Raw genomic sequence first — 226,323 nt, 5'->3', positions numbered from 1 at the left:
CATCACCACTGTGAACAGGAAAGGGCTCAGAGCCGATCCTAGATGCAATCCAACCTCCACCCTAAACCAGTCTGTCGTTCCTACTGCACACTTCACTGCTGTCACACTGTCCTCATACATGTCCTGCACCACCCTTACATACTTCTCTGACACACCTGATTTCCTCATACAATACCACAACTCCTCTCTCGGCACCCTGTCGTACGCTTTCTCCAAATCCACAAGCACAATGCAGCTACTTCTGACCTTCTCTCTACTTCTCCATCAACATTCTCCAAGCAAATACTGCGTCTGTAGTGCTCCTCCTTGGCATGAAACCATACTGTTGCTCACAGATGGTCATCTCTTCTCTCAGCCTGGCTTCCACTACTCTTTTCCATAACTTCATGGTGTGACTGATTGACTTTATTTCCCAGTAGTTACTGCAGGTCTGCACATCTCCCTTCTTAAAAACCGGTACCAGCACACTCCTTCTACATTCATCAGGCATCCTCTCACCTTCCAAAATTTTGTTGAACAATCTGGTTAAAATCTTTACTCCCCTGTCACCTAAACATCTCCATGCTGTGGATCACACAAAAGATAACAAATTCAATATTTTATGAACCAATTTTTTCCATTACATTCAAAACATTGAAAACGATATTTTCTTTTATATGGTCAACAGGGGGCAGTGTTTACTACCCAAAACACTTTTCTGCACACTACAGTTTTGTTTACTCAGTTCATAAACAAATATATCCAGCCAAGCAGTAACTGCAATTATATGGTACTTTACAAATAAATACTTGTGCTGGAGAAAAAAGACATTTCACACATGTGAAGGTCCTTTATCAGTAAGCAGAATGATAAGATGAAAGATGATAAGTAACCAGTCAATAGTACAAATTCATACATTTGTAAAAAAAAAATACTGTTGATTCTGTGTTCATTCCATTGTCCCAAGTTTGTAGATGAGTTTTGTCATGACTTTGTGCCACAGCAGTAGTTAGCAATGAATACAGTGAAATAAATGTTATAGCCATTACTGCATAAATGTCTTAGAACAAGTGATGTATTTGAATTGTGCTGTGACATAGTAAGGTCTTTATTAAACTCTGTAAACATTATCCAGTGAAAGGAGGAAAAAAGACACTATCATATAGCTGTTTGCATTTCGGTAGAAGCAGGTGAACAGGGCTGCAGGTTTCTGTTACTGTTTGAGTCACTGTGGTTGGTGCTATAGGGGTGTTTTGTATTCGGTTACACCTTTATTTACTTTTAACTTCCTGCTTCACTCTCCACTTTCCAGCCTAATGTTTTAGCCAGCTAAGGCACAGTCTTTATGACAAACAGTACAGACACTCACAACTGATTTTTTTGTTATCATTAATTACATTTTGTTGTTCCATGTGTTTTCATGACAAGATAAGAAATTGAAATGCAACAATACACAATATCTTGCTTCGTGTGAATCAGCTCTGTCCTTTGTTCCGGCTCCATACTAATGATGTGTCTGTTCTAATCAGTTCGTACTTTTAACTTAAAGTACTTCTGACTCATGCCGTTCTCCCTGTGTGAGAAAGAGAGAAATATTAATTTATTTATTTGTGTAAATATTTACAGGATTCATAGACTTTTCAAACTTGGTCTGAACATGTTTCACATCAATATTGCTTAGATTTTGTCAGTGTCACTTCTATGACGTATTTATTTTAGTTCCAAAAGCAAGTCAATAAAACAGTTGCTTAAAGATTTGTTATATAGGAATCTAATATATAGGAATATCGCATGCATTTGTCTCTCCAGGGATGAAAAAACAGCTCTCTTCTCTCTTCCTGCTGATCCTGGATCATCATTTTACATTTTTAAAGGCTGCCAATGGGTTAGAAAGATTATTGAATTGTATTGTATTGAATCTCTCAGCCAACAGCAACAAAGCAAAATCTTTCCGATAGCACACTTTATTCCCAAACAAAGCTGAAAGAAAAATTTCTCAAGGTCTTTAACCCCATAACTCATTAGCATTTCTTATACTAATAATGACACAGTTTTCATTTGTTGTTACTGAAGTATTCAGTAGCTGATGAAGATGCAGTTTTAAAATAATAAGCTGAAATGTATCTCCTTTTCCAAGAGTTTTTTTTATAAGGCATAACAAATCACTGACATCTTGACAAAAATAGTTGTTTTTTCAACATATTGTAATGTTACATTTTTTTTATTTCTTCATATAGAATATGTGTGTAGGAAAGTTATATCATATATTAAAAACAACTCTCAGCCTAGCCCTCTCACCAAGGCTAGTTGTAAACTTTTATTTACATAAAGTTAGTGTAACTGTGTGTGTGTGTGTGTGTGTGTTTGTGTGTGTGTGTGTGTGTGTGTGTGTGTGTGTGTGTGTGTGTGTGTGTGTGTGTGTGTGGTTTGTAATTGTTAGGGAATACTCCAACAGCCTGCAGAAATTCTCATCATGCTGTCAGAAGTAATCAGATCAGTTCAATAAGCTTTTTGTTGTCTTTAATGTCATTATGCTCAGGAATTGTGCTCGGGAAACTGTGTGTGTTCTTTCAGGGCTGAGCTTATTCACGTCACTCCTCTTTTTTCAGACAGCCTCAAATCTTCAGTCTCTATTGGTCAAACAAAGATCTAACTGTAACAGTAGGTGTGGTAGAAATCTAGCTTTACAAGAACTCCCCAGAGACCGGACTGTATAACTGAGACAAGCAGAAGCTGAAGGAGTTTTATGCTTGGCAGTTGCTTTAAACCCAGGCTGATGTGGAGAATGCTTCTGAGAAATCAAAACTGTTAGAATTACTCTGTTCTCTCTATGGACTCAGGATGCATTGTTATTTAACCCTCCTGGAACTAAAGCATAAGAGGTAAGATGATCAAATTACGGTACTTATTTGCAAATACATGGATTTATAAAATATTCTACATGGTAAATCTGATTATTTAAATATTACTATGGTATTACTATTTCATTCTGCTGAAAATGTTTACTAATGGATAAAGACTGAAGAAATGTTTTTTTGTCTAGGCATCTACCTGTGTATCTATCTATGACAAACTAGTTCATGTTGGTGTAAAGTTCATACTGTAGTAGCTACACACATTACAGTAGACAGAAGAAGAAAATGTACTACATAAATCAAAGAAGAAATCTGTCCATAAGAATATGAATTTAATTATATTTTCTCAAACTTAAAAATCATATAAACTTATACATTTAACTTAAAATGTTTTCAAATGACAAACATTTTTATATTTTGACCAATGTGAAGATATTCTGTCCACAACATTCAGCATACTTTGAATTAACAACTAATTCTTTCTTTTGAATTTTGTTCACTTTAGTTGTACAAATTGTTTTTGTTTTATGCTTGCATATTACATTTATAAACGCACTTTGTATTGTAACAGCTGGCTTTTAGCGATTGTATGGTCAGAATTATTAATGTAACATCCAAAATTAGGTGACATTCCCTGGTTTATTGGTGAAGGAGGCAATAATTTACCATCCTTATCTAAGAAAAAAATTACTTTGGAGGGGGTCGGGTTCATTCTCGTATTTTTACACTCAGGACATTTAGGACTTTATCACTGTCTATATGAATCTAAGGCTGTAATTTAGTTTTTAATAGAATATTCTTTAGATGAGTAGGCTATTAGGTCATTAACCTAAACAATTTCATTTATATCAATTCTGACAAAAAGGCTGTTTTGTTTAAAGACTGAATTTAATTATAATTTAAACCGCACATTAACCATTCTGTAAAGTGTCTTTCATTGGTTTTCTCAGTGGAAGATTTCCTTACAAGGTCTCTGACATATGAACAGGCTGCAGGCCGAACAAAACAAAGCCCACATTTATGTTTATAGGCTTTCCTTCTCAGGTAGCCAGAGGAGTTACACATATACATGAAAGTAGAAGCAGTCTTAAATTCGATTTAAATTCCATCTTGTAAGTGAATATCTACCAGTACTCTGTTTAATTTCACCCAGAGCTATTGTGCAAGCGTGTTTACTGTAACTAAGATGTGCAATTTGTAAAGTAATATATTTCTTTCTTGTATAAATACATGTAGAAACAATCCCAGTGAATTTGTCTTTAGGTTAAGAAGTACTATGTTTTTATTAACCAAAAATCTCCCTTAAACACTTGTAAACAAATGTGTAATAATGAAGCAACTGCTTCAATAAAAGAAAATTACTTGATCACCTAACAAGTAAGAAAATTATTCTTTTACTGGCAACTTCTTCACATAATTACAGGACACCTACCTCCATGATCTTTCCTGTCTGAGCTTCAGCCATGAAGGATCGCTTGGAAGAGCTGCGTCTGCAGATCAAAGCAAACCATCAACTCCAAGAAGGCAACCCCTTCACCCACCATGACGAGGAAGAGCCAATATCCTTTATAGGTCACTGGCCTCAAGCTGTGATCTTTGAGACTGAGCCTGTCCTGGAGAACTTCCTAGATGAGGCAAAGCGTATTCGTGACAGCTTAGAAGAGCTGGAGGCTGAGGTCAAAAAGTTCAGTCAGCATCAGAGGAATTTCGTGGCGACCATGCGGCGCTTCAGCGTCATGAAAAAAGAGAGCAGCCTTACTCGGGACATCAAGCTGCAGGCTGAGAACCTGCGTAAGAAGCTTGACGAGCTCTCACAGCAAGTGAAGCGCACCGAGAGTGAACTGGGTCCATCAGCCGCCACAACCCGGATGCAACGTGCCCAACATGATGCGCTCTTTCGGCGGTTTCAGGAGATCATGCGGCACTATAATGACTCGCTTCTAAGCAAGCAAGACAAATGCAAGCAGTTCATCATCAGGCAACTGGAGATCTCTGGCCGAGAAGTATCAGAAGAAGAAGTGGAGAACATGGTGGAGCAGGGTAAGTGGGATGTTTTCAATGAGAACATCTTAGTGGATGTCAAGATCACTCGAACACAGTTATCTGAAATAGAGCAGCGCCACAAGGAACTGCTCACTCTTGAGAACAACATGAAGGACCTAAGAGAACTTTTTCTAGATGTATTCATGCTTGTGGAGGAGCAAGGAGTGCAAATTAACAGCATTCAGGCCAATGTAGAGATGACTGAGGAATATGTTATGGTTTGTAATGAGAAATTCAAAATGGCTTCCAGATATAGGAAGAAGAACCCTTTAAGAAGACTGTGTTGCTGCTGCTGCCCATGGGCATGATGCAGAACAGACTGTATCTGAATGACAGACGATATATGAAGAACTTCGTTTGTGAAAACACTAAGAGGAATTTGTTTATTGACATTTTTTGTTATAAAAGCAAAACTTTTGCTTAATTTAAGAAATGTTTATATAATAAAGACACCAGAATTGTGTATGTAGCTACTAATGACACAAAGCATTATATTTATGTATGACAGATGACAGAGGTGTATTTTATTTCCACACTGCATTTTTACTATGGCCAATTCCATTTCATTTTGAGTTTTAATTCAAATACAAATGCTATTGTTGTACATGTGGTATCTAAATGTAAAAACAAATGATAACTAATCACTAAGTTATATAAAATGAACATTATTATTAATAAAATGTTTTTAGAAAAATGTAAGGGTTTATGCTATAATGTTTACAGACTATGCTATACTGTATTCTAAAATGCCACAGCGTTGTTAAACCTGATTGTTCTACACTATATCAGCATTTATACTGTAAATACAAATCCTTATTTATCAACAGTAAAATCTCCATTATTCTTGTAGATGAATAGAGTGAAAGTGTTACGTCAGATGCCAGATGACGTACCGAGGAAGAAAACACTGAGAAATAGGGATCTGGGTGTGTCTCGTGAACTGCCAAACTCTTATCCAGAACAATGCTGTGCCAAAGAAATGCTTCAAAGACTGTTACCCTATTAACAGAATGATAATGATAATGATAATGATAATGAATAATAAAAAGAATTAATGTTTAGGTTTTCAAAAATAAACTAGATCATTATCTTTTATCATATATTAGTATAATCTATACAATTACTATACCATAATCATTATAGATAAACAGCATGGACTTTTTTGTTTTAATTTTAATAATTTTTCCACCCTTTCTAAATTCCTGAAATGAGATATCAAAACCAGTGTCAGTGGCAGAAATCTGCCACCTATAGTTATGGATATGAAATACACATTAGGATATATTGAGTCCTTCTTTACCAGCACGGTTTTCATCAAGATATTTACAGATGTTTTATTATTTATTAAAAAAAATGTTCTCCAATGTGTTTTTATAAACATAAAAAGATATGCTCAATTCATACAGGTATAAAAATCAAGTTCTAGTTATCAGTACTGCAAAGACTGTTCTTATGCAAGATATCGCCATGGGTTAGGACTAAACAAAACAAGGAGCTTCCTAAAGTTTTAAACGACAACATTACTTTAACTTTATAAAAGATCATTTAATTCGAAGATGGTAACCCAGCCATTAGGGTTGCACAAGCCAGTGCGCTCAGTCCCAAGCCCAGATAAATAGGGAGGGTTGTGTTAGGAAGGGCATCCATCGTACAATTTGTGCCAAATCAAACATGCAAATCACAAACCTGAAATTCATCGGTCAAGGCCTGGGTTACCAACGACCACCACAGGTATTGTTAGCCAACAGGGTACCGGTGGAAATTGGGCTACTGTTGGCCAAAGGAGGAGAAGGAGAGGAGGAAGACGTCTACAGAGACAGCAGAGAAAGATGATATGATGGAGAGGAGAAAGGTAGATATGTTGTGTGTTCAGGAGACCAAGTGGAAAGGGAGTAAGGCCATGAAAATTGGAGGGGGGTTTAAACTGTTCTTTCATGGTGTGGATGAAAAGTTAAATGGTGTAGGGGTGATTCTAAAGGAAGAGTACAGTAAGAGTATAGTGGAAGTGAAGAGAGTTTCTGATAGGTTGATTAACGTTAAGCTGGAAGTTAAAGGAATGATGATAAATGTCATCAGTGCTTATGCTCCACAAGTGGGTTGTGAGATGAAGGAGAAGAAAAAATTCTGGAGTGAGTTAGATGAAGTGGTAGAAGATGTACCTAGTAAAGAAAGATTAGTGGTTGGGGCAGATTTCAATTCACATGTGATGGGTAGGTATGGCCTTAAGGAGAGGAATGTGGAAGGACAGATGGTGATGGATTTTGCTAAATGATAGAAATGGCAGTGGTGAACACATGTTTTAAGAAGAAAGAGGAGCATAGGGTGGCATATAAGAGTGGAGGAAGGTGCACACAGGTGGACTATATTTTATGTAGGAGATGCAACTTGAAGGAGATTGGAGGCTGTAAGGTGTTGGCGGGGGACAGTGTAGCTAGACACACCGGATGGTGGCCTGTAGGATGGTTTTGGAGGTGAAGAAGAGTGAGGACTAAAAGAAGAATAAGATGGTGGAAACTGAAGGAGGAAAATTCTAGTGTGAGATTCGGAAAAAGAATCAGAGTAGAGGTCAGACAGGGCCTTGGCTTTGGTGAAGAGATGCTGGATGATTGGGAACTACTGCAGAAGTGACAATGGACATTGGACAGACTGGTTCAAGATGGATGTTGGACTGCATCAAGGATCGTCTCTGAGCCCTTTCCTGTTTGCAGTGGTGATGGACAGGTTGATGGACGAGGTCAGACAGGAGTCTCCATGGACTATGATGTTTGTGGATGATATTGTGATTTGTGGTGAGAGCAGGGAGCAGGTTGAGAAGAGCCTGGAGAGGTGGAGGTACGCGCTGGAAAGAAGTGGAATGAAAGTCAGTAGGAGTAAGACAGAGTTGAGTTTAAGTACCTGGGGGGAACAGTGCAAAGTAATGGAGAGTGTGTTAGAGAAGTTAAGAAAAGAGTGCAGGCAGGGTGGAGTGGGTGGAGAAGAGTGGCAGGAGTGATTTGTGATAGAAGGTTATCTGCAAGTGTGAAAGGGAAAGTTTATAGGACTGTGGTGAGACCTGCGATGTTGTATGGTTTAGAGACAGTGGCATTGACTAAAAGACAGCCGGTGGAGCTGGAGGTAGCAGAGCTGAAGATTTTGAGATTTTCATTTGGAGTGATGACGATGGACAGGAGTAGAAATTAGTTTAATAGAGGGACAGCACATATAGGACGCTCTGGAGACAAAGCGAGAGAGGCCCAATTGAGAATGTTTGGACATTCTGGTGCAGAGGGAATATCAGATGGAGTCATCAGGAAGAGGAAAAGAGGAAGGCCAAGGAGGAGGTTTATGGATGTGGTGATGGAGGACATGCAGGTTGTTGGTTTGAAAGAGGCAGATGTAGAGGACAGAGATGTATAGAGACGGATGATCCGCTGTAACGACCCCTAATGGGAGCAGCCGAAAGAATAAGATTTAATTTGAAGATGGTAACAAATATATATAAATATATACTAGCCCCCCTCAATTCCCAATCTGAATTTCACTAAAAATGTATGCAGGAGAAATGTTTTTAATTGTGAAGGCATAAGTGACATGCTATAACACGACATGCTATATCACTTGTTTCACTTTATATCATCTATACAAGCACATGGACACTTTAAGGACAAATCACACTGGATTACTTTAATCTGTACTTAATACTTTATCTGTACTTCTGTCAAAATCTGTCATACACATCCATCCCTTTCTGTGAAATTTGTGTACACACGGACACACACACACACACACGCACGCACACACACACGCACTCACGCACACACACACGCACGCACACACACACGCACACACACACACACACACACACACACACACACACACACACACACACACACACACACACTGTAATAATATATAATTCTTAAACCTTATTTTCATACCTTTTAGTTACACAAAACGTTTACATGTTGGACAGTTGTAAAAAAGCATTCCACTACCTGTCATACTCTGTATGTATGTGTACGTGACAAATAAAATTAAAATTTGAATATAAAATGAACATTTCTTAACATTATTTTAAAGCTGTAATTGTACAAACCATGTAATAATATTGCAGTAATGTATTTAACATGTAGTGTCCAAATACTTTTTTCCCTTCTTCTTCTTCTTCTTCTTCTTCTTTCGGCTGCTTCCATTAGGGGTCGCCACAGCGGATCATCCGTCTCCATACCACCCTGTCCTCTATATCTGCCTCTTTTACACCAACTACCTGCATGTCTTCCCTCACCACATCCATGAACCTCCTCCTTGGCCTTCCTCTTTTCCTCCTACCTGGTGGCTCCATCTTCAGCATTTTTCTACCAATATAATTCATGTCCCTTCTCTGCACATGTCCAAACCATCTCAATCTCGCCTCCCTCACCTTGTCACCACAACATCCTACATGTGCTGTCCCTCTAATAAACTCATTTCTAATCTTGTCCATCCTCGTCACTCCCAACGAAAACCTCAACATCTTCAGCTCTGCTACCTCCAGCTCCACCTCCTGTCTTTTGCTCAATGCCACTATCTCTAATCCATACAACATCGCAGGTCTCACCACAGTCCTATAAACTTTCCCTTTCATTCTTGCAGATACCCTTCTATCACAAATCACTCCTGTCACTCTTCTCCACCCACTCCACCCTGCCTGCACTCTTTTCTTTACTTCCCTAACACACTCTCCATTACTTTGCACTGTTGACCCCAGGTACCTGAACTCCTCCACCTTCTTCACCTCTTCACCCTGCAACCGCATCACTCCACTGCCCTCCCTCTCATTCACACACATGTACTCTGTCTTACTCCTACTGACTTTCATTCCCCTTCTCTCCAGCGCATATCTCCACCTCTCCAGGCTCTTCTCAACCTGCTCTCTACTCTCACCACAAATCACAATATCATCTGCAAACATCATAGTCCAGGGAGACTCCTGTCTGACCTCGTCCGTCAACCTGTCCATCACCACTGCAAACAGGAAAGGGCTCAGGGCCGATCCTTGATGTAGTCCAACCTTCACCCTGAACCAGTCTGTCGTACCTACTGCACACTTTACTGCCGTCACACTGTCCTCATACATGTCCTGCACCACCCTCAAATACTTCTCTGACACACCTGACTTCCTCATACAATACCACAACTCCTCTCTCGGCACCCTGTCGTACGCTTTCTCTAAATCCACAAATACACAATGCAGCTCCTTCTGTCCTTCTCTATACTTCTCCATCAACATCCTCAAAGCAAATAAGGCATCTGTGGTGCTCTTCCTCGGCATGAAACCATACTGTTGCTCACAGATGGTCACCTCTTCTCTCAGCCTGGCTTCCACTACTCTTTCCCATAACTTCATGGTGTGACTGATCAACTTAATTCCCCTGTAGTTACTGCAGGTTTGCACATCTCCCTTATGCTTAAAGATCGGTACCAGCACACTCCTTCTCCATTCCTCAGGCATCCTCTCCCCTTCCAGAATCCTGTTAAACAATCTGGTTAAAAACTCCACTGCCATCTCTCCTAAACATCTCCACGCTTCTACCGGTATGTCATCTGGTCCAACCGACTTTCCACTCTTCATCCTCTTAATCGCTGCTCTCACTTCCTCCTTACTAATCCTATCTACATCCTGCTTCACCAACTCCACATCCTCCAACCTTCTCTCTCTCTGATTTTCCTCATTCATCAGCTGCTCAAAATACTCCCTCCATCTTCTCAACACACTCTCCTCACTAGTCAACACATTTCCCTCTCCATCCTTTATTGCTCTAACTTGCAGTACATCCTTCCCAGCTCGGTCCCTCTGCTTGGCCAATCGGTATAAATCCTTTTCTCCTTCCTTAGTGTCCAACCTCTTATACAGTTCCTCATATGCCTTTTCCTTGGCTTTCGCCACATCCCTTTTAACCTGCTGCCGCATCTCCTTGTACTCCTGCCTACTTTTCTCATCACTCTGTCGATCCCACTTCTGTTTTGCCAACCTCTTTCCCCTAATGCTCTCCTGCACTTCCTCATTCCACCACCACGTCTCCTTGTCTTGCTTTCTATTTCCAGATGTCACACCAAGTACTTTTCTAGCTGCCTCCCTCATCACTCCTGCAGTAGTTGCCCAATCATCCGGCACCTCTTCACCACCACCAAGCCCCTGTCTGACCTCTTCCCTGAACCTCACACTACACTCTTCCTCCTTCAGTTTCCACCATCTTATTCTTCTTTCAAACCTTACTTTCCTCCTCTTCTTCTTCGCCTCCAAAACCATCCTACAGACCACCATTCGATGCTGTCTAGCTACACTGTCCCCCGCCAACACCTTACAGTCTCCAATCTCCTTCAGGTTGCATCTCCTACACAGAAGATAATCCACCTGTGTGCACCTTCCTCCACTCTTATACGTCACCCTATGATCCTCCGTCTTCTTAAAATACGTGTTCACCACTGCCATTTCCATCCTTTTAGCAAAATCTACCACCATCTGCCTTTCCACATTCCTCTCCTTAAAACCATACCTACCCATCACCTCCTCATCACCTCTGTTCCCTTCACCTACATGCCCATTAAAGTCTGCCCCAATCACCAATCGTTCTTTCCTAGGTACACCATCTACCACTTCATCTAATTCACTCCAGAATCTTTCCTTCTCCTCCATCTCACAGCCAACTTGTGGAGCATAGGCACTGATGACATTTATCATCATCCCTTCAACTTCCACCTTCACGATCATCACCCTATCAGAAACTCTCTTCACCTCCACTACACTCTTACTGTACTCTTCCTTCAGAATCACCCCTACACCATTTCTCTTCCCATCCACACCATGATAAAACAGTTTAAACCCACCTCCAATGTTCCTGGCCTTACTCCCTTTCCACTTGGTCTCCTGAACACACAACACATCTACCTTTCTCCTCTCCATCATATCAGCTATCTCTCTCCCTTTACCCGTCATAGTACCAACATTTAAAGTACCAACCCGAACCTCTATTCTCCTACACTGCTCCTTTTCCTGCCGTCTCTGTAGACGCCTTCCTCCTCTCCTTCTCCTCCTTCGGCCAACAGTAGCCCAGTTTCCACCGGTACCCTGTCGGCTAACGATACCTGTGGCGGTCGTTGTTAACCCGGGCCTCGACCAATCCAGTATGAAATTCTCATTTGTGATCCGCATATTTGATTTGGCACATGTTTTACGCTGGATGCCCTTCCTAACGCAACCCTCCCCATTTACCCGGGCTTGGGACCGGCACTAAGAGTACACTGGCTTGTGCCCCCCTAATGGCTGGGTTATTGTAAAGGCATATTCATTTCAAAACATATTTTTAAGGATATTATACTTATACTGTCTGCTGTGTTTATGTTGATTTCTAGCCATGTGCACTTGTTGTTTTGAATTTAAATTAGTGCCTGAAATCATGTTCAACACTGAAAAGCTGCTCAGTCTCAGTGACTGGAATAGTAATCAGCCAAAAAGCACATAAACACCAATAAATATAAACAGTCACTATATCAAGCCTCTGTGGAGGTTTAAGCTTTATGAAAGATGTAAAAGAGTTCTGAAGTATCTGCAGCTGACATTAGCCAGAAGACAGATCTGTGTTTTACAAGTTCACTTTTCAACTGACCATCACTGTAACACTGACACACACTTTAAAATGAATACAGTCAGTCATAAATCGTCACCTGATTTGAAGAGATTACAGGACTCCTGTATGAACCACCTGCCAGTGAGACCACCTGCCCCAATAAAGCCACTGTATTCAGTCTGTCAGAAAGATGAGATACAACATGAGAGAGTTGGCATTTGAAAGCGTCCTGTTTTTCTAAAGCAGTTTAAATTAATACAGAGACAAAGCTAAGCAAAAAAAAAAAAAAAAGAAAAGATAGATCAGCAATTCCTAATTAAGTCTTTTTTTTACTCCTTTTATTTTATTACACCACAACTAACTATTATTTTCCAATTTTTTTTTTTTTATCTCTACAGTGGTAGTTTTACTATCTACCTAACTTCCTAATACAGTGGCCCCCCGGACCCCGGGGGTTATGTTCTAAGATCCCCCCGGGATCCCCCCAGCCCCTATGGAACCTTAGTGAGTTCATCTAGACATTGTCATTTTAATACAATAATGTGCTTTAAAAGATTTTATAAAATGTATTAGTGAAAACAGTTTAAAATGTTATTCCTAACCTTCCTAAACATTCGGCCCGCTGCGGCATTACTTTGCACACACATTATTCAATTTCAAAAATTAGAAAATAACCTAAAATAAAGTATTAAAAATACATTTTATATTGTTGGGAAATGCAGCAGAGCCACACTGTTTAATGGTGTAATTCTTTCAAATAAACACTAGGTGTCACAACAGGAAAGCGTGTGAGTTTCCACCAGGCTCGGTTATAGCGCAGATGTTTCTCTTAATTTAAAAATAAGCAGACTTTCTGACATTTATGTTGCATTAAATATGGCTACTGCCACCTCTAATACTACTAATACTTTTACTATCAATAATAATAATAATAATAATAATAATAATAATAATAATAATAATAATAATAATAATAATTTAAGGTTAAATCTAGATATATGTAATCTAAAAGGATAGTTGAACATGCATTTCAAGTTTCAAAAATCATCACAGCTAAAAGTTATTGGTTTTAATTTTATACAAATTTATTTAAACTTTCAATTCCATATATATTTTTTTTTATTATAGCTTCAAATACAAGATATTATCAATCCATCAAAATAAAAAAAGAAAAAGAAAAAAAAAAAGACTACAAACCACAATGGACTTTAATTCCATTTGCTCAATTGGATAACTCGTTTTGACTTTGTTATCCAGTCAGAAAGATTGGGGAGAGTGCACTGCATTCAGCACTATTATTGCTAATGCAATCAATATATAAACCTGGATATTTTTCTTCTAAACCTACAGCCCAATTGTCCTTGTAATAGGATAGTAAGGTTCAGTGTTCTTTCTGTACTCTCTGTAATCTGGAAAGAACAAACAATATACAAATGTGTTCTTCATAAAAGGGTAGCTGGCTCTTGCAATCCAATTATAATAGAGAAGTGACCCATGCTATGGCATAGAGTATACATTACATTTTTAATCCTCATCTCAGAAGACCAAGATCACTAAGTATCATCACAGGAGAAAATTACAGAGCTAACAAACTGTTTTGTGACGTGAAGCAGGAAGCTGAAAGGTCAAGTACAAACCCTCATTCTGAATTATGGAGTGCATGTAGTGCTTCCTCTCTGATTTACTCATTTAACAAAGCAAGGCAGAGGATTAATAAACGTTCACAATCTGACCACAGCAGTGTGGAATGAATTTCGGTTCTTTGTTGTCAGCCGATTCTGTAATACCCTGGCTGGGAATGTGAAGTCCTGACGTAGTTCTTAAGGCAGATGTTACTGTACCTGGAAGAGCACTGGAGGAGTTTTACACCAGGCCCTGAAACACATACACTGGAGCTCCAGCTGGACAGACTGATTTACTAGGATTTGTGACACCCATGATCTGAACCATGACTATTTGAGAATGTTGTAATATCCAGATTTCTCTGTGCTTAGCGCTCATTATCTGAATGAGGCACCAGAGAGAGCTGTATGTGATCATTAAGGAGTCAGGTTGGAATTAAATCATTTAGCAGGTGTCACCCAGCTAGTACTTTCCTAGAACATGAAAGTTTGCTGAATTTCTGGTTTTAAAATTATGAGGGGAAACAAAATACATTATATTCACACACTTGCTTTAATTATATTAGAGGTGACCTGGAAAAAAAATTCACAGTTAAATTTTGACAATTTTTATAATATTGCAACATAGATATAGAGCTTTAGGTTTTCCTGAAATGAAATTGAACTCTCAACTGCATATCTACCAACATCTGGTCTAAATCGGGAATAAAGTTATTACATTTGAATGTCCGGAAACCTCAAAAGTGAGAAAACTGCAATGCAAAATATTTCATCTGTTTATGGAAAAATTACTGACAAATAGGAAAAATGTTTCTAATGGGAAATGAGTTTTAACTTTGATTATCTTCATCCACCTCCCTATACAGTCCCTGAGGTAAAAGTTTCCTTTGGCATTGGAACACAGGCTTCATCATCGTCTGTTCACTCACTGCTTACTGCTCATGCTAACACTGCTGGAAAAATCAAATGAGTAATTTGCTCTTTTCTGTTTACAAATTTCTTCTTATGAATGTCTTATCAAATCTTCTCTGTTTTGCTGAAGATTTGATGTTGCAGGAGTATGAATGACATTTTGACAGTTATTACCTTAACACACACTGAACTGATTAATACTTATGTCTATGTTGCTATTCAATGTAAAAAAGCCGAAACATTATAAAAGTTATAAAGTAATCAAAATACAAATATTTCCTCATTGTTCTGAAAAAATCCTTAAAAAATTCTTAAAAATTCCTTTAAAAATATATAATTTTTAGTTTGTAAAAAATTTTTTGCCTCACAAGTCTTACAATAAAGTATTATATGGAACCATCTATGGCCTCTTCTGTGAGCCCATGTCTACAGAAGTGTGCTTTAGGCATTTAGCTCTATCCTCCAATTGTGTACCATGTACCTCAACATGACAAGCAGTTAAGAAATATAAAAATTACCTATTCAGAAAACATTCAAAAATAGTTTTCTGGCTTCACCAGTCTTAGAGGAAGCACAGGTTAAGAAATGACAGCTGAGCAAAATGAGAAGAAAAATTGGGAAAACAAGTCTGGCATTTATTTTTCATAAATGTTGGAAATGTTAAATGTAAAAGTATGGCTTTAATTTGATAACATTTTCAAACCAGGCATGTAAGGTAACATTTCTATGTAAATTGTTCATCCTCCTTTTTTCAAAAGAGAATTGAATACTCGCAGAGAATTGAATACTCGCTGACAGACTGAGTAATGGAATAGAAGAGTGCTGTATCACCTCTACAATGGAACTGATTATACGCCACAGGAAAAGGATGTAAAAAGGAAAAATGCAAACCTCTGTTACAATGGGAAATTCCATAAATATTACAGTACTTGTTGGCATTAAATTGTGTCTGGGGATTAAACAATACACAAAATGAATAAAGAAGAATGAGACAGTTTTAAAAGACTACAATGGATTTTAATCTTATGCGCTTCTAAGGCAAATTAAGAGATGCTTGGTGGAAAGTTCTTGCATTCAAATAAATCATATCTGCTGGTGAATAGGAGAGAGAGTGATGGTTTCTGAGGGGGGAACGAGTAGCCACAGTGGAGTTGACTCTTTTCCATGCGTACAGTGACACAGCAGATCACTGCCACACTGCCAAACTGGGGAGACAGTAGGAATGCTGAAATGACACCACAGTTTGACAACTTCCTTATCTATGGTAGAATATCAGGAATAACAATGAGCTGCACACCGTGTTTTAGAGACTGTTAAAGCTCAAGTGACTTCTGGAACATCACACACAGCTATGTTAAAGTGCCTCAGATTTTCTGCTATTCAACTTCATGTTTTTTTTTTTTCTTTTTATATTCAACACGCATTTGTCCAGTTTACTTAAGGAAGCATAACTGTCCTAAAATATCGTTTATTTTTTAAAAGCAATCAACTTAAAATTGTAATGATGATATACAGTTGGTTAATAAATCATTTTAAATAATGTCAAATTGTTTAACACCCCAAGTACAAAAGTAAAATCAGTAGTAGTTTTTTTCTACTGGATTAGTCACATTTTGTCATCTGTCTCTTTCCCAGGCTCCTCTAAGGTTCTGTTGTAGCAGAAAGGTCAGGATCTGCTGAAATGCATCTCTAGATCTGTTTCCCTGTCTAAGGGCAGTGAGATGCACAAGAGTGCTGTAACGACTGGCCAATTCTGGAGGAGTGATGGAGTGATGGTCTGGCTTCCGCACTGAAACTGATACTCATGAATTCCTAGTTGCAGTCTGAAGACTGAAGACATTTTGATGTCACAGCTGCCACAGTTGTACTTCTTAAATTTCTTATTCAAGCAACTTCCATACATATTATCTATAAATATGTGAACTTTCCTGCAGCTGTTTTTCAGCAACATATTTCCTCAAACCCATTTTTTTAAAAAACAAAAATTTTCACAACTTCTAGCACACTGGATGTTCAGAAAGAAATTTAGACATAATGAAATATCGATATTGCATCTCATCATTTTGTAATATAATTTTAATGTATTGTAACGTAAAACATAATATTTGGGTAAAGTATATATTGTCATGACTAAAGATTTTTCTTTCAAAATATATTTTTAATGTTAAAATATTAAAAATAATTTTTGTCAATATGCATAAATAAATAGATTCCACCACACATTTCAGTATTTATGAATTACAGAACACACTGAACTTTTTTTTGCTTTATCAACAATTATATCTTATAACATCAGTAAACGGATCCAAAAATTCTAAATAAATATCTCATCACATAAAACGAAACATCACGTTTGTTTCAGATTTTTATGTTTATATTCTTAATATTATTCATATTTAAAAACAAAAAGGTTTCCATTGCCTACCTTTATAGAAGTAATTTCTGATTTATTCTAATTGTATTTGTTTATCTCATAGGCAGTAGGATACAGCATTTTACTGCATGTCATACTATGTATATTCATGTGTGTAAGGTCAAATTAACTTTGAATTTGAAGTACTTAAAGTAAGGATTAATAAAATAAGAACTACAGGGTAATAATTTATTATTTATGACAAAAATGGCATTATTATTAATGAATGATGTGAAAGAACAACAGCCTTTGGTTTAATCACAGGGAAATGGATGTGATGGGTTTGTGCAAACCAGATGGGTGTGATCATGAGAAAAGAATGAAATGAGAATTACAGAACAACAATGACAGCAGGAGCTGTGGGAGATTCTGCGGTTGCTTTTTGAAAGGCTCTTGTTTCTCTAAACTTCTTTTTTGGATGTGACAGACAGATAGTGACAGACGGAAAGAAAGCACTCAGCATCATGTCCCAAAAGCGCCAGGCCTTCACCTTCACCAGCCCTACAAATTTCCCTGATATCCCTTAGGCCAGCAGGCCCTGCTCACATCTGTTGGCAAGTAGCACTCATGCAAACATCGATCAGCTGCTAGCTTATGTCCAAATATTTCACTTTGTTGTACATCAAACTTTTCCAGCATAAATAGCACCATTTATTATTTATGGTGCCATGAATTATTCTCCCCAATATGAGCTGCAGTCACGTAATGCTAATATGAAGATGGTGCTGCGGAGGCCTGGTGCTGCTTTACACACACACACACACACACACACACATCTGTTTGTCTTTATATAGTTGAGATGAATTTCTATTGATATAATTGTTAATGTAACTAATTAACACTATGTAAACACCAAGTTTTAACTTTAACATAACCACATGACCAGAAGAAAACATTTAAGATATTTTATTTATTAATTTTTTTATATTAAAACAAAACAATGCAAACAAAAAACAAATCCTGGGGACAACCCAAATGTTTTTGTCAGTTATTCTTACTTGTCAGTTATATACTTGTCAGAACGCTCACCATTTCCTACATATATTATAGAGAAGTGCACATGAAAAATAAATCCTAATATAATCGGCTGCTTTCGCCCCTAAAAGTAATTAATTCTGTACATCTTTCCCAAGTTTATTTGCTGGCTGAAATTAGAAGAGAGCTTTTAAGTTTAAGCTGACTTTGCTCTATTTTGATGGGATAAGTTAAACGTTTGCAATGATAAAACAAAAAAAGAAAAACACACAAAAAAAACACAAATAAATTTTCATTGGTTCCCAAGACAAATAAAAAGTGCTGATTCCGTTTGTTTACAAAAGAATTATTGGCCATGTCACTGTATTGAAATTGCCATTTGAAATGTTTTGTTTTGGGCACTCGTTACTGTTGACTGTTTCCATATGAAAATTTCCACAGAATGGTTTCAAATGCTCCACAGGGAACATTCCCTTCTGTAATTTTCCTTTAATGGACTCATAAATTTTTACTTCAAAGTTTTAGGATTATATATCTCTAACATATTGTTCAGCCATTTTAATTGATTTTGAGCAGAATAATACAAGAATTTTAAAAAAGTGATGACTTTCTTCACCTGAGCAACTGCTGCAGGAGAATAAATATTCCTGTAAAGGTTTTAAAGACCTAAAAAGTGTCCTTTTGACAGAGTTCCCTTTCCCTCTCTAACTCACACACACACACACACACACACACACACACACACACACACACACACACACACACACACACACACACACACACATAGTTCTTAGGGGCAAATTACCCTCTCATTCAGATAATAATGTTTTTACATCCTTGGGCGGTAAAATACATTTGACGATTTCTTTGAAATTATAGCATAATAAATGAGCTCTGAGCTGTGAGTCTGGTCTGTTTGATCTTTTTTATGTTAAGACATACTAGAATTTTTCTTTTTTTTTATCTGGATTTTTATTTTTCCAGGTAGAATCACTTACAGAAGCATTTCTTCATGGAAATGAAAATATAGAATAAGCATACTTCAGGAGAACCTCCAAAAATGATTGCATAAAATAAACATTCATGATTTATCATTTTTACCTGAACTAATATATATTTAAGGGCAGATTTTCCAAAATATTATGCAAGCAATTTATGCTTTATTATTTCACAAAATACAGTAATGTGCTGCAGTAGTAAATAACAATATACTGTAAATGCTTCAGAAGAGTGAATAATATGTTGTAGTAGACCTGGGGATTCTGATAAAATGTTTTCTTTCTGCTATTTTATTGCTTCAACATCATTACCTCCTAATGTACATTTTGGAAACAAAACCTAACCTAACATCTAAATAGTGCAAGGTAAACTATAAAATAATACTAAGAAGTCAGTGTGATTTATGTTTATTCTGAAGAGAGGATGAAAGTTATCCTGCTAATTACTTCTCATATACCAGGATTGCTTAACAAATAATTCCATCCCATAAATATTAGTATGATATGTACCAACCCATGTATAGCTAAAATACAGATAAAACAGTATGCATAGTTTATGACCCCTAACAAATATTACTTCTAATGTATATTTGTATAGATTTTTTTAAATAAGGTATTTTGGAAAGTACATTTGGTCAAATATGTCCAGTTGAACTTTTAAACAGTTGAGACAAGTTTTGTAACAGTAGGTAATAATAATACAGGTAATCAAGAATAAAATACATATGCAGTTAGTTATACATTCAATCATTTTAATATCTTTCTACATTTAACATGACAAGATGAGCAGTTATAGATTCAGCTATATTAAGTTAGAAACAATTCTGTGACTCTTTTGAAAATACCCAGCTCCACTGGTTAGTATTCCATTTGCAGGTGAGATGAATAGATCGGTTCCTGAGCACTATAATGGACCAGGCGTATCGGGTTTGGTCTTTTTTGTTGGAAGTGAGGTGAGGGGAGGCATTAGATAATGCAGCTGCTTAATCTCTGTCAGTGAATAAAGATTGGGTCATTTTCTTGTCTGCCCACCGGCCGTCTGCCAGAGCACAGCGCTTTCATGTTGGATATGATCGGGATCATGCTCAGTGTCAAGTAGTAGGAAACAAAAAGATGAATGTGTTATTACAGCAAAGCAGAAAAGACACCAATACAGAAGCACACACACACACACACACACACACACACACACACACACACACACACACACACACACACACAGTACCAAAACTATGGAAAAATTTACTAAAGCCCTTATGGCAAGTTTAAAATAAGACTGGAAAATGAAGAAGTGCAGTTTTACTTATTTAGTATTCATATATATATATATATATATATATATATATATATATATATATATATATATATATATATATATATATATATATATATATATACACACACACACACACACACACATTTGCAGCATTTAGCAGATGCCCTTGTCCAGAGTGACATACAAAAGTATAGCTATAAAAAAAAGTATAAAAAGTATATATATATATATATATATATATATATATATATATATATATATATATATATATATATATATATATATATATAAATATAGCTTTGACTCTCTAGCAATGAATAAATCTACACTAGTATGCAAGATTACAAACTTAATATAAATATAACTTTTGAATTCTACAAAGCAAGCTTAAGAAAATGCTAATTTAAGTGTTTCAAGTTTATATATATATATACATACACACATACTTCACTTTAAAGTATACCAAAAAGTATTTTACATTTTTTTATTAAAGTATATAAAAAATATAACCATTTAATTTAACAACATTATAAAACTAAACATTATAAAAAAAGAGTAAAGAGTACACTAGTAACCTGTAGTACTGTGGTTACCTACAGTACCTAACATACAGAACAAGGTCAGAATTCTGACCAAAAATGTAATTTTAAAATGTTACATGGACATGAGACGAATTTTAATGATCATTCCATAATCTATTTAAAGACTGGAGCCTGCCCTATAGTTAGAGATACTAAAGTACATTGAGTGGATTCTAGGAGTATAATTGAGAATGGAAACCTGATAATGCCTATAAAACCAAATGACTTAAAAGCTAATTTTAGGGCATAATGCCAGGCTGCCGCATTAAATACGATGTGGGCTGATTATCTTTATGCAGGATTGCATTCTTAAATCAGCTTTTTTTTTAAAATAGTAAATTACACTTTTAAATGAGAATGTCCTAGTTCTCAAACTCAAGAGACAATATTTGCTGCCAACACCTGATCAGGTGTTTTTTATTTATATATTTTTATTTTTTAATTTTAGAAATTACTGCATTTACCCACTAATTGCCATGACAGACAGACTGGAAATAAAACTGTGGCCAGTCTTTTATATGCTCTTTTTTCCTATATAATCATCTAATATTTTCTTACATTGTAAATTCAGTCTACAAAACAACAGGAACACTGTACATAATCAAAAATATCTCCAAACATATAAACTTTTATAAACTTGAGAAGTTTTTCGATACAGAGCTTTCGGTTTATCGGCACATGTGTGCAGATAGAATCCTTTTTATGTGCGGAACATAGTTAAAATCTAAGTTCCCTTAGAAAAGTATAAAGTGGCGGACCGCAAGTTTGTTTAGTCACCGCTTTTTTTTGAGTGCGTATTATTATTATTATTATTATTATTATTATTATTATTATTATTATTATTATATTAAACTTAAAAGCTTACACAACAATGCCAGGGGTATAAAAAAAGAAACTAGAGTTAGCGCAGTGTCAGTGGGGCTACACACTCCGTACCAGAAATAGGATTTGTTTTGTGCATGCTTAAAAACGCAAAAGAATCCATAGAGCTAGCGTTAGCCGCTAAACACTTCCAGTACTAGCGCTATGGATTCTTGTTCAGCTTCAAGAATTTCTCTTAAAAGGATAAAATCCTGACAATTCCTCATATCGGGGGAGTGAATGAATGAAGGAATGGAAGGAATGAAAAAATTTTTTTTTTAATAGATCACACACACATGCACGCGTGTGCGCACACACACACACACACACACACACACACACACACACACACACACACACACACACACACACACTTCCATACACATCTGTATTACCCAAATGGGGTCTAAAAATATAAAATATTTAATTTAATATTTCCATTTATTTAATTAAATTTATTCATTGTAATTTGTGGCAGTTTAATTGATTACTCAATTTAATCAATAAAATAAAAAATATATTGCATTAATTTGATTTATTATTATTATTTTTATTTTTTTTATAAAATATTCTAAAATATTATTTTATATAATATTTAACCAAGCAGGCATTTTATTTAATAAAAAAATACATAGAAACTGTTCAAATGTTGATCACTAATGCTAAAAATAATAAATTGCATTAATAAAAAACGACAAGCAATTTTATGTTTTGCATTTCTTCCCCCAAACCTTACCGAACTGAACTGAACTGTGACTTAAAAACTGTGGTTTATACCGAACCCTGAATTTTGTGTATCGATACAACCCTAATATTCACACTTTCGTAAATACACATCCTTAGTTTAATGCTGTCCAGATCTCTGTTACCAATTCAATCTACATGATATAGATGTGTGTTTCATGATATTATTTTCAGTTTTGTCATTAAGATAATACTGTGTACTGTAATAGTGGTAATTTTTTTTCCCTGATCCAAATGAACACTGTCTAACACTGAGAACTGCAATTTTACTGCAAATTGAGGTAAGAAAATCACAATTACACATATTACACATTACACAACAAAATTACACATATACATCTGAATTTGATAATTTTGGTTATTATTCTCACTGTAAACATAAAGCAGGAAGATCAGCTGTGCTCCAAGCTGTGTTCTAGGACAAACAATAAAAAAATGAGCAAATAAAAAAAAAAAAAAACATAGCAGAGAATATTAGAGAGTGTGTTTGACAGGAACCATGCCGAAAGTGTCATGTTTTAGGCACATGTCCTGCTGTTTCCAAACTCACTTTTGATGGATGACCCACAAACGGGACCCAGGACTATCGAATGCAATGTGTGAGTCACTTTGTATGTCATAAATTAAGTCTGGATGGATGTATTGAATAGCATGTCTTCCTTCTCAAATTGCATCCAGATGTCACTTCGTTTAGATTAAATACAAAGGCAGAAGTACGTGTTTCATAAATGTCGAGTTTGCAGAGCAGGTGCAGGATGATTAGAGTGTTCAGAAATGCACAGGCAATACATGTCCTGTTCTTCTCAGTGATGACCAGAAACATAGGCATGTCCAACTGAGTGAAATCCAAACTAACAAATCATACCCCATGTGGTCAATCTCTCTTATCAGATAGCGTATTATTTCTGCTATATTTTCTTTTCCATTTTCTTCACGTCATTTATTTTTGTTTAAAAGAAAAAAAAATTAACTAATAAATGTTGATTTAAACAAGACTAGCCATATATTGCTCATATACATGTTTTTGGTGGCTTTGGTGATTCTCATGCTGTAGGCAGGTTTTTCATCATAAAAGCTAAAGCCTTGGGAACAAGCCAGAGTTGTTGCTTGTTAGTGACATTGTCTCATGACCTCTCTTTTCATGGCACATCATATCTAAAATAAATGAAGTCAATGGAAATGCCATTATGCTCCTGCACCACTGGCCTATAACTCAATAAATAAAAGTGCACTTTGCCCTTGCTGCTCACCCGAAGAAGACACTTAGATACAGCTTGTAACAAGAGGTCTACCCTCACACACAGCCACATATACACTGATAATTGTGAGAGTGCTGTAGGCAATGTCACAAGAACACGGACTAAAATCTCCACACAGTCAAAATGCAGCAGAAAGAGTCAGGCACACACATACACATACACATACACATACACATACACATACACACATACACATACTCTCTCTCTCTCTCTCTCTCTCTCTCTCTCTCTCTCTCTCTCTCTCTCTCTCTCTCTCTCTCACACACACACACACACACACACACACACACACACACACACACACACACACACACACACACTCCCACTGGTGGGTAGGATATAAAATGCACTTGAGTAGCATAAAGAAAACACAATAAATTACTGCATTACGCTTTATGTTACACACAATGTGGGACTACCATTTCCAGTCCATATAACAATATATTTTACGAGTCATTTAGTGAGCAAGCCACAAACACCACAGGTGCAAAAGCTAAAAACCATGAATTAAATCATATGACTCAGAATCCACTTTGGGGTCTCTGCTTGAAATGTGGTGTGTGCTCTCATCATGTTGGATATTATACTGTTCTAAATATTCTCATTACTTCAGGCAAATACTTAACCTACAAAGTAATGGCTTCTCCTATCTTGCATGATCGAGGTGTCAGGCATAGGCATTGGCACATGACCCTCTGTTTTTACATGTGTAGTCTGATTTGCAAAAGCACAGGTCTGGTTATATTTTCAATTCTTTTCTGTGATTCTATATGATTTGTTTAGAATATTTCACTGATTCATTCAAATGCATGGATTTCACTGTTGTGGACTATGCCAAGGTAAACAACTTGAGGAGGATAAACTAGCTAATATTTGCTGTGTGTTATTTTATATGCTTATAAGTCTATTTCTGAGGTAATATATTTTATGTACAGCCCAAAATGAGCTGTACAAAGAATAAATAAGTGAGCTGAAACAAGATTAAATTAACTTAATGACTCAGTTGATTCCCTGATTGAGAAAGAAGCAAGACCATTATATGAGCATACATATGCAAATTTTTGTTGGATAAGCATCAAGGTTTGAATAGTCATTTTGGATTTGCACGAAATAGCCATTTTACATTTTTTGGGGGAATTTTTAGTTTTTCAAAGGCAGTTACCAGTGACAGAACTGGCATTCAAAAAGAGGAGTAAGTCTGCTGTCTGCACTGTCAGTACTTTGCATCCAGAGCACAGGCCAACTAATGAGTAACAGTTATTCAAGCAGGCACATCTGCCCTTAAAATGGATGTCAAAATGCAGTGATGGTGAAAAGTAAAGAAAGTGGAAAACAATCTTTTTTTTTATGTGTAAAGGGTCAAGAAGGGGGACTTTAATGTACAAGGGATAAGTAAAACTAACAAAAATCCCTTGAAGTTTTGTAACATTTTCTGTGATTAACTAAGTGAAAATATTTGCACTTCTCTGAGGTCTGAGAGGCCTGTCTGACATTTAAAAATGATATTGTACTATTGCAATCTTATTTTACCAGTATGAGTTCAGATTATAAAATGTTTTTTCAGCCTGCAGTTCTTTAAACATTCTGCTTCATCAAATGATGCAGTGTTCCTCAGTTGTTGACCTTGTTTTTACTTATGTTGTGCTCCACTGCATTAAGGCATTTGTTGTGGCCAATGATTAGCTTTTATTGCTACAAATACTTTTTGTAATATATCTGATACATGTCCTTTAAGACATTACCGAAGCGCAACAACCTTGCTGAGTTGGGGAGAGAGTGAGAGGAATGGTTACACAGGCTGAACAACGTGGAGGCATCAGGCCAATGGCAGTGGGAGGTCAATGTCTCCTTCTATCACATATGCACAGCCATCAATTTTCCTCGTACGGGTCAACACTGGGGCCTCTAGGAGAAGCCTTATTTGATTTTCTCAAGGCTAAACACAAACTCCAGGCTGAGGATGTAGAGTCCTGGGCTTCTGAATTCTCTAGGCTGAGAAGCAGGAACATTCAACTGCTAAAAGTGATGGCAAAAAGTTTACAGAAGCAGGATAAGGTTCCTGATTAAAACTTCATGCTGATGAAGTGAATGTTGTCAGTAAAAATGCTTTTCTTTTTTTATGTTTTATGTATTGTGTATGACTGGGATAAAACGGTTATTAAAAAAGAACAGATGATTGAATGCATAAATGGAAACTAAAGTACAACTGATTGATCCTGCTACAATTTGGATACTTTATTATTTACCTATCTTGTCTCAAATTTTGTAAGAAGGATTAAAATAAAATACAAAATTACTATTTTTTTTAAACCTAAATTTTTAACTGCAAAAAGGATGGAATAATGCTGAAGACTTTTAAATGAATTAAAATCAAGCAAAACACATTATTATGAACGAGGTAATCAACCTTAACTAATTTTATAGTAATGAAAGCAATTCTATAAAGCCCCCACAGACAGGAGTTGTTTTGCAGCTTAGCAGCAGTTGATGAATAATAACTTCATTTTTGCGCATTTTTCCTTTTTATTTTTAGACCTTTCGCCAGAGGATAATCGTAAGTCAAATTAATTACAACTGCCGGTCAGAAGAGGGCGATCTAGTGGCATGCCTTAGGGTGCAACTGGCAGGGAACCTCTGCGTGCTTAAAATAGCTTCTTCTTCTTCTTCTTTTTTTTTTTTTTTTTTAAATATTCCCCTCTCTGGAGCAATATAAAATCGACAAAATAAGCAAACATAAATGAGCCTCATCAAATTCACATTCAGCCTCAAGAGGCTGGAAATTCAATAATAAAATAAAAAGCAGCTACAATTTACAGACATGGCATTGGGGCACACAAACTAAATTTGGATTGTAGCTTTCTTTTACACAGAGTTGTGAGTGACTACAAATAAGCAAGGATGCTATAATTGCAGAGATATCTAAGCAAAATGGCATATAAAGAAGTCCCTACCGTGATGTCGATGATTTAACTTCCCCCCTGTGAGAAAACATTCGCTGCTGAAATTCAATGGTGATAATTAGCTCTACATTGTGTTCCCCTGCTCCCCTCCCATTCTGTCTCGTTCCTCTACTCTGCACTCCCGAAAAGGCCCAGGTTTTTCTGCTGAGGGGTTTTGCAGATGAGATTAAGTCTCGAGAAGAAGAATAGGAATAATATGCAGACATGATTTGCACCGAAATGGCCTTGAGCTCACACCACATCTATTCATTACTGCATCAAAGACCCTCTCCTCTCTCCCTCCACTAGCATAGGTAAATAGCTATCTGGCTTGCCCTTTTGAAATTAAGAATTAAATAATTTCCTCCCTCATCTCAAAGTTTAAACTTTTTCACCCTTACCAAAGGCTTTTACCCTTGATTTTAGCTGCTTTAATAGGGTCGTTTTAGGTTTCAAGCAAAAACTGTTTTTATAGGTGTGGGATAGTGAAAAATGCTGTAGGCCTATTAAACTGAAAATGAATTTGTAAGTGGCACACAGATTTAATATCTATTTTATTTCTTTAGTGTATTTAGCTGGATGTTCTGTGGAATTTAATGTTTTTATAGTTTTTGGACTTAGCTTAGTTGTATTTACGGATCTGATTAATGAGCACTAAAACTCTGCACAATTTCCTGGAGGGGTTTGGTCTAGTTCAGGCATGTCTAAAAAAATTTTTTATTAGGGCCACATCAAAATTCCTGAGTGGCAGTCACCAAAATATTATCTTAAAGCTCCAATGTAGTGATTTTTAATTAGCATCGCATCTCAGCTCGATTTGCTTTATTTGTGTGCTTCTGTTTGGAAGAAATGATACTGACCAAATTTGTTTAAGAACACTTTCAAGAATTAATAAAACGTTTTCCATGCTTAGTTTTTAGAAGCATCTGCACACACTAGCTAAGGTTCTTTTTTCCATTTGCTCGATAAAAACTTCTGCCAAAAGAGCTTCCAGTTGCTTCAGTTTCTCTGGCCTCTCATCGTCTGCATATTTTTCTCAATGCCTGTTATTTGTTCTAAAATAGTCTCATGGTATTAAATTCCTTGTTCATGTAACATTCTTTGAATATATAACGCACATGCATTTGCTACAGCTCAAAAAGTATTATTTATCTAGTTTTATCTTCTATTATTATTATTATTATTATTATTATTATTATTATTATTATTGCTCCTTCTCCCTGTTAACTTTGCAAAAATACATCAGTGCTGTATATTCTGACACACACAGATTTTTACACACAGACACAATCTTATAGAATTTTATTTAAGAGGGATCAACTCCTACAGTGTGACAAATAATATTCTTAAAAGTCTACTGTAATCACCTTTCTGAAATCCACTCTAATTTTCAAAAACACATTTTGTGCTGAAACAATATCAGAGCTCAGGCTGCACATTTAGCTTGCATAGTACATACAGCACCTGGGACAATGTATGCTACATTTCAGCAAAAGCTGTGCAGTCAGTTAACTAGGTCAGCAGTGACTGGGTGTAGAGAATATAGCCCTCCTGCATGTTGCCTTTCTGGGAAGAAACAGAGGAAGGGGACACCTTGCCAGAGATATCCCCAGCCTTGTTCTAACAGCAGGAGGGAGCGCATGAGTTGACCTCACCTGACAACAGCACCTTTAGAGCATCTACATATAGAAACTGGACCATATCACAGTGGGTGGATTATGTCTGGAATGCAACTGATATTATTACATTGCAGAACAGCACACTGCTAAAATATACACTGAATTTAAACTGCAAAGCATCAAATGGTGAATTTAACTATCCGCAGGTACTGTTTAAGTATACTACATATTTTATACCTATGTAAACTTGTTTAATTGATTTCCTTTTTTAATCTCGCTATATAGTTATTGACATCTTTGTGGCTTTTTAAGGCTCAAATATATTCTATTAATTGTGCTAAAGGATTTGTAGTCATAACCCTGTAAAAGGCTATGGATTTTACCAACGTGTACTATCTTACAAAAAAAAAAAAAAAAGAAGAGGTAAGCTTGTATGACTTTCATTACCGGTTAGGCCGATTAAAGCAATGCTGTTATCAGATAGAAGATTAGCTTTGGAGCTGGGTTCAAGCGATGTCAAAAAAAAGAGTAAAAGGCAGGATTAAGTCCGATTTGAGGGAGGGAAAAGAAACAGCAAGAAATTAGAAGTGTTTAGATGTTCTGTTTTTGAGCCTCTCTTTTTGACTGAGTTTAGACCAGAGAGCGATGAAGTAACAGAACACCCAGAGCTCCATGCTGTCTGTCTGGGCCCAAACAGCAACCAAGATCAGATAACAGGGATCAACAGACCTGCCTCTGCTGAGAGCCAGAGAGATAAAAGGAGATAAAGAGAGTGACTTATCAAAGCTCTTTCTGTATAAAAAAAATACAAAAGCAAAATTTCAAATAATTTGAACAAGTAGCATCAAGAGATTATATCTCTCATATACAAAATAAGATGATAAGAATACGATATCTTCTAAACTACATCCTCATGGGTAATTAACATTGCAAAAAAAATTCACATCTGTACCCATATTCTTGTAAATTACCACAAACAAGTTGCTCTTTTTTCTCCAACCGAGCTAGTTCACCTTTCCTATTGTTGGAGGCAGCTGAGACAGGGCTGTATATGCCGAGCTTGATTACAGCCCCATGCAGCTGTCTGTGTTCAGAACAAATATACTGGCCTCCTTCCATGGCTAATGAGCATAGCCATATTACGAGGCTAGACATTAAGATGTTATAATTTTGGAGATAATTAGTTTGCTTGTCAGTTTTATGTTTGGTACCTCTGCGGCGTTGGGAACAGGGTCTCGCAGACTGGGTGTTTGTAAGTCAAGTGTCAGTGGGTTTTATAATTCTATTTAATGATCACTTCATTATATATTTGTTTAGCTATTACTGTTATCACTCATCACTCTGCCAAAGTGTGTTTTTACAATTTATTTAAAAAAATAAAATAAAAACAACTGAAACAGGAGATTTGGGAATTTTTGTGCACACACACACACACACACACACACACACACACACACACACACACACACACACACACACACACACACACACACTGCTATGCAAAAAATCTTAGGCAGTTTTGAAAAAAAACGCTGTCATGTAGGAATGCTTTAAAAAAATAATAGTGTTAACAGTTTAACACCAAATCAGTATTTGGTGTGACTACCCTCTGTCTTTTAATTTCCTTTACTTGCAAACTTTGTACACTAGCACAAAACCAGGGGTTTTTGTAGGATCATAATCAGGTGTATGATTAGCCAATTATATCATGCAAGTGCTAATGATCATCAGTTTCATATGCAGGGTTAAAACAGTCATTAACTGAAACAGAAACAGCTGTAAAGAAGGACTAAACCTGGGTGAGGAACAACCCAAATCTGCTACTAAGGTGAGGTTGTAGAAGACAGTTTCATGGCAAGACTGAGCACAGCAACTAGACTCAAGGTAGTTCTACAACATCAGCAAGGTCTCTCCCAAGCAAAGAAATTAAAGCAGACTGGGGTTTCAAGATGTGCTGTCCAAGCTATTCTGAAACAGCACAAAGAAAAGGGCGATGTTGAGGACTGTAGATACAGTGGTTGGCAAAGGATGAAATGTAGTAGTGATGTAGTGGATGAAAGACACATCATGTTAACGTCTCTTTGACAGTAAAAGACACCCAGCATTGCCATTAGCAAAGAACTGGTGGAAACCAGTAGGACCCAGGTACACTCATGTACTATCTGTAGAGGTCTGGCAATGTATGGTTTACATGGAAGAATTGTGGCTAAAAAGCCATACCACTGACATAGATACAAGGCTAAGCGAGGCTATGGCTATGCGTTAGAACCAAGGAACTGGGGTGCAGAGAAATTGCAGCAGGTGCTCTGGAGTAATTAGTCAAAATCTGATATATTTGGTTGTAAAAAAAAAAAAAAAGTTGTTTGCCAAAGGGAAAGAGAATGATACAATAATGAGTGCCTGCAGCCAAATGTGAAGCATGGTGGAGGAAGTTTGGGTCTGCAATTCTGTAAATAGAGTTGGTGATTTAGACAGGATTATTGGTGTCCTTAATGCTATTATTTAGACAATAGCAGAACATCCACCCCAAACATACAGCCAATATCATTAAGAACTATCTTTAGGAGAGAAAAACAAGAAGTACTGGAAGTAATAGTTTTGGCCCCCACATAGCCCTGATCTCAACAACATCAAGTCTGTCTGGGATTACATGAGGAGACAGAAGGATTTAAGGCTGCCTACATCCACAGATCATTTGTGGATGATCTCCAAGATGTAAGGCCACAACAAATATTGATTTGATTTAGATTATTATGTATATTTACTTTCCCTTTGTTAATTGAAAAAAAAAAAAAAAAACTGTTAGTACTTCTATTTTTAAAGCATTCTTCCTTTAAAGCATTTTTTCACAAAACTTTTGCACAATAATTCGTGTGTGTGTGTGTGTGTGTGTGTGTGTGTAGGTCCATGCCAAAAATACGTTCATATGTACAACTCTATATGTAGGACATGTGCCAGGTAATTTCTAATGCAATTATCACATACGCCCAATACATACCAGCAGTTGTGTTAGTGGACTGTGTGTAGTCAGAAGGGACAACCCAATCCAACCCTACATGTGACCCATGTCCCTTATTAATGCAAAGAGTACCATTCCCCTAGGTTCTGGCTCTGGGTTTTAAAAACAACTTCAGCCATTGCATTGTGTGTACATTGCAAATCATTTGGGACTTGACTTGGCAACTTGTGGAAGCCTGAGTGTAATTTCCTCTTTTTGAGTGGAAATTGCACTCAAGGGTCAGGAAAAAGAAAAAAAGAGAAAATCCTTAATTCAGACAATCGATCATTCTTCAAAGCAGGAGCAGCACTGTTTTCTTAAAAACAGTGTTTACTGGCCATAACCCATTAATTAATTGAAGCTGTTATTATTCATTCATAATCATATAATACCTCAATCAATTAAGGTTTGACAGGAGGCCAAATTCTTGAAGCAAATATTTGATAATAATGTAGTTAAAATTTATATCAGTGATCAGTGATGGATTATTTCTTCATTTTATTGGCTCTATAAATGTACCTTGCACAATGACAATAAAGTTGAATCTAATCTAATCTAATCTAATGTAATGTAGTTACTTTATTTTGTTGATATAATTTTTTTAACGATATAAAGAATTTGATAAACCATATCAGAACTGAGTTTTTTGCGGGTGTGTTTTGCATTTTGTCCTATATATTGCTAAGACTTTTTAAAATACTGAACCAGAGAAAAATTGGTAGAAAAATTAGCTGTATGCTGTATGTACATTCTAAAAGTAAATCTGTATATTTACATACGTACATAAGTGAGATTATAAATTCATACGTAATAACAGTACTCTTACAACCGTGATTTACTGACACATGCTGAAAACGTTTGGTTTATGCCAAAACCAACATTGTCTCCTTTTCCAAATATGTGTGTTACCACTAATTTTTTTTTACTTTTATTATGGCCTATTAGCCACAAGTCCTAAACAGGAAAAAAAAATTTATAAAATCAAAACAATTATATCACAGATCAGTTTCTATTTATTGCTTCTTTAAAGCAGCTTTGTGTGCACCTGAATAGACTCATGAATAGGCTATGATAATTGAAAAGAACAGATGATGATAATTCCAGGAACTCTTTAAATTGATTTGAAATATGATTAATTCTGTGACACTGCCACAGCATGTGTCATGCTTTGCATAATAATTGTCTATGGGAGTAACATAGGTCTAAACACTGCTTCTTTCAGCCACATCACTTATGCTATTGTTTATTTATATTATAGAATATATAAATATTCTTTATTAGGATCAAAATAAAACCATCAGTATCAAAAGTATCAATACAATATTGGGTCTACCAATCACTAGTCTCTAGTTAAAGGTAGTATTAGCTAGTTTATTTCAAAATGTCTTCATGGTAGGACAGGATTCAATATTTTATCCCAGTTTTTAATTCTACATTATTTAAATGGGTTTGGATTTAAGACAGATTTACTCTTTATGAAAATATGCTAGAACTCCAGACTGTTAAAACAGTGAAACAAGTGAATTACTATTGTTTGTTTGAATTCCCAGCTCAAGCTTGAGTCCTGAATGTGATGCAAGACCTGTGTTTGGACTACAATATGCGGTGGAATCAGTCATTCATGTGGCATCAGCACTGGGGATAAACTCGTGCAGATACAGGTCAAAAGCTTCACCTAATATTCCTATCAAACATCAAAATGGAAAAAACGTGATCTGAGTGACCTTGACCTTGCATGGTTGTTGGTGCCAGACAGGCTGGTTTGAGTATTTTTAAAAATGCTAATCCCCTGGGCTTTTCATGGACAGCAGTCTCTAGAGTTTAAATATACACAAAAAAAAAAAAACAGTTGCAGCTTCTTTTCTTTGGGAGGAAACACTTTGTCGATGAGAGGAGAAAAAGGAGGAAAAATTGGCTAGACTGGTTTGAGTTCAGAGGAAGGCTACAGTAACTCAAATAATCATTTACACCCAAGATGAGCACAAAAGCATCTCTGAATGCACAACATGTCAAACTTTGAGGTGGCTCTGCTATAATAGCAGAAGACCACATCAGGTTCCACTCCTGTCAGCCAAGAAAAGTAAGATTAGGCTATAGTGGACACAAGCTAACCAAAACTGGACGACTGACGATTGGAAAAACATTCCCTGGTTCCACATATGAGCAATAATAAGTGTATATGATTAGATTGACAGGTATTCTGTGAAATATACAATTTTCTTTCTGATAGGATTAGAACATTGGAAAAAAGCTATAATGTACTACTAGAAAATGTAGAAGTTAAGATTGGTAAAATTATTCCATAATACCTGAGTTCACTTAATAAGCTAAGTTTTCAATAAACCATAAAATGACTGTATATTTAAAGGTAATTGCAAACTGACCATGATGATTGAAACTCAAATATCATCCTTTTGGTACCAAGGCAGTCACAAATAACTAATATTTCATCTTCAAATTACAAGTATCCTGCCAGAAACTGATATGGTGAGACAATAGGACCAGAAGACAAGTGTGTAACCCCCAATAACTCATCACTGATCTTTTTCCACCTCGAAGAAAGATAACTGATTATGGTTCTCACCTCTCTCTACATCTTTTATCATTCAGAAAATATGAAAAAGCCTGGAGTTCAAGGATACCGTACTTTCACACATAATAAGAGGTTCATTCTTAATAGTCTCTGCTCTCTCAGAATGCACTCTTCAACACTGCTCATTCTTATTTATATAAAACTCCCTCTCTGGAAAGGATAATGAGAAAATAAATAATAAAGCAAATACTAGAAATAAAAGACACCTCTCATCTCTATTTATATGCATAACACATGGTTGTATGATAGAGTACATGTAAAATGCAAAGTTTTGGAATAAAAAGAGTATTCTGTGCTCAATAATTATTTTAAACTGATTTTAAAATGTCCTGGCAAAAAAGGGTGCAGTGTCCTCTAACCCTAGGAATGCGTCAATACATTTTTTTCAGACTCATTACAGCTTTATGCTAGTTGATAGCCTACTTGGTGTACATCAGTTTCATCATGGAACAATTTATATTGCTCTGTTTATTCTGGTTGCTGCTACGTGCTGCTAAAAATAAACTACTCATGCTGAGTTTGTGTTTAAGGTACTACACATATGTGTCAGGGCTTTGCCGAACTGAAACGCTCGCACTTTCTCCACACATTCGCGTCACACCATTGTGTGCATTCAATCTGAAGCACTCTGCACTCATTTTTATTGACCACACTTTAACACCATGCACTAACTCTCTTTCAGATACTGCGTAAATGCTATCTGATATTTCTACAAGTTATGTCTATTACATTGAAATCGATTGTAACAACTGTGATATATTTACAGAGCACAGTTTAGAGTCGGTTTTGCATTTATTGCCAATAATAATAGCAAAATAAATTCTGATAACTGTAATTTCATATGGTCTGTTCTTTAACGTGACCCTAAATAGCTTATTTATAAAGCATTTTAATCCAACATTTTAATTTTCATCATAGCATATACTCTACTTTCATCCATTTTCACGAGAATAATCTACTCCATTTCTTAGATCGACACAATGCTTGTTATCATGTTCAAGACATCTTTGACAATGCTTTCTTTTCTGGTTTTATTTTTATGTGGAGCACAAAACAACAGACAGCAGACCATCAGAGTCAAACTCTCCCATATCTTTGACTGTTAAAGATGCATAATGAACAGCAGACAATTGATGAAAATAATCAAACATCAGCAAAGCCCTTTTAGTCTTTTATATTGTAGAAGAAAATAAGGAATCTTTAACCTTTCTATGTGAGTTGACAGTAGTAAATCTCAATTACATTATAGAAACAAATGCATGTGTAACTTCCCTCTGTAAAGCATAGTTTGTTTAAACCTTTTTTTTTTTCAAAGCTTAGATATCTATGGCATTGAGTTAAACAAAGTTATACATGACTCTTTATCTTATCCTAATCAAACAAGTTACATCGCTAATGCCAACTGCTGTTAAAGCTGCCCCCTCACTCCAGGATGTTTGTATAAGGAGAGAAACTCTTCAGTAAATACAGGCCTATCATGATTCCATTTATTTGAAAGATCATGTGTGTTGATGTCCCATCTGTTTATTCAAATAATACATTCAGCAGAACATCAACAGTATGCTTCTGAGTGATGAGGCGTACAAGGATGGTTAATAGGACAGAGGGATGTGTTATTCTTGTCTGTGGCCTCTTACCACTACCAGGCTCTCTTTCTCTCCTTTGTCCCTTCTGTGTTGTGTCTGGTCTCTCCTTGTCTCCTTCACACCCTGTCTGCGGCCATCTGGGCCGTCATAGTGTCTTTTCACTCAAGGTGAAAGTAAACTACAGTCCGTTCTGTCTGAACACCCATACCACCAAGACTGCTGCCCCTAACAGCACCACTTTTGGTTCAGAAAGTTATTATGCATGAAATCCAGATACGTCTATAGAGAAAACCAGAGCAAGAAGCCACTAACACTGTTACATGACATTTATGCAAAGGACAAATACCTAAAATTCATAACAGTACAGGAATATTATCAGCCAGATTTAAGTCATTGTCTTTATGTAAAAATAAGGTACTGCAATATGCCAACAGATGTTAGTCTTTAGAATAGTGGCCACCACACCACACACACAGTTTGAGACAGCCATGCTTCAGAAGTGTTAATAGGCTGAGGGTATTGCTTCGCAGGTGGCAAAAAAAATATATAGTTTTTTTGTCTTGGGGCTGAGTTTGCTATTATATTTCAGCTCCAACCTTTATGCTTCTGTAATTTTTCTACTGTGTGAATACTGGGAACACACATGCTCTAATGAACATCCATTGAGCCTTGAAATATCCTACGGACATATGTTATCTCATGAGCACCCAAACCAAATGCATTATAAATTTGCTTGTATATACTACTGTTCTAAACAAATTTCTTTCTATATAGACAATTCTGTCAAAGGAACAAAACTAAATCTCCAAAAACATACCGGAGAGACCAAATCTCCACTGAGTTTACAGTGCACAGTTTCCAGAATAGAGCATTTCTCAAAGGAGAACCACGGTATAGACATGAATGTGTGAAATGTCTGACAGTTTCCCCAATGTGAAGAATGTCTGCAGTTAGAATTTCTTCAATATTTTCCTTATCTAGGGAATTGAATGCAAGAAATTACTCTTAATCCGGTCTTGGACGGTAGCATTATTGCCACCAAATTAGTTGTCAGCATTAGAGTGTAATCCTAAACAAACTGTGATTGGAGATCAGTGTTAATAGAGGTCATGGTTGTAATCCATACACCCTGCACTGGATGCCCTCCTGTGTTGTATAGACTCAGTAGCTCAGTAGTGTTATATGCAATTAGGTTGTTTGTTTTACATGCATTTATGGGTCCTGGAGGTCTGACAGACACAGGGTAGATCTCGCTTCCTATTGAGAACCATCTGCCACACAGTCACTTAATATTCAGCAGGCATCCTGCCACAAGCTCACATTCACTTTACCTGTTCACAAAGCTACTGATGAACGGCTGCAGGTTCAGCACACTTCATTTAATTTACAGAAAGGTAGTGTGATGGAAAGTGCTGGCAAATGTCTTTTTGGAAGCATATTAAAATCTATTAGACATATAGGGTCAATTGCCAGGCAGCACATTTGTCTGAATGTATACACAATCTGCACACAACACAAAGTAGTTTTCTCAGGGCAAAATTTTTGTATTCAGTCTTCTCTCAGAACAATACATAACATGAATTGTGTTCTTTTCATTAATTTATCTCATGGCTCCAGAGCCAGTGATTACAGATTATGAGAGAAATCAAGGCTATGTTCAATGCCACATAATAATACTTGAGTTGTTGGTATAAGCTGCATCTTTAGAAATGCTATTGTAAACATCAACAAGAGTGAAACACGAGTACTATGTGGAATAGAAATATGCTTTTATAAACATGCAAGTGTGCTTTATGAAACTTACTTAACCATTGAGTCAAGTTGTAAGGATACACAAAGATTTAATTCAATTTGATGCTCGATACAATAAATTTTCCTTACAGGAAAAGCAAGCAAAGCATAAAGTTGTCCATTTCTATTTTGAGTTGTACAATGTAGAAGTAGAATAATAGAAACTTAATCTTGATAGAGTTTGCATAGTGCTTGTGTAATACATTCAGACTCTTGGCAGCATATAATAAGACAGAAGCTGTGCATTAGAATGTAACAAATTTAAACATTATCAATTAAACATTTGCTCTCCGGCCATGCTTTTCCTGGTGTGGCTTTTAGGCGGGATTGTCTGAAGTGCTGGGCTTTTTATTTTATACTCTGCCTTTAGCTAGTTATGCTGTCCAATCCACGCAGCTCTCTGTAGCCCTGGGCATGTTTTTAATCCTGCATATTTCCCTACCAAGTAGAAACATATCTGCAGATATCTGCAACTTCCTGTTCACCATGGTGATGTCTTTAACCCAGAATAAATCAGCTGAGAAATGCTGCCTGAATGCAGCAGAGAGAGGTGTGTGTGTGTGTGTGTGTGAGTAAGAAACAGAGAGAAAAAGAGAGAAAGAGAGAGCAAGAGAGAGAGTGTGTGTGTTTGTGTGTGTGTGTGTGTGTGTGTGTGTGCATTTTGTTCTGTGATGGACTGACATCCCATCCAGAATGAATGCTTGCTTTCTGACAAGGACAAAGTGGCTACTGAAAGTGAGTGAATGATCTTGGTCTCTGCACGTTTCTCCAATCTGATTTGTGTTATACCATACGGTATACAAAACACACACATAGACATACACTAGCTAAACAGTCTAGACCTACTTGCTCTAGTTTTGCCTAATCACTGTGAAGTAGAAATATACAAGGAACACAATCTAATCATTATGTTTTTTGCTAGATGTTTCTTTCATTTCCCCACAAAATTAGAGAACAAATAAATGCCCTACATGTTTTGCAAGAATAAATCTAAACCCCATAATTTCCAGCTTCTTTATTAAGTTATTGCAGCATTAATATTTTTGATTCTCATGTTCTCGTGCCCCTTTTGATTTATTGTGCACTTTTTTTTTTTTTTGCATTCATGTTATTTATGTAGAACATTTCCAGTTTTCATATTAATAAGTCCCCATTTTTCATGGGGGTTTTAATTGTATCACTTGTAACTACCAGCTGATATTGTCAGATAAGTGACTGGAAGGAGGACTCAAATGCAGGACACAGAGTGGAATACAATAAAGTTCTTTAATAAAAGTCAGCAGAGAAAACAAAGTTCATAAGCAGTTCCGGGTTTCTGAGCTGACAGACAATATGGGTGAAAGCAAACCCAAGTCCGAAAAACAGTCCAGGGTCTGAAGACAACAGAAATGTTTAAAGCAGGCTGAGAGAAAATCGAATCCAGGAACTATACAAAAATCAGACTACTGGACTGACACAAACCTCCTTGAGCCTGGGCATGGGGAAGGTCGGGTGCCAGCGGCGGACACATCAGGACTTGAGGTGGACCGCCACTGGGTAGAACAACTTGGAGGTCGGGAAAGGACAGACGAAGCGTGAAGCGAGCGTCCAGGCGGCTGCCCCAAACGGCAGGTCTCTGGTGAGCACCCAGGCTTTCTGGACGATGTGATGAAGCAGAGTGATGCCCTCTGTGGCGGTCTGAGGCAAAGTGACCCCCTCTGCGAAGATCTTAGGCAGAGCGATGACCTCTGTGGAGGTCTGAGGCGGAGCAAGGCTCTCTGTGGAGACCACGAAATCAGCCAAGCCCAGAGGTCAGGCGAATACCTTGAAGAAACCCAGAGGCGGAGTGACATAGTCAGCAATGTTTGGACGTGCAGTGGTGGAGCGTTGTTTTTGTTGGTGCTCGAGAGCGGAGCGTCCCCTTCTTTGCCCTCTGCAAGGTTTTAGAATGAAGCATCATTTTTGTTGGGGCTCAGGTGTGAAGTGGCTTCCTTGTCAGGGCTTGGGAGTGAAGCAACTTTCTTGTCAGGGCTGGGGAGCGGAGAAAGGACTTTGTCGGGCTTCGGGAGAAAAAAAAACAACCTTGTAGGGGCTTATAAGCAGAGAAACAACTTTTGTGGTGCTGAGGATCAGATCAGTGTGTGTCAGGGGTTGGGATCGTATCAGTGACTGTGTCAGGGCTCGGGAGCGGAGCGACCTCCTCAGCAGGGTTCGGGAGCAGAGCTACGTACTCAGTAAAACTTGGGAGTGGAGCGACGTCCTCAGAGGGGCTCGGGAGCGATGCTGTCAGTGGGGTTAAGGAGTGGAGAAACATTGTCTGCAGTGCTCGGGAGTGTTACAACAACTTTTCTGGGGCTCTGAATCAGATCAATGTCTTTGTCAGTGCTCCAGAGCGAGCAAGGCTTTCCTTGCTGCTAGCTTGGTTAGAAATGGAGATCGGGGCCGACACCACAGCCAGAGTGGATCCCAGCGCTGTAACAGATTTCAGGAACGCCGTGTTAAACTCCAGGTGCTGACATTCTCCGAATGCAACCACCAGTTTCAGGGAATTTAGCTGGGACTGCAGGTCCTGGGCATTCCGGGGTCTCTTGTTAGCTAGATTATTCTGTCAGCGAGTGGAAGGAGAACCCAAATGCAGGATGCAGACTGGAATATAATAAAGTTTTTTAATAAAAGCCAGCAGTGAAACAAAGTTCATAAGAAGTTCAGGGTTCAGAGATGACAGACAAAGCAATATGGGCGAAGGCAAACACATTTCCAAAAAACAGTCCAGGGTCTGAACACAGGCAAAATGCATGAAGCAGTCTGAGACAAAATCTAATCCAGGAACAGTACAAAAATCAGACATGGCAAACTGAGCAATATAGGGCAGAGCAAAAAGACAAACCAAAAACAGTCCAGAGTCAAAAACAATATTCAGGCAGGCAGGGCAGAATAGGGATCTGAGAAGGTTGGGAAACAGGAAGTAGTGCAGACAGGATGGCAAGACTAACCTCAGGGATTTAAGGAGCCGCTGAGATAATCTGGCCTGAGTAAATGTCTTTTGTGTCCTTAAATAACAAGTGGCGAGGGAAAAATGCCAAGATGGCTGCGGACACAGAAGCGCGCACCGTGAACCCTGAAATGAGTGCCCCATAACTGAAAGTCCCAGAAGAGCCCAGAAGATCCGGACAGTAATGGAAAGCGATTATTTGTTAGTCAGTCTACAGTAGCTCCCTATTAAATCTTGCATTGATTATAAAATACAGTGGAACCCAGTTATGTCGATGTCCTAGGGGGTCGCCAAAAACCATCGAGGTAACCGATGATCGAAATAAACAAAAATCAAAATGGCGGCAATATATTAATGTGCTTAAAATTTCTTTATGTACATGATGTGCGTTAATAAATGAGAATGTGCATGCACGTGTTTTTGAAGGTTTTTTTTACACAACAGCATTGCAGCGATTTGTTTGATGAAGGCATGTTATAAAAATACATACAGTACATGTTTATCTGTCAGGAATCCACCTGCCACGCCCCCTTCAGCGTGTCAGGCGCTTTCTCTGAAGCGCCCGGCTTCAATCGCGCACATCTGGTGCTCGTTTAACATCATCACCAGCTCCTATTTAAACTTCCACACTCTCACCGTCCATTATTGTTGGTATATGTTGGTTCACGGCGGTCGTTGTTATCGCTCATGTGTATCCCGGTACGTGCCTTCCCACCGGCACTCTCTCACCGGCTGCTCTTTTTTTCCCAAAGCGCACCGCGGATTCCCCCCCCCCTGATCCTGCCGGTGTTCATTCTATGCTTTTGCTGCTCATCCCACGTTCCGCGCCGCCAAGCGTGGCTTTCGCCTCCCGTTCATCGCATAACATTTAACAACAAAAGGCACGTGTGCACTAACTAACAGCAGAGATTCACCAGTATACAATACAACACCTGTAGCAGCTGTAAGCCTTGATTTTTCCGCCACTTCCGCGAGTTCTTCTGCGGCTGCACCGAGATAACTGATGTTAAATGGCACATTTTTCCCCCCTTGTGCTCGAGATATCAGAGTTCGGCGACAAAAAATGCTTCGAAAAAGCGAGAATTTGGCGGTTCCACTTCAAAAACGTCGACTTAATAGGGTTGTCAAGGTAACCGAGGGCGAGATAACCAGGTTCCACTGTACTACTACTGACGTATAAAGCACTTAAAGGTCACTCGCCACAGTATCTGAGTGAACTTCTGTACCATTATGACACCCCATGCCTACTTAGATAAAAAGTTGCAGGCTATCAGACTACAGCAGGGGGGCACACCTTTCTCTTACAAACCCACACAGTTATTGAACATCCTTCCAATTAGTGTTAGGGTCTCAGTGTCAAAAAGTCAAAAACATCAATTTTGTAAAGCCTTTTATTGTTTTTTTTGTTTGTTTTTTTATCTAAAGGAGCAGATCTGCAGGGATCTTGGATATAGAGTATTCGGTGAACTGGGATATTTGTATGCCGTCATCCCCTCACTCATGCGTTCACTCAGGTTTATTGACAGTGGTCTGGTGTCTCTTATCCCAGAGATCTCCCATGTCTGTGTTACCTTCTGGCTTTCCCTTTTAGTTTTGCTGCCATTGCGATTTTTGCCAGAGTCCCCAACTGCACAGCGACCATAACTTTTATACAACAATAATGATACTTAATAATCCATATCTTCCTCTCCCATTAACCTCTCTTCTCTCTGTCTCTGTCTCTCTCTCCCCCTCACTCGAGTTTAACATGCTCCTGAGGTACCAGTCACCAGTGTTCCTGCCCCTCTCCTCTCGTAGGATCTGCCTATCTTTGTTCCGGCTTGTCTCTGAATGGTGTTGTCTTTGATTAAAGGCCACTCTGTGCAGCTGGGGATGTTTCAGATATACGGCCTGAGGATCCATGAAATTATGAAGTAACACAGGAGCTTTGAGGATGGATTTGGACTTTACTTAATGTCAACAGTCTGCTACAATGACTCAGGACTACAGTTTGCATTTGATCACCATCACTGCACACCTCAACATCGTTTAGCTGTAATAAATGGACATTCGTTGCCTGACTAAACAAACATGCGGTCTGCCACTTAATAAATTCCTGAGCGAGCTCAGATTTTAACTACGTAAAAATGGTTGCATTATTATTGCACCGAAAGCCCTGTACCTGTATATCACATATACATACTTACATACATACATACATACATTATATATATATCTATATATATAAAGCTCAAATACCACTGACTGACTCACTCACTCATCACGAAATCTCAAAAACCACTGAACGGATTGCAATGAAATTAGGAACATACCTTCCTCTTGGGTCTTAGGTGCTCACTAAGAAAGGGTTTTGAAAAATTCGCCCTGGATTGCGGCTAACTCGCGAAAAACCCGATTTCTCACGCATTGTACATTCTTCGAAATAACAGTACGGATCCTTGTAATTCTTCTAACCAATTTTCCTACAGTTAGATAAAAATATAGAACATTTCACCTTGAAATGAAAAAGGCAGGTAAAATGAACACCAGCTGCTCTAAGCACCTTCTTGCTTGACTAACCTTGAATGAAATCTCAGATGAGAAGCTATTTTCAATCACCTCACCTCACCAAGGATAGAAGATATGTTATTATCTCTTCTTTGCTAGGCTTTTTTTTTTTTTTTTTACTCGTCTTTGTTTTCAAATACTGACCATGACGAGTTCTCACAATAAAATACTGCCTAATTTATGCTTTCTATATTTATAACATTCATAACGTGTATGTTGCATTGCATGATTAATATGGGTCAGTTCTTCTATTATTCCACTCATATTATGCCTGAAATATGTAATTTAACAAAAGATTTACACATTTTTATTTTTTAGAACAGGAAATCTTGTTTGTTAGTGTTATTCACAAAAAAACCAAAACCAAAAAAAACATTAATACATGTTTATAGGAAACCGCACCTCTAAATAAACTAAAGTGGTTTTGTCAATCTCACTTTAATAGCTACTAGTAAATCATAAATAATAACTATGGTGGCTCTTCTCACCTTCTACTTCGAATAGGCAGCTATTCAGATATTTGCTGAAGATCGGTGACTTCAGTCAGCTACAGAACCGAACTGTCAGTTCTGCATTTGGTAGAGATGGGTCACAGAGCCAGAGGCAATGTGTTTCCCACATCCAAGTACTTTGGCATACTTCGTATCGTATTTACAACTCTGCTCCTTGAACTATCACATCATTTGTGTCAAGTCTTAGAACCTCACTCTCTGCAGGCCTGACCTCTGAACTGCACAACCTCAGCCTCCCTCTGTCTACCGCTGCATTGTTGGCGTCTTGGAAAACCATCAGATGACAGATTTATTGTCATGAGCATTAGCTAAACTCAGCAGAGGGTACAGTCCCATAAGGTTACACTCCCAGATTGTTCTTCTTTTCTTTGAATCGTGAGTAATTTACGGTAAGGGCACCTCAGTGAGCACTGTACAGGATATATTATTATTATTGTTTTAGGGGATATGAATCAGACAGCTGTCTTGGGTTAATTTATAACTGCAAATAATTCTGTTTTATGATACAGGATATGATAAGCACACTGAAGACCTGAAAAAAAAAACTTAAACAGAAGGGATCTATAAAAATCCACTGTGCCATCTTCCTTATAGTCAAATATTATTAAAGAAATTCCCATAGACACTCTGTTTATAGTTTGATATAAGTATAAACATATAAATTGCAAAAGAGAATAATAAAATATAAATTAAATTTGTCTAGTAATGCCAAAATGCCTCTGGCAATGAATAAAAATAAATATCATTATGTCATGAAATTGTCATTAAAGAGAATAGATAAAACTAGTCCTCCATAAGCTCAGAAACTAAAACACCTCTGTGTTAATGTCAAACCAAAATTAGATTAGATTAGATTACCGTATTTTTCGGACTATAAACCGCTACTTTTTTCCCACGTTTTGAACCCTGCGGCTTAAACAACGAAGCGGCTTATTTGTGGATTTTTTCCTGGGTTTTTCCCTGTTTCACAAACTTCAAGCCAAAAAACTGAAACCCATAACATTAGACCAATGAAATATCCGAACGGAAACGAAAAAAACGCACCTCGCCTGTGTTCTGAGCTGCTCGGAAACTTAGAAATGAGCATCAGAAAATAATGAGCACATAATCCTCAGTCTCACACGCACACACACGCAGTAATACCGGCAGAATGCAGTGACGTGCTGTTCCCAAAATGCCGCTCTGCTCTTAAAGGAGCCACAACATATTTCACCCGTTACACCGTGTAACAGACACTCTCTTTCGGTAAAGCCTGTGTAAAGTTCATTAGTTTCAGTGTAGAAACTACTTGTGTATATACTGCGGCTTATTTATATTTATGTTAAAAATAAAAATAAAAATATTAGTAAAATTCAGTGGGTGCGGCTTAGAAATGCGTGCTGAATTAATTGTGTTTTTTGCCAGCCTTAATTAATATATTTATACAAAACTAATAAAAAATTTTTTAACCTAATAAATGTATCCAGGCTGAACATATAGAACACAATCAGAGAAAAGATGATGATGATCAGGTGATCAGGAATGTCTCTGTTCTCAATCACGTCACTGACTTCCTCTGTCTCATCTACGTCAGCCCCATACCTCTTGTTGTCTTCTGACTGCTCAATGTTAGCTTTATAAACTAGTCTAAGTCTGTGGTGTGTAAGAGCCAGGAAATGATACACCAGTGTTAGATTGAAAAAGCCCTGTATTGAAAGGAAATAGGTTGATGGTCTGAAAACGGTACGCAATGAGAAGGCAAAAAAAATATACATTTCACCAAATCAATTAAAAGTAAAGTAATTAGCATTTTATGAAAATGTATTAAGTAGAAAGTACAGATATCTGTGTAAAAATTTAATGAGTAAAAGAAAAAAGCTGTCAGAAAAAAAAATAGTGAAGTAAAGTACTGATAAAAGGGAAATCTACTTGAGTACACTAACAAGTATTTGTACTTCGTTACTTACCACCTCTGATTGTCATTGTGCAAGGTACATGTGCAGAGCCAATGACATGCAGTTAGCATCTAACAAGAAGTGTATATATCTCTTATTTACAATAAATTAACAGCAAAAAAAAAATACACCCCCTTCCCTTTTTTCAGTTCAATTTTAACATAACAGACCATCGCCATAACTGGTCACCTCTCAACTGTTAACTTGGCTATTGGTCCAGATAGATATGCATTTCATCCTGTTGATATTGTTGTGCCCTTTTTTTGACAAAATGACCTTTTTTTTGACAGAATGACTTCCAGCCTTGGATGATAATTTATGGAAAAAGGTCAAATAAAAAATGTACAGTTTTCATTAATTCTAATTTCATGTAAATGAAGTCATAAAGTACAAATGCATCAATGATCTAACCCAATTTGCATAAACAGAATAATTCATAACCATAAAGTCATTAAAATGATTAATCGAATGACATGCACAAAGAAAACGAATCAGGACATGGGTATGATGTCAACATCATACTATACATTTTTATACAACACTGAATATATATTTAAAACTTATAACCTCTATACATAACCACAAGTATAACCACTCTGTATAACCATAGGTTTAAGGATGAAAGAATTCATGTGGTTATTTATTTTTTGTTCATTTACCATTGAGACATTGATGTTTGAAATAAAAATACATAATAATTTCACCACAGAACACTGTAAGATCTTTACAAAAAAGTGATTGTAGATGCATGGACTTCAGAAATGACAAATCTAATTAAAATTCATAGAAACTGGATTTTCCGGGCCAGACTATGAAGGAACAATTGGAAATTACTCTATAATCCTATTAAGATAAGGCTGTGATTTTGGCCTGTTCTCTATCTGCCTCTCAACAGAGAGAGTCATAAATTGAATCTCCTCTGCGACAAGTACAGCCTCAGACCTCCCTCAAGTCATTATCAATCCATTGACCAACACCACACATGCCACAGTATGTTAGAACACTTTTAAAAGAAAATCAAATATGACTAACAGCAAGCCTTTACCACCTGCTGATAAATAAAAGCAGAAACATTGTAGATAAGGTCTAACTCTTGTTACACTCTTAATATTCACACAAGTGGCGACATGCCAAGCTTCAGGTCATTCATTAAGTGTACACATGAAAATTTTTTCTTTTGATTTTTTCCTTTATGCCAAACATTTGTTTCTTTAACAGGACTTCAACATGTGTGAAGTTTTAACTTAAACTGAACATGCTGTTTGTTTTGTACCTTTTGTGCAAGTGTACCTTGATTGTATTATTTTTCTCAGTCGCGGGCCGTGCATTTGGTACCTGGGTCTTCAGTGAGGATTTACCCGACTTAATCCACCTCTTAATACCACCACTATCACATCGCGATTATAGAAACTATCAATACAATACAGAAAATGCAATATAACAATATGTGGCATTACATAGAGAGAGAGAGAGAGAGAGAGAGAGAGAGAGAGAGAGAGAGAGAGAGAGAGAGAGAGAGAGAGACATTTTACATATGGAGGGTAAATACGATTTTATTAAAGCAAGAAACCCAGTTAAGACTGTGGCACCCACATCATCTGGAGCAGTTCAGAATCAGCTTTTGTTTAATAACGTGACCAAAACATTAAAATGTAAATAAAATACAACCTACTCACCAGAGATGCATTCTCATAATTTGCACCGCTCCTCAGAGGCTGTAATCCAGTGGTATCACTTGTATTCACTGGTCTGGAAGTGGCGAACAAACCCTTTTCCGAGCTAGGCCCAGGGTTGGCCAACCTCTCCAAATGATGTCTAGCTTTTCTTAAAAATGGATTTTTAAGTATGTCCATGACCAAATCTATTACTCTTCCTCTGTAAGCAGGAACATCTAACATAGATGTATTAATGTGTGCAGCGCTATACATGTGTTTTGTGAAGTTGGCTGTAAAAGCTTCCCTCTGACCAACCAATCAGAGGATGGAAAAATGCTGACACTATTCTGGGCCAGCAAGCTGGCCCTGTTTGGCAAATATGAAATCTGATTGGTTAAAAAAAACGATCCGTTGTTAATTCTCTTTATGGCCAGGAAGCCAGAAGTACTGACTTTGAAGGCCCTGGGCAGATTAGATTCACATGGCAGCACATAGAGGTTGAAATCTGATTAAACAAAAAAATCTAACATCCACATACACATACTGGAAGCTGTACAGCCATGAGAACCGCTACGAAATGAAGAGAATAAACTGTTGGGAATAAATTAATACAATTTTATGGAACAAATATAAGAATTTAGGTTGTAAATGTAGGTCAATGCTTCTGACTGCCCGCCACTGATTGTTCTTTGTGTATTCCTTTGTTTCTCATGCAGCACTGTATTCTAATCTGTTTTAAACATCTGTGTAAGCAGACATCTTTTTCTTAGTCAGCTCTCTATTACTAATCTTGTTTGTAGATATTGATTTACACTTTTCTTTTATGTGCTCCCACTTTTTAATTAGCATTGTATACTCAGCTGTACTGACACTGGTCAGTTTGATGTTTTTCTGAGAATGACATTCATTCTGAGCTAATTTCTCCTTGATAATGCAACACAGCTTTGGATTTTTTAAATAATGCCATAAAATCACAACAAAGCCAAAATATTCAAAATAAGTTTATCCAATCATTATTTAGCTTATTCAAATAATTTCATGATTATTTTGATCTGTTCCCAGTAAAAAAACATTTTTACATTCATTTCAATCTCAAAAAATTGTGCTATCAAAGCAACTCATCAAAATTCCAAGGCGGCTTTTATCTACCTTTCTCTTTCTATGCTGCACCCCAATTTCTTTGTTTAACACTTAACCCAAGCAATCAACTCAATGCCTGCTCTTCCAATCTTAGCCTCATTTACAATTTGCTCCAGAGGACACTTACTGCAATTGTAAGGGATGGGATAATTAAATACCAAATTGGCACAATTTATGCACTTGTCCATATATATATATATATATATATATATATGTATGTATGTATGTATGTATTTGTTTAAATGTAAAAAAAAAAAAAAAAAAATATATATATATATATATATATATATATATATATATATATATATATATATATATATATATATATATTTTTTTTTTTTTTTTTTACATTTAAACAAATAATGGATCAGACCACCATATTTGGTATGTATCCCTGTCTTTTTCTTTCTTTTTTCACCTTTCCTCTCACCACTTTGCTTTTCCCCAAAACAGATTTAAGGGCAAATTTGTGTGCCCTTTCTCACCTGACACAATTTGTCACTGGCTGTATTTGCACCTTAATTCAACCAGTGAAATAATCCGACCACACTCTGCAGAATACATTAACAACTCCGCTAAATGCCACCGGGACCAAAATTCACTGTGGCTTGGCGTGACTTATTGAATTGTAGTCCAGCATGAAATACCACCCACAGCATGTTTTCCTCCATGCAGGAGAGCGTCTGTTATTCTTAACTGAGAGTGCTGTGAGACTGCACCTCACCAATGTGGAGAGGAATGCACAATCAAGGATGGTCGTTAATGAGAGCCATTTACAACAGAGCCTGCATCTCATCTTGTGTGTGTCTAATTGCAGTGTGTGCAAGCTCATTTAGTGTTTTGTTTACCCAGGCCTGTTCTGGCCATGCCAGGGATCAGCCTAAGACCAGGGTGTGGGAATAGTGGATAGTGGATAAATGCCAACATGGAAATGATCTGAATCTATATGTCATCCTGAATAGGTTAAGAAATCCATCAGAATAAATAGAGCGATCATGCTGTGGGTACTTTATTTTGGGTGGATCTGTAGAGTCCACATGTATTTTCTCCTGTTTTATCCCCGATATTGGCCTGCATTAGGCTTACCATTACTTTTACCCAGTTAAATCAATTTGTTTCAAGGAACCTCTAAAATCAAAGCATAGTGAGGGAGCATAAGCTTGAAAGGGTGTGCCCCAAAGCGTGTGAAAGCCTTGGGAACAGAAAGACATCCTGCTGATGTATGTTCAAATCTTCAGACTCAATAAAGTGGATACAGTGTCCACAGAGCTAAAATCCAGATGGTGCAGACACACATATACACACATTGCTGTCAAAACATGCTGTCAAATTTATATGGCATATTGAGTAGTCGTTTTATTAAGGAAATGTGTTGTGTCTGAAATAATGACAAACTGGTGTATAATCATATTAAACAGGAGTTTTTTTGTTGGTTATCAAGTTGGGGCGTGTTTTTTTTCTAGCTATTTCTAGTTGTGTTTCATTCTATTAAAGGTAATTAAGATGTCCTGAGCAGAAGGGGGGAAGCATTAAACATTAAACACAGAGTTAGATGATTTATACTGCTTCAGGATTCCAGCAATTTTCTTTGGTTTGGAATTCTGTAAGGAAAAATTCCTCTCACTTACAGTCTCCAGCCATTGAGCATCGTCTATGACCACTGTTATTTCATAATGTTGGCGAGCACCAGGACAAACGGTAGCCCTGGTACTTTTATTTCTAACCAATGCTGCAGTGGAAAGCATCAATAAAGAGTGGTGCATAATCCCAGTTGTTTGTATCTTAAGGGAAACAATCGTTTACAGGGTTACAGGAGCAGTTTGTCATGATGACAAAATAGTAAGGTCCTACATAAATACTGGGTTGTTCATTGGTCTCTGCTGAGTGATGAAAAAACACACAAGCATATTTAAAAGTGTGGACTGATGCTGGCCTGATAATGGTGGCAATGCAATACTTAGTCATCTGAATGGCAGAGAGGAGCAAATGGAACACTGAAGGTGTGGAAGTGTTTTGCAGCAGAAGGAGTGGATGTTGGGGGTGCATAGTGGGGCATATATCATACTGCCAGGTGATAAAGAGAATGCAAATAAGTCATTTTTCACAGCAAGCTTTGGCTTAGAATTAAAAACAGGGCAGATTACAGTCACAAAATGATTTGGTTCGGGTGAATGTTTTCCTTAAATATTGTAGGTATTCAAGTTTGTGAGGAAACTTACTTGCAGAACAGAGAACATGGTTCGAAATATGTTCCATTTTGCTCTTTAAAGAAAATAAAACACAAAATTTTTAGGGTTTAATTAGCAGGACTAGGTCAGTTCTAATAAAAAAAGAGTACAATTAATAAGGATCTACTGCAAAATATTAACGTAAAAGTTAGGACACTGCAGATGTGTTCACACTAAAATTTTGAGATGCTTTATTTATCTAGTGCAGGCAGTTTCTAAAAACAGTCACTTTTTCTGCAGGCGCATGCAGAAAAGTGTCTTTAGTTGTTCAGCAGAGTAATTATCTGACTAGAGGCAAGTGCAGTGTTTGAATACGGATGAAAAGACAAAATATGATGAATTTATTAAACCTGGTAATCATTTGTTATTCATAATTCTGTATATGGAATAAATCTAGTTGATTTTGAGTAAAACAATTATCATAGCATAGTTAAAATGGAACACATACTAATAGCCAGTGTGTGCTCTTCACATATATATTGTGCCCTTTGTGATGTTTTACCATATATGTATTAATAATAACCACAGTTAATAGTTTCTTATACATGGTGAATTACATACTGTATGTTAAAATGATAATACATGTGGCAATATAACCAGCTGCAAAGTGAGCAAAAGTTCTCTTGTCACTTATTGTACTGAAACACTGTTCAGTTTCTATTGTTTGTACTGTAGCAGTACAGTTACATAAGTGCATGAAAGTAGCAGGTGTAAGTTGTAGCTGTTCATTTGTGTGTGGACCAGTTTGGAATTTGACCTTAGGTTCGTTCTTGCTTTTAATATTTTGCAGCGTAGTAGTTTCTGTTTCTAAAGATTTATGAGGGGCCATTTAAAACTATGTAGGTTTGCCTACTGGTGACAGATATCAGAGTAGTGCTAGTTAGCTTTTACCCAAGATGTTAGTAAGTAATGTTAGTGAAGTTTCTTAACATTAAACACCTGGAGAAGTTTGTGGTAGATTTGGCCCACAGCAATTATATATATACAGTATATATATATATATATATATATATATATATATATATATATATATATATATATATATATATATATATATATATTCCTGTAATGTGTTACATAGTAAAAAACAAAAACAAACAAAAAAAATAATAAAACACCCTCAATAAATAATTGCTATTGTTCTTGGACTAGCCTCTGGTCTTGTGAATAGTTTTCTGTATTGACTTGGAAATTCTTGGCTTACTTCTCCCATCTCATCCCTGGACATTGATCTCATTGAATGTGTTCTTTGTCTTGTAATAAATGAAGTTTTTCATTGTCTTTGCTTTTTCTATAAAACATAGCCAACATAGCAATCATTAATATGCACAAATGAAGGCAACTAACTAACTATGTTTGAACCCGAAACTAATTTTATGTTTTTTAGACTCAACATGACTCATTCTCATCTTGTCCTGGTCTTGGACTAGTCTTAGATTTGACAATAGATTTAGTAATTACATGAAAGTATTGCACCATTCAGTGTATTAGTTTTATAGCTGTTTTGCTGAAAATTGCAACATTCTATTTTTTATAAGTAATGTTTTAGACAGTATGGGACCATCTGATTCTCAGATATAAGGATGTCCCAAATTCCATCTGTTTCATACAAATTAAATCACTTATGGATTTAGGCTATAACCACATACCTACATGCCAAATCCACAAGAGGAAATTGAACACATGCATTTGTCTCAGGTCATGGGAGTGAGAATGAAGACTTTCTTATGAACAAATTACTTAAGCCTGAACCAAAGCACGAAACACCAGAAAATCTTTTATTATTTTTTAAGGAAACAGACAGTGCAATTTAACATTTTGGTAGTACTTACTTACCATTATGCTGAACACAATCTACTGATGCTATTAAATAAATGATGGTTAATACTAGATGTCTTATGAGAAACAGATTGCAGTTCTGGCTATGAAAATGTTTCCAATAGAAGAAAGCCAAGTCATCTCTCTGCATCATTCTAGACAACTTCCTTCTGTTTGGGCTCTGGTTGGTTTTGTTTATGAGAGTGCTCGGCTCTCCGTGTCGAACCATGACCAGCCACACAGCTTATCAGAAACACCTGTTGTGTTTGAGGTTGTTGAATAAAAGCTCTGTTCAAGCTCTCCACTCACTCAGTCTCAGGTACCGCATGAACATTTGGCTAAAAGTTTACTTCCTCACTGATGAAGACATGAATATGTAACATGAAAGATCTGTGCATCCAGAAATCAAATGCTCATGGCATGTATTTATCTTCATGAGTAGTGACTTGATTTAATTATCATATTGCTTTAAGCAATAACATTCAAAGAAGAAGGCAACATAAATTATCTACTAAAGGAATATGAGGTAATGTACTGAATAAACAAATTAATGGTTAAAAGTGAATTAGACCTTTTTTGTTTGTTTGGAACAAACTGATTTTAGATTCATACATTACAGAAATGATATTAAATAAAACATTCCTCTGACAGGTTAAGCATAAGCCAGAGCAGCAAAATACATAAGTGAAATAATTTACAGTTTAATGTACAAAAATCAATAGAGACACAATAACACATTCCATTATTTACTAGCCGGGTAAAGTTTCTAACTAAACAGCCGTCCAACTGGGCTGTCTCTATAAACTGTCTCTAACTTTCATTCAGCTAGAGAAAAAAATGTCTGAATTTTTCCTTTTATATAAATATTCTTTTACTTTTTCATTTCAACTTGCCTTGTTTATTTGCTCACTCTCTTTTTATTATCTCTTCTCTTACAGTGTGCCTGTCACTAAGTAGACAGACTTTGTTCATTCCTGAAGTTGGGGCATGATAACTATTGATGTATCTGAGCTGATGCATCACACCAGTGATACAGCGTTGACTCTGAATTACTATTAAAGGACTGTCAGGGCAACTTGCAGTAGCTTGTCTGGCAGACCAATTTGACAACCATCTGCAACTCCATGGGATAAACATGGAAGTAGAAACATCTGTATCATTATCGTTCAGCAGCAGTACTGCAAACAGACAGCAGTCATGTCCATATTTAATTTGGTAGAATGAAATGATGAAATAATTGTTAGACTTGTTTTGAAATAGATAATTATGTATTTTATTTGAATTAATGAGTCAATCAAATCAATTAAAAGCAAGGCAAAAAAAACAACAAAAAAAAAAAACAATGAACTTGAATGTTAGTGAGTTGAGATGAACCCAAAAACAGACCTGTGCATTTTTCACTCTAAAAAAAAAAATGGGTGTGCAGAAACCCTGGCTTCATGGAATGAGTTCTGGGACATGCTGTCCTGTGTCTCAGCTGTGATTCATGGCATTGGCTGCCACCTCTCCCTCTCATCTTACCATGTGAGAGAGAGCAGACATGTGGGTGCTCACACATCCTCACACTGAAGTGTAATCAGTCCGACAACACCTCTGAGAAAGACCTCCATCATCTGACCTTCAGAACGACTTGCTGAAAACCAAGGTGGTCTAAAGATGAGAGGATACTGGAGTTCTATTGTGCTTGTAATAGCTTAAAGCTGGAAGTTAATGTATACTGCAGGATTTGTGGTGAAGTAACTGGAGCTCTCCCTCTGTCAAACTTGTACTAAGCTCCGGCTCATGTTCCAAATGTAAATTTACACCAAGAATGAATTGGATTTGACTTTTGTCCATCTTCCAAGCTGAATAACTGTGCAATGGAAAAAAAAATTAAGCTGGCCCTTAAATGAGATCAAGTAGATAAACTCTGCAGGGTGAGCTGTAAGGAAACAAAAACAGGTCTGAGAAATTGATAAAGAAAGACATGCAGATCCCCATAAGAGTTGTGCTTTTTATATTCAAATGGATTCAGTACACAGAGTAAAAAACCTGTAGATTCAGTTATACAATTGGTTACACTGAATGGATATAGGATTCGATTACACCATCAGTACTTGCTGTACCGATCAATTGACTTGTTTACATTTTTGCATGAATAAAGCGTTAAAAACAGCGCACGTGTTCCAGATCTGTGTTTTGGGCTTGTTATGTAAGATGGCTCAGATGTGCTTTTGAGCTGAATTCTAAACCCACACTCTAAACCAATAATACATTACAAATTAAAATCAATGCCAGATCAGCTTGATTACATCTTAAATTAAGTCAGTATGTTTTTGGGTTGGTTTTGTCTAGATTAATGTCAGCTTTGATTACGTGGAAAATCTCTGATTGATAAGAGTGCATAGGTAACATCAAGCTGTACATAATCAAACAAAACTATGCAATACTTTTATGGGTCATCAATCTGAGATTCTATTTGAATAATCCAGTTTGAGACATTCCAGGTAGAAGAAAGGCTTTTTTTTTACAAACTTTAAATATGAACAGAACATAACTTATGTCTTATATATTTGTAACAAACATAAAAATTTATGGAAATGGTGTCTTTTTTATTTGCCTTATCAGGTGTGTTTAACCCACATTATAAACACTCAACATAAGTTGTAAAATAGCTAAAACCACTCACAAGTTATAAATGCACGCATTCATGAGATCGCTCATGTCTGATAAAACTCTTTGAATCAACCTAAATTTAGATCATGTTCCTCTTTTTAAAACAGTTTATTTCTATTCTGTGTCAGTCTAAATTAAAAACAGACATACAGAAACTATTTTTATAGTGTGGAGCTCATGTTCTACACTATCTTCTACCTACACACAGAGAAGGAAAGGGCAGAGGATAACATGGCATCCCAACAAGCATAAGAAAAGAAATGGAATGAGGGATATTTTAGCTGAGTGGACCAAGCTAACCCTTATGTCAACATTTTCCATAGGCTGAAGTGTTAGTAGACCATCACATAATGAGCGCTGTAATAGCCATACCTCCTTTCAAAGTAAATTAGGCAGAAAAGCTCTCTTTGCTCAGAATCATCTGCTGAAATAATCCCAGGATTATCTGTGAGGAACACTTCAATTCACATAAGGCTTAGCTGCATCATAAAAGGAAAATGTGACTGTGCTCTAGTGCCTAAATATAACTATGTAAATTATGTTGTCTCATTTCCTTTTGCTATGTCTATTTTTTTTTACATAATCATAATTATTATCATAAAATGCATCATTTCAAAATGTTAATTTGAACAGATTAACATAAAGTATATAATGCATCATCTTGACACCAAATGAAAAACAGTTCCACTGTTGCATCAGTGTTAATGAGGTTAATTATTGGTGACCCCTAAAAGAAGAGAAATAACATCATTTAGCACACTGTGTCTCTGCCCATGACATTAATAGAGAAATGTGAGTCTTTATCATTTCCTATTTAAAAATGAGTTGAATGCCACTATGCTCGTAAAAGGCCATGAACACTGTCTTTACACAGAGCCCTGTGATCTGAGCACTTCTAACACTGTTTGACAATCAACAGCACTTGTAAGCGACTCACAGCAAGAATGGAAAGAGCCGGTAATTGTAAATGTCAGGCAGAATTAAGAGAGGAATAAATAGTTTTACCTTGGTGCAGCAGAACAACAAAGCAAAAAATGGTGGGGAAACACCCACTCTTCCCAACAGGAGGGCTTTGTGCAGTGCTGTACTTTGAATGAGGAGACCCTGTTGTGACAACTCGTAATTGGGAAAACATGTTCCATTTAATGAACAATAGCATGGTAAGTGAATTATGATGTGTGAATTGGTGCGTTATCACTATAACATTTGTTGCATCCCTGGGTGCATGCATGAATAAGTAACCCGTCTTTTCCATTAATTTCATAAAAAGCTGCTTATTTTTTATTTATTTATTTTTTTACTACAGAGCATTTACTTATTGTTTAAAGTGTTTACTTCTTTTCTGCAAAACTGACACAGGCAGGATTTGTTCTGGGGTCATAGATTAAGCCTATTGTTAAATAAATGAAATAAGATTTTTTTTTTTACTATACAACATTCTGCTTTTATTAAACTAATACCAAATGATAAAGATAAGGGGCCAGAAGTTAGATGAAATTATCCATTGATTGCATATAATTACTAAGGTTCTCTGCATTCTCTTTAAAAAAGTTCTTAATTATAAGATATAAGAAGAGGGAAATATAAAATGCCTCATTTGAAATTAGTCGTGGAGTGGGAAGAGAGAAGTATAATACCCTTGGAATTAGTATTTTGGAGGTTCAGCTAAGTTTGCTAAGTTTTATAATGGAAGGGCGGAAAAGATTAGTCATGTCTGAACTGTATGGAAACATTCTGCATACAGAACAAGGGGCAAACCCAGCTAATGAGAGGAACTAAATTAGAACAAAAAAACAACTGCATTCCAACAATTTTAAGATTTGTGGATTTGGAAGCCATCAAGTTCTCAAAGTAAACATAAAAGCAGTCCCTGTCTAAATGCAGAAATGAAGCAAAGGCTGCTAGCTGTGCTTTGCCTGTGGGCCTGAGGTCAAAAGCAGCCAAAGACCCATGTTGTTTTATAAGTGAGTTATGGCAGATTCTTCCAGCTTCCTCTCGGCCTGGGTAAAGCCTGAGCTCTTGTGGGTTCCCCTCCCAGCATGCTGCTTCCAACAGCTCTGTGGCTTCTTTGTCTGGCGTGCAGTGCAGCCCATAGGGAGCTCCATCCACCCCATCCCCCTAGTGTCCAGATGTTACCTCCTATATATGAACCAGCCTGATCCACTATGACACTGTTTACACTTCACTGTAATATGACCTTTAAATGAAAAAAGTGTGCAGTTGTCCTCAAAAATTACAAAGCAAGAACTAGGCATAAACTGCTAAGGAGTTTGAGCAAAAATAGGTGCTAACATGTATATTAGCTGCATATTTGATGGGAAAATTGCAATGGCAAGATTAAGTGCACTTTAAGGCATCCCATTTACAGCTTGCACAAAAGCATAATAGTGACAGTAGTCTGTAACGAGTACACAGCAGGAGCCTATACTATAAAAGTCACAGATAAAGACGATAGCAGTTAGAAGTCTGTAAATCATCAAAATGGTCCATTAAACTGCTTCTGATCTGTGACAGTGCTATATGAAATATACATCCAATATAAGTTCAGTGTGTGCATACACACCACGAGGGACATGTTGGACACTCAAGCTTTTGCGGACTCTGTAACACTAAGGTCTGCAACTAATGAAATAATATAATCAAATGCATGTACTCAATCTGTTGTGTGGAATCCATGACACCATATTATAAGCAGCTTTTATCAGAGAGAAAAGGCACTAAACACAGGCGCCTTAGCGCCATCTGCTCTGGCCCGTGCTGGTTAGCGTTATGATTTAAACAGACCCACAATTAAGACAAAACACAACAAGATGTTAACTGAATACTTGCCACATTTAAGTACACATGCAATGATGTATTATAGTGACTCAGCTTAGGCTTTGATCATAACATGAGCAAAACCAATGGTCATGATCTAATGGACGCTACATTCTTTGAGACACAGCATGTTGTCTGATTTCAGCTCGGGAATGAAAGTGTCTATTCGTTATCCATAACAAATGTTTGGAAACGAGTCAGTGGAGTAGGTTTACGTGTCTCGCTGCAGATGATAAAGTATAATTAGCCGGAAACAATCTGTCATCTCTGCAGAAAAGCTTGAAACACATCTAATTTTAAAATACTAGTTAAAAGTACATGATAAACACTAAAGGAATTTCAGCAGCCATTTTATTATATCTTTTCATAGGACAATAGTATGGAAATGAATTGGATATATTTTAGTCAATGTGCAGCTTGTATAGCAGTACAGATTTACTGTCCTCTGAATATAACTCAACATACAGCCATTATTGTCAAAATAGCTGGCAACAAAAGTGAGTACACCCTAAGTGAACATGTTAAAACTCTGTCCAAAGTGCAAATATTTTGTGTGAGCACCATAGTTATCTGGAAATAACTCATCCATAATGAAATCATGGAGCTGCTGGATGTTGCTTCTCCACCTTACGCTTGAGGATGCCCCACAGGTGCTCAATAGAGTTCATGTCTGAAGCCATACAGCTTCCTCAGCAATGCAGTTATCATCTTGCTGGCATATTTTGGGGTTATTATTTTTGAAAACTGCCGTTCGGCTCAGTTTCTGAAGGGAGGGCATGAAGTTTTGCTTCAGAAAGTCACAGTACATACTGGAATCCATGTTTCCTTCAATGAACTGTAGCTCCCCAGTACCAGCAGCACTCATGCAGCCGCAGACCATGATGCAACCACCACCATGCTTGACTGTAGGCAAGGCACAGTTTTCTTGGAACTCCGCACCAGGGCAATGCCACACATGCAGGACACCATCTGAGCCAAACAAGTTTATCTTTGTCTCATCAGACCACAGGACTTGGTTCCAGTAATTCATGCTCTTGGACAGGTTGTCTGTTAGCAGGCTTTCTTGTGAGCCAGCATCAGAAGAGGCTTCCTTCAGGGACGACAGCCATGCAAAATGACTTGTTGCAGTGTATGGCATATGGTATAAGCACTGACAAGCGGACCTTCCGCTTCTGTTTTTTTAATAGCCAGTTTCTGCATCTAATGCACAGCACGAGGACTCAACTTTGATGGACCCTTGCAAGGTCTGTTCTGATTGGAACCCATTTTGGAAAACCTCTGTATGACCCTGGCCACTGAACTGTTTCAGGGTGTTACTGATCTTTTTATAGCCTAGGCCATCTTTGTGGAGAGCAACAATTCTAATTATCAATTCCTCAAAGAGATTCTTTGCCATGAGGTGCCATGTTGAACATTAAGTGGTCAGTATGAGAGAATTGCACTCAAGCACCAAATTTTAACTGCTCTAAGAATTTGTATGGTCTAGGACTTGTCAAGCAGAAAAAAACATGAACATGATGAATAGGACATGTGGCTTTGCATGGTTACACGACATACAGCTGTTGTCACTTAGGGTGTACTCACTTTTGTTGCCAGCTATTTAAACAATAATGGCTGTATGTTGAGTTATTTTCAGAGGACAGCTAATCTGTACTGCTATACAAGCTGCAAATTGAATCTAAAATATATACTAGTTTCATTTCTATAGTTTTGTCTCTTAGGAAGATATAATAAAATGGTTGCTGAAATGTGAGGGGTGTACTCACTTTTGTGAGATACAATACACACAGACACACACACACATATTATATTTGTGTGTGTGTGTTTGTGTATATTCATTCCATACGTATACAAAAGATGCAATGTGTAGGCTTTGAAACTTGTATAAATGAAAAATAGAGATGTTATCGTCAAAAGATTTTATCAGCCTTGATCAATGGAGAGAAGAACATCATAGTGGAGCATTTATGGTGATGAAGTTCCCTCTTGTGTCTGACAGGTCATTCGTTATACAAACAGGAACAGAGGAATGTGTTTAATCCTATGACCTGTTTCCTACTTGAAATGCTATTGACTTTTCCCTTGGTTGCAGAGAGATTGACGAGCCAGTCCCTGTAAAATGTACTACAGAGACTTCAGCCTTTCCATACGGTTCAGTCATCATCAAAACACACACACACACACACACACACACACACACACACACACACACACACACACACACACACACACACACACACACACACACACACAGCCACAAATTCTGTGACAAAGTTGCTTCAGCCTTGACATTCAGAGCCATTAGTGGCCAGATTAAATGTCTCATTTATATTTAGTCCATTAACCTTGAAAAGGCACTTGATTAAAAAAGGCACAAAGGTTGTAACAATGAGGTTTTAAATGAAGACTCTACCAACTTTAGGGACCAACAAAGAGTTAAAAATTATTAACACATGCCATCTCCATCTTTATTGCTGACCCATGACCCCATTTCAGGAAGTGACTTTGGTGGATATCGTGCCCTTTGGTTGAAGCTGCTAGAGTCAAGGCTGTTTATAGCTTTGCAAGGTGTTGTTCTGCTTCGTGCTGCAGCTGCAAACAGCTGGAGACTTTTTAAGGGCTGGAAGAAGAAGACTGATGTGTCTCTGGGTGTCTTTAAAAAATGCAGCAATCATATTTCTCTAATCTTAAGCAGTTTAGCAGTTGCTTTGCATGCTATTGTTTTTAATTATTTTGCATGCTATTAAGGACAAACCATCCAAAATAATTAATAGCAGAGTAATTTCCACATCATATGCACTATAAAAATAAGCTGTAACATTTTATATAATTACTGCCATTCTACAAAAGTTGCAACAAAGTAGCTGTGGTTCACAGACAGTAAACAATATCCTGCACTATACTACCAAGGTCTTGTTATGTGCACTTGGACTTGTCTTAATGCGTTACATCTCATGTCATGTCTCTTAGCAAAAATGAGCCTTGATGGTGGGCATTGTATCACCTGCAGAATTACAAAGCAGCATCCCACACACTTTTTTCATTGCTTCTCTCCCTGATCTCACCCTGGTCTCTCCTTTTCCCGGGACTGCGAACTTCCAGCACATCTGGCCCTTCACATCTGTTCTGTCTCATGCTTTCTGGGTAGAGCAGATTTCCCATCACTCATATCTCAGGCAGTTGAGTTTGATGGCTCTGAAAAACTATTAAAAATCAGTTGCAGTAAAAATAACATCACACAATAAACCCAGTGTTTACGTATGTATAAAAGAATATGGATTTGTTTATTGATGGCATGTAACATGATCTATATCGACTGTAATGTACTGAGGACACAAGAGATTTGGTAAATCAGAACCACATGGATGATGCATAATTATATAGAACATCAACACAATAGGATGCTTGTTTAAAGATTTCAGTATCATTCACAAGTTGAAGGATGTGTAATTTTATTTTTATTTCCTTTTGTGGGTGAGAATTTCAGACCAATCTCACAGAATGTATCATGAATCAATCTTATAACTGAGCAATTAGATTTTATAACTCACTAAATGCATCCTAGTGTAATGAGCTAACTGGTGAAAACTGAAACATAAGCTGTGAAAAAGAAAATTCAAACATAGGAATTCTTATGAGTTTCTAGCAAAACATATGGCTTTTTACACAGAGTACTGTAGCTGGCTTCCTGCTGTAAAATTTCTGATTCTGTAGATGGAACATATGCTAGAACCTGCAGGAACTTTCTGCTTGAATTGTAAAATTGCAATTCCTGTTGCTTTGAAATCAAACCTTACAGTACTTATAAAAGAAAATTAAACACAGAATAAGACTAGATCTACCTTGCCTTAAGGTTCAACATGGCTACATATTTGCTTCTTATATGATGCATTTGACCATGATGCAACTGATTCTGACTAAAAGGTTTATTAGGATGACTGTCCCAATGCATCACCACTACAATCACTGGAGCATAAGACTGGTCAAGTAAAATCATTATGACACAATCCTGTCTTCATTCATTCTTTAGAAAATATTTTGACACAGTTTATTATAAAAATATAAATGTTTCCACTACAAATCATTTTACATTAGTAGACAAGGCCATCTACATATGCACACTTACATCCTCACACACACAAAAACCATTCTAAAGGAAGAGTAGAGGAGGACAGTGTGGAAAAACAGTATTGCTCTCTTTAGAAGTCATGTTTCAAAAAAGAAAATGCACAACACTGATAATGTAATCAAATAACAATGTCATAACTTACTGTATGCTGCAAAACAAAACAAACAAACAAACAAAAAAACAGTCAAATTAGCACGGTATACTGTTTGTTATCAAATAAATAGGTCATTGCTGTTGATTTTTGTTTGTAAAATAAAAAAACCACAAATATGATACAAAAGAGCGTAAAATATAATACAAATGAAATTTTGCTTTTTTTAAAAAGTTTAAACAGATTTTCTTTCATTCTTTTATACATACAAACATTTGTACAAAAGGATGGCTGGGTGCGTTCACCATTGCTGTTATTACAGGGTGTGTTTACATATGTACATGCTGAGAGCTGTGGGAGCAGCAACATTTACAGGCAGATTAAAGGGAAAAAAGAAAAGCTAAATGTTTCCATCATTTTAGAGAAAAACCACAGTCTATGTATTTAATTCATGATCTGAATAAACAATGTCAAAACACACTTATGAAACATTTTTTAAGGATTATGCATTTATTTTTCCCTATCAGATCATTTCTATTTTTGTTTGTAATCACAAACTAATTTATGATCAAATGGAACAGAACATTAGTTTGAAGTAGTCCGTTCATGATATTTACTTATTTTCGGTCTTTTCTCATCCTAAAATCGAATGAGGGCTGTGCATCCTGAGCTTTTGCAAGATGGACATATTACTTCACATTGTCCCTAAAGTTCCTCCCCTCAAATATGTTAGTGCCGTTTAAAGATTTATGAAATTTCACAACAGGAAATGATACATTTTTCTCTTCAATGAGATCCTTCATTTTTGCTATATCTAACACTTTCAATGCTCTACTCCACTATGTTCTTTGACCTTCTCACTTTGTGATCATACTGGACAGATGCAGATGTTACTAACACTTTTTTAACCACATTCCAAAACATTTCTCTAAATGTTGCCCAGCAGGAAGCCGGATTAGGGATATACATCTAGGAATCACATTGATTTTTCCCCTAAGAACTTTACAAATTTACATAATCACTTTTGTTTAAAGTAATTGTCCAGATACAGGTTTCCTCAACACCAAAAGCAAGTGTCTGCTTGAAGTGGCATAAAGAACACAATGAAGGAGTACATACATAGTCTTTTATTGTTGATCCCTCTTTTCTAAGTCTGTAATGTTAAACATATATGCTGCTCAATATAACACATCTACTGAGAAATAAGGAAATGACTGAAATAATAATTTGTCTTTTTTTGGACATTCCTGCTTTGATAGACAATTGCACTGTAGTTTACTGGAATCCATTCCCCAGCTCTCCAGATCGCTAGTGAAATCTTGAAATATAAAGGCATCTCTTGCGTACTGGCAGGCGTTTTTTTCCTCAGCTAGCTAAGACACTCCCCATCCAACAAGACAGAAAACCAGTGAGGCATGTGGATGGAACAGTCCTTAGACTTGAGTTCATTTTCTCCAAAAGGGTGGCTGCATTATACAGTTTTTGCATTTTATAACCCTCCTGTCATGTGTTAAGAGCTGGTAGTTGTTTCTGCACAGTGGAGACACCAAGTTCCTGATTGCTCCATCTCACTCTTCATACAGTGCTCTGCTGATCTGTGGAGAGCTTATGGGAGCCTAGAGTCCTGCCCCAAAGCTTAGTTTTAGCAGAGAAGTTCCCACCTTTATTTTATTCTTCTTTATTGCATAAGGCAATACAATAACAGTCCACAAGGCACACTTCCTGCCTCACCAATGTGAGTGGATGCAGGAAAAACAGCCATTCTCCAGGTGCACCACTTAACTGTGCCCTGACATGCAAACATTATTGTTTATGATTCTTCTCATATTCAACATTTCTGTCCTTTAAACTCTAAAGCAGCATCATTCTCCCGAATTTCTCTCTCTTTTGTTTATCCTTTTATCTATTATTTAATATTTTTTCATTCACTTTTTTAGACAGGAACTGGGCCATTTTTTGAGTGTGTTTCAAGTACTTTGATACTGCTCACAATCTTCTTCTGAGGTCCAAGAAACGTTACACCGACCTTCTTGAAGTCCCTGATGAAGGAGAAGGAGAGGAAAATTATGAGTGGTGCAACATTTACTAAATTACAAGTTCAAATCTGTGAAAGATTGCAAAATTGCAGCAAGCTGCTGAATTGACATAATTGGCTGAGGGAGAGTCCTATAAAAGGCTTTGGACAGTAAAAATCTGATTCCATGGATCTTTGACAAAAGGTTTAACTTTAATCTTTGGAAACTTAACAGAAATAAGTTTACTTTTAGTTGATTTCTACTAGGATAAAAAATATCACCTTTTTAGTTGCATGCAGTGAGTAAGAGAATAGAGACTGCAGATTGACCAAGCATGTTATACATTACTTATCCCATGCACATCATTTTAAGTTGGAGTGTGTCTTCTTTGTTAATGGAATATTTAACATCCTCAAAACGTGTTTAAAACATTGTGACATTAACAAATTAGTGTAGTGTGGGGGGACTTTTTCTGTAAAAATGCTGTCACATCTCACAGCTTTATGTTCGACTTTATCAAAGCATATTAGTACAAGCACATCTAGGTTAGAATTCACACTGTTAATTAGCTATGCCTTTAAGCATGTGCACTCAGCATCTTGTAGGGTCTTGTAAGTGAAGACTTTAGGAGGTAGGCAGCACACAGAAAACCACAGTCCAAACCCACCGTCCACAGTGTAAGGCCTAAAGAGTCGTAATTCCCATGGATGGCTCCCACTCAGGACAAGTGGCTGTAGGCCTGACCTCAGCCAGACAGATTCTATGGACAAAGCAAACCTTTAAAGTGACTGCTATATTTATTGGCTGTGACATATTGATCCGTGACCAAGCATCAATATGCATCAGCTATTAAAAATTATAATATTCCATGCTAAATGTATTATTTCCGAACATAGAAAGGTGTATACGTTCTGCAATGTTAATTAAGATGATAAACTATACTATATGTTCAAAACTATAAAAAACACTTCCTTGAAGTCTGAAGCCTGAGTCTTCATTATCCACTCTTGTGCAAGTGTGCTAACTCAAAGATACGTGAGAGTGAGTAACAATAATGACTGAATAGAAAGTAACAATGGACTGCACCATAAACAGGCAGTTTTTTTTTCTTGTATAGAAATGGAATACTGTCAGAACACTGAACCATTTCCATGTGTTGATTGATGCTTGATTTAGCATTCAGCAGCATGTCTCCTGAGAATGGTTAATATGTACGTAAATGGAACACAAGTATATAAACTGACAAATTGGCAATTTAAGAGCACATCTACATATAGGTGTAATGTATTTATTCTTATTATTTAGACATTAATGTATCTGAAAACATATTTTTTATCAAAATCAGAAGTACACAGTACATAAGTTTTTTTTTAATTAACAACAGTACCTAAATAAAGAAAGCAGAAAGTGAAAACACACTTCCGATACTTCTTTAATTACTGTGAAAACTTGAAGCATTGTATCTAAATATTTCAATGGGGGTGGGGGGTGTTTAACATTAATAGGGCTTCTGGTTTTAGCTGTAATATACACATTCATTATTAAAGTCCTGTTTCAATATACAGAACCCAGGTCCCCCACCAATTTCAGAAAATCCACGAATTTTGGACGCACCCCTGCAGCCCCTATGGTACCTTAGTGAATTCATCTAGACATTATGTCACTTTAATACAATAATGTGTTTTAAAAATTGTATGAAATTTGTTAGTGAAAACATAGTTTAAAATGCTATTCCTAACGTTCAAGATAATCCGCAACTTGCTGTTAGGTTCCAAATGATAACCCACGAATTTTCCGAGCCACGAAAATAAGCCCGAATTATTGGGGGTTGACTGTATATTTTTATTTAAAATTTTATAATTAGCTACAATTTTCTCGTAGACGTAACAAATAATTTGTTGATTATTACAGCAATCACTGCATATACAGTATATTTTCAAACAGTTTAAATTTAACTTTAAAGAAAAAACTTTAAAGTTATAGCTGGAGCTATAAGACTAATAACCACTGTGTATGTACAAAGATGTATACAGTAACCTTATGTTTTATGGTGTTATTGATAAATGAAGTCAAAACAGTCTCATAGAGATGACTAAAAAATGGCATATATATATATATATATATATATATATATATATATATATATATATATATATATATATATATATATATATATATATTTTATATATTTAAATTATATTTTATATAAACATTTTAATTTAGTTTTCATTGGGGTATATATCACAAGCAAATCAGTGTATAAACAGTGTTTACTTGACAACCCAAAATCATAAGCAGAGACTTATCAGAGTAGCTATAAACATGACATTTGTTCAGATTATTTGTTATATACAGTGAGGAAAATAAGTATTTGAACACCCTGCTATTTTGCAAGTTTTCCCACTTAGAAATCATGGAGGGGTCTGAAATTGTCATCGTAGGTGCATGTCCACTGTGAGAGACATAATCTAAAAAAAAAAAAATCCAGAAATCACAATGTATGATTTTTTTAACTATTTATTTGTATGATACAGCTGCAAATAAGTATTTGAACACCTGTCTATCAGCTAGAATTCTGACTCTCAAAGACCTGTTAGTCTGCCTTTAAAATGTCCACCTCCACTACATTTATTATCCTAAATTAGATGCACCTGTTTGAGGTCGTTAGCTGCATAAAGACACCTGTCCACCCCATACAATCAGTAAGAATCCAACTACTAACATGGCCAAGACCAAAGAGCTGTCCAAAGACACTAGAGACAAAATTGTACACCTCCACAAGGCTGGAAAGGGCTACGGGGGAAATTGCCAAGCAGCTTGGTGAAAAAAGGTCCACTGTTGGAGCAATCATTAGAAAATGGAAGAAGCTAAACATGACTCTCAATCTCCCTCAGACTGGGGCTCCATGCAAGATCTCACCTCGTGGGGTCTCAATGATCCTAAGGAAGGTGAGAAATCAGCCCAGAACTACACGGGAGGAGCTGGTCAATGACCTGAAAAGAGCTGGGACCACCGTTTCCAAGGTTACTGTTGGTAATACACTAAGACGTCATGGTTTGAAATCATGCATGGCACGGAAGGTTCCCCTGCTTAAACCAGCACATGTCCAGGCACGTCTTAAGTTTGCCAATGACCATTTGGATGATCCAGAGGAGTCATGGGAGAAAGTCATGTGGTCAGATGAGACCAAAATAGAACTTTTGGGTCATAATTCCACAAAACGTGTTTGGAGGAAGAATATTGATGAGTACCATCCCAAGAATACCATCCCTACTGTGAAGCATGGGGGTGGTAGCATCATGCTTTGGGGGTGTTTTTCTGCACATGGGACAGGGCGACTGCACTGTATTAAGGAGAGGATGACCGGGGCCATGTATTGCGAGATTTTGGGGAACAACCTTCTTCTCTAAGTTAGAGCATTGAAGATGGGTCGAGGCTGGGTCTTCCAACATGGCAATGACCCGAAGCACACAGCCACGATAACCAAGGAGTGGCTCTGTAAGAAGCATATTAAGGTTCTGGCGTGGCCTAGCCAGTCTCCAGACCTAAACCCAATAGAGAATCTTTGGAGGGAGCTCAAACTCCGTGTTTCTCAGCGACAGGCCAGAAACCTGACTGATCTAGAGAAGATCTGTGTGGAGGAGTGGGCCAAAATCCCTCCTGCAGTGTGCAAACCTGGTGAAAAACTACAGGAAACGTTTGACCTCTGTAATTGCAAACAAAGGCTCCTGTACCAAATATTAACATTGACTTTCTCAGGTGTTCAAATACTTATTTGCAGCTGTATCATACAAATAAATAGTTAAAAAATCATACATTGTGATTTCTGGATTTTTTTTTTTAGATTATGTCTCTCACAGTGGACATGCACCTACGATGACAATTTCAGACCCCTCCATGATTTCTAAGTGGGAGAACTTGCAAGATAGCAGGGTGTTCAAATACTTATTTTCCTCACTGTAGTACTGAACAGGTTATAATATAAGATTATAAGACATTTGAAGGCCGTTTGACTATAATAGTCATTTAAAGATCAATGTTAATTCTATTATATAAATTTTGGTCAGACAATATTGTACAGTCCACTCCCTGTGCAAGGCCAAGTCATGAGAAAACAGCTGTGTATTAAGCTACCACATTCTCGGTCATGGCTATGGGAGAGAAAATCTATTTGCATATAATTATTTACCCAGCCCTCTAACACAAATATACACATAAAACATTCTCGCTCCTTGGTTAGCTGTTTCTTCTGAAGAAGTACAGTGCAGAACAAGAAAACCAGTCCTCCAGGACCAAGGCTTTGATCATGTTGATTATAAATGTCACGTTATTTACACTGTCAAATACCTTATCACTTGAGGGGGGGTGTCTGTACAGATGTTTTTGGCTACAAGAAGATTTCCTGCCAACTACTACACAGCATTTTTCCCAGAAGCAAACATGCATAGATGTGGACCAAAGCTGGGATTTATATTTTAATTGGAGAAGCTTTGTAAATATGGCCTTTATTGTGTTGAGTGTTTGGCTGGTCACAACATCCGGTCAACATATAAAATTAGACCACAGTTGTGTTGCCTGTCTGACTTGTTTCTAGTTTGTCTCGATGTGACAGTTTTCTGTATGTCTGCTGCTTTGTCATGGCAAAAACAGAATAGCTGTTGCAGTTGAGAGGAGATGTCTAGGTAGTCAAACATTTCTATGATGTGTTTACACTCGGAAATCAGCACAAATCACATTATGTGTTATACATGTACACCAGACACATGATCATATGTTTATATGTTACACATGATTATATATATGATATTATTATATGTGCTAAATTTATGAAAATATGCTCTTTATGTGTCTAGGTGTTAAGAAGTACTGTGCAAGGAAGGCAGTCTTACTCTGCAGAGGTCTTGGGTAGTGTATCACAAGAGCTGTAGCTGACTCCACTGAAGGCCTCTTTACAGGGTAGAGTCCTTGCACTCTCCAGCCAGTGGCCCACAGTGCTAAATGAGGTGATATCTGTGCTGGTACGGAGCTGATTGACTGACCTGGGAGGCGAAGATAATGTGAAAATGTGTTGTTATTATTCCTTTTGCCAAAGTCCTTGAATGTGATTTATCCGAAGGTGCTGATTAACTTTAAGCATGGCTCAAACAGCAGTGCCAACAGCAAGGCTCATATTAATGTGCTCGTTCCTATATGATAACATTTCAAATTTATTATACATTATCATAATTGTTGCTAAATTATTGTAGTATAACAAAATACATCAAGACGTGCTGTTATTGGAAAGTAATCAACATTAGTGTCATATTATTCCATTACTATTATTTATTCTGTGCTTAAATATCACTGTAAGTGGCTCCTTACCCATTCATGTCCACCGTAGTAGAAATTATTTCACCACCACTAGATAATACATGTTTCTAGTTTTCTGGTAGTGAATATAATAATGTATTTGAAAAATAACAAAAATGAGAAGGTCATAAAAGTGCATGCTGAAGAGAGTAAACACAAAATTCTCATGTGTGCCTAAACAAATCTGACACAAATCTGTTTCCCTCTATCCATGTTATGGCAAACATTCTCTGGCAACATCCAATACATGCAGAAAACTTTGTTTTATAGTATCACCATCTCTGGTTATTTCTCAAAGTGCTTCTTTGAATGGGTTGTGTCTGTATCAGAAGCACATTTATAAGGTAAATAAGTACAATGATTTAGCCATTCAAGGGAACCGGTGAGACACAATGAGTTACAGTACTACAAAAACGATCCAGTTACATTTGGAAAGATGTAAATTTGAGATTATAATGCTGATAGTCTGAGCTTTTGCAATTTAGTAATATTTACATGCTGTAAATTCTGTGTATCCTGTTTTGCTATATTTCTAAGACACATTCAAATTTAAGCGTATTAAAAATTAACATTAACTACAAACGGATATAACTAAGTGATCTGCATATAAATTCCTATTGCACTCTCATACATTGGATAATAATATTTTCAGACCACTATGCATTAATAATTTAAACATTTTTTGATTTTCCTTCTATACTTGTTTTGTAATGTATGACAGATCATGCTGAATAAAATGTGCAACTGATTAATATATTTTGTTCTTTTCATGCAAAATGGGCTTTCATTCCAGTTCCAATTTAAAAGAAGGAAAAGATGAGTTCCCGTGAGCATTAAACCTATATCAGAATCAGGAGAATTAAATGTAGGAAATGACATTATGATATTCTCTGGAGAATGCTATTTTAAGCAATATAATATCAGGAAGTCCACCGTCCAGCCACATTTTTTCAATGGCAGACAAAGGAAAAGCCAACATTAACAGATGTCCAAGACGATGAGGTAATATCTTCACAGAGTTTCAACAGCATAGTTGAAATCAGAAATAGTCCATACATGTTCTGACACACAAGACAATGAAAGATTTTAAAGACTGTCCACGAATCTACTTCATTCACCTTAATATATCTCCAAACCCATGCACCAAACATTACGAAAATCACCGTGGTAAAACTTAGTTCCATTGTTAAATATGGTGTTCACTGTTAAATATTATGATTTAGATCTAAGGTTGAACAACACATTTGACCTGTACACTGACCATTAAAAGACTGCAGTGCTCTGAGCTTAAAACTGCTTTACCTGTTTCCCAAGAATACAAAGACAATTCATGTGAATGCATCACTCAAAACACTGCACTTAACCCTGTGACTATACCAGTAAACTATGAATGACCTCAACTTTCTTTTCTTTTGTGTTTTGATCTGATGGTATATTTTCAGACACCACACTGAATTCTCAACAAAACACATACAGCACAGAGGGAAGGCCAAACATGAAAAGAAATAGCTTTGTTGTTGGAAATCGAAGTGATAGCCTAAAACCCCTGTGTCTAAAACCTGCTGGTTCCTCAACTCTGAGCCTTCTCTCGGCATGAGTGCATCATACACGTGGGACAAAACTTGGGGTAAACAATTGCCTCTCTGTCTGTTCCTATCTTTTTTTTTCTCTCTCTCTTTCCCTACTGGTGTAGTGACCTCTAAATAACTGTGGCTGTGTAGTATCTTGTTTTTAATGCTCTCAGGGGAGAAAAGGGAGGAGGAAGAACTTGCCCTTCCCCTTTGCAGGAGAGACATCTGGGCAGCTTCATCACGTACAGGAATGCACCTCTTGCTGTGAAGGAGTGCAGGGTGCATGAGCCATCTCCGAGCTGGAAGACTGCCTTCGTTTCACTTCCTGTGTAACACGCTCTGTGGATTTTACTCATCTCTCTAACTGAGGGTCAGGTCTTGGAGCCTGAGGTTGGATGTTAAAGCTGGCTGAATCGTTGATCTATTAGCACATGTAGATAAACGAGGTGCATGGGAGCGGGCGAAGCTGAGACTGTAGAATGACTTTTTCAGCACCTTTGAGCAATAAATCACCTGGGTCTATTGCTCCCTGGCTCTCTATGTTAAAAACCAATTAGGAAAATTACAAGTGAACTCCCTGGCATATATTTGCACTTCCTTAAGACATCATTAGTCACAGTTATGTGCTTGGGCATCTCAATAATTAAATAGCTCCCTGTTACATTTAATAGATTGGCACCGAATGAGCAAATGTACCAGCATATTACTCAGGTAAGCTTAGGCCTGTTCTATTTTAACACAGAAAAGACAAGGCCATTTCTAGAATGACAGAAAGTATAAAAGTGAATACTTATATTTATCTTCGTGGGACAAACTTATAAACATTAAAAACGACAGCATTCTGCTTATCCTACTGATGAGGTCAAGCACACAGCTATTAGTACTAAAAGATTTTTCTGCACACCGTGGCTGTCTAAAGACGATACCTGCTGCCAGAATATAAATATATAAATATATAAATATATAAATATAAATATATATATATATATATATATATATATATATATATATATATATATATATATATATATATATATATATATATATATATATACTGTACATATTTATGGCAGCAGGTATTGTGTGTGTGTGTATATATATATATATATAATAATAGAATAAAGGAGGAACAAGCTGTTTCCTTTCATTAAAGTTCATGAAAACGTTACATGCTGATGAACAGAATTTGACATGGAGCAGTTCATGAGTGGGTGGTAGTTTGCAGTAAGCACATTTTCAGAACTGGCTGTCATCATATTGTGGGTGGGTGAACAATCAATTACCTAGGGGTGGTGCTGGCCGTGATCTTCAGACTGCCTGGATTACGTATAAGCTTGTCCAGGATGCTGACAATCTGTTCAAACTTGGGCCGGTTGTTTCTATCTTTCTGCCAGCAGTCGAGCATTAACTGGTATAAGGGTGCAGGACAGTCCATTGGTGGTGGAAGACGGTAACCTTCGTCCACTGCTTTGATCACCTGAAGCATTGAAAAACAAGCAAAATCATTGTTATGCTGTAAGGACACATGTAAACCTGTTTTTAAACTACTATCAATTTGCAGAATATTTTCTTAGTCCTGGCATTGGAAGACACATTTACCCAAAAAACTTATATTCTCTAACAAAACATTTCCTCTAGAATAGAATACTATTAAGCTAAAGCCCTACAAGAAAAGAGCATATCTTCATAACAACCAAATGACAATTAAATTATTAGATCCAGAGCTGTCTAAGAACATTTACACATTTCCTCAAGGTGAACACCAGAAATTCTATGGCCTGTAAACTTGTGCAACACTACAGACATTGATCCAGACAACAATTAGCTTCAGCATAATAACTGATTTTATAACTGATTTGCCAGAACACTAATTTCATCAGAAAGCTCTGGCACTTTTTCAGTAATGTCTCTGTATGGGGTTGAGCGTGCTGTCTCGGCATGCACGAAAGCATTCAGGTGATCAGTATCAAGTTATATTTTGCCACCTGTTCCCTCCATGCTTTACTTCCTCTACCAGCAGGAGGTTCATTATTCTGCCATAGTGATGTTGCTCTACTCACATCCTGATTGGACATCTCCCAGTAAGGCCTCTCTCCATAGGACAGAACTTCCCACAATACAATTCCATAGCTCCACACATCGCTGGCTGAAGTGAACTTGCGATAAGCGATAGCTTCTGGTGCGGTCCACCTGATTGGGATCTTGCCACCCTGAAGAATGACAAAGTCTCATTAGCCATTACATAAGCTGCAGAAGGAGCATGTGTTCATTAATGCCCTCAGTTTAATGTTAACATGTATTCATATCCAAACTTTTTATCCAAAATGTAGTCACATATTTTAAGCAGGACACGACACATGTAAGATAGCTTACATGAGGGAGGAGAAAATCTTGAACTGTTATGCAAGTAATGAATAAAATTACAGTGCTAATGTAATATCTGATGTACTAGCATTAGCATTTGTTTGCTGTTGAAGAGGACCTGACTGTAAAGCGTCAGTGTGAGGTTGAAACGCAGAACTCTGTTCTGCACTGATCTTGGTCTAGGCTTCAATGCCGCCTAAGCTACTTTCATCTGCAAAGCTGCCTCCCTGAGAAGCTGCACTGTATTTACCCAGCTCTGCCTGAGCTCCCAAGCTGGAGTTACTGTGAGATCAGCCCTCATCTTTGCAGCAGGGGTGGAAAGAAAGAGAATGCTGGTGGAGCCAAAGTCAACCATCTACACAGCCAAGTAACACAACTCCTGCCCTGCTTTATCCAAACACCTGGTCCTCAAAAAATAAATGTACTTGCATGCAGGTCTCCCCACTGAGCACACTCACACAACCCCAGCTCTTTTAGCACTAGGGATTAGCACTAATGAGTGCAAAATCTCAAATGTCTACTTTCTTCTGTCATCCAGATTTAGTAGAGGCTGAAGGTGAAAATTGCCACTTTAAATAGGAAAAGGTACTAAAGGACAGGATCAATCCAGAGACATCTCGATCATGAAAGAAACAACTGTACAGTAAGCTCATTGGCTCAGACTGAATTCAGCATCAGATTTTATTCTTTTAAACTCTGTGCAGTTTTTGGATGTACAAATGATAGATAATCACTTATAACAGGTAAAAGCTGTGACAGTTTTGAGCTGGTAGCTAGAAATATTGCTCTTTATTTTTTACATTTTCTTTACAGTATATGTGGTAGCTGCTATTGTTCATGCACTGTTGACAAGGATGCTCTGAGTTTTGCTTGGAGAGAGCATGCCATCCCATAAACCTCTTTTGGTCTCATTGTTACAAGAGGCTGTAGAATTGTCAGGAAGCAAACTTGATCTCCCTACAATAGGACAAATGTTGTTTTGCTGAGCCACTTGGGAACAAAGCAATACATTTAAAAATTTTTTAATTAAATTGAATTAAAATTAAAAAGTGGATGCTGATACACTGATAATTACAGAAAAGTATAGATTTTCTTAAAAAATGAACATGCAATATACTGTACTCCATTTACTAAACACATACTTGAGGTGTGAAGTAAATTAGGCAGTGATGTAAAGGAGTTACATTAGCCTTATTGGTTGAGCCCAGATTCAGAAATTATTTATACTTTGTCTGTCGGCTTTGTTAACCAAAGGCCACTCATATGCATGTCAGATGGACATATATAGTTACTAATTCACAAGGTTGGCTGAGAAAAAAGGCGTATAAGGCGAGTGTAAAGAATTTCAGTCTCTCCATTTGAGATAAACCTAGCCACGTATATTATAATATAAATCTCAACTGCTACCTGAGGTATCTGAGCTCTTGCAGTGAAATTGCAATTTCAAGAATTAAACAATAAGATCAGTACCACTTAAGCTTGTGTTTTCAAGTTGGAGTTTGCACTTACTCTTGTTGTGTAGGCTGCCTCTGGATCATCTTCAAGCACTCTGGACAAGCCAAAGTCAGACACTTTGCATACCAGGTTGCTATTGACCAAGATGTTGCGGGCAGCGAGGTCTCTGTGCACATATCCCATGTCTGAGAGGTATTTCATACCTGATGCAATACCACGCAGCATTCCTACAAGCTGAATCACTGTGAACTGAGCGTCATGTTTCTAAAAGAGAAAAAGAGTGAAAAAGAGGATCAGATGTAGGTGTTTCATATCACTATACCATATAACAATAATAATCTGGAAAGTAGAATTGTTCTTTTGTCAAAATTTTTCATAAGCTTATTACACCTGACAACCCTTTGGTCTGAACAGGTAGACAGAAAACTCATAAAAGTTTCATTCAGAACATGATAATTTGTCAACACAAACAACGAAGATGCACAAAATTACATCAGAGGCTTCATATCTGTTTTTCAGAAGCTTGCTGGCAGCCTGCCACTGTTTACATTGGCATGTGTGAAAAGAGGTTTATGCTGAGAGGTATGCTCAGTGCTCAGAGATAAACACCAGGGAGGAAGCTCTTCAGGATGAGAAGAGAGACACACCGGATAAGCAAGATAGCATTGATTTGTCAGCAAGCTCTAGAGAAAGAGGCTTCTTTACTAAAAACAAGCACTATCAACAGATGGCCAGTGTGGGAGCTGGTCTTTTTCTAAGTGTCCTTTCATAAATTCTTTTCTCTTATGTCTTTTTTTTCCCTCTGTCTTTCACTTTCTATATTTACCCACCTCCTTCTAAAAGAAAGCAGGGAACTATGTTTATGTGCTGCATACAAACTAAGTTTGGATGAAAACAAACCCTAGACCACCTGGAACTGCCTGCAGTTTCAGTGAGCTTCAAAGGATGGCTTAATAATAATCATAGAAGCATTGGCGAGAAAAGGCTTTTGGGGAAGCCGTCGGTATTATTATTTTTGTGATAGTGTGCAGGCCATGCTGAAATGCACAGGAAATTACTGCAACTGTTCTGCAATTTTTGGGATGCTGTGCAGGCACATATGGAATACAGTTCAGATCTGTCCTGCTAAAACCAGGCTGTCTCTGATAGCACTGTTTTAATGCTATGCTAATTTCAGTCATCCAGCCTGTATTTAACCAAAATTGCAAAGTACTCTCAGCTGCTTTATCCAGATGCAGATGTTTTTTTCCTTATAGCAATAATTTTGCTGTGCTTTGTGAAATAAGGGGCAAATAGGCATAACTATGAACAATATAGCATCATATGAGGACTTGCATTGTTAACTTTGTTCTACCAATATCAACATCTCTGCAATGGCTACTGTGATGGTTACTACTTGAAAAATGACAAAAAGTGTGTGTAGAGTACTGTCAGATGTAACACTGCCAATGCCAGAATGTGGTGGCCAAAGGTTAATCTGACCTGTTTAATGAGCTCATTAGTGCTTTTATCAGCATTTATTTTTAGAAGAGCTATCCTTCTGCACTGGACACAGACTGTTTGCCTGTTTGTTTTTGCTGTGCTTATGTAGCCATAAGGGGAAGTCATTTGAAGGAGAGATCATGCTTATTCTGTTTAATTGGCCAGGCTGAGCAGGCAGGCACAAGGCCAACGTTATAGTCTGTTATCTTTTTTTTCCTATCAATGAGATGTCTACAGTATACGTTCTTAATTTTGCAGATAAGTTTAACTAAGTCATAGACACTTGAAAGCCTTTGTAACATCAGGCTCTATTTAAGACAACTAGCCTTTAGCTGTAAAATAAAATAAAATGGCTGATCCTTTTACATAGCAATAACTCTCTGCAGCAATATTAGGTCTCTAACTATCAAACAGATACTAAGGTGTTTGTAGATTTTGTGTCTGTCCTTGGAAAGCAAAATATTCTTAGTACTTCTTAGTACAGATACTGGAGATAATATAGTGCTTGTTGTGATAAGCAAATACTTTCCAGGTGATGTGAGAAAAACAGCAAAAAGTGGAACAAATAAACAAAAACAAAGAGAAAGAGATAGAGAGAGAAAATAGCAGAGAAATTCAGGTACTTAAATCAGTTTAAGAACTTTTGCACCATTTGTCAGATCATACATAATGGAGGCTCATTATCTGCACTGCATGTCATACTCACTCGAAGGAAGCTGTCCAAGGAACCATTTTCCATGTATTCTGTCACAATCATTACTGGCTTACCTAAGAGAGAGAGAGAGAGAGAGAGAGAGAGAGAGAGAGAGAGAGAGAGAGAGAGAGAGAGAGAGAGAGAGAGAGAGAGAGAGAGAGAGAGAAAGAGAGAGAGAGAGAGAAATCATCAATGAGAAATTAATCATCAATGAGAAAATTAAACAATGATGATCTCAGACAATAGAGGTTCTAAACTGTGTTGACTGGGGCTTCATGTAAGCAAAATTTACCTTGAAATTATTTGTTTTGTGAAATGAACAAAACATTTGCAGACAAGTTGAATTAGCTGTAGGTATAAATTCTTTCATGCTGTATGCTACAGACATACTGTATATATTTAGAAGCATTGCAAAGTTATTTCTAGAATAAGGCAGGTTTATAGTTAAGCAGAGATTTGCTGCTTTCAAACCGGCATCATGTGTGCATAATAGAAAAAGCAGCTGCATTTTTCACAGGTTTAAAGAGCAAAGAGCACAAATGCCAGCTCTGACACTTTCATCACGTCTGAGATATCGACTAAGCTATTGAGACAATAGCAAGGCTTGCAGTGCTTGGGTGCACTTCTTCACATGAAACTCCCGACACAGTGAGGTCAGTCTATGGCCTTGAGTTCAAGAACGCTTCCTGAAGGATAAAAAGAGGCTCTGTCTGAAGCCTCTGTCTAAAGGGCTCACAAGGTCAGCTGTCATTGTCTGACAGCTTTATTCGTTCTCCTTGCTTGTCATAAATTACTACTTTTATCAATTTCATCTTATTCCAGACCCTAAAAAAACATTCATGTACAAATCAAGGAGGATAAATCAGGGACAGTTGGACAAACAGGTATTTTGCTAACATATGTTTGTCTATATATGTTTTGCCCTATTTTGATTCTATTCTCTTCTAAACATATATACAGAAAAACAGGAACACTACACATCTGGTTAAGGAAGACCTGAGCTCAGGGTAACAGCACAGCACTAAAGCTGTTCTAGGAACTGTGTACAAACACAGTTCAGATAATAATAGCTGTTTTATTCATATGACACTTTCTGCCTTGTAGGAGCTGTTTATTTTACATGGCTTACTATGTAGTGTGGATGAACAGTCCAACCTGTTACATATCACTATGGCCTGCCTCATTCTCCAAACACATGGGCCATTCTTACTCTAAACAGTCTGGCATACTATTCAACACACTCTTATATTTCACTGGCCTGTGATGAAGTGCTCTTTTTCACTCCAGTCACTAGCTTCTATGGTTTCTTATAACTTAATGATAATAATAATAATAATAATAATAATAATAATAATAATAATAATAACAATAACAAAACCTTCTGGGCAATAAACTTGTGATCAGAATGTCTGCACGTGATAGATATTGCAGCCATTCTCTCCCTGGGAAACACCAAATGTAGTTCCACAAATATTTTGTCAAATATTGGGCCAAAAGCACAAGGTTAAATGGGGTGTGAAAGCCTCTGGGTTATTAAGAATTAACAAGACTGAGTTAATAAATCATGTCACATGACAGGTTATGGAAGACACATGCCAGGCTTGTGCACCCCCACCGACTAAACTATGTACCCAGGGCTGCTTTCACACACATGCACTGTATTTATGCACCTCTCTCTCTCTCTCTCTCTCTCTCTCTCTCTCTCTCTCTCTCTCTCTCTCTCTCTCTCTCTCTCTCTCTCTCTCTTTCTCTTTCTCTCTCTCGCTCTCTCTCTCTCACTCTCTTTTATGCTCTCTCCCTATCTGTCTTGCAGTACAATGTTAATGTATAATAATCACAAGAGAGCCATTGGTAGCACAGTGGTCCCCAACCTTTTTTGCGTCACGGACCGGATTACTGTCAGACCATATTTTCACGGACCGGTTTAATGTCAAAGAATATTTTCACGGACTGGCCGTTAAGGTGTGGCGGATAAATACAACAAAAAATGATACGACCCGCATAAAAACTGGTATTTTCTAAATATAATAATAAACGTGAATCCACTATGTCGTTTTTATTCATTTTGCTAGCTTGGAGGTTTGAATTTAGCGGTAATGTATTATGTGTTAGCGGCCGGAGCAGCCCCTTTAAGAAGGTAGTAGATGGAGGTAAGACATGTAACCGAGGCATTGTGACATGCATCAAGAGTGAGTCATAGACAGATGTGGCGGAGAGAATAAGGTAATTTTCCAAAATAAAACATCGTTCAGAATCAGATAATAAATAAAACAAAAATAATGTAAGTTATGTATTCTTTTTGGGCGGCCTGGTACCAATTGACCCACGGACTGGGGCCAATTTAGCTAATGCTGTATACAAGTTGAGTCATTTTAAGAGGGGTCTGGATCAAACCAAAACAAATCTGATAATTTTGTTTTGTTATACTTCTGTAGTGTCATTAAAAACTCTGCTTTTAGGCTTAATTAAAGTTTCACTCAAGGTACTCTTTAGCATGAAATTGATTAGAGTGAAAAAGACAGTAAATTCGATTTAACTCACTGCGTGTAACCACTCCTTCCAGTCTGATAATGTTGGGGTGATCAAACTGCCCCATGATGCTAGCCTCACTCAGGAAATCTCTCCTCTGTGTCTCAGTATATCCTGCTTTCAGGGTCTTGATGGCCACACAGATCTCTTTCTTAGAAGGCAATTTCAGTCGACCACTACACACCTCCCCAAATTCACCTGCACACATCATTTGAATACAGGTAATTATTATTATTTTTTTCTTTAATTTGTTAAACATCAACATCATTAGAATAAACATAATTAATACACAGCCTCCTGTGACTCACATTTTGTCATATTGTTCATCAATGGGGAACAGATTAAAAAATATAGTTTGCAGTTTCAAATAGAGTCATATGTAAAAGGTTAAAAACAATGAATTTCCTATACATGGAACACTTTAAAATTCAGCTTATAACAATGCAAACTCATGTTTTTTTATGTTTTTTTGCTAATTTTAATTGTTTCGTAAAGGGGAGAATTACATGTGTACATTTTTGTAATTACTGATCCATCATTTAAGGCTCATATTTGAGGCTCACACGTTCTTAAACTTGCACAATTATCCACAACAATATATTCCTCAGTTCAAAACAACTCATTTGAGAGAAAGTATATAACTTTATTGCATAAATGTTGATGTTACTGGAATGGCTTAAAGGGTCAAACCTATAATATAGTCTCATTATTTAGAGTTTCCGTGCTTTACCTTATGTAGCTATAAATTATGAGGCATTATTCTGATGCGTGCTCTACTGTTTAAGACATCAGGAACGCAGAGTGCCTAGGAAAGAATGAGCTACAGGGGGAGAAAAATAATATCCCAGCTGGAGGTATGCTCCGCTTACCCACACTCCTCAGCTCTATCAGCATGCACTTTATTAAAGGCAGTGGGGCGAAGAGGATGAGCACTGGGAGGAATGCTCTCCCCATCTCCCCGCTCACAATAAAAACCATATACTTCCAGCTGAGGTGCTAAATGATTCTCATTTACATTACGTGTCACATCTGTTAAAATTACATTTTGCCCTGTTGCATGTAGCTTCCTCAACGTTAAAGAAGTATAAGGTGGGACATACGTACCTGCACCCACTACTTTGTCGATGGCAATGCAAGAAGCGTCCAACTCCTTGGCGAATTCGTGCACCGCCTGACTTGGGTCCTCATAAGTGTGGGGGTCTACGTAGGTCCTAATCCCAGGAAGTCGCACTGAAAATAAAAGAAGAGTTAAGGAGATATTTCAATCATAATTCAGTTAATACCTAGGTTGATTAATTACATTAGGTGCACACTGAGTTATCCTGTAGTGCCTGCGTGAAAATTAATTACATGGTTAGCATTAACATATACTTACAGTGACCGTTACCAAAGTGAAGTCTCTTTTTGTCTGGATGTTTGGATTTGCTGTATCTACAGCACCTGTTAATTAGAACATGTAAAGGTAACAGTTATCATCAGTGATAATATCCGGGCGAACCTTTTGGTATTCTAGCCTATGCAGAGACCATCTAATACTTGGTAGATAAAATTCATGGTCTGGAGTAACCTGTCTACTTTGCTATGAGGCAGAACAGTATTTTAGAGTCTTATAATAAATCAGATATTTATGCAGCCTTTCAACAGTGCTGGCTGCCAAGATCAGCCCCTCTGCCTGACTTTGACGCTCAAGTGCTCATGGTGCCTCTTACATTAAGTAAAGCAGAGGCAGGAAAAATAATACAGCTTTTGCCAAGTAAATCATCCAGAACTATATATAGCCAGCTGACATGCAGGGGCATGGTCTTCTTACATTTATGTCTTCATCTAGCAGATATAGGGGGTGAGAGATTTGAGAATGAGACATGTATAAGAGGGAAATGACAGGTTCAAGATGCCTGCACTTAAGCCTGTGTAAATTAGTTGAGTAAGAATGGCAAACCAACCTGCTAATCACAATGTAAAACAACACGGTAAGGAGGATGATGGCCGCGGCAGATGCAATTGCAATAAGCATGACCTGACTGTTCTCACTGGAGATTGAGAAAGCTGAAAAAGACATAAAGGAAAAACAGCAGGAGCATCAAACTGGATCAAAATATTCTGAGCAAAGGAACACGCAAAGGAAACACTGTTTAGATTTTGGTGATCCTTCACAGGTCAAAGTAAAATTCAGAAGAAAACTAGGCAAGAACAAGGACTTCATTTTACTCTATAGTAAAGGCTATTATATGACACAAAACAGATTTGTCACCATCATACCTCATCATCTATTTTTTACATTTGACTTTCATTTCACAAATGAACACATCAAATCTGCTCTAAAGATGCAATAATTTCTTCAAATGAGCCAAGAATCCTGACAAGCCTCTAGAATGTGAACTCTGAATGAAAAGCTCTGGTGACTGATACTCCAAATTCCAAATGTAGAATGCTTTTTTCTCAGATTAACAAATGAATAATGAGAGCTATCATCTCAAGGGAGCTGTGCCATCATTTCACATTTGCTATGCATGTGGAGTTCGATAGAGCCATGACCAGTTCAGTAACCTGGAGATAGAAAAGTGCCTCCTGCTTGTACTATATTATTCCATTCCATGACCATCCATTGATTTCCTTTAAATGTTTGATTAGTGAGAGGGGTACAGAGAAAGGAGAGGTTCTGCTCTGATAACAGGAAAAACAGTGTATCAAATACACATTCCGGTGCTAAATGTAGATGATTTACTGATTAAACAATGGCGGAACATTTTTGGCATTAGTAATCTGATGTTTTATATGTGAAAAAACCTTATGCATTACCTACAGGTACAGTACAATTAAAAACAATAAGCAGTTATAAATAACATTGGAAAAACAAATAGGCTCATGGGAAAAGTGAATCTAATCCTGAAATTATCCTAAATTATATAAATAACCCTACAATTAAACCTTGATTAAGTTTGACTGATGAGGCAGAATTCTGTATAATATCCTCTGAATTCCTCCTCTGTGACTTGCTAACTTGTTATAACAATATAGAGTTGGGGAACCACTTTGTACTTACAGTCTGGGCTGGTCTCAAAGTCAAATTTGCGGCTGCTGCTGCCATAACCCGCAGCAGTACGGGCTCTAATCTGCAGCAGGTATCTGGTATCAGGTTTTAGTCCATTCAGAGTCACATTTGTGCCCTTGCATCTCAGGATGGTGTAGCTGGTCTCTTGTTCTTGCTTCAGGAAATAAGGGAGACAGAAGAAAAAGAAAATGAAAGAGAGACATGCGAACATACTGTAACACTGATACTCATACAGACAGCTCATGTAAAGCAAATCTGAAGTAGTTTAGCTTTTATCAGAACAGAATGTCTTGCCTGGAAGCTTTTTTTTTGCGTCATATTGAGTCATTTCCCAGGTTTGAAAAAATGTATGTGCTACTGTATACGAAACTACCTCGATTTGATAAATAACCACATTTATATTTATGGCTTTTCTAAAAAATCTACAATGGATTTCCTTTGACAACTTATCTTTGAACCGGCTGTTAACAGTTGTGCCTTTGGTGGGGCAAAATAGGATCAGTGGAATGAACAGGGTGTGGCACTTTGATCGAATTTACTGTATGTTTTAGTAGAAAAAGGATTCACTGTTAATGGCGGGCTAAGTCAAAGTCTCTTTTGCATGTTGCATCATCTCTGATCTTTTAGAAGAAGACGTTTACTTGTTCACACAGTGTTTTCTGTTGTTTTAAATGCATCTGTTGAGATTGGATTTTGGATTTTGACCTCCCATATGAAGGAAGATATGCATATGACCCGGCATTGTCTTCAGATTAAATCTTGGATTTCAGTTCAGCAACAATAAAGAGCAAAGCTTTAAATAATACACATCGCAAGAAAGCACTCTGAAACTTCATATGGAGTGCATCAAGTTTTATGATTTAGCAAGCACTTTAAATTCACTGGGAAGATGAAACCAATACCCTGCATCCTATTGTACGTGCGTTCGTTTAAGTCATAAATCTTTTCACAGGTTGTCACTGTTCACTGCTCATGACACCATGTGATTCGCTGAAAATTATATGCAGGTGTGCCCAAACGATTTATGCTGGGAGTATTCTTACCATATGTCTCAGTGGTGCATCAGCTTCTTCCACACACTGAGGCTTAAGTATAAATGTAGGCTATTTGTGGAATTTAATATGCTAATATTCTGACAATCTAAATACTCCAATCTGGGAAACTGCCTTTAGCTTCTATTGAAAAAAAAACTTTGTAAACATAACATTTATTTAAAAACGCATTCCTTTTCTACAAGCAATCCAGAAAACTTTGTTTTTCTCTAATAGATTAAAATGATAAAAAAAAAAAAAAAAAAAAGCCATATATTCTTTGTCCTATTTTCCAGTTTTGCACATGAAATATTAAAAAAGTCTTAATGGTGAACTCCACGTGGGTTAATTAAAATTAATATGCATGGACATAACACTATATTTAGGATGTAAGCTCCTAAAAAATATATAATTAAATAAAATTATTAAACATATATAACAGAACTAGATAAAAAGACCCCATTAGTAAATTTGCTTGCACATTTTCCAAACATTAAATTTGCACATTTTAACCCTAGATGCAAAAAGGTCAGGGCTATAGAGTTTTAAGCCTCACCATATAAGCGTTTAGCTTATGAGAAGCAAGGCTTTTAAAAAAAAAAAAAGTTTTTCGTGACTGTTTTCCATGAGAGCTGCATTATTTTAATAAGCAAGCATCTTTAATGCTATTTTAGGAGACATTTTCCACTGTTTATTTATGGTTTATGGTATACACCATTATACAGTGTAAACAGTCTGTTGTTTCGAATTAGACTGATATATGCAACTTCTTGCCTAAAAACTCACTTAATGAATTCAGAGCTCTTTTGTGGGCATAATGCCATGGACTCTTGGTGTTACTGTGGTTACTGTGAGTCAGTGAGCCCTATGAACAGATTTGGAGGCCCCCTTTCTTTCTCAGTGTGTGTGTTTGTGTATTTCTTAAAAGGGTGAGGGGCACTCTGTTATCCTTTGCCAGCCTGGATCAGGAGCACTATAAGTCTTACCAAGGGTATTTCTTTGCTTTTCCACATGGCAGACCCAGTTGTGTAGGATTTTGCGCAACCCAAACCCCGCTTTTGGAAATGACGCCTCAGTAGCATGTGTAATTACCAGAATCACTGAGGAGATACAATAGATTTGATTGTAAAAGGAAGCTACCATGCCACCCAAGGTCAAACAAGACATGGATTTCAGGGGCCTCAGAGTTTACATGTGCCAGTGAAACTAACCCCAGATGAGATGGCTTTGGTTACAAATAAGAAGATTATGGCCAACCCGTAGCATTTCACAGGCTGAGATTTTGAGTTTGGATGATCACACTGAATGGCATTTCACAAAGGTCCTCTGTACAAAGCAGAGGAGTCAGTCACACCTCACCAGCTCTCCTTTTTGCCAGTGGATTGAACTGTGTTATTAGTGTATCTGAAACATTTTTGCAGCCACTCATCTCAACAAACTTGATACAAAAAAGCCTGGTATTTTTGTAAAAACTGCACAGCAGAAACAAATCAGCTTCTTTACTGTTTATTAATAACTTTAATAGCATTCATTATGCATTATAATTATTAGGTTAATCTTGTTTTTATGGAATTAAAATATAATTTAGCCATATTGTAACATCTAAGAGTAAAAGGGTATTTAATTAAATTAAACTATATAGTATTTAATTATTTAACCACTAAAGAACATTTACAGACCGTGTTGGTTGAAATCAGTTGTTGGTGAATAGTCTTGTAAGGTTTCGATAAAGATGATTTTAAACATAATTTAGGAGCATGAATGAAGAGTATCTGTTCTTTAATCCTCTTTTGGAGACAACGGAAGCCTGTGTGCAAATTTACTGCATATTTTACATGCATGTGATTGTTTCTATGTGGCCATAGAATCATGGCATTTACTTAGTAGACTATGAAATGTGTTCTGTTGGAAAATTCTGGCTAATTGCCATAGGAAACTATGCTTTTTTTCACACCCTCAGATTTGCTGCCAGTTTAGGAAAGACACACAATGTCAGGGTCCAATTAAGTGCCAAAGCTGGAGCCCCACTTCCTGCAGTCTGCCCAGCCTGGGGGACACATTACCCACTTCATACAGGAGTCGAAGATATCACAGTGTCTGACAGCATGAAAGAGCTTCACTGAAGACTGACCCTTAGAAAGCTCTCAGCAGTAAAAATGATGTGGGGCAACAAAGCTCACCCTGCTATTCCGCATATTAAATCAATCAGGGCCAAATCCCTGTACGCTTCATTAATCACACAGCAGCTGCAGCAAACCTGGATAGAGGCTGAGTAAACTGACTTAGGACAGAACAGAACTGCTTGGGATACATTTTGGTTAAACGAGAGATCTCGGGTGTCTAGACGTGTAGCATTTATATCACCGCTTCCTCTTAAGACTCAAAATTAAAAATATTTGACACCCGTCCAGTATTGTTTTTTTTTCATACCGTGACCCAGGATTAAGTGGGTAATGAAGATGAATGAATGAATATTATTTAAATCAAAAATCTGCACTCACCAGTCAGGAATGTATATGTGTTATTACATTTTTAGATGAACAAAATACCCTCCTTAATCTCCATTAAACAGGCCATAAAGAAAGATTTAGTCCCAGGTTAAATGCTATTAGTGTTGAATGTCCAGAGTGAATAGCGATTAAACTGCGCCCACCTTCTCATAGTACTTGACCTCGTAGTCCAAGATAATACCATTGGGTCGTTCTGGCTCCATCCATGATAGTGAGATGCTGTTTCGGGATGTTCTGTCTTTCCTGATGATTATAACCTGGGATGGAGCTGCGGGGAGAGAAAAAAATAAAAGGAGTTAGAGAGTGAGGATGAGAAGAGGATTAGCTTCTTCCACTCTGCTTCTGAGTTCATTACATGCACAGTTCACAGAAAGTTCAGCAGTTTCAAACTATCCAAGCCTCTTGTGAATTGATTTCATGGTGACTTAATTGTGTTTCTTTAGTAGGGGCCAGTTTTAAAGTTTAAAGTTGAGTCACAATGCTGCATTCGTTCATAATTTGCTTGGTAGCCAATTTGGGTTTGTCACAATAAATGAGGCCCATGTCTGTTCAGGTGTAGCAGGCTTTCTCAGCTCTCTTATTCTGTTAAATGCTAATATCATTGTCATATATGTTTCCCTGCTTCAGTGCTTCACATGGTCCCAATATGGGATCCTAAAAGTTCTGTCCCTCCCTTCTGCTGACTGGCTCACTTGCTTTCTTTTTCAGTTTTACAGCTCTCTAATTGCAAGGCAGCAATGAAGCGATGAAGGCATCTGACTGGCCCATGATTTAATTTTATTAGACCACAGGAAAAAACATGTTGTTCTTTGAAATGTTCAAGGTTTTTCTTGACTATGATTACAGTTTTGATTCACCCCCATTTGGAACCTCTTTTTACTGTTAATGAATCCAGATGGACCCAGTCTTTTGCTTGCACTCCTACACACAATTCTGATAAGGTATTAGTGAAGTTTTATAGTTACTGCAGTTTATGAAGTTTATGGTAGGCAGGATTTATGGTGTATGGACTATTGTACATCTTTCTCAGATTTTTGCTTGGCACTTCAAAATACTAAATACTGCAGATTCTTCAGGCCAGATAAAACTGACAAATACTTGTCTACATTGAAGGCCATGAATGCAGTATAAAGAAAATTCAGTTACAAAAACACAGGGATGAATCACCTCGCCACAACTATTATTGGATTAAATCCCAAAGCACATGCCAGCGCCATTTACAGGTGTGGCCAGACCTTTTTTTTCCACCGCTGTATTACTACATGCTTGAGAAATTAACATTTGTAAATAATCTTTGTGAAATGCAGGCATGGCACTGATAATCTGCAGAGCACTAAATCACCAAATGTCCTCCACATGACTTTTGAATTGTCCTATGGTAAACACCCTCAATATGGATATAGTTGGGACTTCTCTGTTAAATTCTTTCTTCTTCTCTGTTCACCTGGTTCCTCAGTAGGCCCTGAAGGTTTAAGGAAAGAATCTCGCAACACTCTACAAACAGAACTCTTCATCCCCTGCCTTTCTATTACTGCTCCGGTTAAATTTATTTTCCCATAAAGTGCAGTCCAACAAAATTAAATAATGGCAAAAGGACACCACATTCTGCCAAACTTTTCTATTGTCATCAGATTTGTTGAAATTGTACATCCTGTGCTGGCAGGAATGAGCAGGAGGCCGTGGTTTGTCTGATGACACCCTGTCAAAATGGCAGGACACAAACATTTGAAAGTTTTTGTAGGCCAGGAGGAGATCACTGTCCTAACACAGAGGGCTTGTGCTGTCTCGCTCGGGGCTGTGCTGCACATGCTAGCTGTGTTTACATGGAAAGGTCTGTGCTGACATCCCTGTAAGACCTCATAAACGTGCTCTCCGACAGGGAGTGCAGCTGCAGAGTGGGAGTGTAGGACTGGCCACTCACATATCTCTCTCTCTCTCTGTCTCTGTCTCTGTCTCTCTCTCTCTTTCTCTTTCACTTACTTTCATTTGCATTTTATAAGACAATAAATGTAGCTGAAGTGTTTGTCCAAGGTCGAGGGAGTAGAGCTGCAGTGAAAGGGGTTGTGATCTCGCATGTTTCGAACTCGCCTAAAGAGCCAGAAGATCAAATGAAATACGCAGCTATATCCACTGTTTACACTGACATGAGTAAAGCCAAAAGTGAGAGAACACTTTAGCTAAGCAATTTATCCGTGCTTGAGTGCAAAGTCAGTTGCCATATAATAGAACAGTGAAAAGCTTTTTATTGTGAGAGACATAGTGAGTGTAGAGTTGTGGTAAAAACAAAAATATTAATAGAGGTTATAACAGAATAGATGATGCCTCATTGTTCTCTGAAAATTGTAATCCCTATATATCATCATCTTGAATAAAATATTTTGGTATCTAAGTCAATTTAGGTCACACTTAATGTCCTCTACATTTTACATCAAATAAATTTAGGGCCGGAGGTTTATTTACTGCCTGACTTGTTGAGGGCCTAAAGCTTTTCTCAAAGCATCAGTGTCTGGCAATCACTCAGTTAATAGATCACAGCTGTGACAACATGAGGAAAGCTAAAACCACAACGACATCTGAACAGAATGCACATAGCTTTGACAAGAAAATATAATCAAATTTATAAGGTCAAATGAGTACTTAATCATATAATGTTTGTTCATAAACCAAGCTTTAAAGAAATATAAGATAAGGAAGATCTTACAATATTATTATTCAGGGTTTTTGTCTTTTTATAATTACCATAAGCATTTTCTTTTTATAAAACATATATATATTTTTTTTATCATAGACCAGAAGTTGGTGCCACAAAGACAAAACATTATATTTAGAAAATCTATAGTCTACTCTCTATTGGTGTAGTGCTTTTACAAGGTTTAGAGGTTTAAACTGGTTCCAGTGGAAAAAGCATACAAAACTATCAATCCTTAGCCTTTGATCTACAGTAGCCCTCTACCTACTGCTTTATGGCCCCAAACTCTAGTGTCTGTAACCCCAGTTCTAAAGATTGCGCTAAATCATCTAGCAGTTTCTGTACCTATCACTTTAAAGCTAGAGCAGAACTGACAGTCAGAGACAGAAGCCAGGACCTCATATGGCTCAAGAGCACAACTGTTCACCTTTACAGAGAAAACCCTGGTGGAATGGAAGGCAGATGGCCCACGTTCCAGCTTTACAGTAACTTGAGGAATCATGACCTTTATGCTGCTTGACTGGACTCCAGCACCTACAGATAGATATGTGCACAGATAGATATGTGCACTTGCTCGGATAGCACAGGAAGTTTCAAGGACAGGAGGACTGAAAAACAAGCTTGCTGAGATATTAAATGCATGTTTTCTTCTCCCCAAATGGAATTTTGAGCTTTGTTGCACATCGCCGCCAGGAAATTGAATTGTCTTTATCAATCTGCTTTATGAATAGACTCTGGGGCAAAACATTCTTCCAAGGTTATTTTAACGTATAAAGTGTTTTTATTATTCAAACTAGGTTGCGCTTGATGTAAATGTGCCTAACACTGCTTCATCACAGTCTGTCTATCGACTGTGGGATGGCATTAAAATTGAATGAAACATCATTGACATGTCTGTGTGGAAGATCACTTTGACTTTTAGACTTTGCAGAAATCTTAAGAAAAAGCTTCTTAATGGTATCTGATGTTGAATGTAGCTTTAGCCTTTTCTTTCTTGCAAACATTTTGAATTTTCAAGTAAAAATACAGCATATTTTGTGACATCATGCTGACACATCGTTGCTACGTTAGCACTGCTGTTTGGCCTGATTTCTTTAAATAAGAGCATGTGGCACGGTTGCATTGATAAACACTTTTCATTGGCACTCCTTTGTTTCATTATAGCAATTTCAGACCATTGTAAGTTAAATACATTCAATCCTTTAACATTTTCGAGCAAAGTAAGAGGTGAGGTAAAGAGTGATGTAAAGCTTACCTGCTTGGTTAGTAGTTATCGTGACACTGGCATACTGGCGCATTGCAGTGGCCAGAGAGGAAACTCCATTTTCTGCCTCAATCTCAAATGTATAGTTAGTGTGTGCCAGCAAGTCAGCCACAGTTACTGTGGTGTTCACAAGGCCAGAAGCACGAGGCAGGAAACGCACGGCCCCTCTGCATGGCTCGCATTGTTTAGACCCTGCCAAACAACGCTTACACACTACTTTAAACATCAAGTCCTTTCGGCCACCTGTGTCTTCTGGCCAACTCCAGTCCAAGATCACTGACGTCTCATTGATGACTGAGATAACGTTCCGCGGAGCGGAGGGAGGACCTAATAATATTAAAAAAGAAACAAACAAACAAAATACTATTCATCAAGAAAGCATATGCAGTTTTGAAATAGAGATGTCCTTCATGTCTATGGTGTCTTGTATATATAAAATAAAGAATATAGAACTGTGCATCTAATTGTTAGCTCTTTTAAAGATATGCCATTACTTTACATTTCAGAGGTATGTTCTGAAAGGATTTCAATGATAATTGTAAAGACTGTTGTTATAAAAAGAAAGTAGGGATAAGATTCAGGCAATCCATTTTCATCTGATTGCTAAAGCAGACTTACAAAAAAATGGTTAGATATTTGACTGGGTCTCACTGTTCTTTCCATATGATCACAAGAGCAATTTGAAATGAAATCCGAGGATAAGGCATGGAGCAAGACACCGAATCTGTCCAGACCTCAAACAAACTTGAATTGCTCCTGGCTCAGCTCTGAAGAAGTGAGTAAGTGCGTGGAGGGGTTAAGAGGGGATTATGTTTCAAGATAAAAACTAGCGTTCGGTCGTTTGATTTGACATGAAGAATTTACACAGATCGTTCTTATACCAAGTGCTGTCTACTTAACTTTGACTAAAGTCTCCTAAAATCCCCTAAAAGATAAAGAATGAGGGAAGGATTCAACCTTGCATTAAGAAAAAACCTACTGCACAAAGGGCCCTCCCACACGCAAATATGCTAGGATTATGTAAGTTGTATCCTATAAGACAGCATTTTAAGATCAATTATGAGATGCACTGCAAACATGATGTATTCACTTGCATCTTTAAAGTGACTTTCTTTTGCAATTTTCTTTTTTTTTTTTTTATTACAACAGAACACTGCAAATACTCTTAAACTTTCGTTCCTAATGAAGAGCAATAAAAAAAACCTTTCCAATATCACAAAAATGAAACAGCAATGAAGACCACAGCCATAAACAATCTTGTCTGCTTACAGGTCAGAGCAAATGCGGATTTTGGTTGTGGGTAGCATCTTTGCCAGAGCACAGCTCCTTTGATCTGTATTTATAATAGAAATCACTGTGTGTCGTTTAACGTTAACAGACTAGCTGGCCTGCCAGCAGGAGATTTTAAGGTGTGCTGGAATAAACCATTCATTACACACAAACACACACGCACACACACGTGCACACACACACACACACACACACACACACACACACACACACACACATATACACACCCCTTCTGACAAGAAGCTCAGCTCCGTGCTCACTGAGGTGTGAATGTGGCATTCAGGGCCACTATAGACTTAAATTAGTAGTGCTACCACAATGCTAAGCCACCACACACTCTGAGCCTATGACTTTGAGAGTGTGACATATGAGGGTTGTAAATGGTTTGGATGATATTGATTCATGTACCAGATATGTAACATCCCTTGCTTTTAACTCTAGGCCTTTTTCTTACACAGAGAATTTATGCTATTGAAAATTCAAGTTTTATGGGGTCGTAAAAAGTAGACGGGAAGAAATAAACAAATCTATTTTTATATAGTAAAAGCAGGCATAAATATGTGCACCTTCAAAATGCCTGACAATGAATAAACACAGGAGCATACTGGCAGGGGTCTGCAAAATTACACATAAATATTCAGTGGTGACATATGACAATCTGTACTATGTTGCTGCAGCAAAGACATAAAATGCAAATAGATGTTGAACATCCCTAAATAACACTAAATGAGCTTTACATTAAAAACAGATCATAACAGACTTGAGATTGTATCATATCAAAGGCTTATTTTAATTACTGTGCTGTTCTCGAAACTATGCTAAAAGCTAATCTGTTCTTCTCTGAGTACCTTCCTTGCATCTCAGGAGATTCAATCTAGATAAATGTTTCTGCTTAGGGAGCACTGAAATTAAACTCACATATGCAGCTTCATTAATTTCACCAAATAACTTAATTTCTCCTACACAATTTTAAAGACAGCCTTGTTGAAATTATGAGTGCATCTAATGTCTCAAACAGAAATTAACAGTGCTTAGGTGAAAACAACATCAGAAGAGCTCTTGATGACACAGATAAATACGACATTTCTCAGCATTACATGACTGCTTTAAATGTCACACAAGAGATGAATTTTTACACATAATCTGAGAATGCAACACTTTTACCAAATTTATTTAAACATCTGAATCAGCTCTGATGCAATGCTCTGATTTAGGGATAATGTGCAATGCAATGACACATGCAGGAATGTATGTCAGTGGCTGTGGACCGTCTGCAATTTTGTCCATAAAAAGAACTGATTTGCTTGGATAAAGGGCTGGATAAAGGACCCATTGGCTGGGAGACACAATGTCTAATTGGACTAATATCATGAAAATCAGAAAACTAAACAGACTGAGCCAACACAAATCTATAAATCCCCAAACAAATTCTAAAAGCCTTGTGTTGTTATTATTTTATTGTTTAATAAGGATAGTTAAATGTTAAATAATTTGTACTTGGTAATGCAGTTATGAATACATACGGGTGCAGGCCATTGACACAGGGTCTCCATCTGCACGGAAGTAGTTCTTGTCACAGCTGCAATGCACAGCCCCTTCCTTGTGGGTGTAGCTGTGTGGGGGACACTTAGAACACTTCATATTTCCAGATGAAGCTTTATAGAAGCCAGGCCGGCAAGCTGCAGAGACAAACATGAGTGAAAGAAAAATTAGAATGCGTAAAGACTTTAAACAACAGAGTCATCCATTACCTCATTACCACGCTGCCACCTTTAATGGACCCGAGGATTTCACATGACAATATCCATCAGTGGATGCACTAAAAAGGCTGACTTAAACCAAGCCAAAACACTCAGAGCATGGAAAGTGAACACTGAACGTGTATGAGGAGAATGAGGATGAGAATGGATTTGTTCCTTAAAGGAAAATTGTATGTCAGACTGGAACCTGGTGATAAAACATATTAAAAAATGTGCTGCTACTCTCTCCCTTTAGTGACACGTCCAAAAGATGTTGCATGAATTATGCAAATATCCCTCTTAAAATAAAAAAAAAAAAAAAAGAGCTCTTTTTAAATATCTCTGGTATTAAATTGTGCTCAGCAGCTCATCTGCTCCTATTCACGAGAATCCCATTCCATTATACATAATGAAGGGGTAAAAATTACGACAAGCCTGCTAATTACAGGGACTCACACATCTGCATTCCACTCCTTTCTTTTTGCAGGTTCAATACTTGTCATTTGCTATTCTTGGCAAACCAACACTTTTAAGTCTGCAAGAAGATTTTTTTTTTTTCAATTGCACTTCATAGCTCCTCTGTGGAATTTACAGAAGCGTGGCTGAATTATACCTCATACCAGGGAATGCAGTTCAAGATCATTTGAACACAATACTATGACCCTCTTGAGTATGATTGTCACTAGCAGATCTGAGACAGTTATTACACATTGCTTCGAAAGTGTTTTTTCTCTGTAGTAGCCATGTAGTGTGAGCAGACCAGGGAAGCATGCAGCCATGTGATATATGAGAAATCAGGTTTACATTAACCTACTGCTCCTTGGAGAATACAACAGCCACTGTAAAACCCCCAGATGACAAAAAAATCTGTGGTGCCTATTAGCACAAGTTATGGGAAATCAAATGTGACACAGGGCTTTCTTGGCAAATCAGGAATTGCTGAGTCACAATTGAGATAAGCATGCAGTCTTAAAAGAGAGACACTTCACTGGAAGATTGAGCACTTCTGACAGCAAACATGACTTGAATTATTTTGTGCTTAGCCTTGAGTGTGTGTGCACAAAAAGAAAGAAGATCAAACGGGCTGAATAACTAAAAATAGATATGACACATAAACAAGTGACTTTCTTTACTTATGAAGCCATTGAAACTATGTCATAAGAAAAATTTGATGCTTTGCTTCAATCATGAAAGTGCTTCTCCTTGACAGCTCTTTAATGGAGGTTTGAGAGGTAATCCTTCCTGGTGACACCTCCCTCTCATTTCTTACAGCCTTTTATTTGTAGTGAAGTGATAGGGCATGAATGACATTAACCAGAGGCTGGACCTTACTTCCTCTACATCACACGAAGTCCTCAAATGTTCCGGTGATCAGTGTCTGTTTGCAGAATGTGATGAAATAAAAGTAAGACTGTCGCCCTCACTTGTTGTTTAGACATGATCAACTCACTTTGCTTAGAAATGTGTGCACGAATGTGTCTGATAGAGTGAGAGAGAGAAAAGAGGTACTATTATTGATTGCACATGTGCAATGAAGAGACACTGGAGCTGGATTCCAGTCTAACAGGCTGGGAAGTGGGGTGACTTTGAAGAGCCACAGAGGTGATTTGTCATCCCACACTTTACATACAGTACACACTCAGTCTTCATCTGGACAGATAGTCACTCTCTGAGGAGTGGTGGTTAATTAGGATCTGACAAATTATATTATTTTGCCCATCATTGTTTTGTAGGGTTTTATGGTAAAGGTTCTGTAAAGGCACAGCATATCTGTATGTCATTGTTTAGAGTGCATTATGGTGAACTGAATATACTATTAATATAGTGTACACTCTAAAAATATTAATCATACACATAATTGTTTTATATATAGTATTTAAATGGTGTCTGCATGGATTACCTTCAACTGGGATAAGAAAATAATTTTTGCACACTGTGCATTCATTACAGAATGAACATAATAAATTAAACCTTGCAATAAAATCACACAAGCTATGGATGTGACAAAAAGAACTTAAGCTAGTCAACAGCTCCATATCAATCAATAATGCACGACAGAAAGTGCTGGCTGGATTCGTTTACTGTTACACCCTTACAGTAGCTCAGAGCGACTGGGAAGCTATAGGGGAACAAATGCATTCATTCAGCAGCTCCTGTTCTGACTAATTGTCTGTGAAACTGAATCTGTCTCTGTAGAGGGCTCTAGATGCTCCTTCCCTAGGGACTGGTGAACAAAGGCCAGGTCAGAATCCCTTCTCCAAGTGCCACTCAGAAATTGCATGTGTCTGCTGCGGTTATTCAAAAAGAGACATTTCCTGGAAGCCTTTTCCAGCTTCCCAGGCCACAAAATGAAAAATCTGGACATTTGCTTGATCAATCAATTCATTCCAGTCACAAAATACCTTCATCTATAATTAAAGTGTCGAGTGATTGTCTCCTTTACTGTAAAGGAGGAGAAGGAACATTATTTTGTTCCTGCAATCTGCAGAGGTAATGAAACCTAAAACCAGATATACCACAACAGTAAAAATACTCCTGTTTGGCGATGAGAAAAAGTTTGAAAGACAATTAATAAATAGTTGCTTAAAGCAAAGGTCGACTGTAGACACCATGCTGTGTCTGACTGTATTTTAGTACAATAGGGAAAATATTAAATCTGATTAAAGCACACACATGGGCTTCATCTTTAGTTTTAATCGCATCATAACCAGCCTGAACACCTCCAGAGCTCCCCTGAAGTCTATGCTCAAATGACCTCTAACTATGATCAATGTCTGCTAGATGCTACTATAGAAAAGTTACTTATTTTAGTGTTTTTATGCCAGACAGTACAACTGTGCCTGCTTAATTAACTGCAATGTTGTATTTAATTGTTTCCACTGTTACATGAGCTGTAGCACATACCTATCTGATTATTTTCCGGAGTTGTTCAGGTTTTAGGCAAGCTTATTTTGGACATGTAACTGTAATGTGAAATATATATAATGGTGTAAATCATTGATTAGTCAACAGCAATTAAAATGATAATGCCTCTGGTTACAATTTTTCTATGGGACATTAGAACACAACAATCCTCAATAAATGTAGTGTTTAAAAAAGTTTCTTCCTATTTTTTTCTGCCACCTTTAGGTAATATTAAAATTGTATTACATAGTCAATGCTTTTGTTTCCTTGTTTGTCTGTTTGTGTTTTAATTACATTTTTTTATTATTTATTTTTTGCCAATGCTCCACAAAATCATATTCACTGTGTCTGCCCACTACAGGAGATACAAAAAAAAAAACTGTATTGCACTCACTACAAAATTACAAAAAAAGAAATATATATATATATATATATATATATATATATATATATATATATATATATATATTTATTTTTTTTTATCCTAGGTTTGGATTTGTTACAGCGCCATCACATGCCACTTTTTGAAATGGATAAAAAATTCTGAAGATCAGATCACATTTGCTTTGAGTTTATTCAGACTATGTGGGTTATTGAGACTAAGCCAAAATGCCTCAAGCTTTATTGGAAGATAAACAGATATCTTGATATCTAGTAAACATGCCAATAAATGAGTTTAAGTGTTCTCTGTCTTTATCACTCATAAACACAATAGTATTGCATTTATTTACACTGACAAAATAACAATTACACCAACAGCCAAATCTTCCCACTTACAGAAAACATACATTCACACAGAGACATGCACACATAAAGCAAAGATCCAAATGCTTAGCCTTACTCTCACATTAACTATCTGCCACTGAGTGGGCCATTTGTAACTGCTTGTACACCGTAGAGCCCAGCTGTAGTACAGAGAGTAGCCTGAAATGTGATCAGAGCTCGTCAGCGAGTCTCTGTTTGTCCTGGAGCCGGTACAAATGCACTCTCAGAGGACAATGAGGCTACCTCACCCTGAATCAATACACACTGCCTTGTAAACAACTCCAATGACATCTCATATCAGTTGGACTCCCCAATAGCAGGGCTCAGTTTGGGTAGAAAAGGGTTTCACCTAGCAGCGTAAACAATATCTTTGAATTGAATACTAAATTATAGTGTAAGCTATATTCCTGATTGGTTACATTCCTGCCCAGGGAAAAGTCCTGACACAGTAAAATAGAACTTAACAGCAAAAGCAATGCAAAAACAGGAACACTTCCAGATTGGAAAGTGTGTTGAAGGGGGAGAGTGGGGTTTCTATCACAGTACAATGAGAGGTCGGTGCGGTTCTGCTCCACTGCAGCCCTGCCAAAAGAGTGCCACATCTAGCTCGTTCACTAAACAAATGATTTCCTGGTTCCGTTGAGTAGTTTCCCTTCTCTTCTTTTTCCACAACGACGATCAGGTTTTCACGCCACCTGGATGCCTTACCTCATCTCTCTAACTTTCATAAAGATCTGATCAGTTGTATTGTGCAAAGAGGAAGCAGATCCAGAGTGAGACATCTAAACTCACCTCATTTGTGATGGATATTAGCATAGTAATTTGTACCAGGCTTCAGGGACTGCTTACACCTTCAAACATGTGTTTCCTTCCTGCTTTCTCTTGTGAGCTACAACGCCGCTCCCAAGCCCACACCTTCCCTGAGCTGCTCATCAGACGCCTTTCTCATTCAAATCAGGCCCGGATCAGATTGCTTAATTAGGCAGTACAGAACATAGTGCCAATTTTCTAAAGTGAAACTCCAAATGTGAAGAGACTCTTTAAGGCCATTTTAAAATGAATAAGCCTCTTCTCTAGTACCATTACCTTATAGTTACCAGCACAAACACCAATCTGGGTCTGAAGAGGCACCACAGAAAGTGTCTGTTCAACAGCTCCCTCATTCAGCGCTTGGCACAGTATTCGCATAATATGTTTCAGAGTGTTTCATTTTGATTAGCTTCGGCTGTGGTGAATACACTGCATCAAGGCTAACAATAAACATTTTGATCTTCTATTAAAGCATCAGTGGGATGCATGGAACTGGTACTGATGAGCTTAAAACTGTTTTGTGTTATCTTACAAATGCTCTCTGCCACTAAGAACAAACTATGCAAACACTCTTTTTAGACTGAACTACAGCAACACAACAACTTTAATACATTTATCACACAGTGATGACTACATCTCTTGATGTGTTTGCTTTTAAAAGTACTTAGAAATTAATTGTGGTCATATAACAAATCTGACTGATGAGTAAATCATAATATTGTGCTTAAGTGCTCTGGAAAATCTAAAAATTATTTTACTATTACAGGTCAAGCAAATAGGTTTCAAGACAGAAAAGCAGAGAAGACATGTTATGTCTAAAGAAAAAACGTTGCACCGTACTACCTCATTAAAAGCAATGCTTCCATTCGATTACCCGAATACTAATGTCTAGCGCTGTTCACACATTCTCTCTCTCTCTCTCTCTCTCTCTCTCTCTCTCTCTCTCTCTCTCTCTCTCTCTCTCTCTCTCTCTCTCTCTCTCTCTCTCTCTCTCTCTCTCTCTCTCTCTCTCTCTCTCTCTCTCTCTCTCTCCCCTCTTTTTATATCTTTTCCGGTGACATCTCAGTTAGGCAGCTTTTCCCATTTACACACTCTCACAGCTGCCAGTGGCCTTGCCGCAGGAAAGACACACACATACACACGTCTGCAGACAGATAAACACACTGACAACATAGGCATATTGTAATACAAAACTGTGATTTCAATAGGAAAAACATAAAAATTATTATATTATATTCATTATATTTTAATTAGTATATATTATTAACAAGGTTGTGCATGTATACAAGCTGTGTACTATTTATCTTCAGGAGAAGGTAAGCAACTGCAGGTGGTAATGGCTGTTCATTTTTACAGTGCAAGATACACTTACAGTGCAGAAATGCCCCAGTGGACTTTAATTGCTTAGATGACAGGCCCACCGTTACCAAGACTTTTTTCTGTTCGGTGCCACTACAAGCACTAAAGGTCAAGAGTATGTGCTTTGTGAGAAGCAGCTGCCTGTGTGTACAGACAATAAACAAGTAAGGGAATCGGCTGGGGGTCGAATCACATTCAAACAGCACCTAGACACAATCTGATAATCATGTAGACACTATTGCAAAGACAGATGCACACACATACAGTGTTCTGAGGAACAGAATAAAGTGCATTCTGCACATGAATAAGATTCCAAAATATATTAATATATTTTTGCTTCAGACATTGTCGACAAACTCTTGACATCATAAATGTTCTTTAGTGTGTCACTTTTATGTTTTGTTGCTCTAAACACTCTTTGTACTGTCTACAAATGCATTTCCTCGAACTGTGTTTACCTGGCTCCTTATAACTTGATAGTTACGCATGAAGAAAAACGTACACAATATGACAACCTAATGTATTATCTAAAATTAGAATTTCATTAAAAACTCTTTTCCATAACACTATTTCACTTCTCAAGACATCGAATGATTCAATATGTGAAAATACCACTAAAGCTGCACAATTCAATACAATTTAATTGAGACTCATTTAATCAATATGTGACCAACATTTTTATGAATCTGTAGTTTAAAAATCATTGCTACATGCAAACCGACTTGATAACCTATTAGATTAGTTATACATGATTATTTCTTAAATGCCAGTTGTCTGTGTTTTTCAGATTTATATCGGGAATTAATTTATAATCAAACTTAATCAATGTATAATATATTATAATCTATAATTGATTTCTGATTGTTGCCTCCATTTATTTTAACCATGTAAATTAATTCAGTAATCCAAACTGTTACACCCATAATAATAAAACGATTTCAAAGAGGATGAGAACAAGCAAATGGTGGTTTTACATAAAGGATGACTGCCATTTTGTTTAAGCTTTAGGGCATGTCCCTGTATCTACCGAGGAACACACATAAACATCAGCAAATTTGAAATTTTCAAACAAAAAGATGCATGACAACAGAGCGCTAAAAAGAATTCTGCAACCTTTTCTACATGTTTTCCTTCAAGCTGCTTAATATGACTGGGTCAGTCAGTAATTTTAGGACACAATTTCACTGAAATCCCCTGACATGTCTCAATAAGCCACCGTGATGCCTGCAGCAAATTGAGCAGATGAGAAGTGGGAGCCAAAGAAAGAGGGAAATAGCTTTGTTACAAGTAAGCCTATTAGCATAGTTTTCAAAGCCTTTTGGAATGTGTTTCTCCCTGCCTGATATTCGGTCCTCCTTCTTGGCACTATTGTACAGAATGTACAGCTCTCAGACAGAAGGTAGCACAATTGGAGCCCTGCTTTGGCCACCACCTAATCCTCCATTGTGGCAGGTTTATGGCCGCCCCTTTCTATGTCACTCACAGCCCACCGTTCCTCCGGAGACGCTGGACCACACAAAATCCACTGCTACTAATAAATCTCTCCCACAGACAAAGGCAGAACAGGGTCAGCCAAAGGTCCGGGGATTGTGATGGTCACTTTTAATGTACGCAGACTGTCAGACATGGCTGTGACTGATAACAGAGAAATAATTTTCACACAGAATCGGTACGCAAACACCAGCCATAAAACTTCCTATTCAAATCCAAATAACCTGCTCCAGGCTATTGTGGTGCTTCCATGCCAAATGAAAGCAAGATAACCAAGCCATGCATTGGGAGGGATCTATAAGCCTGTGAATTACTGTCTGTCAATCTATTGTGTCTCTAAGTGCCAACAATGATAGCCAACAGTAATGGGAGTTGCTCCATATGCCCATTACCACAACGATGATGAACAAATTTCAGGCAAACTATTTTTTTTATTTCTGCTTTGTCTAGTTCGTCCTCTAGATATCTGATGTGAAAAGGAAAAAAAAACCATGACAAAAAATGGCTGGAATTGCAGCTGGGCAAAGGCAATAATTCAAATTCTTTATGCCTCACTCAGCTCCACACATTTTATATCTGAATATACATTTCACATATGTATATATGTGTGTGTGTGTGTGTGTGTGTGTGTGTGTGTGTGTGTGTGTGTGTGTGTGTGTGTGTGTGTGTGTGTATGAGTGTTAGGCAGAGCAACATGAACAAAGGCCTGCTTGAATGAACAGGGCTAGTGAGTTGGAAGTGTCCTCCTTTTAGGAGTGCTGAAATAGGTCAGCTGGAATACTCCACAGCAACAATACTGAGCCCTTACTGAGGATGGCCCACTTCCCCTATCATCAACACACCCGCAATTATCTATTCACACGTCATAATAATATCATCATTGCCAGACTCATATACACACAAAAAACAGACAATGCATAGTGCAAATATTTATCTAATGTAATGCATGTATAAATGCCAACATGCATCTTACAACTGTACAAAATACTATATGTGTTCTACTTCGATTGATAAGCCTTTCACATAGTTAACTTTTTTATAATTTCTAAAATTAAATATAATTCTCACAACTACAGGTTGTTCATACACAGAAACTTGTATAGAAGATGCTTCATATAACCAAAAACTAATTCTAAACATAAAAAGTAAAATCACTGATTTTACTTTTTGACATTTTTTTTAAATATGTTTAAAATTAATCTTCATGTTATTACACACACACACACACACACACACACACACACACACACACACACACACACACACACACACACACACACACACACAAACACAAACACAAATCCTATTCTTGGTGAAACCTACAAGTCTTGTTTTTGAGCTTTTGCAAGAAATTATCCACTGTGACATCTGAGAGGGGTTTTCCCATAACAAAACACATTTGTTTACACAGTTCAACTCCAAATTGGCAACTTTATAAATTGAAATAAATAATTTCTTATTTCCCAAAAGGAAATGCAAAACAGTGTTAAAAATATTTCCCAAATTTACTTTAATTTTTCATTGCAACCATATGGCCTGTTCCAGCAGGCACATTAACACTGTTTTCTCACCTGAAGCAGTTCTGCTTCAAACCAGAGGGTATTTAATTCCCTCCACAGATGTGAGATGATTATCAACACTCAGCCAGCTCTCTGTATGCACAAAAAGGATCTAAGAAATAAAGCCTCATGGAAGAATGTGGTAATGGCATTTTATGGGTGGCAATGACATTTTATGACTTTGCCCTAATGAAGCTGTAAACATGCAGGTCTCATGAGAAGACCTGCAAGATCCCTACATATGAAATATCCCAGGAAAAATTAGTGTCTCTGAACAGGGTCATGTGACATCCCTACTGTTCCAGGGGCAAACAGGAGCAGCAAGCAACTTAGATTCCCCTGGCAGGTGTCACTGTCCTAGAGCAGGCATAGGGGCCTACAAATCAATCTCTAATGTCAGGCCACACGGCAGGGTGTCCACACATTTGTTAAGGCTGGCCCATCCCTATTCATCTACGGGTGGGGAAGAAGGGGCCACTCAAGGGAGAAGTTTGAGGTTATGGAGAAGCACACCTCCATAAATCAGAGGAACTGAATGTAGTGCTGCATAGCAAGGCTGTCAGGGCCAGAGGAGACACGCTATCGCAGCTGATCCCCAGACACTAGTGTACATCAACCATCTCTTCTTACTTAGCCACTAGCAGCTGCTGAGATTACCTCTCTTTCTCACCCCCCCACACAAATATCAATGCACATCAATTATATACTTACACAAACACTCAAACAGTAAACTTCTGTCTGTAAGTATTGCGCTACATAAAATGCCTTCCTGTAGAGCTTCAGATGTTTTCCGATGGCACAGTCGACAAACTGAACTCATGAGTCTAAAGCAATGGTTAAATAAAAAAAATACAAGGGCAAAGACACAACATCCTCAGGGTATGGCCAAGGTGAATGTGAATGGAGCTGCCTTTCTGCGACGTTCCCTTTCAGATCTTCAAATCAGAAATGCACCTTGGGATACTCTTGAACAGAAAGAGGTCCTGTGGGTCCTTTTTAGATATCCAGCACCTGAGAAGGGCTGACATTTTAGACGTTTTTACACAAAAGACCTTCAATGCTTCTGTTCTCTTATAGAATACTGTGGCAATTATCAGTGTGTTTGCAGCAGACAGGGGGCAATTACCTCAGAGGAAGGTCAGAGACAGTGTTCCACTCCAGCAGCTTGCTATGGGATCGATTGCTCACCTAGTCCCCTGACACGCATGGTCTCACCTGAAGCTGTCCTCTTCTGACACCCAGAGACCCCTGATGCATAGCTTCTACAGTGCCAAACCTCTAAGTGAACCTTAACATGATGATATGTTCAGATTGGGGCCTACAAAGTAATAGATAGGTTTAATATCTAAGCAACCTATTTGAAATATAATTTTCTAATAATTTTCTGATTACTATTCATTCCAAACACCTTTGTAACTGTGGTGTGTTGTAACTTCAATTTATAATGAACCAAAGATTCATCCACCTCACTCATAGCTGCCTGATATAGGTACAATTCCAGTTAAACTCAGTGAATATTTTAATTAATCACATTCTCTACTCATCTCAACTCCCATGTCTCTAAGGTTAATGTGAACAATTTGGGTCAACTCTCAAGATGGTGTCTCAACATGTATTCAGCTGCCATATGACTGCCAATTAAAATGTAATGGGTAAAAATAACAGAACATTGAAAGATGCATAATAAAAAATAAGATGGTGGAGAAAACGAATGTTTCCAGTATTCTTCCCTCTAACCTATAATGAAGTCTGTAAGAATGTCTTTCACATTTTAAAGCCTCTACCCCACCTGAAATTCTCTCACTTATCTCTAAAATTCAGTCCCCGTGCTGCTTGTACTGAAACTTTTTCTCACCTTTTTCTCACCTTTTCTATCCTTGAGGCTCTTGCCTGCTTCAGATGTGCTCATGCAGCAAAACCCAACTCCGCACACACCACAAAGTCAGGTTGAGCACTTGCAAAAGCCGTCAAACCTCTCTAAGTGCAAAATACTGTCCAATATCATATTCGTATCACAGCACATCACAATAAGACAGAATTGCTTAAATGCAACCTTTCTTCAATAACATCTACAGTCTGTGGAATAATAACAAATCAGAGATTTTCTGGCAGATAACTTTGGCACATTTTACACCAAGAAAACAGTAATCAATAAGTATCTCTTTCTGTCTGCCTAAAAACATTTCACAGTTTGATTGGAAAGTGTGAGGCTTGTAAAGAGATTTATTTTATAGCGAAACTGTGGAGCAAATGCACAGATCAGGTCGATCATTAACGGTGATCTATTAGTGGATCATCTTTTGTCTCTGGTCGACAGAGTCTCACGATTAGTTACACTGATGGATTTCTTAAGACATCAGAGGGGAGATTAGAGTACACTTGACTGTGAAAAGTAATCCCTGCAGTGGGCCTCTCTTCCCAAGCCTGATCGATGCACACTCAAACTGGTATTGTCAGGACTGGGCCATACTGATTGGCTTGCACTGAGAAGCTGACAGTACACTAGCTGACAGCGGCTCATTTCCCTGCTCCCTCCCATCGATCTTTTTATGGTTCCAGTGTTACACACATACACACAGACACACACTGACCGTCCCACCTCATTGCGCGGCTGCTGCAGCAAGCACGCAGCATGTCACCACAGCATGACACGTACACGTCAACACATGCTCACTTACACCACGGCACACATTCTCACTTACCAACATGCAGTGAGAATCATATCCATAAAGTTAACACATTAGCAAACTTACATGCTTATTCGAAAAATATGCAGATTAGATAAAAAAATAAAAAAATAAAAAGGCAGTTGTTGGTCAGTTGAGCCGCTCTCTACAAAGACAAAAATATTACTCAGAAGAAGTAAAATGACTTCATTTGCACAGAAGGCTTTGAAACAGGATCACTTAAAGTGATCTTAGAGTAACAGATTGCTGCACTTATGTGCTAGTCCACAATATCTCATTAATCACAGACACCCAGCTTCTCCATCATGACAAAGACTGGGCACACACTCAGGAATGAACAATCAGGGACCCTTGCTAATCGAGGTTCAACTTCATTAGAACCAGGTTTGTTTATGTTGAACTAAAACTAATCATTCGAGAAGCTGACAGAATCCAGTCAGCTCAGGACTGTTTATCTTCAGCTGACAAACGGAAAATGTGATGAATATATACATAACTATTTGGGTCTTTATGGCCATGAAGTCAGTGAGAAAATATAAAACACTAAAATATCCGCAGTAGATTCTGTGCATTTCTGTTCATTATTTCCCAGAAGTATGTCTCTATACATGTGACTGCTGACAGCAGTGTCAAATAATATTTCATTTTATGACATGGCAGATGTTAAGGATTTTTTATGTTAAAATTAGACACATGCCCTTAATTTAATTAATATTTGTGCATAGACTGTGCATTATTTAAATGTTTTAATCATTCAGTTTCTTATATTTAGCTGCAACCTTTCTACCTTGAGGTAGAAAAACTTTTTCAAAAACACGCCTATGCAAAATCCAAAAACATCTCACACAACAACAATAACCTCATGGTTAAAACTAAATCTATCATTGCAACAGCACAAACATTCATCACAAAAATGACTTTCTCTGGGGGTCAGCTTGTAAAATATTCACTGTTTATGATGTAGGTGACAAGGTGAGAAAAGGCGAGATGCCATTATTAATGGCAGTTGTTAATTATGCACTGCTGATACACTATAAAAATGTACTGATGATAACATCTGCAGGATTTCTTTCCCAATGAAAATGCACATTTATCAAAAAAATATGTTTTTATGAGATTATGAGGGATTTGCAAGATTTTGGTAAAACCTGAAGTTTAAGCTGTCTTATTCTATTGTTTGTTAATTTAACTTGTTTTATGATTAAAGTAAATTATTGTAAAAAAATAAATTCTGTCCCGCCTCACTGCAGTGAAAAAAAAAACATGTATTGCATAAATAAAAAAAAACTTATTGCACTTAAGAGGAAAATAAATCAGATTAGTGCCACCCCAGCATTGTAATTTCAGCATAGCAGTCTGAATCTGTAACAGTGTTGCTCTTTTTCCAACTTGACACAAGCTGACCTACTGATAGTTGAGATTGGTAGGGAGTTAAGGCCACGGACAATGCGATTACAGCGGGGTTTCCGGTGGATTAATGTGTTGAATGTGCTGAGGAAATCACAGGCCTGCAGGAATTTCCCCCTACTGGGTGCACACATGGTATTTCACTCTGCTTCTCCACAGCCTCTGAAGCTGCAGCTTGGACAATGAATCCAGCAAAGCCCATGACCACTCTTATTAGTGCAGGATCACAAAGCCATGTCAGAGAGCACTGGGCCTTGTAACTTCGCCTGCTGGACCAGAATCCCATGCTGCTATGTGGCTTCCATATGTTCTTTCAAATGAGAAAAAAAAGTAGGATCACATCAGGGCTTTTTGTATTACTAATCATTCCTGTGTATATAATATAAATAATGAATACATATTTAAGATTTACAGAACCAGAACCATAAATATTGTCTGGCGTAGCTTCAGTGACCCAGTGCATCAAATGACATGAGAGTAGGTGATGATGATGAATGGTAGCTAATTATTACCATGGATCTCACTTAGCAAAAATATTGGCTTTGGATGAACTCCCCTCTGCTCCACTGTTGTATTTTTGGACCTCTTCTGGCATAAATTTGATCCTAAATATAGGCTAAACAGCAGTAATCATAATTAGCTCAATTAAAATGATAAATAATAAAAATGGCAATTCTTCATACACCTGGAGACAATTTTTAGATGCTTCATGCACTCTAGTGCAATAATTCACTTTGATCGCCAGGACATAATTTCCATTTGCACATTGTTCTTTAAAATGCATAGTAATTCACTCTGTACAAACAGATTAAAAAAAAAAAAAAGAAAAAAAAAAAAAAGAGTAATAGACCAAAAAGATATAGATTGTGTTCAGACATACAAACACAAACCATGTACTGTGTTCATAACCATGTATTTACATTGTTAATTTCATTCATTAATCCTTAGTAAATACCTGGTCTGGGTTGTACTGGGTAAAGTTAGGTAATCATTTCACATGCTTTGAGAATAGATCAAATAAATGATTAAATAATGCAGACAGTTTCAAATATAAATGAATAAATGTATAAGTAGAATTAATAAAACATTCCCCACTCCAATCTGAGATAAATGATGAGTGACTTGCATGACATATCTTTAGTTAAGGAATTAAACCTGAATTCACAGACCTTGTTGATACTGTACCACCACAGTTTTTTTCACACTGTTTCCCAGGGCATGGTGGCAAGATTTGAGTTTTATCACAAATCCCCACTTGTTTTAAACATGCACACACACACACACACACACACACACACACACACACACACACACACACACACACACACACACACACACACACACACACACACGGGCCAACATGTCTTCATTGAAATAATCTAAACTCAGTAGATATTTTCATTAATTAAAGAATTAAGAAAAAAAAATTAAGGCAGCGCTTTATTGTGCCTAAATGTACATGTTTAATTTATGTGGTGATTAACTTTTACTGTAATCGTATGCATCCTGTCTCTAAGGAATTTGTATGGTAAAGAGATGCAAATGACAGTGAGCAGATACATTTGCCTATCTATTTAAATGTAAATTGATATATTAATTGGTTTGTCCTTATTTAGCATGGCAAGCTGTCATTTAAAATTTTAATTTTTCATTGTCATCTTCACAGATGTGCCTTCTATCGTGAAAAAAAATTAAATTAATTTAATAACATTTCTGCCTTTTTCTTTCATTGCCATTATATGCTATAGTATTGCTTTGAAACAAGCATACATACAAAGGGCAGCCTTGTAGCACAGTTGCTATAGTTGTGGTCTCACAGTTTAGCGGTCTCCAGTTCAATCCCGAGCTTGGCTTACCGTCTGTTTGGAGTTTTGCATGTTCTTTCGGTCTCTATGTGGGTTCCCTCTGGGTTCTCTGGTTTCCTATCACCTCCCAAAACATGTCAGTACGTGGATCGGCTATGTTAGATATTTCTTAGTTGCCATGTGGCCTGTGATGGACTGGTGTTCCTATCCAAGGTGTATTCTTAACTCCAATGCAACTCTGACCAGGATACAGTGGTGTATTGAAGACAAACAAATAAATAAACACACCTACATAAAGTAATTAGGTATGCCTACAACATTATTTACATACATATTAACTGTAATGTGGGCCGTTTCCAGCTATAATAATTGTTTTGCTCCTTTAAGGGGGAATTAAGAGCTTCGGATGTCTTTGTTTTACTGCTGCACTGGGAGCAAGCTTTTCCTTTACATTCTAATGCCTGAGCATAACAATAAATGTGCATGGTCTTTAAGCTTTAATTGTGTGCAACAAAGCTTCACTGAGTATCCCTTGGCAATGAACAGACATTCCTTTGGCAAACTCTAAGAAAAAAGAAAACCGTGATGATAGACAAATAATTACAGGTTTGGGCTTGTCATTTCTAATCACCAGATGTTTTTGGGGCTCAGTACAGTTCTATTGTGTCAACTGTGAGGAAAGAAAGAAAATAACACACCATTTTCTGAAAGACACTGCGATAAGGATTAGGTATCTTTTAAATAAAGATGAGTATATGTATAGGATATGCTCAATATAAAGAACTCTCTGATGCCTAACACAAAAAAATCTTTCCAAATGATGTATTTGCAAAAACTGGATCATTTACTGTATAGCCTCAGTTATATTCCCTTTGACAAATACCTTTATGCTTGATTTAGATTGGAAATTATTCCCTCCACTCAATTTCACATGATAGGTATATTAATCTTAGTGGACTGTCCTCACTGGCATTTTCGAATCTCCATGGTCTCTTGCCCTGGCCGGATGTGTTTAAAGACTTATCTTTCAAACAGGCTTCCTGAAAGGTCACTGCTCATCTCAAAGGTATCTCCCAACCTTTAAAGGTCTCCTTTTCTGTCCCCTCTTTAAGTGGCAGACATATCAAAGCGCTACTGTTTTGCGATTCTTGCCACAGCTAGATTACAAGTTCTGATCTGCTGGCTGTATTAAAGCACAACGATGCCTCAGGGTCTAGGCTTTATATGCTGCCTGATAGCATCACCATAGAACAGCTTTCATGAAAAAAATCTTGCTGCTTGTGACTTGACTTGGATTCCAGGCACCTGTCTTGCATCACCTTAAGCCACATAATGCTGTGTTTTCCGGGTAGCCATTGCAGCAGCTACGCACTGCTGCTCAGGAAGATTCACTACTATGCTTGGCATTCAAGGTAGAATGCATGCTAAAAGGTTGAGGAGCTTTGCAAGTGCACTGGAGTCTTAAACGCTTTAATAAGTTGTGGGTGTGGAAATTGTGGCCTCTCTGGAGCGATGTAAAGGCTCAACCAGGCTGAACTGCACTACAGTGCAAGGGCATGATGTCTCTCTCTCTCTCTCTCTCTCTCTCTCTCTCTCTCTCTCTCTCTCTCTCTCTCTCTCTCTTTCTTTTTCTCTCTCTCTCTCCGCAGCTGAAAGCAGAAAATCAGAAACACATCCTTAAACACCAAGACCCAGCCTCCTAATGCATTTCTTTTGACAATGGATTTCTTTTCTGTGAGTTGCTGTATCTGATTTGTGAACAGGGGCATCTAATGACTTTATGTAAAGAAAGTGAGCATTATGTTCTCACACAGAATCTGTGGGCCAGTTTGAAAGATTAAAAATGACAGTGTGTATAAGATTAATATCTTATTCATGTTAATTTAGACTAAAAAAATGCATACAAAAGAGTAAATTTCTAAAATTAAACTAAAGATTTAATACTCTGCTTATTTTATTTTATTTTTTTACATTTTGAACAAATGGCATAAAGTATAATAGGATGTGCTGATAAACACTTAAGGCTTTATTTTTTGCCAGTGCAAATGCAATTTGCTGGTTAACACTTTGCAAGTTTGCAAGTTTTTTTTTAGTGTGCAAAATGTTATTTCACTGTTATTTCTGTGGACATAAATAAATGTACTGCCCTGATTTTTTTAAAACCCATTTTGTTTAAAATGATAGCGTGTTTTAGCTCATCTCAAGACACACACCCCCCCAACCCCCAAGCATGGAGTGCTAAAATGGTAATTCCTGACTTTAAGTTTATCGACTTTAAAACTCGCCCATTTATTATAAGCAGGCTTTATAAATCCACTATTATTTCTTAAAAAAAAAGCTTCAACACCCAAAAATAACTAAATATAACAAACTTTATTATTTTTTAAGAATACACTATTCAGGTGTGTTCAAGTTCACAACTTACAATTTTAGCAGGCGTCTTTTAGTCTTGAACCAACTATTCTTATATTTGCTGATCAGATCTACATGTGGGAAATGCATGAACTCCGCAAAAAAAAGTGAAGCCAAAATGTATACAGGTCCATCCATTTATCTATTCTTTTACCTTGGTTTTTTTTTCCTTTTCTGCCATGATCATAAAATTAGCCCTAAATGTGTCAGTTAATTATTAAATCTAGATGTAATATAGGATAACACTGCTGTTAAAACCAAAATATAATACATAGGTTTTGATTATGTAATTTGTCAGATATTTTCATAAAAAATATCCATTAAAAAAATTTTTTTAGGGTGTGATTTTGAATGTCTCTCTTAGACATGAACCAGCCCTTCTTACAGTTTCTGGTAAGGCCACTTAGTCATGTGGACACAAGGAGCTATCTCAGGGGACTTGGCAAGGTGCAGATACAGAAAAAGTACACAGAGGGAACCCATGGGACACGGTCACACAAGAGACACTGTGTACTCATTTACAAAAAATAATAAATAAACAAACACTTGCAGTCCAGCGCAGAAAAGCTATTAATCTGTTCAACTCAGCCTGGACAACCGTGTCCCAAATATTCATTCATGAATCTTTTATTTATATAAAAAAGACTTTAAAAGACGTATAAAAAGTGAGCAATTAAAAAATAATGGATGTATACTTTACACTGTATTTAATAAAATCAACCAAATATTACAACTTTTTTATTTGCTTTTATATTTGCTATAATAATAAAAATTACTGCAGGATGCAGGATAATAGTAATGAGGTGCCGAAACTAATAATAAAAATTACTGCAGGATGCAGGTTAATAGTAATGAGGTGCCAAAACTTAGCAAAAAATATAGAAATGCTCAAGGCTCAGAATCTACCATTATGAAAGTATACAAACACAAATCACAATGCCTGTCCTACATATCCACTGCATTTTTATGTATCTGTGACTGTAATTATAGCCTAACCCACAAGTGTGTGAGACAAGATAAGAAAATCAGAGTAATTCTGTTGTTAACACTTTAAAGCCTATGCTAATTGCTCAGTTATTTTTAAAGCATTTTTCTAATTACTACTACCTCAACTGAACTATGGTTAAAATCAGCCACTTCTGCTTAGTGCCCCATAAGAAGTCCTCCGTCTCTTTATTAAGATGAAAAATTACCAATTATTAATTTAATATTTTTATAAGCAAATGTAAATAAGAGTAATAATAGAAATAATACATCAGTTAAATCACTGGAGCAATTTTAGTAGACGTTTTGTAGAACTAATAAAATTACATAAAAAAATTTGAAGATATTTTCTTACTGTTATTTTCCAATCTTTTGTTTTATCTAAAATGGTTACCGCTGTGATGCTTGAGCACACCACAAATGATTTTTTTTTTTTTTACTGAGTGCTTGCTGAGAGGTGACATAGTGGCACAGTGGGTTGCACTGCAACCACACAGCTCCAGGAAGCTGGTGTGATTCTGGGCTCGAGTTACTGTCTGTGTGAAGATTTACACACATCCAAAAACATACCAGTAGGTACTCTGGCTTCCCCAGGTGTATGTAAATGTGGGTGCACAGTATGTGTCCCTGCCTTCTGGCCAGTGAAGCCCATAATTAATAAAAACTTGCAAAGGTACACTAATAATTAACTTTGTGTACTTTTTCAGTTTTTGAAACGGATTGTTAGTTTGATAATCTGTAAGACTGATGATAATTCATTTTATTCCAACATGTATGGTTTTATAGCAGGCGATACAAACAGCTTATTATGATTTCAAAATAATAAATCTTTAGTATCAGGCTTATAATATGGAAACGTAAACGTATTGCTGTTAGTTTGAAAAATAATACCAGAATAGTTATTTTTTAAAACATTAGTACCTGAAGATAAAGATTTTTAAATAACTTCATTAGGAATGTGAGATCGGGAAATAAGCAAACAATATATCATTATTAACATTATTCTCTCCACGGTGGTTTATAATCCTGTGTTTTCTTCAGGGCTACAGTAACCAAATCGTAGAAGAAATCTTACAATCCTACTGCAAACTGCATTGACTGAAACAAACTCGGCACTGATTTCAAAGTATAATTGCCAAGGACTCTAGCCTAGGCAGCATGTGTCCTAAAACAGGGCCCAGGGAATGCAGCCAGTCCAAATAACTCAGTGGATGGTCCATGGGTAGACGGTCTGGCAAACAAACACCAGCTTGGACTTGTATTGTTTTAGCATTGCTACACACACTAGGAGAGATGTCAAGCCAGAATCGTGCTAGTGTAAGAATTCAGAGAATGAGAGTGTTTAGATTTGCAATTCAACTGCAGTTGTGTTTTTTTTACAACCTTACTGAATGAAAGGTCACAGAAACAGATTAACAGGGTAATTTACAGATGTTCATTTGCCATTCCTCAAAGAGCAATACAGCACCATAGCAGCTTAAGTGAATAGTTGATTAATGACACTGCTGTCAAAACTGAGATGTGATTTTTGAAAAAAGTGTGCAAGGCCAAAAGAGACCGCCATTGTGTTTATCTTGGTGAATGGGCCACTTCCCCCTGAGCAAGAGGAAGGCAAAGGACTCAGGGGGAGGCAGACTCAGCCCGAAGTATGCCTGAAACAAAGGCTGTCAAAATGGCCTTGTCCAGCTGTCAGGCTAGCAGCACGCTCATCGATCACAGTCACACTCCCCTCTAGCCCACATCCCATCCACCAACAGGGGCCATCCCAAATAAACAGCCTGACCCAGCAGTTGTATCTGCGTCATGGGACTTACATTCCAGGACTTGCGATAAAGCCTTCTTTGGACTAATTCTGGCCAACCAACTCTTTAGTCACAGAAAAAAAACAACAACAACAACAAAACAATTATGCTGGCAAGAATAGAAAATGCCTTATAGAAAATTGGGAAGTAAAGGCCCATGCAGAAGCACACACTATTCTCATCCACTGTTGAATTCTGTTTTTGCTAATGAATTCTTTTGGTTTTGATATGTCAATGGTGCCTTCAATAAAAGAAATTCAGTATTTGTAAACTCATGCTGTTAGTTAGATTGAACCTCTCCCCACAGGATTACACAACAATTAACCTCTGCATACAAACAACATTAAAGCTGCATGGGTTTTTAATTTCATATTTTTTCCCTATATACAGTGAAATGATGAGTTTCAAAAATATCTCTCATTGGGTGTTTAGTGGGGAGTATTACAAATTTAGTAAACTATTAGCCCTCTAGATTGTAAAGTTCCCACTAAGATGAACAAAATATCGATTTATCAATCTATCAATCTATCTATCTATCTATCTATCTATCTATCTATCTATCTATCTATCTATCTATCTATCTATCTATCTATCTATCTATCTATCTATCTATGTAATCACATGATTAACATTTCACATTTTTGCAACATAACACTTTATGTTTTAAACTGTCAATGAAATTGACTTAAATTGATCATTTATATAATATTGTGTTCATGGGTTTGCTGCTGTCAGGTGCTATCTGGTGGTGTTTTTTTTTTTAAAGGAATTAAAGAATTGTCATGTATGATTTCTAAGCCTCATACTTGTTACATGTGTAAGCCCATCCTGAAACAATCTCACTCAGTTTGCCCATGGAAAATGTCAAACATTAGTCTTTATGGTGGAAAATGCTTTAGGGTCAGTCGAAAAACAGCTAGAAAAATAGTCAGGGAGAGAGTGTCCCCTAACTTCAAATTGATAGAAAAACCAAATGCAGTGAGTCAGAGGTACAATAATAGCTTCCATCTGGGACCTGACCTGGGTTTATGAAGAATAATTCCAGCATAATAGGCCTAAAGCAAACCTGGCAATGACTGCACTGTGAAGAACAAAGCATCTGGTCTGATGTACGAGTAGGTAGTTTGTCCTGCAAAGGTGTCAAACTATTACCATACGAAGGAAAGACAGCAAAAACCTGTCTTACATCCAAGGCCATGAGTCAAAGCCTGATTATTCTGTGCGTATTTATTGAGGCAGGAGGAGCCTGCGGCAATGCACTTACTGTGAGGTGCTTAAACCCTATAACTACTCTACTGCTCCCTACAGCACACAAACCCTATCTTCTCACCGATTCTAGCTAATTGCCAGCAAACTCAACACTCAGGAGGCATGTGAGACTGGATCAACTTTGTGTTCATCTGGCAACGACAGCTAGTAAACTAACACAGCATTCCTCATAAGCTAGCTCAGCAACAATATTAAAATTACTTCTACAACATTTTTCTCTTTTGCTAGCAGGTCAATATAAATGATTATATGGTACAATGTAAATGGTTGTATGGTACATAAAATACACACACACACACACACACACACACACACACACACACACACACACACACACACACACACACATTCTAAGATAATTTGTTTTAAGGGTGGAAGCATGCACTATAAAAACCAACAAAGTAAGGCTAGAAAACAAATCAGCCAGTGATTCAAAAATGAAACCCCAGTGTTTGACAGTTAAACATGTTTTTACAGTTCCTACTTAAATACACACTCAACCATAGCTTTCTGTGTAATCACTCAAAATTTGTGCAAATGTAAAACATGCAAGGAAGTTTAACTTGCAGATTATTTCTAGTCGTTTTGTAGTCATTCACTTGACTACAAAGTGAGAGTACACAGTGCATTTCCTAATAAGTTAGGTGAGTATTTGCTTCTCAAGTCTCTCTTAGGTCTGATAAAAAGCAGACCTTGTCAGAAGCCTCATTTGGTCTTCTCATGATTGCAAATGGCCCCAGTAGAGTCCTTAATATGAATGAAACGTGAAATAACTACAACTGCAAAAAGCAGAACAGTTCACACTCAGTTTTTCATTGCATGTGGGAGCACTTTGGCCATTTCGTGGCTTTGCCATTGTTTAGGAGCAATGATCTGGACTATCAGCAGTAGGGTGACAAGAAGCAATGTCTTGACAATGTACATAAGCCCTGCAAGGTGTATGAAGGGTGAAACACAAGGGAAAGTATTTAGGGAAAGGGTGGAGAGTGATAGAAAACATGTGACTAGCGACCGCTGCCTAGGCATTCATCACCAGACTTCGATCCTCCAGCTAGGACTGTCAGGCAGCAAGACAGAACATTACCACCTCACAGAGCATCAGCAGCGAAGTGCAGATTAATCAAGCAAGCATTCTGTTTATTGTCTCTCCTCAGAGGACCCTTGGCTTTATTTACTGAGGCTATTGCTACTGTTACATGTTATATGAGAATGTCAAATGGCTACAATAGTTTATACTAGCCTGACATCAGCAGGTTATTTGCAATATGCAGTGTACAGAATGCAGTTTTTAGTACTAAAAAAAAGATATTAAAAAGATTAGCTTGATTTTAATAGGGGTTTGATTTAAAACTGTGTTTGATTTAAGCATTTACTGATTTCAAGAAAGTGCACTTCTCTAACAAAAGAACGACATTTTTCTTGGCTCCACATAACAATGTACCGATCCTCAATCTTTCAGGAGGAAATCCATTAAAATGTTCAAATGAAGCATCTGTTTTATATATACACAAATGGGCATTTAAGGGAGCACTGCTTCTCTTGAATAGACATATAATGATGTGCAAAAAAAGTTAGTCCCATTAGTGGGACAAGAAGAAATACTTATTTTAGACATGCAGAGGAACAGAGGGAATAAATTAGGGAAGAAATGGGACCCTGAGACAGAACATCACACAAACAGGATGAGCACTCAAAAGCTCCCTGAAATGCATTGGTGAACTCTTAGGGTGAGCAAAGGGTTACTCTGCTGACATAAAAATAAAAAAAAAGGTTGATGTGTTGATATTTATACTCTGTCATTGAACTCTCCATTCTGTATAAAGATTTTGACAGTGAAAGGAAAATGGTAAAGGTGGTTTTAGCCAGCTGGAATTTGTTCTCTAATTTTTCCACGTTTGAGTCTGAGGTCTACTGCTTATGACATTCAAAAAGTAGTCATATTCCAGTCAGTTATGTTCAAATGCAATGGGTGCTTTATTTAGATGTACTATTGCCACACCATATTGGTGAAAAGTTGAACATTGTGTCTATATAAATCTTAAGTTGTGATTCTGGGCTGTGAAATTCAGAAAATAGGCCAAAAAAGCTACACGTATTAGTGTGTGTCCATTAAAATAAAAATGAAATATATCAACCTGCTGCAATGGCAGAAGGAGGACAGCTGGATTTCATCATAAATCCCCTGGCGAATACATTTTGAGGACAGATTTTAATGAAAAAATAAAGACAATAGAATAGAGATCAGCACCACCATTAGCATTGACCCATCCATAGATCATTAATTAGTGTTACACTTTTTTTAACACTGATACCTACAATAACATAATTAATTACATTTATTACATTAAAGAGAAACATTAAATAGCAACAACCCTATGTTTCATTGAGGCATAACCAAATATAGCAAACACTTTCTATTTATGTGTTTTAGGTTGAGTCTACTTAACATTTCTTAGATTTCTTGTACTTTTTTTTTTTTGTAAATGTAAAATAGTTTATTTGAGCAGTTTATTGTTATTTCACATACCGTGTAGCAATCAATCTGTGTAATGATTTAGTCCTTTAAATAGAAACAGGATTTTCAAGTAATCAAAGTAATTTTTGAAATATTATTATCACTGTGTGGTGTGGTTTTTAAAGACCAGTGTTCCCTTTCTATTTTAAGGCTGTTACACGTTACGGCTCTGTAAAGTATGATGTCCATGCTGTGATCCATTCAATCCAAAACTGTTTTCTTAGTGACATAGACCCCCACTGGAGGCCTATGCCTAAAGTGCATGGAATGCCCCACTGTTGAAATGTAAGAATAGGGTCAGCGTGCACTATACACAGTTTTCTGGCCGAGCGTCTTTCATTCAGTAAGGCTTTAGGGCTTGTTAAAATACCCATTGCACTTTCTAGAGCAGCATTAATAAGATCTGATAACTAATCAGGGATAGTGAGCATGGGGATTGTATATCCTGGTAAAGCCAGCAGGAATGTAAACCACTGTGGCTCTCAACGGAGCCCTGTGGCAGCTGCGAACATGGGAAGCTCAAAAAGCAGACAGACATCCGGATCACATAGTCTTTTTATTTGCTGTTTTAAGATCAAATTATTGTTAAGACTTTAATACAGATTTTAGTGCTCTGTTTCATTATCGTAACACTTCATGCATTCAATTCAGAGTTGCAGCGTTGCACTTCAAATTAAGCTGTATTGAAAGCAAATTAGCAACACAAGCTTATAATAAGGTGAAGTTTAGAATGTCACCCCTTCTATTGATAATACTGTTACAGTAGATAATGAACAAACGATAATCTATGTTGTTATCTACTTTAGGTTCATTATCTAGTGATGTGTACAATGAAAGGAACCTTCAATAACAAAGTCACATTCATTTTCTTTCAGTCTAACAAAAGACAATTTATTCTGCTGTATAATCAGTATTTAGAATACTTAAACCATTTCGATCCTTGTAAGCTTTTAATACTTTGAGATCTTGGCATTATAAAGTACTATCTGACAACTCTGTGTGCATTTCCTATTTCTATATTTTGTAATTACTACTTTTGCTTTAAATGTTCCACATATACCCAGTCACATTTTGTTAATTAAATAATTTATAAGCAAAATAAATAATTTTTTATCTTGTCTGTCAGTGCAAATGTACTAAATCGTACAACTTCTTTCTCATAAACAACAGTACATGAAATATGCAACACAGGATCTCCTTCAGTACTGTGTTCTCTCTATGTGTCAGGTCCACACTTTAAGATGATGAAATTCTGCATCTGCATACCTCAAAATATCTGTGTTAGAGCGACACTTGGACTCCGCACAGTAATCAATCCATTAACACAGCAGGCCTGCAGCGTGAGCTGAGTAACACCCTTCTCCTACAAATGTGCTTATGAGTATGGAGGTGCAGCTGTCACGCTCCTGTAATACAAGCCCTTATTAGTGTCCATTAGTCTGCCCCGAAACTAATATGAGATTGTCAAATACATCTAAACTTTCACACAAGCACCACACAAATAGGAGAACATCGAAAAATAGATGGTGCCCCAAGGGGAATCGTTGTTACATTATCGTTGTTTTGCTGCAGAGTAATCAGGGGATAATGCACAAATCTCCAGTTACTACAATGCTATAGGATTAAACGACAATTTATCTAAAATCAATTGGAGCAAACACAATCAATCATTCATTCACTTGCTTACTTACTCATTAATTCACTCACTTCATCACTCAGTCACTCTCGTTGTATTGTCATCATCACTTACATGAAAGTAACACAAAGGACCACTTGTCAGGCGCCTGGTTTTACACGCCACGAATCGGTGTTGGGATTGATAAATTGTTTGGAACAGTCACCTTCAGATGCATTAACTTCATGCCAAACCACAGGCTAGAATACTGGAGAGCAAAAATGCATGACCACGCACAACTATTTCGATGTATGGTTAGGCCTCAGACATCAGAATTTGTATTTAGTTTCAGTGAAAGAGTCATTTTGGCTGCTTCTACAGCTCATTCTTTTCATGGAGTAAAATGAGAGAGGGGAAATATATCACATATGTTTTTTATGATTTGCATTTGATGAATAATAGATTGGGAGAAAACAATCCCTCCCAAACATGTCAAAAGCACTTTCAAAATGTTTATCTTTTTTATTTCTTTTTTTAAATATTGCACATAATGTTTTGTTATTATTATTATTATTATTATTATTATTATTATTATTATTGTTATTATTAGTCCATTATTTTGTTAAATTAGTCCAATTAGTCAAATTTGCTGAGTTTACACTAAAACAAACCCTAATATGTACTTTATGTAAGGCAAAAAAAAAGGATTCGTACAGAATGAAGTGTAGGATATCTGTTATCAATTAATTAAATAAATATTAAATTGAACAGATCAGAAATTTACTCAGGTTAGAAGCAGTTATACATTTAAATAAATAAATAAAATGGACAGCTATTAGAAAAAATGTATACCACAATTTAATTGACCAATTTGTTCACTGTGAACATATTACTATGCACTATATTTGTTAATTGTGAAACCTAATAAACTACTAAACATTTTCCTAGTCCTCCTTTCTTTTCTTTTTTATAAATAAATGCTCATAGCATCTCCAGCAGTTTCCCAGCAAACATGTTGCTGCAAATAACATCTCCATCTATCTCTTTCTAAGTCGGGCCCTCACATCTTCAACCTCAATGGCTCTCAATCAATTCTCACGCATCCATGAACATTGAAAAATATCACACAGAATTCCAGAACTGAAAAACATCTTGAGGCCCTGTTGGAGAGGAGGCGAGGGATACAGAGCACTTTATGAGCTGTAGTGATTTCTCCTGGGAGCTGGCTTAACTCAAATAATACCACAGACAGGACTGAATCTCTCTACATGCCAGCTGCCAGCCAATTTATTATCATCCCTCTCAACCACAGCTCCTCGCACAATTATACACGCAGCCGAATGCACGGCTCAGTATCTTTTCTCCAAGACAGTGCTTTCTGTAATGAAACTTAAATCATAACATTAACGTTCTTGCTCATTTAACAATCTGAATTGTGAAAAAAACGTCTATAATAATGCTTTTAACTTAAGAAATATAAATAATTTTCTTTTATATTATCTATATTACATTTATAAAACTATCATCACCAGGCAGGCAGAATAACTCATAGGATCCTCTAAGAACCCACAAACACACACACACACACACACACACACACACACACACACACACACACACACACACACACAAACACACACACATGCACCTTCCACCACAAAGTCTTGGATGCCAAACAGACATCTATTCTGTCTCCTGATGAGGTGACACCATAGAGTATTTTGCAATCTTAACTGCTTCAAGCTGCTCTTTGTGGACACCTACACCACAGATCATTCTCTCTACCATTAGACAGAGAACCCCTCAGTCCCAACAAACAGCCACTATGACTTACAGATCAAAGGTGGGTCTGTATCTTTGTGAGAAAAAACTATTTTTGCATTGTAAAGTAGTAAAAAAAAATTTACACATTTAAAAACACTTACGTTCTCAGCAGACAACGAATAAATGGTTTAAACAAACAAGTGAATGAAACTACAACAATAGGTTCTGCAAATCATTTAGAGTGCTTGTGTATAGTAGTGGTGCTGGTACATTATGCTGATGAAAGAAACAAAATGGGCCGTGAAATGAAAGGCTCTGCAAATAGAAAATGAAAAGGAATGAGAGACTATACCTTGGCAGGTGACTCCCCGGTCCTCATAACCAATGTTACACAAACATTTTCCAATGGGTACCAGCCATTCTCCTTCAGTGCTACAGTACATTTTGGGAGGGTCCTCTTCCTTTGAGTTGTTAACGCAGGAGCCCCTCACCTCCACTAATGATTGAGTGTCCATGGGCACTGTGTCAGGAAACATGGCCAGGTTCCGTACTGTGAAAGGGCATTTCTTAAAGTACACCCTTACTGACACCAGGGCCACGCAAGCCCCCACATCCTGGAAAGCCAGGTAAAAACCCTTCTTTGTGACTGGGCCTACTTCTCGCACTTCTGTATTGAGTTTAAGAATGCGATCACCCAGGTCCATCTGAGTGAAGCTCTCATCGGCAGCAATGGTGTCTATTTTCGAGAACTGGTGCTCACGAAACTTACTGCCCTGGTCCTCGTCTGTCTCGAGGTAGTGCAAGTTGAAAGTTTCTTTGCAGGTTCCCAGCACCAATGGGATGCTGTTGCAGTCTCTCAGGGTGAACTTGAGTTCCACATAGATCTTCTGAGCAGAACTACGAGGGATCCAGTTGGTTCTGAGCCAGTTGTTCTGGCTGTACTCCATCACATTGCACACCTGGAAGGTCCGAATTGGTGTGTAGTGCTCATCCACACCGCTGATCTCTTCCCACTGGGAAATGCACAAGGGAATAGGTATGGTTATGAGTGTAGAATAGGACAGAGGTTCACTCTAATATTAAGTTCTGGTATTTTCACACTGCTGACACAAATAAAAAGTACATGCATTGCACAGTAAGATTAAATAAATTATTTAACTTTTATTTCATTAAAATATACATAATGAATTGGTCACTCCAGTCTCTGATGTAATAGGACTGTGAATCTGACTCATTTGATCATCATTTGTCAAGTGTTTTATTATATGGTATATTGTGTTCAGATTAAAACTCTATCCAGAATAATATGGCCTACAAGACAAGACAAACACTAGTCATAAAATGTTTATTCTAGAAGTGTGCTTGTGACATGGAATGTTAAATGTACAACATTTTCCTATGAAATTATAAAGATAGAGCATTTACCAAGGATGAATGACTAACCACAGTAAACACATTCACTTGCATTTTGTTGTGTCTAATACACTTATTACTATGGTCTTCATAAGCTTCCACATAACTGACTTCCTGCTGCCATCCACAGAACAGCAAAAACACTCACTCCTACAAAGTACACTTCTAGTCTTGATGCACACCCCTAGTATGGACAGAGAAAATTTTTTCTGTTTTTTCTGTTACAAAAACAAAAATCTGTCTGGCCTCCCATCAAACTGCAGTTTTTAAAAGCCCTTGATAGGATCAAGTGGGTCTTTAATGGCCTTGAACTGTTCATTAGCAAGCTGGACAAGCGTGCCCTCAGACTCAATTGCCTATTAATGTTTCTCCTGTGGCAGTGGATAATGAAACACCCAGGAAGGCACATTAAGACAGTTTAATTTCCACATTTGCTTCATCACTATTAGTTATGAAGGCCACAGTAGTAGTTTATCATAATTAGTAATTAATAAATAAATAAATAAATAAATAAATAAATAAATAAATAAATAAATAAATAAATAAATACAACGTTTTAGGGAACATATGTCACAACCCGATGTAAAAGCATAAAAAATGTGTCTTTAATTAAAAAACATTTTATCTTAAATATTGCAGAATTAGCATAAAGTCCAGTTTGAGTAATCTGCCTACAAGTGTACTGTTTTTTCTTCCAAAAAATGCTTTGTCTTCTATAGTCCATATTATATAGTTTGTCTAAGGTCACAGCCTTTTTAATGAACAGCTGTGCCATCTGTTACTTTTCTCGCACCTTTTAAAGAATGGAACCTATATCAGTTAGTGACTTTTAATAGTTAACTCAGATTCATGGCTCGTTTTTTTTTTTTTTTTTGGCTTGTATTTTTTGTGATTTACATCTACACATTATACACACACCTTTTAATTTACAAAATGTGACACTGATTCTCTGAATAAACTATGTCACTCTGGGCTATGGGCTAGAGCAGCTACAACTACCCACCTACACTAGCCTGTATGGTACATGGGCAGTTTCCTTTAAAAACTTTGGATCCTAAAGGAGCGTTATGACCACAGTTGAATAAAAACTGTGTTTATACATTTCGTAGCAGACAAAGTGGAATAGTGCTGCAAAGTCAAATACATCACTGGAAAGTTCAAGTGGTGATTTGTCAAAGTTACTTTCATTCCACAAGGTATTTTTTGAATTGCCAGCTTGTGTTCACTAGCGTAGTTGATGCCCCAAATTGAATCCAGGTGCCTGGACTGCATTACATTATCATATTTCAGTGAAGGACTATGTCTAGACCATGGGTGCCAAAGTAAATGAAATATCATATATGATGCATATGTCACACATTTGAAAATGGCATATTACAGGAACGGTCTGCTGTCATTTCTGACATCATCATGGCATGAACCAACCATCCTGTAGCACCCTTTATTAAACCACCATGCTAAGCTACACAGACATACATCTGTCTGGCCATTTCTTTTAACAGGTAACAGTTTTCAGAAAGTGATAACCTCTAATATACAACTTTATACTATGTAGGATCTCTTTAAGCTACAAGGGAGACATTATCTCTCTGTTTTGCAACTTAACACTCAACAGGCAGACTAAAATTGACAGAAGGTTTTTTTTTCCAAATATCACTTTACATCAATAATCCCCTTGCAGCGAGAAAAGCAACAAGGAAACACGAAAATCAGCAGTTGGTACATGTGGCAGAATTGTGGACAACTCCCCCTCTGTGTACACTCACTGTGAAGACAGACCAACTTGTAAATACTTTTAACTAATAGATGCTCTGGCACTAGAGACATATTGAAATATCAATTATGTTTTACAGACATGTAATAAAATTGCAAAAAAAATAAAAATAAATAAACGGCTTCTTTCTTGTACTGCAGTGAAATTGCATTAGTTAAATTTTAAAAGTCTAAGACTATGTCCTTTTGGTATCTTTTGGTATTCCTTTTTTTTATTCACATACAAGACATAATTGAGTCAGGCAGAGAACATTGAAGACCATGAAAATTTGGTGTTATATAGGAAAAATATAGCTGTACCAAGAGATATCACCTATGGTTTACAGTATGACATAGATACATCGGATGAACTCTCATATTCACCTTCTGCTATATGTAAATAAAACAAAAACTACATAAATTTATATATGATTTTAGTGTATGAGTGTTTTTTCTTTTCGTTTTGCAGGAAAAACTGCTTGCAATTTTATCCTACCTTAATTTTAGAATTTCAGTTTAGTCTACATCATTCCCACACCAAGGCTAGAAACAGCAGAAGTGACTGCAAATGTTTCCCCAGCTAAAGTTTCCTACACTAGGCCATCAGGACAACTGTAACCTATCAGTCAATGACTTTTCATCGCTATTTTATGACTGTGGAACCATAACACATTGTGCACTGCCCATTTACCACACCGAAGCCATATGATGTGCTAATCCCAGTTTATATTGCAGCTTTTCTTCGCACTTCATACAGCTGGGAGCACATTTAGGATTTTCTTTCAGAGTCCAAAACATACTGAAGCTCTAACATTTTTTGGCCCTTATTTTGATACAATTGTCTTTTTTGGAGTCATAAACATTGGTTTTGGCTAAATAAGGCTCAGTATTACAAAGGGAATAGGAATATGTGAAATAGAGCCTAGTTTGTGCTAGTAAATATTGCCCACAATACATTAGCCTGTAGTGAACCAGACATTCTGTAATGGCCAGGTTTTTGGTTTTCAGGAGTTTACAGAGTTACTCATTACTTCACATTTCTATTAAATGGATACTATTTTTGCAAGATACAGAAAGCTCTTTTGGTTTTATAGCAAAGTAGAATCTAATTTGCAGTTATTTGTTTAAAGTTTGAGGTTTGGTTCTTTTACCAAAACATTTGATTTTCCACATAGCCAAAAAATACTCAATCTATCCAAATTTATTTGGGCTTCTGAATATTGCCTGTCTGTGCAGTTCAAAACTTTGGCTTTTTTTTTTTTTACAAAATGTCCCTTTTGTATTCAACCAAATGAAGTTACATTTTAAAAGCAGTGATAAAGTTGTGCCAGTGAGATGTTAAATTGGATGTTTCACTCTTTTTCTTCCAGATTTAGGAAGTCCAAAATTAGGATGCCTGATCTGCAGTGTTGAGGCATTATCAAATCCCTAATCTACAGTTCATAATCACACCCTACATCTTTTCCCTCAACAGCATAGATGATCCCTAATTCAGCACTGAGCTACAAGCCAGGCACTCTGGGTAATCATGGAGCAAAGGCGAAGTAATCCTCCTGCCGCAAGTAATGAATCCCAGACTGAGGTCTGATGCAATACAGAGGAGCCATAATAAACAGAGCCCCACGTTTAAAAGCCAACCACGCTGAGCCGATTTATATTTACTGTCCTTATTGGGGCAGGCGGCCACGTGGGGAGATTCTGATGGGTTTAGCTCCCAATTTGCTTTAACCGGTCCGATTTGTGCTTACACCGGCAGAAGGTGTGGAGCCCATCCATCAGTGTCAGTGCTGTGCCGGTACATTACGTGCAATCATTTTTGAGGGCATGGCTCTTAGGGCAAAATGCTTATCAATCAAAACTACGTAAAAGTCATCAGTTATTATAGAAAATGTATTTCAAGGCCTTGATCTGCTACATTCTCCTTCACCAGTGATGACAAATAAAGAGCTAAATAAATGATACCACATTCACTTTATGATTGTAGGAAAGATTAATTGTGTCATTATATTACCTGTACCTACAATTATAACTAATTACGATACCCAAGATCCTCTGCCAAACTTCATGTCAGATGACAAACTCCATGTCACCTATCCAATCAACAGACTTAAAATAATGGACACCTGTTTACAATCTCCAACGTCTCCTGGAGACTCAAATTCTATTATTTTATAAGCCTTTCTCATGATATGCATGTTTCTCTAGTTTGACCTTAGACTGTTTAGTTAACTCCTTGACAAATCTTAGCTATCGTGTTTGCTGATAAACCAGCATATGTCTGTTTACCCATGAATATTACCACACACTCCTTTGGGTTTACCATTCTCTATTTGTCTTAATAATCTTTGTCTTAATACCCCCTCCCCACCACCACCACCACCACCACCACCCAGGTTTGTTAGTTGTACATTTAGTAATACATATGTGGAACTATACTTTTAGTAAATAAGCTGTTTACATACAAGATACATTATGCTGAAATGAAATGTATCCCCTTTAAGTCAACAATCTACAGTAAAAGGATGGTGTACCCTATATTTTACAGTGCCAACTATAAAAAGAGCAAGTGGAAACCAGATTTGGCAGCTACATGAAGAAAATGACTGGATTACCTTCAGCAAGTGCCAAGAAGTCATTTTAACACTTAATAAAGTTTAATAATGTTTGGATTAAGTAGCCCCTGGGGCCAATTCACAGTATGATAAATAAACACAGCTGTAAATGGCCACTTTGGGTTTTGAAGATAGAAATTATTTATCTATTTCAAATACCACAGCATTGTTTTTAAGTCTCTTATTTTAACAAACTTCTACTGAATTATATTTGTAATACAAAAAAAGTTTATATGTTGAATAACCCTTCTATACATCAATTCTGTTATCCTGCACATTTAAGGTTAACATGGACATACATACCCCATGTGGTGGATATGATATCCATCCCAGCTCCCCTTGGCTTGCTTTGGAATCCAACAGGTTAACTGCAGAAAATGAGAAAGAATGAGAGGAAAAAATGAGTGAATATCCCTCATTAGCCCCTATTACCCCTGCACAAGTCCCCTGAGAGGCATGTACATTCTGACCAAAAGAGTATTTATTCAGCTGCACTACTCTCATGAAATGATCAAATTAAACAAACATTGCAAGCTTCTTCTCTCAGTTGATCGAGATCATCATCCAAATGACTGTGGTGGGTGCAGCCACTGGGGAAACAGGCAAATACCCACACCATTCGGACAGTTTGATTTTAATCCATGCCTTGCTGACAGGAAGAGGCTGTCGATTGGCGACAGTGTCTCCTGTATCCATATCTACTGCATTGATTCTTTGTCTACTACACAGTTTTTCTATCGATCTTTTAGTTGAACACATCTGGCAAGCATTGTATGAATGAAATCCAATATCCAAAAAAGAATATAAGATGAAGTAAAAGTTGTATTAAATAGCTTGTAATAAGTAGAGTACACTATATAACTAGAATATGTTTTTGCATTTGTCATCCTTAATTTATTTATGGAACAACAATAATGTATTATTGCTCACAATGGAATAAGTGAGCAATCTTAATGCAAGGACTTAAGCCATTCCTTGATGAAATCTATTTCTTGTTCTATTTCATTTTTATTAATATAAAAGAGGGGTGTAAATATAAGACTATAGAAATATAGAGTTGCTGTCTATAAACATAAGAACGATAATACACTATTCAGTTTGTAGTGCATTAAATAACAGAAGAGGTGAGTGTATACAAAGACGTTGTCCTACTCCACTCCTGACAAGCTTTTAACATCTTTCGGCCTTGTGTTCTTCTCAGCTTGAATGAACAGAACAAAAAGAACAAAGACTGCCTTCAATGTGCAATAAATGCACACTAAAGCAGCCATGTGAGATGTTTAGCAGGAAGCGAATGACTCACCCTCTCTGATGCACTGTCCAGTAAACGTTTATCACAAACAAATGGTAGATAAAACTAAAAATGTCAATTGCAATTAAGTAGTAAAAATGTTCGTAATTAAATCTGTTTTATCATATAAAGACCTGACAGAGATTATAACATACTTTCAAATGCAACAAATACTGGATCCACATAAAATAGGAGCGTGATTCGTATAAATACTTTGTGGCATGCAGTGTACATGGAGAGAAAGATGTATTATATTGTTCAAATCCAGCACAGTATTCTGTACATGGGACCACACCTACTAAAACAGCTGGCTGTTCTAATACAGCAGACAATTTCCTATTAACTGTAATGAAGATATCTGCTTGTGTCCGGTAATGGCAGCTGACATCCAGCTCCATTGGTTCCAATTTAACTTTCTCAATGAGCCGCGCCAACGTCTCAAATTGAGCCGACCAGGGGAATTTGAGAACAGAAAATTAGATGGCTATATTGGTGAAGCAAATTCTTCAGCTGCAGGAGCAGGAAATCGCAGCCAAAGACACCACCCTCCCAGCACCAAGAAATGGGGGAACATCGTGTATACACTCTCAGCTCAATACTGCAACACCAGCTTATTAATAGCATATCCACTGCTTGTCCATAGGAATAAACATCGACAAACAAAACAGATGCAATCAATACATAACAGAGACAGTAATCTAGGATCACAACCACAGGCTGCGCGCGAGCATCCACTGTCCTGATAAATCATCCCTGCACCAGTAACTATTGTTTTCATCAGCACATTGCACATTTATTGAACACATCAGCAGCAAGGAGGAAGAAAACATAAAGGCTTCTTTCATTCTCTAATCTATCATATGACAGCCTACGACTGCATGCAATATCCTATTTGTCAAATGTTTACAGTATCAAGGGCAAGCCTGTACTGTACAGTAAGCACAGCTGTATATTACCACTGAGACAAAAATCCCAAAACAAAAAGTGTTTATAATGAGATGGAGTTTGATCAGACAACCATGCGGCTTTTTCCATCATTCAAATAACCTTCACCTTTCTTGTGTTACTAATTAAATCTGTTATTGAATTAAGATGAGAATCGGGTTGTGCAACACCTCAGAAGTGCAGTCCAAGGGGGATGAGGCATGCTGAGGCTTGGCTTTATTAAAAACTGATTATACACGTGTGTGTGTGTGTGTGTGTGTGTGTGTGTGTGTGTGTGTGTGTGTGTGTGTGTGTGTGTGTGTGCGTGTGAATTGAGAAATTGAGGATTAATTTAAAAGATTTTTTTAAAGAGGAATGTAAGACAGAAGTTCCCCTCTCCTGATTAGTGAAAACCAAAGGCCTCTCAAAAAAAAAATAAACAAATACATGTGTGCTGTCACTGTGTTTATGGTGCCTATAAAAGCTGGAATACGTGTAAAATATGCTGTTCAGTATATAAATGTTTTACTCAGTTTCTCAGGCTGAAAGAAAACAAAACGGAGATGGAAAAAAATCATAAGTAATTACAATAAATAAATAAATTTAGAAATGCATTATTTTTAAATAAAAAAAGGCCACAAGTCATTTAATTAAAACAGTATTTTCCAAAATATTAAATAACCATTAAATAAAAAAGACAATAAATCTGCACAACCTACAGCGATGTAGTGAAGTATTAAAGTGCAAAGTATGAATTATTTAGATCTGTCTGCATGTGTCCTCTGTTTCAGCCTCTGTACAGGTTTTTCCCTCAATCATCTTCCTGTGAGCACCAAGCAGTTTCTGCCCGGACAATGCTGGCAGCCCGCGTACACTCCTAACCCCAAATGCACTATTTTTTACCATGAGCACATCTGTAAGCAGATTTTCGCTACTTTCGAATGGTACTATCACTCAAAAAACACCGCTTTCAGTGAGCACAAAATGCTCCTCCGAACCTGCCAAAGTTTCGCTTCCTCTGCTATAATAGAGACGGCATCATGATGGAAACAACTGGTTCTGTAAACACTAAAACCGAGAACATTTGTGTGATGTATTATTTAAAAAAATTGATTACAGCATAAAAGTCTAGAATTAGAGAGCTTCCAAGAATTTTCGAAAACATTGAAATGCGATGCTTCTCTCCGAATCACAGTCATTGAAGAGGAATATTGTTTTAGACAGGCAATCCAACTTACACTGAACTATCTAACCTTACGCCGCATAAGAAATAAAAGTCCCACAGGTTTGTCTAAATTGCCCAATCCTGACTTCACAGGGTCTGCTAAATGGCACCAAAATTAATTTGCTTCTTTAAAACAAAAGTATGTTTAACTAGGCAGTCTGCCCAGAGCAAAGAAAAGGCAGCAATACATTTCCACACATTTAGCTCTTTCTGTTTATTGTAGAAAAATTGCAATATGGAATGAGACCTAAAAGTTATACTGGAATTAATTATAGAAAAAAATACCTATATATTTTTTTATATTTAATTTTTTTATTTACTTTTTTATTTTTTATTAACTGTGCTCAAAAAAAAATTATATATATATATATATATATATATATATATATATATATATATATATATATATATATATATATATATATATATATATATATATATTTATTTGTAAAATGTAAAAAAAAAAGGTAATTCTACCCCAATAATTTTTTCTAATGTTTAATTTTAAGAGGTATGTAATTACAATTCATATCGCTATTATATCTTACTATAACTAAATTAATGTTAATAAGGCATTTTAAAGAACAATAATGTCACTATGGTTTTTGATTAAATAATTTTTGACTGCTATAATAAAAAGTTGTAGCTTGTGTAGAGAGGGCCTGAAACCCCAGATATCTGATTTGATAGGAACCACCGCAATCCATGTTTCGGCTCGGCCTGTACCGTCTATCAAACCCTGGTAAATGCTTTGATGCCACTTTTAATCTGTTAGCTCATTATGAAAACCCTTCGTGTTGATGATTGGTAATTGGAATAATCTGTTATAATCTGTTATAATCTGAATAATGAGTTTGCGTAGACCGGGGTTCACACATCTTTTTCACTTTATATACTGTGTCTTAATGGGGATTTCTTTTAAGCAAAAGAGAAAAATGTGGCAATCGTGCACACTATACTCATACTCATACAAAGCAACCACAGATATAATGAAAAAGTCATCGCCATATAGTCAGTTTTTTTAATTTGTCAGATTGATAAGAGTTGAAACCTAAAACCGCTCTTCTAACCCACCGGCTGCAAGTTTGAAATATTATTATTATAATAACTATTATTATTTTATATTGTTATACAGTTCTTATGAACAAAGATGCAAAAAGAAGCTTAATCCAGAAGCAACAAGCACAAAAGAAAAGTTTCTTATTTACTGTTAAGAAAAAGAAAAAGTATTTACAAATTGTATTGCTGTAATCTAAATCACAATACTAGGAGGTTTATAATATGGGTCATCCTAAACTAGGCCTAGCGCTACAAAGGTAACAAGTAAAGGCAAAAAAAAAAAACAAATGTACTGTGGGAGATTTTTACAGCTTGGCATAAAAGCTATTTAAAAACAACAACATGGCGCTACACTAATTCTATATTTTCACGGCAAACTTTAGGCCCAATTAAAAGTGTGAAAGCCGTGAGACGGCCACTTTTCTCTAAACCATGTGAAGGTGTAGCGCAGAGCGAACAGCTCTATACTGACACTCACTGGTGAGAAACCTGCACCTAAAGCGCCTTTATCCCATTAGCACACCTTGAACCTGATCTAACAACCAAACGCAGAAAAAACTTTAATATTTGCGTGACTGCTATGTGATTAAAACAGAGAGAGAGAGAGAGAGAGAGAGAGAGAGAGAGAGAGAGAGAGAGAGAGAGGAGTTGTAAAGGCTGATTAAACTTCAATATAATTCTAAATATTCTCAAATAATATTCTTACTCAATATTATTAGTAAACCACCACGCATATTATTGTGTTTAAATATATTTTGTATTTGATTGTGGTGGTTTACATTTTTCTCTAATTGAAAAAAAAATATATCAAACTTTGGAGGTTTGCAAGTAAACATTAAAACAAAGTTCATTTGCATTTGTACCCATGAGGAAAAACTTACAAGTTATAGAAATTTGCTTATTTTGGTGTCTCTCTCTCTCTCTCTCTCTCTCTCTCTCTCTCTCTCTTTCTCTCTCTCTCACACACACACACACACACACACACAGCTTCATCCGCCGGAATAAACTCCTTCTAGATTCCCTACAACATATAAAACTTATTCTAAAACTTTTGGGGTAATGGAAATAACTACCAGAAAATAAATGTATTTTACAGTAACACGTGACTACATTTGTCTTTTGATTTCTTTATAATAGTTTCGGTTTGCTCTCTTCACTGCAGCCTACTTAAAGACGATCATCTAAGATGAATGAATGATAAGTGAATAATGCAAAATGTACATAAACCTGTATTTTATTGAAAAATCTAGTTAATATGGTTGTTACGATTGCAACTCTCTAAATCATGTATTTCATCAGGAATCCAATCTGCAGTGAGATTGACGCATTTACAGCAAACCGGCCGCGACTCAAGATCGCAAAATCAGCGTTTGACCTTTAACTCTGGATAATTTACCCACAACTCATTTTACACTTAATTATCAATTTTCAAAGTAATCACTTATTGGTTTTTTTTTACAGCAAGCAAATCTATCCGTTTAAGTCTGATGCGGCAAGAGTGAGTTAAATTACTGTTTAAGTTAAAAAGAAAAGCTCGACATCGGGCCCTGATCCCGAACAATCGCGCAAATATTAAACAGAACGTCATCAAATGAAAAAAAAAAACGAAAAGAAAACATTGCATAGACTTCCATGCATTTAGTAGTTTGAAAGAATATAAGGACGTTAAAACATGTCCAACTTGTTACTAAACACATCTGAAATGCGATAAGTATAATATAGTGATAGCCTTATAACAGTAGGTCAATAAAGGCCTTGAAAGACTTTTGATCGAGCAACTCGCGGGACATGTCGCCCAGTGCATGCATGTAAAAACTACAGATTAATGCATGATGTCTGTTCCCGTATAACTAAATGATTCCAAGCTGCATAAAAAACAACACAAAGTTCAGTGAAGGTGATACAATTAACCAAGCGCTTAATAAGCCTTAATAAACCATGAATATGAATGGTGTCTCTCTTCAGGAGTGTCCGAAGTTGATCAATGGGATACGGGTGACCCGGGTTCAGTACTGAGTAGGACAAATAAAGCAAAACTCGCCGAGGATACAGCTTCACTGATAAACCGCTTCAAGGACAGTAAGTTACCCAGCAGAATGCCTATTGCGGATTTATACGCGTGTTTTATGCAACGAGGCTGTCAAATTTTATGAGTCTGCGCGACCTGAAAGCTGGAAAGAAAAACTTTGAAACGCCGCGGACAGCACTGCGGAGTGCGTGAGGCGCGAGCGGAGAGTGTGCTCTCTTGTTCCACCTCGCGCCACGCATTCCACGCGCCTGCTTACCTTCGTTGGACGGATAAACGATGGATTCGGCGCAGGACACGAGCATGAAGAGCAGGAGCAGGAGGGTTAGGAAGCGCGTGCAACCCATGACGACAGTTGAGCAGGCAAAGAAAGGTACATAACTCCATGAAACATGCCAACGACGAGAGTGAGCTGTTCCGACGCCGCCGCCGAGCCCGTTACCATTCTCGGCGCGAGCGCTGATGTCAAGTTTGACACCGGAGACAAGGAGGAGTCTGCGCGCGCGCGCGCTCACGCACCCTGCGCACTTCCGCTGGGTCCCTACACCAACCACCCCACGCTGTTCTTACACCTAGCACCTTCACGCAGGTAAACACCAGAGTGACGCAATTAGGAAGAAAAGATTGCATTTCAGTAGCGCTGCATACACTACCATTTTAATATTTAAGCTTTTTATTTTTATTTTTATGAGAAGCCACCTCGCACACTCCACGTGAGGGGATAGACTACACCATTCACTGTTTCTGAATGAATAGGATTTATACTCTATATTCCAAATAAGACTTAACACGTTCAAGAGACACATGCAACAATGTCATATGTGTATAATTCAAAACAAATAAAAAAACATAGGGTATAATCTAATGTAAATTAAACCTGGAAGAGAAAGGTTGTGCATAAATCCAAAATAACAGCTATGTTTGCATGTTCATTGGGTAGTTTCGACTTGATGCGTTTTTACAGTACAATTGTGAAACTGTTCGTTTGTTCTAATAAATAACAACGCGCGACTAACTATCTTCAAATAAAGACTATTCTATATCTGTTCTCTTTAGCTCGAAGGAATTCTAAGGCTCTGACCTTGTTGAACTAGCATGTGTATATGTTTTTAATAAAAGACTACAAAGCACTTATGTAATTCACTCTGGTTAATGTATTCTAAATGCTGCCAAAGTAAAAGGAAATGTAAACAATGCATTATACTACATTATAAAATCTGTTTCAAGGATTTCTGTTTGGAATAAATGTTATGCATATAAAAATGTATCACTTAAAATATTAAAATATATACGTACATATTTTACTGAAACGTCCTGTGTCACACAGAATACATAAATAGGTTTGTTTCTTTTCATTAGTAAGTAGATTTCTGTAAAAGCCTTTATTGTCGAATCAGTAAAACTTACTTACAAAGTTAAAAGTTGACCCAGAATTTACATACATTCAGAAGGATTAGAATTTTATTTGTAATTATATAAATCTGGTTGTTTTCATGTGGGCTCTGCACAGTGCTACGTTTACTTTTTATTCACCTAATTGGTCGTTCTATAGTCTTTGGCAAAAGGATATTAATTTATTGTCTTAGGGGAAAAAAAATACTTTTCAATATGTATTTTTGGTCACTACATCCAGAACAGTGATGATCTCAATTATTTGTAATAATGATTTTTAAGGGCTGCCAGCAGGAAAATCTGGTTGGAATCCAGTGGTTGAATGACGAGTTTGGGCAGCAAGATTTGGAGCATGTATTTTATCGACAAACCTGGGTCTAAGCCCAGGCAGCCAGAGGGGACATTCCCACACAACGAGCCCAAAATCAGCCAGTGTTATTTCACATCACATTCCTTATCCAAAAGTACTAGAGTCATGGAGCATGAGCCCAAATACAACAATCTGTTCAGCAAGTAAACATGACTGGCGCATGATTTAGTGAAGAAAAGTTAAACAAGGAGGCAAATCATCAATAATGGCAGTTAAAAGAAGGAAAACAACATTTGGTTACTCCTGATGCCATTGAGGTTTCGTGCAGAGGCATAAATTTCATCAGACTGTCATGTGTGGCTCTTATTACAGCATGTGAGCAGTGAATGGTTTTACTTATGTTGATCACATTATATTCAAGACTCCACCAAATGGTGCAAAAATCAGATATGTTTACATAATTCAATCCCTGAATAATAACCACCCATACGATTGCAATTCATTTCTAACAATCATCCATTCCCTTGCAGAAGGGTTGCTTTGATTTTTAAGTACTTTTGGCCCCAAACTTTTTATTATAGCAACATTAAGACATGGTGCTGTAACTGTTTTAGGAAAACCTCTTTTCCATCTTGTCCTTTTGTGGCTTCACATATTTGTAGTGCTACGTTATGCTTGCAGTGCCAGACTTGTTTGGATGCCATCCCTCCACCATCTGCTCTTGCAGTATGCCAATCGGAGTTTGGAATGGCACCTCTGTCTCATCAGCCAGCATAGCAGTTGCACTGCAGTTATTCTAGTGTAAATTATTCCATAAGCCACAACCATCTCTTTATTAGCCATGGATCTCAGTATTCAGCTGATCCATTATTCCATTTGGTGAATTATTACTTCCGTATAATAAAGACCATCTACTTAAAAATAAATACTTAAACTACACTGCTAGGTGTGAACTGTATGTATGATCTGCATGTATAAACTTAGTTGCAATAAGATACACAATATATAATATAATGAATACATTACTAATATTATCATAATGATAAAGTATTACTAATATTAATCTGTAGTGCAGCAGAAAATATTATGAAGTGTATACATTAACAGAGAAGTGAATCACATATATGAGTGGCTATTAAAACAGTAATAGTTAAGTATTTCTCTCTTGTTATCTCTTTCTGTTAATTATCGTAATTACTTATGCACTACATCATTGTAAATTAGATAGGTTAACTGAATTTATATTACAGGCTATGATATACATTTTTTGTCACTTGAATATTTTCTTTCCAGGACACCTAATTCTGATCTAAATCCTAACATACAACAGATTATAATACAGTGCTCTCACAGCTATTCACAACTCCAATTTAGTCTTTAACAGATTTTATTAGCATATGCTACAATTTTGACATGTTTCAATATGTGTGATGTGTTTGAATAACAGAATGAGTTAGAATGTAATTTTAAAAAGATTTTTATAAATTGCCATTATAACTGGCTACATATATTTGACTCCTAAATAAACACTTATTATTGGCTGGATTGAAAAATAATGATGCATGTATTTTCTTTATTATTGTGAAAGCATTGGTTAATTGTTCACATATTGCTTTCTTGTGGACTATATTATAGTTTTACAAAACTAACTACTATCTTAATTCTTTTATAAATAATTTTTTTATTAATATATGAGTAATTAATATATAGTAAATAATAAAGTCATGGTAACTGTGAGAATGGTGGGGTTTTTTTTGCGTTTTTGCTCATGTATTGTTTCTTTTTTCCTCGGTTTATATATTAATATGAAAAAGTACACAAATTTTAGATCATGACATTTTTCTTGAAAACACAGATTATTTCCCCACCCTTGAAATACATCCTGAAATTAATTCTTGCCTGAGTCTATTACACTTCCAACAGATTTTACTGATTTAATAATTTAATATTTACATATATCATAGTAAAATAGAATATTTAGGCTATTAGGTAATATTTATGAAGCTAGCACCTTACAACATGGCAGAATTTAAATTAATAGTTTGTAAACAAAATCTTAAAAGATTTAAAGTGCCTTTAGAAAGAATCCCAAAACAGTTTGGCCAGTCATAGAGTGAAATGCCCTTCGCATATAAGAGAACAACATACAACTGCAACTCTTTCCTCCAAAGTTGTGCTACCAAATCTGCATTGACCCTAAAATCCAACTTACAGTGTGTATATCCCTTATTATTATGTGGGTGTCTGTGATTAATCAGCTATACCTATACAATTATTATAAAAGCCTTGCATCATTCAAGTGACCTGCCAGGGTGACTTCTGGTCAGAATCAGAGAATTACCCCTTACCAATTCATTAATCACAGCCCTTAATTATAGCTGACTGAATTACTAGAATACAATGCAATGAAACTGGCCAAAAATGCCTAGGGAGGAAAACCAGATACTAACCAGTCTTCTGGGCTTCAAATACACATTACAACATCACTATGATTACAATCAATTTGATTGCATTTATTGAGCTGTATTCCAACTCTTATGTGTATATAATGCATAGTTTTTAGAAGGAGAAGTAAATTGAAATGACTTTTGTTTGGGTAATATGTATTATTTCACATGTAATATCCTTATACTAACTTACTTTGCAGGTCAACTGTTAAAAAAACAGAGACCCTCTGAAGCAATTAACTGTGTAAAACTACATTTACAGCTGAATGTAATAATTGGACCTATAATTAGACCCACATCTCTGCCACAAAGTACTTTAAGAGACACCAGATTGGTGTTGCAGTCTGCAGAGACCTATGTCTAATAATGCTCTATAAACACAGAATATATACAAGCAGACATACAAACACATAAATATGCAGGGGATTTCAAACACGCACAAACACACAAACACACACACACACACACACACACACACACACACACACACACACACACACACACACACACTTTAGTAGTGTCAGATACTACTACCCTTAGACTTAATCGACCAAAGCGATTTGTCAAGTAGGCAGTCATTGTGCTCAGTTGAAAGTAATCTTATCAACTAATAATAGGATGCTGACAGACAAGCTCCATGATTACAGGCTGTCTGGTTGACAGCTTTTGCATTTATTAAGCATGACTCATGGGCGAGTGCAGTACTGCTCTGAAACACCATTTAAACTCGGGAGACACCCAAAAGTTGCACTGCTGACAGTAAAGCTCAGCACGTTTGCTTTTTTCTGTGTCCTCCTGTAAAGCCACAGAGTTTTTTCTAAATATAGCTGGGTATACTTGGCTCAATCAGAGGCCAAGGGAAGAGGAGCCCTTGAAAACCTATAAGGCAGAATTAATTACAACAGAGCAGCATCTGCAGATTCAAGGGGACCTTTGCTAAAACTGTGGATTTTAGGGGGTAATTAACTGGATACAACGTAATTACAGCTGTCTTGTCATTCCTATGACTGTGCTGTGCTGTGCCGGAGTTTCTTAAAGATAATGGGCGTCTCAGACCAGGCACAACTCCCCCACCACAAGTCAATCATCTAGCAAAGGACAATCTGACACATTCTGGAAATTTCAGTTTATTAGAACATTCTTTGCTGTTAAAAAAAGAAAAAAAAGACTTTGCTTATTGTTCATTACAACACTGTGTACAATGGGATGCACTGGTGGACATCATGAGATATATTTTGGGAAATCTAGAAAATCTGGCCACTCAAAGACTATGCTTTTCAACAGGGAGGAGATTACCATTATTTATCTTCATTACCACAGTAGCTTACATCTCCCTCGTCATCAACCGTTAGAGGGTGTCTACTCTTCCCACAGCCAGCAAAAATACAGCACAATAAACAGTTATAGTGTGTCACCTTGTATTATTTTCTCTTTTATATGTGAAACATAGACAGATGAAAACTTCACAGGCATACTGCCTCAAATTATTACAATGTCACTACTGAATTTGCATCAAAATTCAAAATAATAAAAATATATAATAATCGTGTTCTTTAATACAACAAGTAGACAATGAAAGATCTAACTAAAGTCACAGGGGCAGGTCTGAGTAACAAAGTAATCAGGAATTCAGTGTAGAGAGGATTTAGGGATGCTAGATATGAATGCTATTATGTAGTCAGGATTCCGGTCAACTTGAGTTCATCAAAGGTACCAGATGCAGTGCAATTTTATTCTGAAACTGAATGAAATAAATTTGAGTGGTGATGTGGTGCATGCATAATCATAAAAGAAAAAAAGTATTGGCAAGAGCAATCCAACAAATCTGTGTGGTTACTTGAGTTTCAAGGAAAAAGTGAATACGTTGTACTAGATGCATCTAAGCCACCAGAAGTGGCTAGGCTATTTATACAATTTGTAGTAGAGAGTGAAGTAGGCACACTCATAGTGGTATAGCAAGTAGTATTAAATTTAGTTTTATTAGTCTATATGCTTCTTCTGTCTGATTCTGTTAAAATCGTTAGTGAATTGAAACGAGCAAGAGTTTTTTTAAAGCCTTTTATATTTTAAGCTTTAGGAAAAATAATGTGAAAACTAGCACCAAACATTTCTCTTACCCAACCATTAGCAAAACTTTTCCTGTTTCTTACTTTTGCCGTCAGGATTTAGCAAACAATTCTTCTGGTCTAAAATACAGTTTGAAGTTCCATAAACAAAAAAATGCATATGTAGGTGAGATGCTATTAGAGGAGCATTGTGCCTGGTATTCCCTTGTCTGATGCATGTGATGTGGATGAGGCAAACAACATAAAAAACATGGCTATTATATGGAACAAAAACAGGAGGTCTGCTAATGATAATTAAAACATTACAGTTACATAAATAAAGGCAGTTGCAACCATTTAGTTAAAATTTTCAGTGAATATTCACTAGACGATTTTGTAACAAAGACTGAGACAAAAAAAAAAAAAAAACCTGCGATATTACTAGTGTACAAGATAGAAGGCATTATAACAACATTAGCTGTCAGTGTTGTTTTGTATCACATAAGATGCTACTTCAAATAAATTTGATGAAAGTGCAGTTGGGCAATCCAATTAGGCAATTACATTAAACTAACATGCCTGTCAATAGATTCAAACAAATAAGACTGTCGGAACAAGCCTGAAAACCTGAAATATTACCAGAACCTGCTGGAGCTAACAATCACTTTGGAATGCTTAGTATGGTTTCAAAAAGAACATTGTTTTAATCATTTAGCAACTTAAATATACATTGCTCCACTGTTTACTATATATTTATCAAAATTAGTAGAAGTAATTCAATTTTGTATAGTATATAAGGGTTAATGCTTAAGATTTATGTGTGTGTGTGTGTGTGTGTGTGTGTGTGTGTGTGTGTGTGTGTGTGTGTGTGTGTGTGAAACTGAGAAGCAAATTTCTTTCGTGCTGGCCGGTTGACACTGTTCAATTCATTAAAATAAATATCAGTGAAAGCCTTTTCTTGTACCGACCAACCTCACTGGTGTTAACTGCACCAACGCAATAGTAGAATGCTGTCATACAGTGAATTGGTATTAGTAATAAGATTAAGCTTATACTACAATTCCTCATAATCAATTTGCACAGTTTGCAAGACAACGGCTATCATTTATATCTATCAGCTAGCTGCAAACTGCAACAAAAGACGGTGTCTAAGCTGATCCCAAAAAAGAATCACATTTCCGCTATCCTCCATCTGTGATAGCAGTTCTTCACTTATCCTTAACACATCACTAAAAAGCACACATAGCCGGTGCTAGGTTTGTTTCTCTACCCACTGCACATAACACTCACTCCATACTTAATTAAGAGCATAATGTTTACTACAAACATAGATATCTCACCTGATTAAATATTAACCTGCGCAGGTCACAGTTTTCCTATTTGTCATATTGTGTTTACTGTGAAGCAGCATGAACAACTTGCAAGGGGAAAGTCTCATGCTTGATGTAAAAAAGAGATGCAGAACAGGTACGATTTGAGTAATGCGTACAAAACAAACACAGCCTTCAAACATTAATCAACAATTCCTGTGCCACTGCCTTTTCTTACACACACACAAACACACACATGCGGAATGTGTTATAGAGTTTAAAAGTGTTCTGTGTCACACATGGCTCTGGATTTCCAGCTTGTTTAAAAATGCTGCTCCTTTAATGAAACACTGCCATAAATACAGCATGAAACATTGTATATGAGATGAAGTTCAGTTGTATGTTGTATTTTTCTGTCTTTCTATATAACACAACACTAAAGAGAATGAACAGTGTGTGTTTTAGTGCGCCTGTTCTGAACAGCTGCTCACTCATATGCATCTTTTCAAAACAACGCTGTCACCTCATATTTCTTTTCAGGTTGACATGTGACATAACAATAAACAAGAAGAGAGGATAGAGTTATGTATTTCACTGTGTAATATGCCTTTTATGCGCTTGTTTAAATGTGCAAAGGCTGTGGAGAGGATAGAGTAAAGGCTCTTTTCAAAAAAGGCTCTGCTCAAGCAAAAGACAAGTAGCAGTGTCAGGCACTGTTTATCACAGACCTCCCAGCTGACAGCTTTGATGTCCCTTAGCACAAATCTTTGACATAACTCAAAGCAGGCCAAGGGAGTCCAGTCCAGAACAGACATGTCTGTGACAGACGCAAGATTCGGGTTGGGTGTTCGTGTGAATCTAACATTATCTCTGTGGCCTTGTTAGTCATTTAGAAGACCAGTCACTAAAACATGACTCACTATTTACTACATAGCTCTCAGGAAATTAACCAAATGTGTGTGCCTGTGTGTGTATGTGTGTGTGTGTTTGTGTGTGTGTGTGTGTGTGTGTGTGTGTGTGTGTGTGTGTGTGTGTGTGTGTATAGCTGGTTGTGGTGAGTGAGTGAGTGAGTGAGTGAGTGAGTGAGTGAGTGAGTGAGTGAGTGAGCAGGTATGTCATCCACAAATCTTCTTCCAATTTCCACTCATGTGTCATCAGTGATGGCAGTACATGTTTAATAAATCACTACAATATCACCAGCTGTTTGTCACTGCAGCTCTAATCCACTTGGACTGAAAATGAAAGAGAAAAGGGCTACTTTACAGTTAAAAATAAAGTTTCTGGTTCATTTCAGATAATAAAAAAATATAAAATAAAAACTAGCACCACAGTTAATGTGTTGAATATTAGCAACATAGCTATGTCATTTATACAAACAATCAGATGAATATTGTACATTATGTGTTCTGCAGGCATTTATGTGAAAGATGCATCATGCAAATGCACTGGGACAAATCATCAGTGATGTATCCTGGGGTCATTCTGAGTTTTTCTGTCTTTCAACATCAGACACACTCAGACCCCAGCCTGTATCCCAGTTGCGATTGCCCACAGTTCTTCCTTCTTTATCCAAAGCTACTAATCCTCTGCAGCCCACCTCCAATTGCCCACAAAGCGTTTTCCAGCCCTGTCTTTTACACTCTTCAACTAGTTATTGGTACTTAGCCTGCTTCCTCTCAATGGCCTCATCTGTACGCTTTTCTCAAGGCACAGTGAGCTCCAATAAAATCAAATGCTTGGTGGAATCTGAGACAATGATCATGTCTGGACGAAGCTGTGTGGATATTATTCTGGTAGGAATGTTTAGCCATTATCAAAATCCACCTACAATTTTTTTAATCTGTAGCAGTCAGTGGTGGGCTGTCAGGGCCAGCAAAGCCTTCTCTGCTGGCCTAAACACTATCAGAAGCACCGACCTATATTTACAACCTAAATTCGAATATTTGTTTCATGAAATTGTATTAATTTATTTCCAGCAGTTTAGTCTCTTCATTTCTTAGCGTTTCTCTTGGCTGCACTGCTTCCAGTACGTGTATGTGGATGTTAGATTTTTTGTCCAATCAGATTTCAGACTGTATGTGGCATCTAATCTATAATCTAATCTGCCCTAAGGGCCTTTAAAGTCAGTACTGCTGGCATTTTTACCTTAGTCTCTATTAGAAATTAGTCTGTTTCTTTAACCAATCAGATTTCAAATTCAGCTAGCTGGCCCAGAATAGCATCAGCATTTTATCTTCCTCTGATTGGTTAGTCAGAGGGAAACTGTTACAGCCAAGTTTGACTAGCAAAACACATCACTGTGTGACATCACTCGGTGTGACATAGCGATCAGAAAGCTATAAAGCTCATTAGGTGGAGACCCCGCTACCTTCTGTTGTTCAGAAAGTGCTCTCTGTGTGTCTGTTCTGTTTTCTTAGTATTCGCTATTCGCTAAAAGGTAATAGGAAAAGTTAAGCAACTTTTCGGGTGGCACTGTGCACTGGGTTCTGGTCCTGCTTCTGCTGAGGCAGAGCGGCAGTTAGCTTTGTGGGGTTCGCAAATGGATCTGGTAGAGGGAATAGAAATGGCCGGGTCCCTTTCTCCTTTCTCACCTGCCAGATCCAGTGCTTTTTCTCAGGCTTTGGAAGCCCACTCTTTAGCAGTTTTGCAGATAGGACATGGTGCTCCACCTCTTTTACTCCAAGGAGGGGTATGAGGGGCACACCATACTGGATGAAACTGTGGACTTGCCTTCACAGCCAGTCCAGTTTGAGGAACATTTGAAGGTAGTGACTTGAGCTGTTGTTAAGATAAACATCGTTTGGCCAGCAGAAAAGCAGGAATTGCGTCCTTAAAACAAATTAGATAAGCGCTTGCGACCTAAGTCACTGCCTCCACAACAGAGCTTTTCTCCGGGACACCCCTGTCGTGGCAACTTGCCTGTTCAACAATGCTGTCAATGCTGTCCTTGACAGATTCCAGAAAGCCAAAAGGGATTTTGCGGCCTTCCAGCGGCCTTCTTATTTTGCAACTTTCACAGGATTGCTTGGCGGGTGCAACGCTACCCCAGCCAGGTATGAGTTTACATCATGAGGTCCAGAGACATGTTATATATCGTGGCCACTTCTCCTTAGTGCCCTCAGGAGTTTGTTTAAACCTGCCACCCTTGGTGTTTCAGGGCACAGCAGTCTCCAGTGAGTGCCTCCCTCAGCTTCCGCTCGAGAACGTAGCGGCTTTGGGGGCCCGCTGCCTTCAAGGAGGCCTCTAGAACAGCTTCAGGATGCCGCTCTAGCTGCTCTAGGCACACTAGAAGTGTCTTAAGAGACTGATTCCCTTAGTAGACTATCTCCTGCCAAACGTGTCTCGATAGGTCCTCTAGGGGGTTGGCTGTGTACCATTTTATGAAGCTCAGGTTCATGATGCTCACGCTGGAACAAGTCTGTCTGAAATCAGGTCCAGAGACTGGTTCTTCACCATAGATCTTTTTCTACACAGGAAGTTCCTGAGGTTTGCTTACTGGGGCGAAGCTTATTATTAGGTATTTCCGTTTGGACTTGCACTCTCACCTCACATTTTCACAAAGTGTGTGGATGCTGCTCTGGCTTCTCTGAAACTCCGGGGCATCTGCATTTTGAACTATATCAACGATTGGTTCATACTAGCTCAATCGGAGCAGTTGGAGGGTCGCCATTGAGATGTCGTTCTCGCAAACATGAAGGAGTTGAGGTTAAAACTAAACGCCAAAAAAAGTGTGCTTTCTTCATTACAGAGGACCGTCTATCTAGGCGTAGTGTGGGATTTGACCACAATACAGGCACACTTGTCCCCTGCTCGGATCTAGTCGATCTTCACAAGAGGGTGAGAGAATGCCAGTCACTCACTGTGAAGGCCTCCTACTTATGACCAGAGGGTTTTTCCAGAGGGGCAACCCGCTCCGCATGATCAAGGTCACACAGCAAACCTTACAGGCCTTACACATGTGCAACAAACCTTGGTTCCTGTCAGGATCCCGTTTAGGAGCTTCTTGTTGTTGTGTAATGTTAACGATGTATGTCTCCCAAATGGGCATGAGTGGCTGCTCCACCCAAGGTCTATGGAAAGGGCCCCATCTCTTGTGGCACATCTGGAGATGCCGGCCGGGCTTCTAGCGCTGAAGAATTTACTTTCAGACCTGAGGGGCAATCAGGTTCTGGTCCGTATGGACAACACATCCCTATCAAGGCAAGGGCTAAGGCACAGGGAATGAAGGCTACACCCATAAGTGGTGGAGCAAATATTGTTTGCGGACCTGGTGGCCCTTTTCGAACACCCTCCCAGGGAGATTACTCTCATGAGGGATCCCCTCTCTCAGGCAGGGTCAATCTATTTCACCCCTGCCCGGAGTTGGTCCCCGCCACTGGTCCCCCCGCTGGTCTCTCAGCCGAGGTTGTAGAGACCGATCTCCAGTACAGAGCTCCCTCCACGAGGGTGTTGTATATCGTAAAATGTCGACTGTTTACTATATGGTGTCAAAACTCAGTTACATACATTTAACTGCCCGGTTGGTCCAGTGCTAGAATTGCTCCAAGAACAGTTCGCCAAAGGTTTGTCATCACCCTACATGTTTACATGCCTGCTACTGCAGCATATCATGCTCCGCTTGCTGAGCAATCGCTAGGGAAAAAACTGTTAGTTTCCTAACGTTTCCTCTGCGGCACGACCTAGAGTGCCCCCTTTCTTCTGAAGTTTACCCCAGGCATGGCCAAGGCCTTTCTCTACCCCATGCCAGGGTATGTTCCCAAGGTGCCCTCTGTTGCCCCATGGCCAGTCATGCTCCAGGCATTTTATCTCCCCCCCCCCCCCCTTTCGGGACCCCAACAAAGAGAAGCTTAATCGCATGTGTCCAGTGCGAAGACCGGGCACATAAGTCTACAGAACTGACTGTGGAGGAAGTCGGCAGCTGTTTGTCGGCTATGGTCCGTATAAGAGGGGTCTTCCAGCAGACAAGCAGACCCTCAGCAGGTGGATTGTGGATGCTATCTCCCCTTATTATGAGTCCTCTGGTCTCCCCGCTCCTTTCAGGGTCAGGACTTACTCGACCCAAAATGTGGCAGCCTCTAAGTCCTTTTCCTCTCCAGGATTTCACTCCAGGACATTTGCGATGCCGCGGGCTGGTCTACCTCTCTGACCTTTGTCAGGTCTTATAGCCTTGACCTTAGCACCACTCCTGGCAGCTCAGTCCTTCGATCTAGCTGTGCTCATCCACACTAGGCAGGGATTAAATAGTCTGACAGTGTTGTACTCTCGTTCCAAAAGCATTGTTGACAGAGCTTGAGTTTCTGGAGGGGAATGTCTGAAACCCTGGTTCCCAGCCAGAATGAGAATCTGCATTTTGGTGCCATACTTCTTGCATCCCTGCGATCGCTTTCTTCACTTTTTCAAAGCTAGCACGGCCTCCACCCCATGTGCTTTCAAAGCTTCTTGGTTGCTACGTCACCCCGCCAGTGATGTCAAGCACTTCCGTTGGACAGATTACACAAGTGGTTCAAAGCGAGGTCAAGCAGAGACATTCCCAAAGCGTTCCTGATGCAGCGTCTGATTCCCTTTGGGGAAACAGGGTTACAGACATAACCCAGAAATGTTATCATGGATAAACAAAAGAGATGCATTTGATTGTAACAGTTTTTGCCTCTTGCTTCAGTGAATAATCTTACATGGATACTGTAGATTTTGTTTTTTAGGACTGCTGCTATAATCTTAAAACGTTGTGTTGTACAATTCCCAAGACAATATGTCCATAATAAACATCCTTTCACCAAACACCCTTTCAACACTCTTACCTTTACTCTATTAGACCTGTATAATAAAATGATTTACAATCGTAGTGTCAGATGTAGGAAGCTTAGTGGTTAAAGCATTGGACCTTGAATCCGTAGGTCATGCGTTAAAATCCCAGCTTTCCAAGCTGCCACTCCTGGGCCCTTGAGCAAGGCCCTTAAACCCATAGCTGCACAGTTGCTTAATGAGATAAAATGTAACTAACTCTGGATAAAAGGCAACTGCCAAATGTTATAAATGTACATGTAAATGTCACCCAGAACAGGATGAGTTTCCCCTCGAATTTGGTGGCTCTCAAGGTTTTCTCCTCAGGTTATTTTAAGGAGAAGTTACTTGTCATTCTGTGTCTCCTCTGACTTGGTTGTTAAAGATCTAAATCACCATCAAGGTTTTCTGACAATGCCTGTTGTTGAAAGTGCTTTAAAAATAAAAGTGGCAATATTTTCACATTTTCTAAGCAACTCCAAATCAACATGTTGATATTGCGACACATAAAAAAATCTGTCTGAGCATCATTTCATTCAGAACTGTTAAGTGGCAAATAAGAGATAAAAGCAGAGTCAGTGTGGAAAAATAGGGGCTTTAGCCTGGTTGTTAGTCTGGGTCATTAGTGAACTGGCCTACATATTTTCATTTGTCAGTGAACTGCAGGAGGTCAATTGCTTTCAAATTACTCACTGTTGCTGGGAAAACAGTGAGCAGATAATTAGTTCATTCTTGGAGTTTACACAATTACCTATGTTCTAAGAAACACTCAAATGAATGGAGCTACCAATATTGCAATTAGTCCAATATGTGCACCAAATGCAATGCCCCTAAGGCAACTGTGGCTTACCATGAAGTGGCAACAGTTACACATGTTTTTTTCTAAAACTGCTTAACTACTTTATTTCTGCCATCAAGCCCACTTTGAGATAAATGCAAACAGCATGTTTGACATGTACAATTTAAAGTACTGTACCTACAGCAAAAGGCATATGGGGAAAGAAACAATGGAAAGAATTGCAAATAATTAAATGTATGTATAAAAATGGTGAATAGCAAATCAAACAAACAAATTACAAATTCTCTTTGGCAAAGGTTCAAAACAGTATTTAAGTTGTATTACTTCCTTTTGGCTCAATGGATTTATTTTTTATTTCAAAATGAATTAAACTGCACACTGCTCACACAAATTGTGAAAATGTGCATTCATAATTTAGGATGTTCATACTCTAATGTGTATATGTATGTGTAAAATATATTTAGGGCATATTTAGGGTGTATTATTAGATTTAGTTCATCTCATATAGAGCATAATATGATCATAACCTTAAATTGCTATTAAAAAAAAGGCCGGTATCAGGTTATTCTATTTTAGCTCTAGGCCTTTATTATAAATGGAGCACGACTGAAGATTATTAACTTTAACATTTCCTAAGAGAACATACTTCACACCCCTGGACAGCATGCTGGTGGCCCAGACACATTGTCATGTGCTAGTACAGAGCTAAAAAATAAAAACTAGAAAAAAATAAAAAAATAAAAACTAGAGTGGATGAACATTTGCTTCTCATTATATTTTAAACACACAAAACTATAATGCTATCCATTTTCATGCATTTGAAGAATTCCAGTTTGAAAATGGATAATCCACTGAACCACATAATAGCACTGAGAAGACTTGACTATTGTTATGTTACTGTACATGAACTCATAGCATTGTGAGAACATCTATTTTAATGCATTGTGCTGTATTTATACTGTGGTGAATCCAGCATTTCCTAAAATAGATGGGGCCGGGGTTTTTTTTACAATTAAAAGTGGTGTTTACATTAAGTTAGCACAATTTTTATTTAGAAAATAATGCTCTGACTGAGTATAAAGAAGATGGAAAAATAACGTTTTAAAAGATGTGCAAAAGATATGAAACATGGAAAACACAGGATGAATGGATGGATGAGAGAAGACAGCCATTGAATTTATGTTTGCTGGGGTCAGAGCACATGTCACAAAGAATTATAATCCCTGCTTTGTTTAATGTCACACTTGTTCCCAATTTAAATTGATCATTTAATTCAAAGTTCAGAGTTCAATCCTCAGAGTGAATTATTTAACTCTTTACTCTGACCTTTCCAGAAGTGATCTATTAATGACTGAAAAAAAAATAGAACAGCCGTACAAGCTTTTAGAAGGGAACAACATAGCGGGAGAGCAAACAAAGTAAGTAGAGGAGAAATGAGGAGGTATGTGTGTAATTCAAACAAGGAGATTGCTCTCAGTTGTGGTTTAGAAAGCAGAAGAGTTTGAGTTAAACACAGGTCTATGCATCTAACAGCCAGCTGTGTCAGCATCATTGCCTAACTTTCACTCTTTCTCTCACCTTCTCTCTGTCTCTCTCACACCTCTTACCTCACTTTCACACTCTCCCGCCTCCATCACACTGAATATTTTTCACCATCTCTCCTGTCTGGCAGTATTCTTCCTCCCATTTTCCCTTAATTAAGCCCTAGGGTGTGTGTGTATGTGTGTGTGTGCGCGTGTGTGTGTCTGTGTGTGTGGTGGGATGGGGGGTGATTGTGGTGGGGCGGGAGAGGAAAGTGGGGTTTTTATTGTCTGCTATTTTCAACTTATGTTAGGTCTGCCGTTATCGAGGAATTAATTTTAAAATGTGTGTCATCCCAAGAAGGAAGTGGGATGTTTAGCAATTGCCTTTGGAGATGCAAACCTAAAAAAAAAAAAATGTGGAAACATAGCATGACATTTTAAATGACCAGTTTAAATGACTAAACTGTGGGCATTTGATAATTCAGGTTCGAGAATGGAATATACAGATGAGTTATGTAAATGTGATTTGGTGCACATTCTAAAGTCAGAAAGATGAAAATGAATGAAATGAAAGAATGAATATGAATAAAGAGGACTAAACAGGAAACATCTTGAATGTATTTTTTCTTCTGCTTTCTCAATGAACTAACAAAGATGATTTGTGTAAGGAATTAATTGTATTAAGTCTGTTTGTCTGTACCCAAACAGTAGACAGCAGCACACTGATCTTTACCAGATTAGTCTTGCTGATGGCAAAGGCAAATAGGAAGTGATAGACTGGAGTGACCATGTCATCTCATCAGCACCTGTTCATGACATCATCAGAGTTCACATGCTACCTCTGACCCTGCAGCGAAAAAAAGCAGTAGCCTTATCAGATAGCCTGACCCTGGCTCTAACAATGTTCAGATAGGAGCTCCCCCGGGAAAGACCTCCTCCATGGTCTTGAAGAAGCAAACATACTGCCTATCACTAACCTAACACTGGGGGCAGATGGTGGCCTCAGGCCCCCAATCTCATTTAGCATGTCTGTGTGGTTGGGATGATTTTTAACTTGGTTCTCTCCTGATACCAGGGTGATCACCTCAAGATGACCTTGCAATGCACTGCCCCTTAGGGTTAATGAACAGATCCACTAAACACAATCTCAGCTGTTCCTTATCCTACTGAGCCACAGAATTTCAAGTTGTATTGTGTAGGTTTGCATAAATCTTTGCAAAAAAAGTAAATTATAAGGTTAAATGATTTTGAAAAGAACAAACATTTATTGTGTATTTACAGTTATTTGTAATTCTCTTTTATCTTCTTTTTTCTTCTTTATGTTTTTCCTACTTATATGCACCTAAATACTTAATAAACAAAGAATTACATTTAGAGTTCATCAATTTCCCATCTGTAATACTTCCACCATTATTTTGTAGATTACACTAAAGTTGTTTTTGTGCTCCCTTCTCCCTCTGGCTCTAACAAAGGCCCTACTGAATTAACACCTGATTACTGACCATGCTAATACCACTGGGGACATGTCATAGCAACCAAGCAAAATATGCAGTCTACATAATCACAAAAAACTTTCATCTGGAAAGTACAAGTAGTAGAATAAAATGTGATGTATGGTGGCTGCTGGTAATTAAAACGAACCATCATTTAGAATTTCATATTAGAAGACATCTGCTACTACAATACTGTTCACACTGAAAAAATGTGACTTTGTCCCAGTATATGTTAATGGTGTATGATAGTACTAATAGGCAGAAGCTGGTTCTTTAATGACTGTACAGCCGATCTTATGTTTTCTTTAGGCTGGAATTGAACATCAGGGCAGAATGTCAAGGGAGACAAAGCCAGCCACTCCAGGGGAGCACCTGCTTGGTTGCCAAGGAAACACCAGGTGCGACCATGGGGAGAGGTGGGAGGTAAGGAGTGGAGGAAAGGGGGTTCAGAGATCAGAGTCCCTAGAGAGCCTGGAAAAATGTGGAAGTGTGAAGCGTGAGTGAACTACAAACATGCTGACAGTATTGTGGTGGAGATATCAAACCAGGCCTGACAAACTCTGAGAACAGCCACTGCTCAGACCACACACAAATAAATAAATATGTTAATGGTGTGGCAGTGGCAGTGCTGCTGATTTAAAGCATGCAATAAAAACTCAGGAGAGGTCAGTCAAATGGCCTTGGCAACTGCTAGCCAAGGGAGTTTAAAGTTTTTGGCAAGAAAACAAGATCTCCTACTTCCAGAAAATACTACCATTACGCTGTAATTTAGTAAATATAAATTGATACTAAATTTAGTGTGTGTGTGAATGGTGACCTGCATTGGACTGGTACCCCATCCAGGGTGAATTCCTATCTCTTGCCAAGTGTTTCTAGGAACAAATACATCATACCCTTACCGGGATAAGCACTGACCTGACACTGATACATGAATGATAGAATAATTGTATGAATTAATAAATGAAAAACATAAACAGAAATAAAGACTTAATTACGCTGAACCATTGATTGTTGGTGAAGAGGTACAATATATACTATAATGGTAAATTATGTGAGATTTCATGATGACGATTTCTAATTCTTATTTCTTCACCTGGTCACACAAAATATGCAGATTGACAAAATTCTGATTTTGACTTTCTGAATTCTGAAATTGAGTTTTTGCTGCTGGCATGTATCACAGTTAATAGCAAAATGTTATAGCTCCTTGCAAACAACTGTAACAAACCTGAAAGCTCTGGTTACAGTTATGAAGAGTTTCTATTAAAAGCTATATGGGCTACAATCTAAAAATCCAAACTAAATGGCAAAGTAGTCAGTAAAAATATAGTTTCTAAAATAAAGAGATATAGCCAAATTTAGATCTGCACAATATGCACACTACTACTGTTGATCTGTGGATTCAGGGCTCTTATCACCTAAACCTTTTTGTAAAGTTGATTGCATTTTTTGTTCCCGAAATCAGATTTTAACTGTTATTATTTAAATTTTATCTATTATTTACTAAATGTTCTGTTTTCTAGGGCTCAGCGAAAAATATAATCAGCGAAAAATATAATACTTAAATGTCTTTCATTGTTTCACAAGGCTCTTGTTGCTCCCCCCTGTTTTGTTCTCATTTTTCAAAGTTGGTTTATCCTCCAGTTTCATAATCCTATTTCCTGATTCATTCAGTCCATCACTGATATGTTATTGAAATAAAGAATGAGGTATTCTGTTCCCAGGAATATAATTAAGGAAAATTGGTAAATCCTACATATACATCATCAACATAGCCAGAGCTTAGGTTTTAGTGCAAGTCCTGAATCCATAATGATTTAGCTGGTCCCCTCAAGATACAAAATAAATACACACAACAGTCTCAGTCAGAGCAAAATCAAATTAGATTTTCAATACTGATTCACTGATGAGTTTTTATGTAAGGTTAATCCTCGCTCCCATGTGATCATTATATTTGAATAAAAGCATGGATGTTGACAGGGTTTTACATTCAGTTACATAAACAATATATGGTATCTCTGAATGGCCAGGGAATGGATGTCTTAAATCTACTAAATTACTTCTAGCATACATTGTTATCAAGTTTAACACACAGACAGAAACACAGATGTCACAATCAGAAGAAATGTATTAGTGAAGCAAAGGTTTCAGTCCTAAAACATATGTAATTTTATTATTAAGATTAAGAAACAGTATTAGCTATTATAAACCCTTTTTATTTTAACTCTGTTGGCATTTAAAAAGTCCCGAAATAAATCAATAAGGAAGTAACTACTTTAGTTGCTAATAGATACATTTTGCTGCAGTTAAATATATACCTGACACACATATAAAAGAGCTCCCCAGAATGAAGCATGAAAAAGTCAGAATCCATTACACAGCTATATTTAGCATTAATAACACATATTGAATAATGGAAGTGAATGTAAGATTTATTAGGAAACGCATTATGATTTAATCAAACTGAACAAAAATTATATTCATTTTTCTCTGACAAAAGGCTCATTCATTCATTATTGGTTGGCAGGCATGTGGTGTAAGTGCTTTCTCTGGAGAGGTGATGTGACAGCTCCTGAACATCCACACAGCACATAGGAAGGTGAAAATCAGAAGCTCTCATTTTTAAATGATGCATGAGCTCAGATATGTTCCAAAAATTGTGTGTAAATACTTTCCAGTGCCAAACATTTGGTTACATTTGTGCCATATATAAACAGAGTTAAATCAAGCTGCAAGAGAAATGTGCTCAGCTAAGAACTGTGTGTGTGTGTGTGTGTGTGTGTGTGTGTGTGTGTGTGTGTGTGTGTGTGTGTGTGTGTGTGTGTGTGTTTTTAATAATGGATTAAAATGGCTAATAATAGGAACTGTTCTTAAATACATCACATTTCTACTTACACTCCTAAAACTAAAAAAATTATAAATTTTCCTCCTAACTGAGACCCAAGTTAGAGAATAAAACGAGGCACACAATACCTGTGCAAACCCAAGTGCTTTCAACATATTGTTTTTGGCTGCAGCCACATTGTACAAAGAAATTGGCAAAAAAGTAAGTATTTCCCAACCATTATTGAGAAGGATTGTGCCCACAGTGTTGGATGTCATTATTTCTCTTGGCCCAATCCAATTTCTGTATCACCAGTTTCTGCAACCCCCAAAATTGTAAACTACAACTCCCATGATCCTCAGCCCACAGCATTAATATGTGACCCTTAGTCAAGCCCCTTTCTATCACCCGATTCCTAATGATACTCACCTGTTTCCAATTAGACTATACTCTTTAAATAAGCCTAAGGTTATTATCCTAACAAATACAACAAATACACAAGTCTTGTTCCAGTATAATATCCAAGCAAACAATCAAATAACCTCCCAATCAAATAAAAATTAAAAACTACTGATGCTACCCCAGAATATACAGTAATTAAGAAGAAGGACAGAAAAGGTATTAACAGTACACAGTTTGAACAAACAGCCAATACAGTTTTAGTAATAATGAACCACTAGATTTTAAACAGTAGATGAGGTTACCTACAATATATCAGTAGAAGCTGGTGGTAATTTCCAAAAGCTAATAAAGATAATTATGTGCCCACTGCAATGATAACAGAGATTAATGTCACATTGTTGTGTTGGCCCCTAAACATTCCTTGGTAGGTTGGAGTTGGAACTTGCACTGGAGTTAGTTTTTTTTTTCTTTTTGTTTACCTTCTCAGGTACTAATTTGTCATTTGAATTCAAGCTTATTTAGTGTCAGCACAAAAGAACCAATGTACATGGAGGTGGGATTACAAGAAAAAAAAAAAAAAGTTCTTTTATTAAAGGACATGATGACTTCATTTGCTGCCTTGAGTCTGATTTAGTGCTGTTTACACTAAAGCAGTTGGGTCTCTGTTTGTCTTGGCAAAGGTCTGGACCCAGTGGCTTGATTCCCATCAGCTGTGGGCCATCCAGGAGGGGGCAATGACTGAGTATGAAGCTGCTCTTTCTGGCTATACAAGACTTTTATGCTTCTCTCACAAACAAGTCCTCACCGTGATGCTACCCTTAGTCACTAAGGCTTAGTGAAAATGGCAGAACTAACCATATAATTTTCTTTAAACGGATGATTCAAAATGTAAAAATTAAACCTATAACATTTACTGTGGAACAAAGAGTGGAGAGAATACATTGCCTCTGCAAAAGTGTTTAAATATTTAAAAAAGCAGATTTTCCACTTGATTCCAGTGTCTGCCATGTTTTCACTTGTCATACTGTTGTTTTAAGTTCTCCAATAACACACTGCTACATAATGCTATAACTCACAATCACTAATATATTCTGCAATAACTATCAATTCAAAACCACTGCATTGGCTAAAGCAAAGTGTTTTGCAGCTGACACCACTTAACAGGGAAGTGCCCAAAGCATGTGGAAAAAAGTTAAGACTAGGCCTGATGGAGGAGAAGGATAAGAGAGCATTTGTCTAACTAGGTGCTCCAAAGGGAGAAAAGGCCACACAGTTACTGCATTTGAGACCTAGAACCATTTCAATTACATCCTGTGGCAGCAGTCCATTGCCACCTGTGTGTGGACCATTATGGTCGACACACTGCAGTCTGGCACATGTGGGTCTGTGTGCTCGCCTGAAGGCTGGCAGATCTCCTACAGAGGCCTATTGCTGTAGCGCAGCTTCCAGTTAAGGAAGGAGCAGAGTGTGATTAGCAGAGAGACATGAGTGGCTGCCACAGTCTGATGCACAATTAAAAAAGTAAACACGATTTAAAAAATAATAAATTAGGTCATCCAGAAGTAGCTGTTTTCCTTCACACCCCTCTCCCTCAGGCCCAAAGCCAAATGTGAGAAGAGTTCAGCCTACACTTTTATGTTAATCTAGACTGGCTAAACAGGCCTAGTGAATAGGAAACACATGTCCAGCACAGTATAGACAGCACAAATTGCTCTTTCATTCGTTGGACATTGCGTCCATGAGAAAATGCAGCCAGAGTCATGTTTTAGAATAATAGTTGGAGGGCCTCAGTTGCCCTCAGACATTTTAATGGTATGGAATCCTGCTTACCTCGAGCCCTAGTGCTCCCTCAGACTCACCAGAGGGGCTGTGGAATCATTTACACGCTGCACTGTAAGTGGCTCACCTGACCCATAGGAGCTCAGAGCTACATAGTACAGGTGTCGAAGTAGTCCACTATATCCCACACAAATGCACTCCTTGTGTGCCTGGTGGATCCATTAATGTGGTAGTTAGTAGAACTGTATCCTTGAAGAAAGTGTTGTAAAGTACCAATATAGGAAGTCTTTATGTTTTGAGAGTATGGTCTCACAGAAAATGTTCCAAGTTTAAGTATAATTCAAAATACTGATACTGTAGAAATAATTTACTTGGATATTTTACATCTTCATTCTGTCCTTGGCCCAAGCAACTCTCCCCAACTGCTTTAAGTCTGCTACCATCGTGCCAGTGCCAAAACTCTTTTCTGTAACAGATCTGTGTGACTTTTATCCCGTCGCACTCACCCCTGTCATTGCAAAGTACTTCGAAAGACTGGTCCTCACCCACCTTAAAGCTTGTCTGCCACCAACTCTGGACCCATACCATTTTGCCTATCACCCGAATAGGTCAAACGAGGATGCCATTTCCACGGTACTTTATTCTGCCCTGACTGAACCCGGACAACCGACACTTATACGACACTTATGACAGGATGTTGTTTGTTGATTTCAGCTCAGCTTTTAAAACCGTTAGCCCTTCCAAGCTAATCTTGAAGTTGAAACAGCTTGACATCAGCACACATCTCTGCAACTAGACCATGGACATCCTTACGAATAGACCACAGTCTGTCCGACTGAACACTGTCAGCTCCTCCAGTCTCACCCTCAGCACTGGGGTTCCCTAGGGATGTGTATTGTCTCCTTTTCTATACTCCCTTTTTACCTATGACTGCCTACCTGCCTTTGCCTCAAATAACATTGTTAAGTTTGCAGATGATACCATGGTGGTAGGCCTGATCAGGGGTAACGATGAGACGGCTTACAGGGAGGAGATCCCGCACCTAGTAGCATGGTGTGAGGACAATAAACTGGAACTCAACACCAAGAAGAAGAAAGAGATCATTGTGGATTTTACACTAGCCGGCAATCACACTCACACTCCCATTCACATCAACAGAGCTGCTGTTGAGCGTGTACCCAGCTTTATGTTCCTCGAAATCCACATCTCTAAAGATCTCACCTGGTCTCTGAACTCTTTTATTCTGATAAGGAAGGCACAACAGCGCCTGTTTTTTCTGAGGAGACTGCAGAACTTTTACCGCTGTACCAATGAGAGCATCCTCACTACCTACATCTCAGTGTGGTACAGCAGCTGCACTGCTTCAGACCGTAAAGTCCTTCAGATGGTGGTGAAAACTCTTTAATGAATAATCTGCACTCAGCTTCCCACTTTGGAGAACATTTACAATAAACGCTGTCTGCAAAGAGCGAGGGGCATTATTACAGATACCTCTCACCCCAACCATGGACTATTCCACCCTTCTCCCATTGGGCAGATGCTACAGAGCACACAGTTTTTTCCTGTGGCTGTTACTGCACTGAACAGCTGATTCAATACTGCATTGTCACTTTTTGTGTATTTTGCACTGCTATCCACTAAATATTTCATTTTTTTGTCAGCATCCATAACTTACATTTGCCCTGTACATTTCACCCATATTTATACTGTATATACTGTATCATGCATACATTCATACTTGTACATTACTATATCATGTAATTGAGTATATTATCTTCTGACATGTCTATCAATGCATAATATTTGCACAGTCTATTGTATATTACTATATATACCATATATGATTACCAACTGCACCTTCTGTACATTAATCACCCTCATCCATGTATATATGGACCTCATACCCTATTTATCTTAATGTTATTTATTGTAAATTGGCCACTTATGCACTTCTGGTTAAAGAGAAGAAGTAGTCAAGAAGCTTTTATTGTCATTCAACCATGTATAGCTGATGCAGTACACAGTGAAATGAGACAACGTTCCTCCTGAACCCAGGTGCTACATAAAACAACATAAAACAACAGTAAACAACAGTCACAGAACAGAAGAACACAGGGCCAGGAACTAGGATCCTCGCCACATAAAGTGCATGTGTGCAACTGGTGCAAACAGTGCAAAGACATCACAAGACAGTGCGAGACAACACAGGACAGTGCAGGACAATACAAAATACACAAAATATAAAAATAAAAACAACAATAGCTCCGCCAGTAAAACCTGTCGTAACAAAATAAGGTGCACAGTAGCAGAAAAATGTAAACAGAGAAATGTAAACAATTGTGCAATAGCAGCAATCAAAAATAAAGTGATCAGTGACCAAAGGATTTGGAGAGAATATTGTGCAAAGAGAGCAAGTCCCGAAAGATCAGCAACAAACAACAAATGGCATGTAAACATTATTGCGACAATGAAAGGTGTAAATGGTGTTGAAACCTGGGTATGCGAAGTGTATGTGTGTTGAGTCCGGTTGTACAGATCAGTCACACAGTTGTGTGTAAGTGTGTGTGTGAGTATGTGTGTGTGTGTGAGAGAGAGTTCAGTTCAGATGTTTGTTAAGGAGCCTGATGGCTTGCGGGAAAAAACTGTTGCACAGTCTTGTTGTGACGGCCCGAATGCTTCGGAACCGTTTCCCTGATGGTAGGAGGGTGAAGTGTGTGTGTGACGGGTGTGTGTGGTCATCCACAATGCTGTGTGCTTTGCGGATGCAGTGTGTGGTGTAAATGTCCATGATAGAGGGGAGAGAGATTCCGATGATCTTCTCAGCTGTCCTCACTATCCTCTGTAGGGTCTTGCGATCCGAGACGGTGCAGTTCCCAAACCAGGCAGTGATGCAGCTGCTCAAGATGCTCTCGATGGCCCCTCTGTGGAACATGGTCAGGATGGGGGGAGGGAGATGAGCTTTCCTCAGCCTTCTCAGGAAGTAGAGACGCTGCTGGGCTTTCCTGGTGATGGAGCTGGTGTTAAGTGACCAGGTGAGGTTATCCGCCAGATCAACACCAAGGAATTTGGTTCTCTTGACGATCTCCACTGAAGATCCCTCGATGATCAGTGGAGAATGGTCTCTCTGTGCTCTCCTGAAGTCAACAACCATCTCTTTGGTTTTGTCCACGTTCAGAGACAGGTTGTTGGCTCCACACCAGGCTGTTAACCGTTGCACCTCCTCTCTGTATGCTGACTCGTCGTTCTTGCCGATTAGACCCACCACGGTCGTGTCATCAGCAAACTTAATGATATGATTCGAGCTGTGCGTTGGTGCACAGTCGTGAGTCAGCAGAGTGAACAGCAGTGGACTAAGCACACAGCCCTGAGGGGCTCCAGTGCTCAGTGTGGTGGTGCTGGAGATCCTGTTCCCGATCCTGACTGACTGAGGTCTCTCAGTCAGGAAGTCCAGGATCCAGTTGCAGAGGGAGGTGTTCAGGCCCAGTAGGCTCAACTTCTCAATCAGGTGCTGAGGAATGATTGTGTTAAATGCTGAACTGTGATGAACAGCATCCTTACATAAGAGTCTTTGTTATCCAGATGGGTGAGGGCCAGATGGAGGGTTGTGGAGATGGCATTGTCCGTGGAGCGGTTTGGACGATACGCAAACTGCGTGGGGTCCAGTGCGGGTGGGAGCTGGGTCTTTATGTGCCTCATGACGAGCCTCTCGAAGCACTTCATCATGATGGGTGTGAGTGCAACGGGACGATAGTCATTGAGGCAGGAGACAGAAGACTTCTTCGGCACAGGAATGATGGTCGTCGTCTTGAGGCACGTGGGAACAGTGGCGCTGCTCAGGGAGATGTTAAAGATGTCAGTGAATACATCTGCTAGTTGTTCTGCACATTCCCTGAGCACTCTGCCAGGAATGTTGTCAGGTCCAGCAGACTTCCGTGGGTTAACTCTGCATAGAGTTTTCCTCACTTCAGCTGTGGTTAGACAGAGCACCTGGTCACTGGGAGGAGGGATGGTCTTCCTCGCCACCACGTTGTTCTGCACCTCGAACCGGGCGTAGAAGTCATTCAGCGCATCTGGGAGGGAGGGGTCACGGTCACAAGCAGGTGATGTGGTCTTGTAATTCGTGATCGCCTGGATGCCCTGCCACATGCGCCGGGTGTCTCCACTGTCCTGGAAGTGGCCATGGATTCTCTTGGCGTGTGCACGCTTCGCCTCTCTGATGGCACGGGACAGTTTGGCCCTTGCTGTTTTCAAGGCCGCCCTGTCCCCTGCTCTGAAGGCAGAGTCTCTTGTTTTTAGCAGCGCACGCACCTTGGCGGTCATCCACGGCTTCTGGTTGGAGCGTGTAGTGATGGTCTTGGAACTAGTCACGTCATCAATGCACTTGCCGATGTAGCTGGTCACTGTTGACGTGTATTCCTCCAAGTTGATGAAATCGCCATTGGTTGCAGCTTCCCTGAACATGACCCAGTCAGTGCATTCAAAACAGTCCTGGAGAGCAGACATGGATCCTGCTGGCCAGGTTCTCACTTGTTTTTGAGCTGGTCTTGAACGCCTGCTGAGTGGTCTGTATGCTGGGATCAGCATAACAGAGATGTGGTCTGAGTACCCGAGGTGGGGGCGTGGCTTCGCCCGGTATGCGCCCCGGATTTTTGTGTAAACAACATCCAGCGTGTTTTCTCCTCTGGTTGCAAAGTCCACATTCTGATAGAATTTAGGAAGCACAGTCCTGAGATTTGCGTGATTAAAATCTCTGGCGACAATAAACAATCCGTCAGGGTGTGAGTTTTGAAGTCCGCTAATGGTCCCGTAGAGCACATTGAGCGCTTCCTTAGCATTAGCGCTAGGTGGTATGTACACTCCGAGCACAATAGCGGTGGTGAATTCCCGGGGTAAATAAAAAGGTCTACATCTCACAACAATAAACTCCAGCAGCGATGAGCAGTAGGTAGAAACAAGCACAGAGTTCTTACACCATTCCGTGTTGATGTAAACACACAGACCGCCGCCGCGAGTCTTACCGCACAGAGCTGCATTTCTGTCGGCACGAAATGCGGCTAGCCCGTCCAGCTGGATGGCGGCGTCCGGAACTCTGTCGCTCAGCCACGTCTCCGTAAACACAAAAACGCAACAGTGTCTGTACTCACGCCGAGTAGCTTGTTGGAGTCCGATGTAGTCTAATTTATTGTCCAGGGAGCAGACATTTGCCAGCAGTAGTGATGGTAGAGCGGGCCGGCTAGGGTTAGCTTTTAGCCTAGCATTAGCACCCGCTCGCTTTCCGCGTTTCTGCTTCCTCGCGCAGCGCTTCCGATTCCCACTCCTCCGTCCGTCCTCCGCAGGCGATGCCGAGGTCTGGAGGCCTGGTTCTCGGAGCACGCCGAGGTTGCGTAGTTTCTGCCGCAGGTCATCATTTATGGTGTTGTTTGGGTTGTTTCTGAGTTCTTTCAGTGTTCTTTCAGTGTTTTGCGGTTGTACACAGGCACACCGGTAGCTCCGATGTCCATGTGTTGTGTAAGGCGGGCTACAAAATAAAGTTAGCACCATTTTGAGTCTAACGTCTCTAGGTTACGTATGTAACCTAGAGACTATGCTAACGTCTCTAAATGCTAACGTCTCTAGGTTACGTATGTAACCCTAGTTTACTGAGGAAACGAGACACTGCGTCGAAATGCTTTGGGAATGCCCCACATTGTCCAAGCTCTGAATCACGTGTGAAATTCGGCCAATAGGCAAATTGTGATGTCATCGGCTTATGAAAAAAAAGAGAAGGTAAGTGCCGCAGGGATGCAGGGAGAATGGCCTGTTGACACAGTCTTGTTCCCTCAGGGAACTAGGGTTACATTAGTAACCTAAAGACGTGTCCTTTTACGAACTCAAGCTGCATCGAAACGCTTGGGAACGAGTGTCCCATCATGCCATACTGACCAGTTTCTGCCTAGTGTGTCTGTGGCTCTTAAACCTGACGAGGGTCAAAGGGGTGGACAAGCTCAGAGGGCACAGTGCAAAGTCTCCCGAGTCGCAAACAGATCCACCTGGGCGCTGTAATATCTCTGCCGTATCTGCTCCACCACCTCATGCGCCTCCATTCCCCGGGCCTTGGAGAGAGTGTCTACTCTTCAATTCAACCGGACGGGTTGAAAACTGCTCTCAGTGAGAGTAGTTTCCTCTGGGACCATAGGAGGATTTGCTACGCCAGCCTGTACAGAGTGCGAGATCGGAGACCCCCTGGCTGTTGATGTATGAGACCACCGACATGTTGTCTGCACGGACTAGCACGTGGTGATCTCTTAGGTCTCGGAGGAAGTGCTTAAGTGCCATAAGCACAGCCATCATCTCCAGGCAGTTTATGTGCCATAAACGATGTAGCTCTTTCCATTCATGACCGCTCCCCACCCAGTGAGGGATGTGTCTGTCGTTAGCGCCTTGTCTTCACGTAACGCTAACGCTAACGCTGGGAACGTGTTGCTTCTGCTTTTCACCCGGCCAAGCTAATTCTAGCTTGGACACGGCTCTCGTCATTACCTCCAGGAGCTCCTCGAACAGCACAGGCTGTGAGGAGTCCGAAAGCTCGCTAGCTTCCAAGAATTCTCCCTCCTCAGAAAAAGAGACCCAGAGCTCTGCGTTGCACGTGCCGGGAGAAGACAACACTGGAGCAAATGCTTTCCTCAGGGAACAGGAGCTCGACCCAACAGGGGAGGTTGGAGAGGACTCATCCGCCTCCATGCCTTCTGCTAGGTCGGCCTGCGAGCTTCATGGAAGAGTGCTATCCGGGAGCAGAGAGTGCGTATAGCCATACGGCTACAGCACGGCCAATTGCTGATTAAGCATGCTCTACTCCCAAACAAACAACACAAAGCTCATGCAAAATTTTGTTTGTTTTATAGCTATGCTGCACAGATTCACACACAAAGCGCTTACCTAATCAAACAGAAGCTAATGTCACTACCATCTCTCATCCATTTTGTAGCGTCCTGGTTTACGTGACATCGCCCGTCAATGACGTCACGACATGCCTATTGGCCTAATTTCACAAGTGATTCAGAGCGTGGACAACGCGAGGCATTCCCAAAGCAATTCGATGCAGCTCGAGTTCCTGAAAGGGAACTGCATTTTATTGGCTCTGTACATGTACCTTGCACAATGACAATGAAGTTGAATCTAATTTATTCTAATCTAATCTAATAGTATCTCTTAAAAAAAACATGTCATGTGTAGAAAAACGAGTTAAGTAATTTGATTTATATTACAAAAATTTTAAATTAATTTAAATAGTTTTTTTTATATATTAGTTAACCAAGTGAGCTATGCTGAAGTGAACACCACCTTCATTATTAGAAATTATGTAAATAAATATAAGACTAGCAAATGCTTTTAGGGTTTTAAAGATTCAATAGCTTTATTAGCTTAACGAAATATATAATCTGCATATGTAATGGTCAAGGCCATGATTACCAAAGACCGCCACAGGTATTGTTAGTCAACAGGGTACGTGTGAAAATTGGGCTACTGTTGGCCAAAGGAGGAGAAGGAGAGGAGTAAGACATCTACAGAGACAGCAGGATAAGAAAAGAGTGGAGGTTAGGGTTGGTACATAAAATGTTGGTTTCTGAATGGGTGTTGAATGTGAAGCTGGACGTTGAAGGGGTGATAATAAATGTAATCACTGCATATGCTCCACAAGTGGGTTGTGAGATGGAGGAGAAAGTTCAAATCTGGAGTGAGTTAAATGAAGTGGTGGAGGAATGTGGAAGAGCAGATGGTGGTAGATTTTGCAAAAAGGATAGACATGGCAGTGGTGATTACATACTTTAAGAAGAAGGAGGAGAATAGGGTGACATTATAGGGGAAGAAGGTGCACACAGGTGGACTATATTTTATGCAGGCAACATGAAAGTGATTGGGGACTATAAGGTGTTGGCAGGGGATAGTGTAAATAAACAGCACCGGATGGTACTCTGTATGATGTTTTTGAAAGTGAACATGAAGGAGGAAGACTATAGCGGAAAATTCAGGTCAGACAGGGGCTGGAGAAGATATAATAAAATGGTTGCTAAAATGTGTGGGGTGTACTCACATTTTGTGAGATTATACAAACCCACTTCCAAAAATGGTTGGGACACTGTACAAATTGTAAATAAAAAAGGAATGCAATAATTTACAAATCTCATAAACTTATATTTTATTTACAATAGAATATGGATAACATATTAAATGATGAAAGTTAGACTTTTTGAAATGTATATCAAATATTGGCTCATTTTGGATTTCATGAGAGCAACACATTCCAAAAAAGTTGGGACAGGTAGCAATAAGAGGCCGGAAAAGTTAAATGTACATATATGGAACAGCTGGAGGACCAATTTGCAACTTATTAGGTCAATTGGCAACATGATTGGATATAAAAAGAGCCTCCCAGAGTGGCAGTGTCTCTCAGAAGTCAAGATGGGCAGAGGATCACCAATTCCCCCAATGCTGCGGCGAAAAATAGTGGAGCAATATCAGAAAGGAGTTTCTCAGAGAAATATTACAGAGTTTGAAGTTATCATCATCTACAGTGCATAATATCATCCAAAGATTCAAAGAATCTGGAACAATCTCTGTGTGAAATGGTCAAGGCTGGAAAACCATACTGGATGCCCGTGATCTTCGGGCCCCTGTGGTCAGACAAATCAAAATTTGAAGTTCTTTTTGGAAAACTGGGACACCATGTCATCCGGACTAAGAAGGATAGGGACAACCCAAGTTGTTATCAGCGCTCAGTTCAGAAGCTTGCATCTCTGATGTTCTCCAAGTTCTAAAACAACATACAGTGGGTACGGAAAGTATTCAGACCCCCTTAAATTTTTCACTCTTTGTTATATTGCAGCCATTTGCTAAAATCATTTAAGTTCATTCTTCTTCCTCATGAATGTACACACAGCTCCCCATATTGACAGAAAAACACAGAATTGTTGACATTGTTGCAGATTTATTAAAAAAGAAAAACTGAAATATCACATGGTCCTAAGTATTCAGACCCTTTGCTGTGACACTCATATATTTAACTCAGGTGCTTTCCATTTCTTCTGATCATCCTTGAGATGGTTCTACACCTTCATTTGAGTCCAGCTGTGTTTGATTATACTGATTGGACTTGATTAGGAAAAACACACACCTGTCTATATAAGACCTTCCAGATCACAATGCATGTCAGAGCAAATGAGAATCATGAGGTCAAAGGAACTGCCTGAAGAGCTCAGAGACAGAATTGTGGCAAGGCACAGATCTGGCCAAGGTTACAAAAAGATTTCTGCTGCACTTAAGGTTCCTAAGAGCACAGTGGCCTCCATAATCCTCAAATTTTAGCAAATGGCTGCAATATAACAAAGAGTGAAAAATTTAAGGGGGTCTGAATACTTTCCGTACCCACTGTATGCTCCCATCAAGACGTCGTCTCTTTTAGGGAAGACCTTGCATTTTCAAACATGACAATGCCAGACCACATCTGTTGATGCCATGAAATTTAAAATCAACTTATTTTTCCCTTAAAATTATACATTTTCTTAGTTTAAACATTTGATATGCCACCCATTTGTATTCTTTATAAAATATTGAAATTCCACATCTTTGCATTCTGTTTTAATTTATATATATACACACACACACACACACACACACACACACACACACACACACACACACACACACACATATATATACAGTGAGGAAAATAAGTATTTGAACACCCTGCTATTTTGCAAGTTCTCCCACTTAGAATTCATGGAGGGGTCTGAAATTGTCATCATAGGTGAATGTCCACTGTGAGAGACATAATCTAAAAAAAAAAATTCAGAAATCACAATGTATTATTTTTTAACTATTTATTTGTATGATACAGCTGCAAATAAGTATTTGAACACCTGAGAAAGTCAATGTTGATATTTGGTACAGTAGCCTTTGTTTGCAATTACAGAGGTCAAACATTTCCTGTAGTTTTTCACCAGGTTTGCACACACTGCAGGAGGGATTTTGGCCCACTCCTCCACACAGATCTTCTTTAGATCAGTCAGGTTTCTGGCCTGTCGCTGAGAAACATGGAGTTTGAGCTCCCTCCAAAGATTCTCTATTGGGTTTAGGTCTGGAGACTGGCTAGGCCACGCCAGAACCTTGATATGCTTCTTACAGAGCCACTCCTTGGTTATTCTGGCTGTGTGCTTCGGGTCATTGTTATGTTGGAAGACCCAGCCTCGACCCATCTTCAATGCTCTAACTGAGGGAAGGAGGTTGTTCACCATAATCTCGCAATACATGGCCCCGGTCCTCCTCTCCTTAATACAGTGCAGTCGCCCTGTCCCATGTGCAGAAAAACACCCCCAAAGCATGATTCTACCACCCCCATGCTTCACAGTAGGGATGGTGTTCTTGGGATGGTACTCATCATTCTTCTTCTTCCAAACACGTTTAGTGGAATTATGACCCAAAAGTTCTATTTTGGTTTTATCTGACCACATGACTTCCTCCCATGACTCCTCTGGATCATCCAAATGGTCATTGGCAAACTTAAGACGTGCCTGGACATGTGCTGGTTTAAGCAGGGGAACCTTCCGTGCCATGCATGATTTTAAACCATGACGTCTTAGTGTATTACCAACAGTAACCTTGGAAACGGTGGTCCTAGCTCTTTTCAGGTCATTGACAGCTCCTCCCTTGTAGTTCTGGGTTGATTTCTCACCTTCCTTAGGATCATTGAGACCCCACAAGGTAAGATCTTGCATGGAGCCCCAGTCCGAGGGAGATTGACAGTCATGTTTAGCTTCTTCCATTTTCTAATGATTGCTCCAACATTGGACCTTTTTTCACCAAGCTGCTTGGCAATTTCCCCGTAGCCCTTTCCAGCCTTGTGGAGGTGTACAATTTTGTCTCTAGTGTCTTTGGACAGCTCTTTGGTCTTGGCCATGTTAGTAGTTGGATTCTTACTGATTGTATGGGGTGGACAGGTGTCTTTATGCAGCTAACGACCTCAAACAGGTGCATCTAATTTAGAATAAATAAATAAATGTAGTGGAGGTGGACATTTTAAAGGCAGACTTACAGGTCTTTGAGGGTCAGATTTCTAGCTGATAGACAGGTGTTCAAATACTTATTCGCAGCTGTATCATACAAATAAATAGTTAAAAAACCTTATATTGTGATTTCTGGATTTTTTTTTTAGATTATGTCTCTCACAGTGGACATGCACCTACGATGACAATTTCAGACCCCTCCATGATTTCTAAGTGGGAGAACTTGCAAAATAGCAGGGTGTTCAAATACTTATTTTCCTCACTGTGTGTATATATATATATATATATATATATATATATATATATATATATATATATATATATTTATTTATTTATTTATTTCTAGTCCAGAGTTGGCTATATTGTATATAATAATGGCCCTTACATATCATTTTTATGATTACATTGCAACAGCACTTAAAACAACTTTTATAAAACATCTAAATAATTTGGCTAGATAGCGAACCTCACTCAGGTAGTTAATGTCATCTCTGTACATGTTAACATGTGTTGGGTGTTGAGCTGAGAAATGATCTTATAATTTACAGAATATTAATTGAAGCATAATTTCTATTAAAAACTGGAAGACACGTGATAAATTAAACCCAGGATGCTCTTCGGGTACACCCTTTTAGACACCTCTTCGGCTGACTAAGCGTTTGATGCTTGAAATATACTGTATATCCATACTGTTTTCATTTGCTTTTAGTTTTCTGAAGTTAAATACATTATAACTTATTTTTTACAATGTAAGAGTGAAAGATAAATGCAATAAAATTCCCACTTGAATTAAAAACTATGATTTAATTATTCTTGCAAAAAAATCATTAAAGTGAAACATTTTCTCAAGTACTGTAAACGGTTACATCTAGTTATTTTTCACCACTGATGTAAATTATTTTTGCTTTACCACGTGGAGAACCTAAATTACATTAATAAATTGGTTGTTTCAATGTTTCATCTATAGTTTAATTCAGTAGACTATTATGAAATTATGTTTTCATAGCCAGCAGCTTAGTGAGATGTTGAGTAAGTCAGTTTAGTCTGTCAATCTCTCTCCCTATTCCTAATATAACTGTCTTTCGGATGTAGATGAGGAATCATGTGGGGTGCACTGCTGGAAGTAACACATAATTACTATAGGATGCTGTTGTGAAATTAATTCATAAGTTGTTTTGGACAGTACTTTAAATTATAATTCTGCATACATTTTGTTGATTGAAATTGTTAGCTAGCTCAACAACAGTGGCTACCTCTGAAGATTACAGTGGAGTGACAGAAGTGTAATATAACAATAAAACAGTCTGCAACAGACAAATGAAATCAGGGTGATTGTTCAGACATGTTTCAAACAGAAGCATCCAATCATAACACCCATCTGGCCAGTAGTGATGCATGAAAGAAAATTAAAATTTGTATTTATAGACAGATCATTTGAGATGCAACTCTAGCATTAGTAATATTTACACTAAATGATCATTTTTACATTGTATTATATTAAATAATTGTTCATATTGTTTCTTGTTTGAAGAAAAAGTATATTTTGAAGGATTCTTTGCTCTCAAATCAATGTAATATGACTTTTTCCTATGGACTAATATGATGACTGTGCATTTACAGTAAATTTTTTTAACTGTGTGATTGGACAGCTTCTTTTGATTGTTATTTGCAATGGGTACAATGCGTTACTATTTTTTACCATGTAGGTAGTAGAAAAACTGAAGAAGCACTTTTGACAGCAGCCATCTAAAAGATGTATTAGAGTAGGGAAAGAACAAAATCATGTTATTCCTTGCACTCCTGTTCTAGTATTATACAAGCTCTGTAAAGTGTTAATAAACACAATGCTATAAAATACTTTGTTTAGATTTTTATATTATTTAATACTTTAAAGTTTTTTTTTTCATTGATTACTTACATTTTAAGAAAATTATTTATTTGAGAATTTTTTAATGAAGGATGACTATTGCACGATGACTATAGATAAGATAAGATAAGATAAGATAAGATAAGATAAGATAAGATAAGATGAGATGAGATGAGAGATATAAGATAAGATAAGATAAGATAAGATAAGATAAGATAAGATAAGATAAGATAAGATATACCCTTAATCGTCCCACAGTGGGGAAATTTCTGTGTTACAGCAGCAAAGAAAAGTAATGTGCAAATATATACACATATATAAAAAAAAAGCAGATACATTATACAGTATATACAACACAATGTATAAATACAAAGTAGAAAAAGAGACCACCAATAAGATTAGGAGAATGCTTGGGAGAACGTGATGTAGTCATTTGAGACCAAAATTTTGCTCTTTGGCATCAACTCGACTAGTCTTTTTGGGGGCAGAGAAATGTTGAATATGACCCCAAGAACACCATCCCCAATGTCAAACATGGAGGAGAAGGCCATTCTGCTTAAGGCCATACCTACCCATCACCTCCTCATCACCTCTCTCCCTTCACTAACATGCCCATTATAGTCTTCCCCAATCACCACAATTTCCTAAGTACACCTTCTACTTAATCAAACTCACTCCAGAATTTTTCTCACAACCCACCTGAGGAGCATAAGTACTGATGACATTTATGATCACCCCTTCAACTTACAGCTTAATGTTCATAAACCTATCAGAAACTCTCTTCACCTCCACTACACTCTTCCCTTAGGAACACCCCTACACCTTCCATCCACACCATGATAGAAAAGTTTAAACCTCCCTTTAATGTTCCTGGCCTTTCTCCCTTTCCACTTGGTCTCCTGAACACAGAACATGTCTACCTTTTTCCGCTCCATCATATCAGCAAGTCATAGTACCAACATTTAAAGTACCAACTCTAACCTCCACTCTCCTACACTTCTCCTTTCCCTGTTGTCTCTGTAGACGTTTTTAAAAAATTCTAGACTGTAAATTTTTTTGTAAGGGTGTCAAAATAAGCAGGGTATCAAATAATTATTTTCACCACTGTATTGAGTTGTAACTTGTCATGGATAGGCCAGGCTTCAGGAACCGGGATTAAAACCCGTCATTTATTGCTCTTGAATAAACACACACAAAAGAGTCAGACACGATACTACAGGAAATGACAAACTTAACTGAATCAAGCTTCACCCGAAGCACAGCGCCGGAGCATGGGAAACTCCGGACTCCGAATGAAAGGGGAAGAATGGCCTTATAAAGGGGACGGTAAATGGAGGACAGGTGTAGGTGATTAGTAGGAGTAGGAGGCATGACTGTTGGCTCACTGACATAATGTACACAAAATATTATGGTATGGCATGTACCTCGGTTTTTAAGTCCCGGTTCGGTTCAATTTCGGTATAGTTAGGGTAAAGAAATGCAAAACTTAAAATTGCTTTTTGCTTTTTATTGACACAGTTTATTATTGTTAACGTTTGTGAACATCAACAGTTTACATTTTTAAAACAATTTTATTATATTGATTAAATTGAGTAATCAATTAAATTAGCACAAATTATATTGATAAAATAAAATTAAATGAATGGAAAAATTAAATAGTTTACAGTTGTTAGACCCTATTTGGGTAATACAGATGTGTATGTAAGTGTGTGTGTGTTTTTTACATTTAATATTTAATTTTCTAAAAATATGCTCTACTTAACTGTTCTTAAACTGTTCTTGTACTTAAATGTCTTCATTACTTTCATCCTTCATTCATTCTCTCCCTCGATATGTGAAATTGTCAGGATTTTCTCCTTTTAAGATACATTTTTAAAGCTGGACATAAAACGCTAAGTTAGCCACTGGCCACTTCTTTAGCATTTTCATGCATATATAAAATATATAATGCAAATATATAATATAATTCCATTACTAAGCGATACTTAGCCTGATGAATAATGACAGAAGATAGCAACTCTAAATAGGAGTGCTCTTTTCCTAGTAAAGTAGTCTAACTCAGGCTTAGGGAGGGTCCCACTTGTCTAACAGAATGTTTTATGAGGAAGCTTTTAAAAGTTATTGTGTTAGATGCTTCGATTTGTTAGGCAGTTGTCTATTACTAACAATCATTGTCTACATGGCCAACATTCTCAGATGTGTTTCTTTAATTAAATCTATAGATTAGTTTAATTGTTTCATTTACTGCCAGAGCTCTCTGTTATTTATCTTGCACACACAGCACAGTTCAGTTCACTCTCGGTAATTGAATGTTTCCTGGCGAATGTCCAGACTTCAATGCCTATGTTTGGTGCAGTCAGCTGTTCTATGGTGCACTTGTAATTACTTCAGCATTGAGCATAGTTTAAAACAATATATTTGCACACAAACACACACACACACACACACATATGTGCAACTTCGGTCCGATGCTATCTGATGTGTACGTGGAATGAAAGCTAACTGCTCTAGTCCAATCCCACAGTTCAGCTTCAATATTGCTGAAAGGTTATTACTGGCTATGGTAGAAAAATGTCAGAACACATTGTGCATTGCAGCCTCTTCTGTGTATAGGGCTGTGTAGCTGCAGACTTATTTTATTACTCATGCTGACCCATGTATACCACAGAAAACACCTACTATGGGCACATGAACATCAAGTCAAGTCAAGTCAAGTCAAGTTTATTTCTATAGCGCTTTTCACAACAGACATTGTCTCAAAGCAGCTTTACAGAAATCAACATCAAGGTGAATGGTGTGCATTTATCCCTGATCAGCAAGCCGTGGCAACTGTGGCAGGGAAAAATTCCCTTAGATGTTATGAGGAAGAAACCTTGAGAGGAACCAGACTCAAAAGGGGAACCCATCCTCATTTGGGTGACATCAAGAGTTTGATCACAAATCTTTCAACAATACAGAACATTGGAGAAAGAGAACTAACAATATCAATATCCAATATCAAAACTCCACACATGTAGTGGGATCCAATTGGCACTGGTACGTCCCTAGATGGTACGGGATGTTTGCATCTAGGGATGTTCGGCATCTACTTCTTCAAAGGTCCATAATCTTCATGAGGTGGGACGTGACTGTAGCTGGCCAAACCTCAGGATGCCACGGGACGGGGAGAGAAAGAGAAGCAGTGGAGAGAAATTAGCGTAGCTGCTGTTCATGATATTAACAGCACAAGTTGATAATGTGCATGTGATCATATGTTCTGGAGCGCAAGGTTAGAAGTGGACCATGGAGCAGTGAAGTAAGATGGCATGGTATAAGGTTTGTTGCTTTTTTGGGGAAGAGATTGCACCATGATGCATTATTGGATGAAGGTAAGATGGCCGATGCTTTGGGCAATGTTCTGCTGGGGACCAATAAGTCATTCATGTGGATGTTGCTTATTACTTTCACAAATTTCATCCTTTCTGCAGGATAATGCCCTGCCACAGTGTAAAACCTTTTCTAGACTGGACTGAGGTACTTGGCCTCAAAATTCCCCAGATCTCAGTCCAAGTAAGCATCTGTGTGATGTGCTGGAAATGCAAGTCTGAAGGCCTCCACTTCAGAACATAAGGGTCTGCTGCTAATGTCGTGGTGCCAGACACCACTGCACACCTTTAGAGGTCTTGTGAAGTCTGTGCCTCTGCGCAAGCACAAAGGGGACCTACACAATATTAGGCTGGTGTTTTTTTTAATCTTATGACCGATAGGTGTCTGTTTTGTTTTTTGTTTTTACAAAAAAAAAAAACTTTAATGTGAAAGAGTCATGAAAAAGAATAATTTTCAATAGTTTTTGGAAATTAAACATGAATATTCCATTCTCTATTATCCAGACAGATTAATAAATATTAACCACCCTATTAAGAGTGGTTTTGTTTTTCAACAAAAGCACATACATGGTTGAACCATCATGAGAGAGAAATGCAACATAATTGTGAGAGCCATACAGAATGTTTTGGACATTTAAAATGTTCATATTTAATCAATTTCCACACTATGAGACCATAACTTATTCTTAGCTCACAATAAATCATAACAAATCTGTTGAACTAACTATTTGTGTAGTATTTCATACATAATACCAACCAGGCCTATTGACTCTTTTAGAACGTAACATAGCAAAAATATGCTGGGAAGACAGGGATTCAGAAGATATAAATAAGTTGCCATTTGCATTTATTTTTACATATTTTCATCAGTGAAAAAATATTTATTTATATAGAATTATTAGTAAATGTGCTATACTTTTTGTTATTTATAAAGTGAACAATAATTTGTGACCAATATTGTATAAGTTAGATTTATTTCTCTTCACTAAACTGTTGTCAGAACTGTTGCACATTCTCTCAGCACCACTGCTGCTACGTGAATATGCAATATCACAACACTACGGAGACAGAGGCATGTCCTGAAAATATAGATTAACTTGGCAGAGGTAGAGCTGCATGTTTCTGGAGACAGAACTGTCAAAGAACGTCTGTTTTTATTTAATCTTTTTATTTATTTATTTTGCCGACAAAGGCCTGTTTGTAAAAGTGGCATGCGTTAGAAGTCAGAAGGCACTTAAGTAAATTTTATTTTCTGTCAGTCTGAACCAAAGAAATAAAAGCAAACTATCTGTAGCATATTGAATTGCATAGCATCATATTCTATCCATTCCATCATATTGCATTGTGTTGTGTCAAGTTGAAATCGGAGCACACTGTGGCGTATGTGCACACACACACACGAGACTCTTAACAAAATATATATTCTGCACACACACACACACACACACACACACACACACACACACACACACACACACACATATGCGCATGTTCAGAATATATATTTTGTCTCATTACCAGTAATTAACACCAATGTGTGATGACAAGTAATTTCCCTGTACTAAACACAAGTACTTTGACCTTGAGCTTTTCATATCCAGTACAAAAAACTCCCAAAGACTCTGTTAACCTAGTGAAGTTTCCCATGATAGTGCTTTGGGCTGTGGCAAGATGGGGGCCAAAGCAGGACACAGAGTGTTAATATGGGGCTGTGCTACAGGGTCAGACCTAAATAAAGCCTTTCACAAACAGGAGGCTGAACTCTATTACAGATGCAAATCCAAGCTCTAAGTACACATTGTTTCAGGGAAGCTTATTGGTTCCTTTATGTGTGCCTTAGCACATTACATTGGCCTGCTTAAACTGCTGCTATTTTTCTGACTTCTGCATTTATTTCCTTCCCTGCTAGTATCAGACAATAGATTCATATGAACAAATTTGCTGCTGCATTATATTATATAACAGAGTTAATGCACTTCAGCTATGACAAAATATTTAAATACACAATGCACAATTCTGTAAGTCAATCTGTGAAATTTCCAGCATATTTATGCTTGTATACAGAATCCAGAAAAATAGGGACACATTAGTATACAGGCTGCTGAAATTCCATCTTCAAGAAGGCAGGGTTTTTTCTCATTCAGTAATGTGCCCAAGTGGAGCTGGTTCTTATGGTTATTTAGCATGCACACAAAGACACTGCTGGCTGACCTACAAAATGGTGTCAAGACAGGCTATTATTTCCATAATAAAAGGAAAGGAGGTCTTCTAAAAGGGTGAGTAGTTCAATAGGCTCAGTAGTCATAGGCTAAGGTAGTTGTGGTTGGACATGTCTCAATTCAGCTGCATGGTTCACCTCAGAGACTATGAAATGGCCAGAGGCCTGCAGATCTGCAGTCTAAACAGGTCACCACCAATGCGCCTCAATAAGAAAACCCTCAATGCCTTTTAACTCAGCCTCTGCTGCATCTCAAAACATCAAATCGAGGCTTACCAATAAGTGCTTATTTGCTTATTAGAAAAGAGAAGGAACATTTTGGATGAATTATTAGTAATATTCTCTTACAGACAGAAAATATAAAAATATTTATAAACAGTTTCCTTGACTAAACTGTGCTTTGTAAAATCTACAATAGCATTTATGTTATTCAATGTATAATGCTGTTTTGCTTCCCAATAATACATTTTTTTGCAAATATGCTGGCCCTGTTGGCCATGATTTCTTGATAACTGTTTATAAACTTGCATTGCATGAGGTTGGTGAACTGTCACTATGAGTAAATTATTAGTCATTTAATGAATTAATAGTCCTTATCCTTTATTTTACTTGTATATCATTCATGTATGTTTCAGCTCTGCTTTCCTCTGATCACTAAAAACCTGAAAGATAAGTTTAAGAGCCCATTTTGTGCTCTATGCAACTTGATGTTTCCCTCCTTTTCATGAAATTCAAAAGAGGATGTATCCCAAGAGAATGGCAGGGTTGGTCTGGACTTCCCATTGTGCTTAGTTACATATAGATGTACTCAGGGTCTTTCTCCTAAATGTTTTGTGGCCAATCGGCTGGCATGTACGGAGAGACTTTCACAGATTGCCTTTGAAATAGATTTTCAGCAAGTCTATTGTATGTTATTTTAGAATTTATTCTTATAGACCATGCGGGTGAAGGTAAAACACAAATCATGTTTTTTTAGATGATAATTTTTTTCAATATCCAAACTGCTTCTTAATAGCTGAACAATGTTTAGGGTCTATTTTCAAGGTTAACTGTATAATTTGCTTTATTATAAATCTATTTCTAAATGACCATACTTTTAAATAACTTGTGAACATAATTTCAATTTGGTTAAATTAACTTTAAGCATGTAATAGACAATTTAATCTGTGAGTAACAAGGCAATATTTATAGATTTCAATTGTTTTGTGGACTCCTATGAAACATTCAGTGACATATATTTTTTTAAATCTTGCAATATGGTGTATTTTACATACTGTTTGATACTGCAATCCCACAGTGGCAAAGGAGCACTGATTCTAAACATCTACTCTTTCACCCCTGTGTATTACTCAGGTGCACTGGAGAGCAAAGATGAATCAGATTTTCCACATCCTGTCCAGTATCAACCATAACCCATCTGCTGATTGTTTTACTCTGGAACTCTGCTTAGTATTTTGACTAAAAATTCTTCAAAAGGTTAATTATGTTATTGCAAATTGAAACTGTATTAAAAATTAGAGAACGTACCACCAAAGTTTGTTTTTATTTTTGTTTGTTTGCTTTCTTTAATTGTGATAATTGAGTAGGTTTCTGACATCTTGTTCATTTTTGTTAAGCTTGTTTATCTTGGTGCTCTGGTGACCAGCTTTAGGAACTAATTCTGCTGATTGCCTTCGTTGGGTTTCCCACAGAACTGGAACTTATTTTATTTCGATAACTTGTTAGTCTTAGGAGATTTTATAGTTGTCTTGAATCAAACTAAGCCTTATGTATTGAGTAATACCTATACTGTGGGTAATTTATAAATTAAGGAAACTACATAACATATAAATGACCTGCTTTCCAATACAATGGCTGTTTTCCAGTATCAGCTAAGAACAAATTATTAAATTCCTGAATGTTGAAGTGGTGAGTCCCAGTGGTTTGAGGTCATTTATGTACTTATCTTAGAAAAAGGCCATCTTAAAATAAAGCCATTCGACAGTGTTTTCTCTTCTCCGAAAATGTAATCCAAGCATAATATTTGTTTAGCGACACAGCCCACTATAGGGACTTGATTGACAGTTTCAGACCTCAATTAATTTCCTGGGAAGGTGCATAAACATTAAGGTGCTTATGCTTTCAGAGTTTGCAGTGCATTAGAAAACAAACCTACATTTCTTTTGGTGGCTCTGTGGTAAATAAGAAAATTCTAAAATTTCATTAGATTCCAAGGTTTTTTTTTTTTTTTTCAGGCTCTCCTACACTTATAAAGCTATTATCACAGTGTTGTCTGCTGCACTTCACTTTCCCAAATGTTTAATGTTTTTTATACAAATATTTGTGTAAAGCACTGAAAAGTGGGGTGGGTACTTTAGGTGAAACTCATCAGAGTAGTTCATCTGAGTTCCAATGAACCCACAACCCTGCCGGCTTGGCTAATATATGTGGCTCTTTATGCAAAAAAACACTTTCTGCTATTGTTAGCCTCCAGTTCCCACTGAAGGCCTGCCAGATTGGAGTGCCAAACTCCTCCTGACAACATGGTGTAAAATCCTATTTGCATTGTATTTGTCTATGGAATCCTCAAACCTCTGAGCCACAGACTCCCCACCTAGCCTATTGCCAACTACTTCTTCTTCATCACTTATATCTCCATGTCTTTCTCAATTTTGCCTGCTGCACACTCCTACAGACGTGCACACCTCTCTCTCTCTCTCTCTCTCTCTCTCTCTCTCTCTCTCTCTCTCTCTCTCTCTCTCTCTCTCTCTCTCTCTCTCTCTCTCTCTCTCTCTCTCTCTCTCTCTCTCTCTCTCTCTCTCTCTCTCCCTCCCTCCCTCCCTCCCTCCCTCCCTCCCTCCCTCCCCTAGTCCACTAGCAGAAACTCTCAGAGACTCACCACCCACAGTCCTCAATCAACACTCTATAACTCCACTGTTTACAAAGAATCAAACATAAAGACTGCACTAAATTATGATAGAAGAGCACTTTAACATGGATTATAAAGGGGAATTCAAAGTCTCTTTAAGGAAAATATAATGATATACATACGCTAAGCAGAGCTCCACCCCAGTATAAGTAACTCACACACACACACACACACACACACACACACACACACACACACACACGCACGCACACACACACACACGCACACAAAAGCTCATCTCTCTTTCCAACAATGGGCAGCCTCTTGAACTCTTGGCTTGTAGAAACCTGCCAGAGTGAGAGAAACTGTGGGGACAGAATTAAAATCTCCTCACATCTTTCCTCCGATAGACCTAGAACCATAGCATGTATTCATTTACACTTCTGGCTTGGGGATAATGCAGTGGGCACAATAACTGAGATAACTTTATAGGGAATTAAATGGCCTAAATCAGGCTTATGTGCAATAAACACCAAATTCTTTCCTTCAGCATAAAGAACAGCAATTAAGGCAGTGTGATATAATCTGTTTTTTAAAGTTTTATTCTTCTAGTAATATGTTTTCAAAGCCCAGATTTTTTTCTTCATAATTATAGTAGTGCTTAAGTGCAGTGTCTCAAACACTCAACTTATTTATCATCTAATAAAGATGACAGAACACTGAGAGTGCCATATGTGTACTATGCCATCACATCCATGTCAGATACATGCTAGTCAATGTCCTGATATTCATCTAAGTTCTTTATCTCATGCTCTTTGGAGAACATACAGCAACCCCTACATTAGGCTGCCAGGCAAAACAAATCATCTCATCAATCAAGCCCACCAGTCCCCTGCTGTTGGTAAGAAGTGGGATATAATGGATCTAAGTAATAAAAGACAACAAAAATAGGGGCAAGTGATCCCTGAAAGGCCTCATAGAGCAGGTGCAAGAGAACAATGGACTCTAAAACCCTGGCCTCGAGCTATAAGACAGGCTACCCAAAGCGAGGGGCTTGGGCCATAATTGAGTTGCTGAGTTTGCCACTAACTGTCAAAGCAGGTGTTAAAAGCAGAGGTTCTGGGTGTCATGTGCACACCGTCCAGTGTGCTACAGCCCCTCAGCTGCAGATGCAGCTAGAGAGGAAGCCATTATTCACCCATCTCATTACTCCACATTTACAGCCGACTGCAGCGTGTTTTACTACATACACTAAACCCTAGCATAAATGCACGCCAGCCTTTCTATTAGGCTTTATGGGAAGAGGATCACTCCGACAGGAATGTCTTTTATTTACAGCCTCACCTCACAGCTTAGATTCAGACCCTGGAGCTTTGCTTGCCTTGCTGTAGTTTTTTATCCTGCTGGCTTTTTTTCATTGTTAGATAACAGGTGAAATAACTGTAATGCAAGTAAGTCAACAGGAAAATTGAGTGTCAGCAATGATGAATGCAGTGTTTGAGCATGTCTAAATAATACAGCATGTAGACTTAACTTCAGCCTATAGTCAGTTATTTTGTACTTTGTTACAGAACCATGATCTTAAATACACAAACTTTTCAGACATTGTGAGCTGTCCGTGTGTGAGGGCAGTAAAGCGACAAACAACCGATCACAGCAACACTGACTTCATACAAGGAAGGAAGCAGTAAACAGAAAGTAGGTGGATATAAATGATCTAATAAATAGTAGACAAGTCAAGACAATCTGGTGTACAATAATGTATAAACCATATAGTATCTCTCATTTAATACCTAACCGTGGCTTTCCTTATACAGCTCTGCACACATAAATGCGTACACTTAGTTGTACCTCTAGTCTAATAGATCTGATCTAGTTAATCAAAGCTTTCCTTAGCATCTGAATACTAAAGACAGGTGGAATGGGGCTAAGTATTTTATGTGTGTGTGTGTGTGTGTGTGTGTGTGTGTGTACAGTTCATCCTACTTAATGATGAATTACAAGAAGTTGAATTTGCTTTATAGCAAATTAAGTGCCAGGGTCAATTTGTGCTTTCTTATTGAAAAAGCAATATCAATTTGTCATATCATCTTATATTTTTCACATGTTAGTGTCATAAAATTGTGCATGTTCCTTTGAAATAAATGTGGACAATAGGCCCATACCTGCATGCATATAAAAAAAAACATACACAAATTATATCTATACTACAAAAACTAAAAATCTATAATTTTTTTAAATATATATTTCATATGAATGAAAAGTTTAAAAAGTATGACTATTTTACTGTACATTCCCATGCCCTATTTTCAGAAATTCTTCTATATTCACAAACCGCTTTGAAAAATGATTAATCTTGACACACAGCACAAGAAACGAGACCAAAACATTATTCTTCTGTGTTTGCTTAAACAGGAACAGCTAATATTTTAACAAAAGGTTTATGTACAGAGGAATGAACTCTAAATATAAATTATCTCATGCTCCTCTATTTAAAGAAGCAATCAGAGTGCAGTAACATCTTTTTTTTTCTGTCACTGTGGTGCCCCTTCTGGTGTGTCTTATTCATTAGGTCTGCATAACCAAAATATCAGATGCAAAAAAATATTAACCTCTATTATGCAAAGGGTAATTATCCCATTCACTCAGTCATTCAGTTATTCAATGAGTCTGTCCCCTAGAGATCCCTCTCTCATTTATAGTTAAATTCAAAATAGATTCAGAACGATTATTTTGACATGCATTCAGTCTAAGACACACAGAGCTGAGATTTTGTTTAAATACTTTAGTTTTTGATGTATGTTTTTGACTATGTTAAGATATTAAGTGTTCCAAACTACCTAATTTTAAATATTTGAGACTTATGGAGCATGAAGGATATTAGAGTAAAATCTGTGTTCAGATGTTTTTCCAAGTAACCAATATGCTTTAAGGGATTTCAGAAAATTATATTTTTTACATTTCCATCTTAAGTACCTTTAGACCAGCAAGCATCATGAGGGCCAGTTCTGGATTTCAGAACAGGATGCATAAATAACATATGTTGTCAATTAAATTTTCATTACATGCAGTGTTTTTGTTTGGTAGAAAGTATGAATATATTTTTATATGAATATATACACACACACACACACACATATATATATATATATATATTCATATTCTAAAAGAAGGTCATATGGTCTTCTTGTCAAGTCACAAAAAAAAAAAAATTTGTAAATGATTATATTATTGTTGCTGGTCAGAAACTTATTGCACAACTACTGAATATGTGCAAACAGAGGTCAGACATAATTAATGTGGAAGAGCACATCTTTTGTTGACTTTTCAAAGTGAGTCATGTTAAAAGTGTTTACGCATGAACAAGCATAATGCAGTCTGAATGAGGACAAATACACAGAAGTCTTAACACTAAAGGGTGGTTTCACTGCATCAGAAGACATACCAGTAAAACTGCTTGCAAAAGAAGCTCAGCAATCCCTCTGACTATCGACCATTGGTCATTCTGGATCTTCTCACAGTATGAGTTAATGTGTGTGGGTGGTCAAATAGAGCTGATGCTCAGATCTCCCAATTTCTTAAGAGAAAGCACATGAATTAAGACTAGCACGTGTGAATTCGGCAACATGAAAGGATAACGGTCAGTAATCATTAACATCTGCTCATAAGAAAATCAGTAAAGTTTAATTTTGACTAAGTTTCCCATTGAGGATATAAAACCAACAGTCATTTCCCCTTTTATTATCAAAGACAAATACTAAAAAGGAATAAATGTGTGACAAGGTGAAACAATTAAAAACATGACAGGGATTTTATTGTTGATTTTGTTTCTGCCATCATCTTTAGGAAATTCATTACCAGATTCAATCTAATATATGCAAAACTGCTTTATCTCTGTGTAACCAAGGTCATTCTTGGTCGGCACTGATAAACAGCTGAAAACAAGCACCCTGTAATGAATAACTCAGTACAATCTGTGCTGTAATGAGACTTCTAGCTGATCATTATGATAAAAAAAATTATCCCATCAATAATGTTTGTTAGTGGGGCCCCCAAAATACACCTTCAGGCCCATCACCAGCTCCCTGTCCATAGTAATCATCGTGGTGCTGTAATTTCCATGTACACAGAAGGACCTGCATCTTATCATTGGGCCTGACATGTCCTGGACGATGAAGAGATAATGGCCTTTCTGTCGTGTTATGTGATTGGCCCAGAAAAAGGCGGAGGATTTTAATATGCAACTTTTCTGTCTTTCCTCATTGTTTGGGTTCCTGCTTACAATGACATCCCATTGCACAGCACCAGTGAACCATTGCTAACAGTCCAAAGGCTGTATTCTTCACACAGACAAGTCTTTTTTTTGGATTCAGAAAGAGGGAACAATGTTAGATTGAAAGGTAATGAGCCTATTAATTAAAAGCCTAACAGAAAGACCGCCATAGCTTACTGTCCTTCCACAGGCCTGGTCTCTCTCACAAATTCTTTTTGAGCAAGGGCAGCTGTCTGTAAAACCATTCACACAGTTATTCACCCACACTTTTTTATTTTCTCTTTCAACAGACACAGACAGTCTACGCCCTGACAGGTGTCACTTAATTCAACTTCCAGATCCATGTAAAATTTTCCCTCATTTATATTAAACTAAAATCTCAGCTATAATGTACAGATTATTAAAATGTAACCTTATCAACAATTTCTTATAAAAAAGCAAAATTGAAACTGATCATTGTGTTTCTCACTTAAAGGTCATATATTTACAATTTTGGAATTTCATGTATGGTACCGTAAGATCAAATTAACAATAGAACAAGACACTAGCTAAAATATATAAAAAGACATGCAGACTAGATAATTAGGCAAAAATCTCAAACGCACAATTTCAAACAAAGTTTTGAGATGTATATGGTGGGGAAAATGCCTCAAAATGTCAAATAAAACAGAGCAATCTTATTAGCATCTGGCACAAAAAAGACAAGAATGCACATTGCTGGATTTGTTTGTGAATTTTACACATTTACATTTACATTTATAGCATTTGGCCGACACCCTTATCCACAAAGACAATTTGGGATCATTTGGACATGATTTCTTCTGTGAAGGAGAACGTTTTCTTAAGCTAAACCTTCATCTCTACGGTCCATTGCACAAGCAATATGATATGATGAATTGTTTTTCTTTCTGTATGCTCACAATGGCTGTACACGACAGCAAAAACTACAACTATTTTCACTTCACTTTTAATGACCACAAACAAAAACCTCAAATGTAACCCAAATGCACATGAGTAAAAAGGGGGCTTTTAACCTGTTATTGTTAAAAAATTCCTGAACCTAATCCAAGACACACAAAATTTTACTTAATGAACTACTACATAAATGTAGTTCCCACATTCAGGTCAACAAGACTTGTGGACTCTCTATTTCAATTTGATGTAATTCAGTTTTGTTTGTATAAACTTTTTAACAATGGATAATTTCACAGAGCAGTTTAACAGAAACAAATCAATTTCTCTTCCATAGTACAATTATTATTAAAAAAATATTATAAGTACTTAAAAATAAGTATAATTGTATAAGCAGAAACTTATACATTTGAGCATCAGTTCGATTTTATTTAAACCTAAAGTCTAAGTCAAGTTCATTTCTGTAAAGCTGCTTTGAGACAATGTCTGTTGTGAAAAGCGCTATAGAAATAAACTTGACTTGACTATTTTATTTATCAGCTGTTCAGTGATAGAGACTTGTGTGTAATAATTACAGTCCTTAGGCTATTGTATCAATTAGACTTCTAAGCCTGAGAGCTAGTTACCAAAGTACTTACTCCTTTACAAATATCCACACAATCCATATAGAGCAATGTTACTTTGAGACATTGGGTTGTGTTGTCTTCAACAGGGTCTTCTACCCGGGATACTTTGATTTATTTTAGACGGGAGAACAATAGCAATGGAGAATATGAGGTGATAAAAGGGGAGACCATTGCCATTGATCAGACCAAGGCAGCCTGACCTTCCAAAATTACAACCTCAGATACAAAGTGGTTGCATCAATTTTAGTGAGACAGAAACATACACCATTGATTTTTTTCTGAGAAACACAGCACTGTATTAAAAGAACATCAACCGAGCTAGATCAAATTTAATAGGTATTGAATAGATGTGCATGAGCTTGTTCAAATCAGCTGGATGAATTTAGTCAAAATGCATAATGAAGAATATGTACTTTCTAGATATTTTCTAGAACAAAATTATGTTTTACTTTTTAGTACTTTATGATTAACAGGAATCAAAAATTATACATTCAATAATTAAAAATTTTAACATTTTATATAAATGTATAATAGTTACAGTTTTTAGTTGTATAAATGGTATTGCAGAACACAAAAATTTCAATTTGCACACAACAAAAGCATGGTTATACAACCCCTCCTCCCCAACACACCCCTACTTCTAATTATCAACATGGGAGCATATTGAACTACATTTACCTTGGTAATTCATTTAACTGCGATGGCTGTTGTATTTTGCTCATGATCAATGCAGTTTAATTACTTATTGTTTTATTTGTATTATCAAATAAAACAATAAGTAATAAATAATATATAAATTATTTAAACAAAAATAACAGCAAAAAGGGGAAGAATTATTCAGAACTATAAACAGTCTCAAGTCTGAATTCTCAAGTCTGTTGGGAATTCCACAGCTCTTTTGACACCTTACTACATTCCACAGCAAGCAAAAACACTTTTTTTGTTTCTAACACAGTGGTGGCCAGCATGGAAGAGAACTCTTGAAAACTATTCAAACCATTTTCTAACCCTGAACAACCACTTTGTTGCCATCTTTCAAAGTTTTTTATTATTATTTTCTCATAGCCATGGCTAAATATTTTCTCTTCAATAGTAAAAAAAATCCTACAAGAGCCAATAGTAAGTTGGCAAATCCAGTGACCTCACTTAACTAAGTCCTGTAGATTTAGAACAGAGTCCAAAGTCAATATTTTGGTGTTTTCAGTGACCTCTTCAACCGAACCCGATATAGCATTTTCATGGGAATCCTAAATGTCTCAAAGGAAAATACACATATTTGCTGAGATTAACTTAATTTTGAGTGGTTTCTTCATTGCAAATGAACAACATTTTTAATATCATGTCCTGGAACTGAACGTAGATTGGTAAGGGACATTAGGAAGTATCTTGTGTCATGTGTGTATATAAACACATAAATTAGAACCTGAAGCTACAAACAAGCTTCTGCTGAAACCTGAAGTGGGGGCAAATATCCAAAGTTTGTGGTATCAGAGATAACATCTCACTTTGACCTCACAACAACAAACGTGGGTGCATCGAAACAAAACCATGAATTATTCAGCCACACTTAAAGATGGAGTACATATTTAATTTATACTGTAAATAACTTTTAGAAAATATATACCATATCCATTTATTGTTTTTTTTCCTTAATTTTTACTTCAGAGTGTGACGAATGCCTTCCTTAGTATGTCTCTATCACCTTGTCTTATTAATCCGAAGCATTCTTGAATGCTCATTACAATACAAATACATTTAATAAATGGTCGATGGGGAATATAAATGACTATGTATAAAAAATTATCTGATTTTATCAGAACTGTCAAGCAGTTTAGAAGATATTTGGGAAAGGTTTTAAGTATACACTGCCTTTAAAAATTATTACACGGTTTATAAATGACAATTCAATCATTCAAATTCACCACTGAAACAGGAAAACTGTATTTATTCAAATACAAATCTTACACACTTTTATTGAATTGTATGTATTTTAATTAAATTACAGATAAGTTTGTTTTACACATTTACACATTCACAAGTTAGTTTGTGTGCTTCTGAAAGTATTCACAGTGATTCACTTTATCCACATTTTATGTTACAGACTTACTCTAAAATGGATTAAATTCATATTTTTCTCAAAATTCTACAAACAATACCCCATAATGACAATGTGAAAGAAGTGTGTTTGAAATCTTTGCAATTTTTTCAAAAATAAAAAACAAAAAAAACATCCCCTCAGCATAATGCTGCCACCACCATGCTTCACTGCAGGGAATTTTATTAGCCAAGTGATAAGCGGTGCCTGGTTTCCTCCAGAAATGACACTAGGTATTCAGGCCAAAGAGTTTGATCTTTGTTTCTCATGGTCTGAGAGTCCTTCAGGTGCCCTTTGCCAAACTCCAGGTGGGCTGTCATGTGCCTTTTACTGAGTATTGGTTTCCTTTGACCACTACTATACAAGCCTGATTGGCAGAGTGCTGCAGAGATGGTTGTTCTTCTGGAAGGCTCTCCTCTCTCCACAGAGAAATGCTGGAGCTCTATCAGAGTGACCATCGGGTTCTTGGTCATGTCCCCGACTAAGCCACTTCTCCCCCAAATTGTTCAGTTTAGTCAGACGGCCAGCTGTAGGAAGAGTCCTGGTGGTTCCAAACGTCTTCCATTTACAGATTATGGAGGCCACTGTGCTCATTGAGGCCGCCAATGCTGCAGAAATTGAGGCACAGATCTGGGGAAGGGTACAGAAAAACCCTTGTGCTCTGACATGCACTGTTAACTGTGGGACCTTATATAGACTAGTGTGTACCATTCCAAATCATGTCCAATCAACTGAATTCACCACAGGTATTTCCAATCAAGTTGTAGAAACATCTCAAGGATGATTGGTGGAAACAGGATGCACCTGACCTCAAGTCATGGAAAAGTCTGTGAATAATTATATACATGTGATTTGTTTGTTTGTTTGATTGTTTGTTTGTTTGTTTAATTTGCAAATATTTTAAACAAACTTCTTTCAATTTGTCATTATATATGTCACTATAATAATTTTAAAGAAAATAATGGATTTAAATAAGGCTGTAACATTACAAAATGTGTAAACAGTGAAGTGCTGTGAATACTTTTCGGATGCACTGTATAGGAACACTTTTTGTAAGAGAGTCTTGATCCTCACATATGCACTCTTTCACAATAAGAAGCCATTTGAAGTCACCTAATCTACCTATCAGCATGTTTTTAGACAGTGGGTAGAATCAAGAACAAACCAACTCATTCACGGAGAAAAGATGTAAAACTCCACCCAGACAACAGCCCAAGTTCATGACTGAGAAGCTGTGAGGAGGCGCTCTACCCACTGCACCACTGTTTCCGCCCTAAAGAAAAACATCTCAGAAGGATTAATTGTGGTGGGAATGAAAAACAGAGTGAGAAAGTACAAATTCAAGGAAGGCATAGTAAGGAAAATGAGTCTTCAATTCACACAGGGCAGAGCAAGCACATAAAGCACCGAAGAGAAATGAGTCATTACTCTATGGTGTATGCATAAAGTACCACAATATGTACCACTAGCTGATTTATAGCAGTGTGCTGTCTAAAAGCCAAAACCTAAATACAAAGACACATCCATAAATTTGTATAACATTCACTACTAAGTCGGAATCAATATGTTTTAGGAATGTTCATTCATTAATTAATTGTTTCATCTTCATTCTTTGCTGAACACTGCTTTATGCTTTGTGGTGTGTCTGGAGTATTTCCCAGGATCATTGGAGCTCTAGACATACTCTGGAAGGGATACAAGCTCATTACAGTAGAAGCAGTCTCTTTGCTGATCAGTGGGAAGTATAAAATGTACTAAGTTGTTTCACTTTTCACTTTTTCTACCCATATAAACACAGCCCTCTAACAGTGGTCTGACTTGAGGGAATAGCCAACACTATACCTTGCAAACCCCAGGGTAATGATTCATAGGGAATGAAGGTAAAACACAAGCTGTACACATACCTTTAACATTACAAAGAGGTAAACAAGCCTGTAACCTTTTAAGCCTGTAAACATAAAAAATAAGATTTACACCCACAAATATCACATGATATGGTCAAACCATAGTAACAAAATTATTAGATTCTATTTCACACCTTAATATGACAAAAAAAGTATACATATGAATTGAGCTTCTTTAAAACAAATGGTTCAGAAATATTTAATTTACCTAAATTACAATTAACAAGACTCAAAATATATGTGACAATATATTACATTGTACATTAATATACAGTGTATGCAGTATAATAACGTATATTTCATTGAACTCCAATACAGAGTTGAACATGTGAGATGTGAGAGAATAACACTGTAACAAGTCTGTCTATTGATATGTGTTTTCACTATAACACTGATGAAGACCTGTAAATACCTTGTAAACCGGTGACAAAGTCTAAGAATTAAACTGGAAACAGTAGATTTTTGTGCTGTTTGTTTTGTTTGTTTCAAATGACAACATATGAAAACATGTAACCTGTACTGTGGAAAGTTTGGGAATACATAATGCTTTATAAAAAAAGGACTAAAATATGCATGTAATATATATTTTGTGCTAACAGTAATAATGGTCTAGAAATTATTTTTTTTATCCACATTGTCAAAATAGTTCTCAATTTATTTATATATAACTACTTTCTTAAACTTTCTTGATATGGAGTATTTAAAATACTTCACTATGAATGTTTAAATGTTTTGTGCATTTCAATTAGCTATTTCTTATATCTATATTTGTTAATGCTTTTGGAAAATCAATGTCTCTCTTCTTCTTCTTCTTCTTCTTCTTTCGGCTGCTCCCATTAGGGGTCGCCACAGCGGATCATCCGTCTCCATACCACCCTGTCCTCTATAACTGCCTCTTTTACACCAACTACCTGCATGTCTTCCCTCACCACATCCATGAACCTCCTCCTTGGCCTTCCTCTTTTCCTCCTACCTGGTGGCTCCATCTTCAGCATTTTTCTACCAATATAATTCATGTCCCTTCTCTGCACATGTCCAAACCATCTCAATCTCGCCTCCCTCACCTTGTCACCAAAACATCCTACATGTGCTGTCCCTCTAATAAACTCATTTCTAATCTTGTCCATCCTCGTCACTCCCAACGAAAACCTCAACATCTTCAGCTCTGCTACCTCCAGCTCCACCTCCTGTCTTTTACTCAATGCCACTGTCTCTAATCCATACAACATCGCAGGTCTCACCACAGTCCTATAAACTTTCCCTTTCATTCTTGCAGATACTCTTCTATCACAAATCACTCCTGTCACTCTTCTCCACCCACTCCACCCTGCCTGCACTCTTTTCTTTACTTCCCTAACACACTCTCCATTACTTTGCACTGTTGACCCCAGGTACCTGAACTCCTCCACCTTCTCCACCTCTTCTCCCTGCAACCGCATCACTCCACTGCCCTCCCTCTCATTCACACACATGTACTCTGTCTTACTCCTACTGACTTTCATTCCCCTTCTCTCCAGCGCATATCTCCACCTCTCCAGGCTCTTCTCAACCTGCTCTCTACTCTCACCACAAATCACAATATCATCTGCAAACATCATAGTCCAGGGAGACTCCTGTCTGACCTCGTCCGTCAACCTGTCCATCACCACTGCAAACAGGAAAGGGCTCAGGGCTGATCCTTGATGCAGTCCAACCTTCACCCTGAACCAGTCTGTCGTACCTACTGCACACTTTACTGCCGTCACACTGTCCTCATACATGTCCTGCACCACCCTCACATACTTCTCTGACACACCTGACTTCCTCATACAATACCACAACTCCTCTCTCGGCACCCTGTCGTACGCTTTCTCTAAATCCACAAATACACAATGCAGCTCCTTCTGTCCTTCTCTATACTTCTCCATCAACATCCTTAAAGCAAATAAGGCATCTGTGGTGCTCTTCCTCGGCATGAAACCATACTGTTGCTCACAGATGGTCACCTCTTCTCTCAACCTGGCTTCCACTACTCTTTCCCATAACTTCATGGTGTGACTGATCAACTTAATTCCCCTGTAGTTACTGCAGGTCTGCACATCTCCCTTATGCTTAAAGATCGGTACCAGCACACTCCTTCTCCATTCCTCAGGCATCCTCTCCCCTTCCAGAATCCTGTTAAACAATCTGGTTAAAAACTCCACTGCCATCTCTCCTAAACATCTCCACGCTTCTACCGGTATGTCATCTGGTCCAACCGACTTTCCATTCTTCATCCTCTTAATCGCTGCTCTCACTTCCTCCTTACTAATCCTATCTACATCCTGCTTCACTAACTCCACATCCTCCAACCTTCTCTCTCTCTGATTTTCCTCATTCATCAGCTGCTCAAAATACTCCCTCCATCTTCTCAACACACTCTCCTCACTAGTCAACACATTTCCCTCTCCATCCTTTATTGCTCTAACTTGCAGTACATCCTTCCCAGCTTGGTCCCTCTGCTTGGCCAATCGGTATAAATCCTTTTCTCCTTCCTTAGTGTCCAACCTCTTATACAGCTCCTCATATGCCTTTTCCTTGGCTTTCGCCACATCCCTTTTAACCTGCTGCCGCATCTCCTTGTACTCCTGCCTACTTTTCTCATCACTCTGTCTATCCCACTTCTGTTTTGCCAACCTCTTCCCCCTAATGCTCTCCTGCACTTCCTCATTCCACCACCACGTCTCCTTGTCTTGCTTTCTATTTCCAGATGTCACACCAAGTACTTTTCTAGCTGCCTCCCTCATCACTCCTGCAGTAGTTGCCCAATCATCCGGCACCTCTTCACCACCACCGAGCCCCTGTCTGACCTCTTCCCTGAACCTCACACTACACTCTTCCTCCTTCAGTTTCCACCATCTTATTCTTCTTTCAAACCTTACTTTCCTCCTCTTCTTCTTCGCCTCCAAAACCATCCTACAGACCACCATCCGATGCTGTCTAGCTACACTGTCCCCCGCCAACACCTTACAGTCTCCAATCTCCTTCAGGTTGCATCTCCTACACAGAAGATAATCCACCTGTGTGCACCTTCCTCCACTCTTATACGTCACCCTATGATCCTCCTTCTTCTTAAAATACGTGTTCACCACTGCCATTTCCATCCTTTTAGCAAAATCTACCACCATCTGCCCTTCCACATTCCTCTCCTTAAAACCATACCTACCCATCACCTCCTCATCACCTCTGTTCCCTTCACCTACATGCCCATTAAAGTCTGCCCCAATCACCAATCGTTCTTTCCTAGGTACACCATCTACCACTTCATCTAATTCACTCCAGAATCTTTCTTTCTCCTCCATCTCACAGCCAACTTGTGGAGCATAGGCACTGATGACATTTATCATCATCCCTTCAACTTCCACCTTCACGATCATCACCCTATCAGAAACTCTCTTCACCTCCACTACACTCTTACTGTACGCTTCCTTCAGAATCACCCCTACACCATTTCTCTTCCCATCCACACCATGATAAAACAGTTTAAACCCACCTCCAATGTTCCTGGCCTTACTCCCTTTCCACTTGGTCTCCTGAACACACAACACATCTACCTTTCTCCTCTCCATCATATCAGCTATCTCTCTCCCTTTACCCGTCATAGTACCAACATTTAAAGTACCAACCCGAACCTCTACTCTCCTACACTCCTTTTCCTGCCGTCTCTGTAGACGCCTTCCTCCTCTCCTTCTCCTCCTTCGGCCAACAGTAGCCCAATTTCCACCGGTACCCTGTCGGCTAACGATACCTGTGGCGGTCGTTGTTAACCCGGGCCTCGACCGATCCGGTATGAAATTCTCATTTGTGATCCGCATATTTGATTTGGCACATGTTTTACGCTGGATGCCCTTCCTAACGCAACCCTCCCCATTTACCCGGGCTTGGGACCGGCACTAAGAGTACACTGGCTTGTGCCCCCCTAATGGCTGGGTTGGAAAATCAATGTCTCTAAACCAAATTTATTATTTATATTTTCTGGTTGTGCATACACACAAAAAGACAAGCCAGACTTACCTTTTAAAAGTTTACAAGCCTAATTTTATTAATTAATTTTCCCATGAAATCATAGAGGTGATGCATTATCTGATGTATTATCTTGCAATAATCAAAAAACATGCTGATGCTGACATAACCTAACATGTTTTCACTAGACCGAATATACACTGTACAATCCCCCTTATAAAAAAATTTATTCCCAAATTAGTCTTAGTCATTTCCCCTCAGTCTGGGACATAGACAAGCAACACACACATCAGAGAATGTGTGAGAAGTATGCCACTGCATATTTTAACCACCAGCCACACAGCTTCGCCAAACTCAACATACTCAAAGGAGAATCCTGAGTGCTCTGCTGTACGATGCAATTATGCAGAGGCAAAAGTGGCTGGTATAAGCAGACAGAGGCATGCTGCCATCCTCCCATCTGAATGGTAATGTTGACAGTTGAATCCTATGGGAGCCCTACTGAAGTCAAATCTAATTCACAGCTGTAAGAAGCGACTCTGTACTGTTAAGCTGTTTCTACTAGGTCTGCCCTGAGGGACTGTTTCATTAAAAGTTGATGAAATATTAAGAGAAATCGTGGCCATATGTGCAGACCTATGAATGACAAGTAGGCAATAGCCCAGAATAAAGTAAACTTCCAATACTTTACTTTTAAAGGTTTGACATTGGAGAATAACAGAATAAGTCCTGGCACAGCCCCTAACATTCAGTGAAGCACTTATATGTTTTTTGACCTGCTTTAAAAGACATGGTGACATGAATTAAATGTTCATAAAGCTTGTTTAATAAGTATATTAAAAACACAAAGCTCTAGTAGGTACCTTTTGATGTGCTGATTGAGGCTCAAATGTGAATGGTTTCATCTCCACATATCTGGGTAGAACAGTTTGAACAGTGGGCTAGCTGTTCATGAGGCAATATATAAAAATAATTAGCTTTCAGCTAAATAAGAATTAGGTTGCATTATAATGGCAAATAGTCCAATATTCAAAAGTTTAGAATGTATACACTGACCTTTTGGAAAAGAAAAGTTATAACAACTTTATGTTTGGTTGAAATTATAAGGCTACCCAGAAAAATAATTACTACTTAAAAACAGAATATTGTTTAAATATTCTTTATATCCAGTAGTTACAGAATCTTGCTGAATTATTCGGAGTAACAGAAATGATAACATATAAAAATGTTATCCCCACCATAATGAACATGAATTTCTATAACGTTAGATTGTGTAATGTACTTGAAACCAGTGCTTTTTAGATTTCATTTTTAAATAGAAAACTCTGCACAGTCTTATGCAAGTAATTAGGGAGATTTTTTAATGCAGTTTTAGATTCTTGTCTTAATAGCCAAAATCCTTTCGGAAGCTTGAGCCACTGGACCTCTGAGAAAAAAGAAGCTAAATGGCTTTGCAATTTAAAGATGATGAGATTGTGGTAAATACTGATCCTCTAGCCACAGATAAATTGTTTGCAGAAGTAAACTTTAGACTTGAAAGAGTCAGGGAAGATACTTCAGTAAACAGTCTAAAACTGCATAACATGTTCAAGCCAAATACAAATATTTCTGTATCAAAGCATGTCTAGTGGGATTCAACTGCAGTGTAACAAACCTGACCTCTTATTTCACTGTGTATAGAGGTTTCAAATAATAGCATGTCAATATGTAAAAAAAAAAAAAGCTGACCCAATAATATAGACATACAGTATATGACATAAAAATCAATAGCTTTTACTCAGAGAGAAAAAGTGAGTGAATTCTATTGTTCTGTATTGCTCTGTAAACCCCCCCAAACATGCGCACAGACAAACACACACACACACACACACACACACACACACACACACACACACACACACACACACACACACACACACAATTTTGTAGTTCTGGAAATCCTGGTTTAATATTATTCATACCCAATAAAGATGTCATTTCAAAACACAACATGCACAACCAATAAGCTGTGTATTGTGTCGCGATAAGCAAGGGCGTGTTAATTTGGGTTTGTAACGGCAGATTTGCTGCTTGTTGGCAGCGTCCGCCTGTGCGGACGAAAGATCAGGCTGCAGGCAGAGATGGCAACAGCTTTGTTTGATCTCTCACAGGGGCTTAGAACTTTGAGTGCAGAAAAAAAAAGAAATCACACAAAAACATCTTTGCTTCCTTCACCATATATTTTAGGGAGCATATATAGGGCATATTTATTGTTATAATAAACCGTTATCACTGACTATATATTACTGAACAATTTCATTATTATGATTGTTGTTGATTAAAGATTAATATCTGTGACAAATGCAGGTTTAATCAAAGTAAAAATACCTAATGTCGTGTATAATTTTTTATTATTACCTCACTGTTTTAAGACCACACAAATATGTCTCAGAAAGAAATCTTCATTAAGTAACAATATTGGAGCTGCTCCTCCTGGGGGCCCACCCTGTCTGCCTCAGCAAAAGAAAAAGACAAATTAATTTCATGATCTATAGGAATATTTTCCTCGGAACAGTTTGACTCCAAGCTCCGTCTTCCTTCAGCTGTATTAGGAGGCCAAAACAAAGTGGTCTCATCAGCTTCATACCTTTTCCATGACATGATCCCCTAGAGATCCACCAAACATGTATCATAAGCCCTCATTAGCAGATGTAATCCATATGGAAATAAAGTCATGCACAAAATGGCCCAGATAGAGAACTAAACTGCTCATAATGCAATTGACATTAGATATATTAATCATTGCTTTTTCATTGTTAAAACAGACTTAAAGGCAACAGGTCAGTGTCTTATGTTGCAGCACAGAATAAGTTATAAATCTAATATGAAATCTGTTATTCCCTATTAATGAATTGCAGCAAAAACATGGCCTACTCTGCTTGTTTTTACTGTCATGTATAAATCTCTAATGTTTAAAGCTCTAATCTCTATTTTCTGATATTTGTTTATATGTGCTACTTGTCCAGAAAGTTAGCTGGCAGGATTATAACTAGCCCATCTCACACTTCCAGTCCCATCACTTCAGCACAAGACTTCATCAAAACTGGAACTTTTTTCCACAAAGCAATAACCCCTCTTCAACCACAGCAGACAACTGGTACTTTAGTCTGAAACTCAACACTTCTTTCCTGTTCTCAGAATTGTATGATCTATATGATAATGTACAAATTGCTGTATCAAATTATATACTGTATGTAATTCTAGAAATCCTTTGCAAATAAACACAGTCAATAAATTTGGGTACCTTAAAAATGTACTATTTCTTGAGTTCCTTACATTGTCTATAAACTTGCAATATATATATATATATATATATATATATATATATATATACAGTGAGGAAAATAAGTATTTGAACACCCGGCTATTTTGCAAGTTCTCCCACTTAGAAATCATGGAGGGGTCTAAAATTGTCATCGTAGGTGCATGTCCACTGTGAGAGACATAATCTAAAATAAAAAATCCAGAAATCACAATATATGATTTTTAAACTATTTATTTGTATGATACAGCTGCAAATAAGTATTTGAACAACTGTCTATCAGCTAGAATTCTGACCCTCAAAGACCTGTTAGTCTGCCTTTAAAATGTCCACCGCCACGACATTTATTATCCTAAATTAGATGCACCTGTTTGAGGTCGTTAGCTGCATAAAGACACCTGTCCACCCCATACAATCGGTAAGAATCCAACTACTAACATGGGCAAGACCAAAGAGCTGTCCAAAGACACTAGAGACAAAATTGTACACCTCCACAAGGCTGGAAAGGGCTACGGGGAAATTGCCTAGCAGCTTGGTGAAAAAAGGTCCACTGTTGGAGCAATCATTAGAAAATGGAAGAAGCTAAACATGACTGTCAATCTCCCTTGGACTGGGGCTCCATGCAAGAACTCACCTCGTGGGGTCTCAATGATCCTAAGGAAGGTGAGAAATCAGCCCAGAACTACACTAGAGGAGCTGGTCAATGACCTGAAAAGAGCTGGGACCACCATTTCCAAGGTTACTGTTGGTGATACACTAAGACGTCATGGTTTTGGGGAACAACCTCCTTCCCTCAGTTAGAGCATTGAAGATGGGTCGAGGCTGGGTCTTCCAACATGACAATGACCCAAAGCACACAGACAGGATAACCAAGGAGTGGCTCTGTAAGAAGCATATCAAGGTTCTGGCATGGCCTAGCCAGTCTCCAGACATAAACCCAATAGAGAATCTTTGGAGGGAGCTCAAACTCCGTGTTTCTCAGCGACAGGCCAGAAACCTGACTGATCTAGAGAAGATCTGTGTGGAGGAGTGGGCCAAAATCCCCCCTGCAGTGTGTGCAAACCTGGTGAAAAACTACAGGAAACGTTTGACCTCTGTAATTGCAAACAAAGGCTACTGTACCAAATATTAACATTGACTTTCTCAGGTGTTCAAATACTTATTTGCAGCTGTATCATACAAATAAATAGTTAAAAAATCATACATTGTGATTTCTGGATTTTTTTTTTAGATTATGTCTCTCACAGTGGACATGCACCTACGATGAAAATTTTAGACCCCTCCATGATTTCTAATAAGAGAACTTGCAAAATAGCAGGGTGTTCAAATACTTATTTTCCTCACTGTATATATATATATATATATACACATTGGAACCCGGCTATGTCGACGGCGTAGGGGTGTGCCAAAAAGCGTCAAGATAACCGATGATCGAGATAATCGAAAACCAATATGGCGGCAATATATTAACGTGCTTGAAATTTCTTTATGTACATGATGTGCGTTAATAAATGAAAATGTACATGCACGTGTACATGTTTGTTAACAACAAAAGGCATAAGAGCACCAACTAACAGAAGAGATTTACCAGTCTACAATACAACTCACCGTCGATTCTCAAAACAAACCTTTATTATATTCTCCAACATTGCAAACACAAAGATCGCTCACAAAATCACAAAAAACGTGCGGGGTGTAGTTCGTTTTTACAAAAAGCTAACCAGTGTCAAAATTTTATTCTCGAGTCATTTCACTCTGACACACAGCTCTGAAAAAGTATCCTACACCTGTAGCATCTGTAAGGCTTGATTTTTCCGCCACTTCCACAAGTTTTTCTGCGGCTGCACAGTGCCGTCTCACTACCGTATTTTCGCGTATATAAGATGCACCCTGGGTGAGGGGTATGTAAAACTTTCTATAAGACGCGTCTTATATACGCGGAAATACGGTAGTGAGATTGTGACGTGGCAAAAGCCGGCGATTGGTCATGCGGATCGAGATAACCGACGTTAAGTGGCAAATTTGCCCCCCGTTGTGCTCAAGAAATTAGGGTTGGTCAACATAAAAGAATCGACATAACCGATTAAAAATGCTAAGACAAAGCGAGAATTTGGGGTTCCACTTAAAAACGTCGACTTAATAGGGTTGGCGAGTTAACCGAGGTCGAGATAAGTGGGTTCGACTGTATATATATATATATATATATATATATATATATATATATATATATATATATATATATATATATATATACAGTGGGTACGGAAAGTATTCAGACCCCCTTAAATTTTTCACTCTTTTTTATTTTGCAGCCATTTGCTAAAATCATTTAAGTTCATTTCTTTTCCTCATTAATGTACACATAGCACCCAATACTGACAGAAAAACACAGAATTGTTGACACTGTTGCAGATTTATTAAAAAAGAAAAACTAAAATATCACATGGTCCTAAGTATTCAGACCCTTTGCTCAGTATTTAGTAGAAGCCCCCTTTTGATCTAATACAGCCAGGAGTCTTTTTGGGAAGGCTGCAACAAGTTTTTCACACCTGGATTCAGGGATCCTCTGCCATTCCTCCTTGCAGATCCTCTCCAGTTCTGTCAAGTTGGACGGTAAACATTGGTGGACAGCTATTTTTAGGTCTCTCCAGAGATGCTCAATTGGGTTTAAGTCAGGGCTCTGGCTGGGCCATTCAAGAACAGTCACAGAGTTGTTGTGAAGCCACTCCATCGTTATTTTAGCTGTGTGCTTAGGGTCATTGTCTTGTTGGAAGGTAAACCTTCAGCCCAGTCTGAGGTCCAAAGCACTCTGGAGAAGGTTTTCGTCCAGGATATCCCTGTGCTTGGCCGCATTCATCTTTCCCTTGATTGCAACCAGTCGTCCTGTCCCTGCAGCTGAAAAACACCCCCACAGCATAACGCTGCCACCACCATGCTTCATTGTTGAGACTGCAATGGACAGGTGATGAGCAGTGCCTGGTTTTCTCCACACATACCGCTTAGAATTAAGGCCTAAAAGTTCTATCTTGGTCTCATCAGACCAGAGAATCTTATTTCTCACCATCTTGGAGAACTCCATGCGGGTTTTCATGTGTCCTGCACTAAGGAGAGGCTTCCGTCGGGCCACTCTGCTATAAAGCCCCACTGGTGAAGGGCTGCAGTGATGGTTGACTTTCTACAACTTTCTCCCATCTCCCGACTGCATCTCTGGAGCTCAGCCACAGTGATCTTTGGGTTCTTCTTTACCTCTCTCACCAAGGCTCTTCTCCCCCGATAGCTCAGTTTGGCCGGTCAGCCAGCTCTAGGAATGGTTCTGGTCGTCCCAAACGTCTTCTATTTGAGGATTATGGAGGCCACTGTGCTCTTAGGAACCTTAAGTGCAGCAAAAAATTTTTTGGAACCTTGGCCAGATCTGTGCCTTGCCACAATTCTGTTTCTGAGCTCTTCAGGCAGTTCCTTTGACCTTAATGATTCTCATTTGCTCTGACATGCATTGTGATCTGTAAGGTCTTATATAAACAGGTGTGTGGCTTTCCTAATCAAGTCCAATCAGTATAATCAAAAATTTCTGGACTCAAATGAAGGTGTAGAACCATCTCAAGGATGATCAGAAGAAATGGAGAGCACCTGAGTTAAATATATGAGTGTCACAGCAAAGGGTCTGAATACTTAGGACCATGTGATATTTCAGTTTTTCTTCTTTAATAAATCTGCAAAAAGGTCAACAATTCTGTGTTTTTCTGTCAGTATGGGGTGCTATGTGTACATTCATGAGGAAAAGAAATTAACTTAAATGATTTTAGCAAATGGCTGCAATATAACAAAAAGTGAAAAATTTAACGGGGTCTGAATACTTTCCGTACCCACTGTATATATATATATATATATATATATATATATATATATATATATATACATACTGTATATACTGTGTGTGTGTGTGTGTATATATATATACATACTGTATATACTGTGTGTGTGTATATATATATATATATATATATATATATATATATATATATATATATATATATATATATATATACACACACACTACAATACATGTCATGCATGCATACTTGTTATTACATACATAATTACATACAATGCATGTTATCATATTTTGATTGTTCTGATGACCTTCAATAGATTGATACTTTAAAAATACCTTCCTAATGTATAATTTACTTTGGTTAATGAGATCAAATATGCATCAACAATGTTTGCAGTCTAGCTGAAACAGCACTGGGAATAATGCAATGCAACTGAACAAACACAGAGCCAGTTGATCTAGTGCATCTGAGTTAGAAGACTGTGAGACTAACAAAGCTTGTCTGCAATTGAGAAAATTGGAAGCTGAAGTGGAGCTGGCATGCCATGTCAATGACTGGCTCATTCGGGTCTAATTAAGGTGTTTACAGTAACAGGGCAAAATGACTATTGACATTCCTAATGTGATAGAGATGGATGATCCGGGCATTTGATCTCTTAACCTCAGCAGTTAAATTCATTGTCTCAGTTCACACAAATGGGCCAGAAAATTGCTAGGTTTATGTCCCCTTTGAACATCTAACTGTGGACAGGCTCTGGGGTTTCCGACAAGGCCACATGCACTCATGCTAGACCTCAAAGGAATGGAAACTTGAAACATGCTAATGACCAATACAAATTATATGAAGGTGAAGGAGGATTACTCATGTCCTGAACAACAATGAACTATGCTCTGCTGACATTGCTTTATTCTGCAGCTAATTGGAACAAAAACGTTTCCTTGTTTCCTCTGTTCAGGTAATTAAATGTACTTTTACAGTAGCAGTGCCTAGAGACATATAATACGTTTGGTGATAATGTTCTCTTTTTGTGACACATTAGCATGTGCTGACTTTTATTAAATCAGCAACAGACAAGTGTAAAATATATTTTACTAAAATTCTAAAATGATATTTTAATACGTAAGTAGTATAAGTTTAATTAATTCCCCTAGAGAACATTATTTTGTCTTTGTTTTCTTATTCAATGACCCTTGAATTTTACATCTCCTTCCTGCGAACCAGGCAGCTTGCAGGCGGTACATGAGCAGCCAGAAATTCCCTTTCAGAACTTGAGCTGCGTCAAAAAACGCTTTGGGAACGCCTCGCGTTGTTCACGCTCTGAATCACCTGTAAAATCTGGCCAATAGGCAGTGACATCATTGGTGGGCGACGTTGCACAAACCAGAAAGCTACAAAATGGGAGCGCAATAGGAGCGACATTAGCTTCTGTTGTTCGGGTAAGCGCTTTGTGTGTGAATCTGTGCAGCATGGCTAAAAAGCAAACAAACTTTTCTATCCACACTCTCCGCTCCCAGAGATCACTCTTCGAGGAGAGTTCCTTTCCCCCCGCATTCACTGTATGCAAATATAGTAGGGTTCAGGGAGTGCATCTATGGGGAGATGCACAGGGTTGAAAAGACGCTACTTCGTGTGTTGCAGGCATACCAGTCCGATATGCTGCGAGAGTTGGACGAGGGTTTTAACTCTGGGGCTGACGACATCAAGGAGTTACGTCACACTGCCAACCTAACCCTCCAAATGCCACCAAGAAAATGGCGCGGGCCGTCGGTCGCTCCATGTCAGCCTTAGTGGCCACAGAAACGCATCTGTGGCAAACCCTGTCAGAAATTCCTGACAGGGACACATTTTTCTGCTGAATGCCCTAATAGCTGCTTCTGGCCTGTTCGGTGACGTGGTAGGGGTGGTAGTCGACAGGTTTCAGGAGTCTAAAACACAGTCGGCGGTGTTTTAGCAGTACCTTCCCTGCTGCTCTCACGGGGATCGGCAGCCCGGTACATACCCAAGTCCAAGCAGTTAGCCAACCTCAGGGTGGTCCTCTCCACAAACAAACAGGCAGTGTTGCAGCGGCCCTGACAATTAGAGCGCCCTTTTTTGGGGAGGGCGGTTTACACCTCATTATGCGGTGCCTGTACCTCCTTGACACCACCAGGAGCCCAGACTGTTAGCTGGGGATGGAGGGGACCCGGGCCTGCTTGGGAAGCATTCACAGCTGCAGGGGGTCTCCCCAGCTGTTCTGAAAGGGTCAGAAGCCAGCCTTGAGAGGACTCTCACCCTGCACCTTCACCAAGTGCATGAATGTGGCTCTAGCCTTGCTACAGCTTCAGGGCATCCACATTCTAAACTATATCAACAATTGGTTGGCTTCAGGCGGTCCGGCATCGAGATGTTGTTCTCGCCCACATGAAGGAATTGGGGATAAGAGTAAACGCAAAGAAGAGTGTGCTTTCTCCAGTACAGAGAACCACCTTCTTGGGCGTCGTGTGGGACTCAACCGTGTTGTGGGTAAAATTGTCTCCTTCCCGGATCAAAGTCATCCTCACTGCAATCAAGAGAGTAAAAAGAGGCCAGTCACTGAATGTGAGGCAGTTTCAGAGGCTGCTCGGTCTCATGGAAGCAGCAGCCAGTGTGACTCCACTTGGCCTCCTCCATTTAAGACCCCTCCAGTGGTGGCTCAGAGGCAGAGGGTTCTCCCAAAAGGGCAATCAGTTCCATACTATCAAGATCTTGCGGCGAGCCCTGCGGGCGTTAGAAGTATGAAGAGAACCTACCTTCCTGTCTCAAGGCCCCTTCCTGTAAGCTCCTTGTCGTCGCGTAATGCTAACGACGTGCTTACATGAACATATCTGAATTATATGTTTCTATTGCTGTGCTTTATGCCATTATGTCATTGTGGTTGTTACTCTGTGAAGCCACTGCTTTACAATGATTTGACCCTATTCTATGATTCTGTAGCTTACATACCTTACGATATTTATTTGGTCAATATTACTTGCTTTTTTATTTACACTACTCAAGATGGTTCTGCAAAATGCTTTTGATAACTAATTTTGTAAGTCATGCCAACATTACCATACATTTACATTGACAGTGAACAAACATTTATTACCTAATATGGCTAAACCTAAACCTTAAATGTGGTGAAGTCTCACTTGAAAATCATGTGTGGGACAAAGTGCAGCACTATTATAATTCATAATCGTAAAATTAAATGTATATCTCTATTCATAAAACTATGCTGTTAACTGGATTAGACTTTTTTTAAATTAAGTAATAGAATCCTATTTTAAGACCAAATACTGTACACTTAAGTTAACATTTATTTCTGCAACAGATGTTTTTATCCAAAGCAATTTAAAAGTAAGACAGAGTCCAGTCCAGAGCTGAGCAATTTAGATTTAGGGATCATACAGTGTCTCTCTGAATTTTAACTTAAAAACCTTTCAGAATCCTGATGTTATTGCAGTGAAAAGAAATAAAAGTAGCTCATCAACATCACTGAGTTAGAATAAGCTACTCATTAGAGCTCACTAATTATACTAAGGATATGTATATTAAAAATGAAAAAAGAGCCTAAGGTTTTTTGTTCTTTAATTTCCCTAATAAGCTAACAAAAACAGTCTGCTTCCATTACAGACGCATGAACAAAAACTGCTCAAAGGTAGCATCATTTATTGACTGATGCGATGCATTCCGGTTTGTATTCCTGGTGGCGTTTCTTGACTGGAGCCAGATGATTCAGCGAGCTGTCAGTCTTAGACAGATAGATGCTAACCATGTGGCCAGAGTTCAGAGGTCCTGTCTGATCTGTCTCCTTTAGACCAGGCACAAAAGGAAAAGGTTGGTGGCTCATCAAACACTATATTAAACAGTGACCTTCACATTAACATCAGATTGAGAAGAAAAAGTGTAAGTACAAAAATGTGGAATATTGGTTTATTTTTTTTGGCCACTGGAAAATGATTAGTATCAAAGTTAATTAGTCCCACATTTCTAGGATCCGAATTAAGACACAAGCTAACACATTACAGAAGATTTGGCAATGGGTTACATCAGCCTTTGAACATTTGCCCATAGAAATAATGGAAGGTTATCTTTGTCATTGAGCAGGCCTGTTTCTATTCTTCTATCAAATTCAGCTCATAATTTTCCAATCTTAATCACCTTTCCTCTGTGTCTCTATAAACAGTAACGGAAACTCTTTCAACAAAAGTTAACCATCAGTAAAATACTTCAACTTCATATTTCTTCAACATCTGTTTTTAAAGATCTTTTCTGTTGACCCAGTTTTCAGTTTCTGTTCATATATCACCTTCACTGTCCCCAATTTTACCTTTTATTTAGCTAATGTCTTAGCCCCTTTTCCACACAGGTTCCATTTAAAGATCTGCACAGTTTACACAAATTCTGACTAGATTCTCTCTCAAGACATTCTATCTGTCCACTGTTTACTTCTTCAGTTCACTAGAGCTATGAGCTTTACCTAGTTAACAAATAAAAATTAAAAGCATATCTCATTCAGAAACCTGTTCCTAAATATCTCACAAATATCTGCTGCAAAACACATTGAAAAAAAGTGAGACTTTCAGAATAATTAAATAAATAAATATTAATAAATTAGAATCAGCTTCACATATTAGGCAGTTGTCTTGTACAATTAAAATGTAAAACCTTTGTACAACTTGGTATCATTTGATAAAGTTTCAGTGAAAAAGTCCCTTAAATTTCAATGTGATGTACATTTTAATACATAGTAGTTTCCAAATATTAGTGTTTTTCTTTTTACAGTGAACATAAAAAGTTATTTTACATGCCGGTTATTTGAGTGCACAGCATGTTTTGACATCACACACTACAGAGTTTATTATATAGACCCATAAAATGTGTTTGAAGTGTTGAATCAACACTCATATTTCAGTGCCCAGGAGAGTACTATATGGTATTCATGTACCTATGAAAAAATAATACACATATATAATACACAGAAATGTAAGATACACATTTAATACTTGTTTGCTTCAAATCTCTAGTACTAAATATCCTTGATAATTAATTAGCACAAAATCGGAATCTTTTCCTACACATCCTGCAACATTTTCATAGCAACACTAGCTGAGTTTAATGTGTTGCATTATACATGGAATGAGTCAGCATTTAGCAAAGGCATAGAAGTGTTAACTTCCCGTCGCTTTGCTAATGCTAAACTTGTATTGAACACACACTAATCAACCATATCAACAAATGGCAATTTACCTGCAAGATGTCACATAATTAATGTTTTAGGGTAAAACTGCACATTAATGTTCCAAGCATGTCATGAAGCTATCATAACCTGACCATCTTTGCTAGTTACTAATGATTCTTATATGTTCAATTCATTTAGGATTAACTTTAAGCATTAAAAAAGTTCACACAATATTGTACTTACCACTAGGGCTACATATTTATGTATTGATTAAGTAATTAATATAAGTAACTGCAGATCTTAGCAATTAAATCAAAGCTAGGCTCTAATAAAGCAGAGTGGGAACTGGCAGGATGCATAAGAGTATATCTTATGTTTGTTCTAGCTCTTTACAAACGCTACAATCCTTTTAAAATAAGATGCTGCCTTTATCATTATGATAAGATTAATGTAGTGGTCTTTATATACAAGTATAACAAATGCAAAGCAGCAGCACTAAATTGGGAAACTTCAAGTTACTATTTTGATTATCACCATGTTGTCCTTAAAATCTGAATGACTGCTGATGAGAACCATTGCATGAAAGATACAAAGCTGCAGAATAGTTTTCATTCTGCTGGCTGAATTGACATCTATCAGAGTGCCATTGTCTTAAAGTCTATTATTTAAAGGCATCACAAATATGTTCTTGTTCCAAGTTTCCATTGGAAAATAATAATACAGTACTTGGTGTTGAAAGCCCCCCTAAAGCCATCTGTAAACATTTCTTGTGATTTGCAATCTTTATAGTTTTGTTATTTTATATCAGTAATTTAATCACTCTGCATTATGGCACTGTTGGCACATGTGCCATAAAACGAGAACAAAGATCAGTGTGTCAGATTACACCCTATATCTTATTATTATACATCAGAATCATAGGTCTTTAATGTAGATCTTATTACTTTATTTTACCAAACCTGTCTGGACAAGCCATCAGGAATATCAATATGCCAAGAGAAAAAACAGATATTGATTATACAGTGAAGGAATTTTGGCTTTGTTGCATGTGGTGTGGAGAGAATTTCAGGGTTTGTTTCCTGAGCCATGTCCAAGGGCATCCTGGATTTCAGTCCTGGGAAGTATCCACAAAAGAAAGGCTCCAAAAGAGTGGCCAAGATCTTTTAGTGAATTCAACATCAAACGTTTTATTATTTTTTTATTTCCTCGAACTTGCTTTCTGGGTCAGGTATCATCATCTCTAATGCTGTTACCACCATTAAAATCAATCATCTATCCTCTGCCAGAATATTAATTCGACATTGTCAAATGGACTCAGGATTATAGATTGCTCAAAGCTGTGAATTGTACAGCTCTTAGGCAGATGCCAGGCTGTCAGATGCCTGTTTGGACAGAATAGCAGAAGTAAAAAATAAAGAAATTACAGCAAACTTTAATTTTTCTATATAAGATAGTGGTGCAGATGTGTCATTTATCTCCCAAAGTAGACACCAGCAGATGTGTTGAAATTAAGAGCGCAAAAAAAAGATGTGTGAATGAGGCTGTACTTGGGGACTCCGGTAATCACATCTTTCATGATTCCATTTTACAATCAGCAACACTGTCAAATCAAACTGGTTGAAATAATCCCAACTGAATGTGTTGCTATTTTTTAAATGCACCATGCTTTGAAATTCTAGTCAAATACGTTAAATTCTAGTTAAAATCTCTGGTCACTCTGAGCTGAGGTTTTAATCATGAACTGAAATGTTGACTCTGTTCGAACGAAAAATCTATAAATAGAAACTTTTCATGTGGCAACTTTTAGATTTCAGTTTTGTTTTTTTTTTGTCATGGCAAAAGCCCTATTGACAGGATTCTGATTTGGTATTATATTCCCTGCACAGCTTACATCTTTCAAGAATTATACTCAAACATTATAATCAGCAGTATGTAATAAAGCCTATGGTGGTTGGAGTTCCTTTTTTTTAAAAATATTTCCCTCGCCCAAAGAATTGACTTTAATTGTAGAAACAGCAGAAAGCAACAATATACAATCTAGCACCTGGAGTGCACATATGTAGCTAAGAACTTTGCTGAAAGCTCAGCTGGACACATCCATTAGGGCAGATGTGTTAAACCCACTAAACCATTATGTTGCCCTAACATCATATGGTTTGGGATGAACAGAGGAGACCAGATAATGACCACTTACTATCCAGCCAGTTTCCTAAACACTAGGTTTTCCTTTACTCTGTGTTTGGCTTTATATTAATAAAGCACAGCTTGGAGCTTTTAACAATGCCACTGAGATAATTGTATAAACATTGTATAAACATTTGTATTCCTAATTGTAAGTTTATTAGGCACAAATGCCTACTGTGGCCATCTATCAATAAGAATTCTGCCTCATTAATATTTTCAGAAAGATTTAGTTCTGCTCATTCATGCAGAAATCTGTTTCAAATCAAACATGATTAAACACTCAGCCTCTTATAATCAAGCTGAAATTCCTTAAGCATTTCACTTGAATAGTCATCAAAGACTCAAGTGGAGAGAGACATTAGAAAAATAAGCTTTGATCTTTAGTATGCGATTCCAAATTGATCATTTGCATCCATCATAGTGTGTCATGTATTAAAGCAGAGATTTGCAAACACGTGATGATGGAAGAAGTTAATTTCAATGTCATTCTGTACCAAATGTGGCATGCAGGAGGTCAAAGCTCATAAGCAGCATGTGAAAACATGAGCATGGACACTGGAGCACAAAACTGTGCACTCTGAGCATCATGAGAGGGGTTATGCGAAGTTACAAGGAGGGATTAGAGCACTTCAAAGCAGCAGTGATTTGTAAGCTGTTTGAAGCAAAATGCTCTGCATGAAAAGATGGCCAATGTGCAGAGCACAGACTGTAAGGAGAGCACAAATGACCTGTAGGCTGTCAAGAAGGAGCTTAAAAAAATTACAAAAAAATTCCGGTTGGGGTGCATACAGCTGCCCAGGCACTGATGAAACGGCCAGTCTTTGCCTTATGCTAAGTGTAAATCAAGAACTAAGCAAGCGGCCAGATGTGATAGATGCTCGGGCCATGCCCATGTACTGACAGGAATCCTATCTGTCACTGTGCTGGAGTGAGGGAGTTTGACTTTCCCCACCCGAGGGTCACATTCTGCCACGATAGACTGGCACAGCCCACTGTAAATTTATTACTTGTGCTGTGTTGTTCCTGCATTTATAAATATTAATATCTTGCTGATATATCTGGGTTGCTAATAAAATGGACAGGAAAATGTTGGTGTCTCAGTAAAGCAAGCATATAATGAATATACAGCTAATATCCTTATCATAGACATTGCGTTGCAATGCGCCTGGAGAGGTAGGAATGAGAAATTCGAACAAGAAGAGAACAGCAATAAATATTGTGGCATGACGAAATAAAATATTTATCTAGAGGGACTCAGGTGTGACAGCTTGCTTGAAGAAAAAATCGTATACAGAATTGCAGGTTTTATAATTCAAAGGTCAACTTGTGATTATTTCTTTTGTGAAAGTTTTTAACACAAAAGAGAATATTTCAAACATATATATTTTAGGTCACCTAAAACACATATGCTCATTAGCTACTTTAATAGAAGCACTCGTGCAATTATACAGTCAACTCATTATATAGATCATGTAGATACAGATCAGCGTTAAAATCAAACATCTGAATCAGATATTATTGATCTCAATAACATGACCATAGACTGCTTATTGATGCCAAAAGGACTGATTCGATTATTTGAAAAACTGCTGGTAAATTTTTTTTTTACAAACAATGATCTTTATAGTTTTACATGTGTGCACAGAATAGGAAAACAAAAAACATCCAGTGAGAGGTGGGTCTGTAGCCTAAAACATCTTGTTAAGGAGAGAGATAAAAAAAAGAATGACCACACTGGTTCAAGCTAGCAGGAAGGTTACAGTAACCGAAATAAATATTATTTACAACCACATCAAAAATCTAAATACAAGCTACTGAAACTGGGCAGCTAGAAATCGAAAAAAACTATTGGCTGGCTGGATCTTTGCATCTTTAATGACAGGGATATAGGTGTTTTTATTAGAGTAAAAATTGCCTAAGATATTTAGCAAAATATTTAACATGCTAATTTGGTAAATAAATCACAGGCTTATGGATAAATAACATTCATAATTATGCAAGACAGCAAAAGGTATATTTATGTGAGTGACATTCAAGAAAAGAAAAGAAAATATAATAAACTACACAAACATGCCAACCACAGCCTTTATTGGTGATTTAAATCTTGATGAATGCTAATATAAATAATCTCTGGAAAGACATTTTGATTATAGTGCATAACAAAGGTGCATGTCATATGAATAAAATATTGTACCAATTTGATAATTCTTAAAAAAAAAAAAAAAAAAAAAAAAAAGAAGTAACAAAACTTTTAAAAAAACAACAACAAAAAACCCCAATACTTTTAAGGTGAATATGTATATGAGTGAATATATGAGGGAAGGTTATTTTTATAATAATTAATATTTATCTTCTTGTGTACACCCTATTTTGTCATTGTTTTTATTGTTAATAATGCTAATGTTGTTGCCATGCCTATTTATTTAAATAATTTAAAAGATCAACATTTTAATTTAAAGCATATAAAAAACACAGTTTACCATTCTGGAAACGTTCTAAGAAATTATTGAATCCCCTTAAAAACAATAAAGACATGATTAGGATTCTAGAAGGATAATATAAATGAAGAGAGAAATTATTCTGTCTGGTTTAAAATTGTAATTAAATTGGCAGGTTTGCGTAAATCGGAACCAAGCGGTGGATTACTTGAAGTGGGCATACATCCAGTGGCCATGCAACAAGATTAATCCAGACCTCACTCTCCTCTCTCTGTTTCCCTTTCAATCTCTCTCTGGCACTGGCCAAACTGTGTGCTGGTGGCAGGCTTTCAACAATAGCCACAGGAGGGAAAACTGTCCAGCCTCTGATGGCACGCTTTTTTATCCCAAAGAAGGAAGGCTGGAATAACAAACAGAGCTGTCTTTAAGTACAAAGAATATGCTGACATTCATTTTGAGAACATTTCCCAAACTAAACTGAATCGGTCAATAAAGGAAAATTTTAATTTTACTATGTCTCACTTTAAGAAATGATGTGTGAATGAAAGTAAAAAGAAAAAATGTACACAATATTGCATTTCCTCATTTTTGCAATTAGAAAACTGTAATAGTTTGGGAAAAATAAAGGGAAATTTGAGGGAAAGGCAAATTTAAGGAAAAATCATATCTGGATACAAGTACTCAATTAAATGATTTTTCTGGTAAATATATATGAATGGTCCAAATCATAGAACTAGAAAAATTTATCTTAATTTACATAACTTTCTCTAGTTCAATAAAGTGTATATTATTTTATTAAATACTGAATTTTCCCCCACATAATCTCTATAAATTCAGAAAAGCTGTTAAAATATATGTTCTTGTGTAATTCCATGCTGCACAGTGGAATGGTCTTGTGCATAGCTGTGTCAGTTCGCAGTCGGGTGGCTTAAAGTGCTGCATGAGTGGATTGATCAGGTTTGACTGTTCGAGTCAGAGAGGGATATGGAAGGTGGGTGAGTTCAGCCTTGTTGGACAATAAACACAGCATGACCTGAACACAGTGTGCACTAATACCCGCAAACATACTCTGTCACTGTTTCTCGAAGGCATTTTATCATGATTAATGTTTTATAACATTTGTACAATGTTAACAATTTTTTATTTAAAAAAATGCAGAATATTATTTTATTAGTTTCCCATAGAATGATTCAGTTCTGTTAGATTAACAAATTGTTTATATTTATTGAAATAAATAACCTGCTATTTCAATTATCATTTTAGTTTCAGTCAGTGTTTAGTTCAACAACTGCTTTACATCAGCACACCAATGTTATTATGTCAAACAAACTATACACTGTAGAACACTGATACAGAAAACATAGCAGAGAAGATACAGATGCTAGCATTTTCCCCATTCAGAACTGCCAGCTCTGTCTTCTGTAAAGGCAAGGTTGTGGGTGGTGGTTCAGCTGGAAAGATGAATGTCTTTTACGCTCACTGAACTCATCCTGACCCTAACGACACAAAACCCCATGGACCTGATTAGACTTTATAGACATAATTTACACATCTACACATCTGATGCTTTTATATATATATATATATATATATATATATATATATATATATATATATATATATATATATATATATATATAAAACCTGCATCAGATGTGTAGATGTGAATTTTGTCAATCGATTAAAATATTAACTCATGATTAATCTTAACTTAATGCACATTTTTTTAAACATACGTTTTCAACATTGGCATGGACAAATGTGGATGCTTTATGCAAATTTATGTTTATTATTAGTAAAACCATACTCAAAATAGAGCATGACAAAATATTTAGTAAATGTTTTAAAGTAAATATGGTTTTAAATTGCGTAAACCATTAGAACAACAAACAAAACTTTTTTAATGTTTCCACACTAATTGCCAGATGTCTCCATCATGGGGGATTATAGTGTTTGAATTCAAACTTGCCGCATCGGTAAAAAATTTTTTTTATGATTACAAATTATTTTTCGGTGGAGTTAAAACATTTTTTTATCTGTTTATAGAAAGGACTGTAAATAAATGTTTTTTTTGTAGATTTAATTTTGCCTCTTTTAAATGTATTGATTTAAATTAGAAAAAATAAAGTTATACATGCTGTAATAATCGCATGTTAATAAAATTAGCACCGATAAAAAATTATTTTTTTATATATTGAAAATTCTTAACCTTTTTTATATTTGGGTTAAGTAGAGCTGATTGAAAAACCTGTAATAATGCTGTAATAGTAACAATAATGCCAAAACAACAATATTAATAATAATTGTACAATCTAATTTATTATTATTATTATTAATATTATTATTATTATTATTATTATTATTATTATTATTATTAATATTATCATAATCAAGCAATCTTATTTTAGGTTTATTTATTAAGTCATTTATCTGATCATAAAACACGATTAATTTAAATATATATTTGTGTAATTAATAATTAAATAATAATTACAGTAGCATCCCATTGCTATTTCTATATGAAATATATAGTTTGTAATATTAAACCTGAATTTGTGTGGCTTTATGTATCATATTCAGGGTCTAGAAATCACTGAGTTGCTTTGGAGATTTATTATTTATTAATATATATATATATTTTCCACCAGAATATTATAATAGGAATAGCAGGTGTATTTAAAAAAAAATTAACACAATTACACAAAACATCATATATATCACACTAAATACCCCTCTCAATTCAAAATGTCTTGAGCACAAACTACATGTGCTAAATATGCTTCTTTAGGTCTCTAATGTGTTTAAACTAAAATCCCACTTATCCTGCAGTAGAAATATATGTACATCTTGAGGTTTGAAATAATATTATTTTCCTTTAATTCAGTTCAAGATTAGTTTTTTTAAGAATGCTATTTCATATATTGCTTGATTGCATTTTATGCTCAGTGGAATCATGTGATTAGGCAAAACAAAGGAAAGACCCCACACCCATCTACACCGCTCGCTTGTCTGGTCACTGAGGCTTATAATGTTGTAATCTCACTGACCAGTGGCACAGCTGTAGGCTGTTCCCCCAGCTCAGGCCTGTTGTGATTAAGATGTGATCGTGATTACTTGGAGAATTCAGTGGCTTCATCAACAGAAGGCTGAAAGTCAAACCCATACTTCCAGGTGCAGCACGGTGCACAGTTCTGCCTCTATCTGTCTGGGTCCCCTGGGTACCATGTGCCATCTCTTCTCATCCAATGATATGAAACTAATGTCTCTTAACTGACACATGCATCTTTATGCTAGACAGCAGTCCTTCGTCCCTGGTGTGCAGCTGAATGTGGGATTTAGTGAGTTTAGCCCACAGGGAGAGTATCGCAGTAGCTGCCCATCAGAAACTTATATCAGTGGATTATTGTGTCTCTTTCCTCAAACTCCTAATAAAAAAAACTGAAGGATTTGTCTGCAGTGTAATCTGAAATATTTAATAATACTTTTAAATAATATTTTAACCATAAATAATAATACAAATAATAAAGAAAAAGTCAATATTTATATATATATATATATATATATATATATATATATATATATATATATATATATATATATATATATATATATATATATACAGTGAGGAAAATAAGTATTTGAACACCCTGCTTTTTTGCAAGTTCTCCCACTTAGAAATCATGGAGGGGTCTGAAATTGTTATCGTAGGTGCATGTACACTGTGAGAGACATAATCTAAAAAAAAAAAAAAATCCAGAAATCACAATATATGATTTTTAAACTATTTATTTGTATGATACAGCTGCAAATAAGTATTTGAACACCTGTCTATCAGCTAAAATTCTGACCCTCAAAGACCTGTTAGTCTGCCTTTAAAATGTCCACCTCCACTACATTTATTATCCTAAATTAGATGCACCTGTTTGAGGTCGTTAGCTGCATAAAGACACCTGTCCACCCCATACAATCAGTAAGAATCCAACTACTAACATGGCCAAGACCAAAGAGCTGTCCAAAGACACTAGAGACAAAATTGTACACCTCCACAAGGCTGGAAAGGGCTACGGGGAAATTGCCTAGCAGCTTGGTGAAAAAAGGTCCACTGTTGGAGCAATCATTAGAAAATGGAAGAAGCTAAACATGACTGTCAATCTCCCTCGGACTGGGGCTCCATGCAAGATCTCACCTCGTGGGGTCTCAATGATCCTAAGGAAGGTGAGAAATCAGCCCAGAACTACACAGGAGGAGCTGGTCAATGACCTGAAAAGAGCTGGGACCACCGTTTCCAAGGTTACTGTTGGTAATACACTAAGACGTCATGGTTTGAAATCATGCATGGCACGGAAGGTTCCCCTGCTTAAACCAGCACGTGTCCAGGCACGTCTTAAGTTTGCCAATGACCATTTGGATGATCCAGAGAAGTCATGGGAGAAAGTCATGTGGTCAGATGAGACCAAAATAGAACTTTTGGGTCATAATTCCACTAAACGTGTTCAAAGGAAGAAGACTGATGAGTACCAGCCCAAGAACACCATCCCTACTGTGAAGCATGGGGGTGGTAGCATCATGCTTTGGGGGTGTTTTTCTGCACATGGGACAGGGCGACTGCACTGTATTAAGGAGAGGATGACCAGGGCCATGTATTGCGAGATTTTGGGGAACAACCTCCTTCTCTCAGTTAGAGCATTGAAGATGGGTCGAGGCTGGGTCTTCCCCACATGACAATGACCCAAAGCACACAGCCAGGATAACCAAGGAGTGGCTCTGTAAAAAGCATATCAAGGTTCTGGTGTGGCCTAGCCAGTCTCCAGACCTAAACCCAATAGAGAATCTTTGAAAGGAGCTCAAACTCCGTGTTTCTCAGCGACAGGCCAAAAACCTGACTGATCTAGAGAAGATCTGTGTGGAGGAGTGGGCCAAAATCCCTCCTGCAGTGTGTGCAAACCTGGTGAAAAACTACAGGAAACGTTTGACCTCTGTAATTGCAAACAAACAAATATTACAATTGACTTTCTCAGGTGTTCAAATACTTATTTGCAGCTGTATCATACAAATAAATAGTTTAAAAAAATCATACATTGTGATTTCTGGATTTTTTTTTAGATTATGTCTCTCACAGTGGACATGCACCTACGATGACAATTTTCGACCCCTCCATGATTTTTAAGTGGGAGAACTTGCAAAATAGCAGGGTGTTCAAATACTTATTTTCCTCACTGTGTGTATATATATATATATATATATATATATATATATATATATATATATATATATATATATATATGATTTTATTAATTCTTTAAATACATAAATAAATCACAATGCAAGATATCCTAAATACATATGCATTGTGAAAGCATCATCAGCAAAACAATCGGTCTATTGGTTAGACATAACCACCCCAGATTTGTTATTGGCCCCCAGGAGCAGAAGGGTATTTATGGGAAATATTGATTTGCATATTGTTACCATCATAGTATAGGATAAAATCACTGTGGGACACATCTCAATCATGGATCTTAAATGTCATTCATGTAGCTTTAAATCTTATTAACAGAGGCAGCTTAGGCCTGTCATCTCTGAACATGTGGCACACAAACATTCTCACCTCAATCTGTCTAAGAAATCAGACCCATGCAAATCTACATGCACTGTGTGGCTGTAATAAAACCATATGGCATGTGTGCAGGAACACAGCAAGGAGGGCGTGTGGTGCAGACGTGAGGAGCATTTCCATTGCAATGCCATTCCTGCTCAAGCTAGTTTTATTATGAACGTCTACATCCCAAACAGATTTTTCCTGTGCATGTTTCTGCACTCCAGGATGAAATGTAAAAGGTGTCTATAACGGTAGTCACTGTGCCTGCGAGTGGGTGAGGGGGTTTGGGTAGGAAATTGTGGTCTGACCTATATTTTAATATTTTTCAGTGGGAAAAATGTAAATGACAGTGCAGAAAGAAGTGAACGAGATAACACTAAATGCCAGAGTGAGGGTGCTCAAGGGCTATATTTTGTTTCTATCAGGAGATTTAAATTGTATTAATGTTAAGGCTGACAATGTGTGGGAATGTATTAAAAAAAATTTTATTGAATATATATATATATATATATATATATATATATATATATATATATATATATATATATATATAAATATATATATATATATATATATATATATGAAATTGTATTACTGTAATTTATTCTCAACAGTTTATTTTCATCATTTCGTAGCGTTTCTCTTAGCTTCACTGCTTCCAGTACGTGTATGTGGATGTTAGATTTTTTTGTTCAATCAGATTTCAGCCTCTATGTGCTGCCATGTCAATCTAATCTGCCCAGGGCCTTCAAAGTCAGTACTTCTGGCCTTTTTACCTTAGAGAATATTAGCAATGGCTATGTTTCTTTAATCAATCAGATTTCAAAGTCGCCTCACAGGACCAGCTAGTTTGCCCAGAAAAGCGTCAGCATTTTTCCATCCTCTGAATGGTTGGTCAGAGGGGAAACTGATAAAGCCAAGTTCAACTGGCAAAACATGTCTGTAGCGCGCTGCACACATTAATACATCTGAGTTAGACTATTTTATGCCTACGGAGGAAGAGAACTGATTTGGTCTTGGTAATACTTAAAAATCCATTTTCCAGAAAAATTAGCTAGCTTAGCTAAATTGGCCAACCCCGAAGCTAGCTAACTTATCTCAGCCCGGGAAAGGGTTTGTTCTCCACTTCCAGACCAGTTAATATGAGCGGTACCACTGGCTTACAGCTTCTGAGGAGCGGTGCAAATTATAAGTATGCATGTCTGGTGAGTAGGTTGTAATTTATTTACATTTTAAAGATCTTGTCATGTTATTAGACAAATATTGATTCTGAACTGCTCCAGATGATGTAGGTGCCACAGTTGTGTTTGTAGTGTAGAATTTTGGAGTTGGAGTTGTCTTAACTGGGTTTTTTGCTTTAGTAAAATGGTATTTACCCTCCATATGTGAAATGCCTCTCTCTCTCTCTCTCTCTCTCTCTCTCTCCCCCCCCTCTCTCTCTGTAATGCCACGCGTCATTATATTGCGGTTTTTGTATAGTATTGATGGTTCCTATAATTGCGTTAAGAAGTGAATTAAGTCGGGTAAATCCCCATTGAAGGCCCAGGTACCAAATGCACGGCCTGCCACTGATTATATATATATATATATATATATATATATATATATATATATATATATATATATATATATATATATATATATATATATATATATATATATATCACTGGCATATATATATATATATATATATATATATATATATATATATATATATATATATATATATATATATATAAATAAAAAACACACTTTTTTTTTCCATAAATTGCAATTTTATTAGAAAAGTGTATTTGAAGGCACCAAAATTTAACTGTAAACTGTAAGTATGAAAATGTAACTGGTGAAGTATTAAGAAAAAAAATTTACATTTAGACAAAAAAATTATAATAATTGCAGTTCTGTATAATGGAACAGCTGTATAGAATAACAATAGATCTTCTGTATTCTGCTTTGCATTATTATTTATTATTACTGTTAATTTTTATCTTCTTTTTATTATTATTAAACATATTAAATATATTATTATTATTAGTAGTAGTACTAGTAGTAGTAGTAGTAGTAGTAGTAGTAGCAGGCATAGTACTAATAGAGGTTCTAGTAGTTGTAGTAGTAACATTAGCAGAATAATTTTTTTAAAACTTATTTTTAAGACTAAAATTTAGTTATTACACTTTTGTTGCGTTTTTAATACATAAAGACTGAGACAGGACAATCTACTGATGCTTGATGTTTGCCTGCTAGGGAGCATTACCAGATGTGGGTCAGTAGAAGCTTGCATGAGGACATAGAAAGGCAGCATGACATAAAATCCCTCACTACCCAGCCTTTAAAAATGCAGCAGCCACATGCACGCAACAGAGGTAGATGTATAAATTATGGACCGAAAAATGTCTGCCTTCAAAAGATTGAACATATCGTCCAAAATAGGAACGAAAACATTTAGTACTGCCGGCATTGCCTCTGGTGGAAAAGAATGGAATTACAATTCAATTCCTATAAAATTATTTTCTAAAATAAAATAAATAGATGGATATCTATCTAATAGTTAAGCCCTGCATTGTTTTAGTCTGTGTGTGTGTGTGTGTGTGTGTGTGTGTGTGTGTGTGTGTGTGTGTGTGTGTGTGTGTGTGTGTGTGTGTGTGTGAGATAACTTTCTCATGACATTACAGAAATTGGAACAGAAAGGAACTTGTCGTTCTGCTGGATAAGTTGTTCAAAAATTCAAAGTAAAAAATAATCTATATATAATAAGTGCATTTGAATGCATCTTAAAAAAAACAGATGGCACACAAAGCAATATATAAGTGGTGTAGGTAAGTACAAAGTATAAGCTGATTTTTACTTGGTGTGCAGTTTCTTGCTTTTCTTTACTAGATGCAAATTTTGCAAAATATTTGTTTGATACAAAATGAATAATATATAGGCCGTTTAATAATGCAGTGAAACGGAAGGGGCATAGGATAACAAAAAAAAAAAAGAAAAGAATAGAAATACTCTATATAGCTAGTATGCTTGCTCAGTTTCTTGGCCAGCCAAGCTCTGTCCTCTTTAGACCTACATTATATAGACCTTTTCCAACAGCAGTTTTCTGGCTTGTGTAGCTGAAAGGGTCAAGCATACCAAAACTTTACAAAGTCAAGTTGTAAAACAAACACAAGTTCATATGGCAACACAGAGAACCATCAGTTGCAAATGTGGGGCGTTGCAAAGCTTAAACCTACCTCCAAGGCCTAAAAGAAAATATTTCATAACCAAAATTGAACAACAAAGCCTGTGTATTCATGATAAGCTACAGGATTGTGTTGGTATATTTGTGACAGCCTGCAGCATTTTACTGCACAGCTCAAATTGTCACATAAAAGGCAGAAAAGCATTTTATATAAGCAGCGAATTATATAACCCTGCTCTGTTCCAGCAATGCATTGACTCTTAAAGAAGCAGTATCAGTCAGATTATTGGCAGGTTACGTTTTTTTCACTGCACCCTTTTTATTTGAATTTTATTTGTATAGTGTTTTTAACAAAGGGCATTGTAACAGAACAACTAAACAGAAAGTAAATTCTGTGTATGTTTTATTTTATTGATAAATCTTTTCCTATTATGCAAGCCAGAGTTAACAGTTACATAAGATTCCAATTAAAGACTGGAGTCAATAATCACTCCAAGGTCTCTTACTGTTGCACATGATGTAACAGAAGGACATCCAGAGTATATTTTACTCTGCTCTGGCGTCTCTTATATATCTTTTTTTCGAAAATATTAAAACTGTTAGTCACAGATATAAAATATATAAAGAGGAAAAAAAGAAGTGGGCCTAAACAAAACTGTGGGGAATGCCAAAATCTTGTAAAAAAAAACTTTTGAAAAAACAGGAAGACGAAATCATTTACATTTACCAACTTAAATCAATAATTCAAATAATACCTAGACCTAGGCAGGGCAGTGCCCCTCCATCAACATTTTCTAGTCTTTTTTTTTTTTTCAAACAGAATGGTATGTTCATTGGTAACCCTAAGGTAAGGCAACACACCACGCAGATCATAAGCCATTAGAAGGTCATTTACCACTTGATCCAGCACTGTCTTTGTGCTATGATGATGCCCAAATTCTAAAGAAGTGATTTCATTAATGTTATTTTCATGTAGGTATTAGCATATCTGCTGTTCTAAAACCTTTTGTAGGATCTATGAAATAAACGGGTTTTGCTTTGCAGTCTGCTACAGACATCACCTAGACCTTCTGCACTGTATATTCTATTAATTAAGAGCTATTCCTCTTTAAATTATAAGCAATATTATCATTTTTGAAATGCTGCTTAAAAAACATAATTGGACTAGATTTAACAGTTTTACAAATAGTGTATAATCACAACTGCTGTACAAATGCACATGATGGCTTTCCTATTCATCAGATTCCATATTTTACTGTGAAATTGCTAGCAAATTAACAAAACAATTGTTTGACTCTTTTGGAGACATTAACTCCTGCACAATAATCTACAAATATAGCATCTGCTGTGTGATCTCCCTTGGTATCAGATCTGCAGTGAAGAGAGAAATGTTGAAAGCACAGAAAACAGGCAGGTTTCCGTCCTAGAACTACTACAAATCATGACAACCAGATCATGAAATGTCATGTACCAAATCATGTAGCCATGTACAACATCTTATAATCTAGAAACAAATCTTTACTGACAAAACTATTTTTGTTAAGTACTACATTAAATGTGCTTTATGCATTGCTCAAAGCATATACATATATTTACATACTTAGCTGTTGATGCATGTGAGGCTTGTGAAATAACTCCTGGACATTCTTCTGCTCCCTCTGGTGTTGTTTAGTATTTGGGCAACAGAGAAGGAATAAATGTGTTAAAGTCTGCCTGGCTGCTCTTTTCCATCCACTTCACACACACCAGGAGAAAGGATGGCAGAGGGGAAGCTTTCATTTCCTGCAACTAAGTGAGAGCTGGGGAGGCACACAGTAATGCCAAGCATGGCTAATCCAAAAAGACAGTTCCTTCTTATTATAGAACTATTGCAGATAGTGAAATCTGAATCAAACTGGCCACTGAAAGCCACTGAAGATTTTCTTCCTGTTTAATTTTTAAAGTTACAGAAGCCCTTGAAACTAAGGTGGATCACATAGTTTGCGTGCAAATACTTACTTAGCAAGGCAGTGTTTTTTTTTTGTGCGTAGACAAACCTTCACAAAAGATGTCTCTAGGAACACAGCAGTGCAAAAACAACTAATGACAGTGTTCCACCCAACCCCACCACTCCACCCCATACTGTTCTCATTGCCCATAAGTGTTCACGTGTGATTTCTTTCATTTTGTTTTCACAGGGGTGGTGCTTGACAGTTTTCTGTTTTGGCTGCCAGGCACTAGCACCAATCATGTATATCCCAATGTCAAAACAGACAGTAATACACTTCCTGATCACTGGAATCCCTGAGCTATGAGAAAAGAGCAACCCATAAAGCAATTACAGACTGTGAGACGGATGGAAAGAAGAGTGGCAAGCTGCTCCTTTTGACTGACATCTTTATTCTCTTGTCCATCTACTGCACCCTGTCTTCTCCATCTTTTTTACAATTCTGTGGATGAATCACTCTTTCACCTGTCCTCATGCAAAATTTAAAATGTCAAAGCTTGCCCTTGCTGGTTTATAAGTAAGGTTTAAAGAATGAACCTTAAAAAGATTACAGTTTCTTCTGCCTTCCTAAAACCTTTAGTTTTAAAAAGCAGTAGTACTTCCCACTACTCAAATTCAACCCTACAATCGAAGTGTGACTTGTAAATTTTCATTCTTATCTTATTTTCTTTGTACAACTGATTTGGGACATTGTCCATTGCACCATACAAACGAAACTGAATTTAATTGATTTTGGTACCATCCATAAGTTGATTAGTTTACGATAACCACATGCCCCTAATTGTTTTATTGTTATTTGTACCATATGCCAGCAATATTTTTTTTTATTTGCTAAAAAATATCATATTGTACATTTCATGTGTTTATTTTTTATTTTTTTACCTTAATTTTATTTATTTTTTACTTTTGATATTATGGAACAACCAAAAACAAAGTCCCTTTAATCTGTAACAGCTTTAACAAACCATGACTACAAAAAACTTGTCAGGTTACTGGGACACTGAATCCTCCTTCCTGAAGCTATTAATGTTTGGGCAAAAAAATTGGGATAAAATTGCAATATTACATCTGGCTGTTACAAAGTGCTTATAATGGAGACTGGTTTCCAAAAATGTTAAATAAATGTTTTCCTTACAGAAAGCTTCACAATCTCGACTAATTTATGTCACTATATACGTTATGTGTATGTGAATGACATATTTAAACCATTACATTAGAAGTATATTAGTACATGAACATAAACCTTGCATTCAGAACTGCTGTCCAAAGGAATGCTGACTCCTGACCAAAGGTATGTAGCCACATAGTTATAATGCTGAATGATACTGCATTTTTTTAAACAACAGGTTTTTTGTTACTGTACTGTAGGTACTTGACCAATTATATATAGGATGAGAAAAAAAGTTTTGGAAAGTTATTCTCATCATAAGTGAAAATTGAGAGGTTTCCCCATCACTAGCCTTTAGAGGTATACATGACAGATATTTCTCACTAAGAGGAAAATGATTTAGATGCAGCAGACGGTATCTCACAGCAGGATGTATACTGCATTCTCTCACACTCTCTGACAGTGATAATGAGTGTTGTTGCCAAGTGCAACTGCCATTTGAGATCTGAAATTTAAAGTGTCCTTGCTTCTACCCATCCAAAGCTTACATACTTTTTTCCTCTCCACATTGCATGAGTGTAATTGACATACCTGTGTGGCAGAGGAGTTAAGCTTTAGAATCCATGAACTGCTTGAGACAGAGAAAGGTACAGGTTAATTATAACTCTATGGAATTTTGGCACATTTAATAAATCACACCACATGTGAGGGGGGGAATAGCAGATGATGTAGCTACAGGCTGCAATGATTAAATGATGGCAGATGAAAAGAAAGGACATGTGCCTTATTATACAAAAGAGGCCAACTGCTAGATAATTGCACATCAAAAATAAAAATACATTTTTTAAGAATATGAATCATGCCACCTACAATACTGTCAATCAACCTAATTTTTTTTTAACTTAAACCAGACTAATTTAGTCTTGTAATTAATTAATAAATACTCTTTCCCTTTTCTACCCTTTAAATCTACCTTTATGGGTGTCATTTAAAAAATATTAAATCCCCTTTTTATTTGAATAAACAAAAATATTATTAGGCTGCATGTATGTGATCCAGTATTGAATTTAAAAATGATGAACAAAACTACATTTATGTACGTGTACTGCCTGCAGAAAGCTGGAAGTTGAACAAGGGCCTGAGATCCTGTTAAATCGCCCTGTTTCCTCCAATATATGTCCCCGTTTCAAGATCGCAGCATTGCTTTAATGTGTCATGAGCTGTTTACAGTCCCCCACCACAGGCAGTCTGAGAAGTGCATTATCCAGCTTCAGATTTAGACCTTGATAGCTGTGCAGGTCCTGCACTCCAGGATGTCATTTATCAAACATTAACAGAGCTTAACTCACATTCACTATCTGATTCTACTATGTCTTCTTTTAAGCTCTAATAACAGCATTGATATTGCACGTAGGAAGTTCCAACATCCAACATGTGGTTTTAAGGCAATAATTGTGGGGGAATTAAGGCATTATGTGGGGTATGTTTGAGCCAAATAGAATTTATTAAGAAGTTCACACAGAGATTTAAAAAAAAAATCTATAGTGACTCATGGCATTAAAACACACTTAAAATTATATTCTCTTCCCTAAACAGATTAATCTAGGACCACAAGGAAGCACATGACTCATCTTTGCATTGACTAAACAACATGGTCACAACAGAGGTCTCATTAAATTTAACTTAACTCCACTTAAACTGGTAATGGATTAAACCTTATTTAATTACTCCCATGCTCTTAAATCAGAATTGCAGAAAGCATATATGATATTAATAACTACACAAATATACCACTTTTTGGCTGGAAGGTGTAAGGTAGGCTTTTCATTATTTGTTAAATTAGAGAGAGAGAGAGAGAGAGAGAGAGAGAGAGAGAGAGAGAGAGAGAGAGAGAGAGAGAGAGAAAACAGGAATGTTCTGTGTTGTCTAATTTCATTTACAGGGTGTGGATTCGCTAGTGTTTTCATCTGCTAAGTGACAAAAAAATCTTTACAAGAAGTGATATGGTTGATATGGCTCAGAATAAAAAAAATATTAATTATATAGGCAAATTAAAAGGATCACAGACTGTGACCTTTCCCTGGATGAGGCCAGAGGAAAAAAATGGTCTTAATCTCTCCAGACAAATGTCAAGGAAATCTATCACCTCAATTAACCACATAGAGAATGCTGTCAGCATCTAATTCTTCTTGTGATAAGGAGCTGGCACCAAGAGCTTCCCATCTCTTTGTCTTTCTCGATTTTAAAACAACAATGTGGAAAGCAAATCAGCTAATGCAGTGCTCTCAAAGATACTCTTCACACCGAGCCATTTGAGTACTCCATTTGATAATAAAGCACAGCTATATCAGCTCTCTCTCTCTCTCTCTCTCTCTCTCTCTCTCTCTCTCTCTCTCTCTCTCTCTCTCTCTCTCTCTCTCTCTCACACACACACACACACACACACACACACACACACACACACACACACACTTTATATCTATCTCTCCACCTCTCTATGTAAATGCAGCATGTTCATCAGAAATTAGCACTAATGAAAACAAAATACAATGCAACAGACTTTATGTACCAACAGGCCAAAATCATGCAACATTTCATATGCTCTTATACTGAATCCAGCATATCATCAATCATAAAATTATGCCCTGCAAAACATAATTAAAGGATTAAAACTCAGTGTGTCAGATTTCAGCTAATCCATGAGTGGGTGGTGTATTTCAGTGTACAAAAATAAATGTGTAACACTTACGCGGTTAGAAATGGTAATCATCATTATCTTTCGGTGACTGACTAGTAAATGTACAGTAGCTCGCTTTAATGCCCGCTTTTTTAATGAAATTACTTAAATGTCAGAACTATTATTTTAGTGAGATCGTTAAAGTTTCCATTTACCCACAAGAGATTTCCTCGAGTTGTGTGGTGAACATGTGTACCACATACACGCCTTTTTCCTTCATTTAAGTAAACACATATGACGTTAAGTGGTCATGATTGGAACTAATGACACCATGTGTGGTCGTCTGTCTAGACTATCTCGTATGCTGCTTTTTTGATCAATTAAATTATTTAGGACTTTTACTTTGATTTAATATAGATTTTGTCACATGCCTTAAAATTTGTCACTTTTTTTGCTGACTTAATTAGTATCAGAAATTTAGTATCAAAATCTATGTTCTCTGAAATAGCCAGCCAGTGTTCATAAAAAACTGAATAAAAGTATGCAGTTTTGAATGCAAATGCAAATAATTATTTAATGTAATATGTGTGTGTTTTTGTAGTTTGGACAATACAGTAATTCCTTTAGTACTTTAGGCCTTTCATTATTTCTGGAGTCTTGTTTGCTTTAGAAATTTGCTAGATAGAATTCCTTTAGGTGTGTCTGATTTTTTTTGCACAGTACTACACTGAGAATTTGCTAATAGAACAGTATGCAAAATATTTACACTTCAAATCACTAACATTTGTAACATTAGACATGTTTAACTTAAGGTTCATGGTACTGAAATATTACTGCCTTTAATGGCCCTCCTCCCCTAAAAAAAATCTATTCTGTGCTTCAAAATGTACATTATTAGAAGATGAAGTGGTTCTGGACACAATCATAGATCTGTCAAATTCCAAAAAAACAAAGACAAATCAAAAGCAGACAAAGGTTCTATTTGAAAAGCACAAGATCTACTGCTTAGAACTACTACCATCTTGGGAAGGGATCATTTTTAATTTCATGCAGAAATCTTAAAATAAAGAAATAAAGAAATAAAAAAAATAAAAAAAGAAATGTGTTCCTTTAGTATCTGTTCAGTAAATTTCAATAAAAACTAAATAAAAGGACATACAAGAGTAATCATGCTTTGCAGTACATCACTTGGTGGGATGATTCTTTTTACTAAGTTTCTTGTATTAGGTGTGTCTGACTTACAGTGAGTCCTTAAATAGATTTTGCAGCAAATATCTACATGTGGGAGACAGAGACAAAATAATGTCAACTAATTATATTTTTTACAATCTTTTTACAAAAAGGCTATTAAAGAATTATTTAAGTTCACTGGATTATTAAGTGGTCTTATTTTAGTTCTATTTGGGATATTGAATGAAATCTTTCTATGCCTGTGTCCTCTTTATTCCCATTCATACATCAAGCACCCCAATAAAACAGCTTCTACTGAATGTCTCTGACAAATGTCACAAGCATATTCTGACATAACATTCTCCAAAACTCTTTACTTTCCTTAACAGTGTCAAGCTTGACAGCAGTTTAATTTAATGAAACTGTTGCTAAATTCAATGCTGTCAATAGATCTTGAATGCAGTTACTTTATAAAATGACAATCATTGCCTTTAGAGTCTTGATTCAGCATCAAGCATAAAGCTGATATTTTGATTATACTCACACCATTAATGTCTTTAGATTTATGGATCCTCTGAGTACAGATGACTTTATTTCACAGAGAGATTTAAGGCAACTATAAATAATGTGTCTAGTGAGCCAGGACTGCAAACATTATACAAGATCTACTTCACTACATCATTTGTAAGCACTACAGCTTCATATACTTCATATACCACCTTGAAGCTGCTTGTGGAAGATTTATACTCCTTTTGACAATTTTCTGTTTCTCAAGTTATCTGGTATATTTAGTAAAATAACAGTAAGATTCATGCTCTTCCTATAATTTGTCTTCTTCTGACAGTCAATTATTTATTGTTTGGATGTGCAGTAATGTTACAACAGCATCCAAAGAAACCCAACCTTCAAGTGAAACTATATGATTGATAGACATCATTTCAGACAGTTTGCCATAATTACACAAGTTCAAAAAGTTACTAAAACACCCTGAACTGCTCAAACTGGGAAGAAAAAAAGAAAGATGAAGATAAATGACCTCCATCTGAAAACAAATGTTATGTGACGAGGTGGCTAATTAAAGAAACAGAGAAGGTCACAGTGTAATTCACATTAATACATAACCCACATAAATGGATTATTTGTTTTTACATATTCAAATATACTCTAATCTGTTCCATATAGTTGTTTGGAATTGCATATTTATAATAAATGTACTATATATTAAATACTAGCTGTAAACACTATTACCATCTATGTTAAAATTTCAGAATGTAATTAAATAACTAACAACAATCAGGCAAAACGTAAAAAAAAATAAAAAATAAAAAAAAAATAAACTAGAGTGAATAATTTGTTCCTGAAGGTTTGCATATATCCATATGTGAAAGAAATTACCTGCATATTTTTCATGTTATTGTAGTCTGACTTGTCATGAATCAGATGGTACCCATTTTCATTTCAACCCCTTCTAATTTTCATGTCTGAGACAATTTCAGGTTGTCTTTTTTTAAGGTCCTTTTTGATCCCAAAGATCTTTTTTAATAAAAACAAACGTGAAATTGACCTTTTTTAATAATTAAAATTCAGCAATTTGACCGATTTCTGTGTTTAAAGCTTTAGGGTCTAAGAAATGTATGGTTTCACTGAAAGCTTGAGTGGGTTTATATAGAATAGCTTTCAAAATATTGCATTACAGATCATAAATGCAAAATCGCTAGACTAAAAAAAACACAAACAATTTGTGTGGCACGTTATTTCTAAACACTTCATGTTAATTTAACATTATCTTAGTTTAAGCCTAGCATAATTTTTCTTTGCCTGCTTTTCGTTTGTGTGTGTCTAGTCAGCAGAATATTAGAAAGGTTTCTTTAAATGGAGTGGAAATGTTTTTGCTGCTGAGTATAAGAAGCAAATCTCCTTAGACTTCCCTTCAGTTTGTTCTGACCTGTAGGTGCCTTAGTTACAACACAGCTTATCTGCTGATAGTGCAGTCTGGGGAGCAAAGAGCCATCTTCCCAGCAAGACAGCCTGAAATGAGCCCAAAAGCCTCAGAATTTAGGTGCTTAAAGAACTATGTGAGATTTCTACATATACAGAAACCGCAGAATTGCACAATGTTATGCAATGGGGAAAAGACATTGCAACACATGTTTTACTTTAAAGGAGCTAGACATACACACAAGAGAGTTCTTCAGTAGGTCCTTTGTATAGTAAAAAGTTTGTAATTTCCTAAATGGATTTGAAACCCTTAAAAGTTTTCTACAGAGGGACAACCAAAAAAATCCTTGGAAATGTTATGTTCAACAGCTCTTGTAAACTGGATTTTATAATGCACATATATTTATATATATATATTTATATATATATATATATATATATATATATATATATATATATATATATATATATATATACACATATATGAAGTAAACGGTATGATAAATGAAATAAATAATCCTAATAATATATAAATAAAACAAATTAATCTAAATAAATCTAGTTCTCCTCTGCTTCATTCCTCGAGGGTGAATGCCTTAATGTCCCATGTACAAACTAGCACTTAGTAATCTAGCACTGTTTATCATCTAAAATCCTAGTAGGATACAGTAATGTACCTCTGAACATTGGTGCATTTTTTACCTTCTTGTTCAGCAGAACATTAGTGAAATGCTATAATTTTAAACCATACACGGACACAAAGGTACATTTCCATCACTAGGGTTGCATAAATGTTTGTTTACAGGTACAAGCAAGATGGTACAAAAAAATGTACCAAACAAAGCATTTGTACTATTTTAGGTGCATTCCTGTACCTTGATTTTTCTGTGTGTGACAAAAGCATGTTTGTTTAGTAATGTTCAATGTCTGGCATCTTTCTGGCATATGGCAAGATTCAATAATAAAATACTCATTTTGTATGCTTCATCATACTTCTAAATAATGCTTTGCTGAGTTTTACACACGTATTGTGCCATTTAAAAACTAAGTTTGCATTTCACTTTTGGGACAAAACTGCTGTGTCCACAAAATCAGGCATTGGAAAGAACTGCTTACTATGTTGGCTACTGAAAATAAACTACATACAGAACTATTTGCCTTTTTTTTTTTTTTTCATCTGAAGTCATAAAAATAGTGTGGGTGTGAAGAAAAGAGGATATATGCATGTGCAGAAGAAGAGAAAACATCCTGTTATTTTTGTGTCTGTCGAGCGTATTCTTACAACAGTATTTTGACACAACTGATCTATCTCAGTTGTGTGTTGTGTTTGTTGATAAACAACCTACATGATAACATATTGACAAATATAGTGGTTGACAGAATTTCTTTCCATTTCTTTTCAAAGAATGAAAATTCAATTTGCAGAAGCACTAAAAGTAGTAAAAAGGGGTGATTTCTGGGCTAGATTAGGATAAATACATTGCTGGGTGTCAGCAGCAGTCTGTATCTGGCCCAGAGGAAACATGCAGTGAGCAGCTGGAGCTACACAAGCTGAGCCCAGTACCCATTGATTTCCTCTCTGCTCTTTCAAATTATTAAAGGCTGTCAGCAGCAGACTGCTCTTTACCAACACAGAAACAACCAGCAGGAGTCCTCAGGGAGACAACTCACACTTTAGTACTGGATATTTGGTAAATTAATATGACCTTCACCCAGTTACTGGATTCTATTCAGAACGATGTCTTCATCCCCAGGCGAGATGAGAGGCTGCTCTTCACCTGAGGGAACACTGCACTGAAACAATTTAGGCTTAATGCTGGGGTGACTTTGTGAAAGAGACATGGTGTATCTGTTTCAAGAGCCACTGGGTAAGTCAGGGGCTAATGAAAA

General features: G+C 37.4%; 3 protein-coding genes across 5 annotated transcripts; 2 read left to right on the top strand and 1 right to left on the bottom strand.

Moving 5' to 3' along the window:
- The first annotated feature begins 2,641 nt into the window (after nucleotides 1–2,641).
- On the top strand, nucleotides 2,642–5,709 carry stx19 (syntaxin 19). The gene is made up of 2 exons (XM_083535982.1): nucleotides 2,642–2,861; nucleotides 4,258–5,709. The coding sequence occupies exon 2, from the start codon at nucleotides 4,298–4,300 to the stop codon at nucleotides 5,183–5,185; it is 888 nt and encodes a 295-aa protein (XP_083392108.1). The 5' UTR covers nucleotides 2,642–2,861; nucleotides 4,258–4,297; the 3' UTR covers nucleotides 5,186–5,709.
- A 55,633-nt stretch (nucleotides 5,710–61,342) lies between these two features.
- On the bottom strand, nucleotides 61,343–133,202 carry epha3 (eph receptor A3). 2 transcript variants are annotated; one of them, XM_083536405.1, is made up of 18 exons: nucleotides 132,871–133,103; nucleotides 126,390–126,454; nucleotides 120,662–121,322; nucleotides 92,946–93,101; nucleotides 90,124–90,459; nucleotides 86,323–86,447; nucleotides 82,630–82,792; nucleotides 81,530–81,632; nucleotides 80,962–81,026; nucleotides 80,691–80,816; nucleotides 79,599–79,784; nucleotides 77,070–77,131; nucleotides 74,936–75,145; nucleotides 73,123–73,272; nucleotides 72,346–72,539; nucleotides 69,032–69,181; nucleotides 64,810–64,902; nucleotides 61,343–64,166 (listed from the first exon to the last, which is right to left on the bottom strand). In XM_083536405.1, the coding sequence occupies exons 1-17, from the start codon at nucleotides 132,956–132,958 to the stop codon at nucleotides 64,827–64,829; spliced, it is 2,916 nt and encodes a 971-aa protein (XP_083392531.1). In that variant the 5' UTR covers nucleotides 132,959–133,103; the 3' UTR covers nucleotides 61,343–64,166; nucleotides 64,810–64,826. The 2 variants fall into 2 exon arrangements, with proteins under 2 accessions (XP_083392531.1, XP_083392530.1); XM_083536404.1 differs by lacking the exon at nucleotides 64,810–64,902 and having other exon boundaries at nucleotides 132,871–133,202.
- On the top strand, nucleotides 133,004–192,996 carry LOC310723433 (uncharacterized protein; the record flags this gene model as incomplete). 2 transcript variants are annotated; one of them, XM_083536476.1, is made up of 3 exons in its annotated part: nucleotides 133,004–133,200; nucleotides 150,021–150,109; nucleotides 192,850–192,996. In XM_083536476.1, the coding sequence occupies 3 exons, from the start codon at nucleotides 133,004–133,006 to the stop codon at nucleotides 192,855–192,857; spliced, it is 294 nt and encodes a 97-aa protein (XP_083392602.1). In that variant the 3' UTR covers nucleotides 192,858–192,996. The 2 variants fall into 2 exon arrangements, with proteins under 2 accessions (XP_083392602.1, XP_083392601.1); XM_083536475.1 differs by lacking the exon at nucleotides 192,850–192,996 and adding an exon at nucleotides 174,559–174,705.
- Nucleotides 192,997–226,323: the final 33,327 nt, after the last annotated feature.

The sequence above is a fragment of the Silurus aristotelis genome (genome assembly GCF_946808225.1).
Source record: "Silurus aristotelis genome assembly, chromosome: 3".
NCBI classification, from domain to species: Eukaryota; Metazoa; Chordata; class Actinopteri; order Siluriformes; family Siluridae; genus Silurus; species Silurus aristotelis.
The sequence above is the reverse complement of the archived record's forward strand: the minus strand, read 5'-3'. Positions and strand labels throughout refer to the sequence as shown.

Bases quoted from the DNA above. Each gene is read 5' to 3' on its own strand.
- epha3 (XM_083536404.1), bottom strand. From the start codon at position 132,958: ATGGGTTGCACGCGCTTCCTAACCCTCCTGCTCCTGCTCTTCATGCTC. The intron at 80,817-80,961 runs GTAAGTATATGT...TTTTATTTTCAG, and splicing joins TCACTTTGGTAACGGTCACT to TGCGACTTCCTGGGATTAGG. The intron at 77,132-79,598 runs GTGAGTTAAATC...TCTCTCTCTTAG, and splicing joins GGAAGGAGTGGTTACACGCA to GTAAGCCAGTAATGATTGTG.
- stx19 (XM_083535982.1), top strand. From the start codon at position 4,298: ATGAAGGATCGCTTGGAAGAGCTGCGTCTGCAGATCAAAGCAAACCAT.